Source organism: Macrosteles quadrilineatus, unplaced genomic scaffold, assembly GCF_028750875.1.
Source record: "Macrosteles quadrilineatus isolate MER2022 unplaced genomic scaffold, UCM_ALF_1.0 Scaffold_8__2_contigs__length_117827958, whole genome shotgun sequence".
In the NCBI taxonomy this organism is placed as follows: Eukaryota; Metazoa; Arthropoda; class Insecta; order Hemiptera; family Cicadellidae; genus Macrosteles; species Macrosteles quadrilineatus.
Genome location: NW_026542601.1, coordinates 75,904,849 through 76,193,206, shown reverse-complemented (window position 1 = coordinate 76,193,206; position 288,358 = coordinate 75,904,849). Strand labels below are relative to the sequence as shown.

The window sequence follows — 288,358 nt, the reverse complement described above, 5'->3', positions numbered from 1 at the left end:
AGTTACAGGGCATAAAACTATATTTTAACACATATTCAGTGATCCAATAACTCTTATGGGGGACGGCCCACAAGGAGTCGGAAGAAAATCTTAAATGGAAGCATAGGTACACATAACACCTAAACAAAGTTCATCAAATTATGTGTCATTAAGTTATGTGTTATTAAGTGTTATTATGTGTCGTTATGTGTCATGATGTTTACACATAAAGTTAAAGGTCTTCTTTAGTAGAATACAATGCCGCAAACCGCACTTCAAAAGGTTGATCCTGCGCAAAATGGCAGATGTTCAAAGATTTCTTGAATCCGCCATTTTGAATCTTTGAACGACTGCCATTTTTTACTCAGGCATTCTTTTGAGCTTGAATTTACGGCATCGTAATCTACTAGTGAAGACATTTAATTTGATGTGCATCGACCTATGCTTACGTTAACAATTTTCTTCCGATTCCTAGGGCTGTGCCCCCTGAGGATAAAGCGTATAATAGCAATGTAAATTGAATGAATCTTTGAACAACTGTCATTTTGTGCAGGGTCAACCTTTTGAAGTGCGGTTTGTGGCATTGTATTCTACTAAAAAAGACCTTTAATTTGATGTGCATATTGACCTATGCTTCCATTTAAGATTTTCTTCCGACTCCTTGTGGGCCGTCCCCCTGAAGAGTTATTGGATCAATGAATATGTGGTAAAATATAGTTTTATGCCCTGTAACTTTGTACCAAGTATTGTAGCTCTATCTGCATTATTTTTAAAAATATTTAACTGTCCAGGGACTTTTTTACCACCCTGTATATCTATCTATCTATCTATATATATAATACGTGAAGCCGTTTTTTGTTAACGCAACTCCTCCCTTATTTGTGGACCAATTTCAACGTTTAAGGTGTCAAAAGGTTCGTCTCAATGTGTAGTTTTGCAATAAGGTTTTAGAATTTTAAAATTCCTACTCTTAAGGGCGTGAGACCCTCTCAAAGTTCGGGTTTTCCCCATAAGAAATACATAGAACAAATTGAAAAACAAAAAACAGCTGTTTATAAAAAGAAACTCATTAGCTTTTTGGGAGTAAATATTAATGATTGTAATATTCAGTAAATTAAGACCAAGTTAGTTAAACAGTTTATCAGTTTTGTTGGAAGAACAGAAAATGCCTCAAGTTCAAAGAAGAAATGTTGAAAACGAGACAATTAATAATAATAATATATCTTATGCGTATGAGGATAGTAGAAAAAGAGAGGTCTGGTCTAACAGATACCCATCCAGATACACATTCACTTGGTGAGATGAATAATATTTGCCAGCTCTGCTATGCAACTTACTTTGGAAGTGTACTAGACCAAACATAAGTGAATAAGGAATTAGTGTTTATGTAGACAACGATCGAGTAGTTACAGTCAAGTTTATTTTAATGATTCAGGAGAGGCAAATAATATACGCTGTTCAAAAATAGAAAATGAAAATTGCTATCTAAATCTTATAGCTACAAGAGTTATATCCAACCTATTTAGACAAATGAATCCATACTTTCAAAACTTTTGGACAGGTATTAAGAGATACTCCACTGAACAACGTGAGAACGTTCTGATGCGGGGCATATACTGTGACTGACAGACAACATGTTAAAATACGTTAACCAACTTTCGATGGTGTTCCTGCCTTAGCCTATTCAAAGCAGATTATGGCTGTCCAGCTGGTAGCCCGGAGTTTGTGGGTAAAAAATGGAGAACATGAAATGATTGATACTGTATTACCCCACTTTACAGGATCCTCTACGGAGAAAATTTGTTTATTAGGGGGCTGTCTCAAATCAAAGAAATAAAATGACCCAACTTAAATTACTTAACACAGGTTATCAGTAAGGCAACAGTTTTCTTCAATTCCCAATGCTGGAAAAACTTTGTAGCATCATGTTAACTTGAATGGAAGCAGATCGTTTAGCATTCATTAGAAGTTAGTTATCAGTTAAAACTGAGAGCATAGAAATAATGTAGGTGAACCTTGACGACGCAAATGCAGATATTTAAAATTATTTTCAAACAAGTGTTTAAACAACTCTAAGATGTAACTAGATTACTCGAAATTAAGCATAACGTTTTCCTCGGCGTTATGTTTCATACTACGCGGCTCGTTGAGCCGCACGGGTTCTCTAGTGAATAAATAATACAGTGACGAAAAGGTATGTGAACTATTTTATAGTAACTGTATCAGTGATGAAGGAAAAGAATATGATGCTATTAACATAAACACACCAATGTCATAGCGTGTTTACTTGAATAACACTCAAGAAGAAACACATCTCAGGAACAAATCCAATGAATTCGTTTGAATTGACAAGGCAATTACCTCAAGAAAGTTAAGAGTTTTAAAATTATGTGTAAGTTTTCTTAAGCGAATTTCCCCTAACGGGAGGCTTCTAGATAAAGGAAATGTATCGTTTAGATTGCGTATACATTGTTTAGATAATTAGGCAATTAACCACCTCAATCAGTTGAAATAATGTGAACAAACTATGTATACAAGACCTTTCGCCACATTACACTGTAAACAGCCTCTTTCTGTACTCTTTTTAGACTAGAAAGTAAACAAAGAATAAAGAATGTTTACAGAAAAGAAAGGGACCGGCAAAGTCAGCTGGAGTACGGTAAACACAGCTGGAGTACGATAAACGTACTGGCGCAACAATGCAAATATTGCGTTAGTGTTAATCTCACTATTCCGGAGGCTATAACATTATTATATTTTCTATTGATTTTGACTTATATGTTTCTTTAAAACCATCAATTACATAATTACTTAGACTATACATTGAAGAAAAAGTTGAGAAACATAACATCGTCACATCTTTATAACAAAGAAATCAAAAGTAAGAGAAACATTATACATGCTCGGACGTATATATTTCCTGACGTCATTGAAGCCTTAGCCTTGGTTAACATAACCTCAATAACTCATCGAAAGGCGGTGAGGTTATGTGAGGCGTCAACAAATGACAGACGAATACACAGGCATTTCCAATTCTAATGACTGTTGGAACTTTCAATGTTGGACGAAAGTAGACGTACTAGCTACATCAGTAAATGTAAACAAACTTACCAACTGACTCACTTTTGGTTGTGATGTATGGACAATTTTTAGCATTCAATGAGGAAGATCTTATACGAAAATAGACAGCAACAAGGTAACTGAATAGATATAGTGCTCGCCTAGTAATAGAAGGCTGACTGTTTGAACCTGTTCAATTCGAAACTGGTCCAGCTGTTATTCATTATTGACCTGGAAAAAATGACATAACTGAAGAACCAGCTGATCTAAGTCAGTAACAAACTACACTAGTTAAAGTCAAAGTTATTAATTGCTAGATTGACAAAGTTGAGGTAATTCATTCAAAACTCGTCGTTGAAGCTCTTTTTTCGTGTCTAGTTCATATTCAGTACCGATTGCGAGTGTCGACGAAATGTTGTTTCTAATAATTTAGGGTTAATTTCATGATTCGTGCTTAATGTTTTATCTATGGTCATATCCTGGAACAGAAACAATATTGACCAATGGACCATAAACATAAACAAATGACGTCACTAGCCTGAGTGGCTATAGCTGTAACAGCCGGTTTGTAACGTTTTTTGACAGTTCCATTATTTTAATTACTAACATGTTTACTTCGGGCCAGTGATGTCATTTGTTTATGTTTATGAGCCACACCGTTTATGTTGTAATATTCGTGGTTATCCTTGAGTATTTGGTTTGTAATGGTGATAACTGCTAAAATCAGCTGATTATTGACAAAGAATTTATAAATTGGTTTAAATACCTGCTTCTAGTAATCCAATAGTCGCAATTACTGGATTTAATTATATTTTATTGGATTACTAGAAGCAGTTAAACCAATTTATATATTCAACGTAATACGGAGGCTAACATAAAAAATGAGACAAGGAATTCTCTTTATTCCACTTATCCGGATACTTACTTCCCGAAATTTGCCTTCAACTAAGCACCCAGAACTGTCAGCTCATGAATTGTTTTCTACAACGTAATGACGTAAGTGATTTGTTTAACAGAAAATAAGTAAAAGATACACCATGTTTCAAAAATAATAACGATTGTAATATTAGCTTGAAAATTAGAGCTATAAACTTGGGAAATCATTTTGCGCAACGTGTTAGTTGTACACTATGTAATATTTACATATAATGTACATATCTTAAGTGTTGTATGACATAATGTATGGGTTTATTTAGATTATAGTTGACATCAGACATATAAAAATCTCCAAAACAAAACAGGACAGGTAAACAGTAGTACAGGTAGGTTGTGTTTATAATACAAGTTTTCCCCTGAACAACGAAGTTAGATCACCTTGTGTTCGAAGTAGTTTTGCCACAAACCAATGACTATCCATTATTACCTCGCAAGTGGAATCATTTGCCTTCAATAGGAACTCTTGAATAATCGTATATTCAACATGAACGATGATTAAACGCTTTTACCTAATAGTAGGTTTCGTGGAGCCAGTTGTGTGGGCTTTATGTGAAGGTTGTATAAAATGTAAAACAAACTGTTATAAAGTTGTTATCTAATGGAGAGATGCAATCGGAAAAACCACGTTTGAAGTGAAAACTATTTGTTTGGCAATGTGTTTAATTCTACCGATTATTTTATATTTCTCATCACTAATTGGTTTTTTGTAACATCATATTTTGGCACCAATTGAATACAGGTTGTCAGGCTGATTCTAAAATATTTAAGAATTGTAAATACTTTAAAAACATCTGTACTAACCTTCCTCATTCGTTGGAATTGCGTTAAATATTACCACTGACATAGAATCTGCTGTTTTAATCAGTATTTTAATCCTATTGCAACTAACTCTCAATCTCAATTCATCAGATCTAACTGCACGTAGTCAAATCTTTATACCAACCGTTTCAAATAACACAATTTAATATTAAGTCAATTCTTTGTATCTAAAGTCAATGCCAAGGGTTATTTAAACATCTACAAAGTTGACGATCGTTTCATCAATAGACGAGATTTTAGAAAACAGGTCTAGTAGATTTTGTCGTTTCAGATTTCACGTTATTTTTTAATCCAGCTTACAAATTAACGTAAAGTCACAGACAACAGAACAACCATAGAGTAATTAAGTTTTACTCTCTGGTCTTTTGTATAAACCACAATTCCAGCAAAAAGAGCTGCAGTATCTTAATCAACCCCACAAAAACAATAAATTACTCACTCATAATAATACTTAGACACATTGACATACATCATAACATATTCGTAGTTAGTGCAGAGTAGGGTACAATATGTGAAAAAATATACGTAGGCCTACGATACTAAACAGGAATTGATCGTTTTCTATGTTTATTTATCATTTCTAATGCAATGCACTAATTTAAATTTCGGTTTGCCTACCTTAACCCGAAATCCAGAACTCTGGATCTTGATCAATAAGAAAAAAATTTTGTTTCTATAGTCACCTGACAAAGTGGGTTTCCTTGCACTGATTATAGTTCAGAAAGTTGCCAATTGCTGCATTTATGTACTTTTGCCGCACAATTTTTGCCGCACTCTTTTTTACCGCACTCCATTATTCCACTATTCCAACCAAACAACACAGAACAGTATGCTTTTATTATGCATGTAATCCGTGTACGATTGAAAATAAGTTGGCAACACATAAAGATACTCAAACTACGATCAGCTGTTGCAGCGTTTGCCATTTTGTTCAACGCTTGGATTTAACCTAACCTAAAACGTGTTGTTTATTGTTTGAAAGACTAATTATTTCTATGCTCTGTAATAACTGTAGGAAAAATATAATGGGTAACACGAGTGCAAATTGCCTTCGCACACTAGTTACACAAATTATTGGAAAATCAAATCGCTCCCGCGCGTCTCAAATCCACACCACGTCTAAGACACCAAGAAAAATATTCCATAGTGTAAATGTTTTTGTATTTTAGGACTTAATTGGTCCTATAAATACGAACGGTTTTATCGAATGGATACTGGAGAGATATCCAACTTCGTTGTATCTTAGGGCCAGTGTGTTAGTGGTTGGAGGGGGAAGGAGTTTTGCCAGTCCAAGCCAAGTCCCTTGGTGACTCTACACTGCCGCGGTTGTAGTTTAGTTGTGTTTGGACTACGTTTACCTTTCTCGAACCATCACACCGCCAGTAAGTCCAGCTATTTAAATTTTAAAGTACCTTAGTTAATTTTTAAATCTGAATTTTTACACTTGGGTTGAACAGTAACTGTAGTTTAGTTATTTGTGAGATTATTTAAACTTTTACGTTTAAAAATAGTTTTCTAGGTTATATATTTTTTACACTCCTAGACGTAATTAATTTATTGACAGAATAGAAACACAAAAATGATTTATTTTATACAAATTTTTCATTTATTAAAGAATTTTTATTTAGATTTGTTGAGAGTATAATTGTGTAAATTAATAACCTATATTAGTCAAGTTTATTTAAAATATTATCTTTTTATTTGTACTTAAAAATCATTTAGCTGTGATTCTTTAGTATCAAATGTACATTAGTTTTGCGATCTTCACAATACTTGTAGTAAAAAAGTTTGAACCTATAAGTCAAGTTTAATTCAACTTTATAATATTCATCTCCAAAGAAAATCCCATAGTTAAGAAACCGTTTAAGACTTCATAATTTACTCGAACCCACTTTTAGTACAGTACCAGGTACTGTAGGTCTACTACAGTGTTTTAGTATGAAGCAGCGGTGGTTTTAGATATAATTGGGGGTGGGGTAAAAACAAGATGTTACCCAATACATCTTGGGGTAAGATGTGTAAAATAGTGCCTTGGTACCTCAATAGTTTTTAGAATAGTACTGATATTGCAAACACTGCACTTTTTTCGATGCGGGGTTTGAAGGGGGTATAAAATGTTCCGTTGATTTAAAAGAGCGCTCTGCGGAATAGGTTAAGTCTTAGTTAAATATCCCTTTAACCAATTTATCTTTTAAGTAAAAGATCATTTACTTCCCTGGAGGTCCTTGTTTGATAAATTTGAACTCAAACGTAGATAATATGGTAAAACGACGATTTAAAGTTTTGTTCAAACTCTTTTTCAATTAATCTCACAATTTGGAAAGCTTGTAACTAATGAAGCTGAAAAAGATCCCCCCTCCCGCGAAAAAACGTGTTGGTAGTCAATAAAACATATTTCAAAACCTTTACTCTAGTTAAATACCGCAATCAGAGTTAGGTTAACATTAAGTTACAAAATGTCAGACTAGAAATTATTCCTATTTTTGAAAGACATGTTTTTAGGCGAGGTTTATTATATTGATCAGCTTGTGGACTTCACTCACCTTAATTTACAGGACTCGTCCAAATGTGTTTAGGTTAAGTAAATCAAAGCTCCAAAATTTTGGCTGTTTTCATTGTCCCATTAATATTTATAGCCATTGAAACTGGGGGGACTACTCACCATGGCCAAGGTTAAAACTGCATCTGCCTATTTAGTGCAGTTTTAGCAACCACTTCCTAGGTAAACGTCAAGTGTTGACCCAATTCCATAATGAGTGATGATTTAGTAGCAACGTTCGGTATAGTTTGTTTGATTTGTATCATCAACATGATTAAGTTATTCCAAGTAAGTCTGTGATGTTAAATTTAAGTAAACAAAACCTGTATTTTGCCATTATGTTTTGGATAGATGCTACTTTAACAACTTAAAGTTTTCCTATTTAAATGAGGTCTTAGAAACTGTGTCACCCTACAAGGAAGCTTGCGTAGCCTAACTGTCATTGTAAGATAGTAATTTCTAAACTCGGCCAATAAATTTCCAACGGTGAAAGTTATTAGGTTCGAACATTTCCTGGAATTCCTCTGCGCTGCACCTTTGCTCCTCGTTACAGCAGACCTGCGTACTTTAATTATGCATGGGAAGCGCAGGAGTTAGCTGTGAGGTTACGTAAAATTGAAAATATTTTCTGCTACAACGCCAGGAAAGTTAAATTGAATATTAGTATAAGGTTCTCACATTTTATTCGAAATTTTAATATATTCTACATTAGACTGAAAGTGTTCGATCATTGACTTAGAATCAGGGTAGACATCGGATGTAGTTGTGGGAAATAGCTTTATCAAATGGAATATCTGAATGAGCCCCAACTATGGAAATTGTTTTTCCAATCTTAGTTTTTTATGGTACCTATGACAGTTTATAATGATGTAAAAGGTTCTATGATTCACAATTTTTTTTTTAGCATAATTGTTTCGAAGACATAAATGAAATAAACTACTTTCATTTTTGAATCTAAAATTGGATTCGACTTTGACGTAAGAAAGACAACTTCTATCCAGAGTCTAAAATTCTTTTTCACAAACAATACACTGGCAAAATACAGCAGCATGCAGACTTGGGTTTAATATGTATTTATTAGTTTTAAAATGTTCAAAATGTCATAATTGGCGCCAATTTATTCAATGACTTGTAATGGCAGTCTTATATATTATTCACTAATTAAAATTGTCCACGCTTTAAAGTACTCATAAAATGTTTGTGAATGGATTGACTTTTGTGAAAGACGAATATAAAATAGAATAAGTTATGGCGTCCACCGCTGGGAGCGCCGTGTAGTTAAGCCGCACGCGCTACGTAGCTATACGGCACTCTGAGCGGTGGACGTCAGAACTTATGCTAACCGCAGCACTGCTGTCGGTCTATATTTAATTCTATTTGTTTATGATCTGAGGCTTCGATTCTCAAACAGAAAATTACGATTTTAATTTTTTGATCAAATAAACAACCGTTCTAAACGTACTACAAGTACTAATTCGAGGTGGGGAAAGCTTCAATATTTGCAAATATAGATAAACTAACCTTGATCTTAGATGGTTTCGTCTTTTAATTTTGGATAAGAAGATAAGTCCTGTTAAATGGATTTGGCAAAGTGTTTTAACACTGTGATGTTGAAAACAAAGCTGTTTTGCACCTCCAAAACAATAGTGTGAAGGGTGCAGTCAAGGTTACACAAAGATTGGCGTCTTTAGGTGAAGATTTGTAGACTAATAGTATTTTGCGATCATCACACGAACTGACTCAATCAACAATTAAGCATTTTCTATTAAGATAATAAATAAGACGTATGTCTGTCTATATCTGTCGGTATGATTATTTGAAGACTACGATTTACACGCAAAAACAACAGAACCAATTGGTGTTAAATTTTACAAAAATAAAGCTACAGCTCCGATGATTTGTTGCTACGGTATTGACCGAGGTATATGCCCCGTTGGCGAGAGTGTTTGAGGCGAGTTAAGTAAAAATATTGATTGGTCACCACACCAACAAAGAGAAAACTCACAATGTTTACGTTTGCGTAGACATTTAAATGTAAACAAGCAGAATTGTCAAATTCACTTTCACAATCCAACACAGCTGGTTCAAACAAATTAAATATTTTGCACAAACAGAACCGGAGGACGAGCCACAGCTCGGTATAGATTATTTCGATTGTAAAAGCAATACAGAGGAAACTCACGTTTTATTTCCAACTAATTTTGGCTTTTATTAGTAAGAAGTTTCGGTGGAATTTTAATTTATACTATGGACATTTTAACTAGCTAATCCACAACACATTTATTTTACAGTCCTGGTAAAATAATTCGTTTTAGCCTATACTTGCATAAACATTGTATGACAATTTATTTAAACACCGGATTGATATTTTAAAATTCAAATTTATATAAAGTAAATATAATACCGTATTATTAAATATTTATTTCACTGTTAAACCAAAGTTTGCCAACAATTGCCTCAGTACTTCGAGGATTAAGTTTTGGTAGGAGACAGCCAAGTAAAATAATCTGTATTTGATCGGAACTATTTTCCTCTGTATCGAGTAATCTTCAGTGTAATCTTTGCTCAATGGTAACAGCTGACGTTTTCCCCTTCTACTACCTATGGATGGCTTATAAACACGTGTTACTATTATGGTCTTTTGTTTACTTTTTCCTTGGTTATTTTTATCAACAAAACATGGCTACTTGGCAACCTATAAGGCCAATGTTAATTTTTTTTATTTTTAAATAATTTGTGTAGCAAATTACGAATTTTCCTGAGGTAGTGGCAATTACGCAATAACGTCAATCACGTTTTTAGGCCAGAAATTCATTATTTACAATATTTGAGGGAAATCATCGAAGCCGTTTTCGAGATCTTTGTACGAACAAAGCACACATATCTTGTATTGAGCAAGCAAACATTGGTCATATAGGTCATATAGGTGTATAGGTGGTCGTAGGTTTATTTATCAACTAAAATATTATTGGTATAAAGCTAAACCATGTAACTGTATACTGTATTACGAAAAAAATAAAAACTGCTGATACATGTTGAAAACAAAGAATGACTTACTGTATCTATTTTACAAACTCAGTGAAAAGTTATACACTCATCCTAAAAATGTACATATTATTTTGTTACTCAATAAACTTCTGGTCAGCAAAAGATACACCAAAGCGTACCGAAATATGGTTACCTTCTAATTAGTTGCGAGATAAAATTTAACTATTTGTATTACAAATAGCACAAGGACGTTCATGTTGTCGAATTTACTTTTGATACAAAACGTGTTTGTTAGTTGAAGTCCAAAACGTCACGTTTTCACACCAAACTTGTTCAACATATAAACTACAAGAACGCAACTATATTCGGTACGATACGTTCTGTTCTTACGTTCGGATTCTAATTCACGACCTTTACCATAGTGGGCCTGGTGGGATTTGAGGTAAACCGGTTTGGCATGAGGTCAAAGTTTAAGCGTGGATCTTACTTTTAGAAACTGAGATAAGTATAGGCGTCACTTGCCGCCGATCCTACTTGGTCAGAACCATGTCTTCCAATGTTATACCTTGGTCCCTTGGAACAGAAAGGATCATGTGTAGGACATGTTTTTTTTATCATACATCTCTGTGAGTGGTAAATGGAATTTCAGATTTCAATGTAGAATATAGTTTTAAGGGCCGTTCAACTGTTCCTAATCTAGAAGTATAGTATTATAATGTAATTTTATCTGTGACTAGGAAAATCAAGATATAAATTTAGCAAATTAATGTATCCGAATAACAGATTTAAAGAAAATATATACTGTATAACTTTCGTAAAGTTTGATATGTGTATACAGTATTTTTTGGACACTCGCAATACAGGATTAACCGTTTACAGAAGATCTGTTTGAACAGAGTTTGGCTTTTATTTAATTGGAGTCTGTTTTACAAGTTCTATAAATCTGTGTGCTGTATAATCATATACTATATATTGTATAATATTTTATATTACAACTGAATATACTATTCATTCCGGCATTGATCGGTGTATCATTGCATATTAATGGATAAATATGATTAGTTTGTAAAATTTACACGTTTGTCAATATATTGATTTTTGTCAAAGTCAAACTGTGTGAAAAAATGTAAAATGATAAAGTTTTTGCCGCGTGTATAAGATCTTGGAGGGGCAGTTTAAATACCAAGCAGATCTGTAATACTGTATTTGGGATTACAGGGAAATTTGAGATTTTTGAAAAAAGGTACTGAAAATGATAAGGGCCCGTGGATCTACAATACTAATTCTGAAACAAAACGAAACTATTTAACACGCCACATTTTGAGTTTAACGTGCGTTTTGTTGCGTTTTGCCAAAACGGCCACACACAGAATAAACAGGATTTGCCTTAACCTTGATTCAAGGACTTTAGGACAACTCCTAAACGAAACCTGCTTCACATTTCCTGCACAACTAGTCCTATAAACTGGTTGTTTAGTTCAGAGTCGCAAATCCTGTCACATTTTTGTTTCTTTGTCTATCAAGGATAACGTACACAGGTCTGCATTCTTTGAGTGGAAAACCAAGTCACGAAATTACAAAGATTACCTACAGATCAGAGCAGATTACTAAAATTAATATATTGAATTCGGGCCCATGCAGTCTTAGCACTATAGTAATCCTTGGTATAACGCCCAGTGTCTAGGTAAACTTACGACTCTCATTCCGATGTTAAAGTTGTAACTAGAACAAAAAATATAACTTGGTTGAATTGAGCGTTTACTGAACTTTAACTTTTACTCACAACTTTGTGAATATTGAATTGTGAATAATGTGAATACTCCGTGTGAATATTCCAAAACATTCCTGTCGAAGATAACCCTTCAATAACAACATTAGGGAAGCGGCTCAAACCTTTCCCATGTCCGCGGTTAGTATCTTCTGTAGCTGATTACTTTCTCAACTTCTATCGTGATATTATCTATATCTGTGGTTGTCAACACGACTGACGCCAGTGGAAAACACGCCAAACTTGGCAAAATACACACAAAACTTACCAGTGATGTAATACCTTCCGCAGTGTGTGCTTTTTCTAAACAACCCTTGTATTTTGTCTGAGGAATTCACCATATGTGAACCTAAAACTGCTCGTAAAAACAGAATGGAGCCGCCTGGTCTAGTGGAAGAGCTCAGGGCTTCGGTCCAGGAGGTCTTGGGTTAAAATCCTGCAAATCGCCATATTATAATGCCACAGCTCTTTAGGCCTAGCCTGATGTTAATGTTAATTGAGCCTAGCGTACGAGAATGCTAAGAAAGGACAATTAATGAAAGAAACATTGTGACAAGTTTGATTCTGAACAGAACTAACTCACTCAACTCGGAACTTCCAACAAAGAAGTTCACAGCCAGTGAGCAACGGAAGGAAGTACCAAAACAACCAGAGCGTTGTATAACACTGTAATTTCTTTAGCGTATTCCAGCCAATAATTCAGCAGCAAAAAACATCAACTCGTGGACGGCGGAATCCAGAAAAGTATAGCAGTATAGAAAGAAATAATTTTTAGATGTTTACATGCATGATGATTGACTTATGTTTAAATCTTCGAAAATTATCCATTCATCACCCACCCTCTCAATAATAAATACATTAATTTGATAGTGAATAAGTCAGGACTTTATATGAAGAAATATATTATTCTCAGCGATTTTCCGTTCTATACCATGTTTGGCCAAACGTTCAGCGTACTTGTGCGCAAAGCATTAGTAGGTACTAACACCAATATTTTGTAAACAGAAACTTTGACTGTTGGGAGAAATAGACGTCCTATTCTCACGATAAAATTTTAGCTAGTTTTAGAGTGAAAGTAACTTACTTAATTCCCATCTACAGAGTGTGCTAAGATAAATTACTAATTTTGTCGTATATCCCCAGCTTTTATACTCACTAAACTTATAGTAAAGTACAACATAATTCATATAGTTAAAAACCAAGGAACCGTTGAATAAACAACTAAGTGAGGAAATAGAATTTTCCCAGTAGTAAACTCTATAATTCAACTGGCCTATGTTCAATTTCAATGGAAATTGGCACAGGATGGTATATGTGATGGGATGTATACAATGGTATCTGAAAGTCAATGATGAAAAGAAAAGTGTAAGACAAAGTCATCAAGAGTAATGTGTACCAGTGAAGATAAATATTGGTACCGGTACACAGGTGGCATTGATGAGTACTTGGCAATGGCGAACTTTCACCAGATGATAACAATCAGCGAATCAGCTGATCTGTTCAACTCGTACCTTACACCGCTACATTCACACTGTAGAGGTTAGCTATTGGACAGTTAGGTTATAAGCTGGTTCTCAGTGATAAATACCTTCCAAAATCAGCAGATGAGTTCAAGTTTGACTTCCTATAAGAACTTGGATAGAGCTGATCAAAAGTAGTTGTTTTCGTTTCTATGAACGCATGTGATACTCATGAAACGTTTCACTAAGTTACGGTTTAACTTTGATTTTGGTAGTATCTAATCAACCTGCTTTAAACAACGGTAACTATAACTTTAATTTGCCCCAATGATTCATTTGAATTAGGTCCATCACCCAACTCGTGGTTGCCATGGTGACGTTCAAAATGAAAGGCGTGCCCTATAACACCTTTGGCCCTGAATGAAATCGACCATAATGATAATACAAGTGTATGATAAATTGCTCTCTTTGTTGTATTCTTACGCAGTGATTCAAAGGAGTATTTTATATAACTTTACTGATGTAATCCAGTTATAAATCAACTGAAACCATATGTAATACGTGACCTAATCTGTTAGGTAGTTTTATGGAGATCAATCTAACCAGGAAAACCGAAAACACTAATGAATAATGAATAAAAACTTACCGCATCTTAAATCAGAGCGAATCACCAAAAAGTCACTTAATTTGAATAATTTTGCAATAGTAAGAGCCGAAACATTTAAAAACCACAACGTATGTTTTTTAGCCCAATCGAAAGTGGTTACCATCAGTTTCGAAACAGATACCCCATTAAAATTACAGGTAGGTAGGCTACTACACAAAAAATGAACAGGGGAAATAAAAATCTTAGATTACATGTAACGATTGTAAAATGTTCCTATAGTAATATTCTAATACATATGTAGCAGGACAGTTACTTATACTGTACTTGTAAAATGATCATAAGAACCAATTAAAATGAAAATGTATATTTTAAACCAAGTATTTCAGACATAAACGAAATGTATTGCATTTTGTAGGCTATTGATTTATTAATACTAGAGGTCCAGTAGTCGAAAACTCGACCAAAGATATGTAATGTACAAACTTATATATTTTCACCCTGCGCAGTAAATAAAACATGTGGTCGGAATATCTTCCATTTGTTTTAATTTTCTATTTATAACATTGTTATTTCGTCACCAGCATAGCAACCCATTAGACCCATGTTGACTTTTTTTAAATTTCAAATTCATGTGTTGTGCTTATTTTTGAGCCTATTCCAATTTATAAAGGGGTTCTGCACATCTACAGGAAAATATCTTTCTAACAGTATGCGTAGATTTTCCCTGCGATGCACACGAGCTGAGAAAAAAAAAGGGTTTAAATAAACATGCTTGCCTTATTATATAGAAGATAGAATAATGCAACAAATCTTAATCTCTTTTGAGAAGATTGCCATTGTTGAGTTTAATTGAAGTTTTTCAATTTTGTAGCTTTGGGAGGTAAGAATGTGATGCTCTGAAAAACAGTTGTTAGAGCATCACAAAAATAACAATGCATTTTACCATTGAGTTATAATTCATTTGGCTCAGAGGGCAAATAAATCTAAAGTAAACAAGGCGGTTTTCCTTTTGTTGCCGTGTCGGTCAATTAGTATTTACTTCCAAAAGCATCTCCTCGAATCGTTGAACACCGAATTTTCTCAATAGTATAGATTATGGTAGCTAATTTAGTTTCAATACAATAACAATATTCTAGGTCCAAGCGGAGATTAGGACAATCTAAATCATTTTGTAACCTTTTTACAAAATCAAAATAAATTTCGATTTCCAAACATACATTATTTATCAATCGCAAAATTATGTTTACTCTTGCTGTTACTCTTGCTTAAATAGGGGATACCAAAGTCGCCAACTACTAAATTTGAAATACAGGTCCATCATGGCCCATGTAAAAATATAACAACAACGCCTTTCCAATTCCAGAGTTCCCTTCACTGTTGTTCATCCAAAGACCACGATTCCAATCGTCACACACTATACCTAACCCTAACCTCACTTTCCTGTTCGCAGACAAGTGTATTTCGTAACACATGATGAACTAGGTCAGACGGCCTTTCACTGAAATTTGGTCTCATAAGATATCAGCAGCGAATAAATATGGTGGTATGAAATCTATACTATTGATTTCGTATGGATGAACTTGTTAGATGATGTTTTGTTTTATAAAAAAAATGTTTATCAAATAGGGGACTAGTGAGTATTAAAACTCCAACTTAAAGAGCACAAAACTGCCAACCGTGGAAGATATTTCTCAAAATGTATATGGCAAAACCTTACACATAATACCATTAATACTATGATTACAAACAATTGTTTATAAATAGATATCTCAACCATCTGCTAACATGACGTGACGAATGTTTGGACAAGAGTGTAATAACAGTAATCATCAGCAATTACGACAGTTTAGGAGTTGTTCTTGAGATTGAGGATTGAGCAGTTATAAACACGACACGTGACTCAGTGGCGGTTCTAGGACCTTGTGAAGGGGGGGGCTACCGGGGGGCTTGGGGGGTGTGGAGCACCCCCCAATAAAGCAGGGGGGTCCGGGGGTTCTCCCCCGGGAAAATTTGGAATTTTCAAAGCCAATTGGTGACTTTCTAAAGCCATTTTTAACACCTAAAACCTTGCCTAATTGTCCATAAACTCCGCATTTCACCTGTTGTTTGTCATGAGCAAATAGACATTTTAAAAACTAAACCATGGCGATTGCATTCATGAATTTCAAAACACTGTAGACTATAGTGTGTTCCGTATACGGCCATATCCTAAAAAAAAACCGTTGGGCGACTTTCTACAGCCAGTTTTAACGTCTAGAACTGTGTGCAAAACCTCCCATTTCCCCATTTTTATTTGTCATGAATAAGAAGTAGACATTATTAAAACTAACTATGACGATTGCATTCATAAAATCTCAAAACATATTGTAGGCTACGGCAATATCGTCCTAAAAGCTGTTTACTGACTTTCTAAAGCCATTATTAATGTCTATATTTGTGTCCAACTGTCCAAAAACCTGCCATTTCACCTGTTATTTGTCTTTGTCATGAGCAAGTAAGTAGACATTTTAAAAATCAAACTATGACGAACTTGCATTCATGAATTTCAAAACATAGGCCTACTGTAGACTACGAAGCCATATCTCCTAAAAATAAGCCGTTTGGTCACTTTTATATGGCCATTTCTAACGGCTAGAACTGTGCTCAATAATTATCCTAAAACCTTCCATTTCACCTATTATATGCTGTTTATATGTCATGCAAGCAAGTAGATACGTTTTTTAAACTTATGTTTTTCTACAGTCCATTTCATAGATCTGTCACAATATATACAGTATCGAATTCAGTACCGGTAATAGCATTTGACTATACAAAACTTTAACACTAGTGTTTATATAGTAAATGGTAAAAGGCTATTGGTGCTACCGCTGATTGCTGATTGATGCCTATGGCCTGTGTAAAGTTAGTGGCTAGCAGACAATTTGACAACTATGGAACATCAGGAAATCAGCTGTTTCCCCGTCCTTGCTCGCGCGCTCGGCGCTCGCCTTTGCCCTAGCATGTCAACAGCTGACTGCTGTAAAAATTGGATGATGCGTATAACTAACTTTCCATTGCGAAATATTGTTTTATTTGCTGTGCTATTGTCCACAAAGTTGATCTATGTGGAACTTAATACTACTACTGCCATCGCTTATTAAGATTAATAAAATCTACATTGATGTCTGTTTTATGACTTTGCGTGTTTTAAGGACGAAATGTACGTTTACACCACACTACATTATTTTGACGAACTTCCCACGCAAGGATTTAGTCCAGAAAACAGCTGTTTCCGCCAGCTTATTCAAATGGGGTTTCATTGCGTACTACTGTACTGCAATGAGTTTTGCCGGACACCAATCAGCTGATTATATTGTATTTAGGTGTCAGGGAGTGGTTATAAACAAAAACATAACCTCTCTTAGAGGTTATTACTAGTGATTTTTAGACATTTAGTTGGTGGAAATATATAAGGATTTGTATGGATTTAGTAGTATGGCGTAAACTATCGTACGTAACTCGTCCAAAATGTGTGTACCGGACTCATATGGTAATCCCGTACTCGACTTCGTCTCGCACGGGAACGACCACACTCGTCCGGCAAACACTTATTTTCAGGACTAGTAACGTAATATACTATTAAATTTATTTTTCCAGGGTCCAAGGGGGGGCTTTAGCCCCTGTAGCCCCCCCCCCCTTGGAACCGCCACTGAGTCACGTGTCAACACGTTGAGTCAGAAGGTCATCGGAGAACTGCGGGGTGTGATTGCCAAACGTGTGCCTGCCTTACGATGTTAAAAATAGAATGACGTGCGCAAGCGTTGTTCATTAGAAAATACAAGTCTTGCGCGGTGATGCATCTTTATCTAGTCATTGTGATTATGGTGCGTTTTGCGCTTTTGTACAAGACTGAGACTGATGTATGTGTAATGTGGTTGATGAGTATGCTCTTTGTAGCTCCCTACATAAGTTACATTGAGTATCTTGTATGGATGTTATTGGATTTATTCATGAGTTTGAATATATATGAATTCTATGCATTTACATGTGTGTAGTATTTTATTTAGTGGTTTAAAGGATGCATGGATTTTTATTTTTTTATTTCCCTGTAAGAAAATACTTTTCTAATTCACACACATAGGAGCTACGACCAAATTGGCAGTAAAAGAAATATTTTGCCTTTTTCATGAATAATTCAAAACTAAAATTTGATTATGTCATTTAATTCTTATTTTTATTGGTTTAAATAAATACGGCTAAGATGGGGGAAAGAGGAGTTAGTTGGATATTTTGGCGACTGTTGACATCAGAAATGTGCGTGCCATTTTACTACTGTTCTGCACATGGAAAACCTATGTATAGTGCCCACGGTATGAGTATGCATATGTTGTGCTTATCTCCACTGGACTGTGGGAGAACCTTTCTCTTTCTCGCGACCCCAACAAACCTAACACCTCTTGCACCTTTTGCGCCCCTAGGCCCGAGTCCACCGGTCATTGGTCCATTTATTAAAACGCAACCTGCCTATTTAGTGAGTGGAGGGAGACAAAAGTGCTTAAGAGCAGCAGATAAATTAATAAATCCACCCTTATTCTAGTGGTTTTTAACAATAAGGTTTCAACACGTCAGCTGAAAAACAAATAGTTTATATTCTCAACTAGCACTCATAAACCTTGCGTAGTATCTTATCTGAGACACCAAGTACCTGCCTTTCACCTTTTGGATATGTATGACTATGACTTCATTCGTTATTCTTACTTTTGTTTCCTCTGTTTTCTTTTCTTAGTGGAGTTTTGACTATTCATCTCCTAACGGATGTACAGTATTAGGACAAAAAAATTATTGAGAATTGCTACAGAATAGTCTTACTTTAAAAAGTAATTGCTGGGTGATGTCTTTCTTTATCAAAATTGCAATCTTGTTTGGCTGAAATGAAAAAAATTACCTAAATTCATAAAACCAAATCCAAAGAGCTAGGTTATATTATTTATTAAGTTCAGCTTTCTCACACCATAAGAATCGGCAATTAATCTGATGCATAGCTTACATTCCGCACTACAGCTACATAGATTGTATTCACTATTGATTGTAAAATAAATTCAATGTTACAATAGGTTTACTGACCGAACTTTTGTGACTGCAGCTTTGCTTCTCTTCCTTTTGAGGCAAGAATGTGATTTAACCTCAATACCCAAACCTGCTGTGTATTGGCAATGTTTTCAGCAACAACAGTAGACACTGTTTAAACCAGCTGGACTCAAGGTCTATGACAGAGATAACTGGATTTTTAAATCATGGAAAAATAATAGATATGCTTAAGAAAACCTACCATTGGTTAAAACTAAAACCAAAGTGTGAATAAATGTTAACACATTCTGTCTGCGAATTCTGTAAAATTCGGCCACGTTTTAGGATTAAAATTGAACCCAGCTTTTTATAATTAGGTATAAATGACTATTTTTTAAATTTTTAATCCTTCTTGAAACAAAACTCTAATTGTTTTTACTACATCACAGGCAAAGATATTTAAATCTACCACAGAGGTATTCAGAACAAATCAAATCATTTTTGCAGGGATGGTGGCTGAGGAGATGAAGCTGCGTAACGCAGAGATCCCGTACAACCTGCGGGACCCCCTTGAGATCCTGGGGGAGAGGGACTTCCAGCCAGCCAAACAGATCCCGGAGGATGTCAAGGTATAGACTAGATGTCTGACGTCTGCCTTGCTTTGTTTTGACTTACTGTTGTAGAGTTATAATATACTTTTAAGAGTCATTGCTACTCAACTACATGGAAAAACTACTGAGATTGCTTTAGAGTTTTTACAAGGGTCGTTTAGTATTAACAGTTTCAAAGAAGAATGAGATAATGTTCTCCCTTATTTCCATTAATAGTATAAAGTAACCTACACAAAATTAATAAAAGTATTTTTTAATAAAACTAGAGGTCGTATAGTGGTCAAAAACTCTACCAAAAATATGTAATGTACAGACTTCTTTATTTTTACCCCAAACTATAAATAAAACATGTGATTGGAATTTCTTCCAATCGTTTTGACTTTCTGTTTATAGTTTGTTGTTATTATGTCACAAGCATGGCAACCCATAAGGCTAATGTAATTTTTTTAATTTTAAATTCATTTTTTGTGCTTATTTTTGAGCCTGTTTAAATTTATAACGGGATTCTACACACCTATAGGAAAATATCTTTCTAACAGTATGTGTAGATTTTCCCTGTGATGCACATGAGCTGAGAAAAATGGTTTTCAAGAAACGTGCATGCCTATTAATATGTAGGATAAAATCTATAAGTTATTTTATTCTCTACTCTAATAGATCCAGAATTGCATACAGTACCCGGAGCCCCTAATAATCAGCCTTGGGATACTCGCTTATGTCTGTCTGAAAAGTCTTCAACACAATATTAATATCGAGTACTCAAGAATATGTCAAGAAGGAAAATTATAAAAACTAATTCGGTCAAGATCGAGTTTCTTAGCGTCAATACCCCCTAAAGCTGTACCTGTGCTTTACAGGGAGGCATGATTATTTTTATCTTTTAAATTCTCCTACGGAAGTTAAAAATAGTACCAGTATCCAAATATTCTCTATAGCTTCATCTTCCCACTAACAGCTGTTCAAGAAAGTCATTTCAAACAATAGATGCTGTAGTTCTTCAAGAATCTTTCTAGAAGATCTAAAGAAAGATCTTTGTAGAATTTCACACATCACACACTCTATTAAATAGTTTTAAAATACGGGATTCCTAGAAGTCCATCCAGAACTTTGCAGCCTCACTTTTCTTATTGTTTCTTCCAGGATTGCATACCCAAACGTTAATCTATCACTCTGCAGAATCTCACACTTCCCATATTGTTTCTTTCAGGGTTCTGATATCCAGGAATTCTTCCGAGGTGCTCGTGTCTTCATCACCGGAGGGACGGGGTTTCTGGGGAAGGTGGTTTTGGAGAAACTTCTCAGGAGTATTCCTCACATTGATCATGTTTACCTTCTCATCCGACCCAAGAAGGGACAACAAGTCAACGACAGACTCAACGCCATCTTCGAGGACAGAGTGAGTAGTTATTGTCCTTAACCAAACTATGTTTAGGGAATTTCACAGAAATCAGTGGATGTTGTGCTATGAAAACTTATGCTGGAAAGGTTTGAAAATATAGGCTTAAAGTTGGATTTAGTCTATCAAACCCCACATATTTCATAGTTTTCAAAATTAGAAATATTTAATGGGGCCATAGCCAGGAGATAATTTTGACAAATTATAGTAAATTAAATTGTGCACCTAAGCTTAAATTTTGATTGGTTACGAGCCTGTTTGGACAAAGATTTTAAAAGTCTACAGAAAATTTTCAGTTAGCAAGTTTTACAGCAACAGAGGTTCTTAACATAGTAAAAGCTACGAGTCCTAAATGGAGATATTTGCTTCTCAGTGCTATTACCACCTTCAATTTACGAATGTGTACTTAGTACCTATTTAAAATGTACACTTTCTCCACAGCAATCTCCATATTTTAACATATCTTCATATAGCTTTTCACGCTTCTCACAGTGAAATTTATGACCAACTGACGTATACCAAGAATGATCAAAGTGTAAGAAATACTTTCACTTGCCGTTACTGCAAGCTTTATGTGCAGTAGTGTAGTTTTTTCCATAAAACCTGTTTTAACCACCAACATTTTATTTTAACAATACAAAACAATTGTTTTTATCTCTTTTAAATCAAACAAATAAGGAATTAACCTAGGAACGGGATCTTGCAGATAAGCTAGGAAAATTATTGGTTAGGCCAAACTCGTGCAATAAATAACTAAAACAAATTATCAAATTGCAAAAGGTGCAAGGACCAAAATATTAGTCAGTTGTAGCAATACTGCAGCCTAAAATATTTTCTAGTTGCGTTGATGAATTTTGACTTAGACTTGTTTATAATGAAAGAAAATTACACTACATAGTGCTTGGATCAAACACTCAACACCAACAACATCAATACTTAATACTTTTAATACTTTTCAATGAAATGGCGACCAATCAACATTGGCTCAATTAAATCTCAGGTTTTTACTACACAGAACACAAAATATTGTTTTAATTGAAGTTTTAAATTGAAAGTGCAATAAGTTATACCACAGACAATAGACCATCCCATAAATGGTCCAAAAAAAGGTCTATTCTCTGTGGTTACTAAAAACAAGCAAATCAATAGCGAAACATCAACATATGCGCAATAGTTGAATGACGAGAACCAAACATTGATCTAAATCTTGCAGTGAAGAACAGACATTAGCACCATTATTCCCTGAAATAATTTCCACTTTTCCTTAGTTTTAATTTTGTATGTAATTTTGTTTCTTTAAATACATAAATTTAAAGTTAAAGCAACATACATTATTTTATTGACAAAAGAACATTGTAAATGTTTTTGGAAATAATGTACGCATTGCTGATTTAGATAACTTAAACATGTTTTAAGTGTAATGCTAAAACTGTTTGCGGAGGAGGGTCTTTTCTCCAAACCCCCCCCCCCCCCATCCCAAGAAAAATCTACCTGTTTGCTCTCTTCTGGCTTTAACTCTGGCTTTAATGAAGGCATTAAACCAGTAAAACTATTAGGATTATACCTAGATAGCAGACTTGACTGGAAATCTCAAATAAATCAGCTGTGTAGAAAACTATCTAGAGTTACTTGTTTACTTAGAAAATTAAAAAATTGTGTTATAGTTCGGCCGCTTAGAAAACGACCTGCGCGCTAATGCTAAACCAATGCTGGAGGAGGTCGCTTTCTAAGCGGCCGAACTATAGTTCCTCAATGTTAGTTACAGCTTACTATGCTTTTTTAAATTCCCATTTAATGTATGGAATAACACTTTGGGGTAATAGCTCAGATTCTGAAAAAGCATTTATATGGCAAAAAAAAGCAATTAGGATAATGGTAAACATTCCTGACGGAGAGTCATGTGTTCCACATTTTAAAGAATTCCAAATAATGACTCTTCCGTGTTTGTATGTATATTTTAGCTTAGTTAGTGTTAAGGGAAACTTAAATAGCTATAGTTTTAGAAGTGAATTTCACAAATATAATACTAGACGGAACTATTTACTTGATTGCATATCTATAAAACTAGAAAAATCTAAAAAAAGCCATTTGTTTATGAAAGTCAAGCTTTTTAACAAGCTGCCAAAAGAAGCCTGGACTGTGAACCTAAGCAGATTCAAAATAACTCTGTCAAAGTGGTTAAAAGAAAATGTTTTTTATTCTGTTAACGAATTTTTGGCCTGTGATATTAGTACCCTACATTAAGATTTTAACTTAATTAGATAGTGATTTTGTACTTGTAGCTGTTTTTTCAGTGTCTATATCTACAGGGTGAGTTTTTATTGTCCCCCCCCCCAACTTTTTTCTACATTTTTTCAAATATCAATACCAGACCACTTCCAAACATTGTTGGGTAGTAAGTACTTCATTTTGACAAGGTGGTCATTTCCGGCCGCCATCTTGGATCCGCCATATTGGATGCAAAATTTTTTTTTCAAATGTAAAGGTGGGAATGTGACCCATTATTTCGAACTAAATTTTTACCCTGATTACAATGCCGCAAACTGTTTTTAAAAATCTTGATTCATTCTAAAGTTATGAGGGGTTTTAAAAACTTTATTTTTAGCCCATTTTAACATTGTACATTTACAAACTAAGGCCATAATCTCAAAATAATGCTAGATAAAGATAAGTATACACTACCAGTCATTGTTGACCTATTTTCACTTGGTTATGACTGATGTATTTTTTTCGGCCGCCATCTTGGATCCGCCATTTTGAAATGTGATAAATTATTTAAATATAAAGGGGGTGCTGTGACCCATCATTTCTAACTACTTTTTTAAGCTGAACTTAATTCCATGATCCGTTTTTCATTTTCATTTTTTGATTTTTAAATATTGATATTTTTTACAAAAAAATTTCAATATTTCCTAAATAAAACTTGATAACAAAAAATGGATTGCGGCATTGAGTTCAGCTTAAAAAAGTAGTTCGAAATGATGGGTCACAACACCCCCTTCATATTTAAAATAATTTATCACATTTCAAAATGGCGGATCCAAGATGGCGGCCGAAAAAAATACATCAGTCATAACCAAGTGAAAATAGGTCGACAATTACTGGTAGTGTATACTTATCTTGATCTAGCACCATTGTGAGATTATGGTCTTAGTTTGTAAATGCACAATGTTAAAATGGACTAAAAATAAAGTTTTAAAAAACCCTCATAACTTTAGAATGAATCAAGATTTTTAAAAACAGTTTGCGGCATTGTAATCAGGGTAAAAATTTAGTTCGAAATAATGGGTCACATTCCCACCTTTACATTTAAAAAAAAATTTGTATCCAATATGGCGGATCCAAGATGGCGGCCGGAAATGACCACCTTGTCAAAATGAAGTACTTACTACCCAACAATGTTTGGAAGTGGTCTGGTATTGATATTTGAAAAAATGTAGAAAAAAGTTGGGGGGGGGACAATTAAAACTCACCCTGTATATGTCTGTTTTGATTTATTATTTTATATTTGTCCATATTGCACATTTGATGTCTTATAATACCGTATTTGACTTTGTCTATTGCCATGTGCTTAACGACAATAAAATTCTTGATTCTTGATTCCTGGAAATGTTTCCTGCGAGCATCATTGTTGCAGGTATCAAAGCAACAGTAGACAATGGATTTCTTACACAAGCTATTTCCCTAGTGGTAGGAATTCTATTCAAAACCAGAATCTTGTATTCAAATATTCAGATTCTCACTTCTATGGTCACCTTGACCATGACCTATGCACTCTACTCCTCTAGCTATGTTTTATTTGCTTCTTTCTTGTCATGTTTTACACTTGTAAAAAATAAAATTCTTCCTCGTTTAACACATTAAAAAATATACTATTTTGGTTGGGTGTAGTGATGAATAGTTTTCTTCTATCATAAAACTAAATGTGAATGATTATTTGAGAGTAGAATTGCTTATTGGAAAAGACGTTACCCAAGCCAAAATAATTCGGCCACGATTTGTAGAAAAGTCAGAAAATGAAAAAATACAACACCAGAATCGGGATAAGAATATATCTAACCCTCACTAGATCCTTACTATCACTAAGAAGGTAAAAATACGATGTTAAAAAGCTTACGCTCGGATATTACAAATTTACTAATAATGAGGAATTTTTTTTTTATTTTAATGAGAGCTTAAATAACCATTATCTGAGTATTTGTCGGTATTTCTTAAAAATTATTTGAAAATAATAATCAGTTATTTAATATATTGTGTGACAACAATACACTAACAAGGCACTAGTAGTGAGTACTAAGACTATTCGGCAGTACTACCCTGATATTTAGACCATTTTGTAAATTACAAGGCAAAAATGTGGTTCAGATTCCACTATAAACTGTAGGTCCCTTAGTTGTCATTGGCTGTATGGGCTGTTAATTAAAAGTCCTGTCTAAGGAACATATCGGCCATAGTCAGTAACAAAGACTACAAGATCGTGCCACTCATCCTACACTCATCTCCATTCATACTTGGCTTACCTTCGAATTGTCGCCATTTCAGATGAAAGTGTTAAAGTATAAAGTACATAATAATAATACTTTTTTGCCTTCACAATTTGCATTGTATCAACATTACAATTAATTAATTCTAAGGTTTAGATTTAATTTAAACTTTTTATATTTTCATGTTTTTAAATTTTAATGAATTTTTCAATGGAAGTCTTCAATGGAATAGATGATTTGTAATGCATGTACTGTATTACAAAATTATACCAAACTAAATCCATACTTAACTTGATCATTGGGGTAAATAATCTGTCTTATCCAAAGAAACAGCTGATCTTAGTCAGTAAAAAAGCTACCTTCGTAAAGCACCTTGCTCATCCCTCACTCATATGTTATTCACATATGTTAGAACAGGTTTTAGAGGCTTTCCCACCTCATTATAGATATGCGTTGACATTCTCTACTGTACTTTAAACTTGCTACTCTTCAAGTTTCTTTCCAACAGGATTTTTTCAGTAGCTAGTTTTTTATTACCTTTTCCACTGTTGCAGGTGTACAGGAGACTGAAGACAGAGGTCCCCTGGTACCGCAGCAAAGTTTCCGCGTTGGAAGGTGACGTTTCATTGTTGGGACTAGGATTGAGCCCTAGAGATCGTCAGTTGGTTATCGACTCAGTGAACGTAGTGATTCACGGAGCAGCCACAGTTCGGTTCAACGAGCCGATCAAGACGGCTACCACCATCAATGTTCAGGGAACCCGGGAAATCTTGGCTCTGGCCAGAGAGATCAAGAATCTCAAGGTAGGACCATGACTATCAGTTCCTCTGGGACAGTGGAAACATTAGACAAATTATATTCTGTGACCATAGATCATGCACACATTAATTCGTACTTTTTTAAACAAACTATGCATCCTTCTAAATCAGTGTTTTTTTTCAACCTGGGGACCGAGGAAGGATTTTAGGGGAGGCATGATCGTTCCTAGAAAAATATGGTAATTATCAAATAAATAAAATAGGGCAAAAATATATAAAATTAGTTTTGGATTGTGGTCAAATTAAAATTTTAAATTTCATCACAACAGGTACTGTACCTTATGGATAATTAATTACACAGAGCGATAATAATGCGGCAACTAAAATATGATGTATGAGTTTAATATGGTGGGTGGGGGTATGGGAGGTGTGAGAAAAATTCAGGATTCTAAAGGGGGGGGGGGGGCGTGGAGCAAAACAGGTTGAGAATCTCTACTATAAATGGTTTCTTTTACAATTTCACAATTATTTATGATATTTTAAAAACATATAGAGGGACTTGGAGATGAACGATATGAAGATAAAAATTCAAAATGTAATCAGTCTACATAAATAATAACTACCATTGTTTAGAATTCCACTCGAGACTCTCTCAATGAACTGGTTAGGTACTTTGACTAAAGTATTTGAGTGAGTTGTGGATTGTACAGGGATTTCTTTTTGTTCTCTGAAGATAGTAAATCAATATATAGATTATAGTAAAACTTGTCAATGAAACATTTATGATTTTCATTTATTTGTACTCAGCTACTTGTGTTAAATCCAAATAATAGAGTGACATAATTATAAACTAAGCATCCCACACTCCTATATTAAAAAGCTGTAAGATAACTACACAAGATTTACCTAACCTACATACAACTTTCATTCATTCACAATTAATTGAGGTATGCTTTATTTGTATACCTGTACTAAATAGTTCTATCAGTATAAACTAGCTGTTCAAATTTATTCAACAAAAGGCATAGTGCAAGAGAGTAACAATCGATCAACAAATTCATAAGGTTTTCCAAAGGTATCACCTCATAATTTGTGATTTGAGGTCTATTAACATGCTGCTATATTACATTCCAGTCGATGGTGCACGTATCAACAGCGTTTGCGAATTGTAACCACCTCCACATTGAGGAGAGGTTCTACGACATGCCGACCTCCTACGAGGACCTCAGTCAGCTGCTGAAGACCAAGGATGAGGCGGAGTTGGAGGCGCTCACACCCAGGTATACATTTCCACTAAACATACCATGGATGTAACATAGAGCACAAGGGCCTAGGTGTTGAGGATTTTTGTGAAAATAGTAGATCTATCTATCTAATTTACAGAGAGCCACAATCAGATTCTCTGCAGGTAAACTGGATGGGAAAGAGTCTAATGGCACAAGAAACACAAGACTTACTCTGTACACACAAATTAGAATAGTTAACTGTCACGTCATTTTCAACCAAGGAAGGTTTGAGTTGAAGAGAGAGTCGAACTCAAGAGGGTCTCTATCTCAGATTCTAACCTTCTTTGGCCTAAAATACTGTCAGTGTCAGTGATATTCTATTCTTTGTGGATTGTGTAAAGTGTTGTGATTCTTGTACCAATGTGAACTATTTCCCAGTCCCTGATTTTTGTTTAGTATAGTAATGAAAAAGAAGTTATAGTTTTGAAGAAGACTTTTTTTTTATAATAGTTAATGGTGGCAAAAGACATAGAAAATATCAAAATTCTCACTACATACTCTGGAAAAAAATTTAGATTTAGGGTGTTCATTTTTCTCCTTCTGCTTATAAAAAAATAATGTTCTCATGATGTAATTATGATATATGAAAAAATTTGACTATTATAGATAGAGTCCTAGCAAAAATTATTGTTTTCAGGTTAAAACTCTCTACAGGGTGCAGGAGGAATTTACTAATCCCCCCTTAAGTTTACACAATAGCTATATGACATATGTTTCCAGTTTACTGGCAGACTGGCCGAACACTTACACATTCACAAAAGCTATGGCTGAACAAGTCGTAAATAAAGAGGGGAGAGGACTTCCCATCACCGTCTTCAGACCTGCAGTTGGTAAATATTTATCAACCTTCTTGACTTTAATTCTTTTCTGTTCTGTATGTTTATGACATTTCAATGGAGAAAAGACTAAGTAAGTTGTCATTGTAAGTTCTAAGTTGACTAAGTAAGTTGCTGCTACCTGCGTACCAGAAAAATAAATCAATCATTTTCAAATTTTATAGCTCAATCCTTTTAATGGTTTTCACCACAGAGAAATAAGATACAGAGGATATGCTTATGGGACAACCGTTCGCCTATAGCTCTGGTATGTTGAATTACTAGTATAAAGCACGGAAGACCCCAAAGTCGACAGCCACATAGCATATTTGTACAGCAGTTGTACTGCACAGGGTCTTCCTACCCCGAGAGTGCTGAAGTGCGTGATGGCGAGGGGGGAAAGGAGAGCAGAAGGGGATGAGGAATATAATTTGCTCTAGACACCACTTAAAGTGTACCATTGAATCTATACTCTGTTTCTTACTTATCTGTGTTTTTACACAATCAGCTATATCACATTCTAGTTTCTCTTATGCGGTTTGAAGGGAAGTTCTCCCACTACTTTTTTTTGTTTTTTAATGTTGCAGCTGATTGAGTTTTTAGCAAACCTCAGCTGTTGATCTTGATCTGTTGTTTTAAAGGTAGGAGGGAACGATTTCTTCCCCTAAAACCGCCTAAATTTTGTGAACGAAGTATATTAACTTATTATACATTAACCTTACTACTTTTCTGCAAAGGGAAAAGAGCAAAAAACAGTGCTCAGTAAAATATATAAGGTACAGATCAAGAACAAGACAAGTCACATTCAAAACTTGATTAAATCAGTCAATCGTTTGTGTTAAGACAAAATGGATAAATTATGTCCTGAACTAAATCACTAAAACTGCGTTTACACGAGGCCAGTTGACAGACAGGTTAAGACTTGCCTCAAACCTGCCAACTGGCTTCTTGTAAATGCGGCTTATAGAAATATCATTATACACTCCAAATTAAATCTTTGGTTAATGATGTAACATAAGGGTCTTTTTTCACTAAACGTTTCAAGGGCTTGGATGTCACTAAAAACTCCTAAATCCTTTACTAGGATTTCAAAAAGCTGATTGCACAATGAGCTGACTAAAATTGGTCTTGATTACAGTTATATCATCGTACAAGGAGCCTGTCCGAGGCTGGATAGACAACGTGTACGGCCCGACAGGTCTAATGGTTGGTCTAGGGACCGGAGTGATACACACCTACTTCGGAGACGAGACGCACGTGACAGACATTGTACCTGTGGATCTGGTCACCAACGCTCTCCTAGCATCTGCCTGGCGAGCTGGAACTAGAATGTAAGTCTGTTCTACTTCTAAGCTGGTTGATAAAAGCTTTCACAGGAAATTAAGATATATAAGATACATTTAATGGTACATACAATTAAGTGGTCTAGCACTGGTCCCTAGGGTCTTGGACAATTCTATTCGTTGTCCCATCCCGCTCTCCTTTTTCCCCCTTTCTTTAGTTGGTGTAGGTGGTTTTTATATAGTGTTAGTAGAGCTAGTGAGTGGCAGTGTCTAAGGTTCATGACTCCATTCATATCACATAGGTCTTGTAATATGACATGATGATGATACTAAAAGTAGATGTGCTGTTTTTCTATGCAAATAGAGCAATTGTTGACTTTGAACGGTGCAAGTTAACTTCTCAATCCATCTTAAAGTAGAGCCTGCTTTATGTACCATGTTTCTTGATGGTTATGTTTGAGTAAAATGTTAACTGTATGTTTCTCTCTTATTATGAGCCCTACAATCACTACCCAACTAAATGGTCCTTGCAAAAATGATTGGATACACTTGTCAGATAATTTTGTTGTATTAGAATAAGTGTTTATTTGCTAGAATGGGAACTCAACTAATACTTTTTGTTACAGAGAAGGGGACATTCCGATATACAACTACGTCAGTTCTAGCCAAAACCCCATATCCTGGAAAACGTTTCACGTCTTAGCCCACAAGTACGGACCCAACTGGCCGACAGTTCATGCCATCTGGTACTACTTCTTTATGAGCTTTGAGAACCCTTATGCCTTCATGATCGCCAACTTCCTCTTCCACACGTGCTTCGGCTATATCATGGACGGACTGGCAATAATTACGGGTCGTAAACCTATGTGAGTGTAATTTTTCATTCTTTACTTTGTTAACTCACTGTAGAACTTATTTTCTATATCTTAAAAAGTTTTCTGGTAAAAGGTTAAGAAAATGCTGTATTTTGTGTTAATTATAATTTGAAAAAATAACTATTCTTTGAATATAACTTTTTAAATGAGGATAAATTAGCCAGATTTTAGTAAAGCTAGATTTTTCTTTTGTTTTACGGAGGAATAACTCTAAAACATAAGTTTAGTCGGGTTTTCGTGTAGCAAATTTGTTGTATACTATTTTTTTTTAGTAAGGAGCCCCGCTCTGATTGTTTGCACTGGGCCCCGCACTACCCAAAGCCGGCTCTGAAAGAAACCCATTTAGTTTCCTTATTTTATTTAGAGTAAAGAATGTATTAATCTTGACATATTTTTTTCTTTTTTAATTGGGATTTTTAAGCTATTACATGGAATGTTTTCAGGCTGACAAAAATATACAGAAAACTGGACAAATTCGCAGACACTATGACATATTTCGCCAATAGAATTTGGACTTTCAAAAATGACAACACCCAAAAACTATGGCGAACTCTCAGTGAAAAGGTGTGCCATTTTTTAATAACAGTTGTAAATGTTTTTGTTAGATTCTAATAACAAAATGAACAGTGTCGAAGATTATTTGGACTCTAAGTAGTAGATTCCTAAAGCATTTTTCTATTTTTAAACAAAATGTTGATATTAATCAAGAAGCTTTTTGTTTTTTCATAAAAATATTTTTCATTATTTGTTAATGGCTTTTTGTTGTGAATTGAAAATTGGTTCATAAAATAATAACACAGACTTTTTTGAGAAAAAAATACAATTTTTCATCATGTTTATTTTCAAATGGTCTATAAACAACATAAAAGCCCCTTATCCTATAGGTCTGGCATATGAAGAATAACTATTGAGTTCCTTGAATGAATTTTGGATTGGAAAGAAGAGAAGATATTTATATAACAAGTTTTCTTACCCTCTCAACTTCTAATTAAACAATGCTTTGTTCACAGGACAAGGAGTTATTTTTCTTTGACATCGGCAAGATGTCGTGGGAGTACCATGCACAAGCTCTGTGTCTAGGACTGCGAGTGTATCTGCTTAAGGATGACATTGACACTCTTCCAAGGGCAAGGAGGAAGTGGAACAGGTAGAAATAAGATCTTGGGAACCTGTTGCTTAGTCAAAACTGTTACATCAAACAGCTGGTACTGTAATGTAGTTGTTCTATTTCTATGATTTGACTATTATTTAATTTTTTTTCAACTCAGATTTTAAACAGCTTTTGATACCTCACAGAATGTTCACAGCATCAATAGCGATATTAAAAAAATGAAATGTCTTCCCACACTTGTGGTTTAAAATTGATGGGACTCCGTCAGGATTGCAATTAAGATGCTACATGCTGAGTGTCGTTAATGATAAACTGCGTTCCAGTGTTTGGAAAATACTAAATGAGCCAGTGGCGTAAGTATGTTGAGCAGACCCCACCCACATCCGAGAAATCACCACATCTGTTCTATTTGTTTATCTCACTGAAGTCAGGAACACTGCATATTTCAGGATTCAGATTTTTGTTTAATAGAATAAACAGCATAATACAGAAGAAACCCTCATATCCGGTCCCCTAAACATACGGTTTTTGGGACCGGGCCATTGTCGGAAATCAGGAGGAGCATAACCTGCAGTCTCCACGACATTGGTAATCATCTCCCGCAACCGCAACAACACCCATGAGCGTAACTTGCAGTCTCCGCGACTTCGGTAATCATCTTCCACGACCGCGGCAGAAGTGAGCATAGCTTGCAGTCTCTGCGATATCGGTTATCGTCTCCCGCGACGGCGGCAATATCCGATATCAACGACAGTGGTGATTGTTTGCCACAATTATAGCATCCGCAATCGGCCTTTTGGTTAATCGAACATACTCTGTGTTATGACCCCAGACAGGAAACAAGTAGACTGTTGGACACTAGGTCCTGACCACACAATATCCTGAGGAGTTGGCTATTATGAGGTCGGATATCAGAGGTTCTACTGTACTGTGAAATGGTCTTGAACGGTCTTCAAGACTTCCGCGATCTTGAAGACATATCATCGTCTCTCATGATCACGGAAATGTCAGCTTTTTCTGCAATTGGAATGAGCGGTGACAATTAGACCTTAGCGCTCCCCTGCACTCCGAAGGAGTCATTTACGCCACTAAAAAAAGCTCAACCGGTTTTAATCAAGACCCACTAGGTCCCCAGAGCTGGGTGATATTATAGTGGTGCTTATTAGCCCTATAGTTAAAGGAATGCTGCAGGATAAGATTTTTTGTACATACAACATGAAGATTTCACGCTTTATGCTGATACATGTACCCTGTCTACTGTAATGTGGCTCAATGCTAAACTGTGCTTTGTCAGTTAATTTGGTTGTTAAGCTGTGAAATGTTTACTGGAAATATGTGTATGGTATTTCAGTCAATTAATTCTTTATTATCCTTTGCTGGCCCAAAACTGAAATATAATTGTTGGTAATTATTGGAGAGTTGGTGGCTCAGGCGGTAGCTCAATGGACTTTGGATCCATGTCATCAATGTTGTGAGTTTCTATTCTGCCACTTACTGCCACTACATTTTACTAGTAGGCTACAGTTCAACTCTTATACTGGACCATCTCACCCCTATCCTTGCTGGATGTTCCTTGCACAGGCCTGAGACCTGTGTGACAGCTAAATGGAAGGTTAAAAGAGCCCACCAACATCTTTTATTAAAACTACGTCTTCTCCTTCTCCACCCTAAAATGTCATCGACTTAATTTATTTAGTAGGACTAGTTACTTTTTTAGTCATCATGAGCCAGAAATGATTTCCTACAGATGGAACATCAATTTACTTAATATTTACTTTATGACGTCCTGCTGAAACTTCTGAAACTTGTTCTCAACAGTGACATTTTCAAACACTCATTTTGATTTCATCTATGAATTGTTTTTAAAATTAAAGTATTGTTGTATTGTTTGATGAATGTCTATTTGTGACATTAAATTTATTTCAGAATACCTATTAAAGGAACTTATAACTAATGTGTGATAATCTTTCTAGGTTGTATTGGCTGCATCTAGCTGTGACCACTTTCTTGTCCTTGGTCACGCTCAAACTTTTCGTGACCTTCCTGCGGTATCTCCCACTGTGACCAGCTACGTGACATCACGTATTCAACTCTCTGTGATCCGAGATGGAACAGCGTCAAGACTATTTATTTTGTTTCATCTAAGGAAAAGTCATAGACCATTGTATTATTGAAATTCCCTGTCAAAATATTTTATTTAAGTTTCAATGTTACCGTAGTGTTTAGTTAAGATGTGTGTAATGTACATGAGTAAGTAAAACCGAAATCTAAAATTTCACACTGTGAGACACTGAGAAGAAAAGCGAACTTTAGCCAAACAGCAAAGTTTTGCGGTAAAATATAGATTTTCACTAGTAAGCTACCCTTAACCATGTATTTTTAATTATTCATACAAAACAATTGTTAAAAACTGCTCACTAAGCTATTGCTTGAAGAAAGTGTCTTGCCACTGTATTATTTTCTTAGAACTTACCATTCTAGATTTTAGTCCTTATTCTATTTACACTTGTGAATTAACTACTTTGAAAAATAAAGTTTTATTACAAGATCAATATTTTAATTAATACAAAACCCTAAACTAAAAAATATGAAGTACAGTACGAGTACATGCATGATGAACCAAAAGCTTACAATTAATTATTTGCAGTATGAGATTATGTGCAATAAAAAAATTATTTAACAAGAGTATGTTTTGAAAGAATATTATCATTACCAGCCTACTAATGGAGACAGTGATCTAAAGGTATAGTCTATTTTATAAGTGAATTTTCCACAGGAGTTTTTCTTGTCCGGACTGTACCCTTAGGTCTCACTCATTAGATGAATTTCCCTTCAATTGACATTTGTAACAAGTTGTATTAATTTGGGTATGTTGTTGGTTTCGGTTTTTTTAATTCATAATCTCAATCAATCAATTTTAGAAGTAAAAATGTATACAAAGGCAAAAAGAATTTAGTTGATTTTAACCTCAAATAACATATTTGATCAATTTTTTTACTTAAGACAAATAGAGTAGTTTTGTTTCAATGAAAGCACATGAAATTACACCCGACGCTCAGATTAGAAACGTCTATAACCGTATCAACTCTCTTATCAACAGTTCCGCTATAACCACCAATGGATTTTATCTAGGCGTATGTGATAGTGGCAAACCCTCTCTAGCCCGAAGTAATGTGTAAAACAGTTTTGACTAGAACTAGCGTCTGTGAAGGTCTAGGTTTTTTTTTTATTCAAACCACAGGACCATGGGGAATGTTTAATAAAACAGTAATGAAAATTAGTTGTTTTAATAAAATTTTCAGACCATTTATTGTTGATTATTTTACCAAACAAAATTACAGGTTCACAACTAACAACAAACGTAAATAAATCTTAAAAGCTATCTTAAACATAATAATATAGAAAATCCAAATGAAATATAAATTACAGGCTTGTAAAAAACATAAAATAAAACAAGTTTATATACTGAGTTACAAATCAGATAATCATGTTAATCAGTAATAATTTGAGAGAAACTTTAAAGAGACAAGTCACTCAATCCAACTTAACCATTTTGCTAATAGTTAATAATAATGAAAGTCAGTTTTTCATTTCTCTAACAGCTCTTGTGACAAACTCTAATGTTTGGGAAGCAACACTATTGTATTCAAAATTGTTTACAAAGTAAGGTAAGATGTTGTATTAAGTAATAAAGTAACTGGAAAATGGGGTATAGTGGGTGTTCACGAATTTATAATCAATAGTTAGGTTACTTTTCTGTATGAAAACTTACATCAGTTTCAGTTAATCAACTTATTGTGTAAGACAATAGTTATTTGTGCAACTAGTGAGAAAAGTGAGCAATTGACTCACTCGAGAGAAATCCTTAGGAATGGTTTCTCGAGTGAGTCAATTGCACTTTGCACTCGAGTTGCACATTATATTTTTCCTACAGTTACCATAAAACAAATAAATTTGTGAAGAAACATAACCTATTTTTACACAGAAGTGAACTTTCAATATAACATTTAATGTGAAGTGACAAATACAACAGTACAATAGCTGACCAGCTGATTTACAGCCAGTGCTGCCAACGTATTTCGCGCGCATACGACGTTGCCTGCATGCTACGCGCTCACTATTTCGTGCCTTCACGTTGCAAATCTGGAGTGAGACAAAGTAATTAGAGTGAGACAATGTTAACATTGTCTCACTGATGAGCGAATTAGCCACTTTGCTTTCTCAAATCAGTGAGAGAACTTGTACATTGTTAGGTAACTGTAGGAAAAAAGATATTTTCCAATAAATGTACAAAAAATTAAGTTTTAACATGCGTAATAGTACACACTTTTTATCATTTTTCTTTTGATAGTTTAAAACCTTAATTGTGGCTGAAAATTAGATAGGTACTTGAAGAATATTAGATAGTAAAAATTAACTAAATAAACTCTTAGCCAATAACTAATAGCCCGTTTATTAATAAGAAGACGAGTTAAATTCTATTTCAATTTTATAATAAGACTTAAAATTTGAACCAACTATCCATTAAAAACTCTGTTGGCATAAACTTATTTTAACAAAGTTTTTTAAATAAGTAACTTTAGTTTTATTTCATTCCTAGATCCTTGAAGAAAGTATATCCAAACTTTAAAACAACACTATAACATAATAGTCCAGGCGCTAAACGGGTTGAGTATGCACTGAAAGTCTGACAAGATTTGACTTTTGATTATTGTTGGGGACATCTAGTAGATGAAAAAAATCGATGATGTCGCATTTCTAGGGTGGTCACAACTCGGGGGGGAGGGGGGGAAGTTGCGCGGGTCATCGGTTTACGTTTCCGCGTCTAACTCACAAACGGTTAATGATAGAAAGGTGAATTAAGCGTCTATCTACGCCTAAATATATTGTCTTTTAAAAAGGTTATTACAACCTTTCTTCTATCTCTTATACTTTAGGCGCTAATCAACATTTATTGCAAAAAATGAAATTTAAAAATACTTAAAAATGAAATATCGGAAATATTGCGCTTGTTTAGGGCATGTTACAAACTATTTATGGTTAGAAAAACTAACAAGTAGTACAACAACACCAAGTTTAAAGAAATCCGTGCAAAAACAACAGAGCTACGTTGATTTCAGTAAAAGTAAACGTGGAAAATTCGTAGTAGTATCGAGGCGCGCATGGATGGTACACGTAGCCCACAGTCAATATAGGTTTGATGTTGTAAGTAACTATGGGAAAGCTGAATTTTTCTATGCTGTTAGACCATGTTGCGATTATCATTTTCCCGAAAGTCAACACTCCTCCCCCCTTGTGCTTTCCTCTAACCCCCCTTTTTAGATAAATTTACAGCCTCTTAGCAATTAAGCTATAACTTTAAAACGGGTAGGGATAATAATGCAATATTTTATTAATCATTTTGCGTTACGATAATCTACAAAAAGAATTATTAGATGAATAAATGATAAAGAAGATAGATGATGAAGAAGAAGAAAATGTGTTCATTGTAATAAAATATCAATACAGTGTTTTTTATTTAAATGCAAAGAACAATGGTCAAAGACCGTCTGTTTTGTGTTAGACACTCTGATTTTAAAATATTTTAAAACCGTTTAAAAAAATGCCATGAATCACGTACAATTATTCATAAAATAAACTGATTTCCACTACAGAACATACACGCACTACATACTAATAAAGATCAGATAACAATTGAATGAATAATAAAATTTAAATGTAGCCTACTGAGAATCTGAATTTTTCCTACAAACAGTTAATAATTCATAAAACAAACTTGTTACTTTTATAATTTACTTTGATAGATACTTAACAAACAATAGTTTATACATTTTTTAAATTACATAGATTTTTCCAATTTTTGTATCGATATCTCAATTCTTAAATTTAATAATTATACTCCATTATCAATTCCCACCCTTTACTCCACGCCTCTTTAAGATAATTTCCAAGTGCCCGCCAATCTTTGCCATTTAAAAATTCAAAAAAACTCATATTCATTTAAATATAACTTGTTAGACCAAAATTGACCTATCTTTTTTAAATTGGATATTCTGCTATAAAAGGGTACACGTTTCATCCCGGTTGAGATTACATAGTGAACATACACAAATTTTATTTTCCATATAGAGTTAACTTTTTATTAGACGACCCCTTTTAATTGTAAAAAATTTTTTAGGGATGGTTACGAATAAAAAATATATATCCACAATTTTCCAATATGGCCAACAACTTTGTTATTTCTTATGGAATACGCTGTATTTTAGTATTCTTTTACAATTTAAAAGCTATTTTCTTATTCGTGACATTTTTTCTCTAAACCTACCCCATTTAGGAGTTACAGCGTGTTATATCTAAAAGAAAGGCTTGTGGTGTACATTCGGCATCCTGTAGCTCATAAATGAGTAAGTTGAGAGAGAAAGTGCAAAGAATAAATAAGTCACATATAAGTCCTCGTTAAAAAAAATATATAAAATACGTTAAAAAATACTGATTTTGTTGTTTTAAAAATGGCCACCATGTTTGTTTTTTTATGTAGATGTGATTTGAAAACTTGTTTATTCTTTGTATTTCCGCTCTTAAACTTACGTTTATGAGCTGTGAGGATGCAGGATGTACTCACAAACCATTTCTTTTTCGATGTAACTCCTAAACAAGTAGCTTTAGAGAAAAATTTCAAGAATAAAAAGCTTTAAAAGTTGTGCGTTTACATTCTAAAACAATCATAAAATACAGGGTATTCCATAGGACTAACAAAGTTGTCAGCCATATTGGAAAATAGCGAACATATTTTTAAAATTCGAAACCACAAAAAAAATCTTAAAATAAAGGGTAGTGTCCCATAAGAAGTTAACTCTATATCTCATAATAAAAAAGTTATCTATTGGTTCACTTTAGGTGAGACACCCTGTATAATAAAATGAGGCTCTGGCGTACAGCAGCAAATGCACGATATTCATTCATATGTATCCACTACAGTCTGTATATGTACTGAATGAGCTACAAAGCGGCAAATTCAAATACAAAAACCATAATATACGTAATTTTTTTCATTGTTGCGGTGCACAAAAAAGCCAGAGTCCTGTAAAATCAATATACTGTACTATCTATAACCACTATATGCAAACAAACTGTTAATAACTATGTATCATTTTAAAATGTAAACTATGCACCCCAAATTTGGTATCAAACATTTTGTTGTGCGACCTCGTATAAAAAATCTACAAAGAAAAGTTTCATAAATTAATCGGTAATAGTTATTTGTGTAACTAGTGGTGAAAGTGGCACTTTGCTGCACACGAGAGCAATGTTTACGCACGAGCCGCAGGCGAGTGTGGAATGATCTCGAGTGCAGCAAAGGCCTTTTTCACTCGTGTTACACATTATATTTTTCCTACAGTCACTATAAAGCATATAAATAATTAGTCTTTCAAACACTACGACACGTTTTTAGGTTCAGCTGGCAACACAAATGGTGCCCTAGAGAAAGTAGTACCCGTGGTCCATATCACTCCGCTATTTTTCCTCGGCAAGAAATGTGCTCCGTGTTTTGAGAATATAGTTCCGTATGTTTTTGTAATTTGAAGTGGTTTCCGCGCCTAAAAAAAAATGCTTTAAAGGTATTTTCTTGTTTATTAAGATCGTAGGAAGGTTTTAAAAACGTTTAAAAGAAAAGTCCAGAAAGTTCAGAAATACCGAAACTATAAACACGAAATGACAGGTTAAATCGTAGTTATAATAGTCAATCAGCTGCTCATAGTATAATTATCTTTAAGTGTTGCCAACCTATTTCCAAGCGCACACGGATTACGTGCATAATGGAACCACGCTGTTTTGTGTTGTTTCGTTGGAATCCTGATGTGCGGCAAAGTATAAACCGTACGACAAAGTATAAACCGTAAGGCAAAGTATAAATATGCAGCAATTAGCAGCTTTCTGTACTATAAACAGTACAAGGAAGCCAACTTTGTCGGGTGACTGTAGGAAAAAAATATTTTTTTATGTTTATGATATTTTTTAACTATGAATATTTAGGATACCATGGTAAACACTTTTTGTAGAATATCGTACCGCAAAATGATTAATAAAAGATTGCGTTATTATCCTTACCCGCTTTAAAGTTATAGCTTAATTTCTAAGAGACTGTAAATTTATCTAAAAGGGGGGGGGGTAGAGGAAAGCACAAAGGGGTAGGAGTGGGGACTTTTGGGAAAATGCTCATCTCAACATGGTCTAACAGCATAGAAAAATTCAGCTTTCCCATAGTTACTTACAACATCAAACCTATATCGACTGTGGGCTACGTACCGTCCATGCGCGCCTCGGTACTACTACGAATTTTCCACGTTTACTCTTACTGAAATCCACGTAGCTCTGTTGTTTTTGCACGGATGTCTTTAAACTTGGTGTTGTTGTACTACTTGTTAGTTTTTCTAACCATAAATAGTTTTTAACATGCCCTAAACAAGCGCAATATTTCCGATATTTCATTTTTAAGTATTTTTAAATTTCATTTTTTGCAATAAATGTTGATTAGCGCCTAAAGTATAAGAGATAGAAGAAAGGTTGTAATAACCTTTTTAAAAGACAATATATTTAGGCGTAGATAGGCGCTTAATTCACCTTTCTATCATTAACCGTTTGTGAGTTAGACGCGGAAACGTAAACCGATGACCCGCGCAACTTCCCCCCCTCCCCCCCGAGTTGTGACCACCCTAGAAATGCGACATCATCGATTTTTTTCATCTACTAGATGTCCCCAACAATAATCAAAAGTCAAATCTTGTCAGACTTTCAGTGCATACTCAACCCGTTTAGCGCCTGGACTATAAAGCCTGCAACCGCACATCAACATAAGAGCAAACTGCTGTAAAATCTGTGAAGAAAAGGAAATGCAAAATAATACAACCTGGATTTTTTTCTGAACAATCCATTGATATCACTGACTGACATATTTGAGCTTATAAGAACAAATAAGCAATGTAAAAAAGATATACTTATTTTAGCAATTTAAAAAGTAAAGGTACAACAAATAAATCATACCTTATAAAACATTGAATATAACTTCAGGGGATATGGCAGTGAAAATGCTAACTTCCCTTAACATTATCACTAGGTCTTTAAAACTTATACCATGTGTTTTATAGGCACATGAATAGGTATAAACATAGTTAAAAGTAAATTTTTTTGTTAAGTACACCCTGAATATTTTCTTTTTGTTTTTTTTTTTTAGGTAATTTACTTAATTTGATATAACTTCAGTTCTAATTAGGGCCTATTGGATTTTAATCATTAAACCATCAGTTTGCAGGGAATAATGTAATGTAAATATTTAGGTAGAATTATAACAGTATCTTTATTTATTACTTTTTTGTGGGTCTATTTGTAATTTTTTAAAAATAAATTGGTTTTCTTTGGAAATAAAAAAATCTTTTTTCACTTTAGAATAGACAGACATTTATAATTCTACCTAATTTTTTAGATAATAACATTCTAAACACTTGGTAAAAATTTGAATCATGTAGCATACACCGTTTTGAAGATATATCAAATTTAGTTAAAAACGTTAAAAAACTGATTAGCGGGAATCACACGCTAAAAGTTACACTTGGCAGTGTAACCATATGGTGATACTTATTGTTGAGTTATGGATCAATTTTTTGTTTATGGAAGCATTTTATTATTATATATTATATTATTACTTAATTATTATATGATTAATATTACTAATAATTATTATTATTATTACTAAAATAAGTCAGACAGGATTTTTTTATATTTTCCGTATTTTTCTTAATGTAGCCTAAGCACTAAAATTTTTTTTTGACAAATTTTTCTTATTTTTAGCATTATAAATAACAAATAATAGACAAATTTAAAAAATAACTTTTTTGAAAAAAAAATTCATTATTTCACTGCCATGTCCCCTTAAAATTGAATAATAAAACTGTCAACAACACTCCTCTTCATACTGTTTTTTAGTTATATTTTATTTTTTTTTAAAGATAACTGAGAAAATCCTAATGATCTATAGTCATTTACATTGGTTATATCATAACTTATACATATAAAATCATATATTGAATCAATGTTTAAAATTACTGTTGGATTGCTACTGCTTGCAATCAAATGAAAAGCCGCCTACACACAGCACAACTTATCAGTACAAAATCTAAAGGTTGTAGAACACTACACTTGGCAACTCTCGGGGAAGCCAAGCACAGTGCAGTGGAAAGCTTATTCTTTATCTTTTTCTGAGCATTTGGCAAAACTAGCGGAAGTTTGGGCCTAAAGAAACTGGGCCGAGATAACACAAGAGTACCGGAAAATATAAAAGAGGTCCCGAAAATACTTTAAGAGCACAGTTGTCTGCCCGTCGCCGTTTTCGCTGCCGCAGCGCTGCACACACCTATCAAGTAGGTGCACCACAATCGAAAAACTTCTACTACGATCTCCCATGGCAGATTTGAGAAGAAGTTTTCAACTGTGCGTCCGCGAAAGTTGCCAAGTGTGCTTACGAGGTAAGATAACACAATTTTTTGCTGGAGCAGTGGGAATTATTCCACCACAACATGCTTCGCTTTCGCAAGAGATGTCAAATGTACTACTTAAGCTTACTCAATCAGTGATTTGACTGCATCATTCCTTACCTCTGTTATCATTAGATCATATTTCAACTCATTATCAGTGGTGAAACAGGTAATCATCGATCGAGAAAAGTAGAAGGAGTTTCTTGTGGTGTTGTTTTGATCCATCTTGAATTTCATAGAAGAGAAAAATTCGTTGTTTTCTGATCGGAACCAAATCCTTATATAAACGTCACAAGTCGGTTTACCCACAAATACTGGATGAAAGCTGAACCGATTCTCGTCATCTGTAAAGTCATCAGTAAATTTAGGAAACATGATTATTAATACAAAAAAGTTGAAGCATTAAATTCTTTCAACAGAAAATGTGGCGTGTAAATAAAAAATTGATTTGTTACAGATTGATTTGGACAAGTAACCTTGTATTGTGAGCATGTCATAAAAATAATGGAAAAAGCACTTGAACATTGACAATTTATAAACACATTTCCACTGTTATATATTTTACTTCTCTACTTCCTATATTAATCTATATTTTAATTGTTTACATTTTTCTATAATATTATTTACTTTTCAGTTATGAATAAATATTTATGCATGTTACAAGTTCTTTGTCTATGCGATGTTTTTTGTTGTTGTTATTGTTTAAGTAAGGAATCAAAAATGGAAAAAATCTTTCCAGGGAGTTTGTAGGGTTCGGTATGTATCATGGATTGTAAAAAAAACCTTTTATCTTCACCTTAGTGTATTCTTACACTCTGGTGTTTTGGCATCGTATAAAAAATAAAAAGGTTCTGCCCTCACATACCTAAGTAATTTGATAATTGGGTTTCTCTGCTTGAGCATGTTTTCATTTTTTGCCAAAAATAATGCCCACAAGCTGACAATAGCAAGACATTATCGACATAAATGTTGGGAATACTCAATGTATGCTTAGTTCCAGAGTATATTTTCTCCAGGGGATGTTTGTCTTCTATGTGGAACGGAATGTTCTCAACTGACCCAAACCAACTGCATTTTGGAAATTTACACTCTGTCGGCCGGAAACGGCAAAAGGTCTCATGATCATCACCTGGCTTCACTAGATATGAACATCTGTTGAAATAATAACAAATTATAAACTGTACAATTGTTGTATGACAATACAGAAATACTATTTTAAGAAAAGGGTTCCTATCTAAACACTCCGTCCACCCTTGTTGAATGATTCTCAATAAAAAAACAAAAGATTAATAAACATAAAAGGACAAATTGGTCTCAATTTTATGTCCAAGTGTATATTATTATGTACGTGCTTGACCATCATTTTAAAAGCCTTACCTAAGCAATATCAGTTTTAACGAACTACCGATAGAGAATAACCTATTACACTGTGAGTTCCGTTTGATGCCCCCAGAGCCAAAAACCACAATCAAATTCAAATATGTCTCCGTTAGCTAACAAGCTAAACGTTATTTATCAAAATTGAACAAAAATAATTTGATCCTGATTGAATTTGATAATTAATCTTGACAACTTGCCCTCATCATCTTGGCAACTTTACTAGATGCTGACTTTTGATTACAAAATCAACAATTGACTATTGACAATAAAACCCAAAAATAGTTCTTACAAAGAAATGCTAACACGACAATTCTATTTCAATATACATTCATTTTAAGAATTGAGGTCTAAATTAAGATGTTTCAAAGTAAATAGTACCTATCAAACCGGCAGCAATGAGGTAGAATCTCCAATATCTGTGAGAACACTGTATTTTGTTGCAAGTTGGAGAGGCTATCGCGGCATTTTGGGCAGACATTCTGTTTTGAAGTAGACATCAACTTATCCATACACTTTTTACAGACTGCATGACCGTTGACACAAAGCACAGACTGTCTATCTAGAAGGCAGAGGCAGACTGGACATTGCAGGGTAGAGAGCAGTGACTCCAAAGAATTTTTCAACTCATTTCGTTCTAACTGATCCTGTAAAAAAATAATTTGTGCTTGAAACTAAATTTAATTTGTTTTTATAAATAGTACCAGGGGACTGAGCATTGCTCGAGATGTTTGATTTGTTCAAGAGGTAAAAAAATAAACCTATAAGCCTATAAATATTTTCAGTTTTGCTATGATTAATTTAAGTTGTAAAGTCAATTTGTTTTCGGTAGACATCCACTAGTCCTCAATTATTACCTAACAATCTTTTTCATGTGGACGAGAATCTATCAAATTTCTACAATAAATTTCAATATAAAAACTTATGATACGTAACATCTGTTGACCGTTATTGCGTTAGTCACTGGGATCGGGGAACTATAACTACAGGATCGTGGAATAACGCATTAATTCTAGCGGCGCATTGTCAAAAACTACTAAACGTTCTTTGCCTTTCCTTAGACTTTTAGTTCAATATTAGTGTATAATATTTTGAGGTAAAACACTTAACTTTTTCGAACAGTAATGTGTTAAGTAAACAAAAAACTTGTTAGACTACAAAAGAAACTAAATACATTTTAACATTCTGTTGACACACAGGTGTTTGCGTCCTGCCAATTTTGTCATCTATTTTACTTATTGTTCTGGAATTTAACAGATATTTTTAATTTTGTAAAATATATTCAGATAAAAAAAACTTAACATTTAGACACACACACAGATAATTGCACACTCACAAATAAACCATTACACAAATTTAAGACACCTGTCACAGATCTCATATATATGTATACATGTCCAAGGAGGAATCATTGATTAATTATTGCTTGAGTAACTATAATAATTTCTTTGTGAATGCCTCTTATATGTCTGACATTATGAATCATCAAAAATTTTAAAAATAGTCATTATTTTATAATGCGTCATGATTATACATCAAACAATAAAAAAAAAAAAAACTGTTTGATAAACATGTACTAATATTACCTTTAAGAAATATTATGAGGATACAATTTGAGAAATCTACTGCACAAATATAATTCTTCCGTAGTATTTACTGTTTATGTTGTCTGTGAGTGAGTAAACATTGACACCCATTATTTTCTCCTATCTCCAGTGATTGTAATCTATGTGGTCTACTCTTATCTTTTGTTTGTAAACCACTCTTCAGACCACCATGGAGAGTGCCTTGGAATGTGATGAGAGACAGTTGACTCATTGCTTGACTGATGTAAACTTTAGACTATCTTGGTGGTACAAAACATAAGCACACATAGACTAAAGATAATTTTTGCGTATTATATATTTCACCTATTCAATTGGATGGTCAAGAAGTCGTTAAGGATTTAAAGACAAAATTCCACCATAATCGTCAAATATCTTAAAACATGCGTTATATCATCAGGATTTTAATCTAATAATTTTGGATTTTACTCAGTTAATATAACTTACTGCCATGCTATTTTCTAGTGAAATTCCCATACAGGGAATAAACATATTACCGTAGGTCTCATGGTAACTCTAGGACCAATTTACTTTTTCGCTTCGATGTCCCCAGAGGCCAAAAACGCGATTTGTAAAAGTGTATTTACAGAGTGGGGCAGAACGTATTATGCGTATTATACTCCAGCCTTCCAGTCCAAGCCACGATGGTGACTGGAATGGACATAGTATGGGTGAAGTCCGGGATAACTTCACAAAAATTAATTGGATTCTGATAAAGTGCCAACTGTGAACCTATGTTGATTCTAACGAGTTCACTAACCAGTATGATTGGAAGTCTGGTGTTTTATGGGGGGTAACATTGATTTTCCCATTTTCACCCACAGAACAAATACATTTAATTTAAATTGCTTATATTTTTCTTATATGAAAAATAAGTAAAGTAAACAAGTTTTTGTAATTTTTAGTATATAACTACAATTTTATAATAGACAAAACTGTGTAAAATTATTATTACATTTTTATGATGTTTATCGTGAAATAAACCCTCTCTGACTATTGGTAAAATATTTTTGAAAAAACGAATACATTTATCAATAGTTGATAAAGTAAAACTTTTTTCAAAATACTGTTTTTAAATTACTAAAGCCTTTACTGGTATATGAAAGTTTATTGACTAGTTGATGTAAAAAAACATAAACCATCGGAATACTGTCTGTTTTTAACGTTTGACCCATAGAGTAATGGCGACTTTGATGTCGTTTTAATATTTGTGAGACCGTTTTAATATTTTATGTAGGTATACAACTATTGAAATACAATATGTAAACTATGTAAAATGATTAAAATTATATAATTTTACATGATATAAAATTAATAAATTAGGTATAGTGTTGTACATTGACTACCTCTTATCCGGACTCCTCAGGACCGAGGCCAGTCCGGATAACGGGTTTTCCGGTTAAACCGACGTCCCCAAAAACTTGTTATGTAACCGAAATATTTGGCTTAAATTTAGGAGATCATTGTATTTAGACATGTAATCACTGGTCTCAAATTTTTCCCACGAGAACAATCTTTTTAGTACCACCCACTTCCTGCCAATCTAGTCCGGTTAAACGGATGTGCTGATAAAAATTGTAAGGTTAAAGAGATGTAATTTCCGCTGAGTGTAGTCAGGTTAAACCGATGTCCGGTTAAAAGGTGTCCGGATAAGAGGAAGTCTGCACTGTATAACATAGTGTACTATTATTCATTTTAGGTGTTTTCGGTCTGTTGAACCAATCACACCCTAGGTGCGTCTTAGGTGTAGGGGACCAAAGTACACAATTGCAGACGAATCTGTAACCTCAAAATTATGCCCTTGTGTTTGGTGGTAGACTGAGTCGAGGTAGGAAGGTAGCAGGAGACACAAGTCTTGCACCCAAGCGGGGGTAGTAGGAACTTGACACCACTCTAGCGTTAAATAACCTTTGCAAACCTGCAGGCTAAGTGAATTTCCATTTACCTGGCTGGATTTCTACAAAAATATTCTCTGAAAATGGTCAGATTCTTTCCCTATTTAAATAACATAAATTTTAATGAGTACCTAGGTTTGCTGCTACAGAGAAGGTATTGAGGTGTGTGTTTTATCGAAATGTTCATAGCTTAGTATGAAATAAACAAAGTTAAAAAATTTGATTAAAATATATCCATAAACAAACAAACTACAACAGTTTATTTACTGTCCATAAGAAAAACATGGGAATTAAAAATTTAAAGTTTTTTATTATCTCCGTAACCTAACCGTTAGGCATTCAATAACACCTCAATATACAAAAAAAATTTTAAGCTCTCCAAATGGTCTGGAAAGAAATTCTGAAATCTTATGTTTTTTGAACGAAGAAATGGGAAAAACCAATTTCTACCCCATAAAACCCTACAAAAACCCCATTCCCATAGATTGATCATGCTGGTCACCAACTCGTTCGAATAAACGTAGGTTTCTACTAAATTTCATAAAAATCAAATCATTTTTACTCAAGTTATCGCGCTAACGTATATATATATATATATATGTGTGTGTGTGTGTGTGTGTGTGTGTGAATTTGAACAGAGGGTGTTTTTGGACTCTGGGGACCTCAAAACAAAAAAAAAGGAAAACAGTCCCGGGTCCGATTTTCCTATATTTCCTATAAAATTTGCTAATAGTTATGTAAACTAATAATCCAGAGGTTTGGTGGGTGGGTTAAGGCTGTTATTACACTATCTTAGTTCTAAGACATATGTCTTTGATGAATATATTACACAGTGTAGAGTGAAAATTTAAATACCCCTGCCGCAGCAAACCTGCCGACTAAGCGAATTTCCATTTGTTTGAATTGATTTTCAGTTAAATATATTTCAATAACATTAGGTTTAACGAGTACCTAGGTTTACTGCTACAAGGAAACTAATAAAGTGTGTTTTTGAGTAAAATATTGATAGCTTAGTACAAAATAAATAAATTTGCCAAGTTTGATCAAAATATATCCATAAACAAGCAAACTACAACATTTGACAATATTCTCCATAAGAATAACATGGGAATTATAAATTAACATTTTTTTTAATTTTCTCCGTTACTAATAATCGAACAAAAATACTTTCATATACTAAATTATTAGTTTTTTTAAGCTCTTTCCGTTACTAATAATCGAACAAAAATACTTTTATACACTAAATTATTAGTTTTTTTAAGCTCTTTAAAAAGGTCTAAAGAGAAATCGGGAAATTTTGTGTTTTGAGGGTCAAAAGTGAGAAAAACCAATTTTTACCCCGTAAAACCCCCCGTAAAGCCCCGTTCCCATGGTCCGATCGTGCTAGTTCGCGAACTCATTCAAGTTTATCCCGCTTTACACCTTTAAACCAAATTTCATCAAAATCGGACAAAAATTACTCAAGTTATCGCGTTCACGGACGTATATATATATATCTAATATATAAAATTCTCGTGTCACAGTGTTTGTCTGCAAACTCCTCCGGAACGACTTCACCGATCGTTATGAAATTTGGTGTGTAAATTCTGTAGGTATGCGAATCGGACGTAAACTATTTCCCGTTTCGAAATTCTTAAAAGGGCTCCGCCCCAGTGGCTCTGGAGTTTCCCATGTTAACCTTATGAGAAATGGAATTAATGAATCTTAACAGCTGTTTCAATTAAACAAGTTGGTTCTGTTCTATGATGTTCAATAGCATTAAAGTTACAAGGATTACCAACAGGGTGCGGCACTATTATTTCTTTTACATTTATGACAACAGCTAATTTGCAACCAAAAGGTGAGTGAGCGTAGCGAACGAACTTCAACCTGGAGGCGAGTGAGCGTAGCGAACGAGCTAACCTGAAGGCAAGTGAGCGCAGCGAACGAGCTCCAACCTAAAGGTGAGTGAGCGTAGCGAACGAGCTCCAACCCAAAGGTGAGTGAGCGTAGCGAACGAACTTCAACCTGGAGGCGAGTTAGTTAGTAGTGCAACAGGGTGCAGCACTATTATTTCTTTTACATTTATGACAACAGCTAATTTGCAACCAAAAGGTGAGTGAGCGTAGCGAACGAACTTCAACCTGGAGGCGAGTTAGCGTAGCGAACGAGCTAACCTGAAGGCAAGTGAGCGCAGCAAACAAGCTCCAACCTAAAGGTGAGTGAGCGTAGCAAACGAGCTCCAACCTAAAGGTGAGTGAGCGTAGCGAACAAACTTCAACCAGGACGTGATTGAGCCATGCGAACGAGATAATCTTGAAAATTAAGAAGTTAAACGGGGCAAAGCCCGCGGGTTACAGCTAGTACGTTTATAAGTACACTAGCCAATAGCCATGGCTGGCCATCGATCGATGGACTCCAACCATGGCCACCTCTAAAGGCGGCCGTGGTCTACTGTAACTCGTTAGTCTTTACAGTGCCTTACATCGATGTTTCGGAATCATTGTAGATCGATGTTGGACCTAGATTTAATCTATGGTTGAACTGTCCCAGTCCAAGTCGAACTTGATCACCAACTGGCACTGGTTTGGATTGGATTTAGTTTTGGGCTCTAATAAATAATAGAATAGACTCAGACTGACTCACTGACTGAAGTCTGAACTGAACTTAATAAGCACGAGCAAAGGGCACAGCCAGTCCAGTGTTGCCAAAAAGCGGGTAATTACCCGAAAAGCGGGTAATTTAGTTACCTGGGGGTAATGCTGCGGGTAATGGCAAATATGCGGGTAAAAAGCGGGTAAATGACAACTGATCAAATATTATTTGTTTTTCGTATTATTACTTATATTATTTCACTAGAAGAAAAATATTTCCCTGTGTTTTTTTCCATTAAAGTTATTTCACAGACTTTTTATTGTTTTACACTACTTCTCTTAATCTTCATCAGTTTGGTTCAGTTCTCACTCAGTCACTAGTAGTGTAATTGCGAGTAGGCTACAGCGTTCAGTCGGTTCGGTTCGGTTCAGTTTCAGTCAGTACGGTTGTTTGTAGTCTTTTCTTTTGGATTGGAGTGGAAAAACTTTTGGTTGCCTGGCCTTAAATGCCTGATCGTGATCCTGATCTCACTTCTCACTATACTACAGTCAACGCTGATACCGTGGTGAAGGAAAATACCGTACTAGTCTATTTCTAAAGAAGATGAAAAACATAAAACAGGGGAATAATAATGTTGATTGGTTATAATAACTATTTTCTCCCTAAAACTAATAAAAAATAAAATTTTTAACAGTACTTACTCATTAGCAAACAAGTATATGACATAGGCTATCATAAAAAAACAAATCATTGTAGGACTAATGTAATTATTTTTTTTAAGGTCAGTAAGATTGCAAATTTCATTATGAAGGTTAATTACAAGTCTCAAGTCCTATATTTAGTTCTTTACTACATCTTAATTTGTGGGATTACTCAAAACTAATTTTTCAGGGTTTTTATTCGTTACTTTTAGACAGGCAAGAGTGTTAAAAGGGAATTTTTGGTTTGTTGAGGGTAATTTTTAGAAAAAGCGGGTAATTCTTTGCTTTGGAGGGGGTAATTGGGCAATAGTGGATTGACAACACTGACAGCCACAGATGATAATTGATAAAGGAAAGGAAACCAAACCTTCTGCTAGAGCAGTAGTAGTAGAGCTAAATTAAATTTATTTGTATTTGTAAAATTATCAAAAAATTTATGTTTTGTTATTGGTAAGGACCTAGTATACTAGATAATTTATGATTTTTAGTTTTCAAAGTTTTACTTAAATGTTCAAATCCTTTCTATCACCTTGTTGCCGTTATGTCATACCAGCATCATGTTTAAAACAAGCGAAGAGACACTTGAAATTAGGTTTGCTGATAACCTTTCAATATCAAACAATTAGAAGTCGAAGTCATTGCCTGTAAGTATGCATACTCTTTCATATCCTAAATAATTATGGCTTTATCGTTGTCCAACGAGGTAAAGGATATGGTTGCATTTTATCACCAGACTGCACTTTTGTTTACGTCCTACACTCATTCAAATGAATATAAGTTGTAGCTCAGAGTAAATAAAACAGAAGTGTGTTGGAACCTTAAAATTAAAACATATTTCCACTGAGCGAATGCTTTGAGTTTTGTTACCTCTTTAACAATTTCAATATATAATATTTGTTTGTTGACTAATTAAACCAAAAAGTTTACACAGTTTTATTCAGTGTTTAACACCAACAATAAATATATAACTTTTACATAGGTGTATTAAACGAGAAGGGCACAGGGTGTTGTGTTGATACCACGCTCGACGGTCGGGCGGAACCGCGAGCTCTACAAGTCGGTAAAGCAGTATTTTACCGCTACAAGGGCGCACTCTCGCCCAGCGCCGACAGAACTAACTGTAGCGGCCCAGAGGCCGGCTACAAAACTGCCATTTAAAAATGGCTGGGGCTGCTTCTCTGATTTGTTTCATTTACTCTGAGGTTGTAGATTACTTCATTTGATAACTTCAAGTTTGGTTAGAACGAATGAAATAATCGCTATAGGGGAATAATCTGTGTATCAACATTTTCATTCGAACAAACTAAAGTGCATCCGAAACTAGACCTTGATTAAACTTGTGTAGCCTACCAAGAAAAATTAACTTATAAGGGATACGGGCTTGGGCCTAAAAGTTCCTCATAAATTAGGTAACATTTTGAACAAATTTTTAGGTAACATTTTGAACGAACTCAATTGAGTTTTTGGATAAAGGACTACCCAAGAATTTTATTTATAAAACTTAACTCCAGTCACGAGTTGTTTACTTCAGCAAATTTATTTGTTTAACCTAGGCTACTTCATTTTATTCAATTATTATTCATTCATTCATTAATTTATTCATTTTATTATTTGTTACATCATTTTATTTATTTAACTTACTGCCAACGGATTTAAATAACACTAATTTTACAGGTTAATCACATATTGGGATTAGCTCATTATGACTAAGTAGTCTATGGTAGTAGCCAAGAATAAATACTGAGTAAAAATAGCTAACTTAAATATTGTGTAACTTAATAAGCAAAACAACGAAATAGGCCACGGTACGGTAGGCCTACTTTCCTGTTAAAAAGGGAACATTCGTTATTATTGATGATTTTTTTTCAATATCTTCAAACGCATTTAAATTACGGAACTAGGCTCTTAAATTTTCAAATTTATTTTTAACGAACTTTAAATCAAAAAATTGAAAATTTAAGAGCCTAGTTCCATAGGCTCTAAAAACCCCTGAAATCATCGCTAAAAATCCCCCTGAAACAGCTAACAGTCGTCTCAAAATCCATCTCAGAACTAATATTTCACCTGACTTGTTGGGTAACATGCTCGATAGTGTGTGGGAAACACCCGACATAAGTCACGTTGGATGATGGGTCCGTCGTCAGGTCAGGTTGTCAGGTCGGGTGGCATGTTCGATAGTGTATGGGGGGCTTTAAGTTACGAAAAAACATGAGGTGAGTAAAATTTAAAGTAAAGTAAGGAGAATACAAAGCAATAATAATATTTGCAAAAAGGAATTATTTAAGTATGAAAAAATAGCGAAAACCGGTAAAAATTTGAAATAAATTTACCAAATTTTGAAAGTAGGGCGTTTTTTGAAGCTGAAGGAGTGCGATTTTCGGAAAACGCCTACTTAAGAGGGTTTTGTAGAAAATTTAATTCCTGACTGTGAAAATTCATTCAAATCCTTTCTAGCTCTTACCGTGTTCGAGCTATAGCCGTTTGAAAAAAACTTGTTTTGTCGGTTTTACATGTCCGCCATTTTGGATTTTTTAGGGGGTTGAAATTTGAAAATGGTTTTTTTACGAATTTCACCGTTAATGTTAGATGCCATACTGCAATACTACGAAGTTTCAAGTCTCTAGCACGTTTCTAAGCGGTTCAGATGAGCATACCAAAGTCGGCCACTTTCAATGTTATTCTCCATAAGAATAGCATGGGGCTTGTAAAAGTGGTAAAAAACCTTCAAATTTTGACATTAAACCCAAGTTTTGCGGGTTAAGGTTTAAAGATAAGAAAAAACATTAAATAAGGAGTTAAATTTAAAGTAAACTAAGCAGGATACAGAGCATTAACAATATTTGTAAAAAAGAATTATTTAGGTAAGAAAAAATAGCGAAAACCGTTAAAAATTTTAAAAAAATTTACCAAATTTTGATAGTAGGGCGTTTAGGGTTTTGTAGAAAATTTAATTCCTGTTGATGAAAATTCTTTCAAATCTTTTCTAGCTCTTACCGTTTTCGAGCTATAGCCCTTTGAAAAAATGTGTTTTGTCGTTTTCAGAGGTCCGCCATTTTGGATTTTTGGGGTGGTTAAAATTTGAAAATGGGACTTTTGCAAAATTCACCGTTAATTTAAGATCCCATAGTAAATGGTGCGCCAAAATAACCTGACGGTTTTTAATACTAAATAACTCAAGAACAAACTACAATTTCATGTATTAAATAACGTTATATTGTTCACACTACTATGCCATTTTCATTTATGAAAAATTATATCACTCAGTTTATATCGCCTTCTCCTAAAAACAGGCTTCCCATTTTTTTGCATATTTGCAGTCACCTTCGCCTGATGAATAGAAGCAATCTCTTCCCTGAGACACTGCTTGAGTTCAGGGATGGTTTGAAATTTCGAAACAAACCTTTTGCTTTTTAAGTATCCCCACAGCCAACAGTCACACAAAATTAAGTCTGGGGATCGAGCTGACCACAGCACATCACCAAACCAAGAGATCACTTTACCGGCAAAGAGTTCACGCAAAACTGACATTGAATAATTTGGATGTATGCCAAGTTGCGCCGTCCTGTTGAAACCACGTGTTAGTCATGTCTATCCCTCATAACATCCGCAGTTGTGGAACCAAAAAACCCCTCAGTATTTCCAAATAGCGTTCCGAGTTCACGGTGACAGGGGGGTGTTCCCACTTTCGTCCTCAAAAACATATGGTCCGATGACTCCAAATAGTGCCACACCACACTGCACCACACTAGACAGTAACTTTCTTTTGACAACGTGATGTTTTACCAAACATAACCTAAAAATGGCATAACATAAGCAATCGTTCACTTCAACAATGAGGTCTCTAGCTAGTATAACAGCTGACTTATTACAAAACAGAAACCGTCAGGTTTTTTTGGCGCACCCTATACAATACTACGCAAATTTCAAGTCTCTAGCATGTTTCTAAACCGTTCAGATGGGCACACCAAAGTCGGCCATTTGTAATGTTATTCCCCATAAGAATAACATGGGGGGGGGGGAAATTCGAGATTTCGGGGGGGTTAAAATTCTAAAATGTCACTTTTCATAATTTTCCTGGGGATTTCGGCCCAAGACCAAGACGCATGCCAAATTTCAAATCCCTAGCACTTCTAGAAGTGCTCAAACATTTGTATACCTGAGTCAGTTGTACATTGGGCTGTATAGTATTTAGATCTCTGTTGAACTGCATCCCATATTAGAACATCATATATTCTGAACAGGGTACTATCATTAGCATAAAGTACTGATGAGTAGAGACATTTTAAACTGAAGTCGTTAATAAAAATCAAAAGCAGGATAGGTCCTAAAATGGTCTTCTGCGGAACACCAGCACTCATTTCCTTTGAAAATATCAGAATTTAATAATTTCCTATCCCGACCTATGGCTTACGGGTTTCAAGATAGGATTGAATTAGGCCTATGTTTAATTCACAGTTCCTAACGCCATAGTAATTTAGTTTATAAAAAAGAACGGGATGGTAGACTGTGTTGAAGGCGTTAGTCAAATTAGCAAGGCATGTATCTGTCACCAACTTGTCTCAAAACCTTGCAAAACTTGGTTAATTAATTTTTATAACAGCCATTGTGGTTGGATCTAAAGCCATATTGACCTTAATTTTGTTAACACGTTCGCTGCTGACCGCTAGATGCCGGAACGGCGCCAGGAGCTGAACTAACGCTCGCCGCTGCGTAAACATTGCTGCCGATACACTGAATTACAGTAACAACTACAGTAGTTGTGCTGGATGGCAATGTTCTGCAATAAAACTGGCTTTGGACATAGTACTAAGTGAATCAGATAGGTAGCAGCACTACCCAGGTTGCAGTTGGTAAAGTAGTGTCGCTATCTAGCAGGAAAGAAGTGGAACAAAGCCCTGTTCTAAACGACCCTGGTGGTGATTTTGGGAAACTATATTTTTTATTGTCAGAAAAGTACGTCCCCACGAGCTGCAAAGAAATATAGGACGCTCATGACGAGCTGGCTGATCCATGAAAACGTTAAACATCAATGAACGGCGACGTTCCGGAACGTTCCTAGCTCCTGGCGCCGTGGCCCGTTTGACGTTCCGGAACGTCCGTAGCAGCGAACGTGTTAATAGGCCTATTCAGAAGTGTTTAAATTTATTGCTAATCAATTATAATTTGCACTTTTTGTTTAAAGGAAACCAAGGAACAAGAATACAACCTTTGGTATCCAAATGGCAGAAAATATGTCAACAGACGCAAGTAGTGTGTTCACTGGAACTGTTGACAGATACAAGGGTGTTCACATCAGTTCTGTTGAAAATCCTTGTGACCTGGTGACCTTTACATCTAAACTTGAAGGTTTGTATACACATATCACAGCAATACTGTAGAGAAGGTTACCTAATTGAACGTCTCCTTGTAAGATAGCATTTTTTATAGGAGCATATAAACACATTTAGAGATAATTTAATGAAAGCTTTTTTTTCATCCCTCTACGCCTACAGATTATAATAAGCCTAAACTGATTTGGCTGTCAGAATACTGCATAATGGCAGAGGACATATAAGACTGTCATTGCGTGTTTCTGTGATCAAAAGTAGGGCTTTGTGTGAATAAGGGTGTAAAATTGACTAACAAACAAAAAAACTTTGGAATTCCATCAGGGCTCTGCCCCAGTGGCCTTCAAAGTTCACATGTTATTCTTAGGGAGAAAATTTTTGTTTACATTTGAACACATGAATAATTTGAAATTTACACTAATATTTGAAACAGCTGGTTGTACTAAAATTTTGCACAAAATCAAAACATAACCAAAAAAACGTTTGACATAATGGAGACTATGAGACGTTGACCAGGACGGCCAATCGGAGGAGGCCGACAAAATTTAACTGGTAGACGCGAACGAATTACAAATAATACTATTGTCATTGATAGCCGAATACAGCAAGCACCCTTCTGTGTTGGGTTTAAGTGTGCTCTCCAACAGCCGCCTGAAGATTTCACATTCAATTTAGGACTGTTGGATAATCGCTGCATAAGCTGTTGATTTTGGAAGACAAGGAGGCGGGTAGGAGGACTACATTGGAAACAGAAGAGAGGAGATATTAGAGGAGTGGCAAATGCGTTGGGTGCAGAGTGTTTTATGTTAACGTTTTAAAGGTAAACGTTCGGATATACACCTAACATCAGAAAGAAATGGAACAAGATTGGGAGATGGGCCATTATGAAACGCAGTTTGTCACAGGACGTGGACAATTTCAAGGCGAGTTTGTGAAGATTTCACCTGGTGGAAGAGGAAGTATGTAGATGTGGAGAAATAAAAATCACGAGTCACGTATTTATAAATGTTCACTTCAGGAGACAAATAGGAGAGAACAGGAATAAATCTTGGGTAAGATAGGTCTAGAGATGAGAAAATATGAAAATAAAATATGATTAGTGACAAGGAAACAATTGAGACGTTTATAAAAGTAGCTAGGGAAATAGGAAAAACCAGGGATACATACAGGCGTTAAAATTTAAAAAAAAGAAAAAAACAAAAACTAAGAAAGAAAAGGAAGGGGAGAGGAAAAGTTAGAGCGAATCCCAATGATCCCTATCCATCTGGGCCGGGGTGAGGTTCATAATGTCCAAATTTCACAAACTCCAACGTCTAAAATATTAAATAAACAGTGCGTTTCATAACCTCCAAATTTCATAAACTCCAAAACTATAACTTTCAAATAATCACCGATTCACAATGTCCAAATTTCACAAACTCCAACGTTTAAATATCAAATAAACAGAGCGGTTCATAACCTCCAAGTTTCATAAGCTCCAACGGTACAGTCTCTGCCAGAAGTCGCTGCAGAGTTTGCTGTGGTTCGGTATGTAGGCGCTACACGTTCTACTGTTGTAGCGGCGCAACACGAAGTATCATTGTTGCTCCGTAATTGCTTTCTTAAGAGTATAAGTGTATATTCTTAAGAGTTCCCATAGTCCGATCATGCTGGTTCGCGAACTCGTTCGAATAAACGTAGGTTTACACGTTTGTACCAAATTTCATCAAAATCGGATGATTTTTGCTCGAGTTATCACGCTAACGGACACACATATAAATATATATATAACTGATGGTGTTTTTGGTCTCTAGGGACCTCAAAACGAAAAAGTAAATCGGTCCCGGGACCAGGTCTTACCATGAGTACTACGGTAATAGCTTATTCCCTATAGGGGAAATTCGCTAAAATGTAAATTTGATTTGCACATTGTGTGCTAACACATATTTGAGTCACACATCTGAGTATTCTTCAATCATTAAAATGTACGTATAATCAGTAGCTGGCAAACGGTGCCTGCTATCTGACTGTGGCAACCACTAGAGAGTCTTCTGGCCCAGACTGTACCGTTGGAGGTTATGAAATTTGGAGGTTATGAACCGCTCTGTTTATTTAATATTTAAACGTTGGAGTTTGTGAAACTTGGACATTGTGAAACAGTGATTATTTGAATGTTATAGATTTGGAGCTTATGAAATTTGGAGGTTATGAACCGCTCTGTTTATTTAATATTTTAAGCGTTGGAGTTTGTGAAATTTGGAGTTTATGAAACGCTCCCCTGGGCGGTATGGGGAAGGGAGTCGTGCTGTTAGGCTTTTGGACACATAATGTGTCTGGAAACCTAATGGGGCTATGAGTAAGGCTATTTGTAGAAAACACTATTTACAGTAAAAATGTTGATTGTATCGATCTGTTATGTACATCTTGAGTATTTCCATAATCTTTGAGTCAATATTTTAAAGTCATCAGAAATTATGACTGTTATTCGTTTTTAAATAACGCCTGTAATACTTAGCAATTGCTCGAATTCGAGCAACAGGTACACTAGTTGACTATTATGAGTTTATAGTGGGCCTTAGTCATTCCCGCTTGGTTAGCTTCGTTAATGGTTTCATTACACACGTCATATGAAACTGGTACTGTAAACCCATAATAGTATTATCAATTATCAATTATTTAAGATGGGGACGCCACTATGTGCGTATTTTAACCCAAATATGAGTGAAGGATGAGTGTAGGACGAGTGGCGCGATCTTGTAGTCTTGTTAGTGACTAAGGCTGACATGTTCCTTAGACACAGCTGTTAATTAATAGCCCATACAGCTCAGCTTAGGGACCTACAGTTTATTGTGGAATCCGAACCACATTTTTTCCTCGTGAACTTTATCACATGAACCAAAATCCTCATTTCTAATAATAACTAGCAGCATAGCATCTCTTTAGGCGAGTCAAACAAATCATTGTAAAATTGAATTATTCTCCTTATATATTGTCTTACATCGTACAAAGCTGGAATAGATATAGTTTTAGAAACGTGTATTTCCCTTAGTTTATATTAATTATATATCAAGATTTATGGTGTTTCCAGCATCCCTCAATCATTGGGTGGCAGAGAAGATGTTAGCTGTGTGGTTTTTAGTCAGCTTAGAACAGTCTGACTGGATTCCAGTATTGACAAAGGTAGGTAAATAAGTAAACAGTAAACTGTACCTATTAACAGGTTCGCTATGGCCTATCAATGGCGGCCGTATCCCCAGTGCGGCACAGCATTGAGCAGGGCGATTGGCTTTCAAATTTCGGTCTGACGAATAGCAAATAACGTGTGGTGATGTACTGCATTACGACGAGAGTCGACGTAGTTTGCTAAAACAGCCACAGAAAGCAGCACTGCTTGGAACGTAGCCGGTCCCATTGTACTGCCAATTGGAGGGAGAAAGACGTGACAACAAGTTGATTTCTAAGCTTGCCAGACAGGAATTTTACGGGGAAATTTATTACCAATCAACACCACAACAAAAAGCATGTCACACACTACACGCTACGTAGTATAGGTCCGCCTTCGACCGAAGCTAGGCTCGTATTGAGCAACAGATTGATGCACTGCAGTGTAAGTTTTGGGTCAGTAATGACCTGGCCGTGTGAGGGTTGCGATCGCCTTGAGTCAGTACAGAACCACCCGCAGCGAACGTGTTAATAGAAAATGTTAAAGTTGTTGCCAGTTTTTTAATCAAAATGAACATAGTTGAAGTGAGCCCCTGATAGATTACTGATGTAAATTACGTATTTCTTTTGCATGTGCGGACTTTCAGCTAGCTTCTGCTAGCTTTCGGCTTCTGTCAACTATCTCAGTGACAAAATACAGGGTGCGGCAGAAAGAACTCCCCTATTAGGAAAGCTAATAAAAACAAAACCAAGTAAGATATGACATTTTTATTGCTATTAACCAAAAACACACATTATGCCATTTTAAAAAATATAAAATTATAGTGCTTTAAATAAAATGTCGTTTTAATAATCGATAATTTAAAATTATCGTGTTTTAAATAAAATGTAATTTAAATGGCGGCCTCCAGTGTTAACACATTGGTTCAAACGTTCCCGGTAGTTGTCCATTACCTTTCGGGTCATGTCGGGTGAGATGGCTGCAACTTCATGCCTTATTCTTTCCTTCAGGGCTTCCAAACTTTGAGGGCGATGTTCGTATACCTTATACTTTCCATTTAAATGACATTTTATTTAAAACACGATCATTTTAAATTATCGATTATTAAAACTAGGGATGGACGGGATTGAATTTTTAGTTCGGGACGGGACGGGACGGGATTTTTATTTCCTTCCCGATTTTCGGGACGGGACGGGACGGGATTTTTTTCTGTGCATAAAAAGAAAGTCTTGAGTATTGCAGTTACCAAAAAATACATACAAAATCAATCTTTACCGTTTGTGGCACTGATCTATAAAAACCCAAAAATGGGTAACAATTTTTCAGGTACCTGTAGAAACTTGTGACTCGCGGTCGAAAGGACTCGCGGTCACGGTGCGATCGTCGGTATGACTCACGGTCACGGCGCGATCGTCGGTATGACTCACGGTCACAGCGCGATCGTCGGTATGACTCACGGTCACGGCGCGATCGTCGGTATGACTCAAGGTCACGGCGCGATCGTCGGTATGACTCACGGTCACGGCGCGATCGTCGGTATGACTCATGGTCACGGCGCGATCGTCGGTATGACTCACGGTCACGGCGCGATCGTCGGTATGACTCACGGTCACGGCGCGATCGTCGGTATGACTCCGCGGTCACGGGATGATCGTCGGTATGACTCCGCGGTCACGGCGCGATCGTCGGTATGACTCACGGTCACGGCGCGATCGTTGGTATGTCTCCGCGGTCACGGCGCGATCGTCGGTATGACTCACGGTCACAGCGCGATCGTCGGTATGTCTCCGTGGTCACGTGGTGATCGTCGGTATGTCTCCGTGGTCACGGCGTGATCGTCGGTATGACTCCGCGGTCACGGCGCGATCGTCGGTATGTCTCCGCGGTCACAGCGTGATCGTCGGTATGACTCCGCGGTCACGGCGCGATCGTCGGTATGACTCACGGTCACGGCGCGATCGTCGGTATGTCTCCGCGGACACGGCGTGATCGTCGGTATGACTCCACGGTCACGGCGCAATCGTCGAAACGACTTAGTCTCCTGCGTTCGCGGACCTATCGCTCGCAATAGCGGCGTCATTGGCACTCGCGAAGCGGCAAAATCGCCGGCGATCGGACCAAATCCCGTCCCGAAAAATTCCCGAATCAAATGTAATCCCGTCCCGATAATCGGGAATATTTTTTTCCCGAAAAATTCCCGAAATTTCGGGACCCGTCCATCCCTAATTAAAACGACATTTTATTTAAAGCACTATAATTTTATATTTTTTTAAATGGCATAATATGTGTTTTTGGTTAATAGCAATAAAAATGTCATATCTTACTTGGTTTTGTTTTTATTAGCTTTCCTAATATGGGAGTTCTTTCTGTCGCACCCTGTATAAGGTAGAAAATAGGATTTTAGATACATTGCAATTTGTGACTGATTCAGTCAACTTTGTTCTTTTTTAATAAAAAATGTGCAACAGCTGGTCCATGTAGATGGGATGTCTACTTCAGTATACAAATGATTGTACGCAACTGCTGTAATTCTCAACATATTTCTACAAGCTGCAGTGTGTTTCTTTATCAGCTTTTTCAGTAATGTAGGCTATATGTCCAAAATTCACAACACCAATATTCCCACGGTTGCATCCGCACTTTACTTTTACCAGTTTCACGCTTTGTCTACTAACTAATAACAATTTTAATTATTCACCATCGATACAAATTTTAAAATATGCATGTAATTCACATGGTGTACTTGTATTTTGTGAGTGTTGACGGAGCACAGAACTGTTTCAGGTTCCACCACACTGGTAGTGATGGCTCCACTGTCTCCCTGGTCCGCTGGTTGGACAGTTCGCCCTCGCGAGTGCCTGTGTTCGCTCACACCATGGTGGGGGTGGGCGCCGTGGTGGTTGACAAGGATGGTCGACTGCTAGTGGTGCAGGAGTCTTACAGAGGACAGCCATACTGGAAACTTCCGGGCGGTTACGTAGAGCCAGGTGACCTCTTTCTTGATATTTTAAACTGAAAGTAATCTACCTATATAATGTATATCTCAGTGATTAATGATTAAGAGAAAAAATAGTAAAGGTAATTATCAATGTGTATTGTACTGTAGAATGAGATAGCTCTGGATCTCATTCTTGTTCTTCAATGTAGAATACTTAACTCTACATTCACTTGTTTTATACATTTAATGGATACTTCTAAAATTCTATAAATTAAATAGACTTTGGAGATTTAAAATAAAGAGTCATTTTCATGAGGAATGTGTTCCAGGTGAAGATATTTCTGTGGCTGCTATGAGAGAGGTTCAGGAAGAAACCAATATCGTGACAGAGTTCAAGTCTTTAATAGCTTTCCGCCATTCCCATTCAGCGCAGGTAACTTAAGACAGATCAAATATTTTACTGGGTGTCTGACTGTCATTGAGGTCACTGAAAATGTCAATGATTTGAAGATAAAGATCAAACATACAGATGAAAACAATAACTTTTTCAACAAAATATAATGCAAGCCCTGCAAAACCATAGGTATACATGTAATGTTTGACTATTGATAGTGCTGTTGGTAATGTTTGACATAGCAACTAGTATTAAACCATATATTATGTTTGTTATTTCAATTTAAATACCGCTAAACTAGGTACTTAACTATTTGTAACTAGGTACTAGGCACTAAGAACTTATAGCCCCCCCTAACACAAGGTCGCAGCGAACAATGTGGCTCAGTAATAACAATTGTGTATACATTAGTATTGCACAGCGCTCTATATGAATTAGTGCTACAGCTGTTTCGGTAGGCCGTGACAGCAGTGTAGCCACTTTTGTCTTGCCCCAGCCGTGTATTAGATGAGGCTATTCAAGGCCCCACTAGAAAAAACAGGCCATGCTGCAGCGCGGGCAGCGCAACACTACGTCACAGTGGTGGATAGTTGTACTAAACTCTTACCATTAAAATCTTACAAACAGCCAGCTTGTTTATTTACCAAAAACATATGGGAATGGTGATGGCAATGAATTTATCAATGAAATCTATCCACTAGTGTGACGTCATGGATCCTGCAGCATGGCCTGCTTTTTCTAGTGGGGCCTTGGGCTATTACTTAACTAATGCGACTTCCTTCCTTATAATTTTTATTGTTTAAATGTTTCTGAACATTCAAAGTGATTCATTGCACCTTATCTCTGAGCTACCGGATGATAGTGATTGTTTTCTGCTTGCAATGTTAACTCACTTCATTCAGTTGGTGGTTGATATTATCAGTGATTGCATGAACATGTTTACTAAGAGTAAATAATATTAAGGCTAACCATAGTGTTTTATCAAAGCCTCTGGTATTCTGTGACTTACCTTAATTTTAACTATGTCATGCATTAAATTTACAGTAAGTTAAACTGAGTAAAAACAATCACCTTAGGGAAGAAAAATGTGCTTTGTTTTGTCCACGTTTTTGTCCACTGAGGCAAAGATATGGTTCCGTAATCCATCTATCCCTTAACAATACACATATGTTTTAGTTTGGCTGCTCTGATCTGTACTTCATTGTAGAGTTGGCACCGCTGAGTTCAACGATCACTAGCTGCGAGGTAGAGATTGAAGACAGTCAATGGATGGACGTAAGTTTCATGCACTATTTTGTTTTCCTTTTTCAAACACTTAAGGTTTTCTGTGTGCTGTTTCTGAGGTCAACTGGTTTCAGCTTCTACATGGAGCTATCATCAAAGGACGTATTCTTTCTTAATATGAAGTGCATATCATTTTAAACTTCCGTACTTAAACTTCATAGAAATTTAAAGACGACACACACGTATACGACACATCTATATATAAAGCCAAAAGTACCCATGAACTTTTGAGAAAACTACAAGTCACACCCCCATAAACCATATACCATAACCATGTACCATATACCATAAAATGTTCGTCATGACGAGAAACCTTGCGCAAAATTATCCATTATTTCATAAACTGCCCTATAAGGTCGTAATTGCTTTCCAAAGGGAACTTTCCATTTACCTAATGTTAAAAATACCTCAGCTGTTATTTTTTTTTTTGTATTCTGTTTTGTTTATTTCATCTTAACTTAACCAATCAATAGTTTTATTAATACTAATGTAGTAAAACGGGGTGGAGCCCGTGGGTAACAGCTAGTTTACTATAACTGTTTAGTTATGATAACAGATACTTTAATACTTTTCAATGAAATGGCGACCATACAACACAAGATATTGCCAACACAGCAGAGTTTGAGTCTAGACTGCTGGTGGTCAGTGCAGTAGGTGTACAACCATTTCCTTCTCACCAAAGGCTGGGTCCTGTCAAAAAAACTTTTTAATTAAAATTTGGCAATCTGGAGGCTAATATCTACAATGAAGATATAAATAATTTTGACAATAGAGAAATCATATTAAGAGTCCTTGGAGGCTAGCTGCCATCTTGGGTGAATTCAAACAGCTGCTGAAAATAATAATATAATCCAAAAATATTTTTTCAAACACCATAGTTATCACAATCTAAAAATGTTGCACATTGTGGGATTAAAAATTTTAATTGTAGTTTTGAATTGTTTTCCAAGGTAGTCCAGGAAGCCAATGACTATCTTGGATTTTCCCACCATAAGAGCAATGTTAATTTCCTTAATATCATTAAGGAACAGCCGCTGAGAGTTATTTACAATCTAAAAATTTTTTTTCAAATACCAAAGTCATTGTAATTTAACTATCAAGTGCAATGTGAGATTAAAAATTTTCTTTGTAGTTTTTGAATTGTTTTATGAGTTAGTACGTCTAGGCTCCAAGGGCTCGTAATTCAGTGATCTTTGACTCAACAATGGGGTTTTTTTCTGGATTAACGGACCTTCCTGCTTGATAATCAAAAATTTACTGTACTTAAGATTTAAAACTCATGATGATTTGATTTAACAATTTTTACTCGTGTGTTCGCAGATGGACATGTACCTGTCACACCCCAATGTCCATGAGAACAACCGGCTGTTTGTACGAAAGTATTTGTTTAGTAAAGAAAAAGGGCTCTCGATCAATGGAACTAAAACTTTACATCCTGTGACAAAAGCTCCGCAGACACTGTTTGCCTTGGGAGATATTGAATGAGCTTATCACAGGAATATTAATCATAGATCAAAAGATTCTTAGTGAGAAGAGGTTTGGTTTGCATTTGTTTTATACTAAAGGTTTGGTTAAACTAAGTACGAGAACTGTTAAAAGGAAATGCAGATATCACAATTCTATAAACTAATGTAAGGTTAATTTTTTATTCTGTTCTTAGACATCTTATTATATATAGCTAAATAGCTGCAATGTTTACATTGTAAAAATAATCAAATGTAACTTTTTATGTTTTAACCATGCATAACTAATTTTACCTAAAACTAAATTCAATCTATTGTCATTACATGTTTTAGAGCTTTGGTGGAAAAAACTGTTGTAAAAATGTATATAAGGCAAGATCAAATACAAATATTTTTGGTTATTTTTTTGTGTACCTGATTTCTCCTGAGTGAATTATCCTCAATCAATATTAACCATTAAAATTAACATTATTAGTAAATTTCTATGATATTGTAAACATGATATTTCAGATAGGTACCACTACAATAATTTCAATGCTATTTAGTATATAGATCTTTTTATTGCAAAATACTAAAACCATAATTTCTCCACTTGAGAAAAGAAAAAAAATATATTTTCCATATCTGAGAAAAACTAAAGGATACATTTAAATCCATCTATAGAGACTGTAGATGTAGCTGTATTTTTTACTGACCTAAGATAATAGTATATTACGCTACAAGGTCGATAAGTAGGTGCGAGAATGATCGTGCACAGGATTTTACTGTAAATTATTAGTTTTATTCACCTAATAACAGTTACTAGGAAATAACAGTTACTGTACATACACAACCGACAACAAAAATAATCTTTAAAGGAAAGTGGTATTGCATTATTTGTTTTGCCTCGGAAACGAGTTTTAAATCCTAGTAAAATCTGCAATTTGGTAACCTCTTAAACAAATTACAAGTGTTGTAAAATATCAGCTGTTTATTGTTTTATTTTTTAACTGCAACAATACTGTATTTTATAAACAGTTTAATTTAGACGTGATTTTCACTGATTACTGATCAAACATACTACTTATCAAAGTGATAAGTACAGTAGGTTCTCAATACTATAACACAACTCAATATCTATCTTCCTATCTACAAACGCAAGTTTGAAGGTGGGGAATTCTTATCTGATAATTTTATCAATGTTTTAAAGATAATTACAAGTGGTTTTATTAGGAAATCTACACTAATATATCAATTTAATATTACTTCATCCTAGGATGGTAAGTTATTTTCCTTATCAAGACCTTATTTAACCTTTTTAGTGGAATTATTTGTTTGGTGCATTTGATTTTTATATGTACCAGCTCAACTATTACTTTCTTGATACGTTCTAGCCGGAAGCCTATGTTGTCAAGCTTAAGAACAAATATGCATAATACTTTAAACAAAAAATATAAGAAATCTAAACATTAAAACTATTTCATATATAATTTTCCGATTAAAAAAAAAACATTGAAGTTTTACTCTGAGCTCTTTTTTATTTTATTGTATAGCTACAAAACTTTAAATTAAATAGAAAATCAGTGTGACATATGTCTAGTATAACAACTAAATGATACAATCTAAAAGTATACAACAGGTTTGTTGTCTTTAAAGGGGGTATGTTACATGACAATGGATAGGGAATTTTTTATTTTTATGATTATAATTTACTAGTATTGCCAGCTTATGTAGCCTCTAAGGTATTTCAAGGAATAAACTGTCCCATTTTAATAGTCGATAACAAATTTCCTTTTTGTGTAGTCCAGTCACTTAACATATAAATAAGAGGTTTATTTACCTTAGTACTATCTTGTGACTCTTATATACCTCCTCTAAGGGTAAAAAAAAACTGATTGTGATGTCTTATTGTTCTTAATGTTTTTGTATGTGACGATTGCCCTAAGTACTATGTGGGAAAAACTAGCCGCACATTCCAGACTAGATTCCGAGAACATTTACCCAGCAGCAAGAACCATAATATTACAAAATCCAATTTTGTAGCACATCTAATACCACCCCAACCATAATTTTTTCCGATTTTAACACCGACGTGATACTTAGTATTGCAAGAAAGGCTGCTATATTGATGCTGTGGAGGGATATGGAATTTAAAAAGCCTAAAAAAAGACCCAGGAGACGTTCTAAACAATCAAATTTGTTTTATATGAATGAATGAAAAAGTGCTTTATTGCTGCTTTTATTTACATTTCCAGATACCACGCAGGGCATCTGTCAAAAGAAACACTTTAGGCATTGGCCGGAAGGGCCGTCAGCCAGGTTGGCTACACAGCAAAGTTCAATTTATTTGACACCCTGCTCAAACTACAACCAATGATAACAAAGTACAAATGTCTACACTCTTTCCAACCAAACTGCAGTCAAAATATTTTAACCAAGCAGTGCATACCTGTAGCTGGTGGCGAAAGTAGTAGTCAAATATTTAATTTTTATCTTTGTGTGTGCGTTTCGGCGACCTCATCATGAGTGAACTTTGATGTTCTTAACTAGGATCTGAAGAAGAAGGTGACATGGTCGCCAAAATGATCGTCGTTCGCCCTTAGAGAAGGTAAATAAGAGTCACAAGACAATACTAGGCCTAACGTATATTATTAACCTCTTATTTATATGGTAATAAATTGATGTGCAGCAATATTCTGTTATAAAGATTTGTTACAAATGTTTGAATGCATTTTTGTAAATGAAAAAAAAAATTATTACAGAATAAACTGCAGCCAGAGGAGCTACAGGATGTTATTCTCGCTCTGTGTGAAATTTTCAAGTGCTCTATCTGTTTGGAGGCCCTCCAGAAAGACACGACATCTTGCATAAACGGTCACTGCATCTGCACCAAGTGTAGGGGCAAGCAAGAGACTTGCCCATCCTGCCGGAGAACGTTCTCCAACGTCGTGCAGAACTGTCTCATCAGTCAAGTGCTTGATGTCATCCCGCACACTTGTCGCTACAAGAACTGTTCGTACCTTGTCACCGCCTAAGACAATCACGAGTTGTACTGTGCCTACAAACCTATCCAGTGCAAGAACTGTGAGTGGCAAGGCCCTGCGGTGGAGCTGACAGATCACTTCAAACAGGAACATCTGGAGAAAATGGTGTTCCTTGAGAAAACACAACCCATCCGTACGTTTTGTGAAAATTTCAAAACCGATTTCACCTTCACCTCCCAATTCTCTATATACGGACATTTCCTCTGGCTCGTTGAAGATCTCAATGTGGCCACGGGAGTTTTGAAGTTCACCTTCATCCCAGTGTTTTGCGGCAAACCCAAGCATGACATCAATGTGAAGGTGTCGTTCAAAGCAGATGAGAAGGAGTATAAAGTGAGCACCAGAGTAAGGATTGATGTCAGCGTAGATGTAGAGAAGGATAATTGTCTTCTCGTCCCTGCATCAATGCTACATCACTTCTACAGCAAGGAGAATAAAGACATTACCTACAGTGTGTTCATAACAAAGGCAAAACAAACAAGTAGAATCAGCTGAAATGCACAAGGAAAGGGTAAAGACGAAATAATTTTTTGTGAAAACAATTTTATAAATAAACTAGCTGACCCGGCGAACTTCGTATCGTCTAAGTTATAGGTTTCCCCTAAGACAGACCGATGGAAAGAAAGTACCGTTACGTTTAATTTTCAAGATGATCTCGTTCGCATCGCTCAATCACGTCCTGGTTGAAGTTCGTTCGCTACGCTCACTCACCTTTGGGTTGAATGAAATGCACAAGGAAAGGGTAAAGACGAAATAATTTTTTGTGAAAACAATTTTATAAATAAATAATCTATCTCTTAGAGGAAACTATTTTTTATACCCTGTTCCCTTTCAACCAAAATGTAAAATGAAGATACCAATAATTTATATTTAAATAACAAACCAGCAATAAGCCACAACATCTAATAATTCTTATCACAAATTTGACAGCTAGTTGTTATCTAATGAATGAGATTTATGTAGTAAGAAACAGTCTGCTCGTGGGGAATACATGGTTTTTGTGAAACTTGGCATGCTAATAATATGCACAAACTGTTGAAAAACCTAAACATAAAATTGTCCATGTTGAATTGCCAATAAATAAGTGATGCTTAAAAATAAAAATGTGTAAGTAAAAGGTTATATATTTTCAACAACTTCTAAAAAAACTCTTAAGTAATTTGATTATGAACAAATAACATTTTTAATGTAAAATTTTTTAAATACTGGTGATCAAGCTGTGCAGAAAAACCAATCCTCGATGTCGCTATAGTGGGTATTTCTTTATATCAGATTATAGCCCAATCAATAAATGTTTTTTATCGCAACTAAATGGTGGAAAGCTGGATTTTTTATATGTGATAGAACCACATGAGAGGTGTATTTTCCCAAAAGTCCCCACTTCTACCCCTTGAGCTTTCCCCCCACCCCCCTCCAAACATAGAAATTGCAGTGATTTACTTAATTGATCATAATTTGAATGTTATGTAAGCTATCGAGCTGCAATTTGTTTCTATTTTATTTCTGATTAGTTTTCCTACAACTTTTGTATTTATAACATTTTTCTAAAACCAATAACTAGGGAGATATAAAATTTAAACTTCGTTAAAAGCTTTGTTTCAGAGTGCAAAATCTTGTTTTTCTCTATGTATACTTTTAAATATAAATAATACGCAAATATGGTTCAAACAAAAGTTTTAGTACGTTTTTCAAGGTTTACAAATATATTATTGGTTAGTCATCTAGGTGATCGGGTGAAGAGCTGAGCGTCGGCAAAGTGAGTACGTGCGCGCTAGTTGAACACCTCTGCGCTGCGTCATCGCATCTAGCCCAGCCAATAAACGCACCAACTGCCTTTTTTCGTCGCTAAATAGTGGAAAGCTGAGATTGTTATATCTGATGGAACCACTTAAGACGTGTATTTTCTAAAAGTTCCCGATTCTCCCCTCCAACCCCCCCCCCCTCCAACCCCCTCCAAACCTGGAAATATCAGTTGTTAACTTTACTGGATATAATTCAAATTCTACGCATGCCATGTAGTGAAATTTGGTTTAATATTATTTATAATTAACTTAGTTTATCTACAACTATTGTACTAAAGATTTTCTTATAAAACTATATCCAAAGAGATATAATGTTTAAATTTTTTTTTTATTTTTATGTTTATGATTACACAATTTTGTTTTACCCTCTATATATTTTTTCCCAAATAAAATACGCAAAATGTTACAAACAAAAATTTTAGTATGTTTCTTACGGTTTATAAATATATATTTGATTAGTCATCAGCATCCGCGCAACCCCGCCCGTCGACGCATAGCCTAATAAGGACCGGCACCGCTAAGTTCTCAACTGTTTTATTTAAATTCTAAGACTTCCTAATTTGTAGCCTACATTACTACCAAAACAATCTGTTTCCAAGCTAAACCATGACTAAATGAATCACCTCACGGCCAGTAAAAACTTTTCGTCGACTCACTAATCCTTGATACAAACTGCGTCCTATCGTTGATATGTCCCTCATCCTCTTCACGCTTCTCGCTAGCAAATAAAATATGGCTGCTCTGCCATGAGTTGTAAGCCTGTGTTAAAATAATATCACGAACAACGTAGAAAACTGTCGGTAGTATTTATAAGCCATTTTTAATCATGGTAAGGTAAGGAACACAAATTAAAACCAGTCAATGTTAAAACTAACTTTTTTATTAAGTCTATATAGAGGAGATTTTAAAACACTTAATAAGCACCTTCATCTTTATTAGTGATGTGAAACGTTTGCATAATGTCTACCAAAATCCAATAAAGAACTATTATGCTGACTAATTTTTTAGATAACATGAAAACAATAAAATATTAGAGAACAGAACCTCACCAAGATTTACAGTATAAAGTCTCTAAAAATGATTGATCTGGACCACGTATTAGTGCCGTAAAGCAGATTCGTAATACATTGCTGCCAATTTTTACGAAAAAAACCTCAATTTGATTGACACATCTACACAATATGTTAAGAAATTTGAATAATCTGCCTGTATGTATCCCGTAAATAGCGGTAAATAGCCTGCATGTACGGGGACACAAATAGTTTTTTACTTACTTATTTATAAATTTTGGATATATGCCTTATTACATTAATTAATTGGAAAGTAAATAAAAGAAAATACGTCTAATAGTCTAACCCTTAAAACATAAATTTACACTTATTATGTTACTGACAATACTGTAAATATACATAAAAGATGGTAAGTGGTCGTCGATTTCGATTCGACACTCCAATCATCCTCAGACCCATAGGCGAATTGGGTCATCTCATCATTGGGTTCAGTATGTTTCTTACCCAGCTTTATGTAATGTAATATATGTATCCATGTATATTATTGTCAATAGGTTTAGCCATTGACAGAAATAATTAAATAAATTATTATTTTAAATGATAAACGAGTTAAAACCAACAATAAATTTAAGAAATGTACAAATAATTAGGTTTCATCTAATTAGTATTTTTTTCAGTTTACTATTTAGATCTTTACTGACCGCGAGGCGCAGTTAGTATAAATCTTGCGGGGAACAAAGCGAGTCCCATTGGTGGTAGATAATGGAAAGCACATTGTAACGTAAGGAAGAGCAAAGAGTATGTTTATAGTGATTTTTAAAGTGTTTATTAGGCCTAGTGTTCTATACCTCAATCTATCAAACTTTCGTTGGTCAAATATGAAGAAATCAAGTATTAAAAGTATTGCAAGTATAACAAGTAAGTAGGTAGAGATTAATTTACCTAAACCAAAACCGGTTATAAAAAAATTATTGGGTTCCATCTAAATAATAATTGTTTTTACTGTTAACGGTTAAGCTTGGATACAGATTGTTTTGGTAGTAAACTAAAAAGTACAAGGCCATAGCATTTGTATAAAACCTTTGAGAACTTAGCGATGTCGGTGCATATGACGCGACGCATCGACGGGCGGTGCTGCGCTGCGCGGAAGCCTGCACCCGGTGTCTTTGCCGACAATGCCGACGCCCCACACCACATCAGTTTTTTTCAGATGACTAATCAAATATATATTTATAAACCTTAAGAAACATACTAAAGTTTTTTTTTAAAACATTTTGTGTATTTTATTTGGGAAAAAATATATAGAGGGTAAAACAAAATTGTGTACTCTTAAACATAAACATTGTAAAAAAAGTATAAATGTTATATCTCTGTGGATATAGTTTTGTAAGAAAATCTTTAGTACAACAGTTGTAGATAAACTAATTATAAAAAATACAAACCAAATTTCACTACGATGGCATGCGTAGAATTTGAATTATATCCAGTACAGTGAGCGACTGTAATTTCCAGGTTTGGAGGGGGTTTTGGTGGGGGGGGGGTTGGTGGGGGGAGGATCGGGAACTTTTAGAAAATACACGTCTTAAGTGGTTCCATCACATATAACAATCTCAGCTTTCCACTATTTAGCGACGAAAAAAGGCAGTTGGTGCGTTTATTGGCTGGGCTAGATGCGATGACGCAGCGCAGAGGTGTTCAACTAGCGCGCACGTGCTCACTTTGCCGACGCTCAGCTCTTCACCCGATCACCTAGATGACTAACCAATAATATATTTGTAAACCTTGAAAAACGTACTAAAACTTTTGTTTGAACCATATTTGCGTATTATTTATATTTAAAAGTATACATAGAGAAAAACAAGATCTTGCACTCTGAAACAAAGCTTTTAACGAAGTTTAAATTTTATATCTCCCTAATTATTGGTTTTAGAAAAATGTTATAAATACAAAAGTTGTAGGAAAACTAATCAGAAATAAAATAAAACAAATTGCAGCTCGATAGCTTACATAACATTCAAATTATGATCAATTAAGTAAATCACTGCAATTTCTATGTTTGGAGGGGGGTGGGGGGGAAAGCTCAAGGGGTAGAAGTGGGGACTTTTGGGAAAATACACCTCTCATGTGGTTCTATCACATATAAAAAATCCAGCTTTCCACCATTTAGTTGCGAAAAAGGCTGTTTTATTGCATTCATTGACTGGGCTATTATAATAAAGTTAACCAAACCACTTCTCCTTTACAATGTTATGGATTATAAATATGCAGAATAAGCCATTTGTTGGTTTTTTGTCAGACAATGAGCACTTATGTGTAGATAGTTTTATGTATATGGCAAATAATAATTATGAGAAAAAAGGTTTTAAAGAAACATGCTTGCCTATTATATATAGACTAGAGGTCGTCCAGTGCTAGTGGTCGAAAACTCGACCAAAAATATGTAATGAACAGACTTCTCTATTTTCACCACAAGCTGTAAATAAAACATGTGATTAAATTTTTTCCATTTGTTTTGATTTTCTGTTCATATTTTGTTGTTATTTCGTCACTCCATAAAGCCCATGTTAATTTTTTTGAATTTTAAATTAATCTTTTGTGTTTATTTTGTAGACTATTTTAATTTACAAAGGAATTCTGCACATCTAGAAGGAAATATATTTCTAACAGTATACCAGTACGTAGATTTTCCCTGCGATGCACACGAGCTGGGAAAAAAGGTTTTAAAGAAACATGCTTTCCTATTAAATATTAATATAGAAGATTGGTTTGACAGTCATGCTATGATAAAATAATCCATTAAGCACAGGGTAATCTACAATCAATACAATAAAACTAGTAATAAACTAGTTTCCTCATTGTTAAACCACTGCAACTTGTTCTCCAGCAATGCTAGCTATTGAAGACTTCATTCCACGTCAGTTCTGGGGCCCCCGTGAGCCAGGTTACCCTCTGCGTATCCAAGCCCCAGTTCCTTATGTGTTTGTCGGCTACGTACGCAAGAACTATCTCGGACCTCAGGCAAAACGTTCTCCTGGGCCTGATCCGGACCAACTCGGCTGTTGTCAAGAACTGTGCTATATTCTCAATGGAGAGTATAACAATAAGTTGCCAGACATTCGGTTCAAGTAAGTTGTACTTTTTAAAACGCAATCCAACCAGACAAATCCTTGACATTTGTTTGGACTGCTTTCCCTAGAAATTTTCACTTTCGTCTGTTACAAAATACATAGTAATTTTAACAAAATTAACATCACCAAAAAAGGCAACAATTGTAGTGCTTGTTATTACTTTTCCTTTGTAAAAACTGAATCTTATTAATAAAATACTCTATGTTATGTTCAGTGTAGCTTAACTCTGTTGTCAACAAAATATATCTCTCTTATTTGATGAAAAATTGTATGGTTTGCATTGATTTCCGTTCCAATAATTTGGCAATAAAATTAGAATAGTAGTGCTTTTAAAAATATATATTATTTTTTTCATTGATTTTTATGATAGTAAAAAGATAAGTAAATAGAAGTAATCAACATGCATTCAAGTGTGATCACCACAATGTTGGTTCTTTGTCAGTTTCATGATATGCGGTAGCAGTTCCCCTGAGATCTACGAGGGCCGAGGATGGACACGCCAGCCGACTCTGCCTCTCAAGTACCAGCGACTCAACAGCAAGTCTTGGTACATCGGCATCATTGGCGACTATTCCGGTAACTGATAGACATAGACATGAATACAGTACATGTACAAAGCATTTCATAGTTTGGTGTTAACTGTATTTTGTTGCAATTTTATGTGGAAACCATCCATCATTCATAGCAAAGTCACTATCTCCTACCCTACATTCCTTGGTATCAATAGCATCTCATTTCCTTGAACCTACTCTATTTTGGTGTGTGTGTTATAAATATATATATCAATTCTTCTTTTCTTTTACACCATCATAATCTCATTCTTATATCATCATAACACATTCACAGGTGTTATCACAATATATTGTCTTTTAGTCCAACTTACATCACAATGTTTTCCAACTTTGGTACTATCACAGAACCCCATTATTTTTCTGTCGTCATATCAATAGCCACCTCATATTGGTTTATCACAATCTCTGATTCTGTGTGACAGCATTAGAGAGCATTGATGTTGTTGTTTTGTGATGTTTCAGTCGAGGTAGCCAAGACTCACTGGAGTGAGGCCGTTCTATGACGTATTTAAACGCGTATTCCGCTTTAATCCTCTGCCACACTAAAATATGGCGATGCAACTTAAATAATTGAAAGCCAACTTTTAATTTAATCTATGTTTGACAACTTTTAAATGTTTTTTGCTCTGGGATTATTTTGAGTTTCCAATAACATATCTTACTTAAAGCTGTGTTTTCCTAGGCGCGGAATCAAAACACAGAGAGGTTATTGCTTCTCCGCTACTCTGCTTTCCCTGATCTGCTTCCGCTCCTGTTAAACACCAGCTTTAAATAAATAGCATAATTTTTACTGTATATTTACAATTCTTAAGTTCACGTTTTGTTTGTTGGAAGATATTCAAAGCAACTTTATTTTCCATTAGACTTTCATACCAATGAGGTATCCACCCACAGGGTATCTCAACAGTTGATGAATGTGGGTTATTTGTATTTCTTAGATTTTTTTCAATGTAGTCGATTTGTTTTTTTGGTCTTATTTCTATAAACTATTGTTTCAGAAACTGATGCACCCCCGGCTGTATTCGAGAGAATTGACACCCTTTTATCGTATGCTATGGAAAATGACTACTTGACAAAACAATATACCAGGGTGGACCTAGCTAACCCCTTCAAGAGAAAAGAAAGAGAAATTGTCCCACAGAATTATATCAGCAGTATATATTTATAAGTTGGTATTATTTACTATATTTATTCATCATATTTTGTATAAATTAATTTAATTATTGTACTTCAATTATGAAACTGCTGTATTTTACGAATCATTCGCCCCAGGAGGTCTTTTATATAGAAATTTGGAATTTGATATAGCAGAAAACACAAAAAAAATTTAAAATTAAAGGAAATACATACCATGTAATTTTAGTAGGCCTACCGGTCTTATTAACGATAAAACTACTTTGAACAGCTATACTTTTGTCAACAGCTAGAAATTAAATGTTAAATGTGCTAGTTTTTGCTGTTGTTTTTTTTTTATGAAAAATGTTTAATTTCATTTGTAAATTAATTAGTGTAAGTTGTTTTTTTAGAGTAAAATAGACATAACTAGAGAACCCGTGCGGCTCATAGTATGGAACATAATGCCGAGGAAAACTTTATGCTTAAATTCCAGTAATTGTAGTTACATCTTAGAATTGTTTAAACACTTGTTAGAAACTAATTTTAAATACCTCTGTTTGCCTCGTCAAGGTTCACCTACATTATTTCTGCTCTCAGTTTTAATTGATAACTTATAATGAATGCTAAACGGTCTGCTTCAATTCGAGTTACATGTTGCAACAAAGTTTTTCCAGCATTGAGAATTGAAGAAAACTGTTGCCTTAGGCCTACTGATAACCTGTGTTTAGTAATTTAAGTTGGGTCTTTTTATTTCTTTGATTTGAGACATCCCCCTAATCAAATTTTCTTCGTGGATACCCTGAAAAGTGAGGTGATATCAACCATTTCATGTGCTCCATTTTTTGCCAACTGGACTGTCATAATCTGCTTTGAATAGACTGAAGCACCAACAACATTGAAAGTTGGTTAACGTATTTTAACGTAGTGTCTGTTAGTCTCACGTTTTTCTGTGGAGTTTCTCTAAATACCTGTTGTTGGTTATAGCAATTTTCGTATTCGTTTTTATTAATTTTAATAGCAAATGTTTTATTATTTTTCCATGTCTAAATTGTACTATAACTTATTATATTAAAGTATTTCAGTTACTAAAAAAAAAAAAAATTGACCGTAACAACTCGATCGTTGAATACATAAAACACTGGTTCCTTCACTTATGTTTGGTCTAATACTGCCACTAAAACTTTCAATAGCAAATGAGCTGTTTAAAACTTCTTATTTTTTACTTGAAATGTCTGGATTGTGCTGGTAAATTCATTCAATAAACCTTGTATAAGTTTTTCCGAGGAACTGGCAACATAACCTATAAGTAAACAATCCATTTGTGTTTTTTCTCAATTGAAGTAGAGCGAGTAATACAAAAGTTTCCAATAAAAACATAAGGTCCGCCAAGATTTGGTATAATCTTGCTACTTGAACGCATCATAGTCAAGGCATTAATATAGTTTATACTAAATATTTTGAAATATCTTGTTTTGTCTGTGTCAGAAGTAAACATTTCTTGCATGCATTCATTTGATCTGACATTAGGCAAGTTTACTTTACCACCGTGACAACACTATGTGCTTTGTATATTTTTTCACTTCCAAAGTGAGTTGCATAGCAGAACCATCGATGTATAGCAGAACTGGCAAATATTATTCATATCACCAAGTGAATGTGTATCTGGATGAGTGTCTGTTAGACCAGGCCTCTCTTTTTCTACTCTCCTCATACGCATAAGATATCTTATTATTAATTGTCTCATACTCACGTTTTCAATATTTCTTCTTTGAACTTGAAGCATTTTCTGTTCTTCCTACAAAACTGATTTCCGGTTTAACTTGGTCTTAATATTACAAACATTAATATTTACTCCCAAAAAGCTAAGGAGTTTCTTTTTATAAACAGCTGTTTTTGTTTTTAAATTTGTTCTATGTATTTCTTATGGGGAAAACCCAACCTTTGAGAGGGTCTCACGCCCTTAAGAGTAGGAATTTCAAAATTCTAAAACCTTATTGCAAAACTACATATTGAGACGAATCTTTTGACACCTTTAACGTTGAAATTGGTCCACAATTAAGGGAGGAGTTGCGTTAACAAAAAACGGCTTCACGTATTATATATATAGATAGATAGATAGATATTAACAACAATGATTTAACATAAAAGGGGTAACATATTTTTTATGTTTCATAGATAATATATATATAGATAGAGTATATGGCTACTGGAGCCAACTTTTGCTACAGTGAACAGTTTAAAAATGGCCGAACTTAAAGTTGTGACCGTCATTTAAATTAAACTTAATCTATATTATATCCAGTATCGGTCCAATTATTTTATGCTATATGGCTGGATTAAATCATGCGGATCCCCGCAGGAGGGGGACATAAAAGTGAGCCCTGAGATATAATTAAATTTTTTAAATTGTTAAAACATTTTGTAAAGTTTAAAAGCTGCAGGGTGCTAAATTTGTCAGAAATAAGCCTGTGTATTTTATGTATAGTAATAATTTAAGTATTGTAATGTAAAACAGAAAGAAAAAAGGTGAAGATTTAACAGAACCTCAATAAATACAAGTTTTGATTTAAACCTGATAAAAAAGGGAAAAACTTAATTGCCTCAAAATATTTACCTGTTGTCAGTAGGTATGAAATAAATAAAGTCAAATAACAACAAAGTGTGTACTGTAAAGTAAAGTAAAGTAAAATACCTAAAATATCTGAAAATCATCCTAATCACCTGCTTCTAAACCTTTAGGTCAATAGTACCGCTACCTATACGAAAATAACTCCGCATGCTTCATTTAAAAGTAAACTAATTTTTGTTCATTGAAATATTTTTTAAGTTAGATCCAGATTTGTTGATAAATATAAACTAACTAATGTTTTAATCGTATTTGCTGAATGTTCAAAATGCTGAACAGAAAGTTAAAATAAAGCAATTTTATAGCAGTTAATGGATAATAATTAAATATTATATAATTATTATATTAGGCCCTACAACAGTTTTATCTAAATTATTTTTTTAAATACCGGTAATAGAGACAGATATTATAACATCTATACTGTATATATTATTTGGTATTACAAATTTAAATTATACATGCAAAAATAAGTCGAAAATGTTGAATAACTTTTTTCAATTTTGGCTTAATTTAGCCATAATCCGCCATTTTGTAATTTTTTTGAAAATAATTATTAACTCAAAAGCCCTTGATGGAGATATTTTTATAAAACTTGGTATAAACTTAAAGTCTACAGGTATAAACATTCTCCAAAAATATCTTTGATCAGGCTCATCAAATTAAAAAAATGGCAGCCATTTAAAATTTGTAAAGTTAAATTCCATTAAAACAAAATTTTAAATGGCCACCATTTTGAAATTTGATGAGCCTGATCAAAGATATTTTCGGAGAATGTTTATACCTGTAGACTTTAAGTTTATACCAAGTTTCATAAAAATATCTCCATCAAGGGCTTTTGAGTTAATAATTATTTTTTTTAAAAATTACAAAATGGCGGATTATGGCTAAACTAAGCCGAAATCTAAAAAAGGTTATTCCACATTTTCGACTTATTTTTGAATGTAGAATCTGAACATACATAGCCCGCTATCATCTTTAATGCTGCATATTATCTTTAATGTCGTTGATAAAGATCGAGATCAAGAGTGGGCCAACATGAGAACCTTGCGGGACGCCGGAACTCGCGACGAAGCTAGCAGAGACGTGGGACTGAAAGACAACAGCCAGACGGCGATCAGAAAGATAGCTCTCAAACCATCGAAGCATCGTGCTAACAACGCCATAGCCCTCCGGCTTAGCAAGAAGATGACGGCGACTAAACTTGTCAAAGGCTTTGCTGAAATCCTTGTATATAGCACCATCTTGGCATCGTCGATAGAAGGCATCCATGACTTGGCACTGGTGAGAGAAGGTTATGGTCACAGTAGAGCTGCCAGACCAGAGGTGAATCCTTTTTGTTTGTCTATCAACACTTGTCTGAACAAGGGCTGAACTGATTAGGCCTTAGAACACTTTGCTAATACTGTAACTGACAAAAGGACAATTACTGGCCTATAGTTCATAACGTCGCGGTTATCTCCTGACTTAAATATGGGATGGGGACGACATAACCATTCTTCAGGACAGATGGAAAAGTGCCAATGGACAGACTACGGTTAAACAAGTATTGGAGTAGAAAGGCTAATTCAGAGTGGCAGAATTGAAGCTCTCTTGGGCCTGGTTATATCATCTGCCCCGCTTCCCTTGGTTGCGTCCAATTCGGGGATAATGAAGGGGGAGTTGAACACACGCACAGGCAGTTAGTTCACCATGGTGAGCTGAGCGGGAGAGTAGACAAGTCAGCGAAGAGTTGACACGACTCCACATGATTAGAAGCCTCTAATACGAAAACTTAACTGTTACTATTAATGTCTCCCCAATTAATGCAATATCAAATAAATTTCTATGAGGATAATGGATTTGGGATCGATGAACTGAACAGTCACAGTAATTTCGTAACAATAATAATCAAGTACTATTGCGTTATTGTACTATATTTAATTCAAGTGCTATATTTAATATCTTTAACAGCCACAAAATGTTATATTAATATTATAAGAAACCACCTATATAACAATTATCATAATTAGGTTTAAACAAACTTGTAAAATTTCATGTCATATTATTCTTTGTTTTACATCAGACTACAATGTGTAGTAAGATTTCTTTTTTTTAATAAATTTGAATTTATATATACAATTTACACAATGGAATAACCGAAATATTAGCGAATTTCCCATATAGGGAATGGAATAAGCTCCTGGACACGGGACCGATTTTTTTTTCGTTTTGAGGTCCCTAGAGGGCAAAAACACCATCCGTTCAAATTCATATATATTTATATATATATATATATATATATATGTGTGTGTGTGTGTGTGTGTGTCCGTTAGCGCAATAACTCGAGCAAAAACGATCCGATTTTGATGAAATTTGGTACAAACGTGTAAACCTACGTTTATTCGAACGAGTTCGCGAACCAGCATGATCGGACCATGGGAACGGGGGTTTATAAGGGGTTTTATGGGGTAAAAATGGGTTTTTCCCACTTTTGACTCAAAAAACATAAAACTTTGCAATTTCCTTCCAAGTAGAGCTTTAAAAAACAAATAATTTAGTATATTGGAGCGTTATAATACACCTAATGGTTACGGAGAAAATTTCAAAAAATTGTAAATTTAAAATTCCCATGTTATTCTTATGGAGAATAAGTAAACTGTTGTAGTTTGCTTGTTTATTAAAATTTTTTGCCCAAATTTGGAAAATGTTTTTATTTCTTACTAACTATTAACATTTTACATAAAAAACACTTTTACCCTCCCTGTTGCAGCAAACCTAAGTATGTGTTAAACTGATTCTATTTAAATAGGGAATAAATGTGATATTTTTAAGGAGACATTTTAGTGTAAATCCAATCAGGCAAATGGAAATTCTCTTAGTCTGCAGGTTTGCTGCAGCGGGGGTATTTTATTACATTATAATGTAGGTTATTTGTAATATTTTTTCGTTGCAATAGTGTATGTTGGTAGTTGGTAAACTTGCTCAATTCCAATTCCAAATTTCCAATTGATGGTGAATTATTGTTTGTTACCTTGGAGGTGGTATGTCAATTGTGCTTGTCTTTTATGTAGAATATTTTCCACGGTTTATAGTATTCGTCAACAACTGAGAGTTAGTGACATATTTATTTAAAACATTTTGAATAATTTTCAGAAGAAAACTGTATGTCCTGATTATAATCTGTGGTTTCTCGGAAAGGTTTACGTCATCGCAAGATCTCCCCACCCATTGTTCAGTGCCAGTGTTATTTTGACATAAAACTTCAAAATGCAAGCTATTAAGTGTGTTGTGGTTGGAGATGGGTAAGTTTAAAGATGTATTTAATTGTAAGAGTGTAAATTAGTATTGTAGTACTGTTTCTGCCTGTCTAACAGCCGAGGATATTAGCCTATGTACTATCTGTCAAAGACCAGCTTAGTTAAGGTTAGTTCATTGACAACCTTGAATGCTAGTTAGTTGCATTTCCTATTTGCTATCTAATTTGTTATTCAAGTTTGTACATTCTAAATTTGTTATTTTGTTTCATTAGTACTGTACCTAAACAAGTACTACTTGTAGTGCTTTTCTTTTCTGGTTGGGAAATTTTATTTAGGCTTCCAAGGTAGGCTAACTTTTTGTAATTTTAGCAATATAGCCTAGCTAGGCTACATAAAGTTAACGCTTTCTTTCCATAGCAGGGTAGACTTTTCTCTTAAAAGTCTTGAAAGCACAGCTTGATCTTAAGTTAATCTTTTTCTGTATAGGCTAGTCTACGCTATCCTAAATTGGTTTGATGGGAAAAACAACAGTTGTAGGCTCAACCCCAGAAGTCAAGAGTTAACTTAGGCCTACCAAAATTTTAATTTAGCCACCAACCCTTTTCTTTTATATAGTTAATGTTCATTTAACTTAATTTGCATATGTCTAGTATACCTGTGAGTTATTCCGCTAGGTTATATTAAGTTAAATACCTTGGTAGGTTAAACAGCACGGCCACACGATTCACAATAATCCGGTTGATAGAGTGGTCGCAGTTTGAACACAAATTTCATACAAGCAAAACCAATTTTTCTGTCTTAACCTAGGCTACTTAACTTGTTAACTTACACATTAAACTTAGAAGTTTGCTGGGTAGGCCTACAAGGGGTAAGTTAACTTAGCCTAAAGAAATTGAAGCAACCCCTTTCCCTATTCCATTCAGAGAGGGAACATTTATGTTATATCACCAGTCACAGCAAATTTGGGTAGCCTAGCTTTTAACTTTGAGATGTTAAGTGCATTCCTCTTCTTTATTTCAAGTCAGTTTCCGAGTCCTAATCAAATCAAGTTTAGTTTTAGTTCTGTTAATCTAAGTTTTACTTAGGGTTGCCATATCCCCGGATTTCCCCGGAGATTACAGGATTGGTATTTATTCCGTATAGGTGCCTCCAAACGAATTTTTAATTTTGATATCTTTTTTTATACTTACTTACTTGTATACTTGTATACTTGTATACTTGAATTCTTCATCTTTGACAGAACCAGTCTGATAGATTGCGTTATATTTATTAATGATAAAAATAAAGACTATTTACATTATTTACAGTAATTATACTGAGTCACTAAACTTAACTTGGCCGTTTACTATTGGCAAGGCGGACAGAAACTCATCTAACAAGGGGCTCATCCTCAAGTTCCTTTAAGGAGTACAGCGGCCTTTTAATCAATGCGTCTTTTAGTGTCTTCTTAAAAGAGGGCACATCCATCTCCCGCACTCGAGTGGGCAGCGTATTGTAAATTCTTATAGTTTTTTACCTCCTGAATCCAAATATACAATTATTTTTCACCGCTGATGAATATTTCTCAAGATATCGCCGTAGAAATATACAACATTACAATAAACAAGGTAGGATGGATAACATTTACAGGTGGAATGAACTGTAGGTTAACTAAGCCTACAGCTGACTGTAAAGTTTTCAACCACACGACAAGCAACTGTAAATACAGTTCTCATTTAGGCATGTCAGGGTGGTAAGTCGTGCTTTATGCGAATAGGTGACTGCATTAAGTGTTTTGAAGTTAGGTTAGATTAGGAAGGTAAAGTTTAGGTTATAATGTATCGAGTTGTTAGTTTATGTTGCCTGCATAGGTACTGTTTTTGTAAAATTAAAATCCTTAGAAAAACACTTCAAATTACTTTTTCAAAAATGCTTCAAATTACTTTTTCAAAAATGCTTGCATTTTTGAAATAGTAATTTGAAGTGTTTGTCTCTGGATTTTAATTTTACAAAAACATTATGCAGGCAACATAAACTAACAACTCAATACATATAACCTAAACTTTAACTTAGGCCTACCTAATCTAACCTACCTTCAAAGGACTAAATGCAGTCACCAATTCTCATAAAGCAAGACCTACAACCCTGACATGCCTTTTCTGGCATCAACAGGAGTTTGCTTACATTCTAGAGGTTTGGTTAGGTTAGGTTATGTTAGAATAGCACCATTTTATTTTGTTAATTCTTAACGGCGAAATGTAATTCAATAAATCATTAATAAGAATAAAATACTGGTAACAATAATACATTTTATTAAATGTGTTAACTTAAGGTAATGGTCTTAGAAAGTGAAAAGTGTAACTTAATCAGGCGATTTTCATATTGCAGAATCAGAGTTAGCTAATGTTGTCACTTCCATTTGCTTGACTATGATTGAAAACAATCAGCTGCGTTGGCTTAACATACTTCATTTCATTCCACTTGTAAATGTTATCCATCCTGTAACTTACCGTACCTTGTTTATTGTAATGTTGTATATTATTACCGCGATATCTTGAGAAATATTCATCAGCTGTGAAAAATAATGGTATATTTGGATTCAGGAGGTAAAAAACTATAAAGTAAGATATCAAAATTAAAAATTCCTTTTGGAGGCACCTATACAGAATAATTACTTACCACTTTGATATTCAAAATTTAGCTCCGGGGGATTTCTGCAAAAAGTGAGAAATCTCCTCTTTTAGTGAATTTCCCATATAGGGAATAAGCTATTACTGTAGTACTCATGGTAAGACCTGGACCCGGGACTGATTTACTTTTTCGTTTTGAGGTCCCTAGAGGCCAAAAACACCATCCGTTCAAATTCATAGCCTATATATATGTATATTTATATATGTGTCCGTTAGCGCGATAACTCGAGCAAAACTCATAAGATTTTGATGAAATTTGGTACAAACGTGTAAACCTACGTTTATTCGAACGAGTTCGCGAACCAGCATGATCCGACTATGGGAACAGGTGTTTATGGGGGGTTTTATGGGGTAAAAATTGGTTTTTCCCATTTTTAACCCTAAAAACTTAAAATTTAACATTTTCTCTTCCAAACCATTTTGTAGAGCTTAAAAAAAAAACAAATAATTTAGTATACTGAAGCGTTATTATGCGCCTAATGGTTACAGAGAAAATTCCAAAAAACTGTAAATTTAAAATTCCAATGTTATTCTTATGGAGAATAAGTATGTTGTAGTTTGCTTGTTTATGAACATATTTTGATCAAATTTGGAAAATGCATTCATTTCATTCTAAACTATTAACATTTTACAAAAAAAAAACATTTTTACCCTCCCTGTTGCAGCAAACCTGAGTCCTCGTTAAATTAATGTTATCTAAATAAGGAATAATGTGATATTTTTAAGGAGACATTTTTGTGTAAATCCAATCAAGCAAATGGAAATTCGCTTAGTCTGCAGGTTTGCTGTGGCGGGGGTATTTACTCTCTTGTAAAATCTGCCTACATTATATAGGCTAGGTAACAGCACTTTTGGAATAAAATAAATGTTTGCTTTCGCAAATATTGTTATGCAATGACTGAAATATGCAACTCTCGTACTCTCCACTAAAGTTTTTTTATTTCTTGGTTTCACTATGGCCGGCAACGTCCTTAGTTTTTCTTTATCGTCTGTTTCATTGCTCCCAGTTCTTCAATTTGCGTCTCCCGGCCAGTCCGAAGATATCCAAGTTAACTACCAAAGCCTAGCAGAGAGGGAGTGTTTTTTAACGTTATTTTTAGTGAGATGGGCAAGATGCAACATTTTATGCTTTTGCGTACCATTTTTGAATTTTGACAATGCAGAATACAAATATTGAACAGAAACGGTATGGATTATTAAACATAAACAAAATACGCCACTTGCCTGAATGTCTACACTAATAGCTGTAACAACTGGTTTGAATGTTTTTTGACAGTTGTTCCATTTGAATATTAATAAAAAAGTGTTTACTTTTGGGCCAGTGATGTCATTTTGTTTATGACCCATACAGTTTCTGTTAGGCCCTACCTATAATATTTTTCCTATAAATTTACAGTGTACAAGTTTGCTAGCTCGTACATTTTTATCCAAACCACCATAGTAGGGGCCGCCAGCTAAAATCTCCTTTTTTTACAAATTAACATATCGCAACCCTAGTTTTAGCCTACTCCAGTTAAGTTATAGACATACCTATTAGGCTATATTTCTTAAATTTGAAACCAAAGCATTAACCTGTTGAATTGAAATAATTCCAGTTTTTGGATGGTGATGAAGAAATTTAAAAAAATAAGGGTAGTACCAAAAAATTAATTATTTCTATTACAGCAACTAAATCCAAGTAGGCTACCTATTGATCCTGAAGATTCCAATAAAAGTGAATTCATCTAGCCTACATAATGTTAGGCAGTTTATATTTTAATAGTATGTTTCGGCAGTCTCATAAAAAGAAGGAGCAAACCTTGGCAATACTCGTTACCATCAGTTAATACCCATACCTACATGAATAGGCTTACCAGACATCTGTGAATAGGCCTATTGCGTATTGTCCCATTTATTTATATTTGGTACCGTCTTTTGTACGCCTATGGGAATGGTCTGAATCTTCTTATTTTAATGCAAAAATGGTTGCTGTTGTTAAGACAGGCTCAGTAGTCTATAGTATCACAATGTAAAACGATTTTAAAAATTGTGTTTGTCATTGTCGTAAATAAATAAATAAATTTAAATAAAGTAGTCACAGCCGTCCAGCAACTTCATCATGTCTTTATTCTTTCTCAAAATTGCTCTTAATAATGATGCATTATTATAGGCTAGGCCTATATAGTCCTCGCCACCCTAACTTGAAGCAGCTCAAGGCCGCACGAGATATACGGCGTGCGGCCTTGGGCTGCCTCAAGATAGGGTGGCGAGGACTATATTTTATCCCTACGAAGATTAAATTAAGCTTACGTGTGAAAGAACCAATTATGTTGGTATGCTACTTTTGTATTGGAGTACAATGGGTGCAGGCTAGTTCATTCAATTTCAATTACCTTACTGAACTATTATTTTTTAAAGAAATTAAAATGGCTAAACAGTTTTTTATTGGTAGGTAGACCTAACCTAAGTAAAAATAAACCCTTTTTAAATACCGGTACAAAATATCACTGCTCAATCCCCTGAATACAAAGTGACTCGCAGAATTAATTTTCATCAAAACTGGATAAGATTTCTTAGGGTTAATGTGTCCATGTGCCTAAATTGTACCAACATTTGTCACGTTTCCCATGAATATTTGACCTACAAATAAAGCAATAAAAACACCCTTTTCTGATAAACACACCTTTGTGGATTGCTACCCGAGTGGTTATTATGTTCAGCTTTGGTGCCAAAAGAATGTGTTTGATTGCGGCATACAAAAAATAATTACAAAAATAATTAATTTGCTCGGATTTGAGCAATTGCAAAGTATTACAGGCGTTATTTCAAAATGAATAACAGTACAAAATTCCGATGACAAGAAAGAGTTAACTCAAAGATAGGCCTAATGTAAGTTTTCAAATCACTCCACTCCAGTTATCGAAACTGAAAATGAACTCACTCTGAAAACGAACGTTCTTGTATGTATCATGTGTTTACTATGAACATCTGTAATTAGGCCTAATACAAATTATTAGTCTGTTTAGTAAACAAAATATTTTCTTCATAAGAAATACATGGGATTTTGATGGCCTGTGGGGCAAAGCCCGAGGACTTACAGGAATTGGAGAAAGGGGGCTCTACACAATTTGACACGTTGTTTGTAAAAAATCCGTCCATTATTAACAGAGGAGTAGTGTTTTGTAGAAATCGCCTTCACGTATTATATATAAGGATTAAGTTTAGGACTGTTTAAAAATGTGAATCTTAAATGCAAAATGCTACTATTTTTTAGTTGTATTTATAATTTATGTAAATCCATATACAGGGTGCCCCGTTTGTAAACAGCCAAACTCCGGGAAATGGTTCTATGGGTCAAAATAAAGAGAAAATCAAGAATAACATTTTTTCTAAAATTGCTTTGTTAACCAGATATCCATCATTTTGTATTTTTTACATAAAGTTTTTATTTTTGAATTCTTTCAACCGATCTTTATAAAACTTGGTATGTAGATTTAGGTAGAAGAGCCTCATGTTAGAAAAAAAATCATCTTGATCCAACTTAAAATTTCAAAATGGCGGCCATTTCAATTTTTTTTAACTTAAATTAAAATGGCTGCCATTTTGAAGTTTTAAGTCCAATCGTGATGATTTTTTTTCCTAACATGGGTCTCTATTACCTTAACCTACATACCAAGTTTTATAAAGATCGGTTTAAAAAATCTAAAAATCAAAATGTTTATGTAAAAAATACAAAATGGCGGATATCTGGATAACAAAGCGATTTTGGAAAAAGTGTTATTCTTGATTTTCTCTTTATTTTGACCCATAGAACCATTTCCCGGAGTTTGGCTGTTTACTTACACGGGACACCATGTATATTTACTCCTGTCATGCACCACGATTTCCCATTTCAAGTTTAAAAACTGTAATGGTATTTATCCGTAGCTTATTTATCATTCCAACAGCAATACCTACACCAAATTGGATATATAGGGGAGAGTGGTACAAGGTGGGACACGGTATATAGTGGGACATTCCATATAACTTTTTTTCCTTCAAAGCCATGTGGCCAGTTTCTCTCCAAAAATGTTATGTCAAATCCAACAGTGTGTTTTAAGTTAGTTTTGAAGTTTCAGTCATGTTGGAAAGTACTGAATGACAGTCTGCTACAACTATAGTCTCAAAAGTTACATTTTTGAGGTAAGCAATCATCATTTTCTTATTAAATTAGTTTGATAAACAGGTTAAATATGATATGCCTAACATTAAAAAACCTTCTTTGTTCAATAGAAGGAGGTCAGGGATGTCTGAGCTGCACTGTTAGGAGTAAAACTTAAAAACAATATAACCCTACATGTGGTACAAGGTGGGACAGTTATTTGTGGTATATAGTGGGACAAGCAATGATAATTGATTTATTATACTATTATAGCAATTCATAATAGGCTATATATATATACAAGCATACCCATATAAATATATGACATGCCTCATCTGCTTGGTAGGTTACCTAGAATAGGACCTAGGTCTGTTAAATAAATAAAAAACCCTTAACTTACTTTTCACGGTGAACCCTAACGCAGTTTACCCAGAAACACCACCATTTTCATAATTTTGTGTTAGGCTTAGGTATTTTTAAACTGTTTAGGCCTAATACATCTATTTTCAATTAAACAATTTCTTTCTACTTTTTTACCTACTTATAACATTAATACAGTTTTAGCGGGGTCGGTTTCATGCCAAAGTATACCTACCTTTAACTCTTAAAATAGGTATAGACATATACATTCATATCATAGTTATTCATTAAAGAACATTAGTGGAATTTTACAAAAAATGTATTTTTTCAGGTCCATAATGCCGTAGATTTGCCGCAAGAAGTTTTTGGAGCATGCAGAAGATGGAGGAATTTCGAGCCTTATAGCCTAAGTTGATTACTAACTGTGTACTATAGGTTTTAAAGGTCACACATATTAATAAATTTCAAATTTTGACTGAAACTGTCTTATTTATGTATACCTCCTATGAATAACAGGATGTCCCACTTTGTACCATTTATTGTCCCACCTTGTACCAGGGTCGGTACATGTTGGGACAAGTGGTATAAAGCAGGACAAACAGTTTTTGGCCTTTTAAATATAAGTTAATAATTTTGAAAAAAATATCATTAAAAGTGTTTTAAAAGTGCTTTATTTTTGTGTAAAGATTGTTCTTCTAGGTCAACTAATATTGAAGAAAAAAATGTTTTAATATTTTCGTCCCAGTATGTACCACTCTCCCCTACATATATTTAGAATATGAAGTAAATCAATATTAAAAGTAGGTAGCTATAAAATAAAATAGCAATAGAATAAATCTAAGAAAATAAGAAATCAAACTGCCATGAGAAATTAACCAGTAACAAATACAATCTGACGAGTTCTGAGGACTCTGATTAAACGTAAATGGTTTTAAGGGTGGTTCCTGGAATGTAGTCCAGTCATTCTTCCAGAGTGTCAAGTACTGTTAACATTCCAAAAATAGATCTTGGGGTGAGGTCAGAGCTGGGTATTTTTGGAACTTCCAACTAGGTACTTAGCTGGACATATTACTTGGCATTTGATTTGGGTAACTCATAGGCTAGGTCATCATGATATATTTTTAACTTGTTTAATTTTCTTATAGATTTATATAGACCTACAGTACATTTGGCCTAGATGTATTATCTAATTGGTATCATGTTGGCTTATTATTCTAATATCCTAGATTTAAAACTTGGCCCAAGGGAAATAAGGCTCTATTAGTATTATTAAATTAGCTTTTTTTTAGCTTAATATTTTATATTAACCATTGTATAAATTAAATTGATATTATGGTTAGCAACACAGTCCAAATCTTAGCTGTATTAAAGTAAACTATTTTATCAAGGTAGTTTAGTGAAACAATAGTACGGGTCCAAATTCAACCACCATTTTACTACCATAATAATTATCAGAGACTAGGCCTACATAAAGCTCACAAATTTTTAGGATGCTTTTAATTGCATAGTACAATAGCCTATAGGCGACGATTTTAGTTAATGACAAGAGTTGTTTTGAAAAGCAGAATTGTACACATCTGATAAACGCTTGCTGAATAAAGACCTTTTATCATTACTGTTATCTATAATATTAAAACGTAACAGGGTTTTTTATTTCACAATTCTGAATTAACAACTTGACAGATTTTCATTATTTTTGTGTTGAAAGAAAGGTAATTTTGAGAACTAGGGAATGTCGAAGCCATAATTTTAGTTTAAGGTTTCAGTTTTGTAGAAATTAAGTTTACAATTTTAAAAAGTCTAGCAGCCGACGCTAACATTCTAATTTACCGTAGCTCTTGGTATACTGTAATACCATTTGCTTAACATAACAGCTGTAAACATTCAGCGTTTTCGACACAAATTCAGCATTTGGATGAAAATGAAATGACGTACGTAGAATTGACTTATTCATACTATGTGTAATGCTATAATAATTGATATGTTCATTTATTCCGTAAGAGGATGAGAGTTTATTTAAATATACATAGTAGATACTAGATGTTCTAATTTATTTTGTTGAGCAGTCCTTAAAATATTTAGTTTGTTTTAGTGCAATATAATTTGTAATAACGTTATAACTAACAGCTGGTTGAATAAAAAAATATTCTATAGAACTATGAGGTTAGTTTATTTACTCTGTGATTTTGTCATTGATTATAGCACTCCTATGATTATAGGAAATAAGTATGATACTATAACCATTGCTGTATACGAATTGAAGCTCACGAGTCTTCAAAGAAAGCTTATGACAATTATTTTACTACTCGACGTTTTGAGGAAAGGTTGGGAAAATAACAATGATCACATGTTTTAATTCATCTTGGCAGCTTTTTTTTACTATAAATTTTGATCTGCTTAAAATATGCTTGAATTAGTAATGGACACACTAATTATAGTTTTTAATGAACTACTCGATTCACGTACGTAGGACGGGCCAACAGCTCGTTATTATTATTATTTTAATAGCCTAGATTTAAATGAAAATCAAATCAGGCAAATGGAAATTTGTTTAGTCTGCAGGTTTGCTGCGACAGGGGGGTTTATTTTAAACTACCGTATTGTACATTTTACTCTTCAATAAAATTGTATCTACGGTATGTTAAAAAATTACTAAGTTCATTAACAACATTTTGTTTAGTTAATTATTGTGTAAATTATAAAAAAAATTACTATCATAGGTTTGCAACACAAGACATAATAAGATTGCAAACATTTGAAAATCCTGGGAAATGTGATTGTATGGGTTGGTAGCTCTGCTGAAAGCTCTTTAATAATTAAATGTCAGCTGATGGCTCACAGCTGATAACAGATCTGTGGTTTGTGAGCACAAGACCAGATGTTCAATGGCCCCACACAGAGTACTAAACAAGCCTCACTTTAAATACCCACTGCTCCAAACTCTTTCATTCACACCACGTGCTTGGCCTTTTTATAAATATTTTTAGTGGATTCCCTGTTAAATGAAACTGTACCACTTGACTCATAACATTTCAATCTGTATAAATGTGTTATTTATGATACATATTATTTTGATGGTAATGTAGTCGTCACTCTACACGTTTCACGAATAATTGTGATATCACGGACGTTTTCCGTAATGAATTAAATTCAGGAATGACAAAATGCTAGCCTATATTAATATTAACAGAAGAAAACTGAGCTTGTGTTCAATGAAAAACAAAACAACAAACTAAACTTTATTTGCATTTCAAACCATTCATGACTATAAATTTAAATACTAAGAAAAAACAGTCTTTCAGAAATAAATAAAAAAACAGCCATTCAGCAAATCTTCATTTAAATATAGATTGAAGTTGTACCAATGACTTGATCACGACAGTAATAGGTCATTGTCGGTTTTATACCGGCATTTATATCGGTTTTTTAAATACGGTTTTATGGAAAATGTTATTCAATATTTTTAAAATACCAACCTATTTTGAGAAAAAATTGGCACTACAGTATTAGCTATAGGCCTATAATTATTTAAAAATTGTAAAACTAGGATAGTTCTCATACTATCCAACCACAGAAGAATTTAGAAGCTTAAAACAATTTGATCTAAAACTCAAATTTAAATTATATGACTCAATATCCGACTAATAGTGCTATTAACTTCATCTTTTATATTTAAAAAAATAATTGAGCTTTAAATTAATTTATTGGCTAGAATCCTACAATTTAGCAAAACCAGAATAAAGTTTTGATGTTACTGTATATCATTGTTTTCTTGTTATGGACAAATTATTTTTAGGGCTTTAGAAAATATTTATTCCGGAAATTATAATTGATTTCCTCATCAGTATTTATATTCTAATTAAGCCTTTTTACAATAAATTTTATAAATTAATACAAGACCAAACAAATTTGAACCTCTTTCGAGAAAATTTTCATTTTTTAAATGAGCTCATGTTGTATCAGCAAATGTTGCTATTGTACGAAGGAATAAAATACCTAAACCACGAATTAAATATAAAAAAAGTTATGTGCTATTTAATGAATTAGTTGATATAGTAGTTTTTATATCGAAGGTAGGTTTTAAAATCTCTAAAATCTGTATATTTGATGGTGTTATTGATTTGTCGCTTTTCAAAATCGTTAGGAAAAAACTTGTTTTGCCCAGTAAATATGGAACTTTTAATCTGTTTCAGTTCTTGACAGGAAATTATATGTAAATTTAACACCGCTGCCAACTACATTGGAGACATCTTGAGTAGGCTATATTCCATTCATGTAGGCTATGATGTTTATGAGTCATCAAGGCTATGGGAAGTGGGATAGTGATACCATTCAGTGTCTTGCACATGATTACTGTACTTGTTCAACATTTAGATGGCACTTTTCATTATGGTAAATAAGTGTTGATCTTAAACACCAATTGAATTCAGCAGGATGATTTAATAACTAACCCTAGATCTGGCGCTGGTCGATTATCGACCATTAAAACGCGAGTCCTCAGTGGCACTGGTCGACCAAGATGACATGGCTTGGGTTTTTCTATTATTAAATATGAAAACCGGTTTAGATCTCAATGAATCTTATCTTATACCATTATAAAGATGAGATTCTGAGGATTCATTTTCATGTATAAAACATTACTGAGCGAGTATTATGTAGCGAGAAACATAGTTTGAAAAACTAGAGAGTTCAAAATAGATTTTGGAGGTGGAAAGTTTTGGTCACCTGACTACAAAAACAGCTGTTTTTGCCTTTAAATCCATAAAAGCAAAAAAATGGATAAAAAAAGGCTCTGATTGAAATTTGTCTGTAATGGTTATTTTTTCTTATAAGTCATTAGAAAATAGTGATCCCATTGCTCCCGGTAATCCCAAATTGCTGTAATAATTAAGGTTCAAAAGCTATTGCAACTTTTGTAATACCTCTATAAATATCATAGTTAACTCCCATCGCTTACTCATGATAAAGGTTGTTGAATGGGAGAAAGTATGTGTCAGATTGCTGACACCGATTATTTTACAATGAGTTGAAAAACTGCAAACTAATAACTAAAATGCAATTAATCAGTACAGTATTTTACCATACCTTATAGTATTTTTAGCTAATATTCATAGGCAGAAGACACTTGTGTTCTTTTGTCCTTGGCAATACAATGCACCATGAGTAATCCTTTGTATTTCTCCCAGAATGTCGGATATGATAAGTAACAGTCTGATAGCACCTGTAGACTCATGTAGGTGTGTTATCAGTGGTATCAGAAGCAATGGACTGTGTCGGAGTGAGACAGTCTTGCGACCCGTCACCTTACAGGATAGCAGCCATTAGTAACATTAAGTGTGTTTTTGTCGGGGACGGGTGAGTTTTGATTAGGCTTTCAACACCCGCAGTCTTAACTGCAAACTGGCTTAAACTACCTTGGATTAAAATTAGTTTGGTCGTTTTAGACGATTTGTCTCCCGTTGGTCCTCCGTTTTTAGTTTTAACTTCTCAACGACATGAGTATATCTATATGAGTATATGGTTATATTGGTATATGTAGAAATAAGTATAATGTTTATTTAGTGTTCAGAATGAGTTTCATATAGCATAACTATAGGCTAAATTAACCTGCTTTAGTATCGTGGCAAATACGTAGCCTATGGCAAATCATTATTACTGAATGACCAGAGAACTACTAACTGTGTATTATTTCAAATATATCCACAAATAAAAAGACTTTTTCACTGTCTTAAGAACAATACATAGTCTATGTATTATGTATTTTTTATTTTAAAATTTCCAGGCACCACTTTTTATGCGAGCACATTTCTATGAGCACTGATATTTATATTCCCCTCCCCCTCTTCTCTCATTTCGTTTTGTCCAGGTATTTCCAGCAGTTCTGGTTTTCCCCTTAATATAACCCCTGGGATATTGAAAATATTTGGCCCTTGAAATAAAACTTCTCAAATTAACAATATTAACGTTTATATGAATGATGAAAAAATTAAAAAAAAACTGCAGTGTTATACCCAGTTTTAAGAAAAATTTATGGTTCTTCTCATTTTCATCCCTAGTTGAATCAGAATTGTGCCCTGCCAAAGAGCAAGTTTGTTTGAAACATAGTTATTAAGCTGCAAAAAATTATTCAGTGCTGGAAAGAAGTGAAGATGAAAAAATACAGTGCTTCATTTATACAGTGGTACTAAACAGGGGCATTGTTTAAAATTTAGGGAAAATACCCTTTTTGTGTAAACACTAAACTTTTTTGCATTTACTGTGTTAGGCTGACTGAACTCTCTGCTTTGTATGTTTTCAATTTTAAATTTGACCAAGTTCAGATATTGAATTTTAGTTGATAAATTCACAAATATTGTTATTTAATTATTTTAGATAAGAAAAAAACCAGTAATATTCTTAGGTATCTAAATTTATTTTATATTCCCGTCTGAGTATGACTGTTATGGTATAGGACAAATAAGTGATAAGTAGAGATAAGATATTCTCCCAATCTGTGAAGTGAGTTAGTTAACTGTAGAGCTTTAAGTCAAACCTTGTACAGCGTACAGTTATGTAGGACACTTTAATTATTGATCATGGAATTAAAAATTAATGCAGGCCACCTTAATGTTGATGTCTCATTGTGCTCTTGCATGTCTCATGGTGTTTAAATAAGTTAAATGTTTTACACAGATGCCACGGTTTACCATAGTATGGAGTGGATAAGGGTTTTTTTTTTTAATAAAGTGTTATGGTTGGACATATTTGCCCTGAACCAGGATTATACCTATCCTCTTGTTTTATGACTCATTTAAGCATTGACTACATGTTTACTTAGTTTCTGTAACCAATGATTGATTACTACAACCAACTGTACATAATAACTGTCAATTACTATCAATAAGAAGAACAAGCTATCTTACGCTCTTTTTAGTTACTGATTAAAGTAGTGCACAATTCTTAGTCAATTTTTGGATATAGTCAAATATTAATCCAATAAACAAAGTACGGAGATAAACCTAAATAGTTTACTAAGTATCAAAACGTTTAATTTTCTATTGAAATATATAATGCTCAGTACCAAAATAGCTCAGTCATCCAGAATTCCATATTGAAAAAACTACTCGTAGGTTAATTGGTTATTTAAACCAATTTCACGAGTTGGCCTAATCATAATTCTAAGAGTTTCTAGACATCAAAACAACACTGGATGAGTATATCGTTTTACAATAAATTAGCTTTATAAAGATTTAAATTTGTTTATACATATAAAAGGTTCACTGTCAAAAAAACGATGTTGTACTATGTGTGTACAAATATAATTGCTTTATTTTGGTTTATTAAATTAAAATACTGTCTAGACCAAAGTTTGCTTAAATCTTTAATTTTCTTAGAGTTATTTTTATACCATTTTCATACAGTTATTTCACCACATTTTGATTGCTTTATTGTTATTAAACCGAGACCCAAAGTCTAAACAGGGGACTACGTTATTGTTATGCAACTTTGTTATATTATTAGGAAAAGTTCGCTAATATAAAGTTAGACTTGGCCAACTCCCAACGTTGGTTATTGACAACCGACAGCCCTGTGTTTGTCAAGTAACCGACAATGGGTATGCAGTTATTAAATTCCTTTGTTGCCGCCACTCGTTTTAGCAACACTCATTGTTTTGTATATTGGAAAGAAAATTGCCATCCACAATTATTTAAATAGCGGAAGTGGTTTGTGTATTTAGATTAACAGAATCTATTTCTGTGTTTAACCAACCCAGTTATGCATTTCTTACTTGAGGCTGTCATTCATGGCTTTCTGACACCAATACAGTCTACAGTGTGTATAGGAAACGTGTTTAATGGTTTAGGTAATTGGTACTATTTTCAATTGATGTGGACATCCATTCATTATTTTGTCGGGACAAACTTTAATTTGGTACCTAGTCAAAATCTTATCTTGTTTAGAAATTTAAATTAGGCGTTTTCGAATAATGATTACTGGATGTAACTGTGTATCAATAATTAGTTAGAGGCCTTATGGAACATAAGTTTAGATTCACCAAATAACCCATCTAATTATTGTTTAATGTACCAATGTCAATATATTGGCTACAAAAGCCACAGAGTACTCATTACCATAGATAAAACATACTCCCTCATTACCCACAAAAAACAGACCTTAAATCCATACTGTTTATTTAGAAAACTATGGTAAATAGAATCCAAGTTAATTTACTCTCATAGTAAACAAGTCATTCTAACTTAGTAATTCCACTGAAGCTAGGTAATCCAAACAGAAGGAATTAACATGTGTTCGCTTATACAATTAAAAGTAAAACATGTAGTAATACGAAACTTGGTTTTAATCATGTAAAAACCACAAAAAGTAACTGAGAACTAAAAGTAAACAATCTTTTTTTACATTATGGTAGTAATAAACTAGTAAACATGTTGCTCGAAATCGAGCAATTGCAAAGAAGTAAAGTAGTCATTTAAAAACAAATAAAAGTCATCATAATTTCCCATGAGTTTAAACTTGGTTTTAATCATATCATGTAAAAACCACAAAAACTAACTGAGCATAATTTGCGACTTTTTTTTTGCAAACCTCATAAGCGACTTTGAATTGAAAAAAAAAACAGCAATTAAATTATACAGCTGACCAAATGTAAACAATTATGTTCTTCATCAGGATAACATGGTAACTTTAACAGCCACTGGGGCAGAGCCCAAAGGGACTTTTTCAAAAATGTAATTAAATGCAGTTTGCAAATCTACGCGACATGCTCTTTCCAATGAGACGTCAATGGATAAAATCGGTTAAGAAATGGCGGAGGAGTTCAACCGACAAAGTTTCATGTAGCGTGTTAATTATATAGATGCTGTGAGTTTGATAGACAAGAAACACGAAAACTTCAGGAATCATGCCAAGATTTGAACATTTTTGTTCTACTTAAGAGTTACGTTCACAAAAACATAAATTGATCCATTAATACCATTCACTTCCATCTTAAAGTTATTGTAATTTTGTTAATTTGGTACTGAAGTTTTCTGTCTGTTCCAGAGCTGTTGGTAAGACATGTCTTCTCATCAGCTACACGACAAACGCTTTCCCGGGGGAATACATCCCCACAGTGTGAGTATCAACCGAATTCAATAATTTTTAGACAACTAAAAGAACCCCATTTTTAGAAAGAAATTCTAATCATGTGAGTCGGTAGCGTCACAGACTTCAGGCCCAAGGCAGCAATGCTGTGGGTTCAAATCCTGGTCACTGCCGCAAACATTTTATCAGTACAGTTCACCTAAATTTGTACTGTACCGGCTCACCCCTTTGTTTTGCTGGATACTTTCCACACACAGATCTGTAGTCTATGTGGACGGAAATGAAAGGTTAAAAGAGGCCAGCAACCTCTTAAAAAAAATGTTGGTATTCTATTACAGTATGTTTTTCTTTATTATCTTTTGTTTTACTCTCCTTTGATACAGTTGCTAGACACTAAAATATTTGGATATAACTTATAAAAGTCAAATGAAATTTCCTAAGCTGAACGTAGCTGGGAAGTGTTGAAAACCCAATTTCTTTATGTCATTTTTTAACTAAAAATAATTAAGAGAATTAACAAGTTTAAGTTAGAAAGCAAGCCATCTACAGTAGGACAAGTTTTCTTCCATTTGCATTTACAATTAAATAATTTTGATTATTTTTAAATGTAGCCTTTTATTTTTATCCTTTTCACTGTCCAAGTAATTTTCAGATGATTTATATTTTATTTTATTTTTTCTCAGCCAACGTTTATAGTTTCAAACGTAACATCTTAGGTTAAACATGTTTCACAAGAGGAAGAGACAGTTGAGAATTCAAGCTGTTAATTTGTCGGAACACTCGGGATTTGTAATTAATAGCACAAGTCCTCCACTGAGAGGGACTGTGTTGAATTTGTTACAAGGTCACATTAAGTGACGTTTCTGTTATTTATTAAAGTTGCATGACTCATTTAATTAAACTTGGAAAATAAACATGGGAAAATAGGCTTTTAACGATTCTACAGTATAAAGAATTCTACAGTTGAAACGTCTTGTCCATACCGAGTTCTTCTGTACGTCCTAATGAAAAAACCTAATGTATTATGTTCGAACGCAGTGTTGAGGAATACAATTTACTAGGGGCCCATCATAGCAGCAATGGCTACCCTTCACCTCCGTTGTAATTTGGCCTTAACCATTCCCTATGCTGTGCACCATTCCTAAATACTCTCCTTCGTAGTCACGGTCTTCCCCTAACGATACATTTCACTGCATCACCATTCTATCCTAAAATAAGAACATTTCTAAATCAATAGACAAACAAATACACAATGTTTACATCAGCTGGTATTTATAACAGCTAATAGAAACACTGTATCAGTACTTCCATTTGAAAATGACAGGATCTCTGACAGCCTGTGGGGCAGAGCAGGGGTAATTTTGGACACTTCTGATATTCTTCCACCGTCCTTGGACCGTAAGCTTTAGAATTAATCATCAACAGCCATGCTACCTTTTACCTAGCTCGAGATATTTCGTGGGGACCGATTCGCTTACGGAATTAAATATATAGATTGCACATATATCATTGTATCAGTGAATGACCAATTATTGTATAACATCTTGAAATTATTTAACCCCCTACTTTTTCATCAAATAGCCTGTTCAAGATTCTCACGGCAAAGCTGGACACCCTGTATATTAAAAAAATAACCATTTCAGGGTTGTTAAAATGTAGATTCTACTGAATTACCACTTTTCATGTAGTAAAAAATTGCACAACATTCAACCCACGGTCGAATTCTGGTTTTAGTTTATCCATGGGCTTTCTGATAGGATTTTGTTTTTCCTAGTAGGCTACTTAAATCTGTTAGAAAATAATGTTTCCAAAACGTAATTTTTTTTAAATTGGTCAAAATATATATACTGTATAATATATTACAGTTTCGTTCAATAATCAAAAACCATGACAAAATACAACTAAGTTAGTTTGTATAAGACGCAAAAGTTTGAAAAAGAAGAAAAAAAAGACATGTTTTATTGTTGACCAAAACATTTACAATACTAAATACTTAAAATAAGAATACTTAAAAGGAGAATGCTTGAACAACACTGTTTGTTGTGTAGATTCGACAACTACTCGGCCAACGTGATGGTGGATGGCAAACCCATCAACCTAGGGCTGTGGGATACAGCGGGTCAGGAGGACTACGACAGACTGCGGCCGCTTTCCTACCCCCAGACTGTGAGTATGCTATGTGATGTCACACGCCAAACTACTAGTTAGACTTACTTTAACTATTGAGGAGATGCTAGGAAATAAATCTCCTCGCACCAATGTCAGAGATGATTACCACTTTTTCCCACCTTTACATCCTACGACAATCGGCTCTTGCTCGGAAGCGTTTTCACATTACTTCAGACAAGCCGTAGAGAGTAGTATCATTATCACTTAGATGAAATCAGTTGGTGATTAGCAAGAATTGAACCTGGGACCTTGGGTCTACCACTCCAGACCAGTTTGCTCGGTAGGATGGTAACCATTATATTACGGGCCACGAGAGTCTGCAGTTGGTGGCAGCCAATATCAAAACCAGGCTAGTGTGATGTTGCAACATAGCCTGTTGACTACCACACGGCCGCCATCGTGAGCCATGGCAACACTAATATACTAGACAATATTTTCAAATCAGCTAGTGTAATTTTTCACCGTAAAAACAATTTTGTCAACTTAAGTTTATAATAAACAATATTGTTTGTTTGTTTGTTTTGTTTGTTGTTATTGTTTGTTTGTTTATTTTGTAATATTGTTTACCATTATAGATAAAGTAATGAGACCTGGTATATCAATAATAGCCATAAATGCCTACTATTCTAAGCTATTTTACTTTTTTATCCCTTAAGGTGGACGGCTCACAAGGAGTCAGACAAAACTCTTAAATAGCAGCATAAGTTGAGATTATACAGTTCGGAATATTTCAATCACACTGTGTATTACAGAAATAACCAGAGCAAAGCTTGATAGTATGGTGTAGCGATTTTGTTGAAATACACAACAAATTAATATGAGTGGACGCGAAGAACCAGTCAGCTGATTAAACAATAGACGACGGTACCCACAGTGCACGAGGAGTGGGGATGAAATTAGCCAGCCAGGGATCGCTTTCAACCCAGTTCGTTCCCCGTCTTCCCCGTGATTAGGTAAACAAAAAGATCGTTTCGTGCAAATTAAATTCATTCGCGGTGTTAGTCTGTCAAATTCTATTTTCATTAAAATCGTTAAGCCTATATCCCGAAGGGATATAATTGCAGCGCGAGTTGAAAATAAAATCAGTATTGTGAAACAAGTGTTGTAAATTTGCTTTACCGGCTAGCACAAACCGCCATTGAAAATTTCACGTTCGTCAACCGAAATCAATTCAACGTCTTCGAAGTCTTGGGGCAAATAGGCTCCTCCCTCAACTGCACTCTCTGATGGTCTATTTTCTAGGCTAGCAAAACACTCATTGACCTTGTAAAGATTTGTGTACTCTTTGTATATATCCGGATTAAAAAAAATATAATTCTAACAACCCATTAAGCAGTTTATGAAGGGCTGTAATTCAGAAAATTAGGGTGTATTTGGGCGTATGATGCCTGAAAAATCATCTTAAATGCTTGTTAAGAATGGAAATTCCCTACAGATTATCAAACCCCCTTTTTGTTTGAGCGTTTTACATGCATTTGGCAGTGCTAATTACTTTTGATGTGCATAATGGTTCTGAAGGAACTCAACTGCTGGATGAAAATACACCTCTGATAAGATAAAACTGAGAATTGTCCGAGCACAAGAACATATTATCATTTATCATTGTATTTTTTTTTTTTTTTTTTGCTTATGTGGTAGTATTGTTAAGTTTTTTTGGGAAACATAAAATCCTTTCTACAATCGTATAATATATGGGACCTAAAATGTATAATAAGCTGCCTTAAACGCTAAAAGAAATTGATGCATATCAAAATGTAATAAAACTCTTTAAGATATGGCTTCTGGAGTATTGTATTCACTTGAAGATTTTCTAAAAAATGTATATTTTTAAGTTTTTGTATTTTATTTTGGTTCTTGTTGTTGGTGGTTTGTTACAATAGATTTTGGTTTTAAGAGAAATCACCTGTCAACGTCAAGGACGTAACGGGATAATGATAAATAAATAAATAAAATAAACCTAATTCTACTAACCGTTTGGTTGCAGGATGTCTTCTTAATCTGTTTCTCTCTGGTGAATCCCGCGTCGTTTGAGAACGTCCGAGCTAAGGTAAGACAACTTTTAAACTGCAATGGACAAAATGTTTTCTTGTACTAATCATGATTACAATACATGTTATTCTTCTAATATAACTAAATGATTAGACATAAAGTTTCAAAGTATGGAGTGTCTTCTAGTACATTTCAGTAGTGATAATGTTGGGATATTTTGTGCTACAGTGGTACCCTGAAGTACGGCATCACTGTCCCAGCACTCCCATCATCCTGGTGGGAACCAAGCTTGATCTGAGAGAGGACAAGGAGACCATCGAGAAGTTGAAGGAGAAAAAACTCTCTCCCATAACATATCCTCAGGTAATATTGTGTTTAGTTCATCTCCACCGCCAATCAAAGCTGCTATTTATTTTAAATCGCCTACGGTTGGTGTTAAAAATGCTCCCTACTAACCTGTATTGTGAAGTAAATTGTCCATCTATATTATTTAATTGACCATCTAAATCTTCTTCCAAATTTTCATTAAAGAAATGTTGACTATTTTCTTTGCAATTGCGACTTAGTCCAAACTTCAAAATAAATAATTACATAAAACACACACAAAACAAACCAAGACTATCTTTGGTGGCACAGTCTTTATGTTTTTGTCAAGTTTTATTAACCTTTGATTTTAACACACGATCAGGGACACAAGGAATTTTTTTCTGGGTATTGAAACATTAGACAAACATCATAATTGTATACTTATATCAATACAAAAACTTAAAATCATGTATAATCAACAAAAGTGTACATAAAATCAATGAAAAACTCTTACTATACATATTTAAAAATATATAGCAAACAAAAACAACGTTATAGGTGTAATATGGGTTGTGCGGGGGAGGTGTAAGAGCTATTTAATGTTCAAACAGTTCATAGAAAGATATTTGAGAGGTTCTGTTACTCTTAAAGTGCCGGCTGGCAATATCACATACTTAACTAGGCCTATTAAAACAAATGCACCAGAGGAAAATTCCGTGGTACCACCTATAATGGGGTTAATTTTTTATATTGACATATTGCAAGCTTTGACAATGTTGTACTTGCAATAAAACTAGTCAGTATTTATTTGATGATTGTTTGAGCTAAAGATGGAGTTAAAAGCGTTTTTCATAAAAAGAGTCCACAGGGTATAAATTAATGTACTGTTTAAAGAAGATGTTTTACCCAACTTGGCAAAGATAAAAACCCTCATGATTTTTTTTTAGGGGGAGGGATTTGATTGGGTTATCTAGAGTCTTTAAAAAATCATTCTATTGTAATCTTATACAATCTAACCTACTTACAGCGCAAAGATATTGAATTGAAATGTCAATGAAATGTTCCCAGGGTCTGTCAATGGCCAAGGAGATCGGAGCGGTGAAGTACCTGGAGTGCAGCGCTCTCACACAGAAAGGCCTCAAAACAGTGTTTGACGAAGCCATCCGTGCTGTCTTATGTCCTGTTTTGCCGCCAAAACAGCGGCGGAAATGCGTTCTGCTGTAGATTGACTGGCTGTCAGCCCAAAACTACAAACTGTTCTTGTGTCACTGAATCCCTCCAAACATTTGTTGTAGTCGATACAACTTACCCTAATGTTATGAACATTAAAAAAATCAACATTTCATTATAATACGTGCTAAAAACAATATCCTTCGGTAATCATGGCACTATATTATATCCACTATTAATATACTAAACTTTTAAAACTCTGATTTACACGAGATGGCAAATTTATTTTCAACCAACCAAGAATAATCCTGCACTAAAAATTGGGACTCGATCATTGGAGAGATATTTGTGCATTTTGTTATAAAATGTTGTCGTTAAAAAAACAATGAAAAATGAAGTATGAAACTTCCAACTCCCTAAAAATTTAAAGTGACACAAGAATGTTTATTGCTTTGTTTGATTTTTTTTAAAGGTATTCTATGTAGCTACAATTTCAGAATTTATTTGGTTGTTATATTAATTGTTGTAATTTAATAGGATTTGTCTATGCCTGAGACAAGGTAAAAATAAATAAATAATAATACTCCCGATTTCTCGAGCATAGACAAACTTCCTCATAGGTCTATCTAATCAGCTGACGCTGAGATGCACAACTAGAGGATTTGAAGACTCAAATCCGAGGACTCTGTTTACTTAGTGCTTAATGAAACGTATTAGTATAAAATAGTTTTAACGCTGTTGTATTAATTTTTACATAACCTGTCCCATTTGAGTCTTCAAACTACTCGCACAATATTGCCATTGCAGCAATATAACTGAGAATATAACCAGAATATATGATTGTTGTTTTATAACTTTAGGCTAATATAATTTCGTATTGAAACCAGTTAAGTTTATTCATAATTGAATGCTTTCCTCATTACGCTGATATAATTTCTCTTAACATAGCTGCATTTATGTTTCAGTCCACATTGTTGATTGTTAGCTCGTCAGAATCCTATGTTGAATTTGATATAGGTTAGGTTACGTTGGATAGTTTCATGCTGTGAGACAAGTTTACGACAGATTTTATCTATTTAATGTCGGAGTACCCGTTGTATTTAATGTACGAGAATTAAAGATTTATATTTTTGAATGGTTCAGCTTATGTCGAGTGTATATAAAGTCTTTGTGAGTGATCGGGGCGGATTTCCATGCGGAAATTACAGTTTAACGCAAATTATGTATTTGACTCTGGATTTGAAGAGCGCTGAGTTTATAAGAAAAAATAGAATATATATTTAGAGATTTAATGAGATTAGTTGCTTTTACAATGGTATCCCTTGAGTTAGGCGTATTTGCTTTAGCATAAAATACAATCTTAGTTAATGATAAATTAATAAGTTGATTTTTATGAAAAGAAACGTTTGGATCTGATAATACAACTAAACTTTCTTATACCATTTGTCATTAAAAAATAAAAACCTTGTAGTATTTTAGGTTAGTAACCAAATAATATGAAAACTAAAAAATAACTAAAATACTAAACAAGTTAATTTTCTTGTGTTTTGCTGAGTGGAGATTCTGGTGTGACAAACACAATATCATTTCCCAAAATAGGTCATAAATAGTTGAATTATCTTTTGTTTGTTTCTCTTTTCAAACTGTAAGGACTTCATAGGTTAATTCAACTAAAAAATGAGAGATTGGTTTGCATTAGTGTAATAACTTATTCTAAATTTTTTAGTTGTGTTGACTGGTTTTATTTATTCCTAGTTTACATGCCCAACTAGTGTCAGCACAATATTACTTCAGTGCCAACTACTACTTCACTTTATTTTACTTCACTGTCGGAGATCCGCGGATAAAAGCTTAGCATCGTCGAAGGTTTGTCGTCTTTCAAGATCTACATATGGTGTGTAATCCTTGTAAATATCAGTAACTCTTTGAGCCTCATATGTAAGATAGTGTTTCTTAAATTATGTTTATGATTTTCAACTGAGTATTTCAATGTACCGATAATCGTTCTAAATTGAATGCCCACAATAGGTTGGTTGTACTGTTTTTAAATGATAAAACCTTTGATTATTGATAGAATTAGACATTCCATCCTCATGTTAAAGTTTTTAAATCAAAATGTACATTGTTGAATAGAGCTACTGACAAAATGTGCTGATGTTAATAATTCATTTCTGTTTACAGTTAATTTTTAACCAGGTCAATTTGGCAGGATGATTAATTGTAAGCTATAGCACAATAAGCTTCAATTGACATGTCCAGGACCCTGAGACTGCCCATCATTAAAAGGCTATATCCTTAATATCACACCAACTATCTTATTGACAAAAATGAAGGGAGGAAATATAATTTAAATTTTAGACTAACATTCTGTGAGTGGCTTACTTAACAAAGTTCTTTTTTAGTAAAAAAAATGTCTACAGCTGGTCCATAGAGATAGGATTGTCTACTTCAGTATTTAAAGGTCTCCAATATCTGGAGCTACCTCAATATCCACACTTTGCAAATTGAATTAAGTTTTTATCTTTAATAATAATCAAGATAGCTTCTGTGACACGTCAAAAGCAATTTTTGTATTTGATTACTTACCGTAAAATCAACTATTCTCCAATACTTACTAAATTATGTTTGTGTAAATTGTGTATCTTTATTGTACAGTGTTTTCCATGCCATCAGGGAAAAAAACTTGATCATTTTTATGATTTTTTTTATTAATTTAACCATTATTTGTATTGGATAGTTATTTTTTAAAGTGCCTCGACTAAGAGTTGATTTAACTTAGTTGGTAATAATGCAAAAATTACTAAGAAAATAGGGTGATTGACACCGTTTTTTTTTTTTATGTAAAAAAGGACTCTACAAATTATGATCATGAGCTATAGTCAAGAAATAAAGTAAGCACTAAGCAATGTTAAATTCAGATCTTTGTTGGTCGTTAAAGCTAGATTCTGAGTTGAGGGGAAAAACAATTTTATCATTCAATCAGCCATCCTTGGCAAATATATATTTCTATAAACAACCACCTCATCAAATTTTCATTATTATTCTTATTTTGTTACTGTTATTCTTTATTTTATATGGATCTGTATTTAGTTGACGGACCTTTTATAGAATAATTATCGCACATTAAAAATGAACCTCTTGTAAATGGAAGGAGGTTTAACCTACTGAAACACTGTATTCACGCTAACTGCCCCTGTATATAGGCTGTAGCAGATGTTTGTAAATAATGTCTAATCGTTTAGATAAAATAAAACATTTTAAACCACTCCTCTATATTTTTTATCTAGTTCCCAAATTGTTTATTTTCCAAATTCTTTGATTTCCAAAATAAAGTACAGCCTTCTTGTCTTGGTACCATACAAAGATGCATGTCTTGTGCACAATTGTATGCATCTAGTAAAGTGTTTGTTGTCTGTTGTCAATTCTGTGTCCTGGTGAGGGAAGGGTTTATTATGGCGTGGTTTCAAATAACACCAATGATAGTATTAAGCCTACTGTAGTTTCTTAATGCAAACCTTAAAGTAGGATTGCTTTCATAGCAGTGAAAGCCAGTTGAGCGATCACAAGTCATGGTTTTTAATGAAGCAATATATAAAAAATGTTTATAGTTATAGTAAAGTACAAAATACAACTATTTCATCAATTGAACTTGTCAGTTTTGCTCAGAACTGTCAGCATCTATAAAAGTTTCATAAGTAAAGATGTGGATATTACATACATATCCTTTGTATCGGTATTTTTCTTGTGTTTGCTTGGTAATATCATCTGGCGAACCCACAGTTCTGGTTGAACCCGACCTTGAACTTAAACCAATTGACATTTTCCCAATCTTGGCCAGATTTTGCAATTCAGGCAGAAATAATCCTGCATGGATCCATACAATTAACGCAACTCTGGTTTGACAGAATAGCACAAATAGTTGTCACCATACTTCACGAGATTTGTTTTCTTAAATGTTGTATATTTAACATAATTATGAAAAGCACTGTTTTCAAGCAATTGTTCTACATTCAACTACCTCAAAACATTGCCAGAAGTAGTTGTTCGTGCGTTTCTGGCGTATATTGCTCGTCTTCAGTTTCTACTAATATCAAGCAGTTTTTGAGAATGCATTCTGAAATTTTCCTTAACACATTCGATGCGGCGGGTCTACCGGTGGACTCCGCGCGTCTCAGCTGAGGAGCGGGGGGTCCACCGGTGGACCCCGCGCGCATTGCATTGTTTGCCGGATCAGTGTGGTTCAGCCATTGTCGGGGAACGTTGTAATCTTTACCAGCCTGTAGCTTATAATGCGAGCTTTATTCTGGTGTAGGTTGGTACAAAAATTGCCCGTAAAATCCCGTCTGGCAATGCTTTTGTCCCGTTTTCGGGGATTTTCTCAGTTCGAGCCGTATTACAAAGACTCTGGTTATTGATCCAGGCAGTGCTGCTACCTTTGGGTGTTTCAGTTAACTACGTCCACTTTCGGAGTAACGCAGAACAATCACCACTGCTCTTTTGTGATTCGTCTTACTGAGATATTTCAATACCAATAGCGATCGCTGATTCAGTTAGCGCGTCAGGGCTCCGCCCGGGCCTCGCCGCCATTGGCGAGCGCCTGTTTAAAGGTTTTCAGCAGCGAATGTGTTAATATGACACTCTTATGCGAATTGGGTATTTTCTTGTAACATGAAAACGCAAAAAAAAAACTTTATCCTTATCAGGCAATAATATGTGACGTAATTTTCCTGGCGGACGACAAGAGGTAAATTACGCCACCGGTAAGAAAACGAGATCCCAGGATTCGCCCTAGTCTGGTCGCGGGGAGTTTCCCAGGAGTCGATAGTGATTCGGATAGCCTAACTTTGATAGCCCTGGTTGTCAGAGCTCGAGACGAACGTTGCGGGTTACTAAACACCCTACTCGAAATCACCACTCTAGCCTAGGGCTTGTGGGGAAATAAATAAATTTTGACTTGACTCTGTGGGCAAATATCTAAATGACACACTACTAGCTAACTTAACAAATCAACAAGTAAGCTAAGTAGGCACTCCGCTTACCTACGGAGTTACGTCGTCACCCTGAAACAAACAAGGTTAGTACAAGATAGGCCTAACCTAGCCTAACTCCCACAGAGTCTGAATTTACTAGACAAGAAAAGAGTTGGCTTAAGTTGTCCAAGTGAGACACGAAACGGGAGAAAAACTGAAACTAAAAATAAAACTGCTTCAAGAGCTGATACGAAAAAAGAAAAACTAAAACTTCAACTTCCCCACGTGTTCAACTTAAGCAGACTTCTGCAATAATTATCAAGCAGAAACCTGTCTGCTGGGGCCAACTTCGGGGCGTTCGGGAACTTTATAAAGGGGTTTAAGAATTTAAAAAGAAAGTCCCAAGACGGATTAAGAAACGTTAAGCGAAAATATATTTCACCAACTGCAATACTTTACTAAATTAGTTGGTTAAGGCGTGTGACTAGGTCTGCGTATCAGGCCTAGTCTTCAAGTTCAACCAAGCTTCGTACACGAAAGCTGGTCAAGTAATATACGAAAACCAGAGAAGTTAACTACGAAACTCACCAGTCGACGAAATTATAACCCACTATGTTCCTGCACAAGTTCACTACAAAACTATTCGAACTTAAGCTTTCAGAGCTTGCTGAAACGTAACTTTAAAAACGACGAAGAAATTAAATGAAATCACTTAGAATTCAAGACGAACGAACGAACTCGCGAAAAGCCGGGAATACGAATGACGAAAACTTCACAAAACTTCTTCTTACTTCACCTTCGTCTCAGAATCGAGACGAAAGTTAAAACGATTCCTGATTGGTCAACGAGTTACCGAAACAAAAAAAAACTGGCAGCGAAGGCAGGCGCATGGTAGCTTTAACAGGCTTACAGCCGCGTACCGCTCAAAGGTGACCTCGCTGCTCATCTTCTCTCCCGTAGCCCGGCCTCAGACGCAGTCGAACAGCCAAACAACCAAACTGACACCAACGTCGTCTGCGGTATTGGAATTGGAGGTTAGGTACGACGTCAGTTTAGTGTCGCGACTAGGCTTACTCAACAGCTTATGTTTAGCTGTTTAATGTTCGTGGTCTAGATCGTTATATTTTTTACCCCCCTACCCATTTGACTCGTTACACCCCCTCCACACTTCGGAACGAAAAAAAAAGAAAACCGAGAAAAGAAAAAAAAGCTGTTGAACTTTCCTGCAGATGACACATCAGTAGGATCGTGGGCAGGAAAAGTTGACAGAAGCCGATGCCGGACCCCGTTGGTCCGGCTGCTCCAGGGTGTTGACGACGATAAGTGGGCGAAATTTGAAATGATGTAGACAGTCTGGGGCCGAGTTGCCTCAGAGGTCTGGACGAAAACGAATTGGGGCGAAAAGTAGCCAAAGGTGAAGAGTAGGCGTGGGGTTTACGAAGGTAGGGTAGTACGGCAGGCTCGGAGTATTGGCCGTGCGGCGAAGAGCTTCTCACGATGATACGTCACCCCCCAGACGAGGGTTACCTAAGGCTGCTTGTCGGCAGCTTGACGTGGCCGAAAGGATGGACGAACAAACGGATCGCAAGACGTTGCTGCGGTTGCGGGATCCTTGCATCTTAGTCACGTGCACAGAAAGGTTTTAAGTCTTTCACGTGCACGACGTGCACCACAGCAGAATCCTCATCTCGTACCTCGTAAAGATTAGCGCCTCGACGACCGACCACAATGCAGGGGCCATGATATTTTGGCGCTAATTTCCCTACGATGGCGTCAGCAGCGGAAGACAGGATGTGGAGTCTTCTCATCACCTGCGCGCCAACTTCGTGAGTCACCTCCCTACGACGGAGGTTATAATATGTCGATTGCCTCTCGTAGGCAGCCTTGAGGTTCTTTTGTGTCTGCGTGATCAGACGCTGAAACTCATCCAGTCGTTTGCGATGGGTCTCACTTAACGAGGGACCTTGGAGAGTTTCAGACACCTCAAACGAAGGGCCACGGACGGCACAGGGAGGCTTCAGTTCGCGTCCGAAACACAGCATCGCAGGAGTGAATCCAGTAGAGTCGTGGACAGCTGTGTTGAGGGCGTACTGGAACTCCACCAGGTGGTTGTCCCAAGACCTATGGTTGCCTTTCACGAACTGTGCAATCATAGTCTTCACCACCCGGTTCTGCCTCTCGACTGGGTTTGACTGTGGGCTGTAGGGGGCCGTCGTCTGTAGCGTGATGCCCCACTCAGCAGCCAACTCTCGAACCAGTTTACCGACGAACTGCGTGCCATTGTCCGTAATCAGCACATCCGGAGCTCCATGTCGAAGTAGGATAGCCTTCAGCTTCGTCACCACATTCTTTGCGGTTGCAGACGCAATGGAGGCGAGTTCCGTCCATTTGCTGAAGGTATCCTGCACCACGAGCAGAAATCGCTGACCCCGTTGTGATCTAGGCAATGGGCCTACCAGGTCAGCAGACACTGCGTACCACGGTCCTTGGGGTTGTCGGAAGTACATTTTCCCAGCTGGTTTCGTTTGGGGTACTTTATAGGCCTGGCATTGGGCGCAAGACCGTACATAGGCCTTCACCTCACGACGCCAGTTAGGCCAAAAGTACTCCCCACCAACTCGGGCTAACGTTTTCTTCACCCCAAGATGTCCTGCCGTAGCCGTGTCGTGGTTTTCGTGCAGCACCACGGATACTTGGTCGCTTGGCACACACACCCTCCATGTCGTAGGTCGATCCTTCCTCGAGACTGCACGGTACAGCTTACCGTCGCGAAGCTGGTATCTCGAGTATCGCCCAGGGTGTTTGCTGACCAGATTGCAAAGGCGGTCATACCAAGCACTGTGGCTGCCCGGCGGGTTACCATCGTTGTCCACGTCGGAAGATGGGTCGTCAGTCTCCTGCTGCGTCGGACCAGGAGCTTCGTGATCGATAACGTCACCCGCCGGATCATCACCGAGTGAAGGTTCGTCACCTTCAGCATCGGTTAGGCGTCGTAACCGCAACTGTTCCCTAGCACCGCGTCTGGTTAAAACTCCGACCTCAAACGTAGGTTGATCGGGTTCACCAGACGAGCTGGGCGCTTCAGGGACCGGCTGACGAGATAGGGCGTCGGCCACTCTGTTCGCTGTCCCCTTGCGGTACCTTATCTCAAAGTCGAATTGCTGCAACTCCATAACCCACCGAGCCAGGCGCCCACTAGGCTCACTGAGCTTAAGCAGCCATTTTAGGGCGACATGGTCGGTTATCGCAATGAAGTGGTAGCCTTCGAGATAAGCCTTGAATTTCCGAACAGCCCACACGAGAGCGAGACACTCCTTCTCGGTAGTTGTGTAGTTCTGTTCGGCCTCAGAGAGTAGCCTACTGGCATACGCAACGACCACTTCTCGGTCGTTTACACTCTGAGTTAACGCTGCTCCCAGGCCATAATTCGAGGCGTCGACCTGGAGCACGAAGGGTTGGCTGAAGTCGGGACAGGCGAGAATCGGGGCCGTCACCAAGGCGTGCTTCAGAGCTTCGAATGCCTTAGTTTGTTCGGGTCCCCAGAGCCACTTGGCGTTCTTCTTCAGCAAACCTCGAAGTGGTATGGTTACCGAAGCGAACTTCTCGACGAATCGCCGATACCACGACGCAAGGCCTAGGAAACTGCGAAGTCCCTTGACGTTCGTGGGTGCGGGGAAATCCTGAATGGCGCGGACCTTCTCAGGATCCGTGGCGATTCCATCTTGGCTCACGATGTGTCCCAGATACTTCAGCTCCCTACGGGCGAAGTGACACTTCTCGGGGTTTAAACGAAGGCCCGCCTCGCGTAGGCGGCGAAATACAACCCCCAGAAGTTCCAGATGCTCCTCAAAAGACGTGGACACTACCACAAGGTCATCAAGGTAAGCGAAGACCTTTGGCTCCAGCTCAGGCCCGATGACTCTATCCAGAAGGCGCTGGAAGGTGGCACCGGCCGAGTGTAGGCCAAACGGCATGACCTTGAACTGAAAAAGGCCTAGGCCTGGCACAGTGAAGGCGGTCACGGGGCGACTGTCGACGGCCAATGGCACTTGCCAGTAGCCTTGCTTCAGGTCCAAGGTACTGATAAACTTGGCCTGCCTGAGCTTCTCAAGGATGGCGTTAATCCTAGGCAGAGGATAGGCGTCCTTGATCGAGGAGTCGTTCACCCTGCGCATGTCGATGCAAAAGCGGTATTTCCCAGTCGACTTCCGGATCAACACGATCGGAGAGCTCCATGGACTCTCGGATGGTTCGATTACGTCATCCTTCAACATGGCAGCTACTTCATCGTTGATGACCGCTTGCATTGCAGGGTTACGAGGGTAGTGGCGCTGTTTGATCGGGACTGCGTTTGGTTTGAGCCGAATGACATGCTCAGTCAACGCCGTAGGTCCCACAACAGCATCGAAGAGAGGAAGTTCTTTCTCGAGAAAATTCTTGAGATGTTGTTCTTCCTTAGACGTCAGCGGTTCCAGTGTGCCCGTCGCACAAGGAAGTGTCGTGGTCGTGTCGAAAGTGCCATCGTGGTTGACGTTTATTCGTATGAGGTTAAGGTTTCGAATACACCTCATACCCAATACGACGTCCGTGGTGAGCCCAGGCACAAAATAGGCTCCGAGTATGAGGTTTTCACCTAAGATCTGGGCCCGGATGTGGTACTTCGTCTCAATCCGACAACGTGTACCATCAGCCATCCTCAGGTCCGCCGAAGATATCTCAGGTTTTACCCCACACTCGTCGAAGTGACGAACAACCTCATCCCCGACGAGGTTTACAACTGCTCCGGTATCCAACAGAGCGTGAAATCCCTTTCCAAGGAGCGTGACGTCGACAAAAGGTCGGATGTCTGTCGGCTCAGACGATTTTCCAGCCGACACGTACGAGGTGCTCACGTAATTGAGCTCGGTAGAGGTCATAGATGGCTGCGCTGCGGGCTCAAGTGACCTCACGATGCCTGAACCCGATTCAGTGAAGGCCGTTATGTACTGGAGCCATGAGCTCCATTCTTCGGAGGTAGTGCAGCCACGGGACGTGGGCTCAGGCGACCTCCGGCGGCCTGAGTCCGTCTGGCGTTTCCCGCGCGACAACCGCAGCTCGTAGTGGCCACTCCTACTTGTTTGCAGTAGTAACACCGCAACACCTTCGGTCGATCGCAATCTCGGAAGACATGTCCGCGTGCATCACAATTCCAGCAGACTGGAGGGTTGCGGTTACTCGATGGTCGGGATGGACTCGTAGACGGTAGGCCCCGGTTTCTATTATTAGGAACGGTGGCCGTCGTATGCTTTGGCTGGTTACCCCCACTCCTTGCAGGGTAATCACCAGTGCGGCCGGTCTTGGGCGAGGTAGGTTGCGGTTTACGGTCGGGCTCAGAATAGTCCATCACCGCAACATCGACGAAACGGTCCATTCGACGCCTGGGCGTGTATGCCGTCTCAGGCACCAATGCTTGAGCGACCGGAGGGGGAGGGCGGAACAGCTTGCGCTCCCGTAGCAGCTCCTCGTATTCGTCGGCTCGCTCGATGAGGTCGGGTAGCGTGACAAAGTCATGACGTCGTATCATGAACTTGTATTCCGGCCTCATGTTCAAGTACACCAGGTCGATGGTTTCCTGGTTAGAGAACGTGCCGCTCCGTCGGATCAGGGTTGTCAGAGCAATAACAAAATCTTTAAACGACTCTGTTTCACCCTGAGTGCGCTTCCGTATTTCGTCATCCAAGTGTCGATGATAGCCGGCAGGGAAGAACTGGACCTCGAATGCCCGCCTAAAATCGTGGAAGGAACGCCACATCATTTTGTTGTTCCTGTACCAGAGGAGAGCTTGGCCATGTAGAAGTGAAGGCAACGCCCGTAAAACGTCTTCTGGCGACAGGGAGTAGGCCTCGCGCAGCTCCTCTAGACGCTCCAGGAACGAAACTGCATCTCGTCTACCGTCGAAGCGCAAGTTCCACTTCCGGACCTTGTCGCAGAGGGCGGACGACGTTTTAGCAACATCGTCAGGTCGGTCATCACTCCGTAGGACATACGAAGACCGGACACCTCCATATCCATTCCTTGTCCGAGACGGGACCGCGTATCGGGAGGTTAGATGGTCAATCTCGTGAACTGGACGCTCGGCGTAGTCATCATCACGTTGTCGCGAGCCCCGCTGTTCGAGGTTCAACACCTCGGCTAGCGTGTGCTCCAGGCAGCGCATGTCAGCATCGGGCGATAGGCCAAGCATCTGCCGCATGCGGTCTAAAGTGTGATGTACCAGATCGGCATCAGAATTTTCCGGGAGCGGAGACCTCTGAGCGAAATCGAAGGCATGTCGAGCGTCAGTCAAGTTCTCTAGTCCTGCGAGTGAGGGTTCATGCGATGCCGAGGTGACCGCAGCAGGTGGGCTCTGACGCTGGAACGTAGCAGGGGGTAGGCCTACGAGTCCATAGGTACCGGGTGGCCTCCACGCAGTAGGATGATGAATGGAACCCGTTCGGTAGTCGAAAGGTGATGGGCGCGGAGTAGTATCATGCATCGTCGAAGTCCGGGCCTGGTTATCTAACACCTGGCCAGTCATAAGCACCTCCTCCTGGGAGGTTGCGGGGGTCTGAGCACCAGCGTTGATCCGCCAGTATAGGCAAAGGCGCCTGCGAAGTTCCTCTACCGTGCCATGGGTGGGTAGGTCGAGTCACTCCACCTCAGCGATCAACTGTAGTTTAGACAACCGGTAGATCCATCCAACGCGAGGATCTTCCGTTGGGGCGAGCGGAGCGGAGTAGCCGGTCGAGGTCATCGGTCGTGTGTACACCGTTGACGTAGTAGTAACTGTCGATGCGCACGAGCAGGTAGGGATAACTGGAGTCGTAGTCACCACGGCCCCAGCCATGGTTAGAACTCCTAGCGTCGTTGTCGAAATTTCAGGGAGTGAGTTAGGCATAGCTGCAAAGTATTAGTACACAACAAAACAAACAAATGGCAACAACAATTTAAAAGGCTGAAATTGCTTAACAATTATGAAAAATCCACAATAAACCTATTTAAATTCAAACCCAACGTTACACAGCACTAAGTCCAAACAAGACAACTTAAAAAAAAAAAATTTTTTTTTTTTTTTTTTTCAGCCTAAGTCCCAACTAGGTACTCAAAACCCAGAAAATTTGTTAAAATAGGACCAAGTCCAAACTGCTCCAAAATCCAATAATAAAAAGGCTAAAATGCAATAGGCTACTATAAAGTAAACGTTTTACCTAAAATAAATAGGCTATCACACAAATAGGCTAAAATATTTAACGCTAAACACCAATAGGCCTAGGCTAGCAATAGGCTACAATGACGAAACCAGAAAATATGTAGGCCTAAGCTACCTAATAAACTAGAAATGCTAGGCTAGAACGTTAACGTAGAATAAAAAATAACAGTAGGCCTAGGCGAATACTTGAAAGGCTAGAGCGGTTAACGTAGGCTAAAATCTCAACTCGACGTCAGCTGCTACAGCGATCTTAGCTTGAGCTCACCAAGTACTATCAGACTATCCAATCACTGGTCCAACTGCTTCGGGCGCCATTTATGTGACGTAATTTTCCTGGCGGACGACAAGAGGTAAATTACGCCACCGGTAAGAAAACGAGATCCCAGGATTCGCCCTAGTCTGGTCGCGGGGAGTTTCCCAGGAGTCGATAGTGATTCGGATAGCCTAACTTTGATAGCCCTGGTTGTCAGAGCTCGAGACGAACGTTGCGGGTTACTAAACACCCTACTCGAAATCACCACTCTAGCCTAGGGCTTGTGGGGAAATAAATAAATTTTGACTTGACTCTGTGGGCAAATATCTAAATGACACACTACTAGCTAACTTAACAAATCAACAAGTAAGCTAAGTAGGCACTCCGCTTACCTACGGAGTTACGTCGTCACCCTGAAACAAACAAGGTTAGTACAAGATAGGCCTAACCTAGCCTAACTCCCACAGAGTCTGAATTTACTAGACAAGAAAAGAGTTGGCTTAAGTTGTCCAAGTGAGACACGAAACGGGAGAAAAACTGAAACTAAAAATAAAACTGCTTCAAGAGCTGATACGAAAAAAGAAAAACTAAAACTTCAACTTCCCCACGTGTTCAACTTAAGCAGACTTCTGCAATAATTATCAAGCAGAAACCTGTCTGCTGGGGCCAACTTCGGGGCGTTCGGGAACTTTATAAAGGGGTTTAAGAATTTAAAAAGAAAGTCCCAAGACGGATTAAGAAACGTTAAGCGAAAATATATTTCACCAACTGCAATACTTTACTAAATTAGTTGGTTAAGGCGTGTGACTAGGTCTGCGTATCAGGCCTAGTCTTCAAGTTCAACCAAGCTTCGTACACGAAAGCTGGTCAAGTAATATACGAAAACCAGAGAAGTTAACTACGAAACTCACCAGTCGACGAAATTATAACCCACTATGTTCCTGCACAAGTTCACTACAAAACTATTCGAACTTAAGCTTTCAGAGCTTGCTGAAACGTAACTTTAAAAACGACGAAGAAATTAAATGAAATCACTTAGAATTCAAGACGAACGAACGAACTCGCGAAAAGCCGGGAATACGAATGACGAAAACTTCACAAAACTTCTTCTTACTTCACCTTCGTCTCAGAATCGAGACGAAAGTTAAAACGATTCCTGATTGGTCAACGAGTTACCGAAACAAAAAAAAACTGGCAGCGAAGGCAGGCGCATGGTAGCTTTAACAGGCTTACAGCCGCGTACCGCTCAAAGGTGACCTCGCTGCTCATCTTCTCTCCCGTAGCCCGGCCTCAGACGCAGTCGAACAGCCAAACAACCAAACTGACACCAACGTCGTCTGCGGTATTGGAATTGGAGGTTAGGTACGACGTCAGTTTAGTGTCGCGACTAGGCTTACTCAACAGCTTATGTTTAGCTGTTTAATGTTCGTGGTCTAGATCGTTATATTTTTTACCCCCCTACCCATTTGACTCGTTACAAATATACCCCAAGTCGTTGCCAACACAACAATTAATTAAGTGTTTTGCCAACAGAATGACATCATCAAAAATACTTCAAAGTAAATATTATAATACAATACAATTTTTAAGCTTTTTAACCGCCTTTTTTATGTAAAAGTCATTAGATATAGTACAAAAAGTCCTTGGAACGAGTTGCAAATGATTTTACTTGAGCTGGATTGAGTCCATGTTTAACTCAGAATCAAAAAATCATTAATTTTCTGAGACGGTGATGGCCGAGTTTGCGGGACTCTACTGTATTATTAAAGCCAAGAAGCTTTGTGCGATAATTTGCACCATGATAAAAAAAATCGTTCACTACACTACTCCATCATTTAAGTTCCATTTCGGGGCTCCATTGAAGTGGCTATATGGGCTATTAACAGCTGTGTAGAAGGAACGTGTCAGCCTTAGTCACTAACAAGACTACAAGATCGCGTTACTCATCCTACACTCTTATTTGGGTTATTTGGGACGCACATAGTGGCGTCCCCATCTTAAAAAATTGATAATTGATACCCTGGAATTTTGTCACTTTTGGGACAAGTAGTGAAATATTTTGTTAACATATGTATGTACCCGTCTTTGTTAAGTAAATAGATTGATTGATTGATGTTTGTTTACAGTCAAAAGTTATGTGCTGCAACTCCCTACCAGATAGAAGTTTTGGTATTCAATGTTTAATCAATAAGGGAACATCAATAGTCAATATTACAAATTTTATTGGTTGGTGGTATCTATCCTTTGTACAAAACTATCCTATCATAAACAACAGCCTACTCTATGGTGATTTCAGCTCCAACTTTTACTAAAGCTTCTTTCAACTTCTCCGCTTCTTCCTTAGGCACATCTGCCTTGACCACTGTAGGCGCGCTCTCAACAAATTTCTTGGCCTGAAAAAGAAACAAAATTGAATCAAACACAGTTATGAGTTCTTTGTGAGTTTTTGCTCATTTTTTCCTAACCCTATACTTACGGGAAATAATTAGTATTGAAACTCAATTACCACACCCTGTAGGAAAATGAATTAAATGCTAAAACAGGTTTCTGTGTATAGATTGAAAGAAAAGTTTATAACAGTTTTCGTCATATACATGTCTAATTGTTTACTTTTACTCTAGCCATTTTACATTACCGTACGCAATGAAGAAGTTTACATTATAGTTTATTTATTAAAATTGAAATGTACGGATATTCAATCAGTTTCTCTTCTAGTAATAATTTATTTTGAAAACTAGGCTAGGTAAAATTCTGAATTTTGTTATTACCGGTATACAAAAAAATATTGACCTGCTAACCTGTTTTCCTTAAAAGCGTGGAATTTTGCTAAGACTTACAACAATTAAAAGCTTAAACAAGATCTACCATTATATAAGGTCTTTGGCTTTTGGAAACTGAGATTAGACATCCCACCTATAAATAGCAGTAAAAGCTAATGTGTACGCCTACTCATTAAAGGTAATTACCTGGACCAAGTTCATGCCTTCCAGAAGGTTTTTGATTTCCTTGATGAGCGCAACTTTTTGTTTCTCGTCATATTTCATCAATTTAACAGTGAAGTCGGTCTTGACAGCTTTTGTTTGAGCATCTTCATCATCCTCCTACAACACACAAAAATGTTCGTTTTAATGTGTAAAAGATAGCCTATTCCTGATATGGACTTTTTAAAGAGTCAAAGTGCGTCCACCTAAACATTAACAATCATCTGGTACTGCCATGGAACACTAACTAGAGCCTAAGTTTCTTGTGCCATTCAAAAGTGAAATGTTTTTGTTTTTTTTTACATTTTAAATTAGGAACTTTCTTAAATTAGACCTGATGATGGATGCTGGTTTTCTGAAACTGCCTTTGTCCTGTCTAGATACATCAAAGCTGAATATTGGAGGTCAGTAACCCATATTTTGGAAATTATGCATAACTTAATGAGATGACCATGGGAACCTATAAGTAGTAATTTACATATCACCAGAAACTACATTTTTACCTTATAATAATGGCGCAAACATTTCTCAGCTGAGACAAATACTAAATGAACTACGACCAATTGAATTTTCAATATTTTCTTATAATTCTTGCCTCTGTCCCCAAATAGTGTAAGTACAAAGTACAAACTAAGAATTGATGGATCGTCTAAGAAAATAAAATTTAATAGAGTGAACAAAATAAAATGTTGTAATCAGGAATTCATTGCTTTGATATTTATAAAAAAATATCAGAACTGTCACCAGTCTTCTTACCTGAGGTTGGGCTGCCCCAACAGGCATCGCACCCATGGCCATCATCGGAGCATCTGGAAGGTTTAGTCGCTGCTTTAAGGCCGTGCTCAGCTCTGATACCTCGACTAAAGTCAGCTGAGAAATATCTGCCACAAGCTTTTCAATCTTGGGTGTTATATTTATTGGATGTCCATCAGGAGTGGGGGTTGAAAGAGGTTCAGCTGCTGCTTGAGCTCGAACACAACTAAAAAATGTTAGTTTAGATAAGTCATTGGTATTGGTTATATACCTTAAAGTTTAACAAATTACATAATTTAACCTGTGTTGTTAATATGCTATTACAAAACAACTAAACTAAACAATCGGGATAGACTTTCATAAGTGGGGCCAAAACAACCGAATGAATATATCGATCAACCGATTATTTAATTCGATATAGGTATCAAATGTGGTTGGTTAGGTTAACCTAACCAAACTAATGAAATAGGCTAATCAATATATGGAATAAGTTAATCAATACAGTATTTTCATGCTGTTGATTTTGGCCCCACTTATGAAAATTTACCCAACATGGGCTAATTAATTACATATAAAATTCATAACAAAATGTAGGCCTATTCACTGACGTAACTGGACTATTTTACTTTGGCAGAGGCTATTCGCACGTCAGACGTGCGCTACCACTGCGCACGTCTGTTCCAAATGGCGCCATATTACGTTCCTAATCCAGTTACTAACAACTAAACTATAAATAACTGTTTAGGAACAGGCTGCACACAAAGAAAACCTAGTATTAGGAACGGTATAGTAGGTACCTGTAAACCGCATTAGCCGAAATGGATGGAATTAACTTCACGTTTTCTGCCCGCAACTTAAATACTGATTATGATATGAGACTGTTCTAAACGTCATACTGATGGTCCGTAACTAAGATCCATGACATCATATTTAATTAGGCCTATATAATTAAAGGAAAATTGTATAATTATAAAATTAAACTTAAACTGTCATACCCTAACCAAACTAACCGGACTTACTGATGATGAAAAAATCAAATGAAGGTTTACTAACCGAAAAAATAGTTGGTACATGTTCATAAAAGAAATTAGGCCAAAAAAAAATTGCCTAAAATTCTAATTCTAAAATTCTATAATTTTTAATTATAAAATTAAACTGTCATAACCTAACCAAACTTCCTGATAGGCCTAATGAAAAAATCGGACAAAGGTTTACTAATCGAGTAATAGTTCTGTACATAAAATAAAATTAGGCCTATAGACGCCTCAAATTCTTACTAAAGATATAGGCCTAGGCCTGGGTACAGTTTCTTAACTGGGCTACGCTAATATCAATTGAAACTATCGAATTGAAAATATGATTAATAATCAGCATTTAAAAATATATCTATATATATAAAAGGCAAAGCCCTCACTGACTCACTGAGCCGTATTAATAAAGAAGAGGTAAACCTTTTACTTGCGAAAATTCTAGGAAATCCTTCTATTGTATTAATAAAAACTCAAGCAAAACCTTTTACTTTATAAGGAAAAGGTAATCCATAGAAAGTTGAGGTTTTGCTCATGACTTAAGTAAATGGTTATTAATAAAACTGACCATTTACTTTTTCTTTGGAGTAAATCCTTCAAAAATGATGCATCTGATCAGTAGCAGATTATACGTTTAAGTAAAAGGTGTGTGGTGGTTTTACAGTGTGGTGCTAAATTTTAGCGAATTTCCTAAATAGGGAAAAAGCTATTCCGTAGGTCTCATGGTAAAACCTAGACCCATGACCCATTTACTTTTCCGTTTTCAGGTCCCCAGAGGCCAAAAACCTCCTCCGTTCAAATTCATATATATGTGTGCCCGTTAGTACGATAACTTGAGCAAAGGTGATCCGATTTTGATTAAATTTGGTGCAAACGTGTAAACCTACGTTTATTCTAAGGGATTCGCAAATCAGCATAATAGGATAAGGAAATGGGGGTTTATGGGCGGTTTTATGGGGTAATTGGATTTTAACATTTTTTACCCTAAAAACATAGAATTGAGCAACTTCTTTCCAAACCATTTTGTAGAGTTGAAAAAAACTATTAATTTAGTATATCGAAGCGATATTATGCGCCTAATGGCTACGGAGAAAATTCAAAAAAATTGCTAATTTAAAATTTCCATGTTATTTTTATGGAGAAATTTTTAAACTGTTGTAGTTTTCTTGTTTATGAGCATTTTGTGATCAAATTTGCATTCATTTCATACTAAACTATTACATTTTACAACAACAAAAAAACACCTTTTTACCCTCCCTGTAGCAGTAAACCTAAGTACTCAGTTAAACTAAAGTTATTTAAATAGGGAATGAATGTGATATTGGAGACATTTTAGTGTACATCCAATCAGGCAAATGGAAATTTACTTAGTCTGCAGGTTTGCTGTGGCGGGAGTATTTTGTTTACCTTCCTACTAAGCTATCAACATTTCAATAAAAACACACCTCAATACCTTCCTTGAATCAGCAAACCTAGGTACTCATTAAAATTAATATTATATGTCTATAGAAAGGGGTTATGATTCTGGGGGTAAAATACGGGGTAAAATTCCGGCCCACACACTCTAGATTTTATAATTTAGTTTGTTATGATTAAATTCAAAGCCGGATGCAAAACCATTGCACGGAGTTGGCACAGTTAAGCCTTCGAGGGGTATCAGTAGACAAAAATAGACAGGATCAGACGTGTAACATGTGATGTTCCTAAAGAACCATTTACTTCCGAGCAGAAGGATTTGCTCGGAAGTAAAAGGTAATCATTATTAATACGGTTTGAAGGATATGCTTTTACTTCTACCTTTTACTAGAAGCAAATGCTTTTGCTTCATACCTTTTCCTTTTGAGCATATCCTTCTTTTTATTAACACTGCTCACTGACTGACTCACTCATTACTAATTCTCTTACTTCCCATTTACCTAGGAGGCTGAAATTTGGTACACTGATTCTTTAAAGGCATTAAATAGGAAAACTAAGCTTTTTTATTCTGATCGGACTCTCGGGCTCCGCCCCAGTGGCTCTGGAGTTTCCCATGTTAACCTTATGAGTACTCATATTTAAATGGAATTAAAGAATCTTAACAGCTGTTTCAATTAAACAAGTTGGTTCTGTTCTATGAATAAAGTTACAAGGATTACCAACAGGGTGCAGCAATATTATTTCTTTTACATTTAGCCTATGACAACAGCTAATTTGCAACCAAAAGGTGAGTGAGCGTAGCGAACGAACTTCAACCTGGAGGCGAGTTAGCGTAGCGAAAGAGCTAACCTAAAGGCTAGTGAGCGCAGCGAACGAGCTCCAAACTAAAAGTAAGTGAGCGTAGCGAACGAACTTCAACCAGGACGTGATTGAGCCATGCGAACGAGCTCACTTATAAAACGGGGCAAAGCCCGCGGGTACAGCTAGTCTATTATAAAATTAAACTATCATTACCTAACCTAACCAACCAAACTTGCTGATGGTGAAAAAATCACATGAAGGTTTACTAATCGAATCAACAGTTTCAATCGATAATAGTTTGTAAAAATATTTATAGAAAGATTGAATATTTTAATTGATTTTTATGGTAAAAAATTTAATAATATTATTATAGGAGGATACATTAACATTGATATTTTAAAGAGAAATCATAATTGTAAAATGCTGAAAGATACTTTAAAAAGTCATGGTATGAAATATCTGGTAAATTTTCCTACAAGAATAACTGTAGACTCAAAGACAGCCATAGATAATTTTTTGTTAAGGTCAAAGATGTATTTAATATTACTGTTGAAGGCATAGTGACATGTATGTCAGACCATGACGGACAAGTCTTAGAAATTAATTGCTTGAATTTCAAACAACAAAATGAAAAGTCAATGAAACAAGAAATAAGTAAATTCTCTCAACAAAAAATACTGAATATTTTAGCATGCTTTTAAGAAATGAAACTTGGGCCGATGTATACTGTGGATCACCAGAAAAAAAATATAATAATTTCAATAGTTTATTTAACTTTTATTTTAATGTGGCTTTTCCAAAAATATTAATCACTAAAACTCAGAAAAAAAATCAGTGGATTACAGATGAACTTAGGGCTAAACAATACACATTAGTTAAAAAAAAAAGAATTAAGAGAATGTAGACAATACTATGAGGTAAAAGAGTTACTAAAAAAAAGAAAAGCTTAAGTTTAGGAAAGAATTAAATGAAGCTAAAATGAAATACTTTGAAAACAAAATTAGTAAATCCTCAAATGTCCAAAGAACTGTAGGCCTATTGGGCATTATAAATTCTGAAGTTGGAGCTAACAACAACAAAAAATATAGTGATATTAGTTTAGTTAGGGGCAAACATCTTATAGAAGATCCTAAAATGTCTCAGATACTTTTAATAACTATTTTATAGACATAGTAAAATACATAGAGCCAGACTGTAACATTAAGGTGCCATGTGTAGATGAAGAAGCTATATCTGTTCAGGAATGGCCAATTAAGCCTAAGTTTAATTTTCAACCTGTTGATAAGAGGGAGGTGGAAAAAGTTATATCATCATTAAAAAATTAGGCCTAAAATTCTAGTGGCTATGATGAAGTGCCTGAGTTACACTTCTTAAGAGTATAAAATATAAGATAAGCCAAATTATAGCTCACTTAATTAACTCCTCTTTCGTTACAGGTATATTTCCAGATCAATTAAAGAAGGCAAAAGTCATTCCAGTACATAAAAAGGATGACACAAAAAACATTATTAATTATCGCCCTGTTTTGTTGTTACCAGCCATTTCCAAAATGTATGAAAAAATAGTAAATAGTCAGCTTACATCATACCTTGAAAATTTTAATTTGATGGATAGTAATCAACATGGGTTCAGGTCTGGGAGATCGGTTGTTACTGCTGCTGTTTCATTTATAGAGTCAGTAATTGACCGTGTTGACAAAGGTGAAAATACAATTGGCATATTCATGGACCTATCAAAAGCTTTTGATAGTGTCAAACATTCTTTACTTTTGAAAAAATTACAAACTATTGGAGTATCAAATAATTCATTGCAATGGTTTCATTCATATCTAACAAATAGAACTCAATATGTGAAAATCACACATCGAAAAAACAATAAAATCATTAAGACAGCATCAGATTTGAAGACAATAAAATATAGCGTTCCGCAAGGGTCTATTCTTGGTCCATTGCTTTACCTGTGCTATGTTAAGGACATGGACAAATCACTTTCATGAAAGCCTATCAGTGAACTAAGCCTGTATGCTGATGATTCTAATTTACTCATTTCAACACCTAAAATAGAACAAACGGAAATGGTTGCTTTCATAAAACTTGGAAACCTTGGAGAATACTTAACGTATCAAAATTTAACATTGAATCATCATAAAAAAAATTTTATTACATTTAAAACTCCACAAAGTGGAAGTCAAATAGAACCAATGATTGTGTTTGATTCCCACATAATTGATCCAAAGTCAAGTACAAATTTTCTTGGCCTGACTATCGATAAACACCTTAGGCCTAATTGGAATGAACACGTAAACAAGATCTTGACAAAAATGAACTCTGGAATTCATGCGCTTTCAAAAATGTCTTTGTATTGTAATTTAACAACATTGAAAAATATTTATATTGCTTACATACATTCTCATATTTCTTTTGGTAGCCTATTTGTTTATTTGGAGCAACAAAAAAAGCAAATTTGGATGGTATGTTAAGACTCCAAAAGAGGTCTATAAGAGTAAAGGCGGGGACACACTTGTCATACACACTTCCGATCCGACTACGATCCGATTTGCGGGATTCCAGAAGGATCGGTGCGGGATCGGAGGGGGTGAACACACATGTCATACGCGCTTCCGAACCGGCGACCCATCTCCGATTTCCTCCACCGGGTAGATCAACACTCGCCAGTCTGATTTGTAAACGTAAACTACGTGCAGAAGGTGATAAATACTGTATGTTCAAAAACTTTGGTATTCAGGATTTAGCCATGGTGGCGGTATGTCTAGATGAAGAGGAAGAAAGTCCGACATCTCTGGAGGGCAGTGGAAAACGGAGAATTTGGGTCCATTCTGCATGGAAGGAAAGCAGAAGTGCCCATTATATATATTATAGGTTTTTCTCTCTCGAGTTCGTTTAGCTCTTCTACCCGTCCGATTTTCATGATTGAGGTCTCGAATTGAAGGTATGCACGCACAGATTTCAAATCAAGCATCGGCATATATTTATCTTAAACCATTATTCCTAAACCTTAAGAATAAAGGTTATTTTTAAGAAACTACCCGTCCTGCATCCGACAAACGAATAGACTGCAGTGTCGGTGCGTGATCGGAGTCAAAATCGGAGTAGGATCGGAGTATGACGTGACGCGTGTCGGAGAGGTGTAAACAACCGCGTTCAATGTTATGTACCATTCCCCTCTCCGACAGTCGTACCGCAGTATGATCGGAGTCGGATCGGAAGGGTGTATGACAAGTGTGTCCCCGCCTTAATGCTGAAATTGAATCATGATGATTCAGCCAGAGAACATTTCGAACAGGTAAAAATACTGACGGTTTATGGCCAATATGTTCTTGACGTCATTTTGTGTGCAAAGAACAAATTCTTAATGATGTCCCTCACGTACCCACACATCATTATAACACTAGAAAAAAGAACTCTATAAGGCAAAATCAGCACAGACTGAAGCTCTATGAAACCAAACCGGTATTTGTTTACTTTAGGGGCTTCTAAAGAATTTTGAAAAAAATGTTTTTTTCTCATTATTTGGCCTATTTTAACACTTTTACATTAGGCACTTTTGGGGCAAACGCCTATTTCACTCTGAAAATCGCGAAAATTTTTCAGAAATTGCCATTTTAACTTAGAAAATCAGGTTTTTCCCCGCCTGCCTTTCTTTAACCCTCCGAGTGTTCATAGTTTAGGCCTTAATGTCCGCCTATTTTAGGCGCATTTGCAAGGTTTTATTAAAACGGATCTGAGAAGCTTAAAAAACAATGTTAATTCTACTGTTCTATATACCATTTTGTTTGGAAAATCATGGGCTTCAATATTATACATAAAACATAAGGAACATTTGTTTCAAAAAAAATTTTTAAGGTAAAAAAAAATATTTTGGAAAATTTTCAAAAAAAAAATAATAAGTTCGCGCTAGGAAATTGTATAAATTATAGGCCTATAAATATTTGAAAATAGCCACTTTGTTCTAAATTTTATGAGGATTACAAATATGTACTAACTAATATAAGGAAGTAGATTTACAAATAAATAAGTTATGGGCAAAAAATAGATTTCATTACATAGCGTTTAGCTAAGAATGCATAGGCTAACCGTAGCTAGGAATCTGCATTGACTATACACAGAAAACTTTCTGTTTCTGTGTATAGTCAATGGAATCTGGCTGATAATTTACATCAATATCACTACCTACTTCTTCAGGATCATCAACCAGCCCTTCAAAATCACTTAAATCTTCTTATAATGCACCACGTATATCACTACTTTTGATTTTTAACACTAAAACAATGATAAACGTAATTAAACATATCAGTCATCGGTCCGAGGGTAACCTAGCTGTTTACAAATACGCACGTCAGCTGTCTGCTACAATTACGATCAGCTCGGAGAACATAAAGCGCTTAGAGACAGACCTCTGGAGAAAGCTTAGAATCTAACGAAAAGAACGATACCTAACTCGATCCAGTTCAATCCGATTCAGTCAGTCATAGAGCCTTCGCCGTAAACGATGTTCGTGTGTCGAAAAATCGACGCGTGACACTACACAAAGTGTGTCGTGAGTCGATTTTTCGACGAGTGACGCTCGGAGGGTTAAATGTGTTTTTATTATTGTAGTATGTAAGCAGATGTAGACTAACCTAACCTAACCTTGGTTTAACTAAAAATCCACATATTCGGCATATTGCTAACCTAAGCATTGGTTAGGTATGGTTGGGTTAGGTTAGGTTAAGTTAGTTAAGCTTAACTAATCTAATCTAACCTAACCTAACGTAACCTAACCTTGGTTTAACTAATAATCCGCTATTTTCGGCATATTGCTAACCTAAGCGTTGGCTAGGTAGGGTTGGGTTAGGTTAGGTTAAGTTAGGTTAGGTTAGGTTAGGTTAGGTTAGATTAGATAAAGTTAGGTTGGATTATATTTAGTTCGGTAGGTCCTAAGTAATAGTAAAAACACATAAAGAGTAAAAAACCCACGCAAATTTTTAGCACTTTTTGCAATTTTCAAAGGCGATTTTCAGGGTGAAATAGGCGTTTGCCCCAAAAGTGCCAAACGTAAAAAGTGTTCAAAATAGGCCAAATATTGAGAAAAAAACATTAAGACAACTGAAAGCTTATTAATATAGCTAATTAACGAGGTAATTTACTCGCTGGATGAATTTCTAAACCTCCCTCTTAAATAAATAAACTAGGCCTAATATGAATGTATCAACAAAGCTTTCTTAGATGAGTTGTAGGAAATAATGTTAGTTTATGCATTGATAATTTTAAGAAACCTTTGATTATACTTTTTCATACCTGTATTTTGACACTATTTATGTATGTTATATGCTACTTACAAATAAAGATTATTTGAATCGATATTAGCATAGCCCAGTTAAGAAACTGTACCCTGGGACCTTTTTAACCAAGATTTTAACGAGGCCTAAGTTAGGCCCACGTTAGGCCTAACTAAAGCCCAAAATGTAGAATATTATAATGGAGTCAGATATTAAAAGTTTTGCCTTAATAGTTAGCAATTATTATACTCCATCTGGAAAGCTTGTTGGTAATACCAATACCAGCTAGGCTATAACAAAGTAGTTAGCCTAATAATATATTCCTTAAGCCGCGTTTACACCGGAGTTTCAAACAAAAAGTTGCAAACTTTTATTGCAAACAGCAGTTGCAAACAGTAGTTTCAAATAAATGTTTGCAATTTTTATTTCATGATTTGTTTCCACGTTTCATGAAAATGTTTGAAATAATTTCGACCTTGATTATGACTCGCCTCGTTCTGGTTCTGATTATTCCGAGGATGTCAAGTGTCGAGGATAGCCGCGGCGGCGTGTGTCGTGCTTTCAAAGCAACATAGGCCGAGACGATGCTGGGTGAACATCGGTGATTGTATAAATCATCAAATTAAAATTATTATTAATTTTAAAGATTACAAGGACTTAATTATAACCCTTTCAATCCACATGAGACGTTATTGTTATTTTTAAATTAGATGACCTTGCCATTTGAGGTTAGTGTTAATTCATTGACAGTCAAACAGCATTTTTCCGATTAATTTAACACTGAGTAGAGACACAGGGTGGTGCGAGTGATCACGTCGTGAGTGAGAGTGGAGGATGTAGCGTAGGGGATGGCGGAGAAATGTTTCTGTTTCGTGTTTCAACGGCTCACAGTGACCGAAACTAGTGTTGCAAACAAAGAGTTTGCAACTCCCTTTGATCTTTACCGACTTCAAGTGGAAACAAAAATTTCTGTTGCAAACACTGAAAAACTGTTTGCAACAGCAAAATGTTTCGTCTAAAAATGTGCGTTTTTAGAGATGTTTGCAATTTTTGTTTGCAACTCGTGTTTCAAACTCCGGTGTAAACGCGGCTTTACACCTTCATCTCGGTTTTAAACTATTTCGGCCCTATGAGAGACACTATTCCTAAATGTACAAGACTTACCATCTTGAAAAGGAACGTATTTTGCTAGAATCTGACCTCACCAAATTTCTGAGAACGAACATTATTTAGATATAAGTATAATATATAGTTCTGATACGGCAAATTAAAAATTTATTATAACAAATCGTACGGTATAACCTCAAAACGTTCCGTAGAATTTCACTTCACTTCAATTTTTTGTGTGTTCCATTTCCATTTGCATTTGACCATTTCAATCGAATTTAAGAAGACAGACTACGAGACAAGACCACCAGACAAAATATTGAAGAAGGTTTGAGAATATGGTCTGCTAAAATAATAGTAGGTTAAAGTATTTTAATTCTTTGTCTGGGGTTTGATAGATTTTAGGCATAGATTAAATGCAATATTGGCATGGATAGAATAAACTGCAGATAAAACCATAGTTAAAACATACTTCTTTAGTAGATTGGCCATCCTTAGAGATCTGCTAAAGACAATGTTTTTGTGAGGGCCACAGAGTTGAGTTTTTAATTACAATCTGTTTCTTGCTATTTCAGTCATTTAAACCTCGTTCAACCAAATAAAACCTGATCTAAAACTACAAAGATAAACTAAATGATTTGCACGCTGATGCGCACCCAAAAAAACATGGTGGGATGGTGGGAATATAATACTGTTGGGATTCTACCTTGACCCAACGCAAGACTGAAGCGATTGTGTTACAAGTCTGCGTTATAAGCTGGCTCGTGTCATGTTTCTATTGTGGAGACTGAAAAAGTGTGTTACAGGTTCTATTCTACTCTGGTATACCATGCAATATATAATTGTCACATAATAATAACAAATAATAATAATAATAATTGCAATAATTGTCACATCTTTACGGCATCTATCTAAGGGGACATGCTGCTGAAGAAGATGCAGTTTGAAACTTCAGAAGAAAGCTGTGCGTATCATCAGTTGCTGTCACCCCCGTGAGCACAACAACCCCAGCTTCCAGAACCTGGGCTATTTCAATTACCATATGGCCAATACGTATGTGCGTGCTTGCTAAAAATAAAGAACAAAAAACAAGGATTGGTGGAAAATGTTGATATAATCATATACTTAACCAAGAGGTTGGAATCAACTGGATTTACCGTGGCACGTCTCAGTATAAATTGAGAATCGTACCCTCGCGGAAGCTCCACCCGTTTCTTTAACAGATTCCAAGCTGCAACAAAGACTCTGGATAGCAGAGTTCAGAACCACCATAGGAACCTCTTCCGTAAAACTGCTTACCACTCAATAAAAGAATTACTTGAAGACAGTCTGGGTGGGCTCAGTAATAATTAGTGGCAGTGACACAGCGATCGCTATGAGTAACTAAATTACGTTTTTAATTATATAGTTCTATGAGTATTTTTTATACTTCCTGGAAATCAATTTAGTATTTTTCACTATGATATAATTTATTCCTGTCAGACGATGGGTCAACGACCAAAAAGATGGTAATAAAATAGTTGGCATTATAATAATAATTATTAGACTACGCTGGCGTAAAGACAGATGGTTTTGATTGACATTTAAATTTGTCACTGGTGCACATAAGAATAAGACAATAAGAAATATTTATTTTCATTGATCTTTATTACAATCACATAATAAAGGCAAAGATAATATGATGCCCGAAACTCACAATTAATAATCCTATAATATTGGTACGCTTAAATAAAAAAGATCTACGATGACATTCAACATAACATCAAGTTGAACAGAGTACTGTGTACTATATATGTTTACTGGTGACGGATGAAATAAAATGCAGAATTTCACTATACCTTTCGAAATGACCCATCACAATAAGCTATTCTATGCGTGCGCATGGTTGTTGAGACAATTTAAATACAGTAAATTTTGAGTAAAATAATCACTAACTTACAGTGTGTTTCGTTGTTTTGGAAAGGGGTTGTAAAGCGAATACGCTGAGACAATAGTCTGTTTTAAGTTGTGTTGAGTCACGGCCACCTTTAAGGCCTCTAAAGTGGCAATGTCACAAATAGTGTTGTAACAGATGTTTTGTTTGAAGGCAGCTAATGGGCATTTGTGTATTTTTTAATAATACTAAAGTTTAATTGGTTACTGGGCTATGAAAATATTGTCTCCACTTCAAATGCACAAACATTTATTTTCAACTACTGTTTTGTTTTTCAATTCTATATTTGTTTTATTTTTGATCTTTTAATAAATTTGTGTTCATAAATGTAAATTTAAATGAATAATACGCGAATTAATGAGCTGGTGTCAGCTGTCTAGGTCTACCATGTTATCTTATGGGACGTCTGGTGCTAAACAATCACGGCCACCTTTAACTCCAGGCCGCGGCCTTCGAAGTGGCAACGTTGCAAGTGGTGTTGTAACAGCTCTTTTGTTTGGAAGCAGCTAATGGTATTTGGTGGTATTTGTGTATTTACGAAAGATTGGTTTCTGGACTATGACAATATTGACTCCACTTAAATATGTACAGATATAGATTTTTAATTCATATTGTTTCGGTTTTCAATTCTGTATGTTTTTCCCCAATATTTTAATAAATGATGTATGTTCATAAATTTAAATTTAAATCAATAAAGTGCTAATTAATGAGCTGATGTCACCTGTCTGCCATGTTATCTAATGTGACGTCTGTCACTAAACAACACCACTTGCGACGTTGCCAATTCTACCAGGCCACGGCCTGTAGTTAAAGGCGGCAGTGTAAACCACACTACTTGCAATCACGGCCACCTTTAACTCCAGGCTGCGGCCTTCGAAGTGGCAACATCGAACGTAGGGTTGTAACAGCTGTTTTGTTTGGAGGTGGTTAATGGTAATTTGTATATTTTTTAAGAATACAAAAGCTTGTTTACTGGGCTATGAAAATATCGACTCTAATTTAATGTACAAAAATAGATTTTTAATTCAAACATTGTTTTTGTTTTCAATTCTATATTTTATTTTCAATATTTTAATCAATTAATGTTCATAAATTTAAATTTAAATAAATAATACGCGAATTAATGAGCTGGTGTCACCTGCCAGCCATGTAATCTTATGGGACGGCTAGCGCTAGACAACACCACTTGCAACGTTGCCAATTCTACCAGGCCAAGGCCTGGAGTTAAAGGTGGCCGTGTTGCAATCCTTCCACCATGACTTGCAACAAAGAAAATAGAACCTAAAGGTTCTATTTTCTTTGCTTGCAACGTTGCCAGTTCTACCAGCTCGCGGCCTATAGTTCAAAGTATCGCCACCTAAGGAATGCAGCTATGAGCGCTAGTAGTATGAGGTGCGCACGCCGCACGGTGCGCATGAGTCTTTCGTAATCGTAACACTCCCCCTCCCCTATCATTCTCCTTTTCTTTTCCCTAATCCAACTCAACTCACTCACTACACCACTACACTACTCACTCCATTCTGCGTCGTATTGAATTAGTATTGTGTATTGTATTGTCAAACATGAACAAGATTCTCTATTAGAGAGAGACAAACAACAAAAATAATAATTTTAGCTGGCGTTATTTTTGACAGTATATACCGTAGTATCCAGTAGTGTTATTTTGTGCAGTTACAAACTAAGTTAAGTTAGTTAGTGTGAAATGGGACAGAACTGAATCAAGTTTTCTAGTGGCATAGTTTAGGATTATGATGGGGTAAGTTTTATTTTACATTATAAAATGCTGAATGTAAGTTACACAATATTTATTTGCTTTATTCTAGGGTCTGATAATGTTGGGCTAGAAGTTATTTAAGGTTAATTTATAAGGAAGTTGGCTTCCAAATTCCAATTATCGTCACCACTTTATGTAGGTAGGTAGGTGTACGCCTAGGCCAACGGATCTTTGACTATTGTTACAGTACAGTATGATGCTCCAATAGTCATTGATAGCCTAGGATGCAACAGTGGTCTCGAAATATTTCTAAACACGAGGAATGCAAAGGTAGACTTGGTAAACAAAGCAGTTATTTAGCGCCGATGTATTGGTTTGCTGTAGCTTTTAGGGATGAGCATTGATATGTTAACCATCGATGGTGACATCAAAGTCAACCATTTGTGTACCGAAAACATAGGCCTAGATATTTTTAACTTATATGTTTCATTTCAGATTTTTGTCTGCTTTTTGGACTCTCCAGTAGGCCTAACGGAAAACATTGCTATCTTAATAACTTACTTGGCGTTCGCCAAAAATCGGTGTAGCCTAACAAAAACATTGATGCTCATCCAGGCTAGTAACTTAGCTTGTAGGCCTAACACCGAGAAGTACGGTAGTAAGATAAGTTAGTTAAGTGAACCATTGAATGTAGGTATCTTACTTATCTGTGCTTGAAAAGGAAGAGGCATCATTTTAACCCTAGCAGTGGCCGATCGACGTCTGGTGACGATCTGACGTTGATGCTTAGAATGGCCAAAGTCGTCTTGTGACGATCTGGGCCGAAAATTGTTAAGCGGTAAAAAAAAAAAACACTTACAATCAACTCAGATGAGAATAATATATATACCATTCGAAAGATCACATTCTGAACTTTCATTTTATTACATAAACAAACCCTGTAGCAGGTAGGGTTGCTATGCTATTGCATGGCAACGCTGGTGGCGCTGCCTATGGATTGACAGGCAAAGCTCTCTCAAAACGCTTAATGCTTTTTACCATGCGGTTGGCATTCTGGGTTATAGTAGTACGTTTTCTGTGCCCACGCCTAGACCCCTCTCCCGTGCCTCCTCCTCTCCCGCACCCCTCCAACCTCTCCTTTGCTCCCCCCTCGACGTCTCGCACTCAGCACTATGTTATCTTTATTTATTGTTTACATATTGTTCTTTATTTATTGCATAATGTTGCCATGGTCATATCTTCAAAGACGGGTGGCGGATATATCAGCTGGTTTTCTACTCAACCGCAGACGGGTAGTGGATATATCCTCATAGTTAAAAACGAGTAAGAAATTATTTTGACAGTATGAAGTGTTCCATTGTGTTTATTTTATGTATACTTGTACCGGGTGATTCAAAAAGGACTTTACAACTTTGAAAATTCATATAAATTTTATTAAACAAGGTACAGAGCTGGATTGGGTGTTGTTTTAAAGGAAAACACTTCAAGTTTTTTCATCTTAAACTAAAGATTTTCTATGTGACTTCCGTTGGATTTGGGTAAAATAATAAATTTAGTTAGAAAAAATAGTGAAAACCGTTAAAAATTTGAAAGAAATTTACAAAATTTTGAAGAAAGTAGGGGTTTTTTGACGGTGAAGGAGTGCGATTTTTGAAAAACGCATAATATTGTCTTGTAGGAAATTTAATTTAGAACCTACGTTTTTTCCTCAAATCTTTTCTAGCTCTTACCGTTTTTGAGCTATAGCCGTTTGAAAAAAATATGTTTTGTCGTTTTCAGAGGTCCGCCATTTTGGATTTTTGGGGGGGTTAAAATTAGAAAACGGGACTTTTTGGAATTCCCCCGTTAATTTAAGATCCCATACTAGGCCAACGATACTACTAAATTTCAAGTCTCTAGCACGTTTCTAAACTGTTCAGATGGGCACACAAAAGTCGGTATTTTTCAATGTTATTTCCCATAAGGATGACATGGGGGGGGGGGGAATTCAAGATTTCGGGGGGGTTACAATTTGAAAATGTGACTTTTTGGAATTTTATGGGTGGTTTGGGACCAAGAACTACAAGTGTGCGAAATTTCAACTCCCTAGCACATCTAGAAGTGGGTAAACATTTGTATCCCCAGACAGTTACCTACACATGTTCGTACCTCCTTTGCCAGCCACTCTACCTGATCTTAGAGCAAGGATTTACGCTGCTGTTGAGCAAGTTACACCTGAAATGGTAGTGCGAGTCTGGGAAGAAATCGACTATCGATGGGATGTCTGCAGGATAACCAACGGAAGTCACATAGAACATCTTTAGTTTAAGGTAAACAAACTTGACGTGTTTTCCTTTAAAACAACACCAAAACCAGCTCTGTACCTTGTTTAATAAGATTTATATGAATTTTCAAAGTTGTAAAGTACTTTTTGAATCACCCGGTAGCCTATAACAAAACACAAATAAGGAAAATTAATTTTTATTTTTCCTATAATTTTGTCCCGTTCTATGTCACGATTTCGCCCGTCCGGGAAGGGTTAAGATAGGTTATAACGTTACAACCTTAGTGTTTCCATTACTTTCTAAACCAAGTGTTGACAAGTTGTTATAAAATAGGCTACCCCTGTAACCTCAATTACAATAACTTTACAACGTAGTAGTTGGCCTAAGTTATGTTTGGTCTGAGTATCTATTTTGTACTGGAAAGTCTACAATAGAGTTTACAACATACTTAGGCCTACATTCAAAACCATGTAATACCTTTTCAATTAAATGGCGACCATACAAAGTAGGTATTTTAAGCCAAGTATGAATGGAGATGAGTGTAGGATGAGTGGCACAATCTTGTAGTCTTGTTAGTGACTAAGGCCGACTTATTCCTTAGACACAGCTGTTAATTAATAGCCCATACAGCTAATGGCAACCAAGGGACCTACAGTTTATAGTGGAATTTGAACCACATTTTTGCCTTGGTATAAACGAATTGGTCTAATTTTCAGGATAGTAGGCCTACTGTGGATAGTTGTAGTAGTCACTCGTGTGTCAACTCATAAAAAGCGAACTTAGTTTTGACTATTTTTTTACCAGTTCTTTGGTGTAGGCCTAACTTAATGTTTGCCTACATCAAAAATTCGGGGTAGACTTACATATCTGTTGGCACAAATAACCTAATGAAAATATCGGTTATTCGATTGTTTCATTCGATATATATTGATCGATATTTTCATTTGGTTGTTTGTGAAAAGATATATGGAAGTCTACCCGAAATTTGCGTTTTCTCAAGCATTTTTGTACACATAAGTTACATTATAACTTAACTTAGCACTTTTTAACTCACGTTTAAACCGCAGTTTGTGCAATAAAATGGAACCACTTTTAGTGACAACACCTGTACCGCAGTGAACAAGTTTTGTTTCAACTTAGATGTTAACACGGATTAAGTGAATGAAAGAGCACATAAGTTGTGGTACTAAAACTAGTTGCACAAACTGCCATGTTTGGAGAATAAATAAAATTAATTAGCCTAACTAATGTAATTTAAGTCTTACGGGTACGGTACGTTCTTTTAGCAGTTTTGTTTGGTTCAGTTTGTTATATCCTCGTTAGCATTCGTATAATACAAGATTCAAAAATAATTTTCAGTATCCTAGACACAATCTCAAACTTGTTGAAAAAACACCTTCCTACATGGGGAAAAAATTTTTTTAATAAATTGGACCCAAAATTAAAAATATTAATAAATACTAATTCTTTTAAAAGCAGCCTTGCCAACTTTTTACTAGGTAAAACTTATTACAGCATTAATGAATTTTTAATGGACAGCTCGATTCTGTAATAATTTTCATCTTTAACTTTCCACTTAATCTCCTTTTATTGTAATTTATTTCTATTCTAAGACATTGTTTATAATTATTATATTAATCTTTAATTTCTAGCTATTCATATTTTTTATATTTACTTTTTAATGTTATTACATAATTTGACAATGTCACCTGTTTTTTAGCTAGATGCTATAATTGAAAATGTTATGTGACAATAAAGAGTATTTATTTTATTTATTTATCCTCTCGGTCTATTTGTATAATTCACAATTATTCTCTTCCTGGCTGTACGTTAGACCATATTTTTCTAAGCGATAATATACACTGTCTTTGTTTTCATCAAATGTGATTTAACAAACAATACCTAGACCTACTGGGTTTGTTACTTATAACTCAAATCAGCTAAACAGTTAACAAGTAGGCATACTCACCATTATTTTTAAGCCTATGGCTAACTTGTGACTGCTATGTGCCCAAAAGACATTTGCGTCCCCTCAACCCTTCATATGAATCATCAATATTAAACACCCATGCCATAAAAAATACGGTATAATGATTTTACACATTCACAACATAATGATAATTTATGACAAACAATCAATCAAACGTAGACCTATGGATTGACGCAATGGTAGGCTACTTTTAGTTTTGGCGAGATTTCCATTTCCTTCCAATTTTTTTAGACGAGGAAAACTTTAGTTTCTTCATCGTGACTAATCACTATTGTTATTATCACTTGTGATTGTATGAGTATGTATGTTGACCATGTAAGATTTCAAACACTGAGCTGACATCACATGACGTGTCCATTTCCTGTTAGATTCAAATGTGTTTAACCTTCTGGACAACCCTCATGTATGTTGGCTTATAAACTGAACTCATTGAAAACAAATGAAGACAGTCTAGATGGGAAATGCTCTAATTTGGAACTTAAGAACTTTAAGTTCAGATTACTTTTGTCATCAGAGCAATTGAGCTGCAGTTTTGACTCCATACAGCAATGTGATTGATTGTTGAGCGGTCCGCAGTGTTGTCTCCTCGCCCCTCGGTCTTTGGTGGGGTCAACATTATTGCCACTGATGTAGCAGGTAGAAACAGGCTCTCTCATTCCTAAACCCATATTAACCTCCTCACCAATTATTTGTCATTATTTAGGCTAGATTAAATTAAAAGTTGGCTTATTTTTGGTAAAGGGGTATATGACTTACTCTTGGACCCCATTTAGCCTCTTGACAGTATAATCTAGCAAATCTTATAGCCTAGGCCTACATCCTAATTGTGGGTCTTAATATCGACAGCCCAAAAATTCGTAGTTTGGTCCAGGGGGTAAAAGAGTGGGCCTACAAATGTCTAGGTTTTAAGAATTTTTGTAAGGGTAGCAGGGTTGCCTGAATGGGAAAGAGTTCACTCCAGTACATAAACCTATGATACTTTACACTCAGTTTAGGTTCAGTAATACTCTATAAAATATATGTTACAGACTGCTATGTTTAGTAAAAAGCTTACAGCAGTTTCATAGGTCCCGGTATTGTTAAGATATTGCTATTAGTTGCAGCACCATTAACCACGGGTATGGGGGAGCGAGCTGGCATAGTGGCTAGAGCGCGGGACTTCAGTCCGTGAGGTCCCGGGTTCGATCCCCTCCAAGTCACCAATGGATTTTATCTAAGTGACAATGCCGCAACCCCTAGGTCTAGCCTGAAGTAATGTGAAAACAATCCCAGGCTCGTGCCTGGCGTCCTAGGACAAAAAAAAAGGGTGCCACAACGGAGTTGTCCTCCGGGCAATTTAAATTTTTCAGAAAAATATGTGACATCCCCAGGCGATAGTTTCACGAGTACCTCACACACATCTTTCTAGAAACCGATTGAACATAATTTCAATCTCCTTCCCCCTATACTAGCCCTATCAATCAGTTTAAAGGTTGAAGAGTCGCGTAGCATGGAGCCTGCTTCTGCGTGTCACTGCTTGTGCAAAATGTAGTCGGAAAAATAGAGGTTCTTGGAGTATAGTTCCGTGTGTCAAGTATAGTGTGGTTTTTGTTTGCTATATATTTGTAAATACCACGACAGTAAGACCTCACTAACACGACTATTTGTGGGCCCAGAGGCTATTGAGTCTGGGGTTCTCGATTTATCCAGAACATTGAAATTCAAACAAATTCTTAACAGATTAATTTTTACTGATAAATGTTTGGCTTAGATAAGTATTTTTACATATTTAATCATCTTCAAGAAAATGTTAAATATTTAACAATTAAAACTTGAAAAGTCAAACACAATACAAAGCCAAGAAGATTTGCTATGTCAGCTGTTGACTGTCGAGTTAGCGAGGTTTTGCTATATATCAAGTAAGGTTTTTAGTGAATTACTATTATAGGGAATAAGCTAATACCCTAGGTCTCATGTGAGACCTGGACCCAGGACCGATTTACTTTTTTGTTTTGATGTCCCCATAGGCAAAATAACCATCCGTGTCCGTTAACTCACACGATAACTCGAGCAAAAATTATTCAATTTCGATGAAATTTGGTACAAACATGTATGTTCGTTCATTCGAACGAGTTTGCGAACCAGCATGATCGAACCATTTGAACAGGGTTTAATGGGGGTATTTATAGGGTAAAAATTGGTTTTTCTCGTTTTTTATCTTTATAACGTAAAATTTCCCAATTTCTCTCTGGACCTTTTTTGAAGAGCTTTTTTGCAGTTTGAGTTTTTGGCATTTTGGGACATCAAAATGAAAAAATTCAGTAAATCTGTCCTTGGTTTAGCTACCTAAAGTAATAGCTTTTCCCAATGGGAGAAATTTGTTAAACAGGTTGAATTAACAATAAGATGTAGATTTTAAATGTTTATCTTCTTTTTCCCCAGCTTATATTATTTATATTCTGACTCCTATGCTCATTCACAACTTACATGTGTATCTTTCAGTTAAATAATACGATCTTCGATGTTTTAAAAATTAATTTCTGACATTTAATAGCATAGTCTAACTTTAGAGAGGGAAATTTTTTTGGAGCCAATAAAAATATTAATATATCTTCAGACATCAGCCAAAGCTTTATCAAGTGATAACTTTTGACTTGACTGCTATAATGTGATTGGATAGAAGCCAGCCATTACGACATTGTTGACTTTGGTTTAGGTTTTAGTAAACATGTATAAGTACTGTATCGTTAATTAAAATTAAGTATCAAATTTTTTTATTATTATTTTTTCCAACAAAAGCTGTAAAATGATGTAAAGTTAAAAAAAAAAACCTAATTTAGAATTATGAAGCATTATTATATGCTTAATAGTATGAGGAAATTCCAGAAACTGTAAATTTTTATTTCACAATTTATTTTGATGGAAAATAAGTTGACTTTTGTATCTGTATGAACATAGTTGGATCAAGTTAGAAAATTTTAATTATTTCACCTTCCCTATAACAGCAAAACTATGTACTGTACTCATTATTTAAATGCATAGGGAATAAATATATTTTTTTAGGAGATATTGTTGTCAAAATATAATAGTCAGGAAAATGAAAATTCGCTTAGTCCGCAGGTTTGTTGCGGTGGGGGTAATTAAATTTTAACTTTTACAATTTTTTATATACAGTACAAAGTAGAAAGTCGTGAGCATATTTTGAAACACAACAGCCATATTTGCAGTTATATTTAGTGTAGCCTATTTGTATTGATTTTCTGTAAATTATATCCAAGACTCCTGGCGTATTGTACTGTGTCTGCAAAATAGGGTGAAGAGAGGGTCGCTCCCTTATTCTCCTTTTATTTCACATTTCTCCAAGGGCCAACGAACTTGAACCAACCCCCTCCCCTGATACTTTCCTGTAAGTCAAGGCTAAGTAGAGTTTTGAATGGGAGCAATATCCATTTCATTGATTAAAAAGTTTTGGCAGTTTGTATTTTAATTGATAACAATGTGATAATTAAGTAAATATGCACTGATGTAGGAAACTTGTAATGCAATTGTTTCGTGATGGTGATTGGTTAAGCATGGTAAAACTTAAGTCGTTAGGCTATTCCACTTCGATATCAATAATTATGAATGTTTGACGTTTGTCCAAATGTTACTAACCAGAAGGCCTACTATTTAGGCATTTGGCATCAACGACTTATTGAAAATAAGAGGTTTTGACCTATCATATTTATAGGTCAAAACTATAAACACAATCGAGCTTAGGTCAACTACAGGAATTCCAGACGGTGATTTTCAAGTCGACCGTGTAGAAAAACCGCTTTTGGCATCGCCGCGAATCGGGGAAAGCGGGGAAAATCGGTGTGGAAAGTGTGGTACACCTGCGCAACAATCATGCCAAATCAGCTGTTTTACTGTTCAGGTCTATTTTTGGCCGTCTGCTAAATGTCAGTAGTTGTGGTAGTTGTATGTTAACACAGAGGCACATGATTTAATCAAACTACCATTCCTGCAACTTGTTGTTGATTAAAACACGATTTTGAATGTTTGTTATCAAATCAATGAAACTATATCGTCGTAAACTATGTACATAATACATGAAAATAAATTCCAAGTACTGTCCATGCGTGTATATACTAAAGTTATGTGGAAATATCGAATTGTTGGTGGTGTTGTATAGTGGGCAGCTAGCTTTTTATTTGTTTGATCATACAGTTTTACCTGTAACGAAGGGATCCGTAGCAAAAATTGCGCAGTTTTTTAGGATCCAAAACTTGTTTCCGAAACAAAATTAATCCAGTGCATTAACTATTTATCCTTTGAAGATTACGATTGTTTAGAAAAGTTATTAGGTGAATAGAACTACTAATTTACAATAAATTTGTTGGTTTTAAATGTACACTTTAAAGAGTGATTCATTTACCTATCAGGTCACAGTTGTCAAAACGCAGTCTAAATCAAATGCATTTCATAATCTGAAAACAGGAACAGCTGTAAATTAAAATTCACATTTAAACTTCCATAAGAAAGTTGGCCCATAACTGGTTCATCGAAAATGGCTCTAGAAATAAATTAAGCGTGAGGGGCGAAGCCCATAAGGAAATTACATGTGTAATTCGCAGGTGCGCTAGATCATAAGCTTTAATGACACCTCAATCGTAAAAATATGTTAAGTATGCTAGAAAATTGATTTCAACGGAGAACCCCCATTGAACCCTATTTTGATTAGTTTGTAACGAAAACAATTTGCTAACAGTTATGATGTGTTTAAGTAGCTTAATTTTACAAATTTTAGAAATTAATCTTGTTTTCTGCGTTCGCAGAGTTGCAGGAACGGCAGTCTTCCTGTGTGTTCGTGTCGCGATCTTATCACTGACTGATAACAATGATAACATTTCACTAATTGAGGACCTATCTACATTATCTTGCACTGTGTTCACAGACGTAGACAGAGCCATAAAGTCAACCCAATGTTGACATTGTTTCACTGTATGACTTTACAATGCAATATTTTCTTAGACGCTCGTGTTGTGAGTGCCTCCTTATATTGGTGACTTTTTAGATTCGAACTACTTCAATTGTTGTAATTGCTCAGTTTGTTTACTATAAATAAATAAGTTTATTGTTGTTTACTTGCTATTCGTTAACAATGTATGGTTAATCAAAAATGTAATTCGCTTTAACCAAGTGGCATTATAAAATTTAAATGTTATAAATTTATAACACGTTTAATAGGTAACATTTGCTTGACAAAATAATATAACCATTTGCCCTTTCCCTTTTATGTAATTAATTGATTGGCCGGATATGTATAAAACCCGAACATAGATCATTTTGATAATTAATTTTGGAAGTTTGTTTCTCCTAGATTCTTCCTGTTGAAATATTTCCTAAAATTATGTGGTTTTGTTATGTAGTTTAACTCTGAGTAGTGAAATGACTTTGTGGAATGATACAGCGAGGAAATCAATTATAAGGCTAATAGCGAAAATGTGATATCCATCAAACCTAAAGACCCTAAAGATTGCTTGGAAATGTGTGCCAAGAATGTCAGCTGTAAAGTTTTCTTCAAACTTTGTAAACACCTGTATACAATAAAATGAAAAATGACAACCTAAATACAATATCGGTGCCGAGGTGTAAGTTCAGTTATAGGGTCTAGTAAGAAGCAGCGGTACAGACTTCGGTTTGCTAACCTTAGTTCCGGTTGTCAGTGAACGCTCTGCTGGTAGAAAGAACGACATTAGGGTCTGGCTGGACCGTTTCCCAACATTATGTCAACTCTAAGTAGTTTATTAGGAACAGATAGCAATGAACACCTCCTTTGGCCTAATTAGAACTATTGCTGCATAATATCAGGAAATCAAAAACGTTTATAAAACTATACTAAAAAAATGTATTGGCTCACAGCTGTATTTTTCATTACTTTCCAATTTTGAACTTGACATCGATCAAGACGTGTTGGATAATTTGGAAAAGTGGTATCTTCCAACTATTTGTATATTTTGTACTATATAGTGTATGAATTTTAATTTATACCTTTATTTTGGTGATGATTATGTGATGAGGCTTGCCGTAATTGATACATCACATTTTTTACTATGCAGTATAAGCACAGACAATGGAAACCCAGACGTATCACTGCGCGATGCGTAGGGCCCCGTCACATCCTGCCTCTAGCGGAGAATCGAGGAAACACGCAGTCTCGCGCTCGCCTCGCCAGTCGCCGGCCCGGCATGGTCGCGCCTCGGCGGTCGCTGGCTTGCAATTATTAATAGCAGCACTAGCAGTTCAACTCAACTCCAAATTCACGTCTATCATTCCTCCTCCACAACTCGCGCGGTTCACCGATACCGTACTCCCTACGACTACCCGTGCATCATCTGCCTGCGGACAGCATTTATTTTTCATTGTGTGATTATTTTAATCACATTTGCGACGAAGTTTAGCAATAAATTAAATATGGTGTTCAAAAAAGGTGGGGACATATTTTACCTAGTGATTCCTTGGGTAAAAATAAAGAGAAAATCAAGAATATTTTTTTCTAAAATTGCTTCGTTACCCAAATATCCGCCATTTAGTATTTTTGACATACACTTTTTTATATTTTAATGTTTTTTACTGATTTTTATGAAACTTGGTATGCATGTTAAGGTAGAAAAGACCCGTGTTAGAAAAAAGTTCATCTAGATTCAACCTACAATTTCAAAATGATGGCCATTAAAACATTTAAGCTTAAATTAGTCAAAACTGGCTGGTTTTTTGAAAATATTCCAAGTACTTTATAGTTAAAATACTGTAAAATACTGTAGAAAATACTGTTAGTTTATTAAGAAAATTAGATAAAAGTTACTTGGCTTGGTGCTTTCATAACTGCAAACTCAAAATACATCACCCACAGGTAAAAAAGAATCAAGTTATTGGTTAAAAAACTATGTTTGTGTAAAAACATTATTCTCAGTAAGTGGATGATTTGTTTGATTTCTCGATCAGCTGTCTCATTTCTAATGAATTAATAAGTCAAAGATTTGTGTTTTTAAATACATCAATTATTATAGTAAAGTTTTCTAATATGATAACTTATTCTCAACTAAATTTTTTACTATTCCCAGCATGAAAATAAAGCAGTGAGATCCAATATGAGTAAAGTTTAAAGCACCCAATCCTTGATGGAAATGTAGTATACATTAACAGTCATAATACACAGCAATTATTATGTAGTACACATTGACTATTTTCAAGTAACAAACATATGTTTCTGTAAATAAAAATTATCTCCCTTGTTATCCTTATGGAGAAATACGAAACTTAAATGGCCCCAGGGCCTCACACTCTAATTATTCCCCTAAAAAGAAAGTTTCCTGCACAACTTCACGTTACGCTCTTTCCAATGACACCAAAAACTTGTCAATCGGTTCAGTAGTTTCGGAGGAGTAATTGTCACAAAAAACCTGCTTGCGTATTAAATAATTACTGTATAGATAATGAAAATATGGATACAATAAATGTCACATTGACCAATCTAGGAAATAATCTATACTATTATATAAAAATCTAATGGTGTCTGTCAGTATGTGTATTACTAATAGGTGCAAAAACTACTGAACCAACTGGGCTTAAATTTTACAAAAATATAGCTATCATACAAGAACCATTATAGGACTATTCACATTTCGATACTGACCGAAGGCTTTGCCCCTTTGGCTTTAAAAGTTCTGAGGTGAACATTTTAAAAGTAAATATTGATTGGTCTCCATGGCTGCGATGATAACTCTAACAATGTTTTTTTACATTTGCTTTGACATTTAAATGTAAACAAAAAGAACTGCTAAACTGCATATTTCACAATTTCAGACAGCTGATTCAAAGAAATTAAATATAATATTTTCCATAACTAATGAGGTAGGATTATTTTAATCTAACCTTTTATCAAGGATTATTTATTCTAAAACTATGTCAATCATTATAGGAAAAAATATTCTATAACCGTTGCTGTATCAACTCTGGCTCTGCTTTGGATTTTTAAAGCGTCTAAGTTATGAAAATGAATGAATGAATGAATTATTTCTTTATTCCAACAAAGTATATACAGAATATGTACACAAATATTTAAAGGAAGAAAAAAAACATAAGTAAATTCAAGAATAAAATAAAATAAAACTTTACATTACATCTATGTAAAAAAAACGTACATGTTTATAAGGAATAAGCCGACATGGGCAGCGAGCCTGTGCGTCGACTGTAGTTGCGTCCAAAACATAAACATTAATAATCGAATGCAATAAATAAATAAATGACAGAGATATGATGAGGTGAAAATATGATGTTAATGGAGTTACAAGAACAAAAGTTTAAATAAAAATAATTGAACTGTAATAGTGACAGGAATTCTACGGCTTTGAAAGTGTGTCTAGAGGGGAGAAGTGGCGGCGGATAATAATGTTATTGATATGTTTTATGGAAACAGTATGAAAATTACAATGTATAGATGTTTTGTGTGAATTTGGAGGCTACTTTAAACAAATTCTAACTGCTTAACATGTGTTTGATTAACTTAACATAACTTGCACATCACATTGTTTTTTATATGTACAATATTTAGGTACGGTACATTAAGTTATTGTGTTTTGCTAAACGCATACTTAAATTAAACTGAAGAATATCATCAATAACTAAATTGTACGTTGATTTTTGTTTTCTAAAATATGTTGTATATGTGTAACTATATTTAATTATACAATAAAAGGTTAAATTACCTGTGTCCGCCAGTCGATCCTTGTGCTGTGTCCTGTTACAGGAGATGCATTTCGGCAGAATAAACTGCCATCATCAGTCCTAATATAAGTCCTTGTTCTTCCCTATTGGGTGTAGACGCACCCAATGGGGAAGAACAAGGAATACAGCAATAAATACAGCAAGGAATTAGCAAAACACAATAACTTAATGTACCGTACCTAAATATTGTACATATAAAAAACAATGTGATGTGCAAGTTATGTTAAGTTAATCAAACACATGTTAAGCAGTTAGAATTTGTTTAAAGTAGCCTCCAAATTCACACAAAACATCTATACATTGTAATTTTCATACTGTTTCCATAAAAACATATCAATAACATTATTATCCGCCGCCCACTTCTCCCCTCTAGACACACTTTCAAAGCCGTAGAATTCCTGTCACTATTACAGTTCAATTATTTTTATTTAAACTTTTGTTCTTGTAACTCCATTAACATCATATTTTCACCTCATCATATCTCTGTCATTTATTTATTTATTGCATTCGATTATTAATGTTTATGTTTTGGACGCAACTACAGTCGACGCGTCTACACCCAATGGGGAAGAACAAGGACTTATATTAGGACTGATGATGGCAGTTTATTCTGCCGAAATGCATCTCCTGTAATAGGACACAGCACAAGGATCGACTGGCGGACACAGGTAATTTAACCTTTTATTGTATGTCTTACCGATCCGGAACAACAACAACATAAAATGAAATATTTAATTATCAAATGGTAGTACAAAATACTCTTATTTTATCTTAACATAGCTTTCAGTTAACATTTACTTAAGTTAACATTTCAGTTAACTTTCAGTTAACATTTACAGTTAACATTCAACAACATTTCGAGTCATTTTCGGACTAAGCAAAGCAAATATAAATTGTCATTCCATACGGCATTTTCACTGCACTATAAATAGGCCTAAATACGATTATCATAAAATTTGACGACACTATCAAACATTTCAAATACTTATTTTGTAAATACTTTGCTTTGGTTGGTTAAAGCGTAGCAAATCCCCTAATTCAATTCTGTGTTTGTGTGTGTGTATGTCTGTTGGTATCGCATTAATGTCCTTATATCTCAGTGTTTCGTGGAAAAGACAAGAGCACCTTTGTTAATGAAAATTTCAACCGGAATAAAGTGTGCATGGTGAGGTTGGGGTAGTATTTTAACTACTTTTAAACAGTGTGGAATGTATTTTAAATTATAGGCCTACCTTGAGGCAATTTTTTATCATTGGATATAAAATATAGACTAACACGATAGGGTGACATTTAATTGCGAAGCATTCGTTTTGTAAACATTGTAAAACCGTCATATATTGTATTTGCGAAGGTTTATATGTATTCCTATAAAGTAATAGCACAGACAACGGAAACCTATTACAGTATTATATTGTCTGTGGTAATAGTTTTGCCAGCATATCTGGAAAATGCACACTAAATATGCAAACCAACTCCTGTTCTGAATTTAAAGGTTGAAAGTTTCAACTTACTAAAAGATCCCCGTACGTAGAACGGGCACACAGCTAGTGCCTGTATAATCTTAAAGAAACTCAACGTTTTTAAATTTTAACATTGGCCTTATAGGTTGCCATTATGGTTATAAAATAACGACGTATATGTAAACAAAACAAAGAATTATAGCATATGTTTAAAATTGGTCAATTGATGGGTCTTACCTTTTGAAATTCCCGAGTTTCCCCCAAAATCCCCCATTTTTAGGATGTACACCAAGTAGTGGTTATGCCCAAAAAGTACTTCATAACATGCCATAAAGGTGTGCCGAGTTTGGTTTTTCTAGTATGGGCCGTTAAAAAATTAACAGGGGGTCTCCAGACTTTTTACTAACCCTGTACATATAGTCAATGGTAGGAACAGAAAGTGACACATTGGAAAAGCGAGTTTAGCATCATCTGTAAACATCTGTTACAATCACCCACTGCAGTGGTGATTTTTTACTTAACACTTTACACAACCGCCATTGAAGCGCCGTCAATGACTGGAAACCTTGTTTCTAAGCTATTGGTGACGATCATTAATAAATTTAAGTTTCCCAGCCGTATACAACACTGATTCAAGGTCTTCTTTCTGGTTACCAAAACTCAAGAACAATTTTATACACAAAAAATCTCTGATTCCTGACCTGGATGATGCCTAGTTATTTAATTTCATTTACATTGCACTTGCGATTAATTAAATCCGTTATGTAAGTAAAACGTTTTTAATCTCACTTGGTTGGGATTTGCTTTCAAAACGTGATCGAAAATGGTTGCGGTATTTGTAAACATCATATTTTTTGTAAACATATCAGTTACAGCTAGAAAAAATAATCTTGTTCTGAACAGCTGTTCGTTATTTCATAGATGATTAATCTTCTATATACATAAAATTAGAGTTTTGTCTGTACATTGCTCAGAATTATATATTTTTAGGTTATTTTTACGTTTTATACATTAAAGAAGCACACAGCTAGTGCCTGTATAATTTTAAATAAACTCGACGTTTTTTTTTAAATTTTAACATTGGCCTTATAGGTTGCCATGATGGTTATAAAATAACGACGTATATGTAAACAAAACAAAGAATTTTAGCATATGTCAAACAAGTCTTATCTCTATTTCTGTCTGTCTGTAACACTCAGGATGGCATTTTACGCAATATTCTCCAGGAAAACGAGAGTACCTATCAAAATCCAAGTCATTTTAATGTGTTCACTGGATTGGCGAGAGTGTCTTTAGCGATTAAAATATGATCGTCCGTAATTTTATTTACAAAGTAGTGAGGCCATATTTTAATGGCTAAAGACACTCTCGCCAATCCAGTGAATACATTAAAATGACGTGGATCTTGATAGGTACTCTCGTTTTCCTGGATAAGATGGCGTAAAATTCCATCTTGAGTATTATAGACAGACAGATAACATTTTTCCGATAACATATATTTTCCACACCTCAAAATTTTGTGAGCCCATTAAACTGTCTAACAACACTTATATCTCGAAAAACGGCTTGAGATATGGCAACACTGTCTAAATTCTGGCACACTACGTGGGTATCAACTTTTGATTATGAACAATATTACAACATAAAATAATTAAAAAATTAAAAAAAAACATTATTTTATATCGGTACAAATAACAGTTACCAAGAAAATTTTCAAAGTCCAGACTTGTTGACACTTTTTCACACCTCAAAATTGTAAATATAATGGAAATTACAAGCATAGATGAAACATGTGTTGGTTAGTCTATGTTACAAGTCACAACTTTTAACCTGTAGTCTTGTAGTGCGGTGTTTATTATAAAACAGGTACCTAACCTGTTCAACTAAATCCTAATTTCTCAGCTGTTTGTAATGGGATCATTTAAAACTTGGTAACGTTTGATAGGGTATTTTAAATGCTAAATAAAAGTATCCATGGCTTTTTTTCATAAAGTCAGCAGGTTTTTTGTAATTAAAGATATAAAGTTTAAAATACCCGTATTTTGAAACAGAAACATATTTTCAATGATTATTTTTTCTTAAATACATTATAACGTATTAAAACTGTATACCAAGTGTCATAAACATATCTTAAATATCTTCAAGAAGAACTGGTAATATTGGAATTAATATAAATTTGAAATAAAAACTTCACCAATAAATTCAGAAATATTGGTGAAGTTTTTATTTCAAATTTATATCTTAAATAGTTTTCGATCCCCCACCCCTACCCTGTTAAAGGGGTTAAAAAATATTGTTGATGTAAAAAAATTGCGAAACCTATGTTAACAATTAAATCAACAAACAGTATATTTCTATCATTTTGGTTTTACAAATAAATACAGATTTGTTTTTATATTTTTGAAATTGGCGCTTTTTCACATACATTAAATCGCATTTTGAAATACCTGTCATTTTGGCTAGGGGTGAGATATCCACCAAGGGTTTGCGTCATTATGTTTCTTTTGATAAATCCTTCAAAATGAGGGGTCACTCAATAGGGGTTGCTATTTGAAAACAATAAGTCACCCCTACCCCCACCTACCCTGTTAGGGGGGTTAACAATATTTTTTATGTAAAAAAACGGAATCTTTGTTACATTCAATGCCACAAACATAATATTTTAATCTATTTCGGTTTAAAAAATACAGATCTATTTCAAGACTTTATTTACACTCTTATATGAATTTGAACGGTTGGTGATTTTTGACTCTAGGGACCTCAAAACGAAAAATAAATCGGTCCCAGGTCCAGGTGTTACGATAAGTACTAAGGTAATAGCTTATTCTATGTATGGGAAATTCGATAAAACACAGCAATTTCGAAACAGGATCATATTTTTTATGATTATTTTTCCTTAAATACATTATGACGTATTAAAACTGTACACCAAGTTTCATAAAGATATCCTAAATAGTTTTCGAGAAATATCTCATTAAAAGCGCGTTCATTCAAATTTAAATAGAATCCCACGGCGCCACTCGAGGAGGAAACGCTTCGCGTCTTCCGCTACAGTGGCGCGGCAATACAGCCGCATCATGAAACAGCGCCTAGCGCAGATCCAGCTGACCGTCTGCATTAAAGTATTATATTGTCTGTGGTATAAGTGGCTAGACTAGGCATACACTTGTCTTGTAGGTAGTTGTGCATTCTCTGAAACCTTTAATCTCAACCATTGGTGGGAAAGTCAACCGTTCATATAATAATCCCGTATAGTAATACCTTGACGGGGCAGCAAACAATTCAGTTCTTTAAGTTTTCATTGATTCAGTATGGAAATTCGAAATGAAAGAACTCACTCACTATATAGAGTACGACGTGAACATCGTGGCCAATTGCTAAAAAGAGTACTCGTATAGCATTGAATAAAACAATATAACTTAAAGTTTACTCCACAATCGCAAATAACATGAGAGTCGTCGTATCACTATAGTTTACTTTCGTTTGTTGGCAGCGGGTCCCAAATAAAGAGACAAGCGTCCGCCCACGTCACGAAAATGATAGCAAAACAAAACTACGCGGTGCGTATTTTAGAATAGGAATTCCGAAATAATCGGTGGCCTACGTTCGGTTAATTTCGGCCCGCAAACCCCCCCCCCCCCCTCCCACCACCGCGTCCCGCCCACGAGACGCGTCACAATGTTGTGTCAACATGACACTTGACACTAGAGATGCATCTAGTCTGGCACCTGAAGAAGGAGGAGGTATATGTGCGAAACGTGAAATTTGACATATCAATCAATCAATCAATTTTTAAGACGGGGACGTCACTATGTGCGTATTTTAACCGAAATATGAGTGTAGGGTGAATGGTGCGATCTTGTAGTCTTGTTAGTGACTAAGGCCGACATATTCCTTAGACACAGCTCTTACTAGTAGTTAATAGCCCATACAGCTAATGGCAACTAAGGGACCTACAGTTTATAGTGGAATGCGAACCACATTCTTGCCTTGGTATTAACGAATTGGTCTAATTATCAGGATAGTACTGCGGATAGTCGTATTCATCACTATACTCAATATTTTTATAGTGGGGACGTTAGTTCAAGATGTCGACACCTTCGATTTTTCTCAATCGAATGAGGACCCTACAGTACTACTACGCCCAATTTATCAGGTAGGGTAGTCAGACTTTCCGTCTGGCAGCGAAGTACACTCCACACCAGCAAGAACTTGTTTAGATCGCTGTAGCCGCAGGCACCTAGGCCTGACTGTACGAGATGTGAGATTCTGGCTACCAGACACCAGCACCAGACGTGCTGACTGGTGCAAACCAACCATGAATGATACGAGGTTCATTCAAGATTTCATATTCAATAACGTATTATACTAAGAACTTACTTACAACTTTCTTTTTAAGTTTGAAACAAGTGTGCATATTTTAGTAATCTGCTAGAACGCATAATTTGAAGCTTTTCTTGTACAGTACAGTACTACTGTTTGCGTTGGGAATTGAATTGTTGCAGAGTTGATTGCATTACAACTTTTTCTGGCTGTAAGTTCCTGTGTCTAGAGGTTATAAATATTTTCCTTCTACAGTACAGTATTAAAAATGGTTAACAACTTTAACTTCTAGTCCCCAATTGCACGTTTGTGGCCTAAATTGGAATTATTTAAATTAGTTTAATTAACTCAATTTTCTAATCTGTAGAAATGTAGATTACATTAGAACAAATCTACGCATTTTTGTTCTAACCAATACCGTTTACGTAGCACGATACCAAAACTGCACGTGTCAGGGATTTTATCCCTATATGTGGCAACCCTGCGATTTCTCCACACACGGAGGCGGGGTCATTGACTTGCGCAGGCCAGACAGTGAAGGTACCAACCTTAGCGCAAGAATTGTCCCGGTTTTTACCGTTACGGCCTTCAGACAACCAGACTTGCATAAATTACCAAACGCCCGGCGGCTTGTGTCAATGTACCGATCGAGTGAACACCTGTAAAAATGCTGTTAACGTATCCACGAATTATTATTTTCCATGTATTTATATCACTTTCATACACATCATGGGCGTGACTTTATTTAAAATAAAAATTGGACCAACCTTTGATAATACTAATAGATAATAGCAAGGTGGTACCAACATAGTCGTTGGTTTTCCAGGCGTCGGATGTTTAGGAAGGTATCTGTGTCTGATCCAATGCATCGGTGCGTGGCAAATGTATCGGTGCCATGAAGCTATGCTAGGCTAGGAAAGTTATCACTCTTTTGGTGTAAATGTAAATCGAAATTAGCATCAGCCTGAAAGGCATTTATCGTACTATACTGCTGCGATGGGCATTTAAGTGCAAGGCTTAACTCCGAAGACTTATTTCCAGCTTGTGTTATTATTGTTACGATTCCCATCGTCAGGTGTCCAAAACATGATACCGGTTAGCGACACTTATTAATGAACCGAATTCCTATACAACATTGGAAAGCAAGCATTTAGAACTTATCTACACAGCGTGGTGTATCGTTAAATTCTCTTGGCTTTTGCTACTGTATCTTCTTTTTATCCATTCCTTGGCTTTTGAATGATCATCGAATAGCATAATGCTGAAAGACAAAAGAACAAAAATGGGTATTATACCGACGACACCTAAGTTGGGTTGGGTTAGGGTTATAACCGGAAGATAACCTAACCTAAGGGTAACCAAATTAGACATGTTCGATAATATTACCAAAATACCCAAAAATGTTGAAACAGTGCCTTTCGGACATAAACTTGCATTTTTGGAAAGGCTAAAGAGGTAAAAAGTCATAAAACAGCCCCATAATCACCTTCACACGATTACGTCACATCTTCAATGTGTGCTTTTTCGGGATGGTTGATATTTATATTTCGTCCGTGTTGTAAAACAAGATTCAGTCGACACAATTCATTAGTTTGTTTCACGATTATCGATGAAAACGGATTTGTTTGCATTTGCAATTCCTAAAAGTTTACGTCGGGTTGCAGACAATCGTTGCAAAAACATTTTTATACCTTGCGTGTACACAGTTAGAAATAATTAGGAATCGTAAAATCTGACAATGTGGCTTCTTTTATTGAAATAACAAACGTTTTATCCGACCGCCTTCATTACGATTTAATGACCCAATTAAAATAATATCTTATTTTGTTAGTTAATGATTTCAATTTATTCGTGTATTAAAAAGAATCAAAGCAAATTTTAATTGCCGATTGGCGTTTAAACAGTTAATGGCATAGTTTTATTGCAGTTTGTTGAACATTAAAGCAAGGGAAACACGTTACACAGTAATTAAAATAGTTATGTTCAATTAACTAAGTACATTAATTTAATTAGAGTACTGTGCATTTTATCTGTCCATTCGATCATTATAGCATGGGCTGTCATGATTGTATCCATTCTTCATAAATATTTCTTGTGGTGCCACAGATAAATTAGTATAAAGCGTAAATCCATGTTGTTACAGAGCCTATGTTCCCATCAGGCTTGTATGTACTCGTGTAGGCCTACAAGACAACTTCCAAATAAATAGAACTGTCATCACATGTTCTACACGCATGGAGATTTGTATCAGTGGAAACCTGGTGTTTTTGTTTTATTACCTCCTCATAATACGTGAGAAAAACGTGTCGAAAAAGACAATTTATAAGACCCGATGAGCAACAATAATGTACATAAAATCATGTGTGCTGGTCTTTTGAACATAGCCTTCTTACCTGTAGACGAAAATGGACTTGTTTAGAAAAGTTGTACCCACAACACATGCATTAAAGGCTGTTTTTGCTGCAGTATGATGAAAAGTTTAATTTATTTTATAGAAACTTCAGAACAGTTTCATATTAGTTTTGTGACTTATTTTTAGCAAACACAGGACATACTTACACATAATCCACAAAAATCCTAAGTTTTTTATCTAATTTTTAAATTTAAAAGGCAAAACAACATGACTGGATTATTTATCACCAAACGCATTACCTTCTGTGATATTTTCTTTTTCCATCCTAGCGTGTAGAGTAAAGGAAATCACATGGAATGTATTAACCTAAATTTTAGGGTGACATTCCAAAACTAAACGCGAATAATACATTCCTGCGTCAAAACAGGAAAGGTGTGATCGTGCGAGGAACGGGTGAGCGATTTTAGACCGTATTTCAACAGAAATACAGTTGGTAATTGCTTGCCATAAGTACGGTAGAGCTGGGAGAGTTTGCAAACAATTCAAAAACATGTATACTATTATAACATGAAACATGTATATTACTTCATCTATGGTTCCGCATACAACCAACAACTTTCCACAGAACTACAAAATGCTGTGCTCGCTTGTTCGTTGAGTCAACAAAATTTCCTCGAAAGCACTAATTCATGGATTCGGTATGGAAATCTAAATTATTTATTTAGCTACATAATATTTAGGTATTGTTTAATATTGGTCTTTCAATATTTTGACAGGTTAGTGGTTGTGCAGTTTTGTGGACTGTAATAAAAAGTTACGGTTTCAAAGTTGTTTAACAGAGATACATTTTCTCGTTACACCACAGGCAGACCGATTATTACCGATGTAAACAGTTATATCAATCTTCATTTGACACTCTTCTTCCTAAACTTGGTTTGTTTTCAACAAATACATTAAACCCCTATTAACATATTACGAGAGGTCGTCCAGTGGTCGAAACTCGACCAAAAATATGTAATGTACTCACTTATCTATTTTCACCCCACACTGTAAATAAAACATGTGATTGGAGTTTCCTCCATTTGTTTTGATTTTCTGTTTATATTTCGTTGTTATTTCGTAACCAGCGTAGCAACGCATAAGATCCATGTTAATTTTTTCAAATTTTTAAACTCATTTTTTGTGCTTATCTTTGAGCCTATTTAAATTTATAAAGGGATTCTGCACACCTACATGAAAATAGCTTTCCAACGGTATGCATAGATTTTCCCTACGATTCACACGAGCTGAGAAAAAAGGTTTTAAAGAAACATGCTTGCCTATTAATATATAGATAGATACACCAGCCGCCAATGATTATTTTCACAAAAATAAACTAATTAGGTAAATTTTAAGAAAGAGAGGGAAGGAAATTGTGATTCTAAAATGTCATGACTTGCTAGCACGTACTGGACTCATATCCTATCACTGAATAATGATTGCAGAATATAAATAAGTCTAATATATTTTTTTTCCATTGGTAGAAATGAATTGTCATCGTTAATGTTGTTCGTCTATATCGTCTGTTACATTTTTGAAAACTATTGTTTACTGTTAGATTGTAAACAATTAGTTTTCCTACTCTACTTTGAAGAGGTTATCGAAGTTGGACGCAACTAAACTGATACACTGTTATCGCTAAAGTATAAGCCCATGGAATTTTCTTATTTCAATAAAACTCATCCATGATCTTCAGCTGTACCCTTGTCCAAACAAACCAGTGATCCTACCCTGTAGACGGTGTTAACATGGTTTGTGCTCTAAAACGTGTCCTCAAGTGTCCTCAATAGTCGGAAGACGTGAAGTCTGTTTAATGATGTACTTTGATCAGTGCGATGAAGATTCGTTATTCTACGTTTCATGTGCTACAACAATAAGCATTGATTAGTCTAAGTATTATTACAAAGTCTGAGGTATAAAAACAACTGTATATTTTTAAATGTTATGATTGTATTTCTCTCGTAATCGCCTAATAATCGTCTACATGAAAGTTACTGTACCCCTACATATTGTTATTTAGCATTACTCCATTTCTATTGAAGAATCTCAATCACAACATTTAGACAAAACTTACAATCAGGCTGGTTATCTTTGGAGACTTTGGCAGTGATAGTGATGTAGGTTACTATTTTATATTTTATGCATTGTTCCAATTATGATGTTGAACCCATCACCGTTCTTACTGAACATGCCAGTATGGTATTGTATGCCATTGGTTTATCGAAACTGCGATTGAAGTTAACCTACTTAGCTGAGGGCAAACATAAGACAGCATATGCACTTTTTGGTAAACTCCTGCCATTGCATCCATTATGTTCTAACCGTAAATCTACTATAGTCAGCTGATATACCACGAGCAACAGCTGATTTCTGCCACTGTTTGGGCGTCTTCCGTTTCCGCAATTATCGAGTGCGATCAGCTGGAAACGCCGGATATTGTAGCCTTCGTTTGCCATCCTACAGCCAGCGTTGTATATAATATGTATGTAGAATATCGATTGGAAGGCAATGTTGAGCGTGCGCTTCTCCAAATAATAAGTTGTTCAGAGCTTTGGTTAAGTAAACATTTCATCACTATTTACTCACGGAACTGTCTTAACTCCGGAGGTAAACTCAAAGTAATGTAAAAATTCGTGTGTTCAATGTAAAGTAGTGTTCCGAAATAGAATATGACAACTATCGTGAAACAAATGTTTGCCAATATGTTAATACGTAGTTAATATAATAGCTGGATCTTAAGGCAGATATATCCCAATCCAAAACAAGAGACACGACCTAGTTACTTAAATTCACTCTTAACAGCGCTGAAATAATTTTTTAGTCATGTTTGTTGATTTCCTGTCCCATAAAAATCTAGCGCATTAAATCATGTTCAATAACTAACATTTTTATTTCTGTAATACTGTCACTACAGTTTGAATGGTGTATGTAGGGTAAACACATAATTCGCGTTATTTTGTGATTGAATTGCTCAATTAAATTACCTGCGCCCTTGCAACAATTGATTGGATTAGACTTTTTCACCTAGGACACGCTCGAATAACTACGATTATGAACTGTTTACTATCACCCTATCTGGGGCGAAGGTCAAGGTGGCTTAGCTGAAGTGCGTGCAAAGTTATTTTTGGACTGATCCCACCCCCTACAACTGACCTGGCCCACCACAGGGGGGTTGTGTCGCGGTGGGGTGCCTGGGGACTTTTGCAGCCCCCCTCCCCCCCCCCTAGAGCTCGGTGTTGTTACTTGGGACCCCTGGATTCTTTTGTTTACAATGTCAGTGTGAAAACCACCAGCCGCCAGCCGCACGGGCTAAAAAGCCAAGTCCGGGAATGGACCCGAATGAAATAAAATTGTATTCTTGTGAATTTGTAAAACATTAATGAATTAGTAGACATGTTGTATTTGTATGCATCCGTTTTGAGCTCTACTCAAAGTTTTACATTTTTAACATTTAGCAAATAGTGTATAATGATTGTAAATTAGTGTTATGAAAAATTATAGGGAAATCAAATACATTAGAGAATATCCTAAACATTAAATCATAAATGAAGATTGCTAAATGTACATCAACGTACTAGTAGGGATTGTGTACAAAGTTTTAAGCATTATAAAACATACATTACTAAGCATTCTTCGATATTTTTCTAATATATTTGGTTTATACTATTAAAATGGTTTATATACTGCCATGAATTTTACATGGCTTGATAAAACTATTAATTTCCTGCGAGTAATGGTCATTATTTTTACATTCACTACATTCTTTGGTCATCAAGTATGTATTATATCTTCTGTTTTATCTACCATTCTTTAATTTTAGATTAGATGATTTTATCAACGTTCGATTATCAAACTTTAAATTCCTTTAACATATTTTTGGAGTTTTCCTATAATGCCTTCTAATTAGTCAGATAGTGAGTTGGGTAAACAAACCCACTGTTACAAATGTTGTAGGGAGGAACTACCAGATAAATTTTAGAACGAAGGCATTTACTTCTGCTTTTGATCAATGATAACGTAAAAGTTAAAACAAAGATTAAAGAGAGTAGACAACATTTTAGTCCATCTCACATCTTAAATCGATTAAACATATTCTATGAGTACATCTTCGTGTATAAATGCTGTGTAATACTTTAAATCAAGCAATTTGTTGATTAAAATTAACGCTTCAATAACAAATGTACTTATTTTAGTATGCTACATGGGAATGTTAAAAACTTCCCTTAGAGGAAAATAATTTTAAAACGATTTTTTTACATTTCTTACAACCATTAAAACCCCTTATTATACATGTATGGGCTGTTATACGGTGTTTTAAATGTCCCTGATCTAAACCCTGAATTCGGACATCTAACGACCATTCAATGAGTGAGCAGGCTAATGATTTAAAAATATACACTACTCGTTAATACGTGCCACTGGCAGATGTACATTTTGTTTTAACTTACTGAAAGAAACTATGCTCAGGACTTAAAATCGTACTCAGAATGTCAGGTCGTCAAGGGGTTGACAATAATCCAAGGTACATCGCAATTATTGTCAACTCCCTGACGACTGCCACTGTGTGTGCGTTGTTCAACGTGCCAACGTGCTGCATACAGGTTGCACGGAACTACACACCCATTTTCGTTTAGAAATTTAAATGTATTAGCGAATTTCCCATACAGGGAACATACTATTACCGAAGGTCTCATGGCAAGACCTGGACCCAGGACCGATTTGATTTTTCGTTTTGAGGTCCTCAATATATCCATAAACAAGCAAACTACAACATTTGACAATATTCTCCATAAAAATAACATGGGAATTTTAAATTTACAATTTTTTTAATTTTCTCCGTTACCAATAAACGAACAAAAATACTTTTATATACTAAATTAATTGTTTTTTTTAAGCTCTTTAAAAAGGTCTAAAGAGAAATTGGGAAATTATGTGTTTTGAGGGTCAAAAGTGAGAAAAACCAATTTTTACCCCATAAAACCCCCCGTAAAGCCCCGTTCCCATGGTCCGATCATGCTGGTTCGCGAACTCATTCAAGTTTATCCCGCTTTACACCTCTAAACCAAATTTCATCAAAATCGGACAACAATTACTCAAGTTATCGTGTTCACGGACGTATATATATATGTATTTTTTAATAGTTTTCTTAATATATATACATACATATATATACATATATAAAAATTTGAACGAATGGTGTTTTTGGCCTCTGGGAACATCAAAATGAAAAAGTAAATCGGTCCCGGGTCTAGGTCTTACCGTGCCACCTACGATAATAGCTACTTCCTATAGGGAAATTCGCTAAAAACTGTTGATTTAAAATTCTTGTCATGTTATTCTTGTTGGAAATAAGTTTACTGTTGTAATTAGCTTGTTCATGTACATATTATGATAAAATTTTGAAGTTTTATTTATTTCTTTTCATTTTATACTTTAAGCATTTTTGAGCGGAGCGATTAAAGCTCTTTTATACTACAACACTCCTGCTTTATTTGTTTTACAAATACTCCTCCTACAGGTGAAGCGATCCGCACGAAATTTAGCTTAACCAGCTGGGATGGTATAAATCTGAAATGGTACAAATTGGACTACAGTGCTTTCCTCTGCGTTAATCTTTCACTTGAGTTACAAATCAATTGTTGTGTATCTGTCGGTTCGAAACTGGAACTGACTGTCCTTGTTCATCCATCTATATTATTAAAATAATTTGTTGGATTTTTGAATGCAGCAAATCTACCACTAAATATTTTTTTTATAGGTATGGGTATTAATTTAAATCTCTTATCCTCTATATGTTCATTTTGTGGGTTTTGGACCCCGTGAAAGCCCTTCGTCCCTTCGGCTTGTAAAATGTCATAGTTTGTGCTGAGTTCTGTTGTCAATCATCTGAACTTTTCAAGTTTACATTTGTTTACATCAAAACAGATGGCCATGGTACAATCTTTGACTATTAATCTGTATCCAATAGTCAATGGTACTGGTACAATTTTGCTTACATCCAGACGAAAACAGGATTATCGTTACACGGTTACAGTATGTAGTAAATTCAAGCTTCAAGTAAAATGTTGTAATGTTATTTGTTTAAAATCTAAAGAAGAAAATGACACACGAAGTGACGCTGGCTGCTAGTTGGGCTAAATCAACCTGACTAAATGAAACAGCTGATTTTCGGTAACAAGCTACATAGCTACAAGAGGTATCAGATGTTTTATCTTCGATCTTAACTGTACTCCCTACCCATATTTGAGTTAAAATCCGGAAAGTGCCTTCCCTATCTCAATTACTTAATATAAAAAAATACTACCGTACACATTATTAAATTGGGGAGTTAAACATGATTTTATTACTCTTACTCTTACCAAATTACCTGCAGTAAAATTTTACTGTATAGGCCTACCACAATCACATGTTTTTTTATTAATCCTTAAGGACACGATAAAACGGTGTAAATGATAAGTTAATACAGTATGCTAATCCAATCAAATGTACTGTTTTTATTAGATCAATTATCTTTGCCGCATCATTTCCTATTCAATCGGAATAGAGTGTGTCGAGCACGATTCTGGACAGGGTTGGTAAACAAACTGCTTAGTTCAATTAGGTGTTGCTTTGATAAATTATTCAGGATGAAAACAAGACCTAAGCATTGTTGACGATCAAGGGACTGGAAGGAGTCAGTTCACGAGTTCAGTTCGGCCTGGGCCAAAATAACACCGCCCGCCCCCCCGTGTGTAGGGGGGAGGGCGAGCACAGGGCGAACCAGCCTGTGTGAACTCAACGCCACGTTCCGATCAATATACCAGGCTCCCTCAAGGTAATAAAATATTTCTTTAGCGATTTTGCCTATATACAATATAAGTATGGGTTTTAAAATAATTCTATGCAGATTTTGGAGTTAATAACATCGATTTCTCTTTTCCTCTCTCACTATTTGAGCGTTTTTACGATTATAAACAGGCGGCTCGTTTGGAAAGCGGGGAGTAAGAGCAGTGACAGGAACAGCCGAGCAGACAAGTCGCGGATAGGACGATGTCCTATGAGACGGGACAACTCCGATTTGGCTTCTACGTTCAGCCATCAAGAGTTGTAAGTGATAATTTCCTGTTTTCGTCGGAGGTGTTCAATATGTAATATTTTGTGCCATATCTATAGTGTTTTCTCCACAATTAGTTCTCAGCGAAGTGCAATTCTTTCTTGTGTTCGTGAACTGGTAATTCTGGCTGTGTTTGTTATTGTAGGTGAAATTCGTAGTGTAGGCAGTAGCCTAAATTTACTATGTGCGTTTCAGTTTCGCAATCTTTCTAAAAAAATGCTGTGACTTTGTTGTATGAAACTCTCCAACATAAACTTATCTTCTCGGCGGATGAGGTATTTACGATTGCAGCGTTTCGTTTTCTGCTATATTGTGGTGTTTTGTTGCCCGACATTGCCCCCTTCCCCCACCTCACCATTACCTACGCCTCAAGGAATATTTTTGTATTTCATTACTTTTCTGTAGATTGTTGCTTATAAAATTATGGGTTGCTATTTTTATGTTGTGTTCATCATTGATATCTATTGGATCAAATTTTCTTTGATTAGGCCTAAGTTAAGTTTTCCTAGCGATCGTAAATAGGTCTAATTTAGTTTCTTTCCCTTATTCTGACTCCCGTAGTGCGACTAGTGCGAGGCCAAACCGTGTTGGATTGGATCTGGATGGAACAGTCCATTAGATTTCATCAACGCATAGGCTATTTTAGTTGGTATATTTTATTCTTTCATAGTCCCTTTCAACTTACGTCGCATTTTGTAATTTATTTTTAGTGAAATTTTATATTAATTCAGGCCTAATTAACTTAGTTGTGTCATCATGCCTGTTACAGTAATTAACTTAACTTGTATTTCTTAGTTGCATGGAAATCAACTAGGGTTTAAATTAAGGTACGTTAACTTAGGCTACCTAAATTTTTTTTGAGGATTTTAGACCTATTATAATTTATACGTTTACTTAACAAATTTAAGAAATTAAGGTACATCACCTCATTGTAAGCTTAATTAAAGCAGTTCATGCATAAGTTTAGCCTATTTCAGTTTTAGGATAGGCCTATAACTTAAGTTATAAGTTACTTAAGATCGGAGAAGAGAAAGTATAACTTAACTTAAGTTAAACGCCAAAGCGCACTGTAAAAGAGTGGCAGGCGACTCTTACTTACTTACTTACTCCTTCTTCATCTTTTACCCAAAAAAGGGATAGATTGCGTCTCGACAAAAAAAAATAAAACAAGTTTTGGGCCATTCCTTGTCAAGTCTTTCAGGGGTTGTCACCCACTCCACCAGTCACAGATTTTTATGAAAATTAGTAGGCCTACACATAGGCCTAGTAGTTGCATTTTAGCTAAAATTTCAGTTTGTTCTGTCAAAACGGTTCCAGAGATTACTTTAACCCTCCGAGTGTCCATAGTTTAGGCCTTAATGTTCGCCTATTTTTGGCGCATTTGCAAGGTTTTATTAAAACGGATCTGAGAAGCTTAAAACAATGTTAATTCTACTGTTCTATATAACTTAGGTACCATTTTGTTTGGAAAATCATGGGCTTCAACATTATACATAACTTAAAACATAAGGAACATTTGTTTCAAAAAAATTTTGTAGGTAAAAAAAAAATATTTTGGAAAATTTTCAAAAAAAGAAATAAGTTTGCGCTCAATGAAATTGTATAAATTATAGGCCTACTAGCAGAGTACCCGTCCTTCGTACGGGGTTGGCATATAAGTTTAAAATGCTTATTGCAGTTATGCGTTTGTGATGGAGGAGGAGAAAGTTTGATAAAATTTGCTTCTTTAAATTGACGGTATACTATGGTATTACACATCTACTATAGCCATAATGTTCTACCACTTCACCTAAAAAGTAAGAAAAATAAATTATTAAAAATTCTCAAAAAATCACAAATTATTCATGACATTAAAAACATAAACATAACTGTAAACAATCCTACTCTGACAGTTCTCATTATATAAATGAAAAAAAAATATAGTGCTGCACCCTGTTGGTAAATCTTATAGCTTTAACGCTTTTGAATATCACAGAACCAACTTTGTTAGTTGAAACAGCTGACTAAATTCTTTAATTCCCTTTAAATATGAATACTCATAAGGTTAACATGGGGAGCTACAGAGCCACTGGGGCGGAGCCCGAAAGGATTTTTGAGATAAGAATATGCCTATATGTTAATCGGGAATGTGAGCTATCATGATGCCAAATTTCAGCCCAATCCGTCCAGTGGTTTATGCGTGATTGAACTTCAAACAAACAAACACACAAACTTTCACATTTATAATAGGTATTAGTAAGATAAATATTTGAAAATAGCCACTTTGTTCTAAATTTTATGAGGATTACAAAAATATATAGTAATATAAGGAAGTATATTTGCAAATAAATAAGTTATGGGCAAAAAACTGATTTCAGTACATAGCGTTTAGCTAAGAATGCATAGCCTAACCATAGCTAGGAATCTGGCTGATAATTTACATCAATATCACTACCTACTTCTTCAGGATCATCAACCAGCCCTTCAAAATCACTTAAATCTTCTTATAATGCACCACGTATATCACTACTTTTGATTTTTAACACTAAAACAATGATAAACGTAATAAAACACATCAGTCATCGGTCCGAGGGTAACCTAGCTGTTTACAAATACGCACGTCAGCTGTCTGCTACAATTACGATCGGCTCGGAGAACATTAAGCGCTTAGAGACAGACCTCTGGAGAAAGCTTAGAATCTAACGAAAAGAACGATACCTAACTCGATCCAGTTCAATCCGATTCAGTCAGTCATAGAGCCTTCGCCGTAAACGATGTTCGTGCGTCGAAAAATCGACGCGTGACACTACACAAAGTGTGTCGTGCGTCGATTTTTCGAAGAGTGACGCTCGGAGGGTTAATGGCTATTCAAAGTTTGGAGCTTTAGTTTCTGAGACGTCCTAACATAAATAACATAGCCCATTATCATCTAGCCTATATCATCTTTAATATATTCTCGTCTTTCATCCTCACACCTTAATTTTTTTTAGCATGCTCTGGTTTCATTTAGTAGTTCCCCTAACCAATGGTATCCAGTTCTATCATTGGATTGATATATTATCACAATTTATCAAATTATCACTTCCCCTAATGATTCAACAATTGTTTTTGTGCGTACATTCATTTAGTCTCTAGGCCTATACACACCATATCTCAGAACTCTTGCTCGAGAATTGTACAGTACATTAAATTTGGGGTCAGTCCTAGTCTACGTTATGTTACTGGATTTACACCAGGTGTTCCTTTGAAACCAATTAGGGCTACTTTAGTTAAGTACACATCAAGCCAAGGCCAGTCCCTATCTTAAATGTTGTTTTTTTTAAGCATGTTTAGGCTTGCATTGCTGGGAAGTGGGACTGCGAGGGTAAAGACGATTTTAAACAAAACCCTTGCACTAGGAAACAGATGTACAAAACAAATAGCCTAAATGTTTAATAAACAGTAAGGTTATTCTTTGCCAGTACTGACTACTACATCAGTAAATATCACTACTTTGAAAATTAAATCAATTAAATAATTATATATTTATACTGTATTTTAGCTGTAAAAAGCTTTAAAAACTACGCCCGCTATGTTCTGCAAGCACATGAAATATTTATAGCACAGGTTTTTCATATTAAACTGTTTAAATTATGCGATATTTTAAACAAACTACGCTTTACTATTGTCAGATAATATTACCCACATTATCTTGCGGCATCCAGACCAAGTACAATAACGCCAGCGCTGTAGAGATATTGTTCTTAAACTTTACAACTTTGTTGGTTTTAGGCCATGATGACTTATAAATCATTTATTTGTTACAGATAACGGTTTCTATGCATCACCTGCCAAAGAAGTATTGAAATCCAATGTTTCCAAACGAATCTAGTTCAGACGAGTTCACTTCTAAAACTAATGCCTTTGTACAAAAAATTAAGGTAGGCCAAATGATATTCTAGGTTTTCCTGAAATAGCTTGTCATAGTTTAAGTAGCCTAGTATTAATGTTGCACTTAATAAGTAGGCTACAGTAAAGTGCATTAAAAAAAGGCCAACTCAGCATCAAGCCTGACTAAATGTGGTTAGAAATTTAGGTCTAGGAAATAATAACAACTACCAATACCGGTAGGCCTACATACTATATTGTAGAAACAAATTTAAAAACTATAAAAGTGTACCGTAGTTTGAACTTGAACTGTGTGCTGTTAGTGTGGTAGACCTGTCTGATCACTGGCCAAGCATTTTCTCTCTGGGTTGGAGAGTGCACTGTTGATTGAGTATTTAAACCCCATTCAGGCTACTGATCAGATAGGCCTATAGTGTACAGCTCGTTCAGAGCTTAAGTTACATGTCTGTGACAGAAATTAGTTAGAGAGGCCCATCTGAAATAAACGGTGGACTACTAAAGTCGAAGTTGACGGGACGAGTACATTCTTTTGTGTGGTTCAAGACAAAAACAAGATGTTTTGCTACTTTATTACTGTTTGTGTATGTACAGGTGTCCATTAAAAACTTGTCTTCAAATTAAAAATAAAATGTTAAAGGAGCTTGAATCAATAAAAAATCCACAGGTTTAAAGGGTTGAGGCTTGAATAACCTTCTCTGTCCAGAGATGTCCAAGAACAATGTTCTGCATTAGATAAGTTAAATCACTGATTCTAAATTAATTTTTTCTATACTGTAGTGTAATAAAAATTACTGAGGGTATCTGCATTAAAAAAAAAAAAACCTCCACTAAAACTTTATTTGAAATTTTATCTTAAATAACTTTAACTTTTGCAGGAGGTGCAGCATAACAATCCTACCGACCAAGTGCCTGAATTGAGGGTAAGAACTAATTTTAAAATTCAATTGAGGTTTTAACTTTCAACAATTATAATATTAAACTTACTTTTGTGTAGGTCTCTATCTTAAATTTTTGTGGACATTGCGGTTGATGGTTTTTGATCCATGAAAGATGGGTAGTGTTTTGATAGATTTTAAAGTTGATATCTCGTCACAAGCTTAAGTCATTTTATTAATAAATTTAATCTGTAAAAAAACCAATAATAAATATTTTAAAAACCGATGTTTGTACGCTTGAAGAGCTTGCTACTCAATTTATAAAGCAATTTTGTTTACTCGATAATATAGGCCTAATAGCATTTCCACACTTTCCAGGACACAATCGACTGCAGAGCAGATAATGCAATGAAGACTGCACCGAAACCCATCTTCCCGACTTCGCCTAATGGTATGTTTACAGTATGTTACTTTAAAGAATGACTGTAATATCAGGAAATTTAATAATTAAACTGGTGTCGGTTGCCTAATCTTTTAACTAAATAGTTAATAAACTTTTTTTTCCTTAAGAAATATTTTAAGCAATTTTAATATTTAATTCTCTTTTAATTGACAGTTGCCTACACTATTTTTATGCTATAAAATCTAAGCATACACTTTTATATAGCTATACTCCAAGGTGAAATTCTCTCTGCAATTTTTAGATAGTTATGCCCTAATTTATTCTTGCTGACAACCTCCATGTAATTTAATTTGACTAGGCTAGTCTAGTTTGTAATTATTGATTATATATCAGCAACTTCTAAACTTGATTTTTTGTATTTAATTGATAGGCCTAACTCAGGGAGTGGGAAATCCATTAATAAGAGGCAGCAGCCAGTCTATGAATATATTCATTAAACCATTTTTTTTTTTCAAAATTTGTTAGCCTATTTGTATTGACAGGTCAGCCAAATATTTCATTTTATATAGAGGTTTGCTGCTGTAGTTCCCTTATTTCTTCCCAAATATATTGTTCAAACAATATTATCAGGAGTGTAGGCTATACCAGTACTTAGAACTTTCCTAAAAAAAAATCACCCCCAATTTTTTGGCATTTATTCTTTATAAGCATATGACGTATTTAGATTTGGTACAATTTATAAAAAATCCCAGAAAATGAGTTGTTAAGTTGATTCTAAATTAAAATTCCATCACTGAAACTTTCTTCATGTCACTATTCATTTTAGCAACGTTGAAGATGTGATATGGATCGTCTATTTCTCGGCAAACTTTTCTGGCTCACAATGAAACAAAGATAACCGATGCACATGTTAGTGAGATGATATAGTTTAATGCACAGATTTGTTGCTATTTAGCTGACAGTAGAGTAAGTTAGTGGTTAGAAATGGTTGTACTAACACTCTAATGATGTTTGTCACAGGCTGTGAGCCGCGTGGCGAGTGTCGGGCGGGGGGAGATGGGGGCGGAGCTGGCCCCCTCCTCACCCTTCCCTCTTTGTCTGTGATATCCAGCTCACCCCTACAGGAGCCTACCCCTCCGTCCGTTACACAGGTAAAATACCACACACAATCTCTTTCAGATAACCTAAATAAGCTAAATCATGGATTCCCACTTGAATCATAGGTTTCAAAAGATTAGGGTCAGATTTTTAATTAGCTGTTCACACCATTCTATCAATAAGCACCTATGGTAGGCTATAGTATGATAAAGTTTTTTAGTTATATTTTAGCGAATTTCCCTATAGGGAAGTAGCTATTACCGTAGGTCTCATGGTAAGACTTAGGCCCGGGACCGATTTACTTTTTCATTTTAATGTCCCCAGAGGCCAAAAACACCATTCGTTCAAATTTTTATATATGTATATATATATATATAGGTATATATATATATATATAGATTTATATATATATATATGTGTCCGTGAACACGATAACTTGAGTAATTTTTATCCGATTTTGATGAAATTTGGTTTGAAGGTGTAAGGCGGGATAAACTTGAATGAGTTCGCGATCCAGCATGATCGGACCATGGGAACAGGGTTTTATGGGGTAAAAATTGGTTTTTCTCACTTTTTACCCTCAAAACACAAAATTTCCCAATTTTTCTCTAAACCTTCTTAAAGAGCTTAAAAAAACAAACAATTCAGTATATCAAAGTGTTTTTGTACGGTTATTGGTTACGGAGAAAACTAAAAAAAATTGTAAATTTAAAATTCTCATGTTATTCTTATGGAGAATATTGTAAAATGTTGTAGTTTGCTTGTTTATGGATATATTTTGATCAAACTTGGCAAATTTATTTATTTTATAGTAAGCTATCAATATTTTACTAAAAACACACTACTTGATTAGTTTCCTTGTAGCAGCAAACCTAGGTACTCGTTAAACCTAATGTTATTTAAATAGATCAATTGAAAATCAATTCGGCCAAATGGAAATTCGCTTAGACGGCAGGTTTGCTGCGGCGGGGGTATTTTAAGCTTACAGAGTGCTTTACTATGTGAGTTGATGGGGCTTTAATATTTTCAGTTTATTTGTAAAATTTATCCTTTCAGTAGTAAAGTACGTTATATATCAAATTCCAACCATCTCAGTTTTATTCTTTGGTCCTTGAATTACTTTACAATTGTAATATTTTGGGGGATTTACATTTTGATCAACAATAGACCTAATTGGTATTTGACTTCACGAATAATTAAGTATAGTATGGTTTAATACAGCAAAACCAATGTTTACTCTATAGTCTATACATGGATGGCTTAAACTGAGTGTTTAAACGGACCAAAGGAGTGTTAGTAGGTATTGATCAGCTATTTTGTTGTCCGGCTTGTTGGTCTTACCTCTAGATATTAGGCTACCCTAAAGTAGCTGTGATGTATTGTTGTATAATCTCTTGTATTGTTTGTTTGTTGCTGCAGAGCTCCGAATCAAGTGTTGTCGACCTGATCGACGGTGCTCTAGCTCTCCCCTGTAATGTTAAGGTTAGCTGTAAGTCTACACTGGGGAGTCTGACTCCCCATTACATTCCAGAACATTCGTACGCAGTGGCCTCTTACAAGGTAAGCACTGAGCAGACCATAAAACAGTATTAATACCTATATCTGGTTATGAACCGTGTAAACAAATGTTGGTTGACAGTATAATAAAAAGTGTCAGTGACACTTTTGTCACTGTAAGGATATTGCCAATGTAGTTAATCATCAAGTATACTTCTAAAATATTGTTTATTGACATAAATATTTCTGTTCTTTTTGGTTAAGTGTTAAAGGATTGTTGCCGTAACATTCCCTTTCTAGATAAATAGGGTAATTAAAAAAAATATCTGCTTTGTTTGCCTACTTTGCCATTGTCGCTGGATTCTGTAAAATAAGTTTGAATTTTGTTGTGTTGGCCTATATAGCAATATTCTTCTTTCATATTTTTCACTTAGGCACAATATCACTTATTTGACAATGGAACAATAAAACTAGGTTAGTAGTTTAAATGTGTGTACCAAGTCGCAAGTATTTCTTCGTGCTGAATGATTTGTATTTATATTGCATCTAGTCTTTTCTAAACTCTTAGTCCTATTGTCGACTCTAATGTTTGTTTTATCAGGCTCGGTGGGGCATCCCCCGGTCACTGCGGTTGGCTGGTGGCGGTGAAACAGCCACAGCCACACCCGGATGGAACAACAACAACACGAACAACGGAAACTCGGGCTTCAACAACGCGGCGACTGGTGGCAGCGGCCCAGCGCCTTACAACAACAACGGCAACAACACTAGTCCTCAGCAGAACTCAACCACTGGTGAGAGATGATAAATAATGTATGTTGATGGTTTTAGTATTAATACAGAATGTGGACAGTTTGTTCACATAAGATGTATGCTCGTTGTCTACTGGGTTGGACTGTGTCATTGAGCTGTGTTTGGCCAACGTTTCAGAGACATTGCAGTTGTCCAACATCAAAGTGCAGATATATTAGTGAAGGCATTGCACTAACTACTCCTTGATGGCAGCCTTTCTTTGAAACGTCAACATTTAAACACAGCTTAACCACACATCCAACGTAGAAGATGAGCATGCATCTTGATTTTGGAATCTTTAAAACATTAACCAATACCCACCATTTTATAGCAAAAATGTTTAAAAACTAAAATTACAGATATAGTTGTAAAAACTTTTTTATTATATAAAAACAACTTTTTGTGCTACACTTTGTTTGGTGTAGGAAAAGATGATTCTCAGCCTGGTCATAATCTTTTTCAGTTTACATCTGATATTAGTGAATTAATTGGATACCTCTTACAGGTAACGCAGGTTTAAAACAGCCAGCCAACACAACACCTTGCAGCCAGGCTGCACCCACATCACAACCAGCCACGTCCACGCAACAAACAACACCAGCCACATCAAACAGCCAGGCGCAACAACCAGCCACTTCTAGTAGCCAAGCACAGAACGGCAACGCAGGGGCTACATGGGCCCAGGCAGCTGGCAAGGTAAACCTACCTAATAACGCATTGCATTTAAAACACCTTTCATAATGTTTCCACCTATTACTGCTAGGTGCGCTGATTGCACACTTTTGCAAAAACAGAAATAGCTATATGCCTCCTCAGTGAATATCCAACTGCGACAGCGTAGTGTTGTGCTGTCCATTGTTGCAATTTTCAAGTTGAAAATGTACGCTGCAATTAAAAATGCAGTTAGGTTTCTTGTGTGGTCTGTTATATGGTTTTTGTCAAAAAACTTAAAACCCACAGAAAACTACTGTTAGCCTATGTTTGTGAAGTTGATGAAAACAAAACATTGAATTAATTTACTTGACTATATTTACGTACACATTCAGTTTGCACAACATGTATTTCATGACAATATATTCATTCACTTAACACAATACTGCAAAAGAGATTTCCGCTGAACTTAATATGGCAAAGAATTACGCCCACACTTTGAACAATAATATCCTGTTATATAACTGTTTTGATCAATCCAAATGTCAGTAAATTCTGTAACGATGATGTGCTCAGTAAAGTGAATGTGATTGGTTTGTCAGGGTCTTCCACCCACGTCAGCGGCCGCAACCAACTCAGTAGCTCCTGCTTCTCAGTCCACCAAACAACAGCTGGAGCAACTCAACAACATGCGAGAGGCGCTGTTCAGTCAGGACGGCTGGGGCGCTGTGAGTATACATATTACAAACTGTTTCTGTTTCTACTTCATTTGATTTTTTCAGAATATTGTAGAATAATAACCCCGTTTTAATTTTCAGTGAAATTCTTGCTCTTACTTTTTCTAATGACCGTCAGTCCCATTTTGGCTCTCCTTACTATTGTCCTCATTGTTCTCAAGTTGTTTCCCTTTATTTTGGCCTAATAGTTATATTTATTTATATTTAGTTAAGTTTATTTAGCTTATGAGTTTCAAGCTAAATTCAAGGTGAAGGAAGTTAACAAAATCAAAGATTTTAAATAAGGAAATACATATACAAAGTTCTAAATGTTTGGAGATTAACTTTTGTTGTGGTTTACTTTGGTGAGTTGCCTGTAAGTAACATTTGGCGATAACACTGTTTTTTGTTGTGTTGACAGCATGTAAATCAAGACAGCGGATGGGATATTCCCTCCAGTCCAGAACCGGGACAAAAGGACAGCACAGGAGCGCCTCTTCCACCAGTTTGGAAACCCAATGTCAACAACGGTAAGGGGCTTGTCAACGTTGAGATTAACTGTTATTGTTCTATATATTTAGTAATTTCTTTCATTTCAAATATTTTTTTTATTTCTTAAACACCCTATTAGAGTGGGAAGATCACAAATACGATCTAAGGCTTTAAATTTAATACAGCTTTGATTTCATTGTAAACATTTCACATTTGTTAAAAATGTTTTTGATTGCAGGAACGGACTTATGGGAACAGAACTTGAGGAATGGAGGTCAGCCACCACCTCGGGTGGAGAAGACTACGCCGTGGGGCTCTCACACTCCTGCCAGTAACATCGGTGGCACCTGGGGTGTGGATGACGACTGTCCAGACAACGGCAATATGTGGAACCCTCAGGCACAATGGCCAGGACCCAACCAGCCAATATGGCCTGGTGAGTCACATTGCAATATCAAGAAATATATTGTGTAAATATTTTGGAAGGCTTGGAGGTGAAAATGAATTTAAGTATAAGAATCTTAAAAAGATTTTAGTTGATATAATCCTCATTATAAAGCGTAACATGTACCGACACTTCAAAATTAACTATTGACTCTGTTTGCTAGGTGGTGCAAATGGTCCCAAAAAGGAAGGAGAGTGGGGGGCGGGGGCTGCTGCTGGTTCTAACTGGGGTGACCCCATGAGAGCGTCAATGGACCCCAGAGATCCCATGGCTAGGGACCCTCGTGGATCAATAGTGGACCAACGAGACCCCATGAGAGGAGTCATGGACCAGCACAGGTTAGTTACTCTGTCCTCTGTATAAAAAAAGGTTTACAGTTATAGATTGTTAAACATACTTATGTGCTTGTCTTGTATCAACATCTGTTTTATTTTATTGTAGGTATTGTTGTGGAAAGAGCAATATTCTTGTTAGATGAGATAGGTGATCAGTAAAGTTTTTGACATTGCAGAGGCATGGTGGGTGGTGACATGGTTATGAGAGGTGACCCAGCCATGCGAGGTATTAGCGGCAGACTGAACGGAGGGGCAACGGAAGGTATGTGGGGCCCTGGGCCTCATCACATGCCTCCTGCTAAGCCCTGGCCTGCGGGACCTCCACCTAGCAAGGATAAATCCAATGGCTGGGAAGAGCCGAGTCCACCACAGCAGCGACGAAATATTCCTGGCTACGATGATGGCACAAGTCTTTGGGGCAGTGGGCAACAGCGTGCAGCTGCTATGCAGGGTGAGTAAGAGTATACGATCTTCAAACAATTAGGCCCCATTTTTGTATGACCTTTACAAAAAGCAATCCAATTTTCATCCTGGCACCTCTTGTAAAAAATTGTTTTCCAGCTCTAGTAGTTGACAAGTCTATTGTAGTGATGTGTGATTGCATGCAAATATAATTATCATATGATGCGAGTGCCCTAGCACAATCTCGCTGCTACGCAATAAACAAATAACTCATATTTGTCTCTTAAGATTGAGCTCTTCACTGTTTCCTTTGTTATAGAAGCAATTCACATTTCATACGGCTCATTTTTAAACTCTCTGTTTATAACTACTTTAGTACTTTTAATTTTAAGAATTCTTAGATGCGAATCACTAGAAGTTGTTAAATTATCAGAACAAGTTTAAGCTTGAAACAACAACACTGAGATGTAACTAAAGCATCATTTTGAACAAATTTGTTCTATTTTAAAGAAGTTTTGGAAAGATCGCTATTTTCAAGCAATTTTTCGACCGCACATCACTAGTCTGGGGTGGTATTTGCATTTAATTATGCCTCGTGAAATAATTTTAAGAAACCAGTTATTGTGTCATAAAATGAAATGTGTGGCTCGTGGTTTGCAGCGGCTGCTGGACAGAAGAACCCTGTATCCCACTGGAAGGAGCTTCCTCCCGCTGGCATGGGCAGGGGCATGCCCCCGGGAATGCCTCAGAACCGCATGCCTAATGACATAAAAGGAAACAACCCACTATGGCCCCATCCTGCAAGGTCAGTTTTATTGGTTTAGAATTAATTTAACTGTCAAAAACCCCAAAGTCTTATGGATGTTTTTAGTTTTTCAGAGAAGCAAACCATTCAACCAACCCTACCTTAAGCATCAAATTTCTTCATTCTTCAGCTTAGCGTACAATTAGTCATCTATTGAAAACAACACATATTAGTTTAATTTGTATCAACGTTCAGTCCCTTGGTACTCAAAAAAGTAACCACTCATGGCTTACGATCTTTAGGTTAAGTCAGGTAGCATATGTAGGCTATATGCCTTTAAATTCTGTGAGTATTGGCTAGTTGTTTAATTGATATTATACCCGACCTTGATTGAACCCAATCATTTCAGCATGGCAGTAAACTTGTTAGATGTTTTTCAAAATGTTAATACAGTATAGAACCTCTTTAATCCGAACTAATTCAATTGGGACCAGGGGTAGTTCGGCCTATTGAATAGTTCGGATTACAGAACATTTTGTTGTTTTTACATAACAATAGCTAAAACATGGCTAAAATTGATCAAAATTATTTTGGGAAAAGTGAAAAAAATGTTTTATAAAGTAAAATACAGTGTTCATTTAACACAGTAGTAACCATGGTGAATAAACAGTACTGTAAATTAAATACAGTGTACAATAAAGAATTGCTGTACTGTGTATAGAGTACAGCAATGAGGGGTTCGGATTAGTGGACGTTCGGATTAAAGAGGTTCTACTGTATTACTCTTTACCAGCAAACTATCCGTCTAAAAGTATTTGGAATGATGAATTTCAAGCACATGCGCGTCATCTGAAGGCTTATATTCAGTTACTATTCAGTGTTCTACTGGATTTTAATTGTAGTTTTTGTCTGAATGATCATAAATGTGCTTCTGACCAACAATAGGTACTTAAAGTAACTTCAAAATTCTGTTGTACTGTAGGCCCTATTCAAAGTCCTTTTATATCTGCTGTACTGTAGGCCCTATTCAAAGTCCTTTTAATTAGGTACCAAAACTAGTCCTAGCCTCTGTTGTAAGTACGAGAAATTCTAAAAGGAACTAAGTATAGTCTGAGTATGTTTAAATTCCTTCTTTTAGCAATAACTAACACGTTGCCAAATTCTTAAACTCAAATTAGGCAAATCAAATGATTTGGAATGATGAATTTCAAGCACATGCGCGTCATCTGAAGACATAACATGTAGTTATTATTTAGTGTTCTACTGGGTTTTAATTGCAGTTTCTGTCTGAATGATCATAAATGTGCTTCTGACCAACATTGAAGAAACTTCAAAATTCTGATCCACATCCAAAGTCATTAAAGTACCAAGAGTCTTAATTTATGTTTTACTTATGAGAAACTATAAACAGATAGGGAAGTTTTTAGTTTCTTCTTGAATAGTGGCAATAAGTGTTATTCTGTCTCCTCTATATTGTTAGATAAACTCAAATTGGGAAAATCAAATGATTTGGAATGATGAATTTCAAGCACATGCGCGTCATCTGAAGACATAACATGTAGTTATTATTCAGTGTTCTACTGGGTTTTAATTGCTGTTTCTGTCTGAATGATCATAATGTGCTTCTGACCAACAGTACTTAGAAATTTAATAGTTAAAGGAAAGAAATTTAATCATTCTGATTTTTTGTAAAAGTCCTTAAATAGGCTAGATTTTAATTTCTGAAAGTAAAGAAAAAATTAAAAGGATCTTGAGTTTGAACAATTTGGTATGGTGAGTGTTAAGTTTTGCTATTGCGAATCGTAGCAATAAGTTTAATATTATTTCTAACATAGATTGTCAAATTTGGCCAATTTAATTTTTTGGAATGATGAATTTCAAGCACATGCGCGTCATCTGAAGACATAACATGCAGTAATTACTCAGTGTTCTACTGGGTGTTGATTGTGGTTTCTGTCTGAATGATCATAATGTGCTTCTGACCAACAGTACTTAGAAATTTAAGAATCTTTGCTACACTAGGCCTTGTATTATGTTTTATGAGAAACTCCAACCAATAAGAGAATTTTCAAAAGTTTTGAGCTAAAGTGACAATATTGTAATTTAAGAAAATTTTTTTTTTTTGAAACCGGAACCAGTTGTCCTTGATCATAGTGTGGGGGTTTGATGAATGGTCGTAAGATTCAAAGATTTATTTCAACAAGAAACGTGATTGCTCACATATTTAGTTGACGTCATGATACAGAACAGGTAGAACTGACAGTGGTGAATAAGTCTTTTAGATCAGTGTAAGTATCAAGATGTAAGTAAACATTTTGGCATAACAGAGCGATTGAATGATATATAGGTAAACTCAAATTTGGGATGATGATAGACAGGCACATGCGCGTAATCTGACAGCAAAGACTGTGTTGTGTTCAGTGTTTTACTGGATTCAACAACCATCGATGCTTGGACCATGATAATGAATGTGCTTCTGACCAAAATAAATACCTTTGCTTACCTAGATACGACCACATGTTTTGTTAGTGAAGCATGGAACGTGGTTTTATTTAACTAAGTTATACAATGATTTGCACACAAGTGAATGCAACAAGACCTATAATAACTACAAAAAGCTTAGATTTTTATAAAAGAACTAGCTGTGTACCCGTTCTACGCACGGGGATCTTATAATATTCAGTTGAAACCTTCTTATATAACGAACAGCAGTTGGTTTGCATATTTTAAGATATGCTGGCCAAACTATTATACATAGCTTCATTTTATGTTGTTTTTTGTTGTTCCGGATCGGTATGACAATCAATAAAAGGTTAAATTACCTCTGTGTCTGCCGGTCGATCCTATAACGGTAGGCTTACTTTTATTTTTACTATCTGATCTCGTTTGCATGGCTCAATCACGTCCTGGTTGAAGTTCGTTCGCTACGCTCACTCACCTGTATGTTGGAGCTCGTTCGCTGCGCTCACTTTCCTTCAGGTTAGCTCGTTCGCTACGCTCACTTGCCTTCAGGTTAGCTCGTTCGCTACGCTCACTCGCCTCCAGGTTGCAAATTAGCTGTTGTCATAAATGTAAAAGAAATAATAGTGCTAGTGCTGCACCCTGTTGGTAATCCTTGTAACTTTAATGCTATTGAACATCACAGAACAGAACCAACTTGTTTAATTGAAACAGCTGTTAAGATTCAATAATTTCATTTCTCATAAGGTTAACATGGGCTTCCAGAAATTCCACGTCAAAAATCGACAAAAACTTGATTTTCAAGGGTTTACTGTTAAATATCTAACTGTCTCATATTCGATGAAATACGTCTAAAACCATCTCATATATGTATAGTATTTGGAAAATAAGTTTCAGGCGGGACAGTGCTATAGTTATTGAGGAGTAGTTGTAATAAAGTGCGTATTTTAGCGTTACCAAGAGAATGACAGATAGACAGACAGACAGACAGACAGACAGACAGACAGAAATTGAGATAAGGTTTGATTCGGTTTCTCTGACCTATGAAATGTAAAAATAACCAAAAAGTTCATTATTCTAAGCAATGTACAGACAAAACTCTAATTTTATTTATATAGATTATTACTATTTCCCTCATAATAATTATTTTTTTGTTTGTTAAGGCTTTTGTCAAAATTGATTATTTTATAACATTCATTTGTTGGTGGAATAATTGTCAACTGTACATCTACACAGTTAAATTTGAAATTTACTTGAAACAACAGATGTATAGGTCGGCCGCTTAGAAAGCGACCTCCTCCAGCATTGGTTTAGCATTAGCGCGCAGGTTGTTTTCCAAGCGGCCGAACTATAGTAATGTAATGTGTGGTTAAGATACTCAAGCAATGCTTTAGTACAGTTTTTGGCATTAGTTATTTTTTTACAATAGTTGTAACTAGATAACAGTTTGTTGTATAACCTGTTATTTGTGTGTTCAGGAACGGGTCGTGGGAGGGAGGTCATGATGCTGCTGGTCCGTGGCCGGATGAGAAAGTCGGGGTGTCTTGGAACGACCCTTCGCTGCTGTCTGGACCAAAGTACAAGATGGGAGGGGAATGGGATGTCAACCCAATGAATCCAGGATGGGACCACCCGCCCAAACAGGTACAGTTCTTTTAGTTTATTAATTATTTAAATTATGACATGAAGAGAACATGATTCTAACAAAATCAAATCATATGTTGGCAGTGTGTATTGTATCAAGGCCACACTAAAAAAACATGCCGTAATGCTCGTCTAGCATGACGTCATGATAGAAGACTGCGATGACGTAATTAAGGTTATATTTTTGTTTTCGATGAAAGATTAAAACAAGCAGCTGATCACAAACGGCAAACATTACGTCATTGCCGTCTTCTATCGTGACGTCATGCTAGACGAGCATTATGGCCTGTTTTTTTTTAGTGTGGCCATGATTGTATTGTTAATTTTGCTTCTGATTTACTTTTAAGAGAATCTAGGATTTACATCTAAGGCACCTATCATAAGATGCAACTTTGCTGGACACAAGTGTGTAAGCACAAAGTTTAAACTTAAGAAACAAAGATACAGTGTGTAATCATTTACATTAGACTAGACTCAATGCTGTGCAAGTTACAGAGGCCAAACATTTTATTCAGCTGCCCGTCATATCTTTTAAAGCAAAATTTCCAAATCAACATCTTAATAAGAGCTTAAAACTTGGCGTTAGTCGTATACGTACTAAAGTGTAGGTTGGTGTGGGAGCGAGCGACTTCAGTCTGAGGTCCCGGGTTCAAATCCCGCCAAATCACCAATGCCTAGTGATAATGCCGCAAACCCCTAGGTCTAGCCTAAAGTACAGTAGACTCAGTAATCTTGCAGATATAGGACCGTGATACTGCCGGATTACTGGAGTGTTGTCAATAAAAAACTTAAAATACGTCTCCGAAGTTTGCGCGATCGGAAACCGCTATTGCTGCAATCGGTCATGACGACGATAATGTTTCCGTAATTGTGGGAATCGTTGATAACGCCTAAACATCCATGGGAGATGTTCAATATTTTGCTGCGTTCGCGCATGACGACTGTGACGTTTCCGTGACCGTGGGAGATGTTCATGACTTAGCCTCAATCGCGCAAGACAATGATGACTTTTCCGTGGTTCCGCCGGACTACTGGAATGCCGTAGTGGTGCAGTGCCGGATTAGATAGAGTCTACTGTAATGTGAAAAACAATCCCGGGCTCGTGCCTAGCGTTCTAGGAAAATAAAAGTGTAGTTTGGTTCAGGGCTAGAGATATACAAGGGCTGGCTCACTCCTTTGATCAGGGTGTCTACCAACCGGGAAATCCGGGGAAACCGGGAATTGTACTTAATTTTTTACTGGCCATGAAATGTACGGAATTGTCCTTAAATGCCAGACTATGTCCTTAAATTTTTAATGGGCCATAATTTTATCGATAGCTAGTTGGTTAGGAGCACATAAAAGGTTTATCAGATGTTTGTTTACATTTTCATAATTTATTACTAGAGTAATTATGAAATAAAAACCCCATTAGCAGTCTCAAACCCATTAATATTTTATCACAACAATCAAGTGTCAAGTAAGTACTTCCAAGAACTGTTGACTCAGTAGTAGTTTAGCTCATAAAAGTTGTATCACTTTTATTCCATTACAACATATTTATTTATTACTAGGGTAATCATTATTAGATCCCAAACATATTTTATCATGGAAATAATAGTTTTATAATGGCTGTTAAATTTCACTTCTTACTTGTACTTCAATTTGCCGCTGGCCATTGCCTAGTGCCATAAAACTGTTTATGGTTTCATATAAAACATGTAACTAATCTTAAACATAACTAAGTTAAACCCTTTTTTATGGATATTTTATCTTTCAACTGACAAAACCAAAAGCATTGTTGTTTGCATTAAATTTTTATCACTACATAGGCCTAATTGGTTTCAAATTATGTCATTGCATTTTCTGCATCTTTGTACATTGTTGGCGGTCAGGTTTCAATTTTTTTATTTCCCATATTTATTTATTGTGTTGTATGCTTTAAGCAATCTAAATCTTATGAACTAGAATGATGATATTATAGTGACTTTGCTGATATTATAACCTCATTGTTTGTTACTCAGTTTATATAGGCCCTCCTAAATAATTAGGCCTAGGCCTGGGTATTTTGATTCTTTGAAAGTGCTGTAAAATTTATTAAGAAAATGTAATTGAGCCTAAGATAAACTAATGATTGCTATGTGTCGATATTAACTTTGCAGATGAAAAGACAATAATCTTACTCTGTGCTTACTGGTAGCCGCTTACCATACCGATTTTGTACCTAGAACCGAGTTACAATATATTCATTATGCATTAAAGATTTTTTTTTCAAAATTAGTCGAGAACCTAACGTTGTGCCAGGGCGAATAATGCCAAATTAATCCGCATGGATCGGATAAGCTATGTTATGATGTTTCCGTGACCGATGGAGATATTTAGGATTTTGTCGCTATTGCAGGAGACAATGATTGTGTTTTTCTGTTACACTATAAAAGCTGTACCTAAAGTATATGTTTGTTTACTTTCAATAAGTTTCTATTTTGAAATTTAATTCTTGTCTATTATTATTTACTTTTCTCTCTGGAACAACTAGACAATGAAGAACAAGATTAATACAGTTTGACAAATCAGGAATATTATTCTGTAATTAGGGATGGACGGGTCCCGAAATTTCGGGAATTTTTCGGGAAAAAAATATTCCCGATTATCGGGACGGGATTACATTTGACACGGGAATTTTTCGGGACGGGATTTGGTCCGATCGTCGGCGATTTTTCCGCTTCGCGAGTGCCGATAACGCCGTTATTGCGAGCGATAGGTCCGCGAACGCAGGAGACGAAGTCATTTCGACGATTACGCCGTGACCGCGGAGTCATAACGACGATCGCGCCGTGGCCGCTATTATTGGACCGACGATCGCACCGTGACCGCGAGTCATAACGACGATCGGGCTGTGACCGCGGAGTCATACCGACGGTCATGCCGTGACCGCGGAGTCATAACGACGATCGCGCCGTGACCGCGAAGTTTTACCGACGATCGCGCTGTGACCACGAGTCATACCGACGATCACGCCGTGACCGCGAGTCATACCGACGATCGCGCCGTGACCGCGGAGTCCTACCGACGATCGCGCCGTGACCGCGAGTCATACCGACGATCGCGCCGTGACCGTGGAGTCATACCGACGATAACCCCGTGACCGCGAGTCATGACGACGATCGCGCCGTGACCACGAGTCATGCTGACGATCGCGCCGTGACCGCGAGTCATACCGACGATCGCGCCGTGACCGCGAGTCATACCGACGATCGCGCCGTGACCGCGAGTCATACCGACGATCGCGCCGTGACCGCGAGTCATGAAGACGATAACCCCGTGACCGCGGAGTCATACCGACGATCGCGCCGTGACCGCGAGTCATACCGACGATCGCGCCGTGACCGCGAGTCATGACGACGATCGCGCCGTGACCGTGGAGTCATACCGACGATAACCCCGTGACCGCGGAGTCATACCGACGATCGCGCCGTGACCGCGTGTCATGACGACGATCGCGCCGTGACCGTGAGTCATACAGACGATCACCCCGTGACCCGCGAGTCACAAGTTTCTATAGGTACCTGTAAATTGTTACCCATTTTTTGGCTTTTATAGATCAGTGCCACAAATGGTAAAAATTCATTTCGTATGTCTTTTTTGGTAACTGCGATACAGTACTTTCTTTTTATGCACAGAAAAAAATCCCGTCCCGTCCCGTCCCGAAAATCGGGAAGGAAATAAAAATCCCGTCCCGTCCCGTCCCGAACTAAAAATTCAATCCCGTCCATCCCTATCTGTAATCACACCGACAAAGGTCCTTAAATGTACGGGAATTGTCCATGAATTTTTTATCCAGAATGTAGTAGACACCCTGTGTTAGCGGTCGCCGCCTGATCCTACTTCCCCTCTCCCGACCCTCCTCAGTGACGTAGCGCTGGTACATCGGCGCGGCGCGACGGTAGTCTAGCACGGTAGTGCATAGCATATGTCACCCGACATCTACGCGCATATTAATAATTGTGTTTATAAAATTTAGTTTTATAGTGTGATCTTTAAAGCAGTTTGGCAATTTTGCAGTCATATTAGCAAAAATTCATATAGGCTTAAACCAACAGACCAAACGTATTGAACCGTATACTTGAAGTGTTCGTAATGAAACGGAGAAATTGAAAATGGCAACAAAATAAATATTTAAAATATTGTAGAAAATATTGACAGTAGGTAGAGAATAACATTTTTCATGTAAACTTCAAGATATACAAATTGTTTGGAATTTATTTCCCTACATGGAAATGTAAAAAAAAATCCAATTAACATTTATACAAAGTTATGGTCCAAAAACAATAAAATTACAAGTTTTTCACGATTTTGCTCTACAAATTTCAAACAAAAGCCAAATAAATGCATTATCAAGAGATAAAGTAAAAGTTAACATTTTTAGGCAATAATATTAGAGATCAAATGAAGTAAGAGTTGTATATGTAAAATGATCATTTCAATAAATGTTTATGACTTTTTATAAATATTTATATTTGTCTAGAAAAACATTTTGTTATTCACACATGTAATTGTATATTATTTTTCAAACACATAAACCCCACATGCCAACTATATAAAATGAAAGTAAACTTATTCCCCTACATGAATATACATAGTTTCTACGATAGTTATAGTTTTTTCTTTTTCATTTGGCGATCAAATCGTTTGTTCATTATGACTAAATGTTTCAAAAACGGGCTGAATGTAATGTCCCAGACCTAAATTAAGTAAGTATATCCACATAAAACAGTTTACAAACTAAATATGTACAGATTTATAACTAATAAATATGATTAAAGTGATAAAGTCACACCCGCGATATTCGTTGTTGGTTAACAGTTAATGAAGTTCACAAAAACCGGCTAAAAATAGTGTCTCAAGTTTCTAAAAGTAATGTCACATTTCAGTCAAGGCACAATAAATAATATCGAAACTAAACATTTACAACTTTACAAATTATAATCATGATGTAAACTGATAAAGTAAAATTACACCAAAACTTGACTGCTTGGTTATTGGTTAACAGAGATTGAGGTCCGTTAGTCAGGCAACTTTATTTTAATGGATTGAAATATATGTATAATAAAATGTAATTGATTAATTGAAATTATTTTCCTTCTTGTTAAAGTTTCAAAATACTAAGTATAATGTATTTGTATACAACCTTAATGTATTTTATATAACCTCAATTAATTCTAAAAGGTATGAATAAATAATAAATAAATACAATTAAAAATCCATACATTAAGATACATTTGAGCAATACAAACACAGATATTACACAGTAACTTAATGCATTGGATCAATAACTACAGTATTCTTAGCCATCGCTTTACAGTCCACTCCTATCCTTAAATATATACTAAAGTCATTTTTTATTTATTAAAATTTGATGTTATACGTAATCCTATTTGAAAATCAATTACTTTTATAAAATATAGTAATACCTATTAAAAAATGTCTAACATAGAGCTTATTCGACACAAAATGTGAGGCAATACCACCGCTCACACATGCAAAGCTATACGGTGCCGGGAGCCCGCGGTGACGTCACAGTGGCGGAGTGGAGGGGAGCCACCTGGCATCACTTTCTGAGCTCGCGTGGCCTAGCCCTTGTATATCTCTAGCCCTGAGTTTGGTTCATCTTATTTCCTGATCTAACTTTAATTATGGTTACACATGAGGGTTTAATTTTAATAGATAATTATTATTCTAGTTGGGTGTTGGCTATCATTGTGCAATTCTTAAGCATCAATTTTTACTTTGTTTTATAATAATGTTGTTTAATATTTTTCAGCCTCAAAAGCCTTTGTCTAAAGACATTGTTTGGGCGAGCAAACAGTTCCGAATTCTTTCTGAAATGGGATTCAAAGTAAGTAAAAAAACTGTCTTGAACCACTATAACATATCTAATTTAATGTCTCAAAATTCTCTTAATAGACTTAAAAATAGTAAAGCTCATATTTATTATTATCCTAGCATTAGTGTTTTGTATTTCTAAATATAACCTTCTTACTTTACTAGTTACTAGTCCTAGTACTTAGCTAGTTAGACAGTCACCGAATTATTGTAATATCTGAATAACAGAAAGAAGACATTGAGACTGCCTTACGAAACTCGAACATGAACATAGAAGATGCTCTGGAGTTGCTGAACATGTCAGGCAACTGGCGCAGAGGCCACTCAGACATGGAGCCTCCGTTTGACCACTCCAACCCTCCTGGACAGTTCACCTCTCAACGCTTCAACCCTCAACAGCTGCCCTTCGCACCTCCTGTGAGTGAATAACATTCTGCCACTCGGAACATTTGGGAGTGTGTTGTTTATTGGTTTTTGATTGGGTTTCCCCTTCATTTTTTTTGTCTTTACCTCGAGTTCTTGCCTTCCATCTGTCATTTAATTTCATCAGTAACTTTATTTAACACCATTCATTGAGCCTAGTTTGAAATATTGTAAAATAAATGAGGTTTTAGTCGGAAATAAGATTTTTTTTGTCTTATTTATCGTATGTTTAAAAGTTTGTAATCGGCACTAAATGCTGATATAAATTTATGTGTAAATTACAGAAGTTTTTTGTCTAATGAATATGTGGATGTAAATAATCTTTTTTCTGCAATAAAGTACAGTATTTAAGATTGTTTTTTTTTTATTTCTCTAAACAACAAAGTTGGATAGTTTTATTTTCTAAACAAACAAGCACATATTTATTTATTTTAATTTTGTTTTTTACAACAAAGAAAGTTTTCTAGCAATTTTTTCATAGCAGATTCCCCAAGCATTAACCTATGGCAGGTGATACGGTGTTGGTCTTGCACTTTCCTTGATCTCATTGATGTGTGGGATGGATTTAAATTATTATTACTTTGATGAATGATGGTATGAATAGCACTTGTTATTTTAAGACCATCATTCTCTTTTTGATTCACACATTGACATTGACAATCATTGTTATTACTATATCCTTGCAAATAAATCTGTACCATATAGATAGACAGTTTGATTTACGTTTTCACATTCGAAAATCACTCTACAACTTGCACTTAAATTTGATGGACTTTTACTCACCCGCTTTGCTGTAGGCCAGTGTCAATGTGTGAGGGCTTGGCTTTTGTTGTACAGGGTTCGAGTGGGAACGGTCCAAACTCAAGCCAGCTGGGTAGCATGAGCCCAGCGATTGTCCAGAAGATCATGACACAGCAACCACCTCCAGCGCAGACGCCTAGTCAACCTCCTGCTACCTTCACCCAGGTAGCATGTTCTCTACAGCTACAGTAACTGACTTATGTTGTCTTGCATGTTAAATCACCCTTACACCCTTCACTACATTCAGTCATCAACTACTTTGCCTTTAGTCAAATCATGATTATTTTGATTCAGAGCAGCACAAGGAAAATATTATTTTCTTTTTGGATTCCAAGTGAAACCACCTATTTTTGGAGAACTTCCCATTTAAGAGAATAAGCTATTATCCAAAGGAATAATAAGCTATATCTTGGTAAGGCCTAGGCCCTGGACCGATTTACTTTTTCATGTCCCCAAACACCATCTTTTCAAATTCATATATACATATATGTGTGTTTGTGCGTCTGTTAGCACTATACTCGAGTTAAAATTATCTGATTTTGATGAAATTCTATATAAATGTGTAAATGTACATTTATTTGAACAAGTTTGAAGTTTGAACTAGCATGATCTGATAATGGGTACGGGGTTTTATGGGGTAAAAATTAGTCCTTATCATTTTTTGATCCTAGAAAAATGTTTTGAATTCTTTCTGTACCATTTTGTGTATATAAATAAAAGCAAATATTGAAGAGTGTTTGATTGCCAAATGGTTTACGAGAAAATTAAAAACAAAAATTAAAAATGTAGTTTGCTTGTTAATTGGATATTATTTGATTAAATTTGGCTAATTGGTTTATTTCATACCAAGCCATTGACATTTCAGTAAAAGACACAATTTATTACCTTTCCTGTAGTAGCAAATTTAAGTATTCATATCATAATTCAAATTAATTTGATTTAAATAGGAAATAAATCTGACAATGTTAAGGGAGTATTTTAGTTGATGGAAATTTGCTTCCTGCAGGTTAACTGTTGCTGGGGTATATTTAGCTGTTGGTTTAGTTTTCACAGTGATACAAATTGGGGTTGTCTCAATATAATTTCAACTTAAACATTTCATGACGAGAAAGAGTTGACATTATGGAGAGTTTACGTTAAAGAGCAGTGACCCAAGTAAACTAATAGTGATGACTTGATGTAGTACGAGGGAAATATTTACTAAAAATAAAGGCTTCTTATGACTATTTTATATTATCTTTCTTTGATGTATATGATTTAATATTTCATTGTGTTATCCCTTCCTTCAACTGTTTTAAACAATTTTTGGTACATTCGAATTTCAATTTTTTGTGGCTTTGTTTGCATGACCTGGGTTTATATGTATCAGATTTATTTGCTAAACTGACTTAGAAAGTATTAAGTTATGTTAATAGCAAAACATAGAAAGTAGGAAATGAATAGTACTTTTTAAATTATTTTCAGGACTTTTTATCTCCCATTTGCTTTTTAGACTCAGTTAATGAAATACTATTGTTTGTACACTTGTTAGAAAATTATTTTCTAAACTTTGATTGTTATTTCATAGCTTTAAGTAGAAAGATAAAGTTTTTAAATGGTTGTTTGTAGTTGTAAAGTTTTTTTATAAACACCCTCTAGGTATATCTAATGATCAAATGATAAAGTTTTGTCTATTTAACCCAGGCTATCCAATAGCTAGACGGTGAAAATCTTAGAAGCAAGTATGCCGTAAATTTTGCCTACTCTGGAAAAAATCTGGAATAATTTGTACATTTTGCGGTCAAAACTATGACAAAATATATTTGCGCCAATTCCGATCTACAATTCGAACAGACTGTGTCAATATAGCATCCGATTATTGACTAAAGTAGTTGTAGTAAAGTAGGTAGAACATGCTTGCACATTTGCACAAAACATGACAATTCTGCCAGTATGATTCAATAATCTCTTTGACAAACCTATTTTGTAAGCTCTTAAGTGCTTTAAAAGACCTGACACCTTCTAACTCACTCTGTTGTATTGTGTTCGCAGACGACACGACCACAGCAGGCCAGTCAGCCGTCGGCTCACCAGCTGAGGATGTTAGTGCAGCAGATTCAAATGGCAGTGCAGACTGGCTACCTTAACCACCAGGTGTGTGTAGTATGTGGTAGACAGGGTAACTTGGATAGTGTTCATCTAGCTCAGCTGGGAAAAAAGTAAATAGGCCCATAGATATACAATACAACACCCGGTTAAAACTTTGATTCTTACTAGACTCATCAGTTAGGTATTTTCCAATCCCATCGATCTGAATGTATTAATAGTTGAATTATGATATTTGCATGTAAAATATATTGTGCTTGCAGTAGGACCGTGACTCAATATTTGTAACAGAGATTACATTGGGAACAACTGAGTGTACAGTTTAAATGTTCACTGATTTTTAGTTTCTATACCCTTGTGCTCAGGGTTTATTTAACAAAATACTGCATTCCCTCATAGAGTAATGATCATTAATGAATGAAGAGTTTTCTGTGACTTCATCTATACTACAACATTGGGTAAAACTAGGTTCCGCTTAAAAATATATTTTTTGGGAGTAAGTAAGGCGTCGAGTGATCTTGGAGAGTTGAATTTGGTCAGTAACTTGCCTGGCTTTTGTCAGATACTGAACCAGCCGCTGGCACCACAGACACTGATCCTACTGAACCAGCTGCTGCAGCACATCAAGGTGCTTCAGAATCTGCAGATGAGTCAACAACAGATGCTGCAGCTGCAGAACCCTCTAGCCAAGCAGCCACAAAATGACAAGGCACTGCTGCATAATGCTGTACATCTCACCAAGACCAAGCAGCAGATCACCAACTTGCAGGTAACAAAACACATCCTAGACATTAAAACGGGGTAGAGCTAAGGTGATGTGTGTGAAAGGTCTACACATTTTGAATCTCTAATTCACGTGTATTGTATGTATCAAAAGGTATGTTTAATGTATACCCTTCCCACTTGGAATTCTATTTTATTTTAATTATTGTTGCTCTTTTGGACAGAATACTTGGTTCTGCGCCCAGCCTCATGACTGTTGTGCTTTTTTATCTGTCTGACAATAATCAGATTCTTCACTCAGGATGGCCCATGGCTCTGCCTGTCTTTGCGGATCTACACATTTATTTATAATTTTAAAACTGAAATTAAATCTGCATATTTAGACTTGGTCTATACTTAACTTCCAAAATTGCTACCTTTGTTACAACAAGTAATTTGGTCCAAGTAAAATATTTCATTTCATATTGGCTTGTATAAAGTTAACGATTTAGTTCGAATAGATCAAAAATAGGGCAAGAAATTATAGAAGAATCTTAACATTTTTTGACACCAACATTTTGAAATCCTACTTGATAGTAATCATGCTTTTCCTCCTGTATGAAATAGACCAAGTGTTATATTTTGATTTTGATTATTAGTTGGCATATTCTTCTATATAGTCTCACTATCCAATCTTCATCACGGTACAACAAAATACTCAGTATAATGTATTATTCACCAAGTCAGAGATTAAATAAAACAAAAACTACAACAGGTAGGAAATTAATTTATTAATCGGTAATTTTTTTACATAATTGTTGGATGAATTGAGTTTTTGTGACTCAAAATAAATCACTGCTGTATTGATCCAACTGTCTCACCATAATGTCCGTCTTTGATAGAATGAATCTAGACTATAGAAGATTGCTACTATGGATGCATTGGCCTTAAATTAGCCAAATCTTTTCAATCACTCTTGTTTGTAATTATATGAATGTTTTAACTTAGTAACAAGTTTACTCTGCTTTATTACACTAATGGTTGTCGTCAACAGAACCAGATCCAGGCGCAACAGGCGATCTACGTCAAGCAGCACAACCAGATGCCTCCACAGGCTGGTGCCAGTGACTTCTTCAAAGCCAATCACGACCCTCTGTCCGCCTTGCCTTCCACCTTCAGTGAACTGTCCCTAAACAAGGAGCCTCAGGTAGGCCCAATTAACTATCTACCTAAACCCCAGTTTTCTATTCTGAATTTTATGTTTTAACCCTAGGAGTGGCAGATCGACAGAAAATGTCGATTTCAAAATGTGCCGCTGGAGTGGCGGGCGACAGAATATGTCGATTTATGTAACGTTTTTTCAGTTGCATGTTAAGCACATTTAAAGTCAGTGAAATGACATAACTCTTATACCAATGGAAAGATATTCCGAAGTTACATTTTATTATAAGAATGAACCTTATAACATAAATACATCAATCTTATAATGAGTTACATTTAAACTAAAAATACTCGCGAACGCCATGTTTTGTTGCGCAATCGGAAATGATGAGTCATTTCAAAAATAAATAGCAGACGTAATTTTTGTCTCTGACAAAAGCAAGTGGTACCACTGCAACAAGCATGAAGAAATCTTTTGTTCTGTATAAAGTATAACGTCATAATACATTCCAACAGCTGATGAACAATTTTTGTAAATAGCCTATTTTTACGTATTGTTCATGTGGCGGATCGACATAAAATGTCGATTTCTAAATCGCATATATATACAATGTGAAAAGTACAAAAACGTTGTTTTATATACGCTCTTGTAGACGAAGGACAGTAGAATTCAATGTTGTTAGGCTGGTCACCCAAATAGAAGCTTTTGATTTTTCAAAGCTAAAGGAACAGAACACTTGTCATCGTCTAACCTAAAATGACGGCGTCGTCGTGAGTTTTTGTCCGATAACAAAGACGAAGTGTGGGTTTTATCCCTAATTTTACAGTGTAATGTTCGATTTAGTTTTTTATTTTGTATCAGGCAAAATATTTATGCATTATTTTGCATAAATATTTATACATATGTGATCCAAAATAGGATAAAAAGTTAGTGACGTTTTGTGGGCTATAACAGCTGATCAGTTGTTTTGTTTACATTTTTGCTTTTGTGAAAACCAAATATTCTATTACTTATCTTATTTAGTTATTCTTATATAGAATGATATTATTGGCTTCAAAAAATGTATGGTTTTATCATATTGATTTATTAGTAGAGGTTATTTGTGGATCTATCAACGTGTAGTTGAAGAAATTGACGTTTTCCAACTTTTCCGTATTATTGCTAGTAAATCTATAAAAAGAATTCTTTTGTGTATATTATGATTTGTCTATGTAGAGGAATAAATTCTGAACAAATTGCATATTTTGAATTGTGCAATAAAAAATTACGTTACATGTGACACGTGTTTGCTTTTGAAATAAAATTTGAAAAAGTTATAAATTTTATTTTTTTTTACTTTTTTCTAAAAATCTTACCTTTCCAAAATTGGTTTGTATTGCCATTTTTGAATTCTACTGACTATTACTCGAACAAAATGAATATACGGTTCAATAGTTTATCTCTACATACTAATTTTATACAGATTTTTGAAGAACTCCCTTACAAATTCACCAAAATGAGCGTGCCACTCCACAAAGCACATACTGAAAATCGGTCTCGCCACTCCTAGGGTTAAAAATAAAGAAAAATTTTTAAATAGATATCCACCACTTAGTTACGACTTCACAAATATATTATTAAATGTCGTTATTTTATGGGCTTAAATAGGTTTAGGAAAAGTAGCCTATGAAAATGTCCTGTATTGACCTAGAATGGTTATAGTATTTCGTGTTGCATATTCAATTGTTATGTGACAAATTCCAGTTGAAATAAGTAGGTTACTAACTACTGTTGTATCTGTATTGATTGTGACTGTCTGTGCAGCACTCGTCAGCATTCCAGTCTCAGCAGTCGAGACTCAACCAGTGGAAGCTGCCCTCGCTAGACAAGGATGGAGACATGACTGGGTCAGAGTTCAGTCGGGCACCAGGGACAACAGCCAAGCCAGCCACAGGCAACTCATCACCCAACTTGCCACCGCTACTAGGCCAGGCCGACGGGTGAGTCAAAGTCACAACTTATTGAAAGCCCCAATTTGTTTTTACAAACTTTGACTTTCTATTGATATTTTAAATGAAGGGGTAACAGATGATTTCCCTTTAAGCGTTTAATCAGGCCATAGTATACACAGAAAATAAATACGTTTTGGTGGCAAAGGGTGGTGAGGAAGTAGGGGGAGAAGGAAAAGTAAGGTAACCTTGGGTAATGTGGTATTTGCCACACAGTATTTGGTCATATTAAAACTCCCTTTGGTGTTTCGATGTCAGTTTTTTGGCAATCTCGTTAAGCCCTAAATGTCATTCTTCAAAGGAAAAAAAATGTTATCTTATTATATTGAAATTATTGACAATATTTCAACATTGATTGAATAATTCTAGGGACAGAGAGAACATTTTAAACTTAGTTTTAGTTTTCAAATTAAGCATGTTCCACTGTGGTTTTGACAGGACATGGAGCCGCAGCAACTCAGAAGGAGGGTGGCCGGACTCCAGCAGTGTGTCAGACGACAGTAAGGAGTGGCCCAACACCTCCCAGGCCTCCAACCAGGCCTTCACTGACCTAGTGCCTGAGTTTGAGCCAGGAAAACCTTGGAAGGTAACTAACTTCATAAAACTCATAAGATGCTTAGTACCGGTAATGAAGAATTGGGTACAACTAACTCGCTTATTAATTTGAAATAACAACTTCACCAATATTTCTGAATTTTTTTATTTTTATGAGGCCTTTCGCCAGCTATGCATATGTATGCTATGTAAACATAGCTGGCGAAAGGCCTCATAAAAATTAAAAATTCAGAAATATTGGTGAAGTTGTTATTTCAAATTAATATTAATTCCAATAATACCAGTTCTTCTTGAAGATAACTTGCTTGAGAAAAGAGTTGGAGATATTTGGTACCAGACAATAAGAGAAGAGCAAGGTGAAATAAAAAAATAATTATGCTGTGATCTGTTTGTGGGCTGCCAACTTCTTTCAAACGTTTGGTGATATAGTTGTGCATGCGCTTCTTCCTCATTTGATAGGTCTTATTTATACCTTGTTTAAAATTACTCCTTAATATATTTCCTAATCGAGTGATTTTTTTTACTTCCTCAAAACAAACGTATATATTTAACAATGTATCTTACTAAAACACTAAAGGAATAATTAGGATTCAAGGAATGTTTAAGGATATGGATACGGAGGAAAAATGCTGAGGTTTTAATGCAAAGGCTGAATGCTTTACACCCATTAGCAAATTGGGTTGATAAGCATCATTCATTGGTTGTAAAGAGGTCAGTCGGCCAGATCAGGGTGGCCAGAGCACCTCATGTAGGATGGGTGAGAACTGGTAACATTGTTTTTGGGTTGGGCCCTTCCTTGTACTTTTGAGAAAATAAAGTTTGGATCTAATGATAGTTTGTGTTCATTGAAGTAATTTGCATACCACATATTATGGCCTACATTGTACAGGGTACCCAGATGAAGAGTATCGAGGATGATCCTAGCATCACGCCTGGCTCTGTGGTCCGCTCCCCTCTCTCCCTGGCCACCATCAAGGACACAGAGATATTCAGTAGCGGAGGAGCAGGGGGCAAGACATCCCCCACAGTAGGAGTGGGGGCTGACACCATCCCTCCGATGAGTCTCACCAATAACACTTGGAGCTTCAACCCACCAGCATCCACTACCAGCTCCAGCTTTACCAGGTCAGAAGTGTTAACTGTTCTTTCAAAGCAAATATCAGATCAAATATTTGTTTTTCAGTGTTATATTGAAAATAACAATTAATATTCAATTTTTGACTGAATAACTTACTGAGGCATTATGAAATGTTGCTGTTTTGATTTTTTTAGTTTTAATTTTGTTACGGAAAGGATCTAGGCCAGGATTTTAAATTGTAGAAAAAGGAGGATAGCTGCTAGCTTACCTTGAAAGTGTGTGTATGCCATAGAACAAGTAGAAAAAACACTGTGCACACAATATTTTGTCCCCTAAGGGACTTTGTCAAGTGTAGAGAAAGAGTTTATAAACTCTTGTTGTGTGCACAGTGTTTTTTCTACTTATTCTATGGCCTACCCACACTTTCAAGGTAAGCTAGCTGCTATCCTCCTTTTTTTAGTATTAAAATATTGTTAATGTGTCTTCTCATTGCTTATTTGCTTTCAAGCACGATTAAAGATGTGACATCTGTGTGCATTAAGATTTTTGTTGTGTTTTCTCTCTGCTTCAAAACCTCAGCTAAACTGTTTTTTACAAATAGGTAGTTAATTTCTACTGTGCCCAAAATTCTGCTTTAGAATTTCTTATGTATGATTTACCTGAAGCTTATATTGCTAATAAAATATCTCCGACAATATATATATATATATATATTAGGGGTGGGCGAGTACTCGACCTTCGAGTAATTACTCGAGTTTTTTCAAATACTCAACCTCGAGTCGAGTAGTAATTGCTACTCAAAAATTCGAGTCGAGTAGTTATAAATAGTGCCACTTCACGATTTTCTACACCTATATTTAATAAATTATATTTTGTTTTGTGTTGATGCCTTATTTAATCCCCATTCCTACAAAAAACAACTATCTAACCTCATATACGTTAGACCAGCGTAAACCAAATGTTCAACAAACAACCATCGTCATTCGGCAGAGCTAGCAAGAGGACTACTTAAGACTTTCACTTTCCTAAAACAATACGTCTCGATAACGATACAGTAAGTTTAAATAAAGCATTGAATGAATCTACCGAATTGCAATAGTCGATAGTCAACAAGGGAGTCTCGTGACTAGTATAACAATGGCAGACGATTCTTGAAGATATTACAAAGTACAGTATCAGATTTAGTTCGAACTGCCATAAAAATATTTTAAACCAAAATATAGAAATAACAAAATATTGTATACCAAAATATAGAAATACAACAAATAAAAATAACCTGTTGAAGCATAATATTTTTTTACATTAATCGGTATTGGTGTTTAGTTTTACAAACCGATAAGTTGCTGCAAGGAACATGCATCTGAATGACGCAATCTCATTGGGTCTTGGCGGAAAGAAAAGATCAGTTCCACTTTAAACTCAGTGTTGCCAGATGGACGATAATTTTTGTACTTTTACAACTGTGGTATTGGCGTAAACAAACTTTAAGTATAATTTATTTTCTAATGAGTTTACATTAACATGATTAAAATTAGTCAAACTATTAATTTTTTTTACAAAATAAAAGCAATAGCAATTTTATGATAATTTTACCAACATTCACCATAATGGTGTAGTGATAAAAATATGGCAATGTCAGCCCTGCAAAACAGCTGTTTGATGGGAAAACAAAGCAGAAGCAGAATGAGCAGACTGACGAGAGAGAGAGAGAGAGAGAGAGAGAGAGAGAGAGCAGATATGGTGACAGCTGGCGTATGGCGTAACAACAAAACAATGGATTGGAGTGAAGTTATGTCAATGTTAGTTTTGAATGTTTTTACTTTGAAGTGAATTTGTAACTTAAAATAAAATTGATTTTGTTAGTGGAAGTTTAATAGAAAGTAAAATAAACATATTCTGTTTGTGATTTTGACTGTGCAATTTTCAATCTGGTGGCAGAAACATGACAACTACAGTTTGAATTGTAACTTAACCTAGAAAATGTGAGTTTATAAAGAAAGGCCAAATAGGCTATACCGGGCTACAGTGAAATGTGTTTTAATTTTAAATTAAGTGTTTAATGTGGGATTTTATTTCGAGATAATAGGCCTACTATGTTTTTGTTTGATATTTTCAGTCTGTCAGAGATGAGTGACTTGATCATTGTTTAAATGTACTGAGTGAAGAGGATAGCCCTAGCACCCATAACCTTCAAACTTAAGACGGAGTGCTTATCCAATAGTGATTATTTTAAAATACCTAATTGCATATTGATGTTTTTAACTTGTGATACAATATGTAGTTTGATATTAGTATTGTTTTATAAATAAATTTATTTTTATAAATTCTGTTTCTTATTTGAATTGAAATTATTCTTAAAGTTACCTTATTAAGATAGTTGGTTAGGTTGATTATCATGTTAGTGAGGAGGAATTAAAGGCAAGAAAAAATCAAACACATAATAACAAGTAGTGATGTGTAGGCCTAAAAAATTTAATGCTGCAGCCAACAAGTAGTCTAGGCCAAATTTTTTATTAGGCCTAAGGTAGGAGGTACTAATAATTATAGTTCGGCCGCTTAGAAAACGACCTGCGCGCTAATGCTAAACCAATGCTGAAGGAGGTCGCTTTCTAAGCGGCCGAACTATAGTAACCATATAACTTACAAAATTTGGTATAAGTACTTAAACTACCTATATAGTCCTAGGCAGGGTTTAGGCTAGGACGAAATTTGTTTCAGCAAAATGCTGCAAACTCTCTGCAAAGACAAATACCCCCGCCGCAGCAAACCTGCAGACTAAGCGAATTTCAACTTGTCTGATTACATATTTACTAAAATACTTCCATAAATAAGACATATTTATTCTTAATTTAAATAACATTAGATAGGCTATAACGAGTGCTTAGGTTTGCTGCTACGGGGAAGGTAAACAGTGTTTTATGACCAAACGTCAATAGTATAGGATGAAATAAATAAGTTTGCCAAATTTGATCAACATATATCCATAAACAAGTAAACTACAACAGTTTTCATTTTCTCCATAAGAACAACATGGGAATTTTAAATTTGCATTTTTTTGAATTTTCTCCGTGACCGTTAGGCATACAACAATGCTTCAATATACTAAATTATTTCTTTTTTTAAGCTCTACAAAATGGTTGGGAAAAAAATTCTAAAATTTTATGTTTTTAGGGTCAAAAATGGGAAAAACCCATTTTTACCCTATAAAACCCCCCATTAACCCCTGTTCCCATGGTCCAATTATGCTGGATCGCGAACTCGTTCGAATAAATGTAGGTTTACACATTTGTACCAAATTTCATCAAAATCGGATCATTTTTGCTCGAGTTATCGCGCTAACGGACACATATATATATATATATATAAATATATATATATAAATAAATATATATATAAATATAAATTTGAACGGATGGTGTTTTTGGCCTCTAGGGACCTCAAAACGAAAAAAAAAATCGGTCCCGCGTCCAGGTCTTACCATGAGTACTACGGTAATAGCTTATTCCCTATATGGGAAATTCGCTAAAACTAAGTTAACTGTAGAAAAAATATTATTCAATAACTTAAGCATTTAAAACAAAAAATTCCAGTAGGCTAATATTACATTTGTTTGAACATTACTTTTTTCAATTTTATTTGTAGAAAATTTGCCATAGGCCTAGCCTGCCAAAATAATGTAAACTTAGCATTTTTAAGTTGTGAATAGCAAGATGCTAATAATACTACCGCAGCTTAAACCCCTTGGCCTAGGCTTACTTAACGCGCAACTACTCGGCTCGACTCGATACTCAAGTTTTTACTCAAATACTCGACTCGACTCGAATTGAAAAATCACTACTCGCCCACCCCTAATATATATATATAATACTAGCAGAGTACCCGTCCTTCGTACGGGGTTGGAATATAAGTATAAAATGCTTATTACAGTTATACCCAAGCTTTGTGTTTGCAATAAGGGAGGACACAGTTTGATAAAATTCGCTTTTTAAAATTTACAGTATTCTATAGTATTACACATCTACCATAGCCATAATGTTCTACCACTTCACCTAAACAATAGAGAAAAATAAATTATTAACAATTTGCAAAATATCACAAATTATTCATGAAATGAAAAACATAAACATAACTGTAAACAATCCTACTTTGACAGTTCTCATTGCGAATCACAGTTTTTTGTGGCTGCTTAGTTCAAATTAGCTGTTTTCATAAATGCAAAAAAATATAGTGCTGCACCCTGTTGGTAAATCTTGAAACTTTTTAATGCTTTTTCATATCATAGAACCAACTTTTTTAGTTGAAACAGCTGACTAAATTCTTTAAATCTTTAATTCCCTTTAAATATGAATACTCATAAGGTTAACATGGGGAATTACAGAGCCACTGGGGCGGAGCCCGAAAGGATTTTTGAGATAAGAATATGCCTATATGTTAATCGGGAATGTAAGCTATCATCATGCCAAATTTCAGCCCAATCCGTCCAGTGGCTTATGCGTGATTGAACTTCAAACAAACAAACAAACAAACAAACAAACACACAAACTTTCACATTTATAATATTAGTAAGATTGATGTAAGATGGTAAAGTCCCTGAATTTAAAAAATAATTTTTTTACATGTGCTTTAAAAACCCTGTTAGACTGCCATCTACTCTTTTCATTTGAGAGTTAAATGTCTTCATTCTAAAATAAGTTGTTCAGTTCTGATTATACCTAGTTAATCTTAGAATATTCTACAGATTTTGTTCAGCGTTATAATCACCCAGCAGCCACCTTATAGTAACACAATACAGTAGAGTCCCGCAAACTCGGCACTTGATAACCCGGCAGTCTGGATAACTCGGCCATCACCTGGCTCAGAAAATAGTGATATTTTGAGTCCGAGTTAAACATGGACTCAAGCCAGCTCAAGTAAAATCATTCACAACTTGTACCAAGGATTTTTAGTACTATATCTGATGACTTAATACTGACTTGTAATATAAAAAAAGGAGGTTAAAACGCTTAAAAATTTTATTGTCCTTATTTTTAACCCTAGTTCCTGATAACCTGGCATTTCACAAACTCGGCACCCTTCCAGTCCACATTACGCCGAGTTTGCGGGTCTCTACTGTACTTCTATACCTTGATTGCTTCTATGAAATGCCACAATGTATTTCAACTCTAAAAAAACATAGTTGATCAATTCAGTATGATGTTACAGCCCACTAGGAAAGCTGAGCGGGTCAAAGAGTGCTTGGGGTGAAGCTGGCCCTGGGGGAGACCTGTGGGCCCCCAACAAGGCACGAGGTCCCCCGCCAGGCCTCAGCAGCAACAAGGGACCCAGCACCAACGGCTGGGGCAGCCTGGGCGGAGGGGGTAGTAGATGGGGCCCGGGACACAACAATCCCGGGACCACCTGGACCAACCAGCCCAATTCTACCTGGCTTCTGCTCAAGAACCTTACACCCCAGGTAACCTATATGTCAATCAAACACATTTATCAGTAGTTTTTTGTAAGGTTATCAGGTTTTTTTAAGCTCTACAAAATGGTTTGGAAAGAAATCATGAAGTTTAGTGTTTTTGTGGTCAAAATGGGAAAACCCCATTTTCCCCCCATAAAACCCCCCCATAAACAACTGTCCCCCTAGTCCGATCATACTCGTTCAAATAAATTTACTAATTTAGGTTTACTTACACGTTCCAAATTTCATCAAAATAAGATCATTTTTGCTTGAGTTATTGCGCTTACAGACACACACACAATAATATAATATATTAATTTGTGGACGGAGGGTAGTTTTGGGCTCTGGGGACCTCAAAACAAAAGAAAATCGGTCCTGGGTCTAGTCTTACCATGATACCTATGGTATAGCTTATTCCCTATATGGGAAATTCGCAAAGGAAAATTGTCAGGGTGTCCAATGACCGGGAAAACTGGGAACTATGTGTGAATTTCGTATTTTACCGGGGATTTTTAATTTGCCACGATCGTGCATGAAGATGACGTTCCTGTGACCGCGGGAGACCGACGATGATGTCCAAACGGCCGTGGGATTTGTTAGTGATTTCGCCGCGATCGCTCATGACGACGATGACGTATCCATGACCACGGGAGACGATGATGACGTTTTCGTGACCGCGGAAGCAGACGATGACGTTTCCGTGGCCGCGGGAGTAGACAATGACATTTCCGTGACTGCGGGAGCAGACGAAAACGTTTCTGTGACCGTGGGTGACGAGGATGACGTTTCCGTGACCGCGAGTTAAGACGATGACATTTCCGTGACCGCGGGAAACGAAGATGATGTTTACGTGACCGTTTCTGTGACGGAAGAGGATATTAATGTTTCCGTTACCTCTGAAAAATATCAGAATTTTGTCACGACCACGAAAGACAGTGGTGATATTTCTGTTACTGAGTGAGATATTCTGGATTTTTCAGTTATCGCAGAAAACGATGATGGTGTCTCTACGACTGTGTTAGATGATCACAATATAACCTCGAGTTTGGCTTGACCAAAAATTTCAAAATGGCACACTTTTAGAAGGTTTTTTTTTATATTTTGTAATATCTTTATTTTTCTTTAACGTGGTATATAGTGTCTGGACAGAGATTCAAAAAATTTTGGTATCGACATATCACTATTTTTAAGAAGTTATTGATAAATTGCAGGTTTAAGGATTAGTTTTTAATTTTCGGATTATTTAATCAGTAATATATATAAATTGAATTGGTATGTTTTGTCTTTGGTTGTGTCAGGCAATATTACAGTAATGATAAATTTTATTTCTTTAACTGAGAATGCTCTTTCCGATAACTAAAATAGCGAGCTGTGTTAGCGCTAAAACAGCATTGCGATAGTTGGCGCAAAACACGTTGGAAATTTTAGTACGAAAAGTATGAACTCAACTACCTGGATTTTTTTTTCTCATGATTTTTTTCTAGTTGGCCTGGTGGATACCCTGAAAAAAATAAAAAATGCTATAACAATGAATCACTTGCCTCAAAAACATGAATAACAACCTTGGCTATAATTATTCCTAATAATCAATGAGCAACATATTGTGTATCATGGTTGTGTTTGCAGCATTTACCCAAGCTCTCAACCCGTATCCTACTAACAATTCAACTTCATAGTGTTTTGTGTATTTCTCTACATCTTATTTTAACTTCTGATCAACTACAATTTGGTCACTTGCACTGGCATTTTTCCATCCAACATTTTTTTGAATATTAACAGTTATGAGAATGTGATTTTATACGGAGATTTCTTCAGTAAAAATAGAGAGATTGTATATATCATTTATTCTTAGAATGTTGTTATGACAACACTTTCTGTTTGGCAGATTGACGGATCAACGCTTAAGACACTGTGTGTTCAACACGGGCCTCTACAGAACTTCCACTTGTACCTGAACCATGGCATCGCTCTGGCTAAATACTCCACCAGGGACGAGGCCAGCAAAGTAAGTAGTAACTATGTGTACTTTAAATGAACAACTATTAATGGTATCGACAATGGTTTCATATTTTCATACACTTGTATTGCAGGCTCAAGGGGCTCTGAACAACTGTGTGCTGAGCAACACATCCATCTACTCTGAGATGCTGGCAGAGTCAGAGGTCCAGCAGCTACTACAGCACCTGTCAGCTGGTAGTGGAGCTACCGGGGGTGGCTGGGGACGTGGCGGAGGCAAGGCCACTACCTGGGGCTCTGACTGGCCTCCCGCCTCTAGCTCCTTGTGGGGGGGTGACGCCCCTCCTGACCCCCACCGCTCCACACCCTCCTCATTAAACTCCTTCCTGCCCGGCGACCTACTCGGCCCCGGCGATAGCATGTAACGAGTCGATCTCTTCAATCATCTAGACTGTTCGTCGAAAAGTATTTAAGTAATAAAGTAATTTGTATCTTACAGTAAAAATAATTTTATAACGGTGTAAATGTAACTTAAATTTTTATCAGTATGATAAAGTGCGATGGCACAGCGGACTATTGTGCGTCGTACTGTTTAGGTGAACTGCGCTGTGAAAATTGTGTGGCTTTTTTAACTATATTTTATTACGAGAATATTACCTCTGTTGTTACGATATACTTTCTTTTTTTTATCTCTTATGTTTTATCGAAGACTCTTGAAATGTTGTTCACTTTAGGGATAATAAGAGATTACTATTATCGAAGCATAAATCTGTTAGTGTTAGTGTTACGTTTTCGACTATGGTGCAAAATGTGTATTAAATATTATATTATATAGATTTATAAGTGATTTCTAATTTATAATTTTACTGATAGGCCTTTGCGGCATCTCGGAGCGGTCTCTTCTCTATTAACGAATGACAGGGATCGTAATGTTTTAATTTTTGGTTTATAGTTTGTCTTCCAATACCTAGTGAGGCAGCGAGTTGCGGCCGCTCCGCTCGGTGCCGCGTTTCTCGTCTGATTAACCGAATGCCAATTTTAGTTTTAAGCCGAACTCTGCTCTGTGTAGCGTGTCGGGTGTATATACTTTTAATTTCCTTTGATTTTAGAAAATAATTGATACATGTGCTTAAAATTCTTCTCTATTGCCAATCTCGAACCAAATATTATATAATAGGGTAACTGTACGAACATAGTATAATTATGTTTGTAACTGTAGGCGCACTAAGGGTTAGTTTGGTAGTGCAAGTATAGCGTGAGGAGGTGTAAAGACAGAAATTGAGGCCTCTTTGCTCACCCATCTCCTGTAAATGTGATATCGGTCAAGTGATACGTACGCAGATTTCTGGCTGTACACAGAATATATATATTGCTAACTTTAGTATTAAGACGATAAGCTTACACTTTTGTTCCTTCTCGGTTTAAGTAAAACAGAGTTTCGGGGAGTCGTGCCGACCGCCAGTGCGTTTCTAGTCCGTCTCTGAGGATGTTTCTTGTACCTGCGCGAGCGCGCGGTCGGTGCGGCATTTATCTCCGTGCGCGATATTCACCGTCCGAGGAATATCGCTCCGGCGTAGTTCCTGGTCACAACTGCCTCTCTGTTACCGTCGCCCGAATAATCGTGTTTTCCCCTCCGAAAGCTCGTGGGAGTTAGAGTTTTCGCCACGACAATGATTATTAGTTAAGGTATTTTTGCACAAATTGGACACAGGGCATTGAGATATTAAAAGATACGCGGAAGTAATTACTCGATGTAATAATCATGTCTAGATATAAATAAAATATTATCGGGTAATTTTGATCAGCTGTAGAATAGATTCCCTGTGAAACTTGACGATCAGACAATCCTTTTAGCGGTTACCGTTGTTTTGTATCTAAATCATTTTCGATCTGCTTTCAAACTCAGCCATGACGTGGTTTTACGGCTAAATATTTTGTTTTTGTCCAATATTATGTAGTTTGCTATTCAAATTTTTTTGTCAGATAATTTTTATTTTTGTGGATTTTACTCCATTTTTTGTGATTTCGAGATGACAAGTCTTTATTGTTTAGATTTACCGTAAAGCGAACGTAGGCAGGAAGTTCTTGTCTGGTGCTAATTACTAAATTGAATCAGTAAATGAACGTCTGGTCGTCTTCCCCCCTTATGTGATTCAAGTGCCACTTTTTGTTTTTGAGAATAATTATGATATTGATGTTGTACAATTGTTAAAATAAGAGTGTTGAAGAGTTTTAACTTAAAAGTATTGAATAATAATAATAATAATAAAATAATGATAAAAAATATTAAAAACAAAAAAAAAAGTGTGAGTGAATGGGTGTGTGGGTGCTGTTGTAATGTATATTGTGATGTAAGGGTCGGGGGCGTTTATTCATCGCTCTGACCAAACTAATGCCTCACTCTCGTTTCATCGGCAACATCGGGAACACCAATTGAAGACTGTTTGCGTCGACCAAGCAATAATCTGTCTGTCGGTCTGATCCGACAGTGTTCGGCCGTTCCGTTTGTTTGTTCGTTTGTCCGTTCTTGGTCGGCGAGTGTAAACGCCCCCGTCTCATCAGCCATATCAATAATATGTCAATATTATTATGTAGTTTTTTTAACAAATCACATGAGACTTATTAAAGCCAATAGAGGTTACACCAGTCACATTTCGTAGTCTATTTGTCGTTAGTCGATTTTTATTTTATAATTTTCATATATAGTTTCTACCGAGAGCCGAAGTTATAATTTTGTTTGGAAGTAATGTTTTTAGTTTCCAGTCGACGGTTTTTCTCGACCAATCGCGTTTCTGCGGAGACAGCCTTATATCGTTGTTTGTTTGTTTTAGATTAATCACTCGGGTTTGTGGGTTTTGTTTGCAGATGATTCTATACCATAGTTCGTAAGTTAGATGTAAGATTAACGGTTATGGTTTAGTCGTCAGGGTTATACGAGTATTCAGAGTTTTCAAACCGATTTAAGACTGAATGTCGGAGGTTTCAGAGATCTGTCAGGTTCCACCCGCTGACATGTACCGACTCGACAAACTGAACAAAACAAACTTTCCGTGCCTCTTTGGTGAGGGTTGATGTTCAAGGCTGCAGCACCACTCTAGTCTCCCTTAGCTTTCACTCACTTAGCATTTATACATTTACTTTATGTGTACGTGCAATGGCAAGAAAGATCTCCTTTCTCTTGACTCTTACCGTTTTAAAATACTCTGGTATAAAATCAGCAGCAACCATTCAAATGTTCCATATCGAATTTGTAACTGAAAGTATTAACAAATTTCTTTTCTGATGGAGAAAAGGTCAGATATTGTCTTAATTACTACTTAATAATTATTAGATTGAATTTGAGGTGAACTTAGAATTAATTTGTTGAATAGTTAAGCTATTATTATAACTCAACATTCCCAAACGGTGAGATTCTGAAGGAAGGAAATTGTCGTACGCCGTGTCTTGAGGGGTAGAAGATCAAGTATTGTCAAGGTGCCGCTCATGCGCCGGCCTCTTTCCCCCAAGTGCCTTTAGTCTGAGTGCAATTTAGTTGTAATCTAGGCTAAGACCTGGCTTTGTGTTCACTGACTTGACTGTTTAGCCGTAGTTTTAAGTTGGTTTAGTTTAAGTTGCAACTAGCAATAATGCCATCGGCTTCTCTCTCCTCGACTACATTCCACAAGGATTTCGAGGGGAGATTGCTGAAGCAGCTTTTTAACTCTTGTACTTCAACTTGCTCAGTTTTATAAATTGGAATATTGGATCCAGAATTTTTTACATGTTATGGGGTTTTTTTAATTCTAAAGACGAGTACACCAAAACAATAGAGTTATAGGACTGCCCTATGAAGACTGCAGTGGAACGCAATAGTTAGTTTAGGTTAGGATTGGCAGTTCTCAAGTTTTTGGTCATTCCTGTTTTGACATTTCCGCAAAAAGGAACAAATTCCAGATAAGGGCTAGTCTTGACTGCAAGCTCTTCCGTTCCAGTCGACCAAGTAGTGCGAGTTTTGACGACATAGTTTAGTTCCTGCAAGGAAAACTTCCTTATTCATTCGGACTGTAAAGCCTAAGTTTTTCAAACTGATAGAAAATTAGCCTAACAATAAATATTAAATTGTTTTAGATAATTATTGTTATTGTGAATAATTTTTATTTTAATGTTATAGAGTATTGTTTGATTTAGTGTGTACTCAGTGTCTTTAATATCCATTTGTGGCCCATCACTTATAAACATCTACTATTATTTGTATTTTACTGAAAGAACTCAAACTGTTAATTCTCGTTACCAGCTGTGATACTTGCAATTCAGCGTAGATTAGTGTTCAAATCAAATTTTTGTAAGTGAGAAGGTATAAAATGAATAAGGAAGTAGTGTGTTACATAATACTAAAATACAATTTTCAATCTGAAGTCAAACTTCCATGTGCATGAAACCATCAAGGTTTCAATTTTTCCTTCTTTGTACATAATACTCTACTTTTTTATTGTATGCTGTATATAATTTTTGAAATAGTACTGAATGAAATATATTGCATGTCTCAAAAGCCTTTGTAAGTAATAAGATTAAATAATATAACAGTCTATTGAATCTTTAAATACCTAAGCTCAAAAGAGAAAACTAAAGTTTTATGACCCGATGCAATCGAATAGTCTAGTTACTAAGTACTGTTATAATCAAACCGATATTTTGTGATAAACTATCAGTCTCAGATCTCATCCCAGCTCACCATCGTTAAATCTATGACAAATTATTTATTTTTGTTTTCTGCTCGTTTTGTTTTGTGTATATTTGCATTTTAATTTTTAAGTGCTGTTATCACAGTCCGTTTTCAATCATAGAAACCGACTAATTTAAGGCATTGTGTGATATGTTTTTGTTAATTAATACTCTAGAATTTGTAAGAGAAGCTTTATTCTCGGTTTAGCGGTTAAATGTAATTGTTCAGTATGTAGTGCCAAAAACAAAGTTGGACACAGATAAATTTTGAAGAAGTATTATGGGAAAACATTTCATGTCTGAAGCACTGTCATAAACGCTTAGTAAGTAACCAAATTAGTAGTTTTGTTTTCGGGTTTCTCTCTACTTGTTTAGTCGGTTAAGCGAATTATCGGTTGTCAGTTTAGTCGTAAGTTAGGTTAAGCCGCTGGCAGCCAGGAACATCAACCATCGCCGTATCTCGATCGATCGTACGGTGACGCACGCAAGTCGCATCACAAGACTCGAGATTGTGATAAGCACATCGCTTCCTATGTCGTAGTCGATAAGATTCCGTTGTAGCTAGCCCCCCGACATCACGCGAAAAACAGAAACCGCTCGGAAACGACTGTCACCTTGCAATCGCGTTTTCCAAATTAGCTTTAAAGTTAGCATAAGATGTTGACAGATAGTATTTTTTATTACTGACGGATACGTTTCCCGGCAGAGTTTTTGTTGTTCGCCTCCCCCCCTGCCCCACCGGTCGTGTCGATGGCCTAAACTTACGGTGACAATATCTCATTAGGGTGGGAGAGGTGAGTCAGTATTGTATTGTGTGGGGTGGGACATTCTATGTTAAGTGCTTTTAACAACTGTGTACTGTAAACGTAACTACCAATCCCTTTATGTATAGGACCAGCAAGTATGCATTCAATAAAGGTTGTCCTCAGTGTCTGTATTTAATTTGTCTTTTTATTTGTGTTCCCAGATCATTTGAGCTGTTCTGATCCTCATTCCTAATCTCCTGTCCAGACCTATTTCCTCTCCACGGGTAGTACAACTGCTTTCTGTTTCTATATTCCAAAATTACAAATTAGTTAAATGGTTTGTGTGTATAAAACACCTGTAGTTAGGTGTCTAATGGTTGTCAATTAATTGAAATATTTGTTTTAGCTTATTGGATGTCTATATACTATTTTATTTTTTATAACCTCAAGTGTTTGAATGTGAAAGCGTTTTTGATAGCCTCATATTAACTGTATTTTTACTATAAAGACTTGTAGAATTCATATTTATTAACACTGATTATTACAATTTTATTGATATTTGTACCCACAATTTTAGATATTAAGACTGCTATTAAGTTTTCCCTTTTTAAGTTTTGGAAGGATAATTGAGATATTATTTTTCTTCTATGTATGTAATTATTTTGTATTTATTTGAAATATATGGTTTGTGTTCACTGAGATAAGAATTTTTTTATTTTTTAATATTTTTGTGTGTTATTATTTGAATTAAGTACAGTAATATTAGTGATGGCGAAAATAAACAGATCAGTGAAAGAAATTATCACAAGGATATGTTTTTGTGTTGCTTACTTAAGCTCAGTTAATGTATTGAGCACTTAAAAAATAAGCTGTTTGCCCAATGGCCCAATGTGGTCTTAGACAAGTTAAAATAAAACAATGAAAAGCAGTAATCTAAGCAATTCCACTTCCTTCCCATGTAATTTTTGGCAATTCACTTTTTAACCCGGTCATTAAAAATAGCACTGACTTTAGATTTAGACAGATTGCCAATGTATTAGAATTTTATTTTTTAGCTAAACTAATTAGACAACTGTTGAGTATGCAATATGTTCTCCTTTCCTTTATTTCTTTGTTTCTAATCAATCTAAATTTGCTAAGCTTATTATAATTAGAATTGTTCTGCATTTACAAGTAACCCAGAGGGTTAAAAGATTTAGTAAGAATTGAATTTAAGAAAACTAACAGACTCTTAAAATGGTCTTTTCGGAATATAAAAGATTAAGACTCATTATTCATGCATTATTAATACAGTGTATCTTATTATTCTACACATTTACTCTATTAGGAGAGCTGCAGGATACAAAGCCACTTTTCCTAGGTGTAACATACTGCAACTAGGGTAGTTTTAGAAGAAAAAGACGTTTTTAAATGGCATTTGCATTTTAAATCAATAAATTCATGTTCCCTGTGAAATAAGTCAATGGTGTTTTTTTGTTTTTTTTTTATTGGAATTCTAAAACTTGAATGTCAAAATACCCTCTGCAGACTAAGCACCTTTAGACTAAACAAAATTCTATTTGTCTGATTTTATTTTCATCTAAATCTACTAGGTGGCGTTCGCAGAGGCATCCACATAATTGAGCGGAGTCATCAAGGTTTCATATTATATTGTTTTTGTAATACTGCAGTAAAAACAGTAGTTTTTAATGCATGCGTTGCGGGTCTAAAGTAGCATTTTTTTATATTTAAGGAGTAAAAATCGTGTTTAGCCTCTATGGAGTAAAAATCAGGTGTTGTCAACTCAGTTGTAAATTTCAATTGTAAACGATTGCATGTATCGAAAATATGTATCGATTCGTGCTTCGTAATCATTTTAACATACAGTCTACAGTCTCTTCCCGTAGCATTTTAGCATTGCAGATGCATTAATCCATTCCCAAACTCAACACAGCTCCGCTTTACTACTTCCTTCACCACACCCTACGTCGTGGACCTGTTTCCATCTCTTCCCATAGCATTTTAGGATTGCAGATACATTAATGTAATTGCCAAAGACAGTTCCCACACTCTGCACTGCTAGCCTTACTACTTCCTTCACCATTTACTACGTCATAGACCTGTTTCCTTCCTTTCTCATAGCATTTAAGTATTACAGATTCATTTATCCAACTGCCCAAACGGTTCCCGCACTCTGCACTGCCAGCCTTTACTACTTCCTTCACCACTTCCTACGCCGTGGGGCCTGTTTCCTTCCCTTCTCATAGCATTTTAGTATTGAAGATACATTAATCTAACTGCCACAGACGGATCTAACACTGCTGATGCTCATACTTTACTACTTCCTAAGCCACTTCCTACCTCGTGTACAGGTCCACGTTCATCACTTTTCATTGCATTTTAGTATTTTAGATACGTTAATCTAATTGCCACAAACATTTCCACACTCCGTACTGCTAGCCTTTACTACTTAATTCTTTAACCATTTCCTATGTGGTGGGAATGCTTCCATCCCTTCTCAAAGCATTTCAGCATTGCAGATACATTTAAACTGCTACAAACGGTTTCCAGTTTCTCCACACACACTGCTCACCTTACTACTTCTTTCAGCTCTTCCTACGTCGCGGATCTGTTTCCCTCTCCTCCCATAGAATTTTAAGATTGTAGATTCCTAAATCTAATCGTCATAAACAGATCCCACACTCCGAACAACTCGCCTTTACTACTTCCTTCACCACTTCCTACATCGCGGACCTGTTTCCCTCTCTTTCCGTAGCATTTTTTATTGCAGTTACCTTAATCTAATCGTCCTAAACAGTACCCACACTCCGGACAGCTTGCCTTGATTACTTCCTTCACCACTTCCTACGTTGCGGACCTGTTTTCCTCCCTTCCCATAGCATCACAGGATTGCAAATACCTTAATCTAATGGTCACAAACAGATCCCACCCCCCGAACAGCTCGCCTTTACAACTTCCTTCACCACTTCCTACGTCACGGACCTGTTTTCCTCCCTTCCTATAAAATTTAAGGAATGCAGATACCTCAATCTAATCGTCATAAACGGTTCCCACACTCCGGACAGCTCGCCTTGACTACTTCCTTCACCACTTCCTACGTCGCGGACCTTTTTTCCTCCCTTCCCATAGAATTTTAGGAATGCAGATAACTTAATCTAATCGTCATAAACGGTTTCCACACTCCAGACTGCTCGCCTTTACTACTTCCTTCACCACTTCCTACGTCGCGGACCTGTTTTCCTCCCTTCCCATAGAATTTTAGGAATACAGATACCTTAATCTAATCGTCATAAACAGTTTCCACACTCCAGACTGCTCGCCTTTACAACTTCCTTCACCACTTCCTACGTCGCAGACCTGTTTTCCTCCCTTCCTATAAAATTTAAGGAATGCATATACCTTTATCTATTCGTCATAAACAGTTCCCAAACTCCGGACAGCTCGCCTTAACTACTTCCTTTACCACTTCCTACGACTCGGACCTGTTTTCCTCCCTTCCTATAGAATTTCAGGAATGCAGATACCTCAATCTAATCGTCATAAACAGTTCCCACACTCCAGACTGCTCGCCTTGACTACTTCCTTCACCACTTCCTACGTCGCGGACCTGTTTTCCTCCCTTCCCATAGAATTTTAGGAATGCAAATATCTTAATCTAATCGTCATAAACAGTTTCCACACTCCAGACTGCTCGGGTTTACTGCTTCCTTCACCACTTCCTACGTCGCTGGCCTGTTTTCCTCCCTTCTCATAGAATTTGAGGAATGCATATACAGTACTTTAATCTAATCGTCATTAACAGTTTCCACACTCCAGACTGCTCGCCTTTACTGCTTTCATCACCACTTCCTACGTCGCGGACCTGTTTTCCTCCCCTCCAATAGAATTTTTGGAATGCAGATACCTTAATCTAATTGTCATAAACAGTTTCCACACTCCAGACTGCTCGTTTTTACTGCTTCCTTCACCACTTCCTACGTCGCTGGCCTGTTTTCCTACCTTCCTATAGAATTTTAGGAATGCAGATACCTTAATCTAATTATCATAAACAGTTTCCACACTCCAGACTGCTCACCTTTACTACTTCCTTCACCACTTCATACGTCACGGACCTCAAGCTAGTGTCGTCATTTGATTATATTTATGATCCATGCCGTTTCTGTTCTAATATCTATGGAATAATATTATCCGCTATTTCTTTATCTACTGCATTCAACAGTCAACAGCTAATCATATGTCTTTGTTTATGTGTCAAATACTGCTTCCATAAGGATTACATAGAAACTTTTATACCCAGGTGAACTTTGGGGCGGATTCCTGAGAGACTTTTTTAACGCCATATAGATGTTGGCACTAACCAATATGGCCTTAATCACCATGCAAAATTTGAAAACGATCGTTTCAGTCGTCTAGGAGGAGTTTGCGTATTACGAAATGCATAAGAGTCGACGTATAAGAGCTTCGCTCGCTCCGCTCAATAACATTAGGTTTAAACATCTTTGCCACCAAGACTGATAATTGAATATAATATAATAGGTTACGTACCTTATTCCGTCTTCAGTCTTAACTTAGTCAATGCTGGATGACTAGTGTGAACTTTATGTGTCGTCAACCTGCATGTATACATTGATGAAGACTTACGTCGGATATTTGACCATATTAAATTGATGTTTTAAATAAGGATTTGATAATGGGACTTTGTTCCCGAAACTAGTCATCCAGCATTGACTAAGTTAAGACTGAAGACGGAATAAGGTACGTAACCTATTATATTATATTAGGTTTAATGAGTACATAGGTTTGCTCAGTTAATGCTACAGGGAGGGTAATAAAGTACAGTATGAACTTGGAGGGTTAGAATTTTCTCCATACAGGGTGTTTCAGAATTCGTGTCGGATATTTTAGGGTATTGTTCCTGGGTAAGAAACAAATCCAAGAGTGAAAATTTAAAAACGTACGTTTTCATGTCCCTGGCCTTTTACTTCGTAGATACTAGATTTGTAGTTTATTATTATGTGTTAAGTCTCGAAATTCACGACCATGACGTGTCCCTAGGGTACATTTTCCAACTTTCACGCTGTTTTTAGACTAATTATTCATGCCGAAATATATAAAGCCATATTTTTATGTCATCAATGGTTATTAAACTTACAAAAAAGGAGCATATTATAATTTTATTGTCATTACAAACTGACTACCATGACAAAATAAGTCTGTCCCTCGATTTGGCGTCAAGACCATTTGGGAAACATTTTCAACTTTGGAGCACGACAGTGGCAAGCCTGGCGTCGATGGAGTCAGTTGGTTTTAGAGACTAGTTCGGGGTGTACGTCAGGATTGTAGTGCCGGTCGTTTCGAGTTGAAAGGAGGAATTACAAGATTAATAAAGGAAAGATTGTGTTTTTTGTAATTTTGGTGTGTCCATGACCGTACGTAGTCATTCGATGAAGTAGACATGGTGTTAATTTTTGTTTATAAGATATTTCAATTGATAGATTAACCTAGAAGTCCACTTTGTATCCTCAAACATGAGGTGCAGGGCTACCGCCAGAACAGAGCCAAATAACTCGTAATTTCACGACCAAAGTTTCACGACCATCGCGGGTTTTTTCACGACCAATCCAGCCTTATGGATTATAGTGTGTTTGGTCGTGACAATAACTGTAATATAACTGTAAATTGAACAGTTTAGTGCAATTGAAACACATATTTTTATTATATCTAACAGGATAATTGAAGGATTGTTTGGAAAGATTTAGATTATTCCAGACAATTCACGACCGTACCGCTTGTCCCTGTCCATCACGTTTATGATTTCTATCATAAAAATTTCAAAAATTAAAATATCGTCATATTTCAATGTTTTATACACAAAAGAAGCACACCTCTATACAAACATAACGATTTTTCGGGTCTCAGGTAAGTTTTTTCGGAGTTATACAAACTTAAAAAGATTTTATTGGCTTTTTTCAATTTTTAGCGAATTTCCCATATAGGGAAAAAGCTATTACCGTAGTACTCATGGTAAGACCTGGACGCGGGACCGATTTTTTTTTCGTTTTGAGGTCCCTAGAGGCTAAAAACACCATCCGTTCAAATTCATATATATATATGTGTCCGTCAGCACGATAACTCGAGCAAAAATGATCCGATTTTGATGAAATTTGGTACAAACGTGTAAACGTACGTTTATCCGAACGAGTTCGCGATCCAGCATGATCGGACCATGGGAACGGGGGTTTACGGGGGGTTTTATGGGGTAAAAATAGGTTTTTCCCATTTTTGACCCAAAAAACATAAAATTTAGCAATTTCTTTCCAAACCATTTTGTAGAGCTTAAAAAAACAAATAATTTAGTATATTGAAGTGTTATTATGCGCCTAATGGTCACGGAGAAAATTCCAAAAAATTGTAAATTTAAAATTCCCGTGATATTCTTATGGAGAATAAGTAAACTGTTGTAGTTTGCTTGTTTGTGAACATATTTTGATCAAATTTGGAAAATGTTTTTATTTTTTACTAACTATTCAAATTTTACAAAAAAAAAACTGTTTTACCCTCCCTGATGCAGCAAACCTAAGTACTCGTTAAGCTAATTCTATTTAAATCAAGAATATGTTATAATTTTAAGTAGACATTTCAGTGTAAATCCAATCAGTCAAATGGAAATTCGCTTAGTCTGCAGGTTTGCTGCGGCGGGGGTATTTTAGTTTTTTGATTTTTTTCTAGAAAGACCAAATATACCAAAAGCTCAGTGACCTTTTTATTGTATAACTAGCTGTAACCCGCGGGCTTAGCCCCGTTTAACTTCTTAATTTTCAAGATTATCTCGTTCGCATGGCTCAATCACGTCCTGGTTGAAGTTTATTCGCTACGCTCACTCACCTTTAGGTTGGAGCTCGTTCGCTGCGCTCACTTGCCTTCAGGTTAGCTCGTTCGCTACGCTAACTCGCCTCCAGGTTGAAGTTCGTTCGCTACGCTCACTCACCTTTTGGTTGCAAATTAGCTGTTGTCATAAATGTAAAAGAAATAATAGTGCTGCACCCTGTTGGTAATCCTTGTAACTTTAATGCTATTGAACATCATAGAACAGAACCAACTTGTTTAATTGAAACAGCTGTTAAGATTCAATAATTCCATTTCTCATAAGGTTAACATGGGAAACTCCAGAGCCACTGGGGCGGAGCCCGAAAGGATTTTTGAAATAAGAATATGCCTATATGTTAATCGGGAATGTGAGCTATCATCATGCCAAATTTCAGCCCAATCCGACCAGTATTTTTCGAGTTTACTTTTCCCATACACACATACAGCAACCACCTCTTTTTTATAATAGTATAGATAGATGGTCATAAAAGTAAATTAGTTTATAGCAAAACATGGTTATAAAAATAATATTAACTATTTTTAATATGCATTTAAACGTCCGTTATGGTCGTGACAGGATTTTGTTTTTCCACTAAAGATGCTCTATTAAAAAGAAACTACCAAACATATTGCGTTACCATGGACATTTTATGAAACTTCAAATGTTAATGAAATAAAAAAAATAATAAAAGTTTTGAAAAAAGGGGAAAATAATTTGCAAAGTGCTTTTGCTGAAAACGTACGTTTTTAAATTTTCACTCCCAAATATCATATTTAAATTGACCGGAAGTCTTTAGTTACTCACACAGCCACCATTTTGTTTTTTTCGATATTAATTGTTTTCTAAAAAATGGTAAGGGATACGAAATTGAAACTTTGCAAAAAACATTTATGACAACTAGACAAAGCTACAAAAAATGATTAACATTTTTAAAAACTTATAAAACAAAATGGCGGCCATTTAAAATTTTGTTTCTTAAATTACTCAAAAATCGTTGAGTTTACAAAAAGTTTACAAGAATAACTTTTTTAAAGTAATTCAATTAAAAATCGATTGACACCTAAATCTTTAAGATTGGATGAATATTAACTGAGATATGGCAGCTTTAGTAATACCGTAATACCATAGATTAAAATTTTATCTATGGTAATACTGACAGCTGGAGGTTAGAAGTAGTGCATGTGGCCTAAGTCTGCCACAACAATGCATCTGTCTGCGCTTTGAAATTTATTTTTAAACGATTTTATATTACTCCAAACAATAATAAAATATTACATACCCCCAAAAGTGTATTTTTTTATCAATCATTAGGATGGCTTAAAAATTGCACACCTATTTACTGTTTTTAAAATTCACACTTAACACGCTATTTTTTTTAATCAGCTGCGGTGAAAATCAATACACTTGTTTACAAACTAATCAGCTGATTTTATTTTGTCTGAAGATGTTATTGTTTATTCAATGTAGTCAGTTCCTCTAACCTCTAACCTCTCTTACCTCTAACCTATACATTGAGAGTACCTACACTTTCAAAGGAAGTGTAAAAAGTTAGAGGAACTGACAACTTGTAATTTTTTTTTGTAAACTCAACGGTTTTTGAGTAATTTAAGAAACAAAATTTAAAATGGTCGCCATTTTGTTTTATGAATTTTGAAAATGTTCATAATTTTTTTGTAGCTTTGTCTAGTTGTCATAAATGTTTTTGCAAAGTTTCAATTTCGTATCCCTTACCATTTTTTAGAAAACAATAAGCGAAAAACACTCACACTGGCTGTGTGAGTAACTAAGGACTTCTGGTCAATTTAAATATGATATTTGGATTCGTTTCTTAGCCAGGAACAATACCATAAAATATCCGACACGAATTCTGATACACCTGTATAACCAAATTACAAAATCACTTGCGATATTAATTATTTGTTTATAGCTCTAGAGTCTATAGTCTAAGAAAACAGTGCTGCAACATGGAAAAAATTGCAACCGAAACTTTCTTAATGGCTTTTTGTCTAAAAATTTGTTGTGTTTCGAAGTTCAAAAATTAAAAACAAATTTTTACCCCATAACCCCCCGTAAGACCCCGTTCCAATCATGCTGGTTTGCGAACTCATTCTGGTTTATCCCGCCTTACACCTTGAAACCAAATTTCATCAAAATCGACAAAAAATTGCTCAAATTATCGCCTTCACGGACACACATTCACATATATATATATTATATTTATATATATTTGAACTAATAGTGTTTTTGCCCTCCGCAGACAGCCAGACACGAGGAGCGCGGCAAGCGGCAGACAATGGTATTAAGTTGCCTGTCACTCAGTGAGAGATAATTGCATCAGCAAACTTACACATACTTTCTCCCATAAGCTTGTGAACAACCTTTTTCATGTGTAAGCGGTGGTGCATGTGTTTTTGTGTGTGTAATTATAAAATAATGATATTCTATAGGGATAAATCACAACAGTTTTGCAATAACTTTGATAAGTAATTGTTACCAATGGGGGTTTTACTATTCTTGTTTAGAATAAATTATAAAAACCATAATAACACATACATTTTTAAACAAAACCGGCTTTTTTCCTTAAGTACGAAATTTTGTTATTTTATGGGAAATAACATGCGTTACAATAACTTTTGAACCATACTTTCTAAGGAAATAGCATCCGTACCATTTGGTTCAAAATGTACAACTATAACATACTCAATTTATACCAAAATAGTTAGGTCGTTTTCGAGGAAACCAGATTTTTCCGTAATTTTATGGGTTTTATGGAAAAATCCCCTTTATAATTAATATTTTGAAAAAATGAAATAATTGCCTGGAGATATAATGGTTTAGTAGCCTGATCTACGTACCAAATTTCATCAAGATTGGACGACAGGTGTGGTCTGTAGCTCTGTTAACACATCCACAGACATCACTTCAAAACCATTTTTTTGTTCAGGGGGGCCAAAATGCTTTATGGCCACTCAAACTCAAAAATTTTGACAAACCAATACTTTCTCCATATACTATGTACAGGGGGAAAGTGGCCCAAAACGGTTTAGGGTAAATGCTACAGTTATTGGCACCTTCGGTAAACCTCAGAGAAATCTACCACAAAGCTCCTTTGTAATACCTTTTTTAATGTCTGCGTCTTTTAAAACATGTAGAAGAATGTACTGAGAATACAGGGACGTATTAATAATATGTATATATATATATACATATATATATACATATATATATATATATATATATATATACTTATACATAATATAACTAAAGCTTATTAAAATACCCCCGCCGCAGCAAACCTGCCGACTAAGCGAATTTCTATTTATCCGAATGATTTTCAATTAAATCTATTTAAATAACATCAGGTTTAACGAGTACCTAGGTTTGCTGCCACAAGGAGACTGAAACTAATAAAGTGTTTTTTTTAGTAAAATATTAATAGCTTTAGTATAAAATAAATAAATTTGCCCAAAATAAAAAAAAAAATTAAATAAATAAATATTGAATAAATAAATTTGATCAAAATATATCCATAAGCAAGCAAACTACTGTACAACATTTTCAATATTCTCCATAAGAATAACAAGGGAATTTTTTATTTACAATTTTTTGAATTTTTTCCGTTACCAATAACCGTTAAATTATTTGTTTTTTAAGCTCTTTAATGTGGTTTAGAGATAAATTGGGAAATTTTGTGTTTTGGGGGTCAAAAATGATAAAACCCAATTTTTACCCCATAAAACCCCCTGTAAAACCCCGTTCCCATGGTCCGATCGCGAACTCATTCAAGTTTATCTCGCTTACACCTTTAAACCAAATTTCATTAAAATCGGACAAAAATTACTCAAGTTATCGTGCGTATGGACACACACACATATACAAATATATATATATTTATATAATGAATTTCAACGGAATGTTGCTTTTGGCTTTTAAGGACATCAAACATGAAAAAGTAAATCGGTCCAGGATCCAAGTCTTACCTCATAAGTATGAGACCTACCAACGGTAATAGCTTATTCCCTATATGGGAAATTCGCTAAAATGAGGAGCAGTCTGAGTCTCTGTCTGTAAGGCAAGTGCCATAGATTAATAAACTATTTTATCAGCGTCTATCCACGGCCGCCTTTAACTCCAGTGTTAAAGCGGGAGTTAAAGCGGCCGTGGCTCACCAACAGAGTTGTTGCTGTGAGAGGAAAATATCTCAGGAAGTTGGAGAGACAAAGCTCACTTGATATCATAAAAAAAACCACGGCCACCTTTAACTACAAAAAACCCTCTTGTGAAAAAAATATCTCAGCGGAAGTAAAGGAAGTTGGAGAGAGGAAGTAGAGTAGACTAGACTCCAAGCGACGCGTTACAATGTTACAATTTCATTATCGCCGCCATTCGCCATTCGCCTTCGCCATCTCCATTCCATGTCCATCGTCAATCGCCATTTTGTTTCCTCATCGCTTCAACGGATTACTCGTTTAGCAATAGTGTGTCACCGTAACTCAACCCATCCCATTAGCATCTAACCTAGTAGGTAAGTAACTAATAGATTACAACTTGCTGTTAAAGTCATGTTCGTGATTTTTTATACTTTAAACTTGGGGTTAAAATAATAATAATTTACTTGAATGGATTTCGTGATCGTCTTAACCACATCGGATGGGCTAGGCCATAAGTTCAAAGTAGGTCACTTAATAACGTGTCATAGACGTTTGGTTGTACTTGCGGACAGTAAATTAGGCCTATATCATATCAGCAGAGTATGATCTAGGTGATGATGGTGTCCTAGGTGATCTAGGGGACCTAGATGATCTAGGCATGTTTGCACAATAATAGGGAGCCTAAGTTACTTCAAATTGCTGTAGGCCTAAGTAAGTTAGGAACCTATAGGCCCTACTTACATACTTGCGCCCTAGGCCTAGCCTAGGTGTTAGACCTATCTAGGCAATTGTGAAAGCGTGTGCCTCATCACTAGGCTCTTTCCTCTTCTCGTGGCGAACCCTTATCTCGATTCGGGTACAGTTTCAACTAAGTAGGCTACGCTAATAGCCTATCGATTGAAACTATCAAATTATAAATAGCCTATAGAAACTTAGGCTATTGATTAAAAATCAATATTTAACCCTAGGACGGCCAAACTATTATTTTAGTCGTTTGCTTCAGACTTTTTTTCTTGCAAATATATGGAACTGATAATATGGGGTCAATCCATTAAACTTACAAATCATACAGAATGAATAAGTATTTTTTGTTGCTTCACATTTTTAATTTTCATGAAACTTTCATAAAAATGTTAGCCTAACTGTATCAATAGAATTGACATGCAAGTGTTAAGCAATTTTTTCTCTCAAATTTTTTTTTTTGCGGCCATTTTTGTTTGAGCGAAACACGCGTTTTTTACAAAAATCGACGCTTACTAAATATTTAATAGCTTTTTTATTTTTTAAGATATCAGGACAAATTAACCTAACCAAACCAACCAAACTTGCTGATAATGAAAAAAATCTAGTCAAAAAGTTAATGCCTCTGGTGAGTTTCGAACCGGCTACCCTCGAATTATCAGTCCTGTGCGCTATCCACTACACCACCGAGACCGATAGCTGTACAACGTATTGTTGCGGTAATGGTGTTCGCTCGAGCAGTGGTGGTGGGCGGTGGCGGTCTGTCGGCAAGGGTTTCTCATTTTCAGACTTCTAAGGTGGTGGGCGGTGGCGGTCTGTCGGCAAGGGTTTCTCATTTTCAGACTTCTAAGTTAATCGGTAACAAAAAAAAATATTCAGTACGGTAAAAATTCAGTTTCCCCAACTCACCTAAAACGCACTTCCTGAAGTGTGAAATTGTGTAAAAAGTGTATTTAATGAAGTTTTGGACTTTACTGATGGGCGGAAAAGTCATTATATGACCGAAAATATTAATTTCCTAAGTATGTCCAAAAAATCATAAGTACACCAATTTACACAATTCCACACTTCAGGAAGTGAATTAAGAACCTAACTGACAATAAACAACTCGTACAAACACTTACGCAATCAATGCCTTCTAACAGTCGATGACGTCATCAGCGCTGTGGAGGGTAAAGCTGGCCAGCAGCTTTGAAAAAATGGTGGATACGTTCAAGCGGCGAATATCGTTGCTTGAATTGGAATTCGGCCAAATATCCCACAAAGTGTTTTTTCCGAATCCCATACCGGGGGATGGTTGCCCGCACCTCCCTCCAAACACGCTCAATATTGTTCGTGTGAGCACCAGTCTCGGGATCAACGAAGTTCACAGAGTGGTTGACTTGAAGATGCCTGAACCCCTCCTGGCCTAGACAGTCGTACGCCCGCCAGCAGTCGCTGATGATTGTTGTGCCAGGAAGGATCCACTCGCGAATCAATGCCAGCAAAGTCGCAGAGTCCCTTGATTCCACAGGAACAAGGAAGGTCCTCTTCGTGTTCACGTCAATACCACCGAACACCCACTGTCCTTCTATAATTCGCCCGCGATTATATTTCCGCCGTCCGAACTTCGCCTCGTCAATTTGCACAACCGCCTGCGGTCCACCGATCCTCTCCGAACGGTCCACCATGTGATTGACGTACACCTCCCGGGTGAACGAGTACCAATCAACAATGGTCGCGCTGGCAATCCCCAGCTCCCGACGAATGAAGGCCTGACGAGGTGGTTTCAGGTGAAGAAAAATAGATACGAAGACAAATATCTGCTCAACAGATAAATGAGAGTTCTCTAGGAAGGTACCAGCCCGCGCGGAGACGTTGAATGAGCACTGCCGCTTTCTCTTCTTGTTGATCGACAACCGGCGCCGACAACGAAAAGTAAGATCGTCCACGACCAGCGGGCACAAATTACCACATCGAGTGCAAGCACTTTCCCGGCTCATCACACCGTGATTAACCATAAACAAGACAATGTCAGTCCGCGATCTACGCACACTGTCCGAAAACTTCACTTCGCAAGAATCGCACTGAGGTTCGATTACGTCAGCCATCTCGGAACAACCTACTAAAACTGGCGAAAACTGGTTTAACGAAGACGAAGCACTACAGCTTATTACCCCAGGAATCACCCGCAAAACCCTCAGGATTCACCAGCAATCCCCTCCAAAATAGCTATGTGATCCCGCAAACTCCCTATTAGTACACCAAATCGCAGCGCAAAAACTTTTACCATGTAGCACAACCGTCCCGAACCACTTAGCAGAAGTGACAAGCGCTGGTTAAAGTGAAACTATACAGCAGAACCACGGCCGCCTTTACGGCCGCCTCTAAGGCGGCCATGACAGAACTGCTGTTAAGTAACTAAACTTATGCAGACTTGCTGTAATAGTATTCATATTCGTATTTTGTATTGAAACTATTCTAAACTAACCAACCCTAACCAAACTTGCTGTATAAACTCATTATACAACAAATATGAAAAGACATGTGGTGAAGGGGGCCGGACATTATGCGGGTTCTTGGCTGCACTAAGTCCTTTGAAGGTAGGTTAGATTAGTGAAGTTAAAGTATAGGTTATAGTTGGCCGGGCTGTTTATTTATGTAAAATCTACATCGTTTTATCACTATAGGAACATTGGCTTAAACAACGGTACCATTTCAAAAATGCAAGCATTTTTGAAATCGTAGCCTCGTTGTTTAAGCCAATGTTCCAATAGTGATAAAACGTTGTAGATTTTACATAAATAAACAACCCGGCCAACTATAACCTATACTTTACCTTACTAATCTAACCTAACTTCAAAACACTTATTGCAGCCACGAACCCGCATAATCCCCGTCTCCCCTTCCCCACATGCCTAAATAAAGTATTTCCGAGGTTATTTTACATAGTCTACAACCCATTGGTATGATGAGAATTATTACTCTTTGCCTTGCTGACTCATAACCAGTGGCCAATAGCGAAGCGTCAACAACCCAAGTGACGTATCATTGGCCAATAGCGACGCGACAACAAACCTAGTGACGTGGCATTGCATTTATCCCTGATATGTGCATAAAATCCCTAAAATAGGGATATTATCCCCAGTAATTTTGATTTTTATCCCGTTTTAGGTACTTTATCCCCCATAATTAAAAAAAATCCCATATTCGTTGTACAAATTACCCATCTTCCCATGAAATTACCCTTTTGTCTCGATGTTTAAGCGACTTTTTCCCCCCACCCAAAACCCCGGATTCCCACTCTGTCCCCTAGTGAGTAGGAATAATGGCTGATAACAAAAACCCTGTTGTCTCGATGTTTTAGCGAGTTTAATTATTTTAGCGAGTAAGGAAGCCTCGGCGACAAAAAAGTTATTTAAGCGAGTTGTAGTATTGATGTCAAAGAACAGTTTAAGAACGTTTTTAAGTGCGTTTTAGGTGAGTTGTGGAAACTGAACAATAACCATATAAGGTAGGCTACTATGAATGAATATTGAATCATAATTAAATTACTCAAACCACACATCATTAGACAAGATAGACAAAAAAAAAAATATATATTTGGGTGAAAGTCTGTTTCTTTTTTGGGTCACTGTTGCTCCAGCCTTGAAAAACAAAACCGCTCAATAGGCATGAGCGTGGCCTTTTGTCTCAGATATTCCTTCCAATACGATACGATACTGACCTGGTATCGATACCATGTAAACATTGGACAACCGAAACCGATACGATACCAGCAGTATCGTAATAAAAGTATCGATAAGAAATACCCAAGTAATTTTACTGGCATCGATAGTAGCCCATAGCAACATCCCCTGCCATTAGCCGAAATATTGATCTTAATTTATTGAATAATAGTTATACTTTTACTTGCCAACCAAGCCTAAAACCAAACCTTCACAATATGCCTACCAGACATTGGTTTAACTTATTATCAACTAAAATGTCTGAAAGCTAATCCCTCCCCTATGGGACCGGGAGCATGGTCGGAACAGCAAAAAGGTCGGATTATCAGAGGAACGTGTTTATTGACATTAAAACTTGGTAAAACTGTATTTTGAACAGACCACGGTTAATCCAAAATGACATAAACAGTTATTTCCAACAAATAAACTCAATGGATGTTAAATGTAATAAATTGCAAATCATAAAAATACAATTAAGTACTTAGTACTTACTACTTAGTAGGTTATTGCGCAATCATTATAATTCTGTTATGTCTTTACCCTTGGTTTAGTAATAAAAACTGTAATGTTTAAAATCACTGCTTTTTCAATCTTTTAGTCAAACAAAAAAATTACAATACATTGTACAGCAAAATAATGAACAGAACATTAGAAAGTCCAGTAAGCTACTGCTAGTCATAGGCTACTGCTACGCTGTTTCAGGACATAAGAATGTCGGTTAAAACATTAGATACCGCATAAAAAAAGTACCGTTAAACTGGCTAGACCTGGACTGGGGGGGTTGACCGGGACAGACTGTTAAAGATTTCTAAAATCCGAACTAGGCCTATAACCTTACCTTAACACATAGGCTATCACAAAGATTTTTTCTTCTAAAGCAACGTAATAACACTAGCTCAACAACTGAATATTCATTTATGACTACATCAGCTATCATGATGTCATCGGCAGTAATACCAACGTCTCCCTTTAGGGGAAAAAATTTTTTTGTCCGACTAAGACATTTATCATTTTATACACATCGCCAACAAGATTATTATTGCTATAATTCTATTCTCTATATTGTCCCGAACAATATTATATTAGTTTCTAGCTCATTCCGCTAACAATTTCTAAAAAAAGTTATGAAGTGTTAATCCAGATTTCACCCGAACACTTCGGCAACCCGAGATTCGGTGCCACGGACACTTCGGCAGAGCGGCATTCGATGTTTTGCGAACACTACTTACTCTTTGTGTATCGTTGGCAGCTAGCAATTTTCAGAAACTAAGCTAGGATTTTCCCAACACTTCATTAAAGCATCATAAAGTGTTAGAAGGGTCAAAAATTAAGAATACCATCATTTTGGTTATTTAAATGACCGTTGGGTTCAGTAAGCGCAAGCAGTCTGTGCTTGTGGTTTCGTCTACTAGCCGTCCTGTGTACATTCCACCCACCCCTTCACCACGCCTAGCCATGAAGGCAGCTGAACAACCGCAGAGCCGTGTAGGACAGATGTTTTTAGAAATGAGCAATAAACACTCCCCCCTACACCCTGTGCCATAGCGCGGCTGCGGGCCCAGACTAAATGCGACTACTGTAAATACCTAATTTTTATTTAACTTCTCATCAGGTATTTACCCGGTCCACATCACTGCCTTTGCGAGGCCTTAGACCATTGAGTCCTAATCAGTGACATAGAAGATATATGCCAATATGACTGAATAAACTGTGAATCCTTTCTTAGTTTTAAAGTTATATAAAATTTACTTGGCGTTTTCTTTTATAAACAGTTGTGTTATTTTTTCAGCAATGGCAGATCGAGCAGCAGCCCGAGGGGGGCGTGCCCGAGGTCGAGCAAAGACTCCAACTCAACAGGCTCCACCGGCACCTCAACCAGCCCATGCTGGCCCTCCCCCAGGGATGGCCCCCAGACCAGCACAAGTAAGATATTGTAGCCAAAATCCAAGTAGTTCTAAATGTTATTAGTTTTGTTCCACTTGAATATCAACTTTTTTCGTCATTTTAATCATTATGACTATGAGGTTGTGTTTTGTTTACCCGAGCGAGGGGTGGTTGGATAAGTGAGGCTCGAATAATCGCGAGTATGAAAACCAATCATATCTTTGAAAATTATGTAGTAGGAACAACCATTATAGTAGACATTTTTTTCATTATTTTAGGGTTAATTTCATGATTAGTGATTTACTCTTTAGTTATATAACTAGAGAAAGAGCTATTGATTATGCTTAGTTTGTTTCATTTGGTTAAACTAGGTTCAGGGTTTCAGCGACCAGGCATCCCAGGAAAATCGGGAATTGTGTGTCAATTCTAACCGTCGTGAAAAAACTGGGAAATGTGCTTGAAAATGGTGTTATTCGAGGGGTTTCTGTGAATTTTAATTAATATATCATTATGTAACATTTTTTTAGAAATTTTGTAGTTACAACAATTTTGCGCCACTTTCTCCATAAATTTGCAAGTTACTTAAATTTACGGTTTGCTGGCCAATAATACCTAACATGACTGATGTGTTTGATAATGGGCAGTGTATTCTTATCCAAAATCTGATAAAGGTGACAAAGGTACCGGTAATGAATCTGCTAATTTGCCTAATCTTACTTTGGGAAAAACTTGTAATCATTTAAACAATAACCTAAATAGTTTTAAACGTTTTGGCCCCCCAAAAAATTCTATCAATAGTCTGGGTAAAGTTGACCACAATGTAGTAAAGATTTTTCATCAAAATATACAAAATGAGTTATAAACAGACTTGAATCGTTGGAAGTCACATTGTCTGAAGTTTATCCTTAGCTCTCTGAGCATAATATTAAAGACCATGAAATAACTAGCTTTAAGATTGATGGTTTCACAATAAATGCCTCTTATTGTAGGAAATCCTCTGCCAGGGGAGGAGTTATGATTATGTCTAAGAATCATATTCAAAGTTCGATTTATGTGAAGACAAGATATCTGAGTTCTGTACAGCTAAATTTACCTTTAATTCATTCACATTTATTGTTATAGGGATCTATCGGTCTCCTGGTTCTGATTTTGACTTTATAAAGAGATTGAATATTTTAGTTTTAAGTATTAATAAAAAATGTGATTATATTATAAAGGCAGGAGATTTTAACATAAACATTTTATATAACAACAATGTAACTAGGGAATTTACTAATTTATTAAGAAGCCATGGTTTTAGATACATGGTTGATTTTCCCACTAGGATATGTGACACTACTGAGTGAAAATTTAAAATTTTCATGTCCCTGGCCTTTTACTTCGTAGATACTCGATTTTTAGTTTATTATTATGTGTTTTAATATTTTTTGGGGGCGGGGGCAACATGTTACACACATTTATTTGGTTTTAAATATGTTCTAGGTATTTTTTTCGTATTTTTAAAGTCTCGAAATTCACGACCATGACGTGTCCCTAGGGTACATTTTCCAACTATCACGCTGTTTTGAGACTAATTATTCATGCCGAAATATATAAAACCATATTTTGATGCCATCTATGGTTATTAAATTTACATAAAAGGAGCATATTATAATTTTATTGTCATTGCAAACTGACTACCATGACAAAATAAGTCTGTCCCTCGATTTGGCGTCACGACCATTTGGGAAAAATTTTCAACTTTGGAGCACGACAGTGGCAAGCCTGGCGTCGATGGAGTCAGTTGGTTTTAGAGACTAGTTCGGGGTGTACGTCAGGATTGTAGTGCCGGGCGTTTCGAGTCGAAAGGAGGAATTACAAGATTAATAAAGGAAAAATTGTGTTTTTTGTAATTTTGGTGTGTCCATGACCGTACGTAGTCATTCGATGAGGTAGACATTGTGTTAATTTTTGTTTATTAGATATTTCAATTGCTAGATTAACCTAGAAGTCCACTTTGTATCCTCGAACATGAGGTGCAGGGCTACCGCCAGAACAGAGCCAAATAACACGTAATTTCACGACCAAAGTTTCACGACCATCGCGGGTTTTTTCACGACCAATTCAGCCTTATGGATTATAGTGTGTTTGGTCGTGACAATAACTTTAATATAATTGTAAATTGAACAGTTTAGTTCAATTGAAACACATATTTTTATTATAACCAACAGTATAATTGAAGGATTGTTTAGAAAGATTTAGATTATTGCAGACAATTCACGACGGTACCGCTTGTCCCTGACCATCACGTTTATAATTTCTATTGGTTATAAAAATTTCAAAAATAAAAATATCGTCATATTTCATTGTTTTATACACAAAAGAAGCACACCTCTATACAAACATAACGATTTTTCGGGTCTCAGGTAAGTTTTTTTCGGAGTTATACAAACTTAAAAAGATTTTATTGGCTTATTTTCAATTTTTTGAGATTATTTATTTTTTTCTAGGAAGACCAAATATATCCAAAAGCTCAGTGACCTTTTTATTGTATAATGGTCATAAAAGTAAATTAGTTTATAGCAAAACATAGTTATAAAAATAATATTAACCATTTTTAATATTCATTTAAACGTCCGTTATGGTCGTGACAGGATTTTGTGTTTTTCCACTAAAGATGCTCTTTTAAAAAAAAACTACCAAAGATATTGCGTTACCATGGACATTTTATGAAACTTCAAATGTTAATGAAATAAAAATAATAATAAAAGTTTTGAAAAAAGGGGAAAAAATTTGCAAAGTGCTTTTCCTGAAAACGTACGTTTTTAAATTTTCACTGCAACTGCAATTGACAATATAATTACTAACATCCCTCAGAATAAATTATAGGTGTTTGGGCTGATAACCGCTCTCTCTGATTACGATGCACAAGTTCTTGAAGTTTATTGACCATGGCTGATGTAACCAAAAATAGTTATATAACACATTTCAAAAGAAAATACAATGATGACAATAAAAAAAATCTTTAGTACCCTATGCTATCAACAGAAAGTTGGGATAATGTGTATAATGCCATTGACTATACACAGAATAGACTTCCCATGGGATATAAAAGTTTGAAGCCAAGAAAATAGATGAAGTTCAGGACCATCTCACCAGAGTTTACTAGTGTATTGGGTTAAATATTAATTTAAATCAATGCAGTATCATAGCAAACAGCTGATTGATTTATCGCTTTTGGTGACCATCTCAACAGATTGCACCACTCTTTTTTGGCTTCAAATTTTTACATTACTTGGGAAGACTATTTTCTGTTATAGTCAATGATAATGCTACAGTTGAATCCAAATTTAACACTTTTTTTGACATTTTCTTTTATTATTTTGATATTTGTTTTCCTAAAACAAAATGTAGGGTATATAATAATACTAAATAAGTGGTTTACATCTGATCTGTTTATGGCTAAAAAGGAACTGATTAGTTTGACCAATCAACTTAGACAAGATAAATCTGATGTTAAATTAAAAAGTTAAATAAAGGAAAGAAAAAAAGATTTCACTGATCAGGTTATTAAGACTAAGAAAGATTTTTATAGTAATCTTAATTGCAATTCAAGCAATATCTGTAAAGCAACTTGGAATGTTATTTGGCAATGAAACTAGAAAGATAAAACAAAGTATGATGATATCAAGTTAAGACATGCCGGATTGTTATTTGATAAACCTGAAATGTTGCCTCTATATTTAATGAATATTATACCACCTTGGTGGAATCTCAAATAGTACCTTATGCAAATCTATTGTCATCTGCAAATGGCTTACAACAAACCAAAAAAGTTAACAGCAAAATTAGTATTTTTGAAGCTATTACTGAAGAGGACTTTGAGAGTGTACTAAGATCATTTGACAATAAATATTTTGCTGGATATGACGACATACCTATGCCTATCATAAAACTTGCCTCTGTTTTTCTAAAGAAACCATTAACACATGTAATTAACTCGTCTTTCATTTTTGGCATTTTTCCTACTAAACTAAAAGTCTCAAAAATCACTCCACTTTTTAAATTAGGAGATGCACAAATTGCTTCTAACTACAGGCCGCTATCTTTACTGTCATCCTTTTCCAAATTGTATGAGAGAGTCGTTGCACAGCAATTGACAAAATACTTGGAGTCTCACGAGATTATTTCCAATGAGCAACATGGCTTTAGACAGAACAAATCTGTCATAAGTGCAAGCACAGATTTCATAGAATCAGTCATTGATTCTATAGATAAAGGCGAGCAAACCGTAGGAATTTTCATCGACCTCAGAAAGGCATTTGATATAGTGTTTGTCATACCAAATTATTAAGTATTCATCCTTTCAAATTTTTGAATAAAAAATAAAGCTTATGATTGGATCAAATCTTATTTATGTAATCAAACTACTTTTGTTGAACTGAAATACGTAAACAATCAACTTATATCTTGCCGTTCCAGTAACAGTCCGTTGAAATATGGTGTACCACAAGGATCTATATTGGTACCTTTATTCTTTTTATGTTACATCAATAGCTTAGCTAATTTCAGTGATCAAAGTAAAATCACTTTATATGCAGATGATGTAAAAATAAAACTATCCAGATACCATGCAAATGATATAGAAATATATTCTTTTATAAAACTTAATACACAATCCAACAACATTTAGCTTATCTAAACCTTTTATTTAATAAACAAAAAACTAAATATATTAATTTTTCCGCTTCAAATAGGAAAAGTGGGTCTGTGGTAAAGAATGTTTGTCTTAATGATTCCTTTATTGATGAAGTTAAGGAAACAAAATTCCTTGGTTTAACTGTTGATAGACTTCTTAGCTGGAACACTCATGTATCTCAAGTTTGTAAAAAAAGTCAACAGGTATTTTCATCCTTAGAAAATTATCACAATTTTGTGATATTAAAACCCTTAAAGCAGTTTATTTTGCTTTTGTGCACTCTCATGTCTCTTTTGGTTTGTCGGTTTATGGTAACACCTCTAATGAAAATTTTAACATGATACTTATATTACAAAAAAAAAGCAAAAAAATAATAATGAAACGTGGTTTGAGTCAGCCAGAGAACATTTTTCAAATTTAGGAATAATGACAGTTTACAATTAATCTATGATCTGATTCTGTGGATTTAAAAAAATCAAAATAGTCATTGTATGCTAGGTTTTAAACCACAGATATGAAACTAGAAATAAGAATAATTTTTGTTTTTTAATAGACATAAGCTAACGTTTTATGAGAAGAAGCCAACATATTCAGGCATCCAATTTTATAATTCATTACCAGACAACATAAAATGTATAACTGATTTTGGGTCCTTCAAAAAGAAATTGAAGTAATTTATTATTGTTAAACCTTTGTACAGTTTTAATGAATTTTTTTGAGCATATGTTGTCTGTAACAGTTAATTTAATTTCTTACAGTGTTTACAATTTTAATTTATTATTGTATTATATATACTTGTACTTAATAGTTTATAATAGTACTTATTGACGCCATTCTGTACTCTATGTGTACTTAATGAATAAAGAAAATTTTGATTTGATTTGAATGGGGATGATTGGGTGGTTTGGAAGCAGGTGAGTTGGGTACACACCCAGCCAATAAAGCCTTCGAAGTTTTTTTGACCCATTCCAAAAATAACAAATCTTTACCAATGTCAACTTCCCAGTCAACTATTGTAGTGTGTATTGTGATTATTGCCGCCTCATACCGAACGAAAATCCCGCCGGTGCTCAGAAAACATGTTAATGCTCTTCTTTTTGATCTCATTTAGTATATCACACAAGATTAACAAATAAAATAACAAGGGCAGAGTGAAGTTATGGTTTTATACTGTAGGGATGTGGAGGGGCTAATGTCCCTTGGTCTGTTGGTATTGAGGTAGGTTTTTTTGTAATATATAGTATATATCTTATTTACTTGTTTTGAACCCTTCATCGATCGCTTAAAGTTTAATACGACGATTCCCGCTAAGTGTCGGTTTTGTCTGGGCTACGTAATAATGCCTCAGTTATTCCATTATTAATATGTCAGTTATTCCTAAAGACCCCTCTGTTAATGTCTACAACATCACCATTGGACAATGCCAACCAATTAATCAAATTCATTCAATCAAAACAAATTTTACCCCTAGAAATCTCCGCTTTAGCGTCTGATGGAGGGTTAAATGTACTTATCATTAGATAAATTCTAGAAGTAATCTTAATGTGGTCAGTTGATAATGTTAACTAAATTTGTATGGATACTGGTACATATGAATATACATTGCAGGTACCTTCTGTTTCCGGGCGCGCCACGCACAGAGGTGCAGGGAGACCTGCGGAAGATCCGAATTTAGTTCAGCGGCTAGGCAGTATTACCCTAGCCGAGGGAGGTAACGGCGGCAATGGAAATGGTAAATATACTACATTTCCAGGTTCATCCAGGAAATATATTTAAGAAAGAATTGTCAAGGCCGGCGCAAACAGAGACAGGTTGCTCACGCAGACAGGCGGACTAAAATTCGCTTCCCATGTTGACAAATGTGACAACGCACACATGAGTTTGTCCGTCTGCTGGAGTCCGCTTGAGTTCGCGGACGGATTTTTTGGTCAATAAAAGGTTACAGTACCTGCAGACTGCCTTGTGGGTTTTATTAATCCAGTAGGATTACGTACGTTTCGGCAAGTATATTGCCATCATCAGATCCAGAACTTGAAGCTTAAAATCTAGATTTTTCGACACACATGGTCACGTCAGAGTTTAAAATAAAACGCATAGGTACACAAAACGAACATTAAATACATGTAGGCCTACTATTAAAACACCGAACAGGAGGGTAGAGTGGGGGAATCGGGACCCGGGGGTAATTGGGAGCTATTTTTTTAAATTTTTAAATTTTGTATTATTTACTTTTTTATCAAAATTGTAAATACGTTAAAGTTTAGGCATTCTAAAGGGGTTTCATCACAAATTATTGGATAATTGTAATCTTGTGTTTAATGTATAAAAAAAAATTAAGCCGTGTTTTTTCCCGAATGTTAAACATATGGCAAAACTTCAGCGTGGTAGTATTTCGAGCTATTTTTTACATATTATATGAATTAATAATCATACCAAAATGTATTTTTTGACACATTAATGGTTTAAGCAATAGTTTGTTAGGGCTTTAAAATTTAATAAAAAATTATAGATTAATTTTATAATTTTTTAAAAAAATGGGTCCCAATTTACCCCGGTGTGGGGAAATGGGACCCATATTTTTTTATCCCACATATAATTAATATTAATATTATAATTAATCCCACATATAATTAATCAATAATTAAATGTGGCTGCAGTGGTGATTATCATGTATTATGTGTAAAAACAGAATTTTGAAGTAGGTCCCAATTACCCCAGCATGGAGTTATTGGGAACCAGTCTCATCGCGTGGTTACATCGGTTTGGAATCACAGATGTACAGAAAAGTGAAAAATTTATTTTACAACCACTTGATAAAAACATAGGGCCTAAAAGAGTGAGCTAAGCCCATAATTGGCCTGTTTTAACTTATAATTGAACTGATAACAACCATTTATTAGAAATTCTTTCGGCTGAAAAAGCGAAATTCCGGAAAGTTTGCATATGACCAGAGAAGAAGTTCGACATAAAATATACTTGTACTAATACTATACTTGTACTTAAACTAGGGTTCAAATAGTTTACTAAATTAATGAATGTGGCGTGATGAAGCTTAAACTAGGGTTCCAATAGTTGTTCTTAATATTCAAGAAGTTACGTAATTACTTTTGACACATGGCAAAAATACGGAAGACAAATTGGTTACATCTTTTAACTTATTAACCTAAATCGAACGTCCGGTCGGTATCCTTTATTTGGACAGCAAATATTCATTATTGGTTATTTATGGTTGTTGTAGGTAGGTTAATTTTAAATTTGTTGTTAGATAGTATACTCTGTTCATAAAATGTCAAATGGCAATGTCACAGTACTATACATAACAAAATAAATAGCCTTTATGGTAATGCAATGTCACAGTAGGCCTATATATGCCTTGCAATTCTATAAAAAAAAAACTTTATTCTCGTCTTTTCTTAGTATTTGGGATTCGGATTAGACACATCCCTATTGTTGTTTAACCAAATACTGTTATTTTGTTGTTACAGGCAATGGAGCCCCCGTTGGAAGGGGAAACATGCGCGGTAAGCGCCAGATATTTGCAAGTAATGTTGTAACTCGACCTGAAAATCTGACTTCCAAAAAAGGTAGATATACAATTTAAATCTGCTTAATTTGTGTTAAGTATGAGGCCGAGTAAAGAGGCATTGTGAAGTTCTTGTCTAGTTTCAAAACTGCTGTTGTAAACAGTTAAAACATTGCTCAAGTAAATACAATTTTGGCCAAGTAAATTACCCTGATAAGCACGCTCTGTCCCTGCCTATTTACTAAGTGGTAGGATAATCAAGTACAGAAAATTGGGCAAGTAGTTGTCCTCAAAAAGGCTACTTGACTCATCAATCAGTTTGTACTGAGTGTAAGTACAATACATGCTTGACTTGAAAAACAGAGTGTATGGAGCTGTTTCCCAGCTAGATTCCCAAAACATGTTTTTCGTGGGTATTGAATGTCCTGTAAGTTAAAGTGCTTTTTAAGAGTTCAGCCTATTTAGAAATGTTACTTTGGAGCGCTAACATAATTTAAAATCCCTTTTCAAAACAACACCTATCTTAAAACAAGTTTAATGTTATGTGAAGTCAAGCTATAAACATCCAAATTATGAAGATTTTTTTTTTTTAAATGAAATTGGGTTTTTTAAAATTTGTAGATGGTATGATATTTTTCTGTACCTGGTTCCCTTGTGATACAAAGTTTTGTCTGGTTTTAGGAACTAGTGGACAGCCTGTCAGATTGCAGGCCAACTACTTCAGTTTGGTTAACAAACCAGACTGGTGCCTCTACCAGTACCGTGTGGATTTTAAGCCAGAAATCGATGCCTCGTTTGAACGCAAGAAATTATTGAGGGTACAAAACCAGAACATCGGAGGACAGTACATATTTGATGGTACTGTCATGTACGCTAGTCATAGGATTGGCAATTTGATAAAAGTCGGAGATGTAAGTATTGCTTTCGCTATGCTATTTATAAACTTGTATAAATTTTCTATAATAATATTATCAAAATGGTTTCAAAGTCAAACTCTTAGGGATTTATTTTGTCACTCTACAATTATGTCTGGTTAACACGTTGGGTGCTGATTACATCAATTAATTGTCGATTGTCCGTAAATTTAATAACACATACAATGCTGATGAAGAAGTTTTATTTAATAAAAAAATTTGCATTAGTATATTTTGGAATCTACCAATTCTTGGACCTTGATAATGACTAGGCCTACTGAGAACCAATTTTACAATACTATTCAGTAGTAACAAACTAGCAGGACCCATTTGGAAGTAAATGATCAGGGATAATTGTGATGGTGAAATCTGTTTAACAACTGTTTTAAAGGAGCTGTTTCTGTTTGATTTTAGCGAATTTCCCATATAGGGAATAAGCTATTACCGTAGTACTCATGGTAAGACCTGGACCCGGGACCGATTTTTTTTTTTCATTTGAGGTCCCTAGAGGCCAAAAACACCATCCGTTCAAATTCATATATATATATATGTGTGTGTGTGTCCGTTAGCGCGATAATTCAAGCAAAAATGATCCGATTATGATGGAATTTGGTACAAACGTGTAAACCTACGTTTATTCGAACGAGTTTGCGAATCAGCATGATCGGACCATGGGAACGGGGGTTTATGAGGGCTTTTATGGGGTAAAAATGGGTTTTCCCCATTTTTGACCCAAAAACATAAAATTTTGCAATTTCTTTTCAAACAATTTTGTAGATCAAAATTGTTTGGAAAGAAATTGCAAAAACAAAACAAATAATTTAGGATATTGAAGCGTTATAATGCGCCTAATGGTTACGGAGAAAATTCCAAAAAATTGTAAATTTAAAATTCTCATGTTATTCTTATGGAGAATAAGTAAACTGATGTAGTTTGCTTGTTTATTAACATATTTTGCCCGAATTTGGAAAATGTTTTTTTCCTACTATTAGCATTTTACATAACTATTAACATTTTACATAAATAAAACACTTTTACCCTTCCTGTTGCAGCAAACCTAAGTATGTGTTAAACTGATTCTATTTAAATAGGGAATAAATGTGATATTTTTAAGGAGACAATTTAGTGTAAATCCAATCAGGCAAATGGAAATTTGCTTAGTCTGCAGGTTTGCTGCGGCGGGGTTATTTTAAGATGAGGCATTAAAAAATTTTCTCTTGGATCAATGTTAAAAAATAAACTAGTCTTAATAATGCTTGAAATGTAGAATTTGTATTTTTATTATGGAACAGACACCTTATGGCCTTGTACCTTTTGTACGGAGCCCAAAGCTGTATGTCTTCAATCTTTTGTCGGCAGGAGGTGGAGTTTTTCTCTGAACGAGAGAGTGATGGTTCTCAAGTGCAAATCGTAATAAGACTAGTTGGTGACTTGGTCAGTGGTGACAGTCACTATTTGCAATTTTTCAATATATTGACGAGGAAGTGTTTAAAACTTCTAGATCTTCAGCTCATTCAGCGGGACTACTATGACCCCAAAGCCAAGGTATGTTGCATTCTTCAAGTAATGTTCTGGTTCGTATCATATACAGTTTGTAATCTGTTATATAAAAGCTCACCACAATGTGATACCTACATTTTCATTCTTCTACGTCTTGTCTTATTTTAATCAATTACAGTAGAACCTCGACTATCCCGGGTAATGGGGGGGCCACGCATAATTGAAAATCAGGGTTAATCCAACATGCCGTAGTTACAGTATGTAGGCCTATCACAAGTCCTTAAAAACGCCTAATCATATATAAATAGCCGTTAATGTGATGATTAATTTGCCCTATTATATTAAGATCCCTGTTTATGGAAGAACCTAGATAGTGACCGTTGACCAGCTTGGGAATTACTTTTGTAACTTATTTGTTCAGGTGTTGTGTACAATAAAGCTTTTTCTTGTCTTCTCGTGTGTTTGCTACGGTGTTATATTACATATCTCGAAAAAAAGCATGAAAAACTAAAAATTGCATTTAATTCAGTATTTAAATATAATGTTGATTTCAGGTTGATATACCAGAGTATTACCTTGAGCTGTGGCCGGGTTACAAGACCACTATAAGGCAGCATGAACGAGAGGTTTTGATGTGCGCAGAAATCACACACAAGGTTATGAGAACTGATACATGCTGGGATCTGCTGAACTCCATCGCCCGAGAAAATCCTCGGGATTTCAAAGTGAGTAGGCCTACATGTCTTTTATACAGTGCCCCTGATAAAAATATCATTATTTTGTTTGCAGAAAGTTATTTTATGTTTCTCAAAATAATTGAAAAATCTATTTGTATAAATTAGTGCCAGGATTCCTAAAAGTAGTTTTTATTCACGTATACAGACTGTCCCAAAAGTCCCGGACCGGTTTAATATTTTCTAAACGACAACAGATAAATCAATAAGATTTGGTACATCAACACCACACCTAAAAATCTACTTTTTTAAAGAAATGTCAATTTCCTGTAACATCATGGGGACGTCCCGCAAGGAGTCAGAAGGAAATCTTAAATAGAAGCATAGGTTGACATGTTCATCAAATTAAAGGTCTTTACTAGCAGAATATAATGCCGCAAATTTGAACTCAAACGGACAACCAAGTCAAGAATGACAGTGGTTCAAAGATTAATTTAATTTGCATTTGGGGGCACAGCCCTAGGAATCGGAAAAAAATTGTTAACGTAAGCTTAGGTCGATATGTACATCAAATTAAAGGTCTTCACTAGTAGATTACAATGCTGTAAATTCAAGCTCAAAAGAACGCCTGAGTAAAAAATGGCAGTCGTTCAAAGATTCAAAATGGCAGGTTCAAGAAATCTTTGAACGGCTGCCATTTTTTACTCAGGAGTTCTTTTGAGCTTGAATTTACGGCATTGTAATCTACTAGTAAAGGTCTTCAATTTGATGTGCATGTCAACCTATGCTTCTATTTAAGATTTCCTTCTGACTCCTTGCGGGACGTCCCCATGATATGACAGAAAATTGATAGTTCCTTAAAAAAGTAGATTTTTAAGTGTGGTGTTGATGTGTAAAATCTTATAGATTTATCTGTTGTCGTTTAGAAAATATTAAACCGGTCCGGGACTTTTGGGACAGTCTGTACAATCATTAACATTGTTATACGATTTTGTTTCACAGCAAGCTTTGATAAAATATAGTAGTTAGTTGCAATGCATAATAGGTTTAATTTACATTAAAAGTTTTAGTATTTTAGATTATTAGTTGCTTATTGTTCTTGTTTGTTTTCAGTCTGAGTTTACTAAAGCGGTTGTGGGTACAGTTGTCCTAACTGATTACAACAACAAGACATATGTAATAACAGACGTGGATTGGGCACAAAGCCCTGTTTCAACTTTTGACAAAAGCGGAACTCAAGTATCCTACATGAATTACTACAAAGAAGTAAGTTATTTTTAATTTTGTAAAACGTAATATGTGTGAATCCATCTATTGTGCCATTCAGATACAAACTTGTTTCAAGTACAGTAGACAGCTAGCTGTAGATACGCTATATGTGTGGATAACTACTCGTAGGCTATATAACCCCACTAATAATCAATTCTAAGAAATTAATTTAAAGGGAATTGTCCGTATAATAAATAGTTTCTGAAAGTTTTAAATTTAGATTGTTAAAATGTTATTATTAAAACATCAATATGTAATACAAAACTGTGCCCTTGGTGTGTGAGAACTTGTAACTTGATAAAACTCTGACGCAGGAATATTTTTTGCTTAATTTATCAATGTATTTATTTTTAAGCGATTCCATTTTATGCCTTTATGTATTTCAACTTGACAAGTCTGTATTTAATGCCTTTGCCAATAGAATATGTCACAGTTAGCAGACTGAGAAAAGTGCCACTATAAGCTCGTGTGACAATAGAGTTCAAAGGTTAGATTCTACAAACTACTATAGATTAAACTGACTGTTTTTGCACCTTCTCCTCCTAGGATAGGCTACTAGGTTTTATCCCAGAACTGTTTTACACACAACTTCAGGCTAGTCCTAGAGGAGCGTGACACTATCCCAATGGAATCTGTATTTAATCATATATAAATAATGTAATAAGATGATAATGTAATAATGTATGTAAATGTTTACATGGTTCAATGGTACTCCATTAGTGATTGGCAGGATTTAAACCTGGGACTTAGGGCTCTGAAACCCCACACTCTACCACTATACCAGCTTGCTCCCCAATTTACTACCTTTCTGTCAGGTGCACTGTAGTGGTTGTGTTTTGTTAACAAGTTTCTTGTTATTTCAGTAATTTGAATCCTTGTTTAACCAAATAAAACGATGATCATAAACAATAACTCGCCCTCCAGTTTTATAACTAAACAGTAAGCACTCATTATTAAATTTACCCTTAAATAATAGAAACAAAATGCTGTCTACTAGGGATGGACGAGATTGGATTTTTAGTTCGAGACAAAACGAGACGAGATTTTTTATTTCTCATAAAATTTTGAGACGAGATCGAGACGGGATTTCCCTTCTCATACACAACGGGAAATGCACGTTCAAAATTTTTATCTGATTTTGTAACATTGTTAGATGACTGTTTAAATACAAAAATAATGATAATAGGCAAGAATATTTACAATCTTTTATTAAAAAACATCAGCATAACATTTTATTAATCACGCCTAACTTATTAAAAATGCCTACAATTAGGAAACATAGTGATATCAGTTAGGATTAGAGTTCAACTTATCCTAAAATAAAATAAATCATAAAATAAAAGAAATATTCATTTTTATAAAATAGTTACTTGTTTTGACTTTTTATAGTAATAAAACATTCCTCACACTGCTTACACTTAACAAAACTTCTCAAATGTTATTAAAGTAATATTATTAGAGTCCAACCATACAATACTAAAATGTCATAGTAGCCACGAGCAAATCAATTTGTTACATACATCAATTTGTATAATAACATTTTTGAAAGAAAAATACTTGTAATTTCTTTCAGAGATATAATATCCAGATAAGAAGCCCACAAAACCAACCGCTTCTTGTCTCCAAAAACAAGGGAAGAGACAGACGAGCCGCGGAGCTGAAGGGCGCCGGTGCTGGGGGAGACCCCTCCGTTGTGTTGCTGATACCCGAGCTGTGTCGGATGACAGGGCTAACGGACAATATGAGGTCCAACTTTCAATTAATGAAAGTAATGTCACAACATACGCGCATCGGTCCTAAGGAAAGGATTGACCGTCTTCTCGTAATGAACAGGCGGCTGAGTGGAGAGGAGCGGGTAAGAAGTCATTTCAAAATAATTCACATAAAACTGTGTGTAAATTACCTAAATCGCTATATGAAACTCAAATGTTAATTCTACTACCAACAGTGAAAAAACACTTTGCTGGATTCACAATTTTAGTTTTAAATTTCCAGATTATTAGGTATACAGGTGTATTCTTTAAAATACACCCATATTCTTTAAGGTCAACTAAATGTTTTTCAACAAAATTAGCCTTCATCTTATGTTTTTGTTTTGTGATGGAATTCTTAGATTTTTGTTTAGAAGTTGATGGAACATAAAAACCCCCATATATTTGGTTATCTTCTGTTTATTCAGTAGAACTATGTCCAGTCTCTGTTGTAACTTAAATTGGGTAATTGCTTGAATTTTGAATTATAACAGTTCTTGCTCATTCCTTACAATTTTGTTGTACTACCCTAATATGCTTAAAGCTAAATTTTGGTTCCTCAGATCTTGTTATTTGAACTGATCTTTTAACAGTTTAGTGTTCAATGGTAAATTCTCCAACAATTAAGGATTTTATGATTTAAAAGTTGTACAAATGAGAACTTTTCACACTTCATACCACCATCCACTTGCTGTACCAACATATAGTTGCTGTACTATACTGACAGTTATTTTTTAATATTTTACCACACCAATAAATAAATTCTTGTTAAACAATTTTTTTTTAAATTTCTTACTCTTCAATAATAATGTAAAATTGTTTCAGGTGCAAAAGGAGTTCCGGGAATGGAACCTTAAACTGGCCAACCAGCTTGTAGAGATCCCAGGCCGGGTTTTGCCTGCAGAAGGAATAGTCCTGGGTAATAATATGACCGTCCCTTCTGGAGAGGAGTGTGATTGGACCAGACATCTGCGGTCCAATCCCATGTTTTCAATGCCACCTGGTATGTAATACACTTAAATTACCTTCTCATCCTGGATGTGAATAATAAGCGGTGAATTTTGTAAATATTAAAAACCCTGTTGTGATGTTCTTTGTTACCTCTTGGTCTATATATTAAACCAGCAGTACCACTTCACTCATAGTAAGGAAGATGTATCCAGACATTAATATTTCTCAAACGGTGATTGGAAATTTCTGGGTTTTACCAGCATGGTTCTGTTTAAAGGTTAAATTAGTTTCTGGAGCTGCTAATAAAATCAAAAGTTTTTCATGCACCCAGTGTCAATCATTTAAGTAAAAATACATCAGTATTCAAACCTTAATAATAATTAATTGTCATCATACATACTTTTAGTTATGTTGCTAATAAAGATGGAAAACTAATCTAAAGAATAAATTGGTTTGTTTATAATGAATTCTTTAAAAATGCTCTTAAAATTTTCACTATTATTATCGGACTTAATCTTTTTTGTAAACGCATAAAAAATCATTTCCTGAAGGTGTTAGTTTTTACTTATAAAATGTTAATCCCTGGTGAGTTGGGATTATTTCTTTTCTTGTACTGTGTTATAGTGGTGGCATTTGTGTTTAAAACTTAAACAACCTAATCTGTCTCTTGTTCACTAATGATATCTATTCACCAATTTAAATAGCTTTCCAACGGTTCTGCCTTTTACCAAATCCGGCCTACTGGTCTCCTGTTCAATCTGTATCATTGAGAATACTGCTATCAAGCTATCAAAATCCACTCTATTAACTTCCCTGTTTGGCAGCAAACCTAAAGACTCGTTAAACCTAATGTTATTTAAATAGAGAATGAATCTGCTTACGTTTATGGACATATTTTGATAAATATCCTGTGACGCAAAATTCTAGGGGGGGAATAAACTATTCACCTAAGTCAGGCTAGGCCTACCCTAGAACCGGCCACACTCAAATTTCTTCCCCGGAGTGCTCAGAAGGAGCCGAGAAAAATCCAGGGGTCGATACGAAGTTGTCACGGCTTTGACTGATCAATTTATTTAAAATTTAATAGAAGGCTCAGAGCTCTAGAAGCGCTCAGGAAATCCTGCAGACGCCCAGTTGGAGCTATATCATCCCAGCCTTCGTAAACGTGTTTTGGAGAATTTTGCCTAACTTTTAGAATGACTCTGTAGGACCGACGAGTATCCAATCTTAAGCCAATGTGATGTAAAATACTCGTATTAAACTTTAAACTAATTTCTGAAGACGTGGGTAAAGAATATAAAATCAAATGTAAGGTAAAACAATTCCTACAGAGTCGTCGAGGCCTAATTAATATAACTGAACGGATAATTTATCGTGATATGATTTAAAATAAATTTAGTATTAATTTTAGTAGCTGATTATTCAACTCAGCCTGCTCCCAAGACTTGATTCTTTCACCCGCCAAAGACGGGGTTTAGAACTTAGACGACAAGTCTCGGGGTATTAAAACGTCGAATCGGTTAAAATAATAGAAGTAACAATTACTCGTTAAGCGAATGGAGAAATCGTAATTTTGAAACTAGTTAAGTAAAATAAAATAAACGGTCGCCACCGCTAGTCACTGGCAGGCAGGAACTGGCGGGTCAAGACTCAAGTTACGATATTAAATTTAGATAATTCGAATCGGTTATTTAAGAACAAGAAAATGTAAAATAAGTTAAGTATGCGTATAATAAAGATAAAACAAAAATAACGTAAAACGTAAAAAGGAGCCTAACTGGTGTGTTAGCTAACCTTCGTAATCGAATCGTAGGGTCGTATTCGTAAGTCGTGTGTGAGCTAGTCGGCGGTCAATAGCGAATAATTCTTGTCCGGCTCAAATCATGATTTCCTCGGTCGAGGCTTAATCGCTCTGGTGGTGAGTTTGAGAACTAGCCAACAGCTGATCGGAAATTCACCTGTTGAGCCGGTCTAGTTGTCGTCTGTCGTTGGTCAACAAATAAACACTAGTTTGGGGTTAAGTGATGTTGTAATCGGCGTTAAATATTCGTAAAATCGGTCGTTTTAACTTTATTATGTGAAACGAAGTGCTATTATGAAGAAATATATCGTTGTGGGTGTGTTGGTGTACTTCACTGTTATTAAAAGTAGGCCTACGTTCTTTGGCCCATAGCCCAAGCTATGGCCAACACATAGGCCTAGGATTAGGATGTTGTGGATAAAAATCGGGTAAGTTATGGTGTTTGTTGACTATCAATACGTTTTTTTACCCCCCTTAAAATTTGGTACCTCACAATCCGTTCAATGTATTTGGATATTGGCTTAATTTGCAGATTTGCTGAGGTCGGGTACCTTCTAGTAATCTGGAAACGTCACTAAACATTGCCTAATGTACTTATATTTGCCACTCAAGACCTTGTCACTGCTTATCACCCTACTTTCAATTTGTGTCTGATTGCAGGTGGTTTAAGTCGGTGGACAATTATTTTCCCATCACGAACAGCCAATGATGCATACGCGTTTGTTGATATTCTCAAACAAGCGGCTCGAGGCATGAAGTTTACCATCAGCAATCCGGACCCGTAAGTTACAAAAACACACACTTACAATTACAGAAAAATATCCAATTGAGAATATTAGTATATGGTAAAATACAAATCAATAAGTTAAAATATAAAAATTAAGCTATAGGTAAGGAATGTAAAAAAATATAAGCCTAAAACAAAAGAAACCCAAGCAAAAACCATTCATGTGAGAAATGAGTGACTCCTGATAAGTCTTCGAGAATATCTCAATATAATACCAGTCTTTTTCCTTTTTAAAAACATTTAATATTCAAACAAAAAAATAAATATGCTTAATACAAAAATGCTTAACAAATTTCATTATAAAAAAAAATATTTGGTCCGTATAAACCAACCCCTTACAAGTGTTTGTATTTTTTTCAGATGTGAAATTCCTGATGATAGAACACAGACATATGTAAACGCAATTGACAATTGCATTTCTAATATGTCTCCTCAGTTAATTTTTGTCATTTTAACATCAAACAAGGCCGACAGATATTCTGCCATTAAGAAAAAGTCCCTGGTTGATCGAGCTGGTAAGTGTGAAGTAATAATTTTTGTTAGAGGTTGGCGGCCTCTTTTAACCTTGCATTTGCCCGTCCACATAGACTAAGCGCCCGTGCGTGGAACGTTACAGCAAAGCAAGGAGTGAGCCGGTACAGTGCAAAGGTGAACTGTACTGATAAATTTTATTGGCAGTGACCAGGATCCGAACCCACGACATCGCTGCCCGAAGTCCGCGACGCCACAGACTCACTAAGGCCCGATTTCACCAAATTCTCGCTAACGATGGTTTAATTAAACTTCGGTTTAAACTAACCGTCGATTTAAACCACAGTTAAGGAAATCTGGTTTCACCAACGAAAACGCGTCAAAACTAATGCTAGTTTTATAAACGAGAGTTTAGAGTAAAATCCAGGTGGCAGTGGCACTGAACTGTCATAATACCGGATTGTTACGGGAGCAAGTAAACATAACCTAGAAAATAAATCAGTGTTTATGAGGTAGTGAAAACAAAACTGGAGACAGCAAGCTTACAGGAATACAATAGATTCTGGGTAAAATAACAACAGAAAGCAAGAATAAATACCAAAACAATTAACATAAGTAAATAAAGGCAAAGCAATGTTGATCAAACATATTCGAGGAACAAATTGGTTGAGTTTTGCGGTCGAGTGAAGACTCATCAATCCAACTTTTTACAGTGAGGCATGTTCAATATTCTGTTTGTTCACTAACCAGTTTGGAACATTTGAAGTAGTGAAAAAAACTGGAGTCAAAAGAATTACAAGAACGAGACACAATGTAGATAACACCAAAATAATTATTTTCTATAAAATACTAGCACAATAATGGCAATTTAGGTTTAGATTTTGGTTTACTTACGTCTGACCGAACGCAAAACATTTGTTTGAACGTTGGGTTAGGGTTACCCAAAGCCGGGAGAAGGAAAGGGACCTTCTATTTTTTTCGAACAATGAAATAATAAATTTGATAATGTTGGTAGAAGAGCCGGGACACTCTTTTTAGACAAGATAAAAGAGTACGGCTCTTGATCGCCAATCAGTTCAATGCGGTCGCTGATCACAGATATACACCTTAACTAAAAGCGTTGTGGGATAACCTAAAGCAATCCACTATGTGGGATAGCCTAAACACAAACCACTACAGTGGTTTGTATTCATTTCCCAAAGAAAAATGCTGAACGTTTTGATAGTTCATATCTAATAATAAAATCAATTTCATCTTTGTTATTAAAATCATTAACCCTTTCTCTTATCCACCTAGTTAGGCGAACAACATAGGCCACTTCATTGCCATCACTTACTTTCAAAAGCTAATTCGTACCGTATTCTCTTCTACCATTTCGCCTTTCCATATAAACTTTAAACTTAAAGCCAGCTGATATTTACTTAACGAAAGATTAAAGAAGTTAACCGGTCAAAATTGGGCAGTTAATTATCTAACGACGGTTTAGTCTAAACTAGCGCTAACGGCGAGTGGTGAAATCCGATTTCGTCAGTTAAGAGCTAACTGCAGTTAGAGCAAGGCTTAACGGCGGTTTAAAAGTTTGGTGAAATCGGGCCTAAATGGTTATGGTGTATGGTTTAAGTTTAACATGATTTCAAGCTGGCATGTTACTTGTTGATTGCTGACTAGAGGCTAACAGTGAATTTGTTAGGACTTAGTGTAAATTATTGCTATTAGATTTGTTAGATCTTGTTATTGACAGAGTGTAGGTGAATTATGTGAGACGGTGGCTCAGTCGGTTGCGTCGCGGACTTCGGGCCCAAGGCAGCGATGTCGTGGTTTCGGATCCTGGTCACTGCCACTAAAGGCAGTCTCATGTTAATTTGAGGCAGACTACCTGACCAGAGGGTATAGCAGGACAATGGCAAGACCGAACCTTTGACGGACCCTCCCGACCCTTGGAGTAAATCCCATTAATCACGCTTCACTGAATACTCCACTTAAAAGCTTAAATATAATGATTAATTGAAAATATAATCAATTTGTTATATCTGAAAATAATGTATTCTAGGTTATGACAAAACAAAATTTTTAATGTTCGTCCCATGCAAATCGGCCGACTTGAAGTATGACTGAAGAGGCAAATAAGTACAAACTGTTTATTTGTCTCTTATAAATTAGTAAAATATTAATTTATAAGTCTGTATTAATGGTGCATCTATAGATATAAAATTAGAGTTTTGTCTGTGCATTGCTCAGAATTATGTATATTTTGGTTATTTTACTTTATATACGTTTTATGGACTAGAAGGCATTTTACACGGCCTACTCCAAGAGAACTACTTGGCTTGAAATAGGGCCTAGCTACTTTTTATGGTCGCCATTTCAATGAAAATTATTAAAGTATTCATTTTGATGTCCCTATATGCCAAAAAGACTATTCATTCAAATTTGTATGTATTTGTAATAACTACACAATTTACTTGAATACTTGGTTCACGATATTTAGGTAGTTTCACAACCACCACTTTGTTATATTATGAACTAGTGATGGTCAAATCCGGAAATTTTGAATCTCGAATCCGAATCCAAATCTTAAAATAATCAAATCTCGAATCTTTTTGATTTTTTTTTTTAATCGAATCTTTTTGTGCGTGATTAAGAAAAATATTATAGTTTAGGCTACGTTCACTCAATGAAATGTCAAGTATACCAATAATACCAATCTTGCCAATTTAAATTATGTAAATAATCAAGGTGTAGAAAATTAAATAATGCCAAAAACATAATTTTTAAAAATTGAAATTTAATAGCTGGGTTTACAAGCTGGGGAGACAAATTAAAATTAACAAACGAAAACTTGAAAAAAACACAAAATTAACAAATCCTAAGTCCTTAATGAATTCTTTATTTAATTTGTGCAAGGGATAGTTATCTAATTAAGGAAAAATATTTAGCAATTAATAGTCAATAACAACTCAAACAAACAAAAGTAGGAACAATATACAATGATGGAACTTAAACCGTTCAAAACATCCTCTTTGGTCAAGAGCATGGCCCCCACAAGGGTGGGGCTGGCGCAACTCTAGTCACAGGGCCCGGGCCCTCAGGGGGCCCGGGCCTACCCATTTGTTTTTTTTATTTTTTTCCCCATTGAAGATCACTTTACAGCAGATCCTTAAATTGAAGATAAAAAAATAATATTTAAATATTTTACAAAAAACAAAGTTAAATAATTTAAAATGTATTAATTCTTGATTCTAAGGAAGTTTATATTTAAATTCTATAGGTGCGTAGGTGCGTATGTACTATACAACAGCAGAACAGCCAGCTCGGGCCCCAGTGGCCGGCTCCACAAACTCCCTCTACCCCTTCCTCCCGCCAGGCGCCTAGCCACTCCTACCTCATTCCCCCCATAATAAACAAAGTTTGGTTTTATAATTGAACTGATAGTTTCAAGAATGAATCCTTATAGTTATAAGTTAAAATACAATTTGTAAAGCATTGAAAAATTGACATGTACTATGTACCATAGCTAAGGTGACCAGACGTCCCGTTTTAGGGGGACTGGTCCATCCCGACAAATCCTCTCGGGACGCTTATTTGTCCCGTTTTATCAACATTTGGTCCCGGTTGCACTTTTATGTATGGAATATTTCAATTAATAATTATTGCAATCTAGGTTATTTGACACAAACTTAAAAATTCTTTACTTTTGGAGTTTAAAAAATATGAAAGATTGTAGGCCTAATAATTTTGACCTAAGTTTTCTTCCCAATTTGCTCGGTATAATACTGTACTAAAGCATGGATCGGATAGCATCGGTCATTCTCGGCATTACTCGTGCACATTTGTTTTTCTCCGTGACTACTCGGCGCAAGTTCGGCAGCTCAGGCATCCACTCCCAAAAAATGTAGTATTGTTAAAATTCTTGATGAAAATTGTCACTGAATAAAATATGATTTCATTGGTGTAAGCTGTTAAACTCAATTTACGTAAGTTTTTTCCTACTCCATATTACAAAGTACAATTATAGCAGTTAAGATAGCCAAACCCTCTTACAGGGAAATAAAAAGGACAAAATATTAATAGGCATGGAGCTTTTGTGTATTGATATAATAGTTTTAATTGCTGAATTCCTGTAATTTTAAGTCTTATAAAACTCATTGAAGAACTCTTTTCTTCCTTAAAAAAGGCTGCAAAAGTGCCATTTACCACTCACAAATTTAATACCTAGATAGCCTTAAAAACTCACTAAAATACATGACATTTTCAACATTTTCCCTTCCATACCCCCCGACCCCCCGGTTGGTAGGGGGGCCCGAGCCAGATCCTGGTAACAGGGCCCACAATTAAATGTGGGGGCCATGGTCAAGAGTCTAATGTAAAAACTGAATTATTTTTCATGGCATGACACTCAAAAGTATTGTAAAACATTAACAAATTCCTTTTAAAATGGATCAATCAACATTAAATTAAAGTACCAGAAATATTGATGAACTTTACAATTTGAGAAAATTATCATAATCTGCGGTAATACCAGCACCGACCAAAGAATATAATAGACTGGCATCGCGTTTAAGTCATCGAAGTAAATAAAAGAGGGTAGTAGGATGTAAACAAACCATAAACCATTGTCTCCACTCCAGCAAGGCTCAGGCATTCTCAAGGTCAAGCGTTCCTGACCCTCGACTCACCACCCGTTTTCTATATGATGCTCAAATTGCATTCACTCTGTATGATAACGAGACAAGAAAGAAGAGTCAAAAATTAGGGGTCTGCGTTGCACCGTTAAAGTCGGGTACGGTACAGTATTTTCCTCAGTACATTTTCAGTTCGGTACAGACTCTAACAATTAGTTACTTTCAATTCTCTGTGTTGTTAGGAGCACATAAAAAGGTTTATCAGATGTTTGTTTAGGATTTTCATAATTTATTACTAGGGTAATGGGGCAATAAAAAAACCCATCAGCAGTCCCTAAACCAAAGTCGTTGAGTCAGTAGTTTAGTTCATTAAAGTTTTATCACTTTTAGCGAATTTCCCTATAGGGAAGTAGCTATTACCGTAGGTCTCATGGTAAGACCTAAGCCCGGGACCGATTTACTTTTTCATTTTGATGTCCCCAGAGGCCAAAAACACCATTCGTTCAAATTTTTATATATCTATATATAGATATATATTATTTTCTTGCATTTTTAGGGCTACTAATATAATAAAATTAAAACATATATAACAAAGTACCCTTTTAGTAATTATTTTATTTTTCATGACGACATGTTTCGGAACTAAGTCCATTGTCAAGTCATTTTTACCATAACCTCATTCTTTAAACTAACAAAATTAAAAATATAATCATATGTAAAAATAATAAAATATGTTAACTAAATCTTAATACATTTTGGTATTAATTTTTTTCATTATACTATATGAATGTTTTTCTTTCTTTCCTTAGTTTTTCAATTTTATCGTAGATAGGTTGGTTTAATTTTGGAATCATTGTGTTGAGTATGTTGTTGGGGTCCTTTTTGTTGTGTATATAAATATTTAGCTCTTCTTTCACATTAAGTTTCTCACGTTCTTTTTCAAATTCTAAAATAGTTAGATTGTCTTTCATGTTTTTATAACTGTGGTCTGTGTTCATTATATGGTCGGCGAAGTTCGACTTCATTGATGTCTGATTTTTTGATTTCAATGCTTGTAGATGTTCCTTGAATCTTGTTTTAAAAGTTCGAGATGTTTGACCTATATAATAATTGCTACAGTCACTACAGTTTATCTTATAGATTCCTGATTTGTTGTACTTTTCGTCTTCATTATCTTCTGTGTGTTTGATTTTTTTATTGATTAATTGGAAAATATTGTTCTTAGTTCTGTAACTTACCCTTATATCCGAATTTTTAAACGTATTTCTTACTGCTTTAGTCATATATTTGTTATAAGGTATACATATATATTTCTTTTTCTCTTCATTTTCCGTTGTTTTATTTTGCTTTTGTAATTTGTTTTTCAATTTCTTCTTTATCATATTGTCTATCATTTTTGCCCTGTAGCCATTTTTCTCTGCTAAGTATTTAATGGTATTTTTCTCTTTTTTGAAATTTTCTTTATTCAAGGGAATATTAATAAGTCTGTGGATAAGTGAATGGAAAGTAGCTAAAACTAGAACTAACATATATAGTAGACTAACATATAGTAGAAACTAGAACAAAACATGCTAAAATCAAATAACTCAAAAGCCCCAATACTAAGAGGACAACCAAAAACGCACAAAACTAATATACCTATCCGACCTGTAGTAAATTTTCAAAATGCTCCTTCCTATAAACTATCAAAATTTTTGTACAACAAAATAAAAAATAGTATCAATATGGATAATGGGTATAATGTTAAAAATACTTATGATTTCATTGAAAGAATAAAAGATATAGACATTCCAGAGAACTCTTTACTGATCTCATTTGATGTTTGTAACATGTACACAAATATCCCAACAAAGGAAACATTAAATATTCTAAGAAAAGAACTAATTGGGAAAAATATATTAAACAAAAAAGAAATTGAAGATATTATTCAGCTTACACAATTGACACTGAAACAAAACTATTTCAGCTACAATTCCTCTTTCTATTTGCAAGAAGATGGTGTACCAATGGGTTCCCCTCTATCTGGAATAATGGCAGATATATTCATGAAAGAAATGGAAACTACCAAAATAATGAATGATTGTAACCCATTTAAAGATAAAATCCAATACTGGTACAGATATGTAGACGATATAATTTGTTTATTCAAAGGAAATGAAAATGAAGCTAATAATCTACTAAAATATATTAATAGCCTATCTCCAAAAATACAATTTACAGGAGAGGTTCAAAAAGAACAAATAAATTTTCTAGATATTACAATCTCAAAAAATAACAACAGACATACATTTAACATATTTAGAAAACCTACGACCACAGACATCATTATTCCATACTATTCTAATCATCCTTGGAGTCATAAAATCGCTACTTTCCATTCACTTATCCACAGACTTATTAATATTCCCTTGAATAAAGAAAATTTCAAAAAAGAGAAAAATACCATTAAATACTTAGCAGAGAAAAATGGCTACAGGGCAAAAATGATAGACAATATGATAAAGAAGAAATTGAAAAACAAATTACAAAAGCAAAATAAAACAACGGAAAATGAAGAGAAAAAGAAATATATATGTATACCTTATAACAAATATATGACTAAAGCAGTAAGAAATACGTTTAAAAATTCGGATATAAGGGTAAGTTACAGAACTAAGAACAATATTTTCCAATTAATCAATAAAAAAATCAAACACACAGAAGATAATGAAGACGAAAAGTACAACAAATCAGGAATCTATAAGATAAACTGTAGTGACTGTAGCAATTATTATATAGGTCAAACATCTCGAACTTTTAAAACAAGATTCAAGGAACATCTACAAGCATTGAAATCAAAAAATCAGACATCAATGAAGTCGAACTTCGCCGACCATATAATGAACACAGACCACAGTTATAAAAACATGAAAGACAATCTAACTATTTTAGAATTTGAAAAAGAACGTGAGAAACTTAATGTGAAAGAAGAGCTAAATATTTATATACACAACAAAAAGGACCCCAACAACATACTCAACACAATGATTCCAAAATTAAACCAACCTATCTACGATAAAATTGAAAAACTAAGGAAAGAAAGAAAAACATTCATATAGTATAATGAAAAAAATTAATACCAAAATGTATTAAGATTTAGTTAACATATTTTATTATTTTTACATATGATTATATTTTTAATTTTGTTAGTTTAAAGAATGAGGTTATGGTAAAAATGACTTGACAATGGACTTAGTTCCGAAACATGTCGTCATGAAAAATAAAATAATTACTAAAAGGGTACTTTGTTATATATGTTTTAATTTTATAGATATATATATATATATATATATATGTGTCCATCCGCACGATAACTTGAGTAATTTTTGTCCGATTTTGATAAAATTTGGTTTGAAGGTGTAAGGCGGGATAAACTTGAATGAGTTCGCGAACCAGCATGATCGGACTATGGGAACGGGGGTTTATGGGGGGTTTTATGGGGTAAAAATAGGTTTTTCCCATTTTTGACCCTAAAAACACAAAGTCTTTTTAAACCATTTTGTAGAGCTTAAAAAAACAAATAATTTAGTATATTGAAGCGTTATTATGCGCCTAATTGTTACGGAGAAAATTCAAAAAAATTGTAATTTTAAAATTCCCATGTTATTCTTATGGAGAATAAGTCAACTGTTGTAGTTTGCTTGTTTATGAACATATTTTGATTGATTTTGGAAAATACTTTTATTTCTTACTAAACTATTATTATTTTATAAAACATCTTTTTTACCCTCCCTGTTGCAGCAAACCTAAGTACTCGTTAAACTAATTCTATTTAAATAGGAAATAAATGTGCTATTTTTATGGAGGCATTTTAGTGTAAATCCAATCAGGTTAATGGAAATTCGCTTAGTCTGCAGGTTTGCTGCGGCGGGGGTATTATTCCTTTACGACTTCCATGATTTATTTAATTTAATGTTTAAAGAAAAAGTCAGAATAATAATACTGGAAAAGCAAAACAATAGAAGGGTGGGAGGAATTGGACAATGACTTCGAAACGAGCGGGCCACAGCGAATTGTGATGGCGCGGGGGGGAGGGGAGGGTGCAACCTTGAAGCTATATTTAGACTAGAGGGCTGGCTTGGGGGGATTCTAATTAGTAGGACAATGATATGATAACAGTTGTATTTTCGGGAATGGTTTGAATTTAGATTCTCTTTTATCATGTAGAAACTTTGAATCATCAAACATATAATTTGAATTAATTACAAACATATTCAAATTAATGCCATGATTTGCATCAAAATACAACATTGCACAATCATGATATTTAGGTCAATGGCCTAAATTTAAATTGGAATTATATTAATTCCAATTTATATTAAAGCCTATTATATTAATTCTTTTGTATGGTTTTTTATTATGATTGTTTTTATTTAGTAAATTGTAATGTTGTTAACAGGTGTAATATATTCAATTGTTTTTTTATTATTATATATTACAAGAAAAAATCTGAGACTTAAATTTAATTATTAGATCTTATCTTGAGTTTTAACATTGAAAGGACATATAAAATCTTATGTTTACGTTCACCACAAATAGTTGGCTGTTTCAAAATATTACGCAATTGCACGGGCAGATGACTGTGTCTCGAACTGACCTTGAACAGTCGTCCCGTCGCGACGTCACATCGGCGGGTGTTTTGACTAACGCCGATTCTTATTCGGGTCGAAGTTCGAAAGATGACCAAATCTCGAATCTGAATATTTCCTAAAGATTCGGTGGATTTGAGATTCGGATTCGACACATCACTATTATGAACAAAGTTTAATACAGAATACCAATTATTAGTAATTAATAGTGATGGTCGGATCCGGATATGTAGACCTTAATCTGTTTATTGGAAATATGGATTGCAAAATTAATGTTATATCTATAAATGAACATTGGCTTGATGTTAAAAGTATAAATGTTTTAAATAAACTAGATGGTTTTGTAATTGCTGACTACTATGCTAGAATAGATCAATGGCGGGGGGGTTCATGTTTAATGATTGACAAAAATGTTAGTTTTAAGATTAGAAATGACTTAAAATTTTTAAATGAACAATGTTCTTTTGAAGGATCTGTTATTGAAGTCAAGGACTGGAATTCAGTTTTTATTTCAGTATACAGAATTCCAGGTAGGGACATAGATAAAATATTTTTAGAAAAGTTTGAAATGTTATTAGACAAAATAGCTTTGGAAGCAATGTCAAAAAATGTTTTTATAATGTCAGACACAAATATAGATTTATTTACCGATAAAGTGAGTACTGATAATTTACTAGAAATTTGTGATTGTTTTGGATTCAAACCTAACGTTCTTGTTCCAACTAGGGTAACCAGTATGTCAAGTACTTGCATTGACAATATTATTTCTAACTTGCAGACAAAAAAAACTATCAGTTTAGTTTTAGACATAGGTGCATCAGACCACAAAGTTTTACTTTTGTCATTTGAGAAAATGTCCTCTCCAAGACTTAAGGGTGTAAATAAAAAACTTACTCGGAAGTTTACAGAAACAAATTTTCAAACCTTTGAAAACACACTAAATAATGTTATTTGGAACCCTTTTGAAACCTTTAATGTAGATACAAATTACAATAAATTTTTTACAAACTTTCTAAATTCATTCAACGAGGCATTCCCCAAAACAGTAGATCGTCCAAAGAATAAACGTAACAAAAATAACTGGATAACAACAGGAATAAAAATTTCAGCAGAAAATAAAAATAAGTTGCACCAAGAATCAAAATGGAATCGTAACCCTCAGTTTTTAATCTATTATAAAAACTACAGAAAGGTCTTTAAAAAAGTAGTTGCATTAGCAAAACTGATAGCTAATGACGATTTTATTAAAAAATCTAAGAATAAAAGTAAAGCATCTTGGGTAGTAGTGAAAAATGAAACAGGACTTAATAAACAAATATCTGATACTCCAGTTGAGATTAAATTCAAACATGAAAGGGATATACAAAATTGTGCAGTATTGGTAGCAAATAAATTCAATAACTTTTTTATTAATGTTTCTCAGTATGCCAACAAATCAACAGATAAATTAAAAGCCACTCAGTTACTAATCGAAAATCATCCACGTTCCAAATTAACATTTAAATTTAGAAATGTTTCAATTGACGAGTTAAGAAAAGTTGTTACATCTCTCAGTAACACTAAGTCCTCAGGTTGGGATGAAATTCCTCTTTTTGTCATTAAAAGAGTTTTTAAATTTATAGAACATCCATTATGCCAAATAGTGAATCAGTCCCTTGAGTGGGGGGTTTTTCCTGATAAGCTAAAGTTGGCTGAGATTAAACCTCTGTTCAAAGAGGGCGATGTCAACGATCCCTCTAACTACCGCCCCATCGCCCTTCTGCCTTGTTTTTCAAAGATTTTTGAAAAAATTGTAAAGATTCAACTAACAGAATATTTAGAAAGCAATAATTTAATAAATCCTTCACAGTTTGGTTTCCGCCCAGAACTCGGTACTGAAAAATCCATAACAAAAATGATTAACTACATTGCGGAAGCCTTGGATGGATCGCAGAAGACTGTGGGTGTGCTATGTGACCTATCCAAGGCTTTTGACTGTGTGAATCATGAGATACTCATAGAAAAATTAAGTATGCATGGAATAAAAAATACTGAATTAAAATGGTTCATATCATATTTAAAGACCCGAAAACAAAGACTTATTTTACAAAAAATGCAGAGAAATTATAAATCAGAGTGGAACATTAACCCCAATGGAGTTCCTCAGGGCTCCATTCTCGGCCCTTGTTTATTTATTATTTATGTTAATGATCTATGCAATGCTACTAAGATGTCCACCTTTCAATACGCAGATGATACCGCTTTAATATGCACAGGACAAAACAATGAGTTCATTCAAGCCTCAATAACTAAGGAATTTCAACTCCTTGGGGATTGGTTTGCAGTAAATGGCCTGTCCATGAATGTGGCAAAAACTCAACTAATTCAGTTTTCTGCATCCAATATTAACCAAGAAATAATTGTAAATACAAACTTAACTACAATTCATTCACAACAGTCAATAAATTATTTGGGAATAGAAATTGATTCACAACTAAATTGGCAAAAACACATTAAAAACCTATCAAAAAGACTACGCTCAGCAACATTTGTTCTCACAATAATTCGGGATACTACTAATCTAGAAACACAAATAGTAGTATATCACGCATATTTTTCATCGATTATGAATTATGGAATTACTGTATGGGGCTCATCAAGCCAGGCCAAAAAAATATTTATTCTCCAAAAAAGAGCTGTAAGATTAATGGCCAGAGTCTCCCGTAGAACACATTGTAAAGATTTATTTATTAATTTTAAAATTTTAACTTTTTTTAGCTCTTATATTTACAAATTGGCATTAATGGTTAAAAGTGATTTCGACACATTCATGGACTGTCAACAATCTCATCCACATAACACAAGATTCAAAAATATTATAAAACCAGTTCAACATAGGCTTAAAATCTTTCATTTATCCCCTCAGTATATGGGACCAAAAATTTACAATAAATTACCCGCTGGGATTAAAAACATTGCCTCATTCTCTAAATTTAAACTATCTTTAAAAAATTTCCTTTTGGAGAGGGCATTTTACTCGTTAGAGGAATATCTGGAAAATGAGTATATTTTAAAGATATTGCTTCTCCCATAGGTTTGTAGCTTATTATATGCTTTATTTCTTTTGTAAGCTATTTTATTTTAAAATGTAGTATAGTATTAGTATTAGACTTTGTGACAAATCACCTGTCAAGAGAATTGATGTAATGTGATGATGTTTAATAAATAAATAAATAAATAAATATCGGACTACCGGATCCGCCGGATCCGAGCTAGAACCGGCACCGGATCGGATCCAAAAAAATTCCGGATCTTGGGCTGGATCCGGTTTTGATGGATCCGATTTATTTAAAAATTTTCCCGATTTTTTCCTAACACAAAGTTGTCTGTATCACTGTACAACCCCGATTTTTTTCCCAACACAAAGCTGTCTGTATCACTGTACAACACCGATTATTTACTAACACAAAGCTGTCTGTATCACTATACAACCCCGATTTTTTACTAACACAAAAAGCTATCTGTATCACTGTACAACCCCGATTTTTTACCAACACAAAGCTGTCTGTATCACTGTACAACCCCGATTTTTTACCAACACAAAGCTGTCTGTATCACTGTACAACACCGATTTGATTACTAAACACAAAGCTGTCTGTATCAATGTACAACACCGATTTTTTACTAACATGAATCTGTCTGTATCACTGTACAACCCCGATTTTTTACTAACACAAAAAGCTGTCTGTATCACTGTACAACACCGATTTTTTTACTAACACAAAGCTGTCTGTATCACTCTACAACCCCGAATGTTTTTACTAGCACAAAGCTGTCTGTATCTCTGTACAACCCCGAATTGTTTACTAAACACAAAGCTGTCTGTATCACTGTACAACACCGTTTTTTTTTTTCCTAACACAAAGCTGTCTGTATCACTGTACAACCCCGATTTTTTTCCCAACACAAAGCTGTCTGTATCACTGTACAACACCGATTATTTACTAACACAAAGCTGTCTGTATCACTATACAACCCCGATTTTTTACTAACACAAAAAGCTATCTGTATCACTGTACAACCCCGATTTTTTACCAACACAAAGCTGTCTGTATCACTGTACAACACCGATTTGATTACTAAACACAAAGCTGTCTGTATCAATGTACAACACCGATTTTTTACTAACATGAATCTGTCTGTATCACTGTACAACCCCGATTTTTTACTAACACAAAAAGCTGTCTGTATCACTGTACAACACCAATTTTTTTACTAACACAAAAAGCTGTCTGTATCACTGTACAACACCAATTTTTTTACTAACACAAAGCTGTCTGTATCACTCTACAACCCCGAATGTTTTTACTAGCACAAAGCTGTCTGTATCTCTGTACAACCCCGATTTGTTTACTAAACACAAAGCTGTCTGTATCACTGTACAACACCGTTTTTTTTTTACTAACACAAAGCTGTCTGTATCACTGTACAACCCAGATTTTTTACTAACACAAAAAGCTGTCTGTATCACTGTACAACACCGTTTTTTTTACTAACACAAAGCTGTCTGTATCACTGTACAACCCCGATTTTTTACTAACACATAAAGCTGTCTGTATCAATGTACAACCCCGATTTGTTTACCAACACAAAGCTGTCTGCATCACTGTACAAAACCGATTTGATTACTAAACACAAAGCTGTCTGTATCAATGTACAACACCGATTTTTTTACTAACACAAATCTGTCTGTATCACTGTACAACCCCGATTTGTTTACTAAACACAAAGCTGTCTGTATCACTGTACAACACCGTTTTTTTTACTAACACAAAGCTGTCTGTATCACTGTACAACACCGTTTTTTTTACTAACACAAAAAGCTGTCTGTATCAATGTAGGTACAACCCCGATTTGTTTACCAACACAAAGCTGTCTGCATCACTGTACAAAACCGATTTGATTACTAAACACAAAGCTGTCTGTATCAATGTACAACACCGATTTTTTTACTAACACAAATCTGTCTGTATCACTGTACAACCCCGATTTGTTTACTAAACACAAAGCTGTCTGTATCACTCTACAACCCAGATTTGTTTACTAAACACAAAGCTGTCTGTATCAATGTACAACACCGATTTTTTTACCAACACGAATCTGTCTGTATCACTGTACAACCCCGATTTTTTACTAACACAAAAAACTGTAGGTATCACTCTACAACTCCGATTTTTTACCAACACAAATCTGTCTGTATTACTACTGTACAACCCCGATTTTTTCCAGATTTTTTTACTAACACAAAGCTAGCTGTATCTATGTACAAGACCGTTTTTTCCCTGAGTGTTTGTCTCTTGATGCAAACAACTTATATGGCAAGGTCATGTCTCGATGTTTGCCTCTTGATGCAAATAACTTATATGGCTAGGCCATGTCTCAGCGTTTGTATCTAGATGCAAATAATTTGTATGGCAAGGCCATGTCTCAGTGTTTGCCTCTTGATGCAAATAACTTATATGGCAAGGCCATGTCTCAGTGTTTGTCTTTCAATGCAAATAACTTATATGGCAAGGCCATGACTCAGTGTTTGTCTTTTGATGCAAATAACTTATATGGCAAGGCCATGACTCAGTATTTGTCTCTTGATGCAAATAACTTATATGGCAAGGTTATGACTCAGTGTTTGTCTTTTGATGCAAATAACTTATATGGCAAGGCCATGTCTCAGTGTTTGTCTCTTAATTCAAATAACTTATATGGCAAGGTCATGTCTTAGTGTTTGTCTCTTGGTGCAAATAACTTATATGGCAAGGCCATGTTTCAGTGTTTGTCTCTTGATACAAATAAATAACATATATGGCAATGGCATGTATCTTTCCGAACTGAATCCGACCTGATTTTTCGGTTATCTTCACACCTCTAGTTTTTAGTTCTGTACCTGGATGATAAGCTAACGGCCTATAATTTCGTCTCAAAAATATCCCGTTAGTATTTTAATCTCACCTAATGCTTTGTGATAAAAAATAATGAAAGTATGATTTAAATTGGCATTCTGTTAATTACGTTTTTTTTTAACCCGCCCTTATACACACTGTCGTATCTGGATCCGGATCCAAAGATCCGAAGATCCGGATCCGAATTTTTTAAGATCCGGATCCGGTTCCGGTACCGACATTTTCTTGGATCCGCCCATCACTAGTAATTAACTATTGAATACTGTACTTAGTTATAAGGGATAAGTTTGTTTTAATACTTAAAGTCGGCCGATTTGCATGGGACGAACATGGAAATATTTCTTATTATGTGAACTTTAAAATATATCATCTTCTGATGAATTAATTATATTTCAATCATCGGTAATTTTTCCACTTTTTTGTGCTGTACCGGCTCACTACTTCCTTTGCTATAAACGATCCACGCACAGGCGCTTAGTCTATGTGGACGGGCAAATGCAAGGTTAAAAGAGGCGCCAACCTCTTTAAAAAAAAAATAATAAAATTATGCTTATCATGCATTATAATTGTTTTAAATTTTAAACCAACCTCTGCTTACTAATAGTATTCAACAGAATAATAATATTGCTAGCAACAAAAACGTTTTATCCGTCAATTATAATTTTTAACTCACTTATTCTGAGTATCAATAAGTTTAGGTTTAGTTAATGAAATAGAATATTTATATTGGTTCTTTCACTGACTTCAATAAAGCTTTTTGTTGGTCAATCTAAATAAATAACTAAATTGCATAACAAATTTGATATCCATTAAACAACCATATGGCGTACAATAACGTTTCAACATATGCAATTATTTGTTGTTTTTTTATGTCTAAAAATAGCTAAGAATGAAGCAGTAGTTTTTTTTTAATGGGGTCATGAATGGGAAAAACTAATTTATACCCCATAAAGCCCTTTTTCCATAGTCATTTCATATTGGTTTGAAATTTCCGGCACATTTGTGTTGAATAAAACCAAAATGGAATGATTTTTATTCAAAATTTTGTTGTTGGGTTGTTTTTTGCCTATGGAGACCTTGTGATGCAAATGTAAATTGGTCCCGGGTGTGGGACTTACTATGAGACCTGCGGTAATAGCTTATTCCTTATATGGACATTTTTTTAAAGAATATAGTTTAATATGGTGTTAGTCATTGTTAGTGGATGTAAATATATTGACTAATACCTCATTGTAATTGAACTTAGACTCAAATTGGTGGTCTTCTTTGAATACCTAACAAAAGTACATAATACATTTATGTTCATACAGTTCCGACCCAGGTGCTGTTGGCGAAAAATATGGGGAAGAAAGGTGTAATGAGTATAGCTACCAAAGTAGCTATCCAAATAAATTGTAAAATCGGGGGAGCCCCCTGGTCAGTTCAGATGCCATTGGGAGTAAGTATTCAACAAAATAGTATGAAATTGTATTGTATGGTGAAGGACTGTTGTTAGTGAGATGCATAAACAATTGTAACCCTTATCTCGAGATATTGTGGATTGATCTACTTAAGGTCAGGTTTTTATTCTGACTTGCTAGCTACCTTAAAAAGATGGGTTTTATTAGGTTGAAATTTGTTTAGCTAATGATTAATCAAGGTGACTAATTCAACCTTGAAATTGAGAACTTTTAGTTGTGATTTTTTTGTACTAGACAGGGACATCTATATATGTAACACGCTAAGCCAATTTTTGTAAACAGAACTCCTCCCTCATTTTTGGACCGATTTTGATGATTAAAGTGTTAAATAAAATGGCCCTGATCTGTAGTTTTGCAAAGTGTTTTTCATTTTTTTAAATCTTTATTTGGGCAGGATCTTTCATCAAAGTTGGGTTTTCTCCCGTAAGATTAACATGGGGGTCGCAATCTAAATATTTAATTGGAAACTTTGTCTCCACTAATTTGAGAGAAAGGCTGGGCGTAGAAACTTGGTAGAGGTATCCAAAGAAAGGTCTCAGTCTGTAGATGAGCCATCACAAGAAAAACGAAATAAATTCCCTTAGGGCTCTTCACCTCCCTTCACCTCCTCAATCGCATCAATCGTTGATCGCCCCATCCTGAATCCATACTGACGAGGGGAGAGGTCCCCCGCAGCAACAACGGCTGAATTTAGCCGGGAAAGGATCAATTTCTCGAGGACTTTGCCAGCCATATCCAACATACACAGAGGTCTGTAAGAGGATGGCAGATCTGGGTCTCCCTTGCCCTTCCCAACAAGCACAAGCCTAGCTGTCTTCCAGCACAAGGGGAAAACCCCTTCAACCAGGCAGGCGTTGTACATGCTCAAAAGGATCAAGGGGTTGGTAGTCAAAACCTTCTTGAGGACTTCACCGGGCACCCCATCGGGACCAGGAGCCTTGTTGTTCTTCAGGGATATGACGGCCGCCACCAGCTCTTCAGGGCTGAAAAGTGGGACGTCGTCCACCCTTCCATAATCCCGCAGTGGGCGCAACGCGTGAGCCGGGAAAAGGGACTCGACTATCCTCTCCATAGTGACCCTGTCCATGACGGAAGGTGGAGAGCGGGTTCCAAGTTTCTTGGTTACAAGTTTGTAACCCAGGCCCCACGGGTTGGAATCAACATCGTCCCTTAATTTATCCCAGCAACTGCGTTTACTTCGATTGATGGCTCGACGAAGATACCTCCTAGCCACCCTATAGGCATCCGACTTACGCCGTCTGTCTAGGGGTTCTCTAGCCCTGGTAGCAAGTCTTCTGGCCCTCAATGCCGCTCGACGCAATTCCGCAATCTCGGCAGTCCACCAGTACACAGGACGCTTATTGCACCGGTATCTCCTGCGAGGCATAGACTCATCGCAGGCCGAGACAATCAGTTTCATCGTGGATGCAACTAACGCCTCTGCGTGAGGCACGCCAGTTGCAGGATGAACCACCGGCGTTCTTCGTAGGATGGCTCCGTTGAATTTTGCCACGTCCAGTTTTTTAATGTTCCATCGAACGGGCACTTGACGAAACGCTGCCACTTGTCTCTTATGACCATCCAGGACGTCAAAAATTATGTACTGGTGGTCACTGGCCGTGTAATCCTCCAGGACTCTCCAGGCTCTGATCCTTGGCAAAAGAGACTCAGATGCAAGGGTAATGTCTGGGATCGTTCCCCGCATCCCAGGGCGCCGGAAAGTTGGCGTGTTGCCATCGTTGACGACAACGAGTCCGGCTCTGGCAGCAAAGTCCAAAATGTACTTGCCCCGGGAATTTGTGAGGGTCATTCCCCACTCGACAGCCCTAGCATTAAAATCCCCACCCACGACGACGTGTCCTGTGGTATTGCGCACACTCTCTTCCAGGCGGTCTATCTTCTCACGAAAGTCACGGATGGCCTCATTGGGAGTGAGGTAGACACTAAAGTAAGTGACATCCCGGCACCGAACCCAAACGAAACCTCGGCCCTTCGCGTGACCCCGTACTTGTACTGTAGCTGCATTACGCGCCCAGATTGCAGCAGTACCAAGACTATCAGGGAACCAAAAAGCTGGGTCCCTATCACGGTACTGGTACTGTTCGCTGACTAAAAGCGCGTCGACATCGTGTTCTAGGGCAAGCTGACATAGAAGTGCGTCAGCCGTCCTGGATCGCTCAAGATTGCATTGAAGGATTCTTATCTTTGTGGGAGGGCTTTCGCTTGTTGTAGTGCATATATAAATGCACTGCACTGTCCAGACCCAGCTATATGCTTCAAGTGTTTTTCAGCGAGCCCATTTTCTTTGCAAAGAAAACAGGACTCGACTTGGCAGTCCTTACGGATGTGACCGACCTCCCCGCACCGAAGGCAGTTCTTGCTTCGGTCGGGTCCCTTGCAGTTTCGGGAGGAATGGCCGAAACAGAGGCATTTAAAACACCTCTTTACTTCCACTCTCCGTCTGAGCCTGCAGTTGACCCAGCCGACTCTCAGATGTTGGAGTGCCAGCACCTTATTGGCATGTGCGTCTGCCATTTCGGCGACCGCCATCCGCTGCTGGCTCCTATTCACCTACACAATAGAGAAATATAGATTATTAAAAATTCGCAAAATTTCATAAATTATTCATGAAATTAAAAACAAACATAACTGTAAACAATCCTCAAATCAAATCAAATCAAAAATCATAAGTTCTTAGGTTTGCTGCAACAGGGAGGGTAAAAAAGATTTTTTTTATAAAATGATAATAGTTTAGTAAGAAATAAAAGTATTTTCCAAAATCGATCAAAATATGTTCATAAACAAGCAAACTACAACAGTTGACTTATTCTCCATAAGAATAACATAGGAATTTCAAAATTAAAATTTTTTTGAATTTTCTCCGTAACAATTAGGCGCATAATAACGCTTCAATATACTAAATTATTTGTTTTCTTAAGTTCTACAAAATGGTTTAAAAAGAAATTGTGAAATTTTGTGTTTTTAGGGTCAAAAATGGGAAAACCCTATTTTTACCCCATATAACCCCCCATAAACCCCCGTTCCCATAGTCCGATCATGCTGGTTCGCGAACTCATTCAAGTTTATCCTGCCTTACACCTTCAAACCAAATTTTATCAAAATCGGACAAAAATTACTCAAGTTATCAGGATGGACACGCACACACATACATATATATATATATATATATATATATATATATATATATAACAATTTGAACGAATGGTGTTTTTGGCCTCTGGGGACATCAAAATGAAAAAGTAAATCGGTCCCGGGCTTAGGTCTTACCATGAGACCTACGGTAATAGCTACTTCCCTATAGGGAAATTCGCTAAAACATAAACATAACTGTAAACAATCCTCAAATCAAATCAAATCAAAAATCACTTTATTCAGCTTTATAAATACAGGAATACATTATTAGGGTAAGAATAGTATTCCCCCGAATGGACTGCATCCTACTTTGACAGTTCTCATTGTGTATCACAGTTTTTTGTTGCTGCTTAGTTCAAATTAGATAATTTCATAAATAATGAAAATACCCCCGCCGCAGCAAACCTGCAGACTAAGCGAATTTCCATTGACCTGATTGGATTTACACTAAAATGCCTCCATAAAAATAGCACATTTATTTCCTATTTAAATAGAATTAGTTTAACAAGTACCTTAGGTTTGCTGCAACAGGGAGGACAAAAAAGATTTTTTTATAAAATGATAATAGTTTAGTAAGAAATAAAAGTATTTTCAAAATCGATCAAAATATGTTCATAAACAAGCAAACTGCAACAGTCGACTTATTCTCCATAAGAATAACATGGGAATTTTAAAATTACAATTTTTTTGAATTTTCTCCGTAACAATTAGGCGCATAATAACGCTTCAATATACTAAATTATTTGTTTTTTTAAGCTCTACAAAATGGTTTAAAAAGAAATTGTGAAATTTTGTGTTTTTAGGGGCAAAAATGGGAAAAACCTATTTTTACCCCATAAAACCCCCCATAAACCCCCGTTCCCATAGTCCGATCATGCTGGTTCGCGAACTCATTCAAGTTTATCCCGCCTTACACCTTCAAACCAAATTTTATCAAAATCGGACAAAAATTACTCAAGTTATCGTGCGGATGGACACACACATATATATATATATATATATATATCTATATATAGATATATAAAAATTTGAACGAATGGTGTTTTTGGCCTCTGGGGACATCAAAATGAAAAAGTAAATCGGTCCCGGGCTTAGGTCTTACCATGAGACCTACGGTAATAGCTACTTCCCTATAGGGAAATTCGCTAAAAATAATAGTGCTGCACCCTGTTGGTAAATCTTATAAATTTTTAATGCTTTTGCATATCATAGAACCAACTCTTTTAGTTGAAACAGCTGGCTAAATTCTTTAATTCCCTTTAAATATGAATACTCATAAGGTTAACATGGGGAACTGCAGAGCCACTGGGGCGGAGCCCAAAAGGAATTTTTAGATAAGAGTATGCCTATATGTTAATTGGGAATTTGAGCTATCATCATGCCAAATTTCATCCCAATCTGACCATTATTTTTCGTGTTTACTTGTCACAAACATACATACATCCATACATCCAAACTTTCTCATTTATAATATTAGTAGGATAAACTAGCTTATTGGTAAAAATAAATACCTAGTAACAAAACAAACAATTCACATTGATTTATCTTCGAGAAACTGATCTATACTATAATAATTTTTTTCCAACAAAAATTCAAAAAAAATTTTCTTTAAAAGATACTAATCCTATTATTGGTTTGTAGTACCATGCAAATTGTTAAAAAATCTTTTACCCATATAAGAAGGTGTCCTTTGTATAATGTAATTATTCATTTTATGGCATCTTTGACAATTTATTCTGACTCATAAAATAATCAACAAATATAGAATATAAAATATGTAAACTTGACTACACCAGGAATAATATAAAAAGATATCCTTGTCCCATACCAACATTCTTAGCAGTGACTATCCAGTTAAATTTTAAATACTGTGCACAATTAACTCATTTATTTCATATTATATTGTTTATCAGGGCTTGATGACAATTGGGTTCGACGTATGCCACGATTCCAAACAGAAAGGCAAATCATTTGGAGCCATGGTGGCATCACTTAATAAGCCCATGTCAAGATACTTTTCTGCAGTATCCCACCACTCTACGGGTGAAGAACTTTCAAATGACCTTGCTCTGAACATCGTTAGTAAGTATTCAACCACACATTTGGCCTACTATTGTCTGTTGTTGGTAGTCGAGGGAAATTGTTTGTTTTTATTTTAATTTATCTCATTTCTTGAAGTGTTGTTTTAAAACAGTAGGGTGGGTTGGGGAAGGAATTGCTTTGCATAAATTTTGTGAACTTACAGGTATTGAAGTAGTCTTCCTTGGGATCAAACAATAAAACTAATTGAAAACAAAAAGTTCATGAATTGGTTTAGGACTAGGAACATTACTTGTATCCAACAATAGGATCTAATGTTCTTGAAAATTAGAATCCTAAATTTTATTATTTATTTTAAATGTATGGACTACATACAATAGAACCTCTCATATCTGGCCACCACGAGACCAAGTTCCTGACTAGATAACGATTTGGCAGGTTAATCCAACCTACTGTTGCTGGCTTGACTCTAGACAAGTAAACTAAGGTTATTCAACAATAACTGATACTCTTTGAATACAGGAATTATAATCAACTAACTAAACCTACCATGGCCTGTCAGATGCTGAGGTTATTCTTACTTACAATACTTCTACACATTAGATACCCGGTTAACCGAAATAAAGGGGGTAGAGCTGTTCAACGCTCCATCCTGCAGTCGTCGCCCAGAATTAGTCATGTGCGTACGTGAGTTGTGGCCACCGCGACGACAACACCGACCGGTCTTTAAATGTATTAAATGTGTGTTTGTGTATTGTGCAATGACTGTTTTATGTTAATATATTCAAGACGAAGCGATAGCGGATACCTGAGGATGTCACTGTGCTGACAAAACGCGTTGTAAATAACTACAATCATTTGGAACGGAAGAAGATAATATTGATTATTATTTATTAATAACTAACGTTCCAGTAGTAGGAAATGAATGCTAGGCCTACTAACTCAACTGAGTAGTGAAACAGTCAAATGTAAACAAACAGATCAATTTAATTGTGAGGAAGATCAATTCGCAAAGACAAGTGCTTTCATCTACTCTTGCGGTATGTAAGATGTGAGAACAACATTTTAATTGGCTTTCGGAAGGGACCGGATATCAGAAGTTCTACTGTAGCAGTGGTTTTCCAGTGGCACTTGAGTATGACAGGTGGTTATCATGCTGGACTTGCACTTGCATAGTACTGTTACCTAGAACTAATTATTATGTATCAATTTTCAGAGGCCCTTGAGTCTTATAAAAAACACAACGGCACATTCCCATCACATATTCTCATCTACAGAGATGGAGTGGGAGATGGACAAATCCCTTACGTGTTCGAACACGAGGTTGTAAACATTCAAGTAAGTATTATCTTTGACTATTTATTTCAAATTTAATATCATGATTAGAATTGTTGCGTATTGGGGCTATCATGGGAATAACATAGGCTTACACACACACGTCTCAGGAGAGGAAGTAGTACCTACAGAATGGAGACTCAAGTTAAAAAATTAGATCAAGCTTACAGATAATATACACCGTCATTAATAAACAACAGTTGTTGCACAATATTGAGTTGTATAAGAGTTGCAAATTAACTTTTGGGGATGTGTTTTTTCCTTTTCTTTAAGATCTGAGTTAACCAAGTTGATAACAGTAAGTAAAGAAATACATTCAAATAAACTGAAACATATCTTGGACATTGAGAACAAGACTGTAATAATACACATGAATGATGGTTGTGTTGATCAATTTCGATATGGACAGGGACACTCAAATAATCATCAAAACCAACAGAATGTCAAAACCCTGCCTCAGCAAACCTGCAGAATAATCTATCATTTACCTGGCTGGATTTTCACTGAAATATTCACTGAAATTTGTCACATATTATATTTCCTTTTTAAACATTAATTTTAATGAGTACTTAGGTTGTCTGCTACAGGAAATGTAAAAATGGTTTTTTTTTGTTTATAACTTATATATTTCATGAATAAATTTGTCAAATTTGTTTGAAATATAAACAAGCAGATTTTGTGTCCTCCACAACATGGAAATTTTAATTTACACTTTTCTGTTTAACCGTGAGATATACAACAATGCTCAAATATACACAAGTGTTTATTAGACATACTTGTATTTACTTTTTATATAATTCATTAATAACATGTTGTATATTTTATTTTCTGATTACTGAAAACATTTCAAAACTTTTGGCACAGTAGTCTCTTTGTAATAAGTTTTCTTCAGATATCAATTGGTGCAAACTGACTTTATATTTTTGCTTGCAGCGCGCCATCAGTGAAGTGATTGGCCAAGCACCAAAGCTGGCTTTCATTGTTGTTTCAAAACGTATCAACACTCGTCTATTTAGTGAAAGGGGGAATCCCAGGCCAGGGACTGTCGTCGACGATGTGATCACTCTACCAGAGCGGTGAGTTATGTAAACGTACTGTGTAAATTAAATTCTCTGTACAGTTGTAGCTTCTTTTCTTAGGTTTTAAATTGGCCTGTTAGATCCTGTTCTAGACTGTTGGAATTTTAATAATTGGAATACAAGAATGAATTTTGATTATTCATTTGACCGTCATTATCAAAAATTGATTATCAGGCTCATAAATGATTATGCTTACTGTTTTTATCTCTTTAAAAATTGCATCGTAAAATTTTTATGAATTTGCATGTTGGTATTTGTTTCCTAATTACAAAAGAAAGTTTATTTTTAAAACTTGAACTCTTGAATAATTACTGATATAAGTTTCACCATTTCAGATACGATTTTTTCATCGTTTCGCAGTATGTCAATCAGGGAACTGTGAGTCCTACCAGCTATAATGTCATCCATGACACTATTGGTTTGGACCCTGATAAAATGCAGAGGCTTACCTTCAAAATGACTCATACATATTACAATTGGAGTGTAAGTATATCTGAATCAATTCATACTAGACACAGGCGTTTTTTTTTTTGTTTTTTTTTTAACTTAGTTTGAGGGATCGTTTTGTTTGTCAATCCTTTATCATCAATGTTAAAAAAAAAACGCAAAAAAATGTTACAATTAACATGTGCAAATAGGCTTAAATCACACCATTTTAAGTGAAATTTTGAAATTTCTTCCGGTGGACCCCGGACCCTCCTTTTGACTGGGCGGTATTCCATACCCCCAGACCCCCCGGAAACTTGACCGTGACAGTTTTATAGAAACTTGGAATGGACCTCCATAAAATTGTATTGGTGATCACTGGCCTATGACATTTAGATGATAGGAAATTCTTGTGTAGGCCTAAATGATTACAGTTTGGGAAATTTTATAAAATTTTACCATTCACAGTGTAGGTTGTTTACTCCTGATTAACACGCTCAACTTCCGATCAACCATTGTAAAGTAGGGTTAAGGTTATCCAGATACGTAACATTAATCCATAACATCCTATTAAACAGGAAAGAGTATCATAACACAAAACTCTACTAAACTATGGCAATTCACATACGTATATTGCATTAAAAGATACATGAATGTTTATGTCAGGAGTCACAATGAATAATACAAGTTATCTCTTTTGTTCTCTCTTACAATTTTGATCTAAAAGTGGAAATTTTTTTGGAGAAGAGAGTGGTTTGTTTCCATATTTTGCTGCGCTTCCAAGAATAACGCCCTGCAGTTTCACAAACATTGATCTACTACAGTTTGATACGGGAACACTGACTTGTGTTGGGAATTAGCATCTTCTTAGTCTTTATTTAATTTTACTTTTGAACTTTAGGTTACACCGCAACACAATTTGGGAGTTGAGCCAATGTATTTCCAGTAATGTGTGCCTCCATTCCAACGATTGCTGTTTGGTATTAAGGCTATCAAAGCAACTTATCCCTCACAAAAAGCTTGCAGTACTACTGAAATAATTATACACTCTTACTTAAAATTGATTTAAAATAAGAATTTGATTTTTTCTTCAGCCCTCTTGATTGAGTAACATTTATTGTTCAGCATGTGCATGTAATACAACAACTTACTAAAGAGTGATAACTAGTTTGTTTTCAATATTTCCAATGTCCCTCAACGTGAATCTCTCTCAAAGTTGTTTGATTACGCAGGTCAGATAACTAACATTGACTGTTTATTTCTTTATGTTCTAAACTGTATGAACAATTAATAGTCCTGCAGCTAGCTATACTTTAGTGTGCAAACTTGCGTATACTCAATATTCTTGCATAACGTTTTAGTTTGATGTCTAGGGAGTTTAAAAAACCTGGGTGTTTACCTCCTACCCCCCACGTTTTCCGGCTATGACGTAATCAAAATGGCGGCCATTGATTTTTAAAAAGCGTATATTTCGCAAACTATTTGTCGAATCGGAATGAACTTTTTTTTATTTGAAAGATAAGTTTAAATGCTCTCTGTTTTACATTTACACATTTGTTGTATGTTTAGGAAATTTTTCGTAATTTTGCAAAAACCTGTATTTTTTAATATTTTTGTGTTATTTTTGTTTGTAACGTTTTATTGATACAGTATATCAAAAACCACCAATGGAAAAAGTTGTAGAACATTTAAAAAGCTTTACAAAAATACCAAATTCTATATGTTTTACTCAAAATATTACATCAGGAAACTAGATAAATCTCATAAAAACGCCTATTAGTCCGGCATCTAGGGCAGTGCACAAGTCTTATATACACAGTTTTACCATTCAATGTTGATGTATGTGTCTAAATAAGTGTTTTCGACTCGGGTGTCACTTCTGCACCCACAGCAGTTTCCGGTTATGACGTCATCAAAATGGCGGAAAGGGCTATATTAAAAATAACTATATTTTATATACCATGTATCGGATCGGAATGAACTTTTTTTGTTTGAAAGATAAGTTTACATGCTATCTTTCATACATTAACACTTTTGTTGTATGTTTAGTGCATTTTTCGTAATTTTGCAAAACCTATATTTTTAAATATTTTTGTGTTATTTTTGTTGATTACGTTTTATTGATACAATATATCAGAAATAACTTAAAGAGAAGGTTGTAGCACGTTAAAAGGGCTTTACAAAAATACCGAATTCGATATGCTTTACTCAAAGGATCACGTCAAGAAACTAGAAAAATCGTACAAAACAACGTAATTTGGCGCAAAAACTCATATAAATCCGACACCGATGGCTGTGTACGAGTCATATATAGACAGTTTTACCATTCAATGTTGATGTATGTGTCTATAGAAGTGTTTTTAACTCGGGTATCACGTCTGGACCCACTGCAGTTTCCGGTTATGATGTCTTTAAAATTGCTACATGTTACGATTTCACCAACTATTTTACTTAAAATAAGACCATTACCCCCTTTTATGCAAATAAAAGCACAACAAATCAATGAAATTAGTCCATAGGAAGTTTCCCACTATATAAATACCCCCGGTGCAGCAATCCTGTCGACTAAGCGAATTTCCATTTGCCTGGGTTGATTTTCAATTAATCTATAAATTAACATTGTTTAAGAGTGCCTAGGTTTGCTGCTAAAGGGAAACTAATAAAGTGGGTTTTTTATTAAAATTTTAATGGCTTGGTGTTAGATAAATAAATCTGCCAAGTTTGATCAAAATATATCCATAAACAAGCCAACTACTACATTTACAATATCGTCCATAAAAAAAACATTGGAATTTTAAATGAAAAATGTTTTTATTTTCTCCTTAACCAATAACCGTACAAAAACGCTTTTACATACTAAATTATTTGTTTTTTGAAGATCTTTCAAAAGGTTCGGAGAAAAATTGATAAATTTTGTGTTATAAGGGTAAAAAAAGAGAAAATCCCATTTTAGTTCCATAAAACCCCTCTTTGAACTCCGTCCCTATGGTCCGATCACGCTGGTTTGCGAAATTATCCAAATTTATCCCGCCTCACACCTTCAAACCAAATTCATCTAACAATCTAACATTTGAACACACAGGTTTTTGGCCTCTGGGGATATCAAAATAAAAAGTTTAAACGGTCCCGGACTTAGGTATTACCATGAGACTTGCGATAATAGCTACTTTCAAATGTGGAAAATTTGCTAAAATGTGCTTTTGAAATCACGTAACTGCCTTCCACCATTTGTGTCCAATTAATAGTGCAAAAGTACTTGATTCTGTCGTAAATAAATATACAAATTAACTTAATAAACAACTTTATTATTAAAAGACAATAGTTATTTGTGCAACTAGTGAGCAAAGGGAGCGATTGACTCACTCGAGAGAAATACTTACTCGAGAGGAATGGTTTCTCGAGTGATGCAATTGCACTTTGCACTCGAGTTGCACATTATATTTTTATTACAGTTACCATAAAACAAATAAATTGGTAAAGAAACGTAACATATTTTTACACAGAAGTGAACTTTTAATATGACATTTAATGATACGACAGTATAACAGCTGACCAGCTGATTTACAGCCAGTGCTGCCAACGTATTTCGCGCGCAAACGACCTTGTCTGCATGTTACGCGCTCACTATTTCGTGCCTTCACGTTGCAAATCTGAAGCGAGTGAGGCAAAGTACGGTAATTAGAGTGAGACAATGTTTTTTGATGAGCGAATTGGCCACTTTGCTTGCTTTCTCAAATCAGTGAGAGAACATGTACATTGTTAGGTATCTTTAGGAAAAAGTATTTACTTATCACACAACCAATGGACCGTAAACAATACGCATTGTTGAATACCTATCAAGTACAACTAAATTTATAACTGTCCTGATTGTTTTTTTTTACCCGTCTGATACTTAGGTAACATACCAATTAATTAAATAAGTTACAACTTAACTTAATTGGCCAATAGTGGTATTGCTTGCTACTAGCTAAGCTTTTGCTTAGGATTAAAATTAGGATATTAGGCCTATAATTATTGTTTTATCACTATTCGTAAATAACACGTTAAATTGTTCGTATATGAATAACTTAGACTTCCAGTATAGACCTCTGTGTTCAAAATACGGTGAAAAGGGGAAGACTATAAACGCTATGAGTCCGTAGAGACGATAGCTTGAGTTACTTTTGACTTGAGTATGATTTCGATGTAATTTGGTTTGAAGGTGTAAGGCGGGATTAATTTGAATAATTTTGGGAACCAGCATGATCGGACCATAGGAACGGAGTTCAAAGAGGGATTTTATGGAACTAAAATGGGATTTTCTCTTTCTCCGAACCTTTTGAAAGACCTTCAAAAAACAAATAATGTAGTATGTAAAAATGTTTTTGTACGGTTATTGGTTAAGGAGAAAATAAAAACATTTTTCATTTAAAATTCCAATGTTATTTTTATGGACAATATTGTAAATGTAGTAGTTGGCTTGTTTATGGATATATTTTGATCAAACTTGGCAGATTTATTAATCCAACACTAAGCCATTAATATTTTAATAAAAAACCCACTTTATTAGTTTCCCTTTAGCAGCAAACCTAGGCACTCTTAAACAATGTTAATTTATAGATTAATTGAAAATCAACCCAGGCAAATGGAAATTTGCTTAGTCGACAGGATTGCTGCACCGGGGGTATTTATATAGTGGGAAACTTCCTATGGACTAATTTCATTGATTTGTTGTGCTTTTATTTGCATAAAAGGGGGTAATGGTCTTATTTTAAGTAAAATAGTTGGTGAAATCGTAACATGTAGCAATTTTAAAGACATCATAACCGGAAACTGCAGTGGGTCCAGACGTGATACCCGAGTTAAAAACACTTCTATAGACACATACATCAACATTGAATGGTAAAACTGTCTATATATGACTCGTACACAGCCATCGGTGTCGGATTTATATGAGTTTTGCGCCAAATTAGGTTGTTTTGTATGATTTTTCTAGTTTCTTGACGTGATCCTTTGAGTAAAGCATGTTGAATTCGGTATTTTTGTAAAGCCCTTTTAACGTGCTACAACCTTCTCTTTAAGTTATTTCTGATATATTGTATCAATAAAACGTAATCAACAAAAATAACACAAAAATATTTAAAAATATAGGTTTTTGCAAAATTACGAAAAATGCACTAAACATACAACAAAAGTGTAAATGTATGAAAGATAGCATGTAAACTTATCTTTCAAACAAAAAAAAGTTCATTCCGATCCGATACATGGTATGTAAAATACTAGGTGAAACCCGTCGAAATCGGCGGTTACTTTCAAGGCTTACGTTAATTCATCTAACTGCGATCAATTGGGTGACATATACATATTTTGAGCATTGTTTAAAGAGTAATAAGTGTAAAAAGGATAATTGTATTAATTGCGTTAGTTGCCAAATTTGATTGATCATTTAATGATTAAAATATTTTCTATACTGTACGTCATCGGAGTTGTTATTAGTATGTTATATGGTATCTCTTCCTTTGGAAGAACCTTTAAATAGTATTAAAATCGTATTGGTGGATCTTTTGTAGTTAAACACTTCCGTGATTTCATCAGTGTAATATGATTTTATTTGAAAAGAAAATATTTTTTTGGGAAGACATATTCTAACTTCAAAGGGAGTTATATCCGTTACAGTGTAAGTTTGATTTTTCCTTCGTCACGTCGCGTCAGTTCATATCGTACTTCTGTGCCAATGAATGAACCCTCTAGCATAGTTTTGAGAAATTGATTGTGGGGTTACTGTTGAAGGTGGAATTCCTTGACATGGGGGATGTCAGTTAGTGTTCTCAGCCTTATCAATAACATAAAGTTGTCAATATAATCCCTCTACGGAATGTTAGGTGTGGAATACTTGAAGTGAAGTTGGCTTTTATTCTCGAACTGTTAGGGGCCTCCTAGTTCATATGGTCTTGGCGGCTTCATTCGCAACAAATAATGCAAATGACATAGCGATGGGACATTTCCAAGAAGCAAAAATACTGTAAATTGGCTGTTACGTATATATTGACGATTACGTATTGTTAATCACCGTATCTTATAAAGGATTATGTGATCTAGTTTAAAAGGAATATGACCTTTCTGTCATGATAGTAGCTGCTTAAATAGTATTTTTCTCTTTGCATCATATTTTACAGCCAAAATGTTGTGTTATTTTTAATAACGTTACCAACCTGACCCCAAAACCCCGCCAAAGTCCGTAATATAGGCAGGTGCAAATAATTTTTCAAGATGGGTACCATTTTAGGCAATGTTTCTATGTTTGGATTTTATTAGACACGATAAGAGCAGATATTTCTACATAAATATTTGATATGTGTAGAATAATATGATAAAATGTAGGCGAAAGTGGTGACAGAGGCAGACACCAACCCGTACCATAGATATAAGATAGTTCAATAAGAAATGATTTAAGAATTGCTGTGATAAAAGGATTTTCCACTGATTTGGTAATGGATTGTTATATTGCAAAACATGACATGATAAAGAAGAAAATCTATTTTAAAATAAGAAAATAGCATTGCAAATACTTATTTGGTAGAATTCAGTAACTCCCAATAAATGTGTGTTGTTTGAAATACAATTTAAAAATGAACAGCTGTTTCATTAAAAAGTATTATTCACATGGCCAAAATGTAAACAACTCTGTGAAGGGATCTTTAAAGGCTTCTGGGGCAGAGTCCTAAGGGATTTTGCTTAGTTTTTCTTTTGATAACTCATCTACAGACCTTTCTTTGGACACATCTACCAAGTTTCTACGCCCAGCCGTTCTCTCAAATTAATAGTGGGGACAAAGTTTCCAGTTAAATATTTAGATTCCCCCATGTTAATCTTATGGGAGAAACTCCAACTTTGATGGCCTGTGGGACAAAGCCCGAGGATTTTTATTACAGGAATTGTTGAAAGGGGGCGTCTACACAATAAATACTTTATTTTGACACGTCGTTTGTAAAAATCGGTCCATTATTAACGGAGGAGTAGTGTTTTGTAGAAATCGCCTTCACGTATTATATATAAGGATAGTTATTTTTTATATAGCCCTTTCCGCCATTTTGATGACGTCATAACCGGAAACTGCAGTGGGTGCAGAAGTGACACCCGAGTCGAAAACACTTATTTAGACACATACATCAACATTGAATGGTAAAACTGTCTATATAAGACTTGTGCACTGCCCTAGATGCCGGACTAATAGGCGTTTTTGCGCCAAAATAGGTGTTTTTATGAGATTTATCTAGTTTCCTGACGTAATATTTTGAGTAAAACATATCGAATTTGGTATTTTTGTAAAGCTTTTTAAATGTTCTACAACTTTTTCCATTGGTGGTTTTTGATATACTGTATCAATAAAACGTTACAAACAAAAATAACACAAAAATATTAAAAAATACAGGTTTTTGCAAAATTACGAAAAATTTCCTAAACATACAACAAATGTGTAAATGTAAAACAGAGAGCATTTAAACTTATCTTTAAAATAAAAAAAAGTTCATTCCGGTTCGACAAATAGTTTGCGAAATATACGCTTTTTAAAAATCAATGGCCGCCATTTTGATTACATCATAGCCGGTAAACGTGGGGGGTAGGAGGTAAACACCCAGGTTTTTTAAACTCCCTAGACATCAAACTAAAACGTTATGCAAGAATATTGAGTATACGCAAGTTTGCACACTAAAGTATAGCTAGCTGCTGGACTATAATGGGAAAGTGTTGGTTTTGATCATTGTATGACTAAATCAACACTCTAATAAAGAAGACTTGTTGTAGTAACCTAGTCATTTTTGTGCTGCGTTGTAGGTTCCAGCCACTGCCCAGTAAGCCCACTGGCAAACTACTTGCATTGTTACTGTTGAATTACAATACTAGTTTGCTCAGTGCGAACTGACTAAAGCCACTGTAGTGTATACTCGCCCCACTCGGCGCTTGCAATAAGACACCGCAAGGCATTTTGTTGTAATGTGTCAAGATAAGAGGTTAATGCTCTTGGGGAGTGGGGATTAGTTATTAGTTGTGAATTTGTGTAATGTGTTTTGAATTGTTATTTGGGACAAGGTTATAAACATACAATTGAACATTTAAGTGATTTTATAAAATTTGCGTCGTAGATTTGTTCTAGTTTTCTTTAAGTACCTATGATTTTTGCCCTAAATGCCTGAGGCATGCTGTTTGGTTTATGAGAATACATAAAAACGTATTATGTTTCAGGGTACAGTTAGAGTGCCAGCACCTGTCCAATACGCGCACAAGTTGGCGTTTCTTGTCAGTCAATCTCTACATCGAGCTCCTAATCCAAGTCTTGAGGAGCTTCTGTTCTTTTTGTAAATAACATAAATCCAATGTGCCTTATTAAGTGCCATAGACAAAAAATGCAACTCAGGGAATGACATTTTTCAAGTGTTTTTAACTCTTAAGGATTTTTACTCAGGAATGAATGTTTTTTTACCGTTAACAGAAGACTTCAGTTTTTTTGTAAGTTTTGACCATTACTGCAGCATATAGATGGTGATGGTGCATAAGTAATGTTGAGTTGGCAAGATTTTACCATGTAAACATTTTATTTTTATGTTCTCTTTTGAAGAACAAGTTTGTAAATATGTTCATTATTAGACCTTAATATAGGTCCTAAGTATGTTTTGTTTGTGTATTTTTCTACATCTGTTTAATAGGTTCAACATAATAAAGTATTTTGTTTAAACGTCCAGTTGTTATTTACTTTCCTTATGGAACTTTCTGGTTGTGCACTCAGTTCTCAAAACAGCCCTAAGGAGAGAAGATTGCACGCCTCAATATATTTGAAAATTGCTAAGCAGAAGAGATTACTTTTTATATGGGTCTCAAACTATATATTAAGCTTCCTTTACCTCTGAAAGAGGTGGAATCGTTGAAGTTTGGTTACACTTACTGTCTTACCTGTTAGATAATTGTTTTTACAGCATTGAGGAATTTTTATCAGTCTGATAAACAACTTCTCGGCATTGATATAACTTTGTAAATTTTGCTAATAACCTAACTTATTTTATACTATAGGTCGGCTGGATAGAAAGCGACCTGCGCGAAATTTTACATCTGAAACAGACGAGAGGAGATATTAGATGAGTGGCAAATGCGTTGGGAGCAGAGTGTTTTATGTTAACGTTTTAAAGGTAAAGGATATATAGCTAACATCAGGAAGAGACTGGAACAAGATTGGGAGATGGGCTATTATGAAATGCAGTTTGTCACAGGACGTGGAAAATTTCAAGGCAAATTTTTGGAGATTTCACCTGGTGGAGGAGGAAGTATGTCGATGTGGAGAAATAAAAACCACGAGTCACGTATTTATTGAGCGGAGCGAGCGAAGCTCTTATACGTCGACTTTTATGCATTTCGTAATACGCAAACTCCTCCTAGACGGCTGAATCAATTGTTTTCAAATTTTGCATGGTGATAAAGACCATATCGGTGAGTGCCAACATCTATATGGCGTTAAAAAAGTCTCTCAGGAATCCGCCCCACTGGGTCTCAAAGTTTCAATGTAATCCTTATGGAAGCAATATTTGACACAAAAACAAAGCCATATGATCAGCTGTTGACTTTTGAATGCAGTAGATAAATAAATAGCTGATAGCATTATTCCACAGATATTAGAACATAAACGGTGGTATGGATCATAAATATAATCAAATGAAGACACTAGCTTGAGGTCCTTGACGTAGGAAGTGGTGAAGGAAGTAGTAAAGGTGAGCAGTCTGGAGTGTATAAACTGTTCAAGACGATTAGATTTAGGTAGGTATCTGCATTCCTAAAATTCTATGGGAAGAGAGGAAAACAGGTCCGTGACGTAGGAAGTGGTGAAGGAAGTAGTCAAGGCGATCTGCCCGGAGTGTGGGCACTGTTTATGACGATTAGTTTAAGGTATCTGCATTCCTAAAATTCTATGGGAAGGGAGGAAAACGGGTCCGCGACGTAGGAAGAGGTGAAGGAAATAGTCAAGGCGAGCTGCCTGGAGTGTGGGATCTGTTTATGACCAATAGATTAAGGTATTTGCATTCCAATAATGCTAAGGGAAGGGAGGTAAACAGGTCTGTGACGTAGGAAGTGATGAAGGAAGCAGTAAAGGCGAGTTTTTCGGAGGGTGGGAACTGTTTATGACGATTAGATTAAGGATCTTGGTATCTAGCCTACAATCTTAAAATGCTATGGGAAGAGAGGGAAACAGGTCTGTGACGTGAGAAGAGGTGAAGGAAGAAGTAAGGTGAGCAGTGTGGAGTTTAAGAACTGGTAGCAGTTAGATTAATGTATCTGCAATGCTGAAATGCTATGAGAAGGGATGGAAGCATGCCCACGACATAGAAAATGGTGAAAGAAGTAGTAAAGGCTAGCAGTGCGGAGTGTGGGCAATGTTTGTGGCAATTAGATTAACGTATCTAAAATACTAAAATGCTATGGAAAGTGATGAAAACAGGTCCACGATGTAGGAAGTGGCCTAGGAATTATTTAAGTATGAACATATTGTGAGAACCATCCGAGGCAGTTAGATTAATGTATCTTCAATCCTAAAATGCTATGAGAAGGGAAGGAAACAGGCCCCACGACGTAGGAAGTAGTAAAGGCTGGCATTGCAGAGTGAGGGAATCGTTTGGGCAGTTAGATAAATTTATCTAATACTTAAATGCTATGAGAAGGGAAGGAAACAGGTCTATGACGTAGGAAATGGTGAAGGAAGTAGTAAGGCTTGCAATGCAGAGTGTGGGAACTGTGTTTGGCAATTACATTAATGTATCTGCATTCCTAAAATGCTATGGGAAGAGAGGGAAACAGCTCCACGACGTAGGGGGTAGTGAAGGAAGTAGTAATGGTGGACAGTGTTGAGTGTGGGAATGGATTAATGTATCTGCAATTCTAAAATGCTATGGGAAGAGACTGTAGACTGAAGGTTAAAATGATTATGAAGCACGAATCGTTACATATTTCGATACGTATTCAATCGTTTACAATAGAAATTTACAACTGAGTTGACAACAGCTGAGTTTTACTCCGTAGAGGCTTAAACGAATTTTATTCCCTAAAGAATAAAAATGCTACTTTAGACCCACAACGCATGCACCAATGACTGTTTTTACTGCAGCATGACAAAAACAATATAATATTTAATTCTTTTTGTCTATGATAATATGAACCCTTGATGACTCCGCTCAATTTTGTGGATGCATCTGCGAACGCCACCTAGTAAATTTTTCACTTCAGGAGACAAATTGGAGAACAGAAATAAGTCTTGGATAAGAGAGGTCTAGAGATGGAAAATAAAACATGATGAGTGGTAAGGAAACAGTTGATACTTAGAAAAGTAGTTAGGGAAATAGGAATAACCAGGGATACATACAGGCTTTTAAATTTAAAAAAAGAAACAAACAAAAACCAAGAAAGAAAAGGAATGAAAACTTGCCCATGAAGGGGAGAGGAAAGGTTAGAGCGAATCTCATATTGATCCCTATCGCTCAGGGCGCATGGGGAAAGTAGTCGTGCTTTTAGGCTTTTGGACACATTATGTGTCTGTCTGGACAAGGATTTTAAAAGTCGCTGAAGCCCAAAAAGAAAGAAGATTTTTACGGTGAATTGGCCTGGCAAACAAGTCCAGACTTAAGCCAGGGGTGGTAGTGGGAACGAGGAGTTTACTACAAAAATTTACTGACTTGGTTGAAATGAAATATTCACCGAGTATTTCCATAATCTTTGAGTCGAATCTTTTAAAGTCATCAGAAACTATGACTGTTATTCGTTTTAAAATAACGTCTGTAATACTTAGCAATTGCTCGTATTCGAGCAACAGGTACACTAGTTTCAATAAATTTATGTTCATAAAATTAGATTTAAATCAGTAAAGTGTGAATTAATGAGCTGATGTTACCTGTCTGCCATGTTATCTTATGGGTCGTCTGTCACTAAACAAAACCATACTTGCGACGTTGCCCATTCTACCAGGCCTTGGGGTGGCCTGTAGTTAAAGGTGGCCGTGGCTAAAGGCTAAAAATGTATCTTCTTTACCCTCGCTCATTTCATTCAGTTTCAGTTAAACTGCAGCTTAGGTCGGAGGGAGTCACTTTAGAATCTAGTGACGGAGTAATTACCATAGACTAACCAACACAAGAAGACTTCCCATCCCATTGTAAATGTTAAAGCTCGTTTTTCGTGTCTAATTCCGGCCACGTTTAACTACAGGCCGTGGCCTACGAAGTCGCAATGTCGCAAGTAGGGTTTTAACAGCTGTTTTGTTTGGAGACATGTTAATGGTATTTGTGTACATTTAAGAATACGAAAGCTTGGTAATACCATAGATGTAATACTGGGCTATGAAAATATTGACTCCAATTTTAAATGTACGGAAATAGATTATAAATTTATATTGTTTTGGCTTTCAATTCTGTATGTTTTATTTTAAATCTTGTAATAAATTTATGTTCATAAATTTAATTTAAATTAATACTACGTGAATTAATAAGCTGGTGTCACCAGTCTGCCATGTTATCTATGGGACGTCTGGCGCTAGACACACTACTTGCGACGTCACCAATTCTACCACAGGCCGCGTCCTAAACCCCGCGTCCTAAACGGTGGCCATGGTCTAGGTCGGATGGTCTTCAAAAGTTCCAAAATCGGAAGATCCAAAGAATATATAGCCGATCGGAAGTTCCAAAATCGAAAGATCCAACGTTTATATTGCCGATCGGATCTTCCAAAATCGGAATTTCCAAAGGTTATTTAGCGGGTCGGAACATCCAAAATCAAAAGATCCAAAGAAAATATTGCCGATCGGAAGTTCCAAAATCGTAAGATCCAAAAGTACAGTCATAACTAGAAGTACAGATTTATTTCTTAAAGTAAACTTATGAAATAGGCTGTCCTTTTCACTTTGGATCTTGCGATCGTATGTCGGGTCGGAATTTCCAAAACGCTACTAGTCAGATCGGAACATCCAAAATGCTAGAACTGTTGCGTCTCTCAGATTGAAGGCGATGAACGCCGTAACCAGCCGCGTTGCTAATGTCAGGGGAAAAGTTTAGACACTCGAGTTTAGATCTGTATAGAAAAGTAACCAAACTACTTATTTGGTGTGTGTATTTTTTGTCCAAAAACCATTTCAACATCATATTTAAGACGTATATTCAGACAATGTTTAAAAACAACATTTTAATTCGCTCTATGTTAGATAAATATTGTCACATAAAATAGCCATTAAGTATAGCGGAGTTTTTAATTAATTTTAGTTTTGTTCTAATTTATATCACGTAAAGGCAATTACTAAAATGCTGTTTGTATTTTATCAATGGAGTATCAAAATGCCCTTTGAAGCACTCTTTGTATAGTTTTACAATTCTCTTAGCGTATGTATTGGCCTTAAATATATGCTATGATAATTTTTTTTACATCTCCTTTTTTAAATTTAACCATCATGACAACAATATTATCAAACATAGATGGAATGAAATACTCCTAATAGAAGAGTTAATCTTCTGAGAATACTCTCAGTAGGGTAACATTTTATTTTTTGCTATTAGAACATAGAATTAAGTATTATGGAACAAATAGGTAGTTTACTTTGTGGTTTATACTGTGTTGTGGTTTATACTGTATTTATCTGAAGTAACTTACCTTTTTATAAAGTATCTAGATAACAGCGCAATTTGTTTAGGAAATCTTAATTTCCCTCATACAGTTTCTAACTCCCGTATTTGTCAAATACTGCTTGCCTCACTGTGGTATATATAGATTGCCTTCTAACAAGGCACCATAATTGCAGACGGCGTATATCGGTTGATGCCATGTTGATGTATGTAACTAAATCATAATTCCTGAATTTAAAATCTGAGATCGAAAGACTTAATGCTAGACTTTAAAGATTTTATGATTGAAAGATACCAATTCAATAATACAAGTCTTGAATTAACTCAATAATTCACTAACTCTTGACTCTAACTCTTGTTTGTGTCTGATACTAAATACATTAAAAAGTAGTATGCAAATTATTTGATTTGCATTATATATTTATATGAAATTTTTTATATACTCAACAAATTTTTACCCTTCGTTCATTTGGGGTCTGAGGCATATCCCTAATCATTTCATGGCTTTTGTTTGATCAATGTCAATGTAAGGGTTATTAATTACTTAGCAAGTACCTTCGGCTTCACCTGCGATGGTATAACCATAAATATCATAGCATAAGAAATGATTTATGATATTTACTTTTTTTACGTAATTAAGTAAATTTGTTTGTGTAATCTTTTTGGATTTAGTTACTTCTTTAATTATGTTACGGTAATAATAATAATTATCCGTAATGGTTGTGCCAATGATGATGAGTAAGATATCATTATTGTGTACTGCCTCCCGTAAAATTAAAATACTCCCGCGTCAGTGAATCTGCAGAGAAACTAATTTTCCATTTACCTTGCTGTAATTCTACTAAATTCTTCCCTAGTAATTGTAAGAAATATTTCCTATATGAATATTATTAATTTCAATGAGTACCTAGGTTTGCTGTTACAGGGGGGAGATAATTTGGTGTGTATGTTATTGATAGCTTGGTATGAAGTAAACCAATTTGCCCAATCTGTTTCTCTAAGGTGTAGTTATTTCATAGGCTGTATCGTATATTTCAAATTAGTAAATCCTGTGTTGAATTATAATACAGATGTAGAAGAAACTTATGATATAAAGAAGAAGTGCTCAAATGTAATCATAGGTTGATATAGACCTTAATTGTCTTTGTTTGTAAAATACAATGTTGCAAATCCAAACTCTAACGGACAATCGAGTCGGGCGGAGCACGAAATGAGTTTTGAGATTAAAATATGCCTATATTTTAATCGGGAAAGTAAGCTATCAGCATGCCAAATTTCAACCTAATCCGACCAGTGAGTGATTGAACCCCAATAAGAAAAACAAACACACAAACTTTCACAATGTATTATGTTGTTAGTATGGTAACACTTTCTTAATGAATTTTTGTCTATGTTTTGATAACTAGCTGTTGTACCCGTGCTTTTTAACGGCAATAGGACGGGAAATAAATACCTTTTGATCTATAAATGCATTTTATTAAATGTTAACACATCAGCCAATGTTTTGGCCTATTGATTCGTCGGAAAAGAACATACCATATTGCTGATGGATGTCAGGTGCTCAATAATTACTCTTTGTTAAACAGACATTGGTCTTATAAATATCACCATTGACTATATATACCTACCTGTAGGTATATATAGTCAATGATATCACGCATTTTAAGTTTTTAGTACCGGGGGACTGAGCCTTGCTAGGTTGTGGTTTAAAGTACGTATAATCATTAAAACCATTTGATAAAAAAATATTTTAAATATGATTTTCGAGAAATGATTTCATTAGAATCCAAGACATTTGATTGATAAAAAAAACGACTCTGTAATACAAGCAATGTAGGCCTATAAGGTATGTAATAAGCAATCAGAATAATCATGTGTTGATGTGTTATTTTACTTAATTTTTACATTTATTTATTTATGACAAAAATACTGTTATTTATGTAGGTAGGTGCGTGATTAATTTCTTGGCACTTAACGAAATGTTTCTTTAAGTTCAAGTAAGGCCCCTATTAGCCTTGAGCAACATGTAGCGCAGCTCAGGGCTAGAGATATACAAGGGCTATACTCAATTCCACGTTCACCGTGCAGTACAGGTCTTATGGAATATAGTCCACGCGAGCTCAGAAAGTGATGCCAGGTGGCTCCCCACCACTCCGCCGCTGTGACGTCACGACGATACCTCGGGCTCCCGGCACCGTATATCTTTGCCTGTGTGAGCGTTGGTATTACCGCACATTTAGCGTTTATTATGCTCTATGTTGGACATTTTTTATAAGTATTAATGTATTTTATAAAAGTAATTGATTTTCAAATAGGATTTACGTATAACATCAATTTAAATAAGTAACAAATTAACTTAAGTAGATATTTAAGGATGGGTGTGGCATGTAAAGCGATGCCTAAGATTACTGTAGTTATTGATCTGTGTTCGAATTGCTCGAATGTATCTTAATGTATGTATTATTAATTGTATTTATTTATTACTTATTCATGCCTTTTAGGATTCATTGAGGTTATATAAAATACATTGAGGTTGTATAAAAATACATTACCTATACTTAGTATTTGTAACTTTTACAGGAAGGAAAAGAATTTCAATTAATCAATTACATTTTATCATAGGCCCTACATATTTCAATAAATTAAAATAACATATAGTTGCAAAAAAACATTAAGTTGCCTGACTAACTAACCTCATTCTCTGTTGACCAATAACTAACAAGTCGAGCTTTGGTGTGATTTTGCTTTATCAGTTTACATCGTGATTATACGTTGTAAATGTTTAGTTGCGATATTATTTATTGTGCCTCGACTGTAATGTGACATTACTTTTATAAACTTAAGACACTATTTTTTAGCCAGTTTTTGTGAACTTCATTGACTGTTTACCAACAACGAATATCGCGGGTTTGACTTTATCATTTCAATCGTATTTATTAGTTGTAAAAATTTTACTTATTTAGTTTATAAACTGTTTTATGTGGATATACTTACTTAATTTGAGGTCTGGGACATTACATTTAGCCCGTTTTTGAAACATTTCGTCATCATTAACAAACGATTTAATCGCCAAATGAAAAAGGCACAGCAACATTTTATAGAAAAAACTATAAACTATTTATTTTTGCATATTTGCCTTTATAACTATGTATATTCATGTAGGGGAATAAGTTTACTTTCATTTTATATAGTTGGTTTGCGGGATTTAAAAAATAATATATACGTGTGAATAACAAAATGTTTTTCTAGACAAATATAAACATTTATTAAAAGTCATAAACATCTATTGAAATGATCAGTATACATAAACAATTCTTACTTCATTTGATCTCCAATATTATTGCCTAAAAATGTTTACTTTTACTTTATCTCTTGATAATAAATTTATTTGGTTTTTATTTGAAATTTGTTGTGCAAAATCGTGAAACTTGTCATTTCATTGTTTTTGGGCCAAATCACACTATAAAATTACATTATTATAAACACAATTATTAATATGCGCGTAGATGCCGGGCGACATGCACTGCCGTGCTAGGCTACCGTCGCGCCTCGCGCCGATGTATCTCCGTTACGTCACTGAGGAGGGGCGGGGGAGGGGAAGTAGGATCAGGCGGCAACCGCTAACATCAAAGGAGTGAGCTAGCCCTTGTATATCTCTAGCCCTGAGCGCAGCTAGTGGAGCCGCCGGTGTCGGACGTGTAGAGGGCATGGAGTCAAAGGGTGCCTATTAGCCGCGTGGAGAGCGGTGGCGCCGCCGAAAAAGCTGCCCGAGGTGTTGCCGGGAGTGAAACTAACACTTGAATACTATAAACAAAATTGAACAAAACACGGCATCGACAGTGTACCGGACAGAACTAGACACGAAAACACAGCTTCAAAATTTACAATGTGATGGGAAGTATACTTGGTGTTGGTTAGTCAATGCCACAACCGAGCAAGGCTCGGTCCCCCAGTACTATTGTATGAAGAGGCCTTCACACTGATTCTTGTTTTCGAGTCGAACAGATAGACAGGCAGACAGTGGTCGCCTTTGTTTTCAACTAGGTATAGAAAATAGTGTGGCAGAGCACAGCAAGAGTGACGTGTCCGCCACCCATCCTCCAACACCCCCCCCCCCCCCCCCCAACCAATCGACGACTCCGCAACCCTCATCAAAAAACGGCACCAACACCGATATGTTGGGGCCTTGATATGTTCGAGTGTTTAGTGTTGAGCGTCCGAGACTACGAGTGTGTTTGTTTTAATAAAACCGGGATGTTTTATTCACTCCACGGTCGTTCAGTCCACCAGCTAATTTTTACAAATTAACGCAAGTTGTATAATTTTTAGCTCATGGTAACAGCGCTATGATGTTTTCTGTCTACGACTATTTCCAGTTCCAGTGGGCGGTACTTAGACTGGGGCGTGACGGGATTCATTTGATGTAGAATGATGCGAACTAGAAATCGAATGTTTCTAATTATATTTAGCTTTTCACAACAGTTCTAAGTTACAGGATCGAATGCTCCATATATCCTTTATATAATAACACCATAATCTTTAGCCTGAACCGTTTATTTAATTAGATATATGACTTCAAACACGAATTGTGAGTTGCTCACTAGGTTATGTGTTTTGTCAGTGGGCGTGGCCAAGATTCATTTGATCTCAGATGATGCGAACGATAAACTTAATTTTTATAATTATATTTTGAATTGTATATCAACATTTCATTGTTAAAGAAATATACTACACAGACATGTTTTATTACAATACAAATATAATTCTATTAAATACCATAGAAATTTCATCGCAGAACTAATAACAACTTGAATAAGGTATGCAATTAAAAAAGGAATATTTAAGATCCTACTCCAGTTTTTTTAAACATTTATCATGCAAAATACGATTATTTTTATAGGTAAGGGGCATAATTTATCTCTCGGTACCGGTACCACACTAGACTTTTCGTTGATTAGTTGAAGCCGAAAACTGATAAGTCCTATTGGAGCATAAATCTTTTACTGGAAAGATTATTATAATGAAATAATTAATTTCAATAATTATGTAACTAATTAGACCTGTCCATATTTTATTTCAACTATAAAAATAGTGTTTACAATTTGTACAATCTACCATTAAATACGGGTGAAACATTGAGTTGACGCCTGTGCACTCAAACGACACCAACTGGAAACACATTTATTGAAAATAATTGTTGTGCATTTGATAACAATATATCACTATTATTTAAACAAATTAAATGCTAAATTGATTCGTTTACGATAGCATACTTTTAATAAGCGGATTTAAAACAATTGCTTTATTTTCACAATATTCGTCAATTAATAATCTGAGCCCTATCTATAATTACAGTGCCTTGTGATTCAGAACGCAACCCATATACATCACAGTTACGCAAACAGTATTTGAATAGTAAAGGGAGTTAATGTACAAATGTTGGTCAGTCGAACGCACGGGAATCGAGTAGTCAATTTTTTAAACAGTTTAATTCAGAACACCTATTTACACATATAATGACCAAAAAACTATGTCGTATAAGTCAATTCTCATATCTTCAACGATTAAGCGATAGTTTGCAGAACAATAAGTATTTTCAAACATGACTTAAAATTGTTACAACAAAACCTTTTACTTAGGTACACAAATTGAATCTCCAACAAAACTTGATTAGACGCAAATGTTTGATATACAGTTGAACATTTTACATTTCCTGATAAAACACATTCTTTGTAAGGACAAAATTACATTTTGAATTAGCTTACAGCAGACATTCGCTAGTTGTGGGGAAAACTAAATATAATTTAACGTTACAATTTCAATTTAATTAAATTTGAAACTACCTGTTTGTTACAACAACCGGAAACAACTTCAAATATTTAGCGTTGGTTACTAGTACACTATTACAACTTAATAGTTCAGCTCAAATAAACCACGACAAATTCATTATCTTTTCATTTTTCAAATGATTTATTCTGGATTCTCTTACGGAGTAAACAAAAATTGTCATAAGCTATAAAAATAAGTTATTATTTGTTTAAGACGTTTGCCAGATAATTTAGTATTGTTATTGTCAAGGTTAATACTTAAACCATCTTTTAAGAATAAAAATAAACACGTTATTTTACTTTTGAAAATAAATAGTAAACAATACCAACACTAGCCCTGCATGCCTTCAAAATCCCATATATACAGTACATGTATGTATGAATGCGTGTGTATTTAAGTGTGTGTACTTGAAAATACTAATACAAAAATATTAATTAAAATATCAATTAACAAAACAAATAACCATTAACGTTGCTGGTGACGACGTGTGTTTAAACGCCTTCAATCTGAGAGACGCAACAGTTCTAGCGTTTTGGAACTTCCGATCTGATTACTAGAGTTTTGGATCTTCCGACCCGGCATATGATCACAAGTTCCAAAGTGAAAAGGACAGTCTATTTCATAAGTTTACTTTAAGAAATAAATCTGTACTTCTTGTTATGACTGTACTTTTGGATCTTACGATTTTGGAACTTCCGATCGGCAATATTTTCTTTGGATCTTTTGATTTTGGATGTTCCGACCCGCTAAATAACCTTTGGAAATTCCGATTTTGGAAGATCCGATCGGCAATATAAACGTTGGATCTTACGATTTTGGAACTTCCGATCGGCAATATATTCATTGGATCTTCCGATTTTGGAACTTTTGAAATACTCCCTCTAGGTCTAGTTTATGTCCGGTGACACTGGTGGCTAATGATACATACATTATACATGATACATGAACTCTCCATCCTAGTGAACTGGTGGCTAGTGATACATACATGATACATGTTACATGAACTCTCCGTCCGTAGTCATTTGCCTTAAGGAATTGGACAGGTCAGGGTTAATACAAAGAAAAACCAAACTTAAATACTATTTTTTGTCACCGTTAAGGTAACTGTCTATGTCATGAAAACTTAACTCCACTAGATATTTTTTTTCAATTCTAATTTGAATTTTGTTAAACTCCGAATTTTAGGTAATTTTTTTGGTAGGGCCTGGTACAATTCATTCCTATGTAATCTGGTTTGTGTTCAAATGTTGTGAGTTTATGTTGGACTGCATGTGTGCCCTTTGTTCGGGTGTTGTAAGTGTGATTTGTAGAAGTTGGTTTAATGTTCTGTGATTTTATATAGCAAACTGATTCAAAGATGAAAAGTGAAGGGACTGTGAGAAATCCAAGTTCTTTAAAAACATTTTTGCAGCTGGTCCGAGTGGTCCGAGGCGGCATACCCAAGATTGCTCTAACTGCCTTGTTCTGCCAAACAAAGATCTGCTCAATATTCTTTTTCACAGCTCCCCATAGGATGATTGAATACGAAATGTGTTGTTCTATTAGGCCAAAATACACAAGTTTAGAAAGAGCCAGGTTTCCGAAGGTCCTTATTCTTCGAAGAACAAAGACCCCTCGAGCCAATGACCCCTCCAGTTTTTTTTTTTTTTTTTTTTATTTGTGCATCCCAGCTCAATTTATCATCCAATCTCACTCCCAAAACGTCGGCAGTTTTTGAAATTTGGATTTGATCCTCTCCAATAAATATGTTCGGAGTCCTATTATTTTTTAAATTGTTGTTTGTAGTTTGGATACACATGTACCGGTATCCTGTTTTCTGTTAATTTAATTTGAGTTTGTTTAAAGAAAAAAGTGTGCCAGATCATTTGCTCTTTAATTAGATTCTGCCTCCAGGGCCGCGTCATCAGTCCCCCTTACGAAAAATGTCGCATCATCCACAAAAAGGTAGACGCTGTCCTGCGGAACTGTATCTGTTATGTTATTGATGTAGACTAGGAAAAGGAGAGGTCCAAGGACAGATCCCTGGGGGACGCCATTGGAGATCAGTTTTTTTGTCGATAAAATTCTTTCAGTGTTTGAATTTGGGTTTTTTTAATTTCAGTGACTTTTGGAATTGGTTGCTCAAATAGGATGTGAGCCACTTATTCAGCGCAAATCCTGAAATTCCAATTGATGCCAATTTTGTCAATAGAATCGCAGGTTTGACACAATCGAAGGCTTTAGAGAGATCAGCAAAACAACCAACCACTGTTTCTCCAGCCTCCATTGCATCTATACTGCTGTTGATGAAATCAGAGAGTGCCAATTTTGTTGATTTGTTGCATCTGAAACCATATTATTGTCTATCACACAATATGTTATTTTTTTCCAAGAAGTTGCTAAGTTGCTCCGAAACAACTTTCTCAATCAATTTTAAAACAACTGGTAGGAGAGAGATCGGACGATAATTCCCCGGGTCAGTTCTGTCTGTCTGTCCTAAAAAATTTGTTTTATTTTTGCAGTTTTGCAATTCTGAGGGAAAATTCCAGATGTCAGTGAAAAATTTACTATGTTGGTAAGAGGAGCTGCCACTTCCTCTCTACAATATTTTAGGACATGCATACTGATTCCACCTACACCACTAGAGTGTTTTGGTGGAAGCTTTGAGAGCAAATCCAGAAGGTAAGTAGATGTAATTATAAATGAAATTGTCCAAGTTCAGCACTGCCATTCCTCCTAAAACCAGATAAGGCATGGGTCTCCTGGTCCTTAAGCTTCGAAACATTAACAAAACGTGTCGACGACATTTTAATTGTTTCCATTGCTTTATTTTAGAGTTAAATTCGTTATTTTTGTGCTTTATTGTTTGTTTATATAAATAGAGGATGAGCTATTATTTATGGTTATATCGTTTTATTTGTTCAAACGGGGTTTTAAATGACTGAAATAACATTGTAAACAGATCACGACCTCTATGGTGCACAGGACAGAACCACAGAATTAACGATACAATTGGCTTCAGCTGTTCCATAAAGGATGGGAAACTTACTAAGGGCGTAATATGTTTTATATGGTTTAATCATAGGATAAAACAAACTCCCTTGTGTTGGTTAGTCTATGGTTTTGTCTATGGTAATATTAAATTAGGTTTTTAAGGATTAGTTATGTCATTGTATGTCGGAATGGGACAGCTCTATTTGATCCATTTCTTACTTACCATACATATGTACCACGGCCGCCTTTAAATACAGGCCGTGGCCTGGTAGAATTGGCAACATCGCAAGTGGCGTTGTTCAGTGACGGACGTCCCATAAGATAACATGGCAGACAGGTGACATCAGCTCATTAATTCGCACTTCATTGATTTAAATTTATGAACATAAATTTATTAAAATATTGAAAATAAAACATACAGATTTGAAAACCGAAACAATATGAATTAAAATCTATATCTGTACATTTTTAAGCGGAGTCAATATTGTCATAGTCCAGTAACCAAG

The 288,358-nt window shown here is 35.4% G+C and overlaps 8 protein-coding genes across 14 annotated transcripts; 6 read left to right on the top strand and 2 right to left on the bottom strand.

The window, feature by feature from the left end:
* Positions 1-6,068: 6,068 nt before the first annotated feature.
* On the top strand, positions 6,069-34,373 carry LOC128999827 (fatty acyl-CoA reductase wat-like). Of its 2 annotated transcripts, none has more exons than XM_054426523.1 (11): positions 6,069-6,176; positions 19,710-19,831; positions 21,021-21,209; positions 26,248-26,496; positions 27,586-27,731; positions 28,458-28,567; positions 29,691-29,883; positions 30,462-30,701; positions 31,154-31,274; positions 31,721-31,857; positions 33,795-34,373. In XM_054426523.1, the coding sequence occupies exons 2-11, from the start codon at positions 19,712-19,714 to the stop codon at positions 33,883-33,885; spliced, it is 1,596 nt and encodes a 531-aa protein (XP_054282498.1). In that variant the 5' UTR covers positions 6,069-6,176; positions 19,710-19,711; the 3' UTR covers positions 33,886-34,373. The 2 variants fall into 2 exon arrangements, with proteins under 2 accessions (XP_054282498.1, XP_054282499.1); XM_054426524.1 differs by lacking the exon at positions 6,069-6,176 and adding an exon at positions 7,526-7,621.
* A 16,467-nt stretch (positions 34,374-50,840) lies between these two features.
* On the top strand, positions 50,841-65,452 carry LOC129000391 (nucleoside diphosphate-linked moiety X motif 6-like). Of its 2 annotated transcripts, none has more exons than XM_054427354.1 (7): positions 50,841-51,145; positions 55,684-55,847; positions 58,896-58,987; positions 61,744-61,957; positions 62,238-62,341; positions 63,479-63,577; positions 64,907-65,452. In XM_054427354.1, the coding sequence occupies exons 1-7, from the start codon at positions 51,009-51,011 to the stop codon at positions 65,069-65,071; spliced, it is 975 nt and encodes a 324-aa protein (XP_054283329.1). In that variant the 5' UTR covers positions 50,841-51,008; the 3' UTR covers positions 65,072-65,452. The 2 variants fall into 2 exon arrangements, with proteins under 2 accessions (XP_054283329.1, XP_054283330.1); XM_054427355.1 differs by having other exon boundaries at positions 50,851-50,951.
* A 3,614-nt stretch (positions 65,453-69,066) lies between these two features.
* Positions 69,067-75,768, top strand: LOC128999259 (uncharacterized). The gene is made up of 4 exons (XM_054425654.1): positions 69,067-69,179; positions 73,769-74,009; positions 74,455-74,588; positions 75,583-75,768. The coding sequence occupies exons 1-4, from the start codon at positions 69,176-69,178 to the stop codon at positions 75,750-75,752; spliced, it is 549 nt and encodes a 182-aa protein (XP_054281629.1). The 5' UTR covers positions 69,067-69,175; the 3' UTR covers positions 75,753-75,768.
* A 5,539-nt stretch (positions 75,769-81,307) lies between these two features.
* On the top strand, positions 81,308-106,694 carry LOC128999624 (ras-related protein Rac1). Its single transcript, XM_054426213.1, has 6 exons — positions 81,308-81,607; positions 97,751-97,822; positions 99,841-99,958; positions 101,946-102,008; positions 102,179-102,313; positions 103,325-106,694. The coding sequence occupies exons 1-6, from the start codon at positions 81,573-81,575 to the stop codon at positions 103,478-103,480; spliced, it is 579 nt and encodes a 192-aa protein (XP_054282188.1). The 5' UTR covers positions 81,308-81,572; the 3' UTR covers positions 103,481-106,694.
* Positions 106,695-118,081: 11,387 nt separating this feature from the next.
* LOC129001062 (39S ribosomal protein L12, mitochondrial-like) lies at positions 118,082-129,435 on the bottom strand. The gene is made up of 4 exons (XM_054428215.1): positions 129,299-129,435; positions 119,615-119,837; positions 118,844-118,978; positions 118,082-118,270 (listed from the first exon to the last, which is right to left on the bottom strand). The coding sequence occupies exons 1-4, from the start codon at positions 129,358-129,360 to the stop codon at positions 118,154-118,156; spliced, it is 537 nt and encodes a 178-aa protein (XP_054284190.1). The 5' UTR covers positions 129,361-129,435; the 3' UTR covers positions 118,082-118,153.
* Positions 129,436-132,766: 3,331 nt separating this feature from the next.
* LOC129001832 (protein Gawky-like) lies at positions 132,767-205,278 on the top strand. 5 transcript variants are annotated; one of them, XM_054429282.1, is made up of 27 exons: positions 132,767-132,930; positions 164,944-165,057; positions 165,901-165,945; positions 166,279-166,351; positions 167,324-167,454; positions 168,821-168,961; positions 169,500-169,692; positions 170,196-170,386; positions 170,944-171,069; positions 171,479-171,587; positions 171,788-171,985; positions 172,158-172,332; positions 172,506-172,780; positions 173,392-173,536; positions 177,415-177,580; positions 183,381-183,455; positions 183,671-183,859; positions 184,703-184,831; positions 186,698-186,799; positions 187,314-187,520; positions 188,508-188,660; positions 190,419-190,594; positions 191,042-191,189; positions 192,048-192,283; positions 197,439-197,688; positions 199,565-199,684; positions 199,770-205,278. In XM_054429282.1, the coding sequence occupies exons 2-27, from the start codon at positions 164,989-164,991 to the stop codon at positions 200,058-200,060; spliced, it is 4,113 nt and encodes a 1,370-aa protein (XP_054285257.1). In that variant the 5' UTR covers positions 132,767-132,930; positions 164,944-164,988; the 3' UTR covers positions 200,061-205,278. The 5 variants fall into 5 exon arrangements, with proteins under 5 accessions (XP_054285257.1, XP_054285258.1, XP_054285259.1 ...); XM_054429283.1 differs by lacking the exon at positions 132,767-132,930 and adding an exon at positions 161,071-161,151; XM_054429284.1 differs by lacking the exon at positions 132,767-132,930 and adding an exon at positions 161,087-161,433 and having other exon boundaries at positions 170,205-170,386.
* Positions 205,279-216,337: 11,059 nt separating this feature from the next.
* LOC128999579 (piwi-like protein Siwi) lies at positions 216,338-274,144 on the top strand. The gene is made up of 18 exons (XM_054426163.1): positions 216,338-216,475; positions 222,339-222,472; positions 228,720-228,843; positions 230,597-230,695; positions 231,316-231,545; positions 232,908-233,093; positions 233,603-233,773; positions 234,836-234,988; positions 236,565-236,846; positions 237,568-237,745; positions 240,155-240,275; positions 240,642-240,796; positions 257,249-257,376; positions 262,465-262,633; positions 263,808-263,929; positions 264,860-265,002; positions 265,341-265,488; positions 273,655-274,144. The coding sequence occupies exons 2-18, from the start codon at positions 222,341-222,343 to the stop codon at positions 273,769-273,771; spliced, it is 2,658 nt and encodes an 885-aa protein (XP_054282138.1). The 5' UTR covers positions 216,338-216,475; positions 222,339-222,340; the 3' UTR covers positions 273,772-274,144.
* Positions 218,000-218,932, bottom strand: LOC129000484 (uncharacterized). The gene has a single exon (XM_054427446.1). It carries the CDS (start codon positions 218,930-218,932, stop codon positions 218,000-218,002), a length of 933 nt encoding a protein of 310 aa, XP_054283421.1.
* Positions 274,145-288,358: the final 14,214 nt, after the last annotated feature.

Bases quoted from the DNA above. Each gene is read 5' to 3' on its own strand.
- LOC128999827 (XM_054426523.1), top strand. From the start codon at position 19,712: ATGGTGGCTGAGGAGATGAAGCTGCGTAACGCAGAGATCCCGTACAAC. The intron at 19,832-21,020 runs GTATAGACTAGA...TGTTTCTTTCAG, and splicing joins AGATCCCGGAGGATGTCAAG to GGTTCTGATATCCAGGAATT. The intron at 29,884-30,461 runs GTAAGTCTGTTC...TTTTTGTTACAG, and splicing joins TGGCGAGCTGGAACTAGAAT to AGAAGGGGACATTCCGATAT.
- LOC129000391 (XM_054427354.1), top strand. From the start codon at position 51,009: ATGTTCAAATCCTTTCTATCACCTTGTTGCCGTTATGTCATACCAGCA. The intron at 51,146-55,683 runs GTAAGTATGCAT...TTTTGTTTAAAG, and splicing joins AGAAGTCGAAGTCATTGCCT to GAAACCAAGGAACAAGAATA. The intron at 55,848-58,895 runs GTTTGTATACAC...TGGTGTTTCCAG, and splicing joins CTTTACATCTAAACTTGAAG to CATCCCTCAATCATTGGGTG.
- LOC128999259 (XM_054425654.1), top strand. The intron at 74,010-74,454 runs GTAAGTTGTACT...GTTCTTTGTCAG, and splicing joins TTGCCAGACATTCGGTTCAA to TTTCATGATATGCGGTAGCA. The intron at 74,589-75,582 runs GTAACTGATAGA...CTATTGTTTCAG, and splicing joins CATCATTGGCGACTATTCCG to AAACTGATGCACCCCCGGCT.
- LOC128999624 (XM_054426213.1), top strand. From the start codon at position 81,573: ATGCAAGCTATTAAGTGTGTTGTGGTTGGAGATGG. The intron at 81,608-97,750 runs GTAAGTTTAAAG...TGTCTGTTCCAG, and splicing joins TGTGTTGTGGTTGGAGATGG to AGCTGTTGGTAAGACATGTC. The intron at 97,823-99,840 runs GTGAGTATCAAC...TTTGTTGTGTAG, and splicing joins GGGGAATACATCCCCACAGT to ATTCGACAACTACTCGGCCA.
- LOC129001062 (XM_054428215.1), bottom strand. From the start codon at position 129,360: ATGTTCGTTCTCAGAAATTTGGTGAGGTCAGATTCTAGCAAAATACGT. The intron at 119,838-129,298 runs GTAAGTCTTGTA...AACATTTTTTAG, and splicing joins ATACGTTCCTTTTCAAGATG to TTGTGTTCGAGCTCAAGCAG. The intron at 118,271-118,843 runs GTAATTACCTTT...TTTCTTTTTCAG, and splicing joins AAGGCATGAACTTGGTCCAG to GCCAAGAAATTTGTTGAGAG.
- LOC129001832 (XM_054429282.1), top strand. From the start codon at position 164,989: ATGTTTCCAAACGAATCTAGTTCAGACGAGTTCACTTCTAAAACTAAT. The intron at 165,058-165,900 runs GTAGGCCAAATG...TAACTTTTGCAG, and splicing joins CCTTTGTACAAAAAATTAAG to GAGGTGCAGCATAACAATCC. The intron at 190,595-191,041 runs GTGAGTCAAAGT...TGGTTTTGACAG, and splicing joins CTACTAGGCCAGGCCGACGG to GACATGGAGCCGCAGCAACT.
- LOC129000484 (XM_054427446.1), bottom strand. From the start codon at position 218,932: ATGGCTGACGTAATCGAACCTCAGTGCGATTCTTGCGAAGTGAAGTTT.
- LOC128999579 (XM_054426163.1), top strand. From the start codon at position 222,341: ATGGCAGATCGAGCAGCAGCCCGAGGGGGGCGTGCCCGAGGTCGAGCA. The intron at 230,696-231,315 runs GTAGATATACAA...GTCTGGTTTTAG, and splicing joins AAATCTGACTTCCAAAAAAG to GAACTAGTGGACAGCCTGTC. The intron at 265,489-273,654 runs GTAAGTATATCT...ATTATGTTTCAG, and splicing joins ATACATATTACAATTGGAGT to GGTACAGTTAGAGTGCCAGC.